Source organism: Adiantum capillus-veneris, chromosome 21, assembly GCF_014529385.1.
Source record: "Adiantum capillus-veneris isolate H3 chromosome 21, ASM1452938v2, whole genome shotgun sequence".
Taxonomy (NCBI): Eukaryota; Viridiplantae; Streptophyta; class Polypodiopsida; order Polypodiales; family Pteridaceae; genus Adiantum; species Adiantum capillus-veneris.
Genome location: NC_140951.1, coordinates 60450324 through 60738681, shown reverse-complemented (window position 1 = coordinate 60738681; position 288358 = coordinate 60450324). Strand labels below are relative to the sequence as shown.

Sequence of the window (288358 nt, the reverse complement as noted above, 5' to 3'; positions counted from 1 at the left end):
ACATAGCTTCTAGAGCTAAAGAAGAAATGTAGCCAAAGAAGCCGCTCACTTTTCCTTACAAACACACACGTAATGGAGAGAACTCATGAAAGATAGTCGAACAAAACAAAAATGAAAACATCGAGAATACGATCATATCGTATCATGGGTAGGATAAAAGGGTTAATGGATGAGTTAATGATAATTAATCTTTGTTGTCCAAATAAGCTGCGGATTGCTCTTTGGAACTGTAGCTTTGTGCTTACTATAATGTATATGTTTTGTCTAGCGATTGGGATTAGTTGTGAGTACAAATTCTCTTGATTCATAATAAAATAACCACATTCACATCAAAAGAGAAGTCATAGTCAATAATATGTAGTATGATGGGATCTGGTGAGAGAAGTATTTCGTTGAGCCTTTCAGGACCAAATAGAAACACTATACGTTGCTGAAAGTGAATCTTTCGACTAATCCAAATGTTGACCCTAATAGATTGCACTGAATGGAATTGAAAGAAATTACCTCTTTGTGGATTATGGTTATTCATCAATGACATACCTATTATGTTCAAAGATAAAGGTGTGAAAGAAGTGAAAGGAGAAGAAGAAGAGAGTTTCTCTCCCAAGCCCTATTGTTGCCCTTAGGCAATAAGGATACTGTGGGGAGAGAAGTACCTGTAGCAAGGAGATTCTAGAGTTTGTGGAAGAGAATGAGAACCTTAAGAGAGAGAGATGCTTGTGGAAGATGAACATATGGTTACTAACCTTGTGCTCATAATTTTTTCCCGCAAGAAGGTTGTACTCAATACATTGACAAGGTTGCTGCTTGAATAACTTCCAACGAAACAATTAGGACACAACAAGAGAGATCAAAGGGGAAGTAAGATAGAATTAGAGATAGATCTAAGTGTGGTGGTGGTATTAAAGATAGATAATGAGAGATAGAGATAGAGTTAGAGACAAGTATTGGACTAGATATGCAAATGAAAGTAAAACTAGCAACATATATCTTACATGAGAGCAATCGCTACCACCTTAATGGAGAGAGAAGATGAGGCAAGACTTAAGCCTTTCTTCAAGAGAAAGTATGGCACTAAGATGAGTGTGTCACTATGGAATTGAGCTATTCTCACTCACTCATAACTTGTCCCAATGAAGAGAAGGTTGCCCTATTTATAGGTGAGGGAGCCATGTTTTACATAATCACTTGATTAGGCTAAAGAGTTAGCCCAAATCAAATGTTCTTTGGATATTTCTTAAAATGGGCAATATTAGGACTCAAAATATCATGAAATTCATCATTTTTGGTCGTTGAGGCTCCATGTGGGTGCAAGTGCATGATGTATGTGGGCCCCACCTAGGCATCTTCTGTGTGGCTCAGTAGGGGGTCCCAACTTGTGTGTCTTGTCCTTCAAGGCATCTTTGAGGTGTCACATTCACATGCTTATGTCTTTTATCCTCCAAATATCTTATTTTATGGAAAAAGACCAAGACTACCTCTTTTCACTTGATTCACCTGTTTACCATCTCTTCTTGCAGTGTAGTTGTGAGAGGGGTTTTCACTGGTTTCCCTGTAACTTTTGAACTGTAACTCGGATTGACATGCTTCAAAAGGCAAAATTGGCCTACTAAAAGATCTTGACTTGGTTTTGGAATTTTCTCCACGCCCTTAGGTCGGAAGTTTCAAATTGGGATGGTCGAAGAAGCTTTGGATCTTCCTTTTCATAAAGTCTTCTAGTAGGCCCTTCCCTCTTGTATGTATCCAAGAAGGTATGCATTATTGAAGGGTTATATTATTAGATAAATGTGAAAAGAAGAAAATAATTTATATATGGTAGGGTATAGTTGAGATATTAGAAGAAATATACAAATGCTTTTCCCCCAGACAAAAAGAGGCACAATCATTGATACTTCTCTTGCAGTACTTTCTAATAGTAATGTACATTTATATTACTTCAAAGGTAATACTAAGGTATGGTAGAAAGATTTTATTTATGCATATGAGTATTATATAAAGTATACTTATGCGTCAAAGAGTCACAAGATAAATCGTTTAATGCCCGTTCCCACTATATACGTGCCATAGCACAACATCCACCCCCTCTAAACCTGCACATCCTCCGGTATGTGCCACATTGTCTCTTTGTAAGATCAGACCTCTTGTACATCTTCCTTGCTTTCTTCTTCACTGGATGATTCCAGAGCTTCATGTTCACTTTGATCTTCACCTGTGTTTTGCTCTTCTTCCTCATCAACATCTTCTAAATCATTGTCTCCTCTTCTCTTAGACATTTTAATCCTTTTTCTTGCAATGGGAATATTTACTTATGTACCATCTAGTTCAGACAAGCTATAAGTAGAATTTTCATGCACATGCTTTACAACATACGCTCCAAACCATCTTTTTGAGAACTTACGCATGACTGTGTGCTGGTTATCAAGGCTACTATCATACACTAAAACCCAGTCACCTTTGTCAATTGCTTTGCTCCTGAGTCGATGTCGCTTAGTCCCTTGTTTCTCAACCTTACATTTTTGAGTCGTTCTTTTGCAGCTTCAATGTTTCAGGTCTTCTCTCTAGTTGCCTTATACGCAGTGCAAGGAGATCTTCCCTACTAAGCCCCTCTTGCCAAGGTAGTACATTCCATGTGGGAATTGTATCTTCAATCGGCATCATTGGCTTTTGACCATACATTAGCTCCGTAGGCATGTAGCCAGTTTTACTGAGCTATGTGTTGTATGATCAGCCCATAAAGCATATGGTAACAGTTTTGGCCACTCACCAACTCTTCCTTCACAAGCCTTGGCCAAAGCTTTGATGATAGGAGGATGCCGTCTTTCACTCTTTCCATTGCCTTCAAGGTTGTAAGCTGTGGTAAGAGAAACCTTGATTCCTAATATGGTAAAGAACTCCCTTGCTTCCTCAGCATGCAGCTCACCTCTATCTGCAGTGATCTTTCCCACACAACCATAACGGCAAATCACCTCATCAAGAAGGAATTTGCACATAGCTTCTATGGTTTTAGCTCTTAATGCTCTTCCTTCAACCTAATTAGTTAGGTCCTCTCGTGCAAGAACCAAGTATCTCATCTGCCAGAGTCCTAAAGGCATTGTGACTAGATTCACAACCCATTTATAGTGCATGGCTAGTGGATATGTAGGGTGCAATCCATCACGATGTCGGACATTTGAATACATTTGACAAGTTACACATGACTCTACAAATTGAGATACATCTTTATACATACCCTTCCACCAATATTTTTCTTTTAACTTGGAGAAGGTTGCCCACACACCCCTGTGTCCAGCCCATAGTGTCATAATAATCAATATCTAATTCTCCTAAATGATTTTCTCATATTAAACTGATCATTTAATGTGGGGAAGTGCCAAGGGAGAAAAAGCTAGAATATTGGTTAAGCTAGCAGATCGGCCACAGTAGGGATCCAAAGGAGGAAAAATAGGGATCCAAAGGGGGGGGCCATCTGCAAAAGAGCCATGTGAAACAATGGGCCAAAAAGACCCTAAGGTTCAGCCCATTAAGACTTCCAAAATGCTAAGGTTCCAAAATTCAAAGGTTGTGTCCAAAGGTCAACCCTAGGGAAAATTGGATGCTTTGTGTGTGCCCTAAAAGTCTTTGCACATCCCTACATGGGAGGGGGCGAGCCCCAAAGGTAGGGGATGAGAGAGAAAGCCACACACACACACACACAGGCTCCCTTTACACAAAGGGAATGAGGGACACACGTCAGCTCCCTAGGCCAGATGCCCACAAGGTGTGCCCAATTCCTATTGGAAGACCCTTGAAGTGGACCAATGAGAATTAAGCTAGAGTAAATGTAGTTTAATTAATTTAATAAAAGAAACCAATGAGAAATAAGTCTCCTAGAAGACTATTGGGCAGTCTCCCAAAAGGTCCAATGAACATTCAGAAGCCTCATGGCTTGCCTGATTCCTATTGGCCAGGAGACAAAGGGGTCCAATGAGAGTTTTGTTTAATTATTTAATTACCTAAAGCTCTCACAAAAGGGGAAAGGGGGACACATGTCAGAAGGCTATCACTTATGCTGTTTAATTCCTATTGGCTTGACCTGGGGAGGTCCAATGAGGCAAAAGCCAGACCTAATTAGCAGCTAGGGCTCGCCCAAGAGAGAGAGAGGGCTGATTTTTGCTTGGCATTTGACACACACACACTCACACTTGACCATGTGTGAAGGAAGGAAGAATACTCTATCTCCTCCCAAGCTTTAATGGAGAGCTCATCACCTACTCCAAGCTTGTGAGATAGAAGCCTACATCAACACTCTCTTGGCATGTGGATGCAAATCCAACCAAGAGCCAAGCTTCAATGCATGCTCATCTCCTCTACCAAGCTAATTACTAAGCTAAGCTATGCTAATATGAGTGATTATGTGAGGAGATGTACATCTTTCTCGTAAGATACTCCTTTTTCCTCTCAATCTACTCTCATACCCTGCTAGCTCTCACCATCTTCGAAGGTGTGTGAGGTCTTGGGTCTGAGAACGGGGATAATTCAAGTTGTGTTTGATTAAGTGTTTTGCTTGGTGTATGAAGCTTCCATCTTCATTGCACTAGCTAGTCTTGAAGGAACACAAAGAATTGTATTGTACAATGTCTCTCTTGATGGGAGAAACCATAATACAAAGCCTTTTGGAGGGGGGACCGGCTCCATGCAAATCCGGTCCTCAACTGTTGTCAATAGCTTAATTTCTCTCTCTTTTGAAAGTATTGTCGATGCTATCTAACTAGGTGTTATGCTTTTTGTTGCTCCTCCACCCAAGCACTCTTGTAATTCTCATTAGGAATCTATTCTAATGAAATGCCCACTATGTTCATGCTAATTTCCGCTACACATAAGATTTTAGGCCATTAAATGTTACATTGGTATCAGAGCTCAAGGTTTCTCTTTTCTTGCTCAAGAAGGGAGGTCCTCAAGCTAGCTACAAATGGTTGGTATTATTAATTGCCTGTGAGTAAGTAGAATAGGGATTTTTCAGCCTTGCAGTGCGCCTGCCTTTGTGCAGTTAACGGGGCATCACCGTCGAGAGCTATGGTCTTAATAGTGGAGTCCTACGGGGCTTGCCTACGGCTTAACCACTATTGAGCTATTAGAAGCTTGACAGGAGCCGGTGCTATCTTGGTGTCGAAAGACCCTCTCTTCTATTCCTTGCAATTAATGGTATTCGAGCCGCGGGTACAGTAGCTTGAGTGCTTTTTCTAAAGGGGTAAAGAGGAGTAGCAACTAGGGCTTGAAGTGCCAAAGTACACCTAAAAAGTTTACACCTAAAAGTTGTTAGAATGGCTGACAATAGTAAAGAGAGTGAAATTAATGTTGATAACTTTGATTTTGCTCATGAGCAAGCTACTAATGATGCTTCAATGCTTGTTAACTATCTTGTTTCTAGGCTTCAACAAGCCATGGGCAATCCATCTCTCCAAAGTGAAGTGCAACGGCAGCTCCGTGCTCACGGGATTCTCCAAGCTCATCACCATGACGAGAGAACACCTAGGAAGCCTCCTTGTGAGACTACCAAAAGAGGTCTCTCTCCGATTCGGGAAGAAGAAGAGAATCCATATGAAGGGCTCAAGAACTTACTTCTTGATGATGCATCTCCTTCCCAAAGGAGAACTCAAGAGCCTCCACCGAAGGAACGAGAAAGAAGCGAGTCTCCCACCACCTCGCCGGAGATGGCTCCACGAAGACGGCGGGCTAAACGCTCTCCATCACCACCAAAGCGGAGAAGACCATCACACTCTTCTCCACGCCATAATTTAAAGAGGGATGATAAAAAGCAAGAGAAGAAAAAGGCGAGAAAGAGGACACCCTCTTCTCCATCTTCTTCATCCTCTTCCTCTTATGAAAGCTATGGTGAAGACGACAAAGATCAAGACAAGAAAAAGGCGAGAAAGAGGTCACCCTCTTCTCCACCTTCTTCAAATTCTTCACCTTTTGAAGAAAGTGATGGTGCAACTTTTGAACCATCAAAAAGAAGAGGCCATAGGAAATCCTATGCCGCATGGAAGAGGTCGTCCAAGCTGAAGAAATTTAAAGAGGGAGGGAAGAGCATCTCTTTCCTTACCTATGATGGCACCTTCGATGCTACAGACAAAGTTTTGGCCTTTATCCAGCAATTCGATGCGGCGTTTGGAGATGAGGGCTTCACGGAGTCCTCTAAGCTACGCCATGTAGCTATGCACTTTCAAAAGTCCGCCAGACAATGGTGGTCTAGCCTACGAGCCAACGGTGAAGCTCCACGAACATGGAAGGCTTTAAGAGCTTCCATTATGAAGCAGTTTTTGGCCACCGATGCCAAAGACAAAGTACTCACCGAATGGCGAAGCTTAAAGCTCTCTCCCAATGAATCCATCCACAAATATGTAGACAAGTTTTGGGACCTACAACTCAAAGCCACTGTCTTCAAAAAGTTGGATTTTCGAGAGCAAAAGCAACAATTTTGTGCGGGCTTAACCGAAGAAATGGCGGAGTATGTCAACTCCCAAAGGCCACGTACCATATCGGCGGTAATACACCATACTATGGTGGCCTCGCGAATCAATTTCCAAACGGGGGGTAAAAGAAATAATAAGCCCCCGGAAAACAAGGGTTCCAATGAGCCTAAGGGGAAGGACAATGTCCAAAAGTCTCCTAAGGGCAATTCCAACAAAGCTAAAGAGAAGGGAGTTTACAAAGGAAAGAATAAACTCTCTCCTGAAGAGCTTGAGCGTTATCGTAAAGATAACCGGTGTTTCAAGTGCGGCGAACAAGGGCATGCGTACCGCGCTTGTCCCCAAAAGAACAACCGCCAAGATCCTCCTAGAGCTTCTTTGGTTGAAATCCAAGAGGAGGAGATTCACCAAACTCACCACAAAGGATCTCCTCTATGCCATGCTTGGGGAAAGGTAAGAGAACATGATGCTTTTATTCTCTTTGACCCTGGTTCTACTCACAATTTCATATCTATGGAGTTAGCCACCAAGCTAGGCATACAATCCTACGAGATGGGAGATATCCTACCCGCAGACAGTGCCTTCAAGGGGCAAGAAGCTTCAGTCACTCCCTTAATCGGGAAATTGAGGCTTCATGTCCAAGGCTATGTGGACAAAGAGGACTTCTTTATCTCTCCTCTCAAGCATGAGGATGTAATCCTAGGGGCACCATGGTTTGACCGCCTGGCTGCCGATGTTAAATTTCCTGAAAGGAGAATCTCCTTTAAGTTCAGGGAAAAGGACATGTATATAGATGCTAAGGAGATGGGTAACACCATCCCCATTGTACATACACCAGCTTTCAACAAGTCAATAAAGAGCTCTATTTCCGTGTACATGATTTTTGTTAAAGATTCTCAAAATGAACCTAATGCTTTAGCAAAAGAAAATAAAAGCAACCAAAAGGAATTAGAGTTATCCAATTTTCTCAAGGGGTTTCAAGATGTTTTTATTGACGACATCCCTTGTGAGCTACCTCCTAAACGAGGTAATGACGACCATGCAATTGAACTTCTTCCAGGAAGTTCACCGCCTAACAAACCTCCTTATAGAGTTTCTCAAGCTCAACAAGAGGAGATTATGCGGCAAGTGCATGAGTTAGTTGAGAAGGGCATGGTTAGGCCTAGCTCATCTCCATTTTGCTCACCTGTGCTATTAGTACAAAAGAAAGACGGCACATATCGTATGTGTGTCGACTATAGAGCACTAAATAGGATCACTATCAAGAATAGGTTTCCCGTTCCACGGGTAGAAGACCTATTTGATAAGCTACAAGGATCGACCTACTTCAGTAGGATTGACCTAAAAAGTGGCTATCATCAACGGATAGTTGATCAAGACATTGTAAAGACCGCATTTCGTACTACATTTGGTCTTTACGAATACATTGTCATGCCTTTTGGCTTGACCAATGCACCAGCCACATTCAACCGCTTGATGGAGAAGCTGTTCAGGCCTCATCGAACCTTCACTGGAGTGTTCTTTGATGATATTATCATCTACTCTAATTCATTGGAGGAACACAAGCAACACCTCCAGGTAATATTTCAAGTTTTAAGAGAGAATAAACTTTATGTTAATCGAAAGAAAAGTGAATTTTTCTTGCAAGAGATTCAATATTTAGGTCACATTATCTCTCAAGATGGAATCCAAATGGATCCATCCAAGTTAGAGGTAATAAAAGGATGGCCTAAACCAAGGAATCTTCATGAGCTAAGAAGCTTTATGGGTATGTGTGCATACTATAGACGCTTCATAGAAAAGTTCTCACGAATTGCGGGACCATTACATGACCTAAAAAAAAAAAATGTTAGATATACGTGGTCTGCTAAGGAGAACAATGCTTTTGAAAAGCTTAAAGAAAAGCTTATCTCTCAACCTGTGCTTACACTACCGGATCTCTAACATTTGAGGTCCAATGTGATGCTTGTGGTGATTGCCTTGGGGCTGTTTTGCTCCAAGAAGGGCACGCCATAGGCTATGAGAGTCGAAGGCTCGACCCTGTTGAGCAATCTCTAGGCATATACGAAAAAGAACTCCTTGCAGTTCTACATGCCTTAGACTCATGGAAGCACTATTTATTGGGGACTCCTTTCATTCTGCAAACGGATCACCAAAGTCTTAAGTACTTCATGATGCATACCAAGCTTTCCGACAAACAAATGAGGTGGGCAAATTTCCTTTCGCAATTTCATTTTCATATTGCTCACATTGCTGGCAAGCATAATCAAGTAGCCGATGCACTCTCAAGACGACCGAGAGTGAATGCGGTTTCCATAGCAACTCACAATGATCTATCTTCAATGATAGATGAGTATGCTATTGATCCCGATTTTAGAGATGTGATTTCAGCCCTTGCATTAGGGAAGAAAGAAGAACCATTTACTTTACAAGATGGTTATCTTCTCTATGGCAATAGACTATGTGTTACTAACTCACTACGTGAGAAAGTAATGTATGAATCTCATGCTCCCCCATATGCGGGCATAGAGGGATTCAGTCTACCCTAAAGGGAATTGAAACATATTTCTATTGGCCTACCATGAAAGTGAACATACACGAGTATGTTTCCAAATGTGTGGTATGTCAAAAGACAAAATTTGATAGAGGGAAGCAACTTGGATTGCTTCAACCCTTGCCAATCCCTAATTCACCTTGGGAGAGCATATCCATGGATTTTATCTTTGGATTGCCTAAGTCTATCCATGGGAATACGGGAATATGGACGATAGTAGACAGGTTCAGTAAACAAGCTCATTTTATACCTGTCAAAAAGACTATCAAAGCCCATCAAATGGCAACCCTCTTCATTTCACAAATTTTCAAGTACCATGGCTTGCCAATGTCCATAGTGTCGGATAGAGATCCTAGAATGACCAGTAATTTCTGGAAGGGTCTCTTTGAGAATTTAGGAACAAGGCTAAACTTCTCTTCGGCCTATCATCCACAAACTGATGGCCAAAGTGAAATAGCTAACCTAACCATTCTTTATCTACTAAAAGCCTATGTAACGGAAGTAGATCAAAGATCCCAATGGGAGAAGTACTTACCCTTAGTAGAGTATGCTTACAATAACACTGTACATACTTCCACAGGAAAAGCACCTTTCGAGGTAATCGAGGGAAGATCAAAAAGTCCCTTGCTACTTAAGGTACATGGGAAGATCTTCGCTGCAGATGAGTATAGCCGAGACCTACAAGAATCTTTCCAAAAGATTAAGGATGCTATCTCTATCTCACAGCAAAGGCAAAAGGCTGCTGCTGACAAGCACAGAAGAGCCCAAGCCTTTAAAGAAAACGATTGGGTCTTGTTAAAGTTTCCCAAGGCTCGATTAAGGCACACGACGGGCAAGAATCCTACGGGCCACCAAAAGTACTATGCTAAACTAGCAAAAAGGTATTATGGTCCCTTCCAGATTCTTAGGCCAATCAATGAGATGGCCTATCAACTTAAGTTGCCCAATCATTGGCTCATACACAATGCTTTTCATGTGAGCCTATTAAAGCCTTACAAAGGAGAGCCACCTCAAGAACCAACTATTGAAGACCCACCGGAGATCGAGGACCACGAGGAGGTGCTGCAGCCCGAGTCCATCCTCCGACATGAAGACAAGGTATTAAGAGGCGGTAAGACTATCCGACGATATCTTATTAAGTTTAAGAATTATCCTTTTGAAGATGCTAGATGGATGCAAGGCATACAATTAAAGGATAACCTAAACCTTGTCAATGCTTACAATGCTTCCCAAGAGTAAGCAAATGTACAAAATGTTAAAAATGAACAAAATTTTTGTCTTATAAGACTCTCTTTTTCTTTATTTGTGCACAAAAATGAAGTAGTATGCATGCTTAGATCAAGTTTGCGGAGACGACGTCTCCCAAACACCAAGTAGAGCTTGTCACTCTACTATGGAAGACTGATAGGACTAATGTGCAGACATGCTTGCGGCAGCCTCAGGCTCTCAAGCGCCAAATGGACTAGTCATCCATTATGGAATGATGTCGTAGGGTAACATAGGGATCCTCTACCCACTAAGAAAAGGACTCATGCATATGCTTTATCTTCTCTACACCATAGTCGAGGACAACTATGATTTCAAGAGAGAGGTAATGTCATAATAATCAATATCTAATTCTCCTAAATGATTTTCTCATATTAAACTGATCATTTAATGTGGGGAAGTGCCAAGGGAGAAAAAGCTAGAATATTGGTTAAGCTAGCAGATCGGCCACAGTAGGGATCCAAAGGAGGGAAAATAGGGATCCAAAGGGGGGGGCCATCTGCAAAAGAGCCATGTGAAACAATGGGCCAAAAAGACCCTAAGGTTCAGCCCATTAAGACTTCCAAAATGCTAAGGTTCCAAAATTCAAAGGTTGTGTCCAAAGGTCAACCCTAGGGAAAATTGGATGCTTTGTGTGTGCCCTAAAAGTCTTTGCACATCCCTACATGGGAGGGGGCGAGCCCCAAAGGTAGGGGATGAGAGACAAAGCCACACACACACACACACACACACAGGCTCCCTTTACACAAAGGGAATGAGGGACACATGTCAGCTCCCTAGGCCAGATGCCCACAAGGTGTGCCCAATTCCTATTGGAAGACCCTTGAAGTGGACCAATGAGAATTAAGCTAGAGTAAATGTAGTTTAATTAATTTAATAAAAGAAACCAATGAGAAATAAGTCTCCTAGAAGACTATTGGGCAGTCTCCCAAAAGGTCCAATGAGCATTCAGAAGCCTCATGGCTTGCCTGATTCCTATTGGCCAGGAGACAAAGGGGTCCAATGAGAGTTTTGTTTAATTATTTAATTACCTAAAGCTCTCACAAAAGGGGAAAGGGGGACACATGTCAGAAGGCTATCACTTATGCTGTTTAATTCCTATTGGCTTGACCTGGGGAGGTCCAATGAGGCAAAAGCCAGACCTAATTAGCAGCTAGGGCTCGCCCAAGAGAGAGAGAGGGCTGATTTTTGCTTGGCATTTGACACACACACACTCACACTTGACCATGTGTGAAGGAAGGAAGAATACTCTATCTCCTCCCAAGCTTTAATGGAGAGCTCATCACCTACTCCAAGCTTGTGAGATAGAAGCCTACATCAACACTCTCTTGGCATGTGGATGCAAATCCAACCAAGAGCCAAGCTTCAATGCATGCTCATCTCCTCTACCAAGCTAATTACTAAGCTAAGCTATGCTAATATGAGTGATTATGTGAGGAGATGTACATCTTTCTCGTAAGATACTCCTTTTTCCTCTCAATCTACTCTCATACCCTGCTAGCTCTCACCATCTTCGAAGGTGTGTGAGGTCTTGGGTCTGAGAACGGGGATAATTCAAGTTGTGTTTGATTAAGTGTTTTGCTTGGTGTATGAAGCTTCCATCTTCATTGCACTAGCTAGTCTTGAAGGAACACAAAGAATTGTATTGTACAATGTCTCTCTTGATGGGAGAAACCATAATACAAAGCCTTTTGGAGGGGGGACCGGCTCCATGCAAATCCGGTCCTCAACTGTTGTCAATAGCTTAATTTCTCTCTCTTTTGAAAGTATTGTCGATGCTATCTAACTAGGTGTTATGCTTTTTGTTGCTCCCTCCACCCAAGCACTCTTGTAATTCTCATTAGGAATCTATTCTAATGAAATGCCCACTATGTTCATGCTAATTTCCGCTACACATAAGATTTTAGGCCATTAAATGTTACACATAGACTCTCATGAAACTTTTGCATGAGCTTTACTTGAGTCTTTTTTTTACATATAACCCATTGTGGTGTAGCACCCTTTTGTTTAGGATGATTTCACAAGTAACCATCCCTCAAAAAGTACCCATATGCTTTCCTGTGTATCCTCTTGAATTCTTGTTGAGACCAATCATCCTGTTTTGTTAGAGTACTCAAGTAGCTTCCAATAAGAAGCCAATCACCTTCATAAAGCTCTTTCAAGAATGATTCAAGTAGATTAGTCATGAAGACATTGTTACCTTTGACATGAGAGATAGAATAGAACTTTGTGCCTACATCATCTCCCTCGTCAATCATTTGTGACTCATCTTCATACCTTGCCCTTGATAGCATATCTGCCACTGTATTGTCTTTACCTACAATGTGCTTAAACTCAGGATTTAAGGACTTAATGTAGGAAATACACCGCAACATAGCAATGTCTGGCGTTGAGCAGCTTGTAATCATCCCAAGAAGTGGTAGACTATCTGTTTCTACAACCACACATGCACCAATTAGGTACTCTTTCCCACTTTTCAAGGCTGTAACCATACCCCATAACTCTCTCTTTATCTATAGATAGTTTCTTTAGCACTTAGTACCTTTGCTCCAAATCTTACCACATACCTGTGTCCTTCTTTGTCATCTTGCCCTATTGCCCATCCAATCCCTGTAGGATTGGTGTCTACTGTCACAGTTACTGGCCTTTGACACTCATAGTCTACCTTTCTCAAAGTTGTTGCTGACTGGAGCAACTCCTTTAGCTTTTTCATGGATTTTACATGTTCTTCTGTCTTTAAACTTCTGATTCTTTCTAAGCAGCTGATAAAGAGGATCAGCTACATGTGCATAATGTGGAATCCAAATAACATAGAAGACACATGCTCCCAGAAACCTTCTAACCTCAGTGGTGTTAGTGCATGTTTCTTTCATTCTTTGGATGGCATCTACCTTTGATGGACAAGGTTTCCTACCATATGGCCCGCACATGTGCCCCACAATGAACACTTCTTTGACACCAAACATAGACTTTTTTCCTAACAATGTAAGATTCACTTCTTTCAATCTAGAAATTTTTTTATCACAATCATTTATGTGATTTACCACAAACCTGCGAAATCCCTTGAGATCCAAAGCTTCATCTTTGTCACTTTCTTCACATCCTTTGATAGGCAAATCATCAATGAAAGGCATTGTGATTTGAGGAATAAAGTCGTGTAAGACCTTATTCATCCCATTCATCATATGTGCAACCGAGTTGGTTGCTCCCTGTGGCAAGGTACCAAACCCAAAGGTGTCCTCATGGTTGTCAAGTCTCTGCTTTCAATTGCAAGCTGAAATTGATCATACCCTGAGTAGAGATCCCCCATTGAGTAGATTGCCCTCCTGCAAATGCCTCTACAAACTCATCCACAATTGGACATGTACCTACATTTCTAATTGTCACCTTCACTGGTTGCATATCTTGGATGAAGCGTAGAGAACCATTCTTCTTTGGAATTGTAAAGCACCTGTTTGAGTATGGAGCACAAGAAGGCTCCAAGATTCCCATTTTGATTTTCTCATTCAGTAGCTCTACTAACTTTGGCAAATGAGCCTTTGGAACTAGAATAGGCCGTAGATTCCAAGGCACATGAGGTCTTGTGAAAATTACCATAGGAGCTACAATAGAAGGATCAACACATCCTATCTCATGTGGCTCAAATGTAAAAGCCTTACTATGCTTTGAAAGAATTTCTTTGAAGCATTTTGTCTCCTCATGTGTTAGAAACTCCTCGCAACCAATCTGCAACTCTTAGAAAGACTCCTTTGTGAAGGTATGCCCAATCTTTTTAGGATTCTTCAAACTTGGTTGTAAAGAAGCCTGCTCAATCTTTTCCCTGTTGTTGGGTGGTAAGGGTGAAGCTACTGGTTTCACCTTCTTTGCTACACTCTTGTATTTAGTTTCAACATGGACTTCTGGGCCAACTATTTGGCTTTCTTTAAAGGCTTCTATTACTTGATACATTTCCATAGAGCAAACTTCCACAACTTCATTTTAAAGATGCAAATTAGACTCCATTATAGCATCAAGATCACCCATAGTATCTACAAAAGAAACTTGTTCACACAAACCCAAAACGTTTTCAGTAGGCTCTAGCAACCCACTCTTTTTCATGCCTATTTGTACATTATGCACATATTGCCTCTCACATCTCTTCAAATCTTCAAGTTTTGTAAAACATACTGATCCATTCCTTGTTACCAAGGAGCCCGTTGAAAAAGTTTCACCTATTTTTGGATCAGGCGAGACCCTTTTTCTTTCTGTACCACTGCAATATCGCTTTACAATGGTACTTGGCCAAAACCCATCATTTCTCTATGATCATGAAACTCTTTGCTGACCTTTGGTAGAGGATGTTCTCTGAGGTTGTCACGATTTCTTTCATGGTTTACACAAACTGTGAGAAATTGGACAGCTTGTTTACCATCTTTTCTACGTATCCTAGCATATGTTGAACCATCATCCATTATCTTTGTTTCCATTCAAACTCCCACAATGTAGGGTTTTCCAAGGATGAGATGATATGAAGATGTATCCTGTACAAAGAAGTTTTGGTCAATCTTTACATCACCTATTGTTACCTTCACACCTGGACATGCTGCATACAATTCATCGGATGAATTGTTTTCCACTTTTATCATCCAGCCATGATCTGTGTCCATCGGCCATTTGCACTTGTTGTAGAGACTCTTTGACATTATCTTTATTTCTGAACCATGGTCAATCAACAACAAATGGCTCTTCAAGATCACCTACCTTGACCAAAGTTTCTGTAGTATCCCTTGCCCAATGACTTCGTGAATAGTAACTCCTAGGAATATCTTCAACTTCTTCATCATCATTTGAGAAATGCACTTGCTTCACTCTCCCACTAGATTGGTAGCATCCTAGCACAACTCCATCATCCTCCTTATTTTGAAGCTGCATCCCTTGTGTCTTCGAGGTTTCCCCTTCAACCTGTGGACGAGAAACTTCAGCAAGGGTTTGTCTCTTCCTCTTGATGATGTCAATGATCTCCTCATGGAATTCATGCTTTGCAATGCCAAGAACTTCTCCCAAAGTAAACTCAATCTTGCTATTCAAGATCCTTTCCTCCAAGACTTTCTTTAAATCTGTAGCAACCTCATTATCAGATTGTAGTTTATAAGTTGGGCCTTTTGTCTTACCTTTTGTTGGCTCTTTCTTCTTTCCTGTTGTAGACTCCTCCATGAGTACTTCAGGTGGAGACGCTCCTTGTGTTTAGGGTGTTTGGGAAGGCATTGAGTCGCTTCTTTCCCCACTTCTGGAAGCTCTTTTTGATGGTCCTTAATCAGCATTCTCACGTCTGCGCTTCTCTTCTACAATCGCCTCATTTTGTTGGCATTTTGTAATGTAGGCATGCACTGACAATGAGTCCACTGGATCATTCCATCCTGTTTCTAGACGTATGCAATCACCTGTTTCATGTAGAATCTCTTTTGTAAGCTTTCCCTTTTTAGCTAATTGCATGACATTTGGCCAAATTTGACCATGATGGTCACTCGCTTCTTCATCATTAAGGTGCTCAATTTTTACTCCATAAGTAGCTGCCTCAACTGAAGAGCTGGCACGGTTAGTTGCCATATCTTCAACTAAGTTTTACATTCCCCCCTTCCCAAAGTTAGTTCTCAAGGGTAGACCTGTCTCTCTTAAGTGGATTTTACCATCCTTAAAAAAGACAACATCTTTTGACAAAGCATCACTAAAATCATCACAATCCCTTCTTACATGGTCTGTACTATCACACCAAATACATCTATTAACAAACCCTTCTTTGGGCTGTTTTCTTTGCCTAGGAAGTGGCCCTGATGGTTGGCCTTTTTCTTCAAGCTTTGCAAGCTTCACCTTCAAGTCATGCATTCCCTTCACAAGCTCATCTAGCATGGACTTATCAAACTTAGGAGCGATAAAAGTAGGCTTTACCATTTTGTTAGAAGTTGAGGTGGAAGGACTTGTAGTGTTTACTACCATCTTGTCCCTTCTTCTTTGTCGTTTGGCAAGCAGTGAGACAACACCTTCAACCTCATTCTAGTCGGTCTTTAGTCCTTGCTCAACATCTTTATCTTCAAGAAGAAGCTCCAAATTTTCTTGAAACTCTTTACCTGCAGCTTGTAAGAAAAGATATGTCTTCTCTACATCTAGTGTGGCCCTTTTTGTCCTTGTGAGTTGTGTATAGCGCTGCTCAAATTCCCTAAGTAGCTTTGTTATTGATAGTCCTTGCTTTGGATTGACTACCCATTCTAAGAATGTCCTTTTGGTCACTCTCTCCAAGTCCTCCATGAAATATTCCTCCTTTAAAGCTACTTTGAGTTCTTCCCAATTTCTCCCATGCCCATCTTTAATTGCCTTAACATGCTCCCTGATTTTTGGAGCAACAACTAGCTCAAAGCTTTGAATCATCTCACCTTCTGACACGCGATGCATCTCCATCTCCTTCACATACTCGCATAAGTACTTGGTTACATCTTTGCCATTGCATTGATCCATTTTGTTGACGACTGCTTGTATGGCCTTCGTGCTGAAATATCCCTTCTTTCAGTGGCATGTTGTTGTTGCATGAACATTGGAAAGGCTTGAAACATTTGCATTGTTGATGGGTCAAACTGCATACCCTGTTGCTCAACATGATCACCCATGGTTACCCACAAATTCTCACCCTGGCAGGTTCGCGTCGGGCTCACCAAAAATATGTCAAAAAGTGGGCAGTCTTGCTAGGAAGGCACCGGGCCTCTTGCTGTGAGAGTTTGTGAGGAAGCTCAAGGGTTATGAGAAAGAGCTAAGATGTAGATAACATAGCTTCTAGAGCTAAAGAAGAAATGTAGCCAAAGAAGCCGCTCACTTTTCCTTACAAACACGCACGTAATGGAGAGAACTCATGAAAGATAGTCAGAACAAAACAAAAATGAAAACATCGAGATTACGATCATATCATATCATGGGTAGGATAAAAGGGTTAATAGATGAGTTAATGATATTTAATCTTTGTTGTCCAAATAAGCTGCGGATTGCTCTTTGGAACTATAGCTTTGTGCTTACTATAATGTATATATTTTGTCTAGCGATTGGGATTAGTTGTGAGTACAAATCCTCTTGATTCATAATAAAATAACCACATTCACATCAAAAGAGAAGTCATAGTCAATAATAGGTAGTATGATGGGATCTGGTGAGAGAAGTATTTCGTTGAGCCTTTCAGGACCAAATAGAAACACTATGCGTTGTTGAAAGTGAATCTTTCGACTAATCCAAACCCTAATAGATTGCACTGAATGGAATTGAAAGAAATTACCTCTATGTGGATTATGATTATTCATCAATGAAATACCTAGTATGTTCAAAGATAAAGGTGTGAAAGAAGTGAAAGGAGAAGAAGAAGAGAGTTTCTCTCCCAATCCCTATTGTTTCCCGTAGGCAATAAGGATACTGCGGGGAGAGAAGTGCCTGTAGCAAGGAGATTCTAGAGTTTGTGGAAGAGAATGAGAACCTTAAGAGAGAGAGATGCTTGTGGAAGATGAAGATATGGCTACTAACCTTGTGCTCATAATTGTTTCCCGTAAGAAGGTTGTACTCAATACATTGACCAGGTTGCTTGAATACCTTCCAATAAAACAATTAGGACACAACAAGAGAGATCAAAGGGGAAGTAATATAGAATTAGAGATAGATCTAAGTTTGGTGGTGGTATTAAAGATAGATAATGAGAGATAGAGATAGAGTTAGAGACAAGATGAGGCAAGACTTAAGCCTTTCTTCAAGAGAAAGTGTGGCACTAAGATGAGTGTGTCACTATGGAATTGAGCTATTTTCACTCACTCATAACTTGCCCCAATGAAGAGAAGGTTGCCCTTTTTATAGGTGAGGGAGCCATGTTTTACATAATCACTTGATTAGGCTAAAGAGTTAGCCCAAATCAAATTTTCTTTGGATATTTCTTAGAATGGGCAATATTAGGACTCAAAATATCATGAAATTCATCATTTTTGGTCGTTGAGGCTCCATGTGGGTGCAAGTGTATGATGTATGTGGGCCCCACCTAGGCATCTTCTGTGTGGCTCAGCAGGGGGTCCCAACTTGTGTGTCTTGTCCTTCAAGGCATCTTTGAGGTGTCACATTCACATGCTTATGTCTTTTATCCTCCAAATATCTTATTTTATAGAAAAATACCAAGATTACCTCTTTTCACTTTATTTACCTGTTTACCATCTCTTCTTGCAGTGTAGTTGTTGTGAGAGGGTTTTTCACTGGTTTCCAGTAACTTTTGACCTGTAACTCGGATTGACATGCTTCAAAAGGCAAAATTGGCCTACTAAAAGCTCTTGACTTGGTTTTGGCCTTTTCTCCAGGCCCTTAGGTCGGAATTTTCAAATTGGGATGGTCCAAGAAGCTTTGGATCTTCCTTTTCATAAAGTCTTCTAGTAGGCCCTTCCCTCTTGTATGTATCCAAGAAGGTATGCATTATTGAAGGGTTATATTATTAGATAAATGTGAAAAGAAGAAAATAATTTATATATGGTAGGGTATATCTGAGATATTAGAAGAAATATACAAATGCTTTTCCCCCAGACAAAAAGAGGCACAATCATTGATACTTCTCTTGCAGTACTTTCTAATAGTAATGTACATTTATATTACTTCAAAGGTAATACTAAGGTATGGTAGAAAGCTTTTATTTATGCATATGAGTATTATATGAAGTATACTTATGCGTCAAAAAGTCACAAGATAAATCGTTTAATGCTCGTTCCCACTATATACGTGCCACAACACGACACCGTATTAACTTTATAACAACGAGTTTTAGAACTTGCCTTGAAGGCTCTAGTATCTATGTTCCCGCCCAAATGTTCCTTTGAGTAACTCTATTTTCCTCTCAAAACTGTCTTCCCTTTTTCATATTTGTGCTAACTCTACTATGTGTTCTAGTGCACACCATGACTACCTCTTGAAGGCCTTGTACTACAATTAATTCTATTAGAATTCTTAATAATTATACTACTGGATTATCAGTCATGGATACCATGTAGAATAACTATCAAGAGTTGGGTACTATTGTAGAAAAGGAGGAGGAAGAGGAGGCAATGCAATGATTTTGTGGAGGCTTTCAAGGGACAAGTTAAAGAGTTTAAAGTGTGTGTACAATGAAAGTGGGTGAAAGAGGTCCTCATACAACATGCTTCCAACATGCAGACTTAAGGTTGCAGACATATCCTCTTAGTTTTCCATGACATCGACCCAACTATAGCATTAGGTGAAATTTACACTCACAAAGGGGCCCTTTAAGGAGTTTGACTATACCTCTCTCTACCAAAACAGGTGCATGGATAAATTTTTGCAATCAAACTCCAAAGTTGGTGGAGGTTTGGCGGAGCTTGAAGAGGAAATTCTTTGGCGGAGCTTGAAGAGGAAATTCTAACTATCAAACCTCCGCCAACTTTGAAGTTTGATTGCAAAAATTTATCCATGCACCTGTTTTGGTGCAGAGAGGTAAAGTCAAGCTGCTTAAAGGGCCCCTTTGTGAGTCCAAATTTCACCTAATGGGAATTTTGAGCATATATCTCATTAAGTGCATGATTATTTTTGAAGGCTTATGGTGGTTGATATCATGTTTGATATGGTGCATATATTTATCCATCGAGTAGGATGGATTGCAACTAGTTGAGAGCATAGTTGGGATTTTTGATGCTTTCCATGCATTTATTGGCGAGCAAATGTATCAAGGAAGGTTGCATAAGGAGCTTGTAGATAATGGAATATTCTTTTACGATATGTCATATTTGGAACCCCCAATATCATCTGGCTTGGGTTGTATAACTCCTTTGCCACTTCCATCCTTTGACAACAAGGATTGGTATTTTCCAGTGTCCCAAACTAGTGAAAGCTTTAAGAATAGGTTGTTTCAAGATATATAGAAGTCCCTTGAGTATTCAATCGCTATAAAGATTGTTAGGATCACTCTATTTATGCATGTTAAAGTGTTTGTAGATTTCTTCCTCGTTGAGAAAATAAGAACTACCACAACAATGTTCATTTGCAAATCTGAGAAGTACATAATTCGCATGTACATTGTAAGCTCTCAAAATTTCATAGTATCATTTTACTATTTTAGATATCATCTTCTTAACACTCGACCAAGATATAGATTCTAACTCCGAGAACAAACCTTTGGCAATGGAGATCTACTTTCAAGAGAGCCTACTTATCGTGATGGACACAATGTCAAGTACAACTCTTGCATAGCTCAAGGTAGATCTTACATACAAAGACCTACCACTGCTATACTAGAAGCGTATGCATTTAGTATCAAAAATAACAAAGCATTTGTTGTTGTTCCTTTTAGATACCTAAGTATCCACTTCACAGCTTGCCAATGCTCTTTACCTGGGTTGTCCATGAACCTACTCACAACTCCCACTGCATGAGCAATGTCTGGCCTTGTCCAGACCATAGCATACATTAGAGAACCTACCGCTGCAGCATATGGAACTTTAGACATATAGGCTATCTCCTCTTGTGTCTTTGGACACATATCCTTCGTTAGTTTAAAATGACCAGCCAAAGGTGTAGAAACTGGTTTTGCATTTTGCATTGCAAACCTTTCTAGTACCTTCTTGATGTAATCTTCTTGAGATAGCTTTATTGTCTTCTTCGTCCTGTCCCTTGATATTTTCATACCAAGTATCCTCTTTGCAGCACCTAAATCTATCATTGAAAAAGATTTAGACAGCTCCTCTTTTAGGTCTTTGATGTCCTGCATGTTAGCACTTTCAATCAGCATGTCATCAACATACAACATTAGGATGATGAATTTCCCATCTCCCAAATTCTTCGTGTAGACATAGTGATCCGAGTTGCATCTTCTGAATCCATGATCCAACATCCATCGATCAAACTTCAAGTACCATTGTCTAGATGCTTGCTTAAAACCATACAAGCTCTTCTTTAATCTGCAAACCATTTTCTCCTTACCTTTTACTTCATACCCCTTTGGTTGAAGCATGTAGATTTCCTCATCTAAGTCACCGTGAGGGAATGACGTATTTAAATCCATTTGCTCAAGATTTAAATCATGAGTAGCCACAAGTCTTAAGACAAGCCTAATTGAGTTCATTTTTACAATAGGAGAAAATATTTCATTGAAGTCAATACCTTTCTTTTGAGAAAACCCTTTTACCACAAGCCTAGACTTGTACCTTTTCTTCCCACCTTCTTCTTCCTTCACCTTGTACACCCATTTGTTTTGAAGTGCCCGCTTACCTTTAGGAAACTCAACCAATTCCCATGTTTGGTTGCGATGTAGTGAGTCCATCTCCACTTGCATGCTCTTTGTCCATTCTTCTTTGGATTCATGTTGCATAGCTTCTTCATATGATTCCGCCTCTCCAGAATCTGAGATCAAGAGATGGTTGAAAGAAGGAACAAACCTTTCTGGATGTCTACTTGCTCTTGTAGATCTTCGGGGAATAGGTTGAGGCTCCTCATTTGGTTGACGTTGTTGCACATTGTCACCGTTTGCAGTCCTTGAGGCTTCCCCATCCTCAAGCTCCATGTACTCATCACCTGTTTCTTTTGTTTGATTTCTTTCCAAGTAATCTTTGTACATATTTTGTTCGTTAAAAATTACATCCCTACTCCTTAAGATTTTACCATCTTCAGGATTCCATAGGCGATACCCAAAGTCACCTTCTCCATAGCCAATGAAGAAACACTTTTTAGACTTTGCATCTAGCTTTGATCTTAGGCTTCTATCTATGTGCATGAAATCCTCACAACCAAACACTATGAGAAATGCATAATTCACTGGTTTACCTGTCCATGCCTCTTCTGGAACTCCCCCATCCAATGCCGTTGAGGGTGACTGATTGATTAAGTACACAGACGTACTTACAGCTTCTGCCCAAAGCTCAAGCGGTAGGCCTACATGTAGCTGCATGCTTCGTGCTCGCTCCATGATTGTCCTTTTCATCCTTTCCGAAATACCATTTTGTTGAGGTGTCCTTGGGGTTGTCCTTTACCTCCGAATGCCATTGCTAGCACAAAAGCTTTCAAAAGCTTGGCTGCAATATTCGCCTCCATTGTCAGATCTGAGGCATTTAACCTTGGTACCTGTTTCATTCTCCACAAAGGCTTTCCACCTTTGAAATATGGAAAATACATCGGATTTATTCTTCATGACATAAACCCATGTTTTTCTAGTCGCATCGTCTATGAATGTTACATAGTACAATGAGCCACCAAGTGATGGTGTACTTGCAGGACCCCAAACATCAGAATGAACCAACTCAAGTTTTTTATTTTTTCTTTCATTTCCTGATTTTTGAAATTTTACCCTCTTTTGTTTACCATAAACACAATATTCACAGAACTCTAAGTCCACTTCTTTCAAACTTGGTAGAAGATTCTTTGTTTGAAGGATTTGCATTCCTTTGGCACTCATATGCCCAAGTCAGTAGTGCCACGCCGCACTGTCAACTTCTGTAGTTGCTGCACAAGCTGAAGGTTGCGTGCTAACAGTACACAAGTAAAGTGTACCAACCTTTTCTCCCTTGGCAACCACCAAAGATCCCTTTGAGATCTTCCACCGTTTGTTTCCGAATGCAATGTTGTGACCTTCATCGTCCAAATGTCCTATAGAGATTAAATTTTTGCGAAGAGAAGGAACATGCCTAACATCTTTAAGCTTCCATTCATTTCCGTTAGCAGTTTTGATAGAAACTGTACCTTTGCCGACAATCTCACAAGCTTCATCATCTCCCAAGTATACATACCCAAAATTACCTTTGGTGTAGTCTTGGAAATGTTGCTTGTGTGGTGTCGCGTGGATTGAAGCCCCGGAATCTACTATCCAGGAATTAGACACATTGTCTAATGAGAGAATTAGAGCATCTTGCTCTACTTTACCTGCCACATTGACCTCCGATGTTGGCTTGTTGTCTTGAGACTCTGTCTCCTTCTTCTTCTTGGACCAGCAATCCTTCTTGATGTGGCCCTTCTTGCTGCAGTTCCAACATTCAAGAACTGATTTTGTGCGTGACTTGCTCCGCCTTGAGCGATCACGACCCTTTTGGTTTTTGAACCTCTCCTTAGGCCTTCCTCTTGTTTTCACTGACAGTGCAGCACTTGATGATTCTCCTGTGCTTCTCCTTCGTATTTCCTCGCTTAGGAGAACACCCACAACATCATCAAACTTAAGAGTATTTGTGCCAGAAATAGAATTACTTACAGCCATCACAAGGCTGTCCCAACTATCCGGTAGAGATGATAGTATAAGGAGAGCTCGCACTTCGTCATCGAAATTGATTTTCACCGATTGAAGTTGACTTATGTTTGTGTTAAAGTCATTTAGATGTTCTGCAACTGAACCATTCTCTGCCATCTTTAGATTGAACAAGCGCTTCATAAGAAATACCTTGTTGGATGTTGATGGTTTCTCGTAGAAGTCGTCAAGTGACTTCATGAAGTCCTCCGTGGTCTTCATCTCCGAAACATTGAAGGCCACCCTTGACGCTAAGCTTAACCAGATTTTTCTCAGTGCCTTTCGATCAAGGATAATCCATGCTTTATCTGCCATTGTTGCGGGCTTCTTCGCAAGACCGCCTAGTGGCAAATAGAGATCCTTCTGGTAGAGATAGTCTTCAATCTGCATCTTCCAATGTTGGTAGTTTTTGCCGTTAAACTTCTCAATCTTGAGATTCCCTTCCTCCACCATAACTCCCACTCAATTCAAGGAATCCTTTCCTTGAGATAATTTAGCTACGAGCAAACCTTGCTCTGATACCAGTTATTAGGAAATAAGACGTAGCTAAATAGATAATTGAGCAGATTACTTAATGGAGAGAGATAGATTTCACACACAAGAGATTATAGAGTAGAGAGAGAGAGAGAGAGTACACACGATATACGTGGTTCACCCAATGTGGGCTACGTCCACGGGAAAGCAACCACTCAATGGCTTTAGCACTTCAAAAGAAGTAGTTTACAAAGGGGTTAAACCCTTGATAGAGCTCCCGCTTTGCTTCACTCTCACCACCTCACACTCACCTTGTTGCATCAACTTCACACTATGAAATGTGTGTAGAAATGGCCTTCTTTTATAGGCCAAAAGGGCTGCCCTCTCTTATGAGAGGCAGCCATGTGTAGCCGCCCTTGTGTGAATAAGTCCAAATCGGGCCCTCCAATCCGCCCATGTGTGGCCGCCCTTGAGAAGACAAGTCCTCTTTTGAATTCGGCCACCGGCCATTGACTTCCGACCACCGGCCATCGGCCATTGACTACCGGCCACCGGCCAACCGACCGGTTGTTTTCCGACCACTTTTCGGCCGCCGTCTGGCCATAATATTCCGGCGAAAAAAAAATCTCAGGGGCCTCCGCCCCCGAGGCCTCTAAAGTTGCCCTTGATTCTTGTCCGTGAAAATTTTGGTTTCCGGTGAGTGATTTTCCTTCACGCACGATGGCTTCTTCTCATAATGGGGGCCTTAACAATGTGCGCTTTTACCATAGAAAATTACAAGGGTAAATCAGGCTCCATACTTAACAAGTTTCAATGCCATGCCATCCAAGATGTACAACCCAAAATGATTATTAGTACAAAGACATTTTGTGCCGCTCAAACATTGTTTCAAAATTGTAAACTTTGTATTATTTCAAGACTTTACACATTATATTTTTTCATTCAAAATGTATACAAACGGGCGATCACTAGTGTCCTCTACCTGGGTTGCTACCACTGCTATCCTACCCCGGTTGCTACCACTGCTCCCTTGCCCCCTGCTCCAATTGCTACCACTACTCACCTGCCCCCTTCCCCTATTGCTACCACCACTCCCCTATCCTCTCTCTCGGTTGTTGCTTCTTCTCCCTCGGGGGATGCTAATTTTGGATGCCCTTTCACGTCGCTCGAATACGTGGGCCTCCTTGATGGCTTCCCATGCATCTTGAACCTGTAAAGCTTCACTCTGTCCTTGCTCTTGTTGCCATTGACATGTAACCCAATCCTCTACTTCTGTGACATCCTCATAATATTGATTGATTTCGGCTTGCATAATTTACATTTTGTTTTTTTGCTCCTACTGCTACATCATTTTGTTAATGTGGGCATGTTTGAACTCCTTAGCTTGGGTGCTTTCCTCTCTTGACTGACTATGCACCAAAATTATAATATGATGAATGGCCATTACCAAAAAAATTTGCACATCATAGGGTTGTAGTTATGTAATTCAAGGTCAAGTAGATGCATGATAATAAGAAAGTAAGTAAAGAAGTAACTTATTTTCATATAAACATTGCAACGATACAAGCACTAAAACATTTGGTACATCCAAAATATGGCTAAGAAGGAGCATTCATACACGTCTACCAACCACATCTAAAATCATCAGTCTATGTGGGTACGCTAACCCATTGATGTTGAGTGGCATCACCTAAATCATGCTCTAGCAAAATGTGCTCTACATAGCAAACAAATTTTCTCCCAAAACTACATACAAAAGCACTTACTTCAGTAGGGCATTAGAAATAGACACTACAAGCAAAAGCATAAAAATTAGCCTTATGCCTTTTCACACCCGTGGAATCCCCTGCTATGCCCAGAGTTTTCATAGTAGAATCTTGACCGCAAGTATATTTTTGTAAAAATGCAAGCATGAGTGAGTTTGTCGAGCAACTCATCTACTCGGGGCAATGGATACTTGTTCTTAACCGTAACCTCATTTAAGCCACGGTAGTCTACGCACATGCGCATACTGCTATCTTTTTTCTTCACTAATAGAATAGGAGAGGCCCATGGTGAAGAACTAGGTTGTATATACCCTCTGCTAAGATAGTCAGCAAGCTGATGTTCCACCTCAGCAGCTTCAGAATAACTCATACGGTAGGGCGGTTTACTGACAGGTTTACAGCCTGCAGCCACCTCGATGCTATGTTGCACCAATCGTATCGACGGTAATCCTGGAGACAAATCATTAGAGAAAAAATCTTGAAATTTCTTTAATAAGTTTTGTAACTCACTAGCAACGTTTGATTGTTTAGAATTAGCCATTGGTGGAAGAGATGAGAGAGAATCATGCGGCGTTGAGGAATGTTCAACAGATTCAATGTTAGAAAGAAAATGAGACAATGAGTAATACAAGAAAACTTGATCTATTTCATTATCAAAAACAAGATGCATAAGCTCAGCGATACAAATCAATGGTGATGAAGGTATATCCTTCTCTCCTAACAACAACAAATGTGTGCCATGGGATTCAAACATCAAGCTGTTGTGCTCATAGCTACGCTTCAGTGATGGTCCTAAGCTATGCAACCACTCCCTACCAAGAACCACATCTTCCCTTTCCATGTTCATAACTTGAAAATCCAAGCATGTCAAGTAACCTTGTACCTCCAACAGAACAGCTCGGCATTGAGTATCCCAGATTTCGGTATCATGTCCATTCATCATTACTACCTTGTAGCGGTGGGTACTCGGAGTTTGAGGCAATTTGAGTTTTTTCACCAATCCATAATTGATGAAATTGTGAGTAGCAACGTCATCTACCAAGATGTGCACCTTGTGGCCTTGCAGAGATCCGTGCATACGTACTAACTCATGTGGTCCAAAGGTTTGTTGCCACATGGAAGCTGTGAGACAGTATTCATGTACCACCTCTATGTGTGTTACTTCCACTGTAGAGAATCATGAGGAAGACTCAAGAGGTAGCAATTGCACCATGTGCACTGCTTTCTCCTTGCCATGAGTAGCAAATTTCCCCTTAGGACAATCCTTTTTGCCATGACCTCTTCCTAAACATTGAAAACATAATTTCTCTTTCTTAGCTTTATCAAAGTCCTCAGGAGAGAGAGGACCCCTGAACCCCTTGGGTTTTTTAGATGCATCTGAATTGGCAACTTTAAATTTCCTTTTATTGTGCCCATACTCAGTGCGTGTATTACCATGTGTATTAGCAGGCACGTGAATATTATGTGCTTTCTTTTCATCTGGATCATCATGAATATATGCTTTCACTATGGCTTCCTCAAGTGTCTTAGGGTCTTGGGTCTTGACGTACTTCTTAAGCTCTGGTGTCTAACCTTGTACAAACCGCCATACTTGTTGAAAGTTATCTGAGCCTTCCAACTTGAGGATAACATCCTGATAGTGAGAGATATACTCAAGCAATGATGGGTATGGACGCATGGAACATGTGTCCCAAGCCGTCCAATTTCAATCTACCTCATTTGTAGGCAAAAATTCTTTTCTAAACATAGCTTCAAAATCTACCCAACTCTGTGGTATGATATTCTTCTCCTTGAGAGACATCCACCATTTATAGGCCTTACCTTCCAAAGTTAAGATCGTTTGTAGAGCTCTGACTGCGTCCGGAGTACGCCGTAAGGCGTGAATTCCATCCCACTTGCTGAGAAAGATATTCATTGCATCCTTATTGCGGTCTCGCTCTTCTCCCTTAAAAATCGATGGTTTGGTGTTTTTCAACAATTCATCCACCTCTTTTGTAGTGAGAGTGTGCAACATATCAGCATTTGGGCCTTGCCCTTGTGTAGCAACGTGCTCATGCATGTGCGTGTCAACAGGACCCTTGGACTGCTGTTGCATTAATTGAATCACTAATGTGGATAGTTTAGTAACATTTGCATTTAAAGCTTTAGAATTTTCATCCGTGACTAACATGCGTGTCTGAAGTGCACGAAATTCTTGAATATCAAGCAATTCGTAAGTGTCATCACCTGTCGTAGTGTTGCAGGTACTCTCATTGACAGGATCTGTCCGCGGGCCATCATGGGCAGGATCAAACTTACTTTGCTCAAAATCAAAAGTCATATTGATATCTGAATCTATAACGACACAGTGTGGTGCAAGGAATAGTCAGGAAAAATACTTGAGATTGAGAGCACTTGCAAAGTGTAATTATCCTTGCTAATTTTATCAAAATTGATAGTATCCCGATAGAAATCGATCCGAAATGTCCGCCGTATAGGGAATTCCTCAATTCCTTGGTAGCCAAATCAATTATGCTTGCAATTGTTAATTGATTTTGAAATCTAATAGTACTTTGAACTCCCGTCGGAATGCTTTGCTTAAATTCCGAGTTACTACAGGTAATACGCAGAGACTTGGTGTGTCAAAATTTTTGCCGACCGTGTCGAGATGTCATGCCTTGCCGTGCCTTGCCGAATCCGCACACAAGGGAGGGGGGGTACCCCACTATGGGTACCGTCCCTTGTTCTTCAAAAAAAAAAGTTTGGCCACTAGCCCCCAAGGAGTTAGGTGCCCTTGCAATGTGAAAAACAATAGCTCAGCAGCTATGGCCACTTACAGTAGCGCGTGAGGGAGGGGATGAGGCCATGGCGGGCTCTGTGTTGCGCAAGGGGCTTTGGCCCTTGATCGAGAAACACTCCCCCGTCCCGAGCGATGCCGTAGAGCCTGCAAGGGTTGGGTTTGGTGCAGGTCCCGCCTCAGTGGCTCCTCCTTGCAAAGGGGTTGCCCACGGATTTCCTGCTTGTCGGCCTCCTCACAGGAGTGGTGCTCCACAGTTCCTTGACCCCGACATGCAACTTGCTCATGCAAGTTTGTGTGGCTCCCCTCCTCCACGGCTGTGCCTTTCCCAAAAAAGAACCAAGCTCTTGACACCAATGTTAGACAAGGGGAACTAGAACCTAAGAGTCCACCACCCAACCACCCACTATATAGCATAGCCCTTGGCCCTTTGCCCTAGTTGGACTCCCTTTCCGCACTGCCTAGCCGGGCCTTGCCCTTGTCTAGTCCGGCCTTGCCGGTGTCCTAACATCATCACTACCAAGTGGCTTGAGTGTACCCAATACCCGCGTTGATGCTCAAGATTGTAATATTTTGCCTAGATGAGACCCAACAAGGATCACAATGTGTTGTCCCTAATGGAGTCTTATCTTTTGTTCTAGTACTTAGTCTTCTCCACATGTCTTGAATTTTTTTACTTTTAAACTTTCACATGTCTTGAATTTTACATTTTAAGAAGCATAGCTAATGATGGAAACTAGAAAAATCTTTAGAAAAAAAAAACTTTATATCACCTTTTGTAAAGAGAAGCACACCCTTATGATTAAAAAAAACACCACACCATCATGAGTGATTACTTACGCTTTGCTAGCTTCTCTACAAGAAAAAACTCAGAGAATGAGATGAAAGATCAACAATTTACTAAAATTTTCAAACCTCAAAGCGTCACACCCTTAATTTACTAAAACTTGGCATACTTATCAACCAAGGAAGTACCTTCCTAGAGCATTCACATCTTAATGTAATATTTTGCATTTCCTTAACACGCATTGCAAGTTTGTATCCTAGGCTTTCATAAGGTTGGAACATTCCACACATAGAAACAGTCTAAGAATTAACAAACTTTGCCCAAATATTAGAAACGAGTTGCATAAGTTCAGCGGTACAAACCAATGGTGATGAAGGTATATCCTTCTCTCCTAACAACAACACATGTGCGCCATGGGATTCAAACATCAAGCTATTGTGCTCATAGCTACGCTTGAGTGATGGTCCTACGTTATGCAACCACTTCCTATCAAGAACCACGTATGGCCTTTCCTTGTTCATAACCTAAAAATTCAAGCATGTGGAGTAACCTTGTACTTCCAACAGAACAGCTAGGCATTGAGTATCCCAGATTTCGGTATCATGTCCATTCATCATTGCTACCTTGTAGTGGTGGGTACTCGAAGTTTGAGGCAATTTGAGTTTTTTTACCAATCCACAATTGATGAAATTGTCAGTAGCACCGCCATCTACCAAGATGCACACCTTGTGGCCTTGCAGAGATCCGTGCATACGTACTAACTCATGTGGTCCAAAGGTTTGTTGCCACATGGAAGCTGTGAGACAGTATTCATGTACCACCTCTATGTGTGTTACTTCCACTGTAGAGAATCGTGAGGAAGACTCAAGAGGTAGCAGTTGCACCGTGTGCACTGCTTTTTCCTTGCCATGAGTAGGAGATTTCCCCTTGGGACAATCCTTTTTGCCATGACCGCTTCCTAAACATTGAAAACATAATTTCTCTTTCTTGGCTTTATCAAAGTCCTCAGGAGAGAGAGGACCCTTGGACCCCTTGGGTTTTTCAGATGCATCTGATTGGCAACTATAAATTTCCTTTTATTGTGCCCATACTCAGTGCGTGTATTACCATGTGTATTGGCAGGCATGTGAATATTATGTGCTTTCTTTTCATCTAGATCATAATGAATATGTGCTTTCACTATGGCTTCCTCAAGTGTTTTAGGGTCTTGGGTCTTGACGTACTTCTTAAGCTCTGGTGTCAGACCTCGTATAAACCCCCGTACTTGTTGAAAGTTATCTAAGCCTTCCAAGTTGAGGATAACATCCCGATAGTGAGAGATATATTCAAGCAACGATGGGTATTGGTGCATGGAACATGTGTGCCAAGCCGTCCAATTCCGATCTGCATCATTTGTAGGCAAAAAATCTTTTCTAAACATAGCTTCAAAAGCTGCCCAACTCTGTGGTATGATATTCTTCTCCTTGAGAGACATCCATCATTTGTAGGCCTTTCCTTCCAGAGTTAAGCTCGTTTGCAGAGCTCTGGCTGCGTCTGGAGTATGTCATAAGGCGTGAATTCCATCCCACTTGCTGAGAAAGATATTCACTGCATCCTTATTGCGGTCTCAGTCTTCTCCCTTAAAAATCGGTGGTTTGGTGTTTTTCAACAATTCATCCACCTCTTTTGCAGTGAAAGTGTGCAACGTATCAGCATTTGGGCCTTGCCTTGGATTACAAGGGCCTTGCCCTTGTGTAGCAATGTGCTCATGCATGTGCGTGTCAGCAGGACCCTTGGATTGCTATTGCATTAATTGAATCACTAATGTGGATAGTTTATTAACATTTGCATTTAAAGCTTTACAATTTTCATCCATGACTGACATGCGTGTCTGAAGTGCACGAAATTCTTGAATATAAGTGTCATCACTTGCCGTAGCATCACGGGTACTTTCTTTAAGAGGAACCGGCCGCAGACCATCATGGGCAGGATCAGGTGTACTTTGTTCAAAATCAAAAGTCATATTGATATCTGAATCCATGGCGACACAGTGCGGTGCAAGGAATAGTCAGAAAAAATACTTGAGATTGAGATCACTTGCAAAGTGTAATTAGCCTCGCTAATTCTGTCAAAATTGATAGTATCCCGATAGAAATCGATCCAAAATATCCGCCGTATAGGGAATTCCTCAATTCCTTGGTAGCCGAATCAATTATGCTTACAACCGTTAATTGATTTTGAAAGCTAATGGTACTTTGAACTCACGTCGGAATGTTTTGCTTAAATTTCTAAGTTTCTGCCGGTAATACGCAGAGAATTGATGTGTCGAAATTTTTGCCGATCGTGTCAAGATGCCGGACCTTCTTGAATTCTCACACGAGGGAGGGGGGTACCCCACTGTGGGTACAGTCCCTTGTTCTTGAAGAAAAACGTTTGGCCACTAACCCCCAAGGGGTTGGGTGCCCTTGCAATGTGAAAAAACAAAAGCTCAGCGGCTATAGCCGCTAACAGTAGCACGCGACGGAGGGGATAAGGCCATGGCGAGCTCTGTGTTGCGCAAGGGGCTTCGGCCTTGGGTCGAGAAACACTCCCCCGCCCGGTGTGATTCCGTAGAGCCCGCAAGGGTTGGGTTTGGTGTAGGTTCTGCCTGGACGGCTCCTCCTTGCAAGGGGGGTTACCCACAGATTTCCTGCTTGTCGTCCTCCTCACAGGAGTGATGCTCCACGGTTCCTTGACCCCGACATGCAACTTGCTCATGCAAGTTTGTGTGGCTCCCCTCCTCCACGGTTGGGCCTTTCCCAAAAAAGAACCAAGCTCTTGATACCAATGTTAAACAAGGGGAACTAGAATCTAAGAGTCCACCACCCAACCACGCACTATATAGCATAGCCCCTGGCCCTTTGCCTTAGTTGGACTCCCTTTCCACACTGCCTAGCCGGGCCTTGCCCTTGTCTAGTCTAGCCTTGCCGGTGTCCTGACATCATCACTACCAAGTGGCTTGAGTGCACCCAATACCCACATTGATACTCAAGATTGTAATATTTTTCCCAAATGAGACCCAACAAGGATCATAATGTGTTGTCCCTAATGTAGTGTCATCTTTTGTTCTAGTACTTAGACTTCTCCACATGTCTTGAATTTTTTTACTTTTAAACTTGCGCATGTCTTGGATTTTACATTTTAAGAAGCATAGCTAATGATGGAACTAGAAAAATCTTTAGAAAAAAATTACTTTTATACCACCTTTTGTAAAGAGAAGCACACCGTCATGAGTGATTACTTAAGCTTTGCTAGCTTCTCTACAAGGAAAAACTACTCAGAGAATGAGATGAAACATCAACAATTTACTAAAATTTTCAAACCTCAAAGTGTCACACCCTTAATTTACTAAAACTTGGCATACTTATCAACCGAGGCAGTACCTTCCTAGAGCATTCACATCTTAAATGAAATATTGTTGGAATTAGGGTTGCAAAGAAACACACACAGCTTGGAGAAGACGAAGGAAGCTCAAGGCACACAATAGAGAATGTGTTACTTAGTGTGCAATGGAAAGATAGATATCCCTAGAGTGATGGGCGTATATACAATGCACGGGGAAAAAACCTCCTAAAGAGGGAAAAAATGCCGCGGCGGTCCTAGTGTGTTCACACACATCACGACCACATGTATATGGTAACAAATCCCCCCTAGAGTGATGCGTGAACGAGAGCTGGAACATGAGTAAAGGGAAGTGCCATGCCGTGAGGACAGGATCAGTCCACAGAGGGGAGTAAGCCCAAATCTTTGCGGAAAGCTTCAAGCTTCTCACAAGACAATGCCTTTGTGAAAAGATCTGCAAGGTTGTCCTATGTTGGCACATAAGCCAAGCTGATCTCTCCTGCTGAGAGCCTCTCCCTGACATAGTGGTAATGCACCTCAATGTGCTTTGTGCGAGCATGAAAAACTGGGTTCCTTGCAACTGCCAATGCGCTCTGACTGTCAGTGTAGATAGTGTTGGCAGTGTCCTGTCCAACACCCAAATCAGCCATAAGGCTTATGAGCCATACACACTCAACCGTAGATGTGAAGACTGCCCTGTACTCAGCCTCACAACTCGAAGTGGCCACAGTAGGTTGCTTCTTGCTCAACCATGATATACATGAACTGCCAAGCATGAAACAAAAACCACTTGTGGACACTCGCGTGTCAAAACAACCAGCCCAATCTGAGTCCGAAAAAGCATGTAAGTCTGGCGGCAATGATCCCCCCTTGGGATAAAACAAGCCAAGATGTAAAGTGCCACTAAGGTAGCGGAAAATCCTCTTGATAGCCTGCCAATGCTTAGACCCTGGGCTATGCATAAATCTACTGACCTGTGAGACTGCAAACTGAATATCCGGCCTCGTGTTGCATACATAAATGAGGCAGCCAACAGCAGTTTGGTAAAGAGTGACATCAGCAGGATCACCAGCATCATGTAGACTCAACTTCAAACCTGTTTCCATGGGAGTGGCAATAGGTTTGCAATCCTCAAGTCCAAACTTACATAGCAATGTCTCTAGGTAACTTTTCTGACACAAGGCAATACCACCATCACACTGCTTAAACTGTATACCCAAATAATGATGCAACAGCCCCAAATCTTTCATCTTGAAAGTAGCATTCAAATCAGCCTTAAATTCAGCAATATGTCTCTCATTTGGTCCAGTGGTCAGCCAGTCATCAACATAAAGAACCACAATGAGAAGTACATCTCCCTCACGCTTTACATACAATGTGCTTTTTGTTGGACTGTTACGAAATCCTTGTTTGACCAAATGAGTGTCAGCTTTCTCATACCAAGCACGAGGAGATTGCTTCAACCCATACAAAGCCTTGTTACATTTGCACACTTTGTCCTCTTGTCCTGTTATGACAAAACCGCGAGGCTGCGTTACATAAACTTCCTCAAATATGTCACCATTCAAGAAAGCGGTAACAATGTCTGATTGATGTACATCCCAACCAAAATGAGCTGCCAATGCACATAAAAAATGCACAGTAGTCATACGACAAGTGGGAGCAAAAGTCTCTTCATAATCTATGCCTTTTTGTTGTGCATAACCCTTTGCAACAAGTCGAGCCTTATGGCGATCGATCTCACCATCCGGCTTGCGTTTCAACTTGTAAACCCACTTCGTACCAATGGCCTTTTTTCCAGGAGGCAAATCACATAAAGTCCATGTGTCATTTTCTATAAGTGCATCATATTCTAATTGCATGGCAGCCACCCAATTTTCTGAATTTTGTGCTTCATTAAAAGTCAGAGGCTCCTCCACATCATGTAAGCTAGACACAGCCAAAGCATAACAATCTGATGCATAAGATGCATGGAGAGATCCTGAACGAGTATGACTAGACAAAGGTGCATCCAATTTACTGTCACGCAAAGTGTGCACCAGCCATTTTGGCATACCTCTAGCCTGCTCATTTTCAACCCTTTCCTCATCAAGTACATCATGTACATCTGCATCAATAATAGGCTGATCTAAAACATTTTCAGAAACCCCCATAGGTTGTACATTTGCCTCATTGGAACTTACATTTGTATTTCCACCACTGAGAAGGGGCAACAAAGTGTCATAAATGTCCTATGAGCTTACATTACTGTCTCTTGTACATGACAGCAAGGCTTGAACAGAATCTTCCACAAACACTACATCCCGTGAAACCAGAATACGTTTTGTTTGCGGATGATACAACCTGTAACCTTTGCTTTCAGCACTATAACCAACAAAAATACATTTGACAGCCTTATCATCCAATTTTCTGCACTGCACTTGTGGCACCAAAGCATGTGCCAAACAGCCAAAAACACGCATGTGCTCAATAGAAGGTTTTCTATCATGCCATGCTTCATATGGAGTAATAGACTGCAAAGCTTTCGTAGGACACCTGTTAAGTACATAAGTGGCACACATGATGGCCTCAAGCCAAAAAGAATGCGGTAAAGCTTGACTTTTGACCATACATTGTGCCATTTCCGTCAGTGACCTGTTTTTCCTCTCAGCAACACCATTTTGCTGAGGTGTATAAGGCACCGTACATTGGTGTTTTATCCCATGACTAGCCAGAAATGCATTAAATTCATGAGACATATACTCCCCCCCTTGATCGGAACGGAGGGTGCCCATAGTACATTTCAAGACATTTTCAGCCATAGCCAGATATTGTTTGAAGCACATAAAAACTTCGGACTTCGCTTTAAGAGGAAATACCCATGCATACCTGGAGTAATCATCAATGAAAGTCACGAAGTATAGGTAATTGCCCAAGGACGGAGTTTGCATGGGCCCACAAACATCACTATGCACAAGCTGCAAACTGCATGTGGCCCGAACTGAACCATCCTTTAGAAACTTAGAACGCTGCATCTTACCCAAAATACAGCCTTCACAAACATGTTTGACAGGTGCTTCAAGAGGCGGCAAAGAAGCAACCATATCAGATTTCTGTAAACGCAGCAAACTGGAAAAATTCAGATGACCAAAACGTGCATGCCAAAGTTTTGCATTTGAAATAGCCCTTGAATCTGCAACAGCACTTGCAAAAAAAATTTCCACACTTTTCGTACAAAGTGAGCTTATACAGCCCACGGCACAAAAGCCCAGATGCAACAATTTCATCACCAAAACTGAGATCATGAACTGTACATCTGTCATCCACAAATTTGACTACAAGTCCAAGTCTAGCAAGTGCGGACACAGACAAGAGATTCTTCTTGATCCCAGGTACATAAAGTGCATCAACAAGTGTGAATGAAATTCCATTAGCAGCAGTGAGCACAATCTTTCCAACTCCCTGAACTGGATAAGAGGCGTTGTTGGCACAAGTGACTGAATTCCCATGAGGGACAGACTCAAGAGAGGTAAACAATTCACGATGTGAGGTAATGTTCTTTGTAGCACCACTGTCGAAATACCACACATGTGAATCTGCAGCAACTGACAAGCATGCATCATGAACAGCAGGATTGTAAGTGCACTCTGCGCTAAAAGCCCATTCTGCATCAACATCAGCAACACAGTCTCCTTTCACAAAAGACTCAACAATGGCTGCATTTGTAGTGGAACCAGCATTTGTAGTGGAACCACCGTCTTTCTTCTTAGCCTCTTTGGCCTTCAACTTAGAACACGACTTGATCAAGTGATCATTGGCTTTACAATAATGGCAACGCATCTTCTTTTTTCCCTTATCACCAGAATTTCCAGACGAAGTACTGCCAGCAGAAGCATTAGGAACAGAATTTTTGCCACTTGCAGCAGAACCATAAGAAGTGGCTGCATTACTGTTACCACCCTTTCTTTGAGAGGCAATAAAAGCCTGTTCAACTGCACGCTGCCTAGTCCTATTTTTTCTAGAAAGTGACTCTTGCAATAGCAATGTGCATAATGCATCAAACTTGACAACTTCAGGATTTCCTTGGGTCATCAGTCTCCAAGTACTAGCAAAAGTCCGGTAGGAATTTGGTAAGGCATCAAGAACAGTCTGCACAAGGGAACTGTCTGAAATGACTTCACCTGCAGAAATAAGCTGCTCATTGATATCCTTGACACTAGCAAGGAAAGTGTCCATATCATCTTCCTCATGCATAATCTTTGACTCCAGCTCTTTACGTAGCAAATCAATTTTAGCCTCATTGCGGCTTGCATAAAGACCTGCTAAAATATCCGAAGCCTGTTTTGCAAATTTTGCTGAACGGATGTGAGGAACAATGGTGCGCTTCACAGACAACGCAATCAATGCATGAGCCTGCGCATCCTTAACATCCCAACGAGCTTGTTCTGTCGTAGGCAAAACAACTCTAACAGCTGCAATCCTTGCAACAAGACCTGCAACATCCTCAACATCACCTACATCCTCAGAACCAGGACGTACATCAATGCCCTGCACAATGTTCCAGACAACCTTTGACACAAGAACATGTTTCATCATATAAGCCCACATAGGGTAGTTGTCCCCATCCAACCTGTCCTCAGCAGCAAACATCTTGAACACATCTGTGTTGTTGTTGTCAGCCATGGTAAATGTTGCACCTGATGTGAAAACTGCCCGAAAATAGGAGAAACGGAGCGGGAACAACCTGTGCTATATAGCACAAACCGTAGAAGACTATAAGGCACCTGTTATGCAGAAAACGGCACTGACAGAAATTCTACACAAAATGACGAAATAGCCTGTGCAGTACTGCTTGTAGTGGAAACGGAGGCCGAAATGAGCCCAAATCAAAATTCTAAGCCCAAATCAAAATTCCGAACGCTCGCCAAAGCTTACTGAAATCGGAGAAAGTGAACAGGCGTGTGCTGGAGCAGCTGGTGACTAAGCCCGGGAGGACGTGACCAGCTCTGATACCAATTGTTGGAATTAGGGTTGTAGAGAAACACACACAGCTTGGAGAAGACGAAGGAAGCTCAAGGCACACAATAGAGAGTGTGTTACTTAGTGTGCAATGGAAAGATAGATAGCCCTAGAGTGATGGGCGTATATACAATGCACGGGGAAAAAACCTCCTAAAGAGGGAAAAAATGCCCCGACGGTCCTAGTGTGTTCACACACATCACTACCACATGTATATGGTAACAAATATTTGGCATTTCCTCAACAAGCATTGCAAGTTTGTATCCTATGAGTTTCCGGTCTACCTATGTATTTGGAAGCTTTGGTTGATTCGAGCTTATTATGTTCACTTTTGGGATTAAAATCCCATCCATGTTAGAGAAGGAGTTCTATGTACTATAAATTGGTAATGTGCATTATCATAGTTTTGCTAGCTTTGGGATTTCGTACATTTTTTCTAGCTCTAAGACATTGGTCCAGCCAAAGAGTGTCGATGTCATCTCTACTGCTCATATAAGAAGAGATAAAAATTACAAGAACCTTAGTATTCCAACATAGTCCAATGTGTGCTTTCTTTGATCAAGTAGGTGGTCCCAATTCATTTTTACTCCCAAAATAAAGAGAATCTACATGGATCCTTCCACACTCTTATTCATATTCAGATGGGTGATTCTTTTTCATGCGACTCCCTACTATGTGTTTGTGTGTAGCATGTCATTGTTCATGTTATTCTCTCTCTCTCTCTCTCTCTCTCTCTCTCTCTCTCTCTCTCTCTCTCTCTCTCTCTCTCTCTCTCTCTCTCTCTCTCTCTCTCGTGGGTGTTGAATAAAGAGGGTTTTTTCATCAAATGCAAAGGGAATTCCTTTCTCTGTTTGTGATAAACTATGCTTTCACCTTGAAGGCACGTGGAATTACGCAAGATGTTGTCATTGGTGAGAGAATTCACAAAAAGATCCCTATCTAGAGGGTGTTAGATGTTGTAACATTTAATGGCCTAGTAACTTGTGTGTAGCCGAAAATAGCATGAACATAGTGAGCATTTCATTAGAATAAATTCCTAATGAGATTAACAAGAGTGCTTGGGTGGATAAAGCAACAAAAAGCATAACACCTAGTTAGATAGCATGAACAAGACTTAAAAAGAGAGAGAAATTAAGAAATTGACGACAGCTAAGGACCGGATTTGCATGGAGCCGGTCCCCCCTCCAAAAGGCGTTGTATTATGCTTTCTCCCATCAAGAGAGAAATTTTACAATACAATTCCTTGTGTTCCTTCAATACTAGCTAGTGCAATGAAGATGGAAGCTTCATGCACTACGCAAAACACTTATCAAACAAAACATCGATTCCCTCACGGTCGCAGACCCAAGACCCAAGATGGTGAGAGCTAGCAGGGTATGAGAGTAGATTGAGAGGAAGAAGGAGTATTCTTACGAGAAAGATGTACATATCCTCACATAATCACTCATATTAGCATAGCTTAGCTTAGTAATTAGCATGGTAGAGGAGATGAGCATGCATTGAAGCTTGGCTCTTGGTTGGATTTGCATCACAAAGCCAAGAGTTGTTGGTGTAGGCCTTCCTTCTCACAAGCTTGGAGTAGGTGATAAGCTTTCCATTAAATCTTGAGAAGGAGAGAGAGTCTTCTTTACTTCACACATGAGATAGTGTGAGTGTGTGTGTCAATAATGCCTTGCAAAAATCAGCCCCCTCTCTCTCTTGGTCGACCCCCCTTGCTAATTACTCATGCTAGCATCCTATTGGACCTCCCCAGGCTTAGCCAATGACAAATTAAGCAGCATAAGTGATAGCCTTGACATGTGTCCCCCTTTCCCCTTTTGTGAGAGCTTTAGGTACTTTAATAATTTAACTAAACTCTCATTGGACCCCTTTGCCTCCTGGCCAATAGGAATCAGACAAGCCATGGGGATGTTGAATGCTCATTGGTCCCCTTGAGATACTATCCAATAGGCTTCTAGAGAGCTTAATTCTTATTGGTTCTTTTATTAAGTGTTTTTAAATTAATTAAACTAGATTTACTCTAGCCTAATTCTCATTGGTCCACCTCCAAGGCCATCCAATAGGATTTGAGTACACCTTGTGGGCGTCTGGGCTAGGGAGCTGACATGTGTCCCTCTTTCTCCTTGTGTACAATGGGATCTTGTGTGTGTGTGTATGAGTTTCTCTCTCATCCCCTACTTCTTGGGCTTGCCCCCTCCTATGTAGGGCTTGACAAAGACTTTTGGGACACACACAAAGCATCCAATTTTCCCTAAAGTTGACCTTTGGACACAACCTTTGAATTTTGGAACCTTAGCATTTTGGAAGTCTTAATGGATGAACCTTAAGGTCTTTTAAGCACATTGTTAAATAGGCTTTTAGTAGATTGAGAATTGTTAGGTTAGCTATTTCACTTTGGCCATCCGTTTGTGGATGATGGGCCGAAGAGAAGTTTATCCTTGTTCCTAAATTCTCAGAGAGACCCTTCCAAAAATTACTGGTCATTCTAGGATCTCTATCCGACACTATGGACATTGGCAAGCCATGGTACTTGAAAATTTGTGAAATGAAGAGGGTTGCTATTTGATGGGCTTTGATAGTCTTTTTGACAGGTATAAAATGAGCTTGTTTACTGAACCTGTCTACTATCATCCATATTCCCGTATTCCCATGGATAGACTTAGGCAATCAAAGATAAAATCCATGGATATGCTCTCCCATGGTGAATTAGGGATTGGCAAAGGTTGAAGCAATCCAAGTTGCTTCCCTCTATCAAACTTTGTCTTTTTGGCATACCACACATTTAGAAACATACTCTTGTATGTTTGGTTTCATGGTAGGCCAATAGAAATATGTTTCAATCCCATTTAGGGTAGACTGAATCCCTCTATGCCCCACATAAGGAGGAGCATGAGATTCATACATTACTTTCTCACATAGTCTATTGCCATAGAGAAGATAACCATCTTGTAAAGTAAATGGTTCCTCTTTCTTCCCTAGTGCAAGGGCTGAAATCACATCTCTAAAATCGGAATCAATAGCATACTCATCTATCATAGAAGATAGATCATTGTGAGTTGCTATGGAAACCGCATTCACTCTCGGCCGTCTTGAGAGTGCATTGGCTACTTGATTATGCTTGCCAGCAATGTGAGCAATATGAAAATGAAATTGCGAAAGGAAATTCTCCCGCCTCATTTGTTTGTCGGAGAGCTCGGTCTGCGTCATGAATTACTAAAGACTTTGGTGATCCATTCGCAGAATGAAAGGAATCCCCAATAAATAGTGCTTCCATGAGTCTAAGGCATGTAGAACTGCAAGGAGTTCCTTTTCATATATGCCTAGAGATTGCTCAACAGGGTCGAGCCTTCGACTTTCATAGCCTATGGTGTGCCCTTCTTGAAGCAAAACAGCTCCAAGGCAATCACCACAATCATCACATTGGACCTCAAATGGCTTTGAGAGATCCGGTAGTGTAAGCATAGGTTGCGAGATAAGTTTTTCTTTAAGCGTTTTGAAAGCATTGTTCTCCTTGGCAGACCATGTGTACCTAACGTTTTTCTTTGTTAGGTCATGTAATGGTCTTGCTATTAGTGAGAACTTTTCTATGAAGCGTCTATAGTATCCGCACATACTTATAAAGCTTCTTAACTCATGAAGATTCCTTGGTTTAGACCATCCTTTTATTACCTCTAGCTTTGATTTGGATGCCAGCTTGAGAGATAATGTGACCTAAATACTGAATCTCTTGTAAGAAAAATTCACTTTTCTTTAGATTAACATAAAGTTTATTCTCTCTTAAAACATGAAATATTACCTGGAGGGTTCAAAGGTTGCACCATCACTTTCTTCAGAAGATGAAGAATTTGAGGAAGATGGAGAAGAGGGTGACCTCTTTCTCGCCTTTTTCTTGCCTTGATCTTCGTTGTCTTGACCATCACATTCATAAGAGTAAGAGGATGAAGAAGATGGAGAAGAGGGAGTCCTCTTTCTCGCCTTTTTCTTCTCTTGCTTTTTGTCATCCCGCTTTGAAGTATGGTGTGGAAAATTATACGATGGTCTTCTCCATTTTGGAGGTGATGGAGAGCGTTTAGCCCGCCGTCTTCGTGGAGCCATCTCCGTCGAGGTGGCGGGAGACTCACTTCTTTCTCATTCCTTCCGCGGATGCTCTTGAGTTCTCCTTTGACAAGGAGATGCATCATCAAGGAGAAAATTTCTGAGCCCTTCATAGGGATCCTCTTCTTCTTCCCGAATCCAAGAGAGACCTCTTTTGGAAGTCTCGCAAGGAGGCATCCTAGGTGTTCTCTCATCATGGTGGGGGGCTTGGAGAATCTCATGAGCACGAAGCTGCCATTGCACTTCACTTTGGAGGGATGGATTGCCCATGGCTTGTTGAAGCCTAGAAACAAGATAGTTAAGAAGCATCGAGGCATCATTAGTAGCTTTCTCATTAGCAAAATCAAAGTTATCAACATTAATTTCACTCTCTTTACTATTGTTAGCCATTCTAACAGCTTTTAGGTGTAAAATTTTTAGGTGTACTTTGGCACTTCAAGCCCTAGTTGCTACTCCTCTTTACCCCTTTAGAAAAAGAACTCAAGCTATTGTAACCGTGGCTCGAATACCATTCATTGCAAGGAATAGAAGGGAGGGTCGTTCAACACCAAAATAGCATCGGCTCCTGTCAAGCTTCTAATAGCTCAATAGTGTTTAAGTTGTAGGCAAGCCTCGTAGGACTCCACTATTAAGACCATAGCTCTCAACGGTGATGCCCCGTTAACTGCACAAAGGCAGGCGCACTGCAAGGCTGAAAAATCCCTATTCTACCTACTCACATGCAATTAATAGTACCAATCATTTATAGCTAGCTTGAGGACCTCCATTCTTGAGCAAGAAAACAGAAACCTTGTGCTCTGATACCAATGTAACATTTAATGGCCTAGTAACTTGTGTGTAGCGGAAAATAGCATGAACATAGTGAGAATTTCATTAGAATAGATTCCTAATGAGATTAACAAGAGTGCTTGGGTGGATAAAGCAACAAAAAGCATAACACCTAATTAGATAGCATGAACAATACTTCAAAAGAGGGAGAAATTAAGCAATTGACAACAATTGAGGACCGGATTTGCATGGAGCTGGTCCCCCCTCCAAAAGCCTTTGTATTATGGTTTCTCCCATCAAGAGAGACATTTTACAATACAATTTCTTGTGCTCCTTCAATACTAGCTAGTGCAATGAAGATGGAAGCTTTATGCACTACTCAAAACACTTATCAAACACAACATCGATTCCCTTACGGTCTCATAATCACTCATATTAGCATAGCTTAGCTTAGTAATTAGATTGAGAGCTAGCGGGGTATGAGAGTAGATTGAGAGGAAGAACATAATCACTCATATTAGCATAGCTTAGCTTAGTAATTAGCATGGTCGAAGAGATGACTATGCATTGAGGCTTGGCTCTTTGTTGGATTTGCATCACAAAGACAAGAGTTGTTGGTGTAGGCCTTCCTTCTCACAAGCTTGGAGTAGGTGATAAGCTTTCCATTAAAGCTTGAGAAGGAGAGAGAGTCTTCTTTACTTCACACATGAGATAGTGTGAGTGTGTGTGTCAATAATGCCTTGCAAAAATCAGCCCCCTCTCTCTCTTAGTCGACCCCCCTTGCTAATTACTCATGCTAGCATCCTATTGGACCCCCCCAGGCTTAGCCAATGACAATTAAGAAGCATAAGTGATAGCCTTCTGACATGTGTCCCCCTTTCCCCTTTTGTGAGATCTTTAGGTAATTTAATAATTCAACTAAACTCTCATTGGACCCCTTTGCCTCCTAGCCAATAGGAATCAGGCAAGCCATTGGGATGTTGAATGCTCAGTGGTCCCCTTGGGAGACTGTCCACTGGTCTTCTAGAGAGCTTAATTCTTATTGGTTCTTTTATTAAGTGTTTTTAAATTAATTAAACTAGATTTACTCTAGCCTAATTCTCATTGGTCCACCTCCACGACCATCCAATAGGATTTGAGTACACCTTGTGGGCATCTGGGCTAGGGAGCTGACATGTGTCCCTCTTTCCCCTTGTGTACAAAGGGAGCTTGTGTGTGTGTGTGTGTGTGTGTGTGTGTGTGTGTGTGTGTGTGTGTGTGTGTGTGTGTGTGTATGAGTTTCTCTCTCATCCCCTACTTCTTGGGCTCGCCTCCTCCTATGTAGGGCTTGACAAAGACTTTTGGGACACACACAAAGCATCCAATTTTCCCTAAAGTTGACCTTTGGACACAACCTTTGAATTTTGGAACCTTAGCATTTTGGAAGTCTTAATGGGCTGAACCTTAAGGTCTTTTAAGCCGATTGTTGCAGATAGCTCTTTTGTAGATGGCCCCCCCTTTGGATCCCTACTATGGCCGGTCTGCTAACTTAACCAATATTCTAGCTTTTTCTCCCCTGGCACTTCCCCATATTAAATGATCAGTTTAACATGAGAAAATCCTTTAGGAGAATTAGATATTGATTATTACAACAGATGTCATGCTTGGTGGTGTTTTCATCGATGTATGCCAAAACCAAGCAAGGGGGATGACAAGACGAGATGAGGAAGAGACAACAAGGGCAGGGGGCACAAGTTGATGAGGGAAAATTGAAGTATGTAATTGAAAGATCCATTGAAACTTTCAATTAATATTTTTTTTTTAGATGAGTGAGTAGGATGAGTAGGTACCCACAATTATTTTTTTTCAAAAAATATACAAAATAGACAAAGAATAGTAGAATTGGATGGTTTTAGCCAAACTAAAATTTATGTTAGGACAAAGAATTTGGAAAGCTAGCCATTTGTAGTTGAAGAAAACATTGTCAGTAGAGTGAGGGGCAGCCATTGCTAGACAAAATATGGAGAGGAGGCAAGGTACAAGGTGTTGGGTCGAGCTGGAGTGGTGTCATTGAGCTCGACCCAATGTGGGCCTCATACTCCACCACCTTGAGCACCCAATGATGCGTTAAGGTCCTCACAATGACTGATGTCACCTATTACGCCCAAAATCTCAAGGATGAATTTGTAGCCCTATAGGTAAGCATTTAACGATAGGTTGGTAATGGGAAACTTATGTGTCCTGAGAGACTTGTATATTCTATTAAGTCAAAATTTTCTTGAATTATTTGAGAAGCTTAAAAAACAACTCATAAGTGTTCTATATCCACAAAGTTTGCTTACGTCTTGAAAACCTTGAAAACCTTGTCTTTTTGTGGAGTAAGTAGCCATCATCAATGGAAAAAATCTTCCATCGCTTAAGCTCTTTCTGAGTAGGGGTGGAGCTCTGTGTGTTGGAGTTTCTATGTGCGTGTGTAGAGACATGTTGATCTGGTTGTTCAGAGACATGTGAGTGTGAGGGATCCCTTTTTAAAACTGCACTCCACACTTTAGCATATGATTGATCTTGTGCACACTTGCCATGTAATGACTCCAAAAATCCACTCTTTAGTTCCGTGAAAGCAAGTGAATTAATCTGAGGCTTGCGATGTCGTAGCTTACAATCATAATATTGAAGGTCTTCCCATCTAGCTTTACGGCCCTTCAAGTCTATTTGAGTAGTAAACCATTTGATACTCTCATGGTCAAAAACTACTTCAAACTCAGCACCATATAAATAGTGTCGCCATTTTCGTAAAGCGTGAATTATGGCATAGAGCTCTCTCATAGACATAATAATTCTGTTGAGCTCTATCTAACTTTTTACTTTAAAGGCTATAGGTCTTCCCTCCTGGAGAACTACCGCACCAATGGCTTTATCGCTAGCATCAGTCTCTACCACAAATGGCTTAAGTGGGTCGATGATTGCTAGGATGGGAGCATTGGCTATAGCTACCTTGAGTTGTTCTAAACTGCATTTTTGGGCTTCTTCCCAAGAAAAGGTCTTACCTTTTGCTTTAAGTTGATTTGTCATAGAAACAATGATTTTGGCATAGTCACGGATATACTGTCGATAAAATCCAGCCATGCCTAAAAATATTTGAAGCTCCTCAACCGTGTTGGGATGTGGCCATCGAAGAATGGCAGCGACCTTGTCAGTGTCCATCTTGATGCCAGAATAAGAGATCACATGACCGAGGTAATGTATCTCTGTTTCAAAGAAATCGCACTTGCTTTGCTTAGCATACATCACATGAGCTCGTAGTTGTTCAAACACTAATCGTAAGTGTTCTATGTGTTCATCTTCAGGCTTATTGTAAATGAGAATATCATCAAGGAAAACCACAACAAATGTTTCAAGATAGGGATGTAAGACACTATCCATGAGTGTCATAAATGTAGCTGGAGCATTGGTTAGACCAAAAGGCATAACCAAAAATTCAAAATGCCCAAACCGTGTTCTAAAGGTAGTTTTGGAGATATCTTGCAGTAGGATACATACCTGGTGGTATCCTGAACGAAGATCTATCTTTGTATAGTATCTTGCCCCGTGGAGTTGATCAAACAACTCATCCACTTGAGGCAGAGGATACTTGTTCTTGATGGTTATCGCATTTTATTCGCGATAATCTACGCACATACACATAGTACCATCTTTCTTTTTTACCAATAGAATTGGTGATGCCCAAGGTGAAGTGCTAGGTCTAATGAAACCACGAGCGAGGTAGTCAGCCAATTGACTCTCAAACTCCTTGGCTTCTTTAGCACTCATATGATAAGGTGGTTTACTCACCGGTTTAGTGCCTGGCAAGACATCAATGCCATGATGCACATCACGTGTAGGGGGTAAACCCGGTGGTAAATCACTTGAGAACACATCACTATACTCCATGAGTAAGTGAGTCAACTTTTGTCGTGCAAAAGGAGAAAGTAAACTAGAGTTATGCTAGGATGGAGAATCATGTAATTTCCTGGAATGTTTGTTTTACAACAGCTGCACATTGCTCTATAGAATTAAAATTGAGAGCACTTTGCTTGTTAGATTTGTTTAACACTTTGTTTATTAGTAGAATTCATTGCACTTTGCATACCATTACTACAATTCGTTGCACTTTGCATACCATTACTAGAATTCATTGCACTTTGCATACCATTACTAGAATTTACCGCACTTTGCTCTTGAGAACTCACGAGACTTGGAGACAAGCAATAAAACAAAAAGAATTCATCTATTAGATTTTATTTTTGCAAAATAGAAAGCTTGGTTGTACATCCATTGTCGGATCTGAGGCATTTAATCTTGGTGCCTACTTCATTGTCCGGCCGTGCCGGTGGCCTTTCCCATAGGACCCCTGTCCTTGCCTCCCCCTAGCGTACACATTGTCCGGCCGTGCCAGTGGCCTTGCCCATAGGACCCATGTCCTTACACTTTGCCTCCAATGCCATTGGTAGCAGAAAATCTTTCAAAAGACTGGCTGCAATATTCGCTTCCATTGTCGGATCTGAGGCATTTAACCTTGGTACCTACGTCATTTTCCACAAAGGCTTTCCATGTTTGAAATATGAAAAACACATCGGATTTATTCTTCATGGCATAAACCCATGTTTTTCTAGTTGCATTTTCTATGAATTCTACATAGTACAATGAGCCACCAAGGGATGGTGTACTTGCAGGATCCCAAACATCAAAATGGACCAATTCAATGTTTTTCATTTTCTCTTTCATTTCTTGCTTTTAGGAATTTTGCCCTCTTTTGCTTACCATAAACACAATCTTCACAAAGCTCTAAGTCCACTTATTTCAAACCTGGTAGAAGCTTCTTTGATTGAAGGATGTTCATTCCTTTGGCACTCATATGCCCAAGCCGATAGTGCCACACCGCACTGTTGACTTCTGTAGCTATTGCACAAGTTGAATAGTACATGATGACATTACACAAGTAGAGTGTACCAACCTTTTCTCCCTTGGAAACCACCAAAGATTCCTTTGAGATCTTTCACCGTTTGTTTCCGAATGCAATGTTGTGACCTTCATCGTCCAATTATCCTGTAGGTAGAGATCATTTTTTTACAAAGAGAAGGAACATGCCTAACATCTTTAAGCTTCCATTTATTTTTGTTAGCAGTTTTGACACAAGTTGTACCTTTGCCAACAGTTTCACAAGCTTCATCATCTCCCAAGTATACATACCCAAAATTACCTTTAGTATAATCTTGAAAATGTTGCTTGTGTGCTGTCGCATGGAATGAAGCCATAGAATCTACTATCCAAGAATTAAACATATTGTCTAATGAGAGAATTAGAGCATCTTGCTCTACTTTACCTGCCACATTGGCCTTCAATGTTGGCTTGTTGTCTTGAGTCTCCAACTCCTTCTACTTCTTGGACCAACAATCCTTCTTGATGTGGCCCTTCTTATCGTAGTTCCAACATTCAAGAACTGACTTTGTATGTGACTTTCTCTGCCTTAAGTGATCATGACCCTTTTGGTTTTTGAACCTCTCCTGAGGCCTTCCTCTTGTTTCCACTGACAGTGCAGCACTTGATGATTTTCCTATGCTTCTCCTTCACATTTCCTTGCTTAGGAGAACACCCACAACATCATATAACTTAAGAGTATTTGAGCCAAAGATAGAATTACTTACAGTCATCACAAGGCTATTCCAATTATCCAGTAGAGATAATAGTATAAGGAGATCTTGCACTTCATCATCAAAATTGATTTACATCGATTGAAGTTGACTTATGTTGGTGTTAAAGTCATTTTGGTGTTCTGCAACTACACCATTCTCTGTCATCTTTAGATTGAACAAGTGCTTCATGAGAAATACATTATTGGATGCTCATGGTTTTGTAGAGGCTGTCAAGTGACTTCATCAAGTCCTCTGTGGTCTTCATATCCAAAACATTGAAGGCCACCGTTGAGGCAAGCTTAGTCGGATTGTTCCTAATGCCTTTCGGTCAACGAAAATTTATGTTTCATCTTCCATTGTTGCGGGCTTCTTTGCAACACTGCCTAGTGGCAAATAAAGGTCCTTATGGTCGAGATAGTCTTCAATCTACATCTTCCAGTGTTGGTCGTTCTTGCCATTGAACTTCTCGATCTTGAGCTTCACTGAACTTCTTGATCTTAAGCTTCCCTTCCTCCGCAATTAATCCCACTCAATTCAAGGAATCCTTTCCTTAAGATACTTTAGCTACGAGAAAACCTTACTCTGATACCAGTTGGTAGGAAATAGGATGTAGCTAAATAGATATTTGAGTAGCTTACTTAATGGAAAGAGACAAATTAGCAAATACGAGAGACGTTAGCAGCAAGCTAACCCATGTAACATTTTTTGGGATCTTTTATTGTAGAAACACTTATTTTTTTGATAAATTGGAAATATTGTAACTCCTATTTTCGAAGTGGATGTTGTAATCAATGAGCCGGGGCTATAAGCTTTCAGATTGTATCAACTTATCCTTAGTTAGAGCAATAAGATAGGAGTGAGGTTAGAAACCCATCCCACATTTGGCACCGCTGCCCGGGACAAATAGACCGAAACTAGGGAGAAACAAGAGTGTCTTGTGTAGTTTTCCTTTAACTTCCTCTAGGATCACCTAGAGTAAAACTTTCTCTTAAAAATCTCATAGCTTAAGAGTGTCGTCTTTTGCCGTGTAGAGGTAGCTTGGAAGTAAATTGTACTTGTTAAGTACCTTGTAGGATTGTAGGATTAGGTTAGGATTTTGAGAATGATTGATGTACAAGGAAAGTCTTAAGATCAACGCTCAAAAAATCATAAGAAACAAGAAAACAAGTGTTTTTGGACACCGTCCACAACCCAATTGTAGAAGAATCTAGGAGTAGGGTAAGTAGAATCCGAGGTGGGATCTCAAATCATTTCTCACTACAAAAGAATCATTTAAATAGTATCCGGCGGGAGATTATGACTAAGGTGCTTGAGGGTGCTTGTCATGCTTGATGACTAAGGTACTTGAGATGCTTGTCATACTTAATGAGGAAGGTGCTTGAGAAGCTTCCCATGGATGGGGGGGTAAGGTGCTTGAGTCAAAAAGAGACCCTACAAACTTAATGAGGAAGATTCTTGAGAAGCTTCCCTTGCATGGGGGGTAAGGTGCTTGAGTCAAAAAGAGACCCTACAAACTTAATGCGGAAGGTGCAAATTCCCATGCATGGGGGTTAAGGTGCTTGAGTAAAAAAGAGACCCTACAAAGGAGGGGGAAAGTCCCAAAGTTAGGGGAATCTTTGACTTAACCTCCCACTCACCCAAAGGGCACCCTTTTCTCAAGGGGCACATGGGACACATGTTAGACTCTCCCTATGCTTAGCCACATGGTGTACTTGAATGCTAGTGGTTGGGCTAAAGAGGGGTCCAATGAGCTTCTAGTTCCATCCGAAAAATATCTAGATATTTTCAAGCTCTCTCTCTCTCGCTCGCTCTAAGGGGTAAGGAGGACACTTGTTAAAAGACTACCCATGTACTTGAATGCATGTTGCATGTGATTGGCTAGGGGGAGAGGGGTCCAATGAGCTTGAAGCATGTGGAAAGTCTAGAACTTGCCCCAAGCAAGCAAGGGGGGTGCTAGGGGGGTATACACCACACACACACTCATTTTGTGGATAATTCTCACTTGGTGAAAGTAGAGGAACTTCGCCTCCTTCTACAAGCTTGTGAGAAGTGAGATCCTACACCAACACTCTTGGCTATGGAATGCAAATCCAACCAAGAGCCATGCTTCAATGCTTAAGCTTGCCATCTTCCACGTATTCATTACTATGCTATTATGTATGCCAGCAAGAAGAGAGATGATAAGTGAGGAACTATTTCTTTTTCCTATGGAATGTTTCTTCTTCCTCTTTCCCACCCTCATTCCCCGCTAGCTCTCTCCACCTTCGGAGGTGTTTGAGGGCTTGGGACTGAGGCTCGGGATAGTTAATGCTTTCTACAAAGTTTATGTTATGTTTGTGATGCATGAAGCTTTCCATCTTCATTGCATCACCTAGGTCACAAGGAACACAAGATTGTATTGTACCAAGTCTCTCTTGATGGGAGAAACAATAATACAAATGCCTATTGGAGGGGGGACCACTCCGCATGAATTTGGTCCTCAACTATTGTCATGTTCTCTAAACTCTCTCTCTTGAAAAAGTATTGTTCATGCCAAGTTAACTAAGTACCATGTTTATGTTGCTACCATCAATTAAGTTCACCTGCTATGCTCACAAAGTAATCTCACAAAAGTGCTTTATGTAATTTCCTAATTCCGCTACTCTCAAAGTTCATAGGCCATTTCCATGACACCACTTGTCCCCAAAAGAATACCCGCCATGAGCCTCCTAGGGCTACCTTGGTCGAAATCTAAGAGGAGGAAACTCACCACAAAGGATCTCCTTTATACAATGCTTGGGGAAAGGTAAGAGAACATGATGCTTTTATTCTCTTTGACCCTAGTTCTACTCACAATTTCATATCCACGGAGTTGGCCACCAAGCTAGCATACAAGCTTACGAGATGGGAGATGTCCTACCCGCAGACGGTGCTTTCAAGGGGCAAGAATATTCAGTCACTCCCTTAATCGAGAAATTTAGGCTCCATGTTCAAATATATGTGGACAAAGAGGACTTCTTTATCTCTCCTCTCAAACATGAGGATGTAATCCTAGGGGCCCCATGGTTTGATCGCATGGCTGCCAATGTTAAATTCCCTGAAAGGAGAATCTTCTTTAGGTTCACGGAAAAAGATATGTACATAGATGCTAAGGAAATGGGTAACACCATACCCGTTGTACATACGCAAGTTTTCAATAAGTCAATAAAGAGCTCTATTTCTGTGTACATGATTTTTGTTAAAGACTCTCAAAATGAACCTAATGTTTTAGCAAAAGAAAATATACACAATCAAAAGGAATTAGAGCTATCCAATTTTCTCAAGGGGTTTCAAGATGTTTTTATTGACGACATCCCTTGTGAGCTACCTCCTAAACGAAGCAATGATGACCATGCAATTGAACTTCTTCCAGGAAGTTCACCACCTAACAAATCTCCTTATAGAGTTTCTCAAGCTCAACAAGAGGAGATTATGCGGCAAGTGCATGAGTTAGTTGAGAAGGGCATGGTTAGGCCTAGCACATCTCCATTTTGTTCTCCTGGGCTACTAGTGAAAAAGAAAGTGTTAACCCTCACGGCTCACGGACACCCTATCACCTACGACGGACGTTGTAACCTACGGCGGACATTGTATTATTTATTTGGTAGAGTCAGGTACCGGGCTTGTCGGTCCAATAGGAAAAGGGTAAGAGTGATCGCCGATGAGAGGCGCACTCTAACTGGAACATTCAAGGGATTAGTTGGCTAAGCATGGGCACCCAAGTGGGAATGGGGCGAGCTCATATAAAAGTCAACTAAACCTAAAATTCACTCATTCTCTCATTTGTGCAATAGAAGAGTGCTCTTGCTCCATCTCCATCTTCTTCTTCTTCATCTCCTTGTGTGTGTGTGTGTGTGTATGCGTGAGAGAGAGAGAGAGTGTGTGCGATCGAGCATTGCGACGACGGCACGGCGGCAGCGAAGCGGTTGAGCACGGCGAAGTGGCGGCTCCCTCTTCTTCACAGTGAGGAATCCTCCACGAAGCAAGCGTAGAGCGGTTAGTGACACACCATCGCCTTCTTCGAGCTTACTAGTTTAGGCTTGTTGTGTGCCTGGAGCCATTTGTGGCTTGCACACAGTGTATCGGCAAGTTCCTTGCATTGACACGTGCGACATACGCGCACAAATGTCTTGATCAACTATCCTTATTTGATGATAGCCACTTTTTAGGTCAATCCTATTGAAGTAGGTGGACCCTTGTAGTTTATCAAATAGGTCTTCTACCCTTGGAATAGGAAACCTATTCTTGATAATGATCCTATTTAGTTCTCTATAGTCGACACACATACAATATGTGTCGTCTTTCTGTGCGCGTATGTCGCACATGTCAATGCAAGGAACTTGCCGATACACTGTGTGCGAGCCACAAATGGCTCCAAGCACACAACAAGCCTAAACTAGTAAGCTCAAAGAAGGCGATGGTGTGTCACTCACTGCTCTACGCTTGCTTCGTGGAGGATTCCTCGTCGCGAAGAAGAAGGAGCCGCCGCTTCGCCGCGCTCAACCGCTTCGCCGCCGCCGTGCCTTCGTAATGCTCGATCGCCCACTCTCTCTCTCTCTCTCTCTCTCTCTCTCTCTCTCTCTCTCTCTCTCTCTCACACACACACACACACACACACACACACACACAAGGAGATGAAGAAGAAGAAGATGGAGATGGAGATGGAGCAAGAGCACTCTTCTATTGCACAAATGAGAGAATGAGTGAATTTTAGGTTTAGTTGACTTTTATATGAACTCGCCCCATTCGCACTTGGGCGCCCATGCTTAGCCAACTAATCCCTTGAATGTTCCAGTTAGAGTGCGCCTCTCATCGGTGATCACTCTTACCCTTTTCCTATTGGACCGATAAGCCCGGTACCTGACTCTACCAAATAAATAATACAATGTCCGCCGTAGGTTACAACGTCCGTCGTAGGTGATAGGGTGTCCGTGAGCCGTGAGGGTTAACATGCCCCCTTCCTGATGTAGATTCCGTTCTTGGAAGCTATTGAGTTGAAGCTCGTTCGTCGAGGTGGAAGAGCGTTTGAGATGAATGTCCTTAGCCTTCTTCAGTCACTGCAAAATCAAACAACATTGGCACAGTAATTGCATTCTCATAAGCGATTAAAAAGCATATGCAGTTTTAAGCAGACAAATTGATTGGTAACAAAATTTTAAACAATTTGTCAGCAATAAACATTAAATTGCAATATACTCAAATGCATAAACATATGTAAAGGTAAAAAATTAAACAAGTCTTGGGTCGCTAATTTAACGATCGAAAGGCACTAGAGATCGACTATTAATACCATGGGTAAGCTTCTTAATTTTCTCTGGTCAATTAAGTTGTTTAATCGCGAGAGCCAAGTATTTCATGTTCGAGGGCTGACTAGAGGCTATACCTAGAAGACCTTGTAGTTAAGCTACGATAAAAGGAATTTCTCATGAAATCATCGCCTGACTGATTACCTTTTCTTTGATCCCCCAAAGTCTTTTTACAGTGATTCAATTTTGATGTGTGGGCTTATTTTGTATGGCTTGGGTTTTTTGCTTTTCAAGAAAAAACGCCCACACTGGGAACCTCTAGGGCTCTAGTACCATAGGCGATACATGTGAGTGAAGTACCCAATCAAGCTGAGATTTCTCTTCCAGCTTAAGATTTTACATTGTAGCACTTTGATTTTTTGTTTGTTCATTTTCAACATTTTAATTTTGTAACTTTGGGGGGTCATATAACACTGTTACCCTCCGCAGGCTCATCACATTAGTAAACTCCCTTTATAATACTTAAGCTAAAGGTCAATAGGGTCAAGCCCACTAGAAAGCCCTAGTACATTTCACACAATGCTGCCTAAATCGGATTAAGAACTTAAGTAACCATTGATTATTAGGAAGACATTCCCCATGGTATTAAGAGAAGATCTGTAACACCTAACTTGGTCAAACTAGCTTAGTCGGACTGCTTGATTTTTAAATCTAGACAAGTGATTATGACAAAAAATCACATTGAATTTAATGTTTGATACTAAGCAAATGTGCTGGATATTATGCTACCAATCACAATCAAAGCAGACAATCACAGATGCAAAAAGATAAATGGCAATGCTAATGGACAAGAAACACCTGTTTGTGTTGATGGTCGCGCTTGATTTGAAGAGTGAGTCGAGATAAAGATTCCATGAAGGTCCAAATCCATTTGAGGCGGTCCGGGGCGGGAAACAAGAAGAGCGGCCTCTAAACACCCGTCGAGGCTCCCGTGCTGCTCAATTGGGGCTGGGGCAAGCACAATCAGAGACAACAACAACCCACAGCCAGAAACCAAACAAGAAAAGGGGCACCACCTAGTTGTAGATGTGAACTAGGACGCACGTTGTGAGTGGGATGAAAACACACACAGCGCCTCTATAACGACCCGACACACACTCTTGGGAAGATACACACACACACACTATGGGGCACCACTCGGCTTAGACAACACACCTGGCCGAGACAGGCAACACACCTCTGGAGTGAGAGGAGAGAGACTATCCACTTGCCCACTCCACACAGAGAGATACACACACACACACACACCCAAAAAACTTAGCTCAAAAGGGGAGAATTTTTGATGTTTAGATACAAATGAGCTTGGGCCAACACCAATGGGGCAAATAGCTCACACAATATGGGTAAAATAAGCCAGATACAATCACAAACTGGAGCAGAAGCTTCGATCATAGGAGAAACTTACACAGCAAAAACAGCAGAAAAAGAGTGAGAAATTTTGCAAAATGGAAAGCGCCATCGCGTCCGGAACGGCCGAAAACCCCAGTCTACAATGTCAAAGTGCTCAAATCCGACCTCGGATGAGCAGTTTACGGCCAAAACAGGCTACAAAAACCCAAAAAACACACCTGCGGCTGTTCCTCCTCTCTTCTCCACGTTTTTTCTGGTCTTCTCTCAGTTTTTTCAGTTCCCACACTTAGCTTTATTAGTTGGGCACCCTTGGCCTTTTAGATGACCTCAAACGGACCCCGGACAGGCCAAAAACTGACCTCGTAGTGCATAGTTGTCACCTTTTTGCATCATCCGCACACCTGACACTCATTTCTTTTCAATAATGCGTCTCGCAACCACATGAAGTGGCCCCAAAAAGTGGTCCTAATGATGACCTTTCTGCATAACTCTCACAAGAAAACACCCACGTTGTGTCCGTCCTCATCCGCGTGCAAATATTGACCCCGTTCGCCCTCCTGACGCCACTAGATGTCATCTGACACACCTACTTACCACATGTCGTCGGCCCGCGGATAGCTTCCTCGAGAAGTTTTACGCGCTATAAACTCCTCATTATTGTAGAAAAAACATACTGGTACTGGTGATAGTGAAAATCGATGCACTATGTACATGCTGTCCTACCTGTACACATGTGGGCCCCACGTAACCACCTGGCTCTGGAAAATGGGCAATTCTTTATTTGATGCACCATGCATGTGTATGTACATATGCGCAATCCCTTGCTCCAAAAAACTCCTGACATAATTTGCCCCTCCCCTAGCCTGCTAGATCATTCATGATCAGCAGCAGCAAAGAGAGATATGAGACTCGCCGCATCACAGGTCTCCTCATCCCTAACCAACGCTGCTTTATCCACAGACAGCTCATCTTGCTCCACCATCATCAATCTAGCATGATCAAATTTAAGATGCAATCCATTTACCCTTGACTTATGTAGAACACCATCCAGGTTAGCCAGCTGATATGTGCCATTTGGAAAACACTCCACTACCTTGAAAGGGCCTTCCCACTTAATTTGAAACTTCTTTTGGAAGGTGTTGTCCAGCTTACTGTTGTAGCGCAAAACCCTTACTTTTGACCTTTTCATTTATCTTTGCCAAAGCCTTATCTTGCATCTGCCCATAATGCTCCAATGCGCTCATCCTATCCAACTGGACCTCTTGTAACTGCAAGAGCCTCTCTTTGAATGCATCACTAGGCGGCCCAAGCAACTTCTCTAACATCTTGACCGTAGGCAACTCTACCTCCACAGGCAATAGTGCTTCCTTTCCATACACCAAATGAAATGGAGTAAACCCTGTACCTGTCTTCACTGAAGTACGGTAAGCCCATAATGCACTAGGAAATTCCAAATCCCAATTCTTTCCTTGGTGCTCTGTCACTTTAGAAAGAATTTGTACCAACTCACCATTGAATCTTTCATTTAAGCCATTACACTGCGGGTAATAAGGAGTGGTATGCTGGTGCCTAATCTTCATCTTTGTGCATAAGAAGTCTAGCAGTTTAGCTCTAAATCCTCGCCCCTTATCTGAAAGTAGCTCTAATGGCACCCCAAACTTGCAACATATTTCATCATACACAAATTTTGCCACATCCTTTGCAGTGGTCTGTTTTACTGCTATAGCCTATGCCCATCTAGAGAGATAGTCCACTGTCTTCAAGATATAGCTTCTGCCCCTGCTTGTGATAGGTAACGGGCCTATTGCATCAATCCCCCACTTTTCAAACACATCAAACACCATAATGGTTTTTCGTAGCTCTGGCTTCAACACTCTCTTCCCAAATGCTTGACACGTATTGCAAGACCTACACCAATGGTGAACATCCTTGTGCAAACTAGGCCATACATACCCCTCTTGCAAAATCTTATGCAAGGTGATATTTAGAGCAAAATGGCCACCACATGCGCCTTCATGATTCTCTTCCAACACTCTGTAAAGCTCCTCCCGCCAAGGTACACGTCTCAACACGAGATCATCCCCTTTCATGTATAAGACATCACCAATCAATTTGTACATGTATGATCTACGCACAAGGCCATACTTCTTAGACTTTTGAATCTCCTTTGGAATGATTCCTGTTAGCAAAAACTCCTCTTCTTGAGCCAAACTTTCCCGGCCATGATAAAGAGGTAAAGTGGTCCTCAACACAAATAGCTCCCCAGTCATGCCTTGAGCTGCTTCATGTGCCTCTCCATTTAGAGCACGTTCAATGCGTCTGATGATCCATGCTTCGAACTTTTTTAACAGGCCTTTAATTCTGAAGCACATTTCCTTCAATGAGGTGTTCTTGCTCTTCCACACACCCAACACTTGCTTCACCACTAACAAGGCATCACCTTTTATGCTCAACCTTCGAACCCCATGCTTCAAACAAATGTGTAATCCGGCTTCCAGAGTAGCATATTCAGCCTCATTGTTACTATGAGCATCCAATTTGAACCCTCTCTTGCATACTAGCTTCCCCTCTGGATCATAAAGTGCTATACCCCCTGAAGCTGCATCATGGCTCTTTCTGTATGAACCATCAAAGAAAAAAACATGTGCATTGCTGATCTGTGGCACTTCTTCAACTACCTTTCTCACCACCTCTTCCTTAACAATAAGGGGATTCTCCTTGTAGGTCAATAAATCAGCTAGGGTAGCCCTTGTACTATCTTTCACTAGAAAAGAGAACTCAAACTCTTGCAGCTCAATTACCCATTTCTTCACCACGGGGAGAATTTTTGATGTTTAGATACAAATGAGCTTGGGCCAACACCAATGGGGCAAATAGCTCACACAATATGGGTAAAATAAGCCAGATACAATCACAAACTGGAGCAGAAGCTTCGATCATAGGAGAAACTTACACAGCAAAAATAGCAGAAAAAGAGTGAGGAATTTCGCAAAATGGACAGCGCCATCGCGTCCGGAACGGCCGAAAACCCCAGTCTACAATGTCAAAGTGCTCAAATCCGACCTCGGATGAGCAGTTTACGGCCAAAACAGGCTCCAAAAACCCAAAAAACACACCTGCGACTGTTCCTCCTCTCTTCTCCACGTTTTTTCTGGTCTTCTCTCAGTTTTTTCAGTTCCCACACTTAGCTTTATTAGTTAGGAACCCTTGGCCTTTTAGATGACCTCAAACGGACCCCGAACAGGCCAAAAACTGACCTCGTAGTGCATAGTTGTCACCTTTTTGCATCATCCGCACACCTGACACTCATTTCTTTTCAATAATGCGTCTCGCAACCACATGAAGTGGCCCCAAAAAGTGGTCCTAATGATGACCTTTCTGCATAACTCTCACAAGAAAACACCCACGTTGTGTCCGTCCTCATCCGCGTGCAAATATTGACCCCGTTCGGCCTCCTGACGCCACTAGATGCCATCTGACACACCTACTTACCTCATGTCGTCGGCCCGCGGATAGCTTCCTCGAGAAGTTTCACACGCTATAAACTCTTCATTATTGTAGAAAAAACATACTGGTACTGGTGATAGTGAAAATCGATGCACTATGTACATGTTGTCCTACCTGTACACATGTGGGCCCCACGTAACCACCTGGCTCTGGAAAATGGGCAATTCTTTATTTGATGCACCATGCATGTGTATGTACATATGCGCAATCCCTTGCTTCAAAAAACTGCTGACAAGGTGATATCTCCTTGTACTCAAACGCATAAAGAGAGGGGAATGCAAGATAGCCACACACACCAAACACAAACATTCACCACGCTAGAGAGAGGTAAAGAGCACAAATCAACTTGAGCAACTCAGTCTTAGCCTTAAAGACTAGATGCACACAAAGCTTGATGAGAAATAGAGAGACAACACAAAACTTGACCTTGTTGCCAATACACAAATTGTCTTAGGGTCACGGGAGCCCTCTCACCGAGCACCCTCTTACAATTTACCTTTTAGGCAAACAATTCAACAAGCCCTCAAACCACCAAGCATGAAATGGCACAACAAACTTCAAGGACAATATACCTTCAACCACCTGATGAGACAACTTATCAAGTCAATTTGGAGAGAAGAGTCGTAGTTACAGCATACAATTGCACCCAAAACTATGAATCTTATTTATGGACAAGAGTAGGCTACAAGTGTGATTGCAGAGTATAGTATCACTCCACTCCTCTAGATGGCATAACTAACTTCAAGCTTCTCCATGCACTTATGTGTAGTGATGGAATAGAGCACTCACAATGCACACACTCTACACAACTAGGCTTGAAGAGTGGTGTGTTATGTGTTGAGAATGGTGTGGTGTAGTGTGATCATGTGATGTTTTACAAGGGAGAGAAGGGCTCTATTTATAGGTTTTAGAAGCCCCGATTAGGATTAAGCCTAATCAAGTTTATTTGAAGAAATAAAAGATTATGCATTTTTTTATTTTTTTTATGAGGGTGGGTCTCTCTTGTCCTTTGAGTCACATGGATGTGGGCTTAAGGGAAGAGAATTATTGAGGATGAAAGGAGAGAGGATCGAGTGAATAATTGGGGAGTGCCTACTCTAGTAGAGGGTGCATTTTACAATAAGGTTAGTGGTTAGTAGTTAGTAATTATCACTAAAAAATATTTACAAGATATATGATGAGAAAAGTTAGAGAAGGGATGAGCTTGTAAAGAGAGGTTGAAGCTTTGGAGAAGTTGACATTCACCTCTTTACAGCACCGGAAGAAGAAGCAGTCATCATAGCGAAGCAGCGCATGTCGATGAAGCTATGTTATTTCAAGCATTGGAAAATTCATGATAAAAGCCTTCATTTGCAGAGGTTATCTTTGGATTTTTGTTGATTTTTTGAAGTTCTTTACAAAGTTGAAGAGAGTATGGTAATATGGACATATATGTAGAGAGAAAGGGGGACACATAGGGTGTAGAAATGGAGGATGAAGGCTATGGAGGTGTGAGAGATGTGGCAATGGTGAAGAGGGTGAATTAGGACGTGGGAGTTGCAAATTTGGGAGTGGGAAGGAGAGGGAGGAGTGTGTGTGAAAGAGGAAAATGATAAAGTGGAAGAGGGAGTGTGGCTGCATAGCATGGGCAAACTGGGGTCCACCAATAAACTCATAGCTCATAGCTCGTAGATCAAAAAAATATGAAAAAATTTGAGGTGAAAGTTCAGCTCACGAGCTACAACTTTTGTTTGTATCACCTTTCCAAATTCGGGGAGCATGTGATATTTAAAAATTCAGCAAAACCGAATGTTTTTTCCACTGCACAAGGTCCTTGTGAGGTCCTTCTTTGGATGATTGTTTTGAATACCTCCAAGAGTGAGCTCCCCATGGTGCATGCATGCATGCCACATACCCTTGACTTTATTTGGTAGGTCTATAATTGAAGATATTGTTGAGATCATGATATAAGTGAATAGTACAACTAAGAAAATCAAATATTTAGGGGTCTAAAAAAATATGTACATGTCAAATATAAATAATATAGGTGGAAAAAATATAAAGGGGTCAAAATAAATCTCTCTCATTATAAGTCTACCATAAAAAGATGAATATTTTTGGTGTTCTAATTTATGAGAGTAAAAGAGAATAGATGTAGGAAGGAAAAATCACAATAGTGAAAAAATATACACATAAATAAAACTAGTTTTTTTTGGATTTTTGTTGGGATGGAGTTACACCAAAAATAAGAGAAGTTTGTATGAAATTATTTTTATATGGAATAAAGAGTATACAAAATGGTAAGAAAAAATATGTTAATGGTGAGTCAATGTACATAGCATAAATAACACACCATAGGTAGAAATATTTTAATAAATACCAAAATAATTATGAAAAATCCTTTTATTTAGGCCATATATACAATGAAATATTTACACACAAATGGTCCATAATATACTTATATTTTTATATATTTTTATTTTTTTTTTGGCTCAACTAGCCCAGTAACTAGCTAATTAAGGGCTTTTAAGAAAATATAGGGAAAGTCCCCTAACTCACACACGCCTATGTACAGTGAAATGGTAGGGATAACCAAAATGTTTGAGTGATTTGATAGGGTGAGGTAGCTTACTATGGCAATTATGGAAAGCTGAAAAACGGCTATCACTAACAACAGCAACACGCTCCTGTACACACTAGGAAACACAAGGAATACCTCCAAGAGGCACATCAGTGGGAAAAGGTACCAACACTTATTGAACACAACAAAAAACATAAGGAACCCTAACCTAATTATTTGCACTCCCCCTAGAGAGTCAAGGGAATAGGATATTGTAGAGATTGGGGGAAAACCCTAAGGCTAAACCCCTATCCTCGTCGTCGAGATAAACAAAGTCATCATCCATGAGACCATATGTGCCATCCGTGTAGTCATGTAAATCTTCTTCCTCATCATAGGTACCCATGTCTACTAAGAAGGTCACTAGACGCCTATAGTCATCTTGGTCAAAAGGATAGGCTTGTGCAATGGGAGAAACGCTCTCTACTAAGTATGGATCAGTCGTGGTCAAGAGACGTATCAGCCACTCTAACTCCTTAAAATTCCTCTCACATGCTAGCGTACTTACCAAATCCCATTCACATGCAAGCACCGGAAAGACCATGTGAAACATTTGAGAAAAGGAAAAAGGGTACCTTTCATCAAAAATAGAAGCGCATGCCTCTGGTGAACTAGCCATCTCTGAGAATACAGATAGATTTGGTTAGGTCTTTAAAACATGAGTTGTTTTTGTGTGTTGCTTGATGTGACATGGTGAATTTAGACTTATGTGTAGGATCTGATAGGGTGCTCTCTCGTTGCTAGTCACTCTTGCTCTTTTACTTTCTTTTTTTTAAATCTTTTTTTGTTTGTTTGCTAGAACTACTATAAGGCTTTATAAATACATTTCCTAGGATTGGAGATTGAGAGGTCAGGGAGGAAGGTGGAGAGGGAAGCAAGTGAATGATGGATGTCAGCAAACACTCCCCCCTTCCTTGGGTAGATCATACCTTTTGGAATGATGTCATCACCTTTTGAAACCAATTGTTCCAAGTTGTTATGGGTGAAGGCTTTAACCAATAGTTTTCGATCGCCCTATGTGTTTCATCTAGTTGCAAGGGTGGTAAGGTACTCTCCCATGATTTTATTTGCAACATTGTTGTAGGTGGTGAACCTACAACAGGAGGTGCAAACTCTTTCTTCCTTGTATGGATACGTACAATGGTAGGTGGAGGTTGTGTCGAAGCTTCTATTTCCGTATAGGAACTACATGAAGAGCAAGAAGCTTCATTTTCTTTCCCTGTTCCTGAGCTAGGTGGAACAAATCATTCTTTCTTTGGTACCCAAACTAGCTCTGGAGCAGGTGTGTCGCATTCCGTGATTTTTTCCTTTCTGCGATTGTCGATTTGTTTTGGAGCTACAGGAGTCGGTTCATATGGATCAGGTGACAGGTAAGAACACAATCTACGTTTTGGTACCCAAATTTTATCATTTCCTCGATAGTAGCCTTGGGCTTCCAATAATCGTTTAGGGATCCAACGCCACGTTCTCTTACATTTCTTGGGGCGAGTCGTATGTTTCTTACAAGGCTTCTGTTTTTTAGTACTAGCCATGGTCGCTAAAGAAGCTTTAGGGACCCACTTGTATGTTTTCTTTGTTATATTAGGATGAGTCTTGTCAGAAGCTATATGCATTGCTTGTATCATATTTAAGGGTACGGGCATTTCATCCCCCTCAGGTGTTACCCAGGTCGTCCCCCTATTCCCCCAAGTGTCTATGGTTGCTGCTAGGTGGACCCAATCCACATTGTCCGACTCAGTTATCCCAGGTAGTACATCCATATAAGGAGAATCTTTCCCAACATGAGTGTCCGCTTTACACGTGTAACAATACTGCAATGGGGCCGAGTGAACTGTGGTGTCAGATCTATGATCAATTATAAACCTATTTCCTAGAGGATGTGCTCGACCCGTCACAAGATCCACTCGAATGACAGAATCTTGGAACTGCAAGTAGACATGGTTTTTAGAACAGTCATGCACCATTTTTGCTTCCCTCATGAAAGGACGTCCTAAGATCATCCCTGATGCCATAGTGTGTTTGGAGAAATCCATAACAATGAATGTAACTCGTATTTTATGTCCAAAGACCTTGATCTTGAGATCTTCTAGCATCCCAATAGATTTAACAATAGACCCATTGGCCATCTTCACTACTATGGTTGTGGTTGCAAGGTGAGGTCTTCCCATAGTTTCCCAGCATTTTTTAGTCACAATGCTAACCCCAGCGCCACCATCAAGGATTCCCTTCACAGTTAATCCCTTAGTAGTGATTGGTATGGTCGCATTGGAGTCATCACCCTCAAAGTATTGTCCCAACTTGTTAACAGGTATTTCTATAACAAGGTTCTCATCTATGTTGGGTTGTGGATCTAAGTGTTCCTCCTCTATTGGCATCTCCCCAACTCCATCCATCGGTGCAAATTGTGGTAGCCCAAACTTCAGTTCTCCATTGAGGAAGGCTCGAAGAGCTGAGACTAGCTCGGGGTCTTTATATAGTTTGGACATGATGGTGGTTCTAACTTCTGAAGACATGAAATCCATCAATTTGGCAATGTTTAACGGCACCTTTTGGCCTTGAGTCCCTTGACGTGGGGAAGATGGGATCTCCATTTCTTCGATAGGATCAGGTAGTCCCTCTGTAAACATTCTTTCCATCAAGAAGTGAGTACGCCCACTTTCCCATGACTTTAAGTCACTTTCTTCTTGGATGACACTAGGTATGTCCAAGGGTCTTTGGACTTGGTGAGGTTGTTGTTCCGTAGGGAACACGGTGTCTGTAATCTGGATCTTCCTAGGTGCTGGTTCTAGATCCCTTTGGGTATCTTCTATCAAACTCCTTAATTGCTTGACTCGCTCAATCTCCTCTGTAGGGTTTGGATAAGTTCCTATCTTCTTTTTCGATCCTAGCCATTGTGGCTCATGAACATCTTCCTTGTTGGTTTCTATGTTAGTGGTCGTTTTGGTCTCCATGGTTTCACCCGAATCAGAATCTTCTTCAGCGGCATTCATATATACGGGGTCATCACCAGTCCCTATGTTGGTCTTTGAACTAGGGTCTGACTTTGCTGCTTTTTGCGATCTCTTTCTTCATGTTTTCTTCTTTTCTGAGATTGGGCAATTGATGCCGTGTCTCTTTCCTCAAGAATATAATTTTGTTTTTGGAGCATCGATCGTGTGAGTACATTTACTGGTACCACGGGTGTACTTACTGATGGCTCCTCGGTAACTTCAATCAAGTTTAATGGCGTGATCTTCAGTGCATTTGGATTATTTGGACATTGGGCAATCAAATGATCTATGCCACATCGATTACACATGAGTATCGGCATTGTAGACGTGCTCGCTTGATTGGTTTTCATAAGTGTGGCGTTCTTTTGTAGCCTAATAGAACACTCGGATACACGATGTAGACCTCCACACTCATAGCATTGAAGAGGTGGTCTCTTAGCAGTGTAATTGATATTTTGGCCTCTTGCCACAAGAGCAGCTACTTGATATACAGGTTTGACTTGTCCCCAATAGTCCTCCATGTAGTATTGTGGGCTTTCTTCAAGGACATCCATCCCATAGGCGATATTAGGATCTATATCTTCCTCACAGCCTTCCAAACAAGAAATAAATGACTCACAACCCACTTGATTCACAGAAGTGATTTTCGGATGTGGTGGTTGCGGTCCTAGCACTGGAGGTGGTAAGGGTGTTGTTTGAACAACATTTTGGGCCCTAGGGACCATATGTTGTGATGTTTGTTCAAGAGGTGGGGCCGGCATCAATGCAGGCACTCGAGGTGTGTCTGTCCATGCTAAGGTTGGTCTATTGGCCATCGCGCGCTTAAATACTATGCAATCCTTAGCTTGATGACCATACCTTCCACATGCATTGCAGTTCCCATTGAATTTTACTCTAAAAGTAGGACATTCACTGGTACTATGCGGTCCATAGCATACTGAGCACCATTGTTGCTCCCTTCTTGGATACATATGATTGTTTTACGGAGCATGATTGTCTCTAAGACTGTCTTGAATAGCCTTGGTGAGATCTGCTAAAGTCATTCAGATATCTTTGGCTCCTTAGCAATAGGCTTTAGGGTCATTGGCTGATGCCCCGATGCTTGTGAGCTAATAGATTTAGGATCAACAGACACTCTTTCTCCTTGAATCATTAAATTATCCTCCAATTGGATCGCATTGGTGGTGACTGCTTCCCAAGTGGTGATACCTCTAATGACTAGGCCATTGTAGATATCCTCATGTCGTAATCCCCTAATGAATCTATCAAGCAATTGGTTATTGTTGAAGGGCTCATTTGGATTACAACGAGAATTCAAATTCTTCAAGCGACTTATAAAGTCTCTCACCGACTCTCCTTCCTCTCGTTGGGCTTTCTGAAGTTGAGAGGCTACACCCCAAAGCACTCCCTCTCGTATGTATTCTTTTAAGAACAGTCTCCTAAGAGTAGGGTAAATCGTTTTTTCTTCCACCCTTAGGGTTCTATACCAATCGCCAGTCTTTCCACTTAAGGTTAGGCTTCAAGCATTGCTCTTATGTAGGTCATTGTGTTCTCCTAGAGAATCGCATATTTGTTCAAACACTTCGATATGCTTCCTCACATCCCCGTCTCCACTAAATTTTTGTGTGAGCTTGGCTATTTGTACTGCCTTACTTCTAGGCTCTCTATCAAGCGTGTTACGCATATTCTCAGCAATAGATCGACCAATTGCTTGAGCAAATGTTGCCAAGTCACCTAAGTGAGCAGGCACCGTGGGTGAAGGTGCTCCAGAGACTACATGTGGAGTAGGTATTGGCATTGGTCTTGGCGCATAGGAAGCCCTTGGGTTCCACGTTGGGTACGATGGTGTGCCATGTGGTGGTCCATAGTTCATATGAGTGGCCCTAGGCATAGCAGATATCAGATGTGACATGCTAATGCTAGCCAGTATAGTCCCATGGGAATAAGAACTTGTGTATTGTGGTTGTGGAGCATAGGTAGTTGAAACAATGGGAGGGGTAGGGACTACATGAGTGTGAGCCATAGGTGCATATGATTGGTACACACTTGTAGGTACTGTTGCAGGCATTGAGCTACCATGTAGTGGTGCTTTACTAACAAATGAGGTCCATGGCGTGTTTCTTGGCATGCCCATCATTGGGGTAGGCATGGTAGCCGTGGTGTCATCAAGGGAAAGATGAGCTATACTTGGAAAAGTAAAGCTATCACTTGTGGGCTCAGATTGCATTGAGACCCCTGGCGAAACAACATATGGGGGATCGATGGGACTCACTGGGGGAGTCTCCATTTGTGATAGAGTGGGTTGTTTCCCTTTACCCGTGTCTAAAAATTGCATAGGACCCGTCGAAGGTATGTTTATTCCTCCATTTTGCCTCTCGGATTGGATAATCCTATGGATGACATTGCAGATCATGTGTTGTTGTTCCTCTAGACTAGTGGCACTAGATGTGGATTGTACAACTTCTAACCAACCCACATGGTATGTGTAGCCCATGTATAGGTCGGTCAAAGTCTCCGTGTGTAGGTCATATTCCCAATTTTCATTGAGAAATACCCCATCCAAACTTGGTGTACTAGAGGGTTGCCGTGAGGTGGATGCACTGTTGCTTCCCGTGTTTTGACTTTTAGTCACCGCTACCTTAGAGGCGACTTTGGAAGGTGGTAGCTACGTAGGGCCCTCATTAAATGAGGTAGGTAGAATGTCCACGTGGACACTCTGAGGGAGTGTGGGGTCTATAGGAGATGTGAATGGTGGTTCTACTTCCCCACCCCCTTCGTTTACTTCACTAGCCATAGGTTCGGAGCGCGTAGCTCTACTAAAAGTTTCCATCAAACGGCTAAAAACACTAGTTCTAGGTTGTTGGGCCCAGCTAGGCACGGTTTCATTTGTTCCCCTGGGGCTTTGTGTAAGATGCTCTTCCATAATATCGTAGTCAGAGGAAGAGTCGCTAGCCGCTATATTTGGGTCTTGGGTTGCACTACCTTGGGTCCCCGCCGAGGGCGTATACCCTAGCATGGAAGGATAGTGAGTACCCCCGTAAATCAAAGCACTAGCTAGTTTTTCGGACTCTAGCACACGACCAGAGCGTAGATAGATGTGCTTTGGGTGCCCTACAAGTGTCAGCAAGTACCCTCAAAGGTTACTTGCTTTGTTTTGTGGGTGTTTTGCACCCCGTTTTCTACTTGATTTTTTCTTATTTTTGAATGTTTGATTTTTTTGATTAAAGTGTGTGATAGCTCGAAATGAGCGTATCACTTAGAGGGTTGCTGTGTGCTTTACATCACAATTTTTGGGCATCTGACGTTTCGTTGGTCCTCAAAAAATCGATTTTTAGCTACGTGTGAAGCTAAAATTCGTTTTTTTAAAAGGCGACTGAGGCCCAGGCTTGAGCGTGAGCTTGGGCTTGGGTCTAGGCTTGGGTCTGGGAGATATTCCCGATCCCGGTCCTACCTTTAAAATTTTTTATTTTTTTATTTTTATTTTTTTATTTTTATTTTTTTATTTTTTTAAGGATAAGGTCGCCGCGGCCTACGCGAGAGCACACACACACTCTATCTACCTACTTCTAACTAATACACCTACTCTTACACACTAACACACTCTATTAACTCTCACTAATCTACTTCCTACTTACTGTACACAGAAAACTAACTACCTTAATACACGGAGAATAAACACAGAACCTTTGAAATCTCCACTAACAAAAAAAACTAACTACCTTAATACACAGAGGATAAACACAGTACCTTTGAAATCTCCATTAACAAACAAAACACACAGTATAACACAAATCCCTCTTCTCAACACACACACACTCTTTCCCTACCTTTTCTATAATTGAAATTGCACCACGGAGAAGCACAGAGTGCTACTCGAGCTTAATGCACAGCATTCCCCGGCAACGGTGCCAAAAATGTGCGCGTATGTCGCACGTGTCAATGCAAGGAACTTGCCGATACACCGTGTGCGAGCCACAAATGGCTCCAAGCACACAACAAGCATAAACTAGTAAGCTCAAAGAAGGCGATGGTGTGTCACTCACCGCTCTACGCTTCCTTCGTGGAGGATTCCTCGCCGCCAAGAAGAGGGAGCCGCCGCTTCGCCGTGCTCAACCGCTTCGCCGCCGCCGTGCCTTCGTAATGCTCGATCGCCCTCTCTCTCTCTCTCTCTCTCTCTCTCTCTCTCTCTCTCTCTCTCTCTCTCTCTCTCTCTCTCTCTCTCTCTCACTCACACACACATACTCACACACACAAGGAGATGAAGAAGAAGACGACGGAGATGGAGCAAGAGCACTCTTCTATTGCACAAATGAGAGAATGAGTGAATTTTAGGTTTAATTGACTTTTATATGAGCTCGCCCCATTCACACTTGGGCGCCCATGCTTAGCCAACTAATCCCTTGAATGTTCCAGTTAGAGTGCGCCTCTCATCGGCAATCACTCTTACCCTTTTCCTGTTGGACCGACAAGCCCGGTACCTAACTCTACCAAATAAATAATACAATGTCCGTCGTAGGTGATAGGGTGTCCGTGAGCCTTGAGGGTTAACAACATTGTAAAGACCGCATTTCGCACTACGTTTGGTCTTTACGAATACATTGTCATGCCTTTTGGCTTGACCAATGCACCAACCACACTCAACCGCTTGATGGAGAAGCTATTCAGGTCTCACCGAACCTTTACTGGAGTGTTCTTTGATGATATCATCATCTACTCTAATTCATTAGAGGAACACAAGCAACACCTCCATGTAATATTTCATGTTTTTAAAGAGAGAATAAACTTTAATTTAATCGAAAGAAAAGTGAATTTTTCTTACAAGAGATTCAGCATTTAGGTCACATTATCTCTCAAGATGTCATCCAAATGGATCCATCAAAGTTAGGTAATAAAATGATGGCCTAAACCAAGGAAGCTTCATGAGCTAAGAAGCTTTATAGGTATGTGTGCATACTATAGACGCTTCATAGAAAAATTCTCACTAATAGCAGGACCATTACATGACCTAACAAAGAAAAATGTTAGGTACACATGGTCTGCCAAGGAGAACAATGCTTTCGAAAATCTTAAAGAAAAGCTTACCTCGCAACCTGTGCTTACACTCTAGGAACAAGGCTAAACTTCTCTTCAGCCTATCATCCAGAAACGGATGGCCAAATTGAAATAGCTAGCCTAACAATTCTTGATCTAAAAGCCTATGTAACGGAAGTAGATCAAAAATCCCAATGGGAGAAGTACTTACCCTTAGTGAAGTATGCTTACAATAACACTGTACATACTTCCACGGGAAAAGCACCTTTCGAGGTAATTGAGGGAAGATCAAAAATTCCCTTGCTACTTAAAGTACATGGGAAGATCTTCGCTCCAGATGAGTATTGTAACATTTAATGGCCTAAAAACTTTTGTGTAGCGGAAATTAGCATGAACATAGTGGGCATTTCAATAGAATAAATTCCTAATGATAATTACAAGAGTGTTTGGGTGGAGAGAGCAACAAAAAGCATAACACCTAGTTAGATAGCATGAACAATACTTTCAAAAGAGAGAGAAATTAAGCTATTGACAACAGTTGAGGACCGTATTTACATGGAGCCGGTCCCCCCTCCAAAAGGCTTTGTATTATTGTTTCTCCCATCAAGAGAGACATTGTACAATACAATTCTTTGTGTTCTTTCAAGACTAGCTAGTGCAATGAAGATGAAAGCTTCATACACTAAGCAAAACACTTATCAAACACAACATCAATTCTCTCAGGTCTCAGACCCAAGACCTCACACACCTTCGAAGATGGTGAGAGCTAGCGGGGTATGAGAGTAGATTGAGAGGAAGAAGGAGTATTCTTACGAGAAAGATGTACATCTCCTCACATAATCACTCATATTAGCATAGCTTATCTTAGTAATTAGCATGGTAGAGAAGATGAGCATGCATTGAAGCTTGGATCACAAAGCCAAGAGTTGTTGGTGTAGGCCTCCCTTCTCACAAGCTTGGAGTAGGTGGTAAGCTTTTCATTAAAGCTTAAGAAGGAGAGAGAGTCTTCTTTACTTCACACATGAAATTGTGTGAGTGTGTGTGTGTGTGTGATAATGCCTTGCAAAACTCAGCCCCCTCTCTCTCTTGGTCGGCCCCTCTTGCTATTTGCTCATGCTACAGTCTCATTGGACCTCCCTAGAGCTAGCCAAGATAATTAAGCAGTATAAGTGATAGCCTTCTAACATGTGTCCCCCTTTCCCCTTTTGTGAAAGCTTTATGTAACTAATAAATGCAACTAAACTCTCATTGGACCCCTTTGCCTCCTGGCCAATAGCAATCAGGCAAGTCATTGGGCTTCTGAATGCTCATTCGTCCCCTTGGGAGACTGTCAAATAGTCTTCTAGAGAGCTTAATTCTCATTGGTTATTTTATTAAGTGTTTTTAAATTAATTAAACTAGATTTACTCTAGCCTAAGTCTCATTGTTCCACCTCCAAGGCCATCCAATAGGAATTGGGTACACATTGTGGGCATCTGGGTTAGGGAGCTTACATGTGTCCCTCATTCCCTTTGTGTAAAGGGAGATTGTGTGTGTGTGTGTGTGTGTGTGTGTGTGTGTGTGTGTGTGTGTGTGTGTGAGTTTCTCTCTCATCCCCTACTCCCAAGGCTCGCCCCCTCCTATGTAGGGATTGATAAAGACTTTTGGGACACACACAAAGCATCCAATTCCCCCCATGCTTGACCTTTGGACACAACCTTTGAATTTTGGAACCTTAGCATTTTAGAAGTCTTAATGGGCTGAACCTTAGGGTCTTTTAAGCCCATTGTTGCACATGGCTCTTTTGCAAATGGCCCCCCCTTTGGATTCCTATTTTCCCTCCTTTAGATCCCTATTGTGGCCGGTCTGCCAGCTTAAGCAATATTCTAGCTTTTTCTCCCCTAGCACTTCCCCATATTAAATGATCAATTTAACATAAGAAAATCATTTAGGAGAATTAGATATTGATTATTATGACATTACCTCTCTCCTGAAATCATAGTCGTCCTCGACTATGGTGTATAGAAGATAAAGCATATTCATGAGTCCTTTTCTTAGAGGGTAGAGGATCCCTATGTTACCCTACGACATCATTCCACAATGGATGACTAGTCCATTTGGCGCTTGAGCGCCTGAAGCTGCCGCAAGCATGTCTGCACATTAGTCCTATCAATCTTCCATAGTAGAGTGACAAGCTCTACTTGGTGTTTGGGAGACGTTGTCTCCGCAAACTTGATCTAAGCATGCATACTTCTTCACATTTGTGCACAATAAAGAAAAAGAGAGTCTTATAAGAAAAAAACTTTGTTCATTTTTAACATTTGTACATTTTCTTACTCTTGGAAAGCATTGCAAGCATTGACAAGGTTTAGGTTATCCTTTAATTGTATGCCTTGCATCCATCTAGCATCTTCAAAAGGATAATTCTTAAACTTAATAAGATATCGTCGGATAGTCCTACCGCCTCTTAGTACCTTATCTTCATGTCGGAGGATGGACTCGGGCTGCAATACCTCTTCTTGGTCCTCAATCTCCGGTGGGTCTTCAATAGTTGGTTCTTGAGGTGGCTCTCCTTTGTAAGGCTTTAGAAGGCTCACATGAAAAGCATTGTGTATGAGACAATGTCTGGGCAACTTGAGTTTATAGGCCATCTCATTGATTGGCTTAAGAATCTGGAAGGGACCATAGTACCTTTTTGCTAATTGAGCATAGTACTTTTGGTGTCCCGTAGGATTCTTGCCTGTCATCTGCCTTAATCAAGCCTTGGGAAATTTTAATAAGACCCAATCATTTTCTTTAAAGGCTTGAGCTCTTCTGTGCTTGTCAGTAGCAGCCTTTTGCCTTTGCTGTGAGATAGGGATAGCATCCTAAATCTTTTGAAAAGATTCTTGTAGGTCTCGGCTATACTGATCTGCAACGAAGATCTTCCCATGTACCTTAAGTAGCAAGGGACTTTATGATCTTCCCTCAATTACCTCGAAAGGTGCTTTTCCCGTGCAAGTATGGACAGTGTTATTGTAAGCATACTCAACTAAGGGTAAGCACTTCTCCCATTGCAATCTTTGATCTACTTCCGTTATATAGGCTTTTAGTAGATCGAGAATTGTTAGGTTAGCTATTTCACTTTGGCCATCCGTTTGTGGATGATGGGCCAAAGAGAAGTTTATCCTTGTCCCTAAATTCTCAAAGAGACCCTTCTAGAAATTACTGGTCATTCTAGGATCTCTATCTGACACTATGGACATTGGCAAGCCATGGTACTTGAAAATTTGTGAAATGAAGAGGGTTGCCATTTGATGGGCTTTGATAGTCTTTTTGACAGGTATAAAATGAGCTTGTTTACTGAACGTGTCTGCTATCGTCCATATTCCGGTATTCTCATGGATAGACTTAGGCAATCCAAAGATAAAATCCATGGATATGCTCTCCCATGGTGAATTAGGGATTGGCAAGGGTTAAAGCAATCCAGGTTGCTTCCCACCATCAAATTTTGTCTTTTGGCATACCATACATTTAGAAACATACTCTTGTATGTTCACTTTCATGGTAGGCCAATAGAAATATGTTTCAATTCCCTTTAGGGTAGACTGAATCCCTCTATGCCCCGCGTAAGGAGGAGAATGAGATTCATAGATTACTTTCTCGAGTAGTGACTTAGTAACGCATCGTCTATTGCCATAGAGAAGATAACCATCTTATAAAGTAAATGGTTCTTCTTTGTTCCCTAATGCAAGGGCTGAAATCACATCTCTAAAATCGGGATCAATAGCATACTCATCTATCATTGAAGATAGATCATTGTGAGGTGCTACGGAAACTGCATTCACTCTCGGCTGTCATGAGAGTGCATCTGCTACTTGATTATGCTTGCCAGGAATGTGAGAAATTTGGAAATGAAATTGCGAAAGGAAATTTTCCCACCTCATTTGTTTGTCGAAGAGCTTAGTCTACATCATGAAGTACTTAAGACTTTGGTGATCCGTTCGCATAATGAAAGGAGTCCCCAATAAATAGTGCTTACATGAGTCTAAGGCATGTAGAACTGCAAGGAGTTCCTTTTCATATATGCCTAGAGCTTGCTCAACAGAGTCGAGCCTTTGACTTTCATAGCCTATTGCGTGCCCTTCTTGAAGCAAAACAGCTCCAAGGCAATCACCACAAGTATTACATTGGACCTCAAATGGTTTTGAGAGATCCGGTAGTGTAAGCACAGGTTGAGAGATAAGATTTTCCTTAAGCTTTTCGAAAGCATTGTTCTCCTTAGCAGACCATGTATACCTAATGCTTCTCTTTGTTAGGTCATGTAATGGTCCCGCAGTTTGTGAGAACTTTTCTCTAAAGCGTCTATAGTATGCGCACATACCTATAAAGCTTCTTAGTTCATGAAGATGCTTTGGTTTAGGCCATCCTTTTATTACCTCTCATTTGGATGCTATCTTGAGAGATAATGTGACCTAAATATTGAATCTCTTGCAAGAAAAATTCACTTTTATTTCGATTAACATAAAGTTTAGTCTCTCTTAAAACTTGAAATATTACCTGGAGGTGTTGCTTGTGTTTGTCTAATGAATTAGAGTAGACGATGATATCATCAAAGAACACTCCAGTGAAGGTTCGATGAGGCTTGAACAGCTTCTCCATCAAGCGGTTGAATGTGGCTGGTACATTGGTCAAGCCAAAAGGCATGACAATGTATTCGTAAAGACCAAATGTGGTGCGAAATGCGGTCTTTACAATGTCTTGATCAACTATCCTTATATGATGATAGCCACTTTTTAGGTCAATCCTATTGAAGTAGGTCGATTTTTGTACCTTATCAAATAGGTCTTCTACTCGTGGAACGGGAAACCTATTCTTGATAGCGATCCTATTTAGTGTTGGATAAAGGCCAAGACTTTGTCCGTAGCACCAAAGGTGCCATCATAGGTAAGGAAAGAGATGCTCTTGCCTCTCTCTTTGAACTTCTTCAGCTTGGACGAGCTCTTCCATGCGACATAGGATTTCCTATGGCCTCTTCTTTTTTATGGTTCAAAGGTTGCACCATCACTTTCTTCATAAGGTGAAGAATTTGAGGAAGGTGGAGAAGAGGGTGACCTCTTTCTCGCCTTTTTCTTGTCTTGATCTTCATCGTCTTCACCATCACTTTCATAAGAGGAAGAGGATGAAGAAGATGGAGAAGAGGGTGTCCTCTTTCTTGCCTTTTTCTTCTCTTGCTTTTTGTCATCCCTCTTTGAATTATGGTGTGGAGAAGGGTGCGATGTTCTTCACCGTTTTGGAGGTGATGGAGAGCGTTTAGCCCGCCACCTTAGTGGAGCCATCTCGGCCAAGGTGGTGGGAGACTCACTTCTTTCTCGTTCCTTCGGTGGAGGCTCTTGAGTTCTCCTTTGGGAAGGAGATGCATCATCAAGAAGTAAATTCTTGAGCCCTTCGTATGGATTCTCTTCTTCTTCCCGAATCGGAGAGAGACCTCTTTTGGAAGTCTCACAAGGATGCTTCCTAGGTGTTCTCTCGTCATGATGGTGAGCTTGGAGAATCCCATGAGCACGGAGCTGCCGTTGCACTTCACTTTGGAGAGATGGATTGCCCATGGCTTGTTGAAGCCTAGAACCAAGATAGTTAACAAGCACCGGGGCATCATTAGTAGCTTGCTCATTAGCAAAATCAAAGTTATCAACATTAAGTTCACTCTCTTTACAATTGTCAGCCATTCTAACAATGTAAACTTTTTAGGTATACTTTGGCACTTCAAGCCCTAGTTGCTACTCCTCTTTACCCCTTTAGAAAAAGCACTCAAGCTACTATACCCGTGGCTCGAATACCATTAATTGCAAGGAATAGAAGAGAGGGTCATTCAACACCAAAACAGCACCGGCTCCTGTCAAGCTTCTAATAGCTCAATAGTGGTCCCCGTAGGACTCCACTATTAATACCATAGCTCTCGACGGTGATGCCCCGTTAGCTGCACGAAGGCAGGCGCAATACAAGGCTGAAAAATCCCTATTCTACTTACGCACAGGCAATTAATAATACCAACCATTTATAGCTAGCTTGAGGACCTTCCTTCTTGAGCAAGAAAAGAGAAACCTTGTCCTCTGATACCAATGTAACATTTAATGGCATAAAAACTTGTGTGTAGCGGAAATTAGCATGAACATAGTGGGCATTTCATTAGAATAGATTCCTAATGAGAATTACAAGAGTGCTTGGGTGGAGAGAGCAACAAAAAGCACAACACCTAGTGAGATAGCATGAACAATACTTTCAAAAGAGAGAGAAATTAAGCTATTGACAACAGTTGAGGATCGGATTTACATGGAGCTGGTCCCCCCTCCAAAAGGCTTTGTATTATGGTTTCTCCCATCAAGAGATACATTGTACAATACAATTCTTTGTGTTCCTTCAAGACTAGCTAGTGCAATGAAGATGAAAGCTTCATGCACTAAGCAAAACACTTATCAAACACAACATCAATTATCTCCGGTCTCAGACCCAAGACCTCACACACCTTTGAAGATGGTGAGAGCTAGCGGGGTATGAGAGTAGATTGAGAGGAAGAAGGAGTATGCTTACGAGAAAGATGTACATCTCCTCACATAATCACTCATATTAGCATAGCTTAGCTTAGTAATTAGCATGGTAGAGAAGATGAGCATGCATTGAAGCTTGGATCACAAAGCCAAGAGTTGTTGGTGTAGGCCTCCCTTCTCACAAGCTTGGAGTAGGTGGTAAGCTTTCCATTAAAGCTTGAGAAGGAGAGAGAGTCTTCTTTACTTTACACATGAGATTGTGTGAGTGTGTGTTTGATAATGCCTTGTAAAAAACAGCCCCCTGTCTCTCTTGGTCGACCCCTCTTGCTATTTGCTCATGCTACAGTCTCATTGGACCTCCCTAGAGCTAGCCAATGATAATTAAGCAGTATAAGTGATAGCCTTCTGACATATGTCCCCCTTTCCCCTTTTGTGAGAGCTTTATGTAATTAATAAATGCAACTAAACTCTCATTGGACCCCTTTGCCTCCTGGCCAATAGGAATCAGGCAAGCCATTGGGCTGCTGAATGCTCATTGGTCCCCTTGGGAGACTATCCAATAGTCTTCTACAGATCTTAATTCTCATTGGTTCTTTTATTAAGTGTATTTAAATTAATTAAACTAGATTTACTCTAGCCTAATTCTCATTGGTCCACCTCCAAGGCCATTCGATAGGAATTGGGTACACCTTGTGGGCATCTGGGCTAGGGAGCTGACATGTGTCCCTTATTCCCTTTGTGTAAAGGGAGCTTGTGTGTGTGTGTGTGTGTGTGTGTGTGTGTGTGTGTGTGTGTGTGTGTGTGTGTGTGTGTGTGTGTGTGTGTGTGTGTGTGTGTGTGTGTGTGTGTGTGTGTGTGTGAGTTTCTCTCTCATCCCCTACTCCCAGGCTCGCCCCCTCCTATGTAGGGATTGATAAAGACTTTTGGGACACACACAAAGCATCCAATTCCCCCCATACTTGACCTTTGGACACAACCTTTGAATTTTGGAACCTTAGCATTTTGGAAGTCTTAATGGGCTGAACCTTAGGGTCTTTTAAGCCCATTGTTTCACATGGCTCTTTTGTAGATGACCCCCCCTTTGGATCTCTATTTTCCCTCATTTGGATCCCTACTGTGGCTGGTCTGCTAGCTTAAGCAATATTCTAGCTTTTTCTCCCCTGGTACTTCCCCATATTAAATGATCAGTTTAACATGAGAAAATCATTCAGAAGAATTAGATATTGATTATTATGACAAGTATAGCCGAGACCTACAAGAATCTTTCCAAAATATTAAGGATGCTATCTCTATCTCACAGCAAAGGCAAAAGGTTGCTACTGACAAGCACAGAAGAGCTCAAGCCTTTAAAGAAAATGATTGGGTCTTATTAAAATTTCCCAAGGCTTGATTAAGGCAGATGACAGGCAAGAATCCTACGGGACACCAAAAGTACTATGCTCAATTAGCAAAAAGGTACTATGGTCCCTTCCAGATTCTTAAGCCAATCAATGAGATGCCCTATAAACTCAAGTTGCCCAGACATTGGCTCATACACAATGCTTTTCATGTGAGCCTTCTAAAGCCTTACAAAGGAGAGCCACCTCAAGAACCAACTATTGAAGACCCACCGGAGATTGAGGACCAAGAAGAGGTATTGCAGCCCGAGTCCATCCTCCGACATGAAGATAAGGTACTAAGAGGCGGTAGGACTATCCGACGATATCTTATTAAGTTTAAGAATTATCCTTTTGAAGATGCTAGATGGATGCAAGGCAAACAATTAAAGGATAGCATAAACCTTGTCAATGCTTGCAATGCTTTCCAAGAGTAAGAAAATGTACAAATGTTAAAAATGAACAAAGTTTTTTTCTTATAAGACTCTCTTTTTCTTTATTGTGCACAAATGTGAAGTAGTATGCATGCTTAGATCAAGTTTGCGGAGACAACGTCTCCCAAACACCAAGTAGAGCTTGTCACTCTACTATGGAAGATTGATAGGACTAATGTGCAGACATGCTTGCGCGGAAGCTTAGGCTCTCAAGCGCCAAATGGACTAGTCATACATTGTGGAATGATGTCGTAGGGTAACATAGGGATCCTCTACCCGTTAGAAAAAGGACTAATGAATATGTTTTATCTTCTCTACCACATAGTCAAGGATGACTATGATTTCAAGAGAGAGGTAGTGTCATAATAACTAATATCTAATTCTCCTAAATGATTTCCTCACATTAAATTGATCATTTAATATGGGGAAGTGCCAGGGGAGAAAAAGCCAGAATATTGGTTAAGCTGGCAGACCGGGCCACAATAGGGATTCAAAGGGGGGGCCATTTGCAAAAGAGCTATGTGCAACAATGGGCTCCAAAGACCTTAGGGTTCAACCCATTAAGACTTCCAAAATGCTAAGGTTCCAAAATTCAAAGGTTGTGTCCAATGGTCAAAGGCTTAGGAAATTGGATGCTTTGTGTGTGTCCCAAAAAGTCTTCACAAACTCCTACATAGGAGGGGGCGAGCCCAAGAAGTAGGGGATGAGAGAGAATCACAAACACACACACACACACACACACACACACACACACACTCACAAGCTTCCTTTGTACACAAGGGGAAAGAGGGACACATGTCAGCTCCCTGGGCCAGATGCCCACAAGGTGTACTCAAAGCCTATTGGATGGCCATAGAGGTGGACGAATGAGAATTAGGCTAGAGTAAATCTAGTTTAATTAATTTAAAAACACTTAATAAAAGAACCAAATAGGAATTAAGCTCTCTAGAAGACTATTGGACAGTCTCCCAAGGGGTCCAATGAGCATTCGGCAGCTCAATGGCTTGCCTGATTCCTATTGGCCAGGAGGCAAAGGGGTCCAATGAGAGTTTAGTTGAATTAATTAATTACCTAAAGCTCTCACAAAAGGGGAAAGGGGGAGACATGTCAGAAGACTATCACTTAAATGCTACTTAACTTTCATTGGCTAGGTTGGGAGAGGTCCAATGAGGTGCTAGCAAGAGAAAATAGCAAGAGGGGTCGACCAAGAGAGAGGGGGCGCTGATTTTTCAAAGGCAATTATCCACACACACTCACACAAGCTCATGTGTACAGTAAGAAGCTCTCTCTCTCTTTTCAAGGTTTAATGGAAAGCTTATCACCTACTCCAAGTTGGTGAGAAGGGAAGCCTACACCAACAACTCTTGGCTTTGCGATGCCAATCCAACCAAGAGCCAAGATTCAATGCATTCTCATCTCCTCTACCATGCTAATTACTAAGTTGAGCCATGCTAATATGAGTGATTATGTGAGGAGATCTACATCTTTCTTGTAAGACTACTCCTTCTTCCTCTCAATCTACCCTCATACCCGGCTAGCTCTCACCATCTTCAAAGGTGTGTGAGGTCTTGGGTCTGAGCCCGTGAGGGAATTGATGTTGTGTTTGATAAGTGTTTTGCTTAGTGCTTGAAGTTTCCATCTTCATTGCACTAGCTAGTATTGAAGGAACACAAAGAATTGTATTGTAAAACGTCTCTCTTGATGGGAGAAACCATAATACAAAGCCTTTTGGAGGGGGGACCGGCTCCATGCAAATCCAGTCCTCAACTGTTGTCAATTGCTTAATTTCTCTCTCTTTTGAAGTATTTTTCATGCTATCTAACTAGGTGTTATACTTTTTGTTGCTCTCTCCACCCAAGCACTCTTGTTATTCTCATTAGGAATCTATTCTAATGAAATGCTCACTATGTTCATGCTATTTTCCGCTACACACAAGTTACTAGACCATTAAATGTTACAACTTCCTATTGTGAAGCTGAGTATAGGGCAGCCTCCATAGGTACGATTGAGTGTGTATGGCTGAGATGTCTTATGGATGTTTTGGGTGTTGGACACGACACTGCCAACATCATCTACACTGATAGTTAGAGCACCTTGGCAAGTGCAAAAAACCCAATTTTTCATGCTCACACAAAGCACATTGAGGTGCATTATCACTTTGTCAGAGAGAGACTCTCAAAAGGATAGATCAGCTTGGCTTATGTGCCAACGTATAACAACCTTGTAGATCTGTTACAAAGGCATTGCCTCGTGAGAAGTTCAAATCTTTCCTCAAAGCTTTGGTCTTACTTCCCTTTGTGGATTGATCATGCCCTTAGGGCATGGCACTTCCCTATACACTATGTGCTAGTTCTCATTCATTGCATCACTCCTAGGGAGAATTTGTTACCATATATGTGGTAGTGACGTGTGTGAACACACTTAGGACTGTCGGGGATTTTTTTCCCTCACTAGGAGGTCTTTTCCCCCGTGCACTGTATTTACGTCCATCATTCTAGGACTAGATTATCTTTCTAGTGTGAACTAAGCAGTACACTCTTTGTTGTGTGCCTTGAGCTCCTTCATCTTCTCCAAGCTTTGTGTGCATCCTTGCAAACCTAATTCCATTACTTGATCCTTTCTCTATGAGATCTAGGTGACTGTCTAGCTCTCTAAAAGATGTGGTTGACTTCTGCCAATGATAAGAGCAAGGCTTGCGCTCTCTCTCTCTCTCTCTCTCTCTCTCTCTCTCTCTCTCTCTCTCTCTCTCTCTCTCTCTCTCTCTCTCTCTCTCTCTCTCTCTCTCTCTCTCTCTCTCTCTCTGTGTGTGTGTCTCTGTGTGTGTGTGTGTGTGTGTGTGTGTGTGTGTGTGTGTGTGTGTGTGTGTGTGTGTGTGTGTGTGTGTGTGTGTGTGTGTGTGTGTGTGTGTGTGTGTGTGTGTGTGTGTGTGTGTGTGTGTGTGTGTGTGAGAGAGAGAGAGAGAGAGAGAGGCGAATGGGTAGAACCTAAATTCTCTCCCGTAGTTAGATCCAATGTCTATGTATCTATGTGTGTGTGTGTGTGACACATGGGGAAAATTTAGATCCAATCTCTCTCTCTCTCTCTCTCTCTCTCTCTCTCTCTCTCTCTCTCTCTCTCTCTCTCTCTCTCTCTCTCTCTCTCTCTCTCTCTCTCTCTCTCTCTCTCTCTCTCTCTCTCTCTCTCTCTCTCTCTCTCTCTCTCTCTCTCTCTGCCTCTGCCTCCCTCCCCATCCAACCAAATGTGGTATGTGAACTCCAATGACCAAAAGTAATTGGCAGCATACAATATATTTAATGATCGCTATTTATCATTAAAATTTTTCCACATGTAAAGCGTTAATTCGGTACCCGACCGTGCATGATGCCAATGGTCCAACCAAACATGGTATGTGAACTCCAATGACCAAAAGTAATTGGCAGCATACAATATATCTAATGATCGCTATTTACCATTAGATATTTTCCACAATTAAAGCGTTAATTTGGTACCCGACCGTGCATGATGCCAATGGTCCAATAATTTACTGTAGTTGAGAGAGAGAGAGAGAGAGAGAGAGAGAGAGAGAGAGAGAGAGAGAGAGAGAGAGAGAGAGAGAGAGAGAGAGAGAGAGAGAGAGAGAGAGAGAGATGAAATGAAATGATATATTAACGTCTACAAAAGGCCAAAGTGATCTATGAGACCAAAAAAGTTGCAAGTGGTGCATCTAGTACAACGTCTGAGTACAACTAAAAAAAGGCTTGGGGGGGGGAATATAGCTGATGCAATACTACAATGGGTGTTATATTTGGTAGACGGATTTGGGAGGGGGGCTAGAGGAAATCCCTCATCATCCGATGGCAAATCTCGTCAATATCCTCCATAGTCAATACTTTGATTGGGCTCCTCGCATGTCGAGCTAGGGTAATCCGCATCCTTTCTTGCCACCTCCTCCAATATTGTGAAGCCCCCCGTGATCGTGGTCATCTGAATCTCCATAGCTCAATTGCCCAATCAATCAACGTACCTCTAGTATGGGTGTGATCTGAAGTTGAGCTCTTTTGTGGTGAGCACTCCTCTGGCTGCTCATTGTCTGGTATAAAGAAATCTAAGATCAGATCCTCTAAGACTGGAAAATCTTGTCAATATCCTCCATAGTCAATACTCTTATTGGGCTCCTCGCATGTCGAGCTAGGTTAATCTACATCCTCTGTTGCCGCCTCCTCCAATACTGTGAAGCCCCCCATGATCGTGGTCATCTGGATCTCCCTAGCTCAATTGCCCGATCGATCAATGTACCTCTAGTATGGGTGTGATATGAAGTTGAGCTCTTTTGTGATGAGCACTCCTCTGGCTGCTCATTGTCTAGTGTAAAGAAATCTAAGATCTACCTCTGAGACTGGATCTCCCCTGATGTCTTCAACAAGCTCTCCTTGTGTCTGTGTAGCTCAAGTAAAAACAGGCCTAGGCATCTCTAGTCTAGGTATCACATGACTCTAGGAAGTGATTTGAAACCCTCTCTAAACAAGCAGTGAAAGCGGCCACGGATCTCATAGTACATAGGACAGTGACATATGTAATGTAGCTCTGTCTCTTGCTCAATATGACATAAATGGAATATCATGGCCTCTGCCACCGGTACTCCTCAAAATCTACTAGTCTCAAATTGAAGCTGATGTGAGGATGTGCGTATTTGGCCAATAGCACACCGTATCCCATGAGATAAGTGTGTTCCATGTATCTAGGCCTCGTCACAAATCCATCCTCCATGAGTTGGAGAAGATGCTCTGTGCAGAAATCCATCTCCGTGCCCAACTCCTGTATCAACTGTATCCAGGGCCACATGAAATTACTCAAGCCGATCTATTTGCTCCTCCCCTCGTAGTCGAGGCACTTACCAAATCAGTATCTTTTATGCACAGTTTATGGGACCTCCCTAGAGATATATATGCTCGGCTGGCCCTTGAGTCCTCCAAACAGCTAGCACTACAGGGTGATACATCATGTTGGTATGGGCAGATGACATCATGGTTTCAGCGTGGACAAATTTCCCTTGTTCGAGTACTCCTTGGATGTATTCTCCCTATCTATCACATGGACAGAGATCACTAGACTCGTACATCAGGATCTGATTGAGCTAGATACCAGGAGCACATGGAAGCCTTAGCTTGAATCATCCGAGAAATCATAGAGACTAAAGGCTTCTCCATACATCTCAATCCATCAATGCTACCAGATCTGCCATGGTGATCCATTGAGGGTCCCCATATCTAAACTCCATAAAGCATAGTTGAAGCCACTAGAGTGTCAAAATTTTTGTTCAAGGTTCCTGAAACTGAACCTGCAAACACATCCTTTCCAGTCTCCCTAATGCTGCGTAAATCTCTGGTAAGCCCATCGAGGGTCCCCACATCTGAACTCCATAAAGCATAGTTGAAGCCACTAGAGTGTCAAAATCTTTGTTCATCAAGGTTCCTGAAACTGAACTTGCAAACACATCCTCTCCAGTCTCCCTAATGTTGCGTAAGCTCTGGTCAGTCTCATCTCTGCTACTCTCCTCAAGGAGAATATTGGGCCAGTGAAGACCACCCCAAAATAGGTATATGCATTTGTATACTCCATAGTCTCTTGACCATACATAAAGGTGGGAGCTGACCTCCTAACCCACTGTGTTGTGGTGCCTTGGTCTTACTAAGGTTCACTGACATTTCACTATCTTGGGCAAACACTTGTAATGCATCCAAATGACATTGCATCCCTTCTGGAGAATCCAAAATCAGCACAATATCATCAGCATATAACAAAATCAAAATTCACGTCCCTGCTAGTTGCACACCTTTGTCCCCCTCTCACTCTACATAGTCTAAAAACTCATCCACATACATCCCAAAAAGAGTCGGAGATAGGGGGCATCCTTGCTTCATGCCAATAGTGGAGTGGACCATGTCATACATGCCCTCAATAGTGTGTACTCAGCCCACCACTGTCCTATATAAATCCAAGATCCCCCAAATCGGCTCTATGCGCACACCCATGTCCTGCAGCCTACGTATAACTCTAGCCCTTGGCACTGTGTCAAAAGCTTTGTGAAAATATACAAAGCTACAATAGATCCTCCTGCCATGGTGTCTACCCTCCTCAATTTTAGCTTTGAGTGTCAAAATTTGGTCAAGAGTAGAGAAAACTCTCATGAATCGTGTCTGCCCTAATGCTCGTATTCCCTCTCTCTCTACCCATCTACTCAGCTCCTGCTCAAGAATAGATGCATATAGCCTAGCCAATGTGTGACCAACCATGATTGTGCGATAGTTCCCAGGAATCATGGGATCTCCTGACTTGAAGATAGGCACAATCGTGGACATACCCCCAAGTCTCAGGAAAACCCTCATACATGGCTCGATTAAACATCATAGCAAGAAGCTCTACAATCATATATGTCGCATGGATGAAATGCTCTGCTAGCAGACCATCATGATCATGTGTTGTCCTTGTCTTCATCTTGTCAATGGCTTTCCTTACCCTCTTAGCTGAAAAGAAAGTACACGTCTCTTGGCATGTCTCTGATGGGTCCAAGGTGGCTGCCTTGATGCTATGTAGAGAGATGTGGCATATTCCCCCCATGTCTCTGTGGAGGTGATGGGTGGTGGTGGTGAATGCTCCCGAAATAGCCTCCATGCCTTGCTAGAGTCCTGACTCATAAATAGTTGATACAGATCTCGCTCTAACTTAGATATATACGCGCTCTTCTTTCGTCGCACTAGGCAGTGAAAGATAACCCATGACTGTCTATGTGTGGTAATACCCATGAGAACCTCCCTCTATAGTCTGATCCTCGTCTCTCTACACTTCTCATCATACCAGTTGTTCTAGGGCATGCTCCCAAATTGTCTCCATGCAGGCTGACTATGGGGATATGCCTCTTTGTTGCATCATGGAGCGTCCGTCTCCCTCATGAAGTATATATATATATATATATATATATATATATAGAGAGAGAGAGAGAGAGAGAGAGAAGACAAAAGTGCTCCATCCCAACATCGACAAACAGGTAGAGTGTAGTGATTTTTCACTAGCGAGAGAGAGAGAAAGAGAGAGAGAGTTATCTCAGCACCAAAGCAGCTAAGTTAGTACACAAAGAGAGAGAGAGAGAGAGAGAGAGGGGGGGGGGGGGGGGGGGGGGGGGGGGAAAGAGAGAGTTCCATCTCAACGCCGAAGTAGCTAAGTTAGCGCCTACAGAAGATATTACGTTTGACTTTCTTTTCAAGAAAGGCTAGACAACAGGTATTATACTTTCCAAAGGCAATGTTATCTTTACATTTACTTTATTGGAGTACTACAAACACACATAATATCTTCATATTCTAAATATTGAGTATATATTATGTACCAATTTTTTTGTCTCCTAATGACACGCGGATGATGTACAATTTATTTTGAAAGCGTCCTCGCACGTTGTAATGCCAATATATGTAGAGGTTCGGTGGATAAAGTGGGGGGGGGGGGGGAGAGAGAGAGAGAGAGAGAGAGAGAGAGAGAGAGAGAGAGAGAGAGGAGAGAGAGAGAGAGAGAGAGAGAGAGAGAGAGAGAGAGAGAGAGAGAGAGAGAGAGAGAGAGAGAGAGAGAGAGAATGGTTCTACAATGCATGGGTGACCTTTCACACATGCAGAAAGCTCTTCAACGCACTGTAATACAGTTTTTTAGTGAGGAGAGTGAGATAGAGTAAGAGATAAAATGATAAAAAATGTGTGCACAGAGAGAGTGGTATTACAGCACGCACGTGATATTCCATGCATTCTATCTATAACCCCACATGCAATAATACCATTTATGACCTGTTGAGTAGACGGGTTGCGCAAACATGCACGCATACCCACACACAAAGAGAGAGAGAGAGAGAGAGAGAGAGAGAGAGAGAGAGAGAGAGAGAGGATTCTAACAGTGTTTTGTAGGTCGTGTCGAAAGTCCAATAGTTGATAAAAAGTACCCCTCTCTCCTTTTTCAAACGGTACAAAGGCTTAAATCCTAAAGGGGACAAGCTCTCTTGTGTCCTCAATGGGTGGAGTTCCCAGATCTTCCCATTGATTTTTATCCCTGGCTGAGAAATATCAGAAACATGGTTGGTAAAGGCCTAGGGAAAAAATCTAGAGGGGGAATGAACCCCAAGTGGGATCCTCAACTTTTGATTGAGGTTGACTCCCCATTAAAGACAACAATGGTTTTCTTCTTCACTCTGAAAATATTATGTACAAGAGTTTTCCTAATGCCTGCTTCCATTGTCATGCACAAGGTCATCTTATTAAGAACTGTCATGTCCTTAACAAAGACAAGGGTCCTACTATCCCCACCACTGGTGACAAACATCAGTTTCAATAGGTGCCTAAGAGGAATGCTGGCAAAATTAATAGAGCCCCCAAACCCACTAATTCTAGAACTAACAATAGATTTGATGTTCTGCTTGAAGATTTTTTTGATCCTCTGACAGAACTTGTTAAAGACTTGAACACAAAAATTCCCCAATAAGACAAAAACCCTTCTAAGGAGGATAAGCAGCCTAACCTTTATGGGGTAGAGATAGAGGGCAAGAGGCTAGCCCAACAGAGCACCCTCCTCCTAGCCCCAATTTCAGACTCTAGGTTTCTCTTTAGATATTAGTGACTCAGGAAGTGACAATGAAGTAATTCACCCAATTTACTTCCAATGCCATGGAAGGAGATCAACAAGCCTTCTTGAAGGAGCTAGAACAACTAGACTACATCTCTAAACAAGTAATGGTTGCCTCTCCTGAACCTTTGGCTGATACCAATATGACCCAAGCAGAAGAAGAATCCCTCCCAAAGCAGAATCCAGGTAAAAGCAAGAGAAAGAAAGAAAAAAACTCTGATCCAACAAGAGCCTCAGTCTCTTTGGCCAAGCCCTCCAAATCCAGCAAAAAAATGAAGTGGACAAATCTAAAAGGTCTCTCTCTCTCAATTGCAAGGGCTTGATTGATCCTGTCAACGTTGGCCATCAAGAAATGGCTATTGGATATTAGTTGGTCCCTGACTATATTTGTCTCCAAGAAATCAAGGCTGCTAAAAATCTTTTAAAGGTTAAACTAAAAGAATAAGCTCTAATCATGTCTGGTTCTCTAATGATCACTCTACATGTAAAGGAGGTGCATCAATTGGACTTGTACAGGAATATGTAGACTATATATCTGAGGTTAGGAGGTATGATAAGGGAAAATGGATAGCAATTTAACCTTTCAATTATACACTTGTAAATGTTTTTGCTCAAACTTTATCTCTGACAAGTACACCAATTGATAGATATTGCTCGGATCTCTAACCCTATTGTATTGGTAGGGGACCTCAACATGGTGGAAAATGTGTCAACCAGATGGATGCAAAATGGGTAGTGCCTTTATGGTAAAGAAAAAGAAGTGTGGGAAGACATGTCCTCTAATCTTGACCTTTTGGATGTATCAGAGAAGTATGGAGCAACTAGCAAAGCGGTTCATGCTTTAGAGTTGTAAGGCTACACAGAGTGTATATGACAGTAAGTTTGCTACAAGATCACTAGTTTGTGCGACTGTAAGTCAGATTCTTCTGTTTTACTATGATCATAAGCCAGTCCTGCTTGAATTAAATATGTCAAAAAATACTCACAGAGCTTGTTGGGTGCATATTGAGCAGTCACTACTGAAATTGAAATTTATAAGGGAAAAAGTTGTGGGACGCATGTCTAACCTCACCATCCTATCTTATTGCAGTATTAGCGAGAACCACGATTAAATTGTCAAACCATGGGACGAAGCTGACTTGACTAGTGCATAGAGGCTACAAGAGGTTGTCAAGCTCTTGGAAAACAACTAGCAATTCGCATCTAACTCAGGCTACACTCAAGTGACTGAAATCACCAAAAGCCAATCGCTCATCGGCAAGCAAATCACATCCGTTACAGCATCAAATGACATCCAAACGTAACGAAACTTCTAGGAAAAGTTTATAAGATCTAAGCACACATGCTTATGGTCTCAAATCCCACTTTAGGTCAAGTTCCAAAATCGCGATTATTAACAGCAGTGGATTTTTTACCTAGTCGTTTTCGACCCAAAATGCATCTAAATGCTTAGCAATGATGCCCTAATACCCCACCTATGCTTAGTTTTTTATTTGAACATGTAAATTTCTAGTTATGACGAAATTAGACCGTGGGTCGGCGACGCCAAAAGCTACAAAATACTGTGAATGGCTTACGTCAATGTGTAGAGCTCTTACCTGCGGTTGCAATGCAACAAACGCATTCTCAATGTGACAACAGGGGAGGGAGTAGGAAGCGCGAAAAGGAGAGAAGTGAGCGTTGTTAGCTCACTCTGTGTATTTCTTATCCAGAAACTTAATAAAATCTTTACAAAGTTGGCTTTTATACCTTAGCCGAGGTCTAAAATGTGTAATGTCCGGCGCCCAAGACCTTTGAGACTCCACACTTATTGTATCTGCAACCTAGGTACACTAAGTGACCTATGCTTTACATCTTGTAACTCTTATTGAGCCCGTAGCACGTTACAATTATCACAATGGCTAAATAAATCAGGAAATTACAATACATGGCCATTTTGGAAAAGTGTGAAAAGTGTGTAACTCCAATCTTTACTACTTCTTCACTTTGATCTTCAATGTACATCCGTACATCTTCAGTCTTTAGCAGCTTCTGTTAACTGACGTTGACTCAGTTAACATTCCCCCCTTCCTATTTTAGTGCCCGTCCACGGGCACTGTTGAAAAAGTGTCCTTGGAGGCTGTGGAAGGTTTTGATTGGTTGTTGATAGGCTGATCTTTATTTTGTTGTTGGATTTGTTGATGAGGTTCAATTTGCTGCAACATCTTCATTGGTCTGAGTAGCCAATTTTGAGAGATGATGTTGCATTTGTCCGTTGTAATAGCATCATGATGAGGTTGTTGTTTATTTATCAAAAATATATACAAGGGAAGTAGAATGATGAGGTTCTAAATTAGGGTCTTATACCTGGATGACCAAAGGGAAAAAACCCAGTGGGAAAAAAGTGCCTTTGGGATATGCGCATTATTGGAGTACTTATTAGCATGGAAAATATTAATAAAGTACTGAAGGGATTATTTGTTGATAGATATGGAATTAAAAAAGCAGCAAATATGAGAGGGTAGCATGATGGAACATTGGTTTTCCTGTTGTAGTCCACTCAAGGTGCATAGGTGGAAGCAAAAAAGAGTTTCTAATGCATATGTCCAATGATGGGACATCCTATTTATGCATACACAGAAATGCATGGAAAACAATATGTTGTGCAAGAAATATTTTGAGGGGTTCTTCAGAAAGATGGTGTAGCTATAAAATCATATGACATGGCTTTGCAAGCTGGCACCCCTTTAAGAATGGTTTTCGTTGACGAGGATATGTTCTCTCATCTTACTGTGCACTGTGCGTGAGTGTTGGACTCTACGATATCACCAATTGTAAGATAATAGACTTTGACTCTTGTGCTCATCTCATCCAGCATGAGCGACACGACTTTAGATATGCTCAACTCTTCCAGCTTGAGCGTAAGACTAATAACTACGACTCTTAGCACAGAGTTTAATATGACTTAAACCTTTGGGACTAATGCTTTGCTCATTTTATAGCTCAGCAGCCCGACTCTGACTATGCCAAAGAGTGTTTTTTGCACCCTGGCCACTTGACTTTTTACATTCTTGTGCTTACTACAAACATTTCTTCATGTAAAAGTAAGCTTGAATCCTCAAAAAGAGGATTAGTGAAGGACCAAGCTGGCATTAAAGGTTTCTTTTTCCGTACCTATTTTATCATCTTTGAATCTGCGTTCGCGTTGGTTGGGTTGTCCTTCTTTGACTATGAAGACTCCACTGGTTGTTTGATTCTCCAATTAGGCCTGTTGATAGAAGTCTTTGATGTTGCTAGAGACCTTTGTTCACTTTTGGCATCTGGCTTTTAACTAGGAGCATTGGAAGACTTAGGAATCCAAACCTCTTGATGACCTTTGTAACTCCTTTGTTAACTTTGTTGAGCTTTAGGTCCTGCTAAGATCTTGAGATCTTCATGCAAGTCTGGTGTAGTTGCAGTTGTCTTGTGGTTGACTGGTAGCCAAATCTTTGTATACCCTGTGTAGAATTCTTGTCCAAGAAGAACATTCTTTGAGATCCATCTTTGTTTTCTATCCTCTCGTGAGTTGTGGTAGACTTTAGCATCTTTCAATGTGGTTTTGTTGTATAATTGATGCTTAGGTATCCTAGGATATTGTCGTGGTTGATACCTCGTGGGCCTTGTGTCTTGGGAGGGACTTGAAGTCACTTCATATGCTCTAGCATGTGATTTTGGCACCCATATCTGTCTGTTACCTCCATAGTACTCATGTTCCTTTAAGCTCCATTGTGATGCTATCCATCCCATGTGTTTGTCTTTCTGTGTTGATTCCCTGTCTTTAATCCAAACCGGATCATTGACTTTGACTAAACTGCTCTAAACAAACACTTGCTTGACTTTCCTTTGCTTTCTTGAGTACTTTGGCTGATATACCTTTGCTTTTCTGGGTGTCTCCTCAGAGATTTTAGTTGGGTCAGCAATTGACTTTAAGTCTTGAAAGCCTGAATTGCTTGAAGAAGCTGATCCATGAGGGTTCTTTGATGTAGAGGCATATGCTGTCACACCTTTTGTGCTAATCAGTGGAAGTTCCACTTTAGCTTTACCTTTGTCTGCAGAATTTTTCTTCTTTACCTCTAGTCTTGGTGGCATTCTCTGCTCAATAGCTTTCGTGGTTGCTTTTTGCTCTGTTTGATCTGCACTTACTATTGTTTGATTTGCTTTAAGCTCTTTTGAAGTTCTGATTGATGGAGATGAATCATCTTCAATAAGATCTGCTTTGATATAAGTCTCCAGTTTAACTGTGCTTGAGGACCTTGTGCTGTCGACCGCGAGTGACCAGTCTTGGTCTTCATTTGTTGTCTTTGATGACTGCATCCTGTTTTCATTTTATATCTCTAACATCTTCTGGGCCATTGGCATTCCCATTATGATGCCGTCTAGCATATCCTTTGTTGTGATCACGTGGAATTGAGCTATGATGATCTGTGAACTTACTTCAATGGTAGTGGAGATGATTCCCCAGCATTCTGCTCGTTTGTTTCCTGATATACTCACAAATTCAAGGGCATCTTCCAGTTGTGGATGACCACATCTTTTCCAAGTGCGAAAGGACATGAGGTTCTTATCTAGCTGAAAATCTAGCTTTACTTCTTTTGGCAACTTTTCTTCCCAACAATGTTGCACTTGATCATCTCAGGATTTCTTTCTGTATTGACTGATTTTGTTGTGGCAGTGTCCTTTGGTTGATCTTTATCTGCATCTTCTTTGCTTTGATCACCTGCTTCAATTGATGTTGACTCGTTTTGTTGTAATACTGTACCTTTTTCTTGCAAAACTGTTGAGCATTGTGTGCCTGCATTTGAGTAACTTTTGATCTTAGAAGATCAATTGTACTTACTAGTAAAATCTGTCTCTTCGGAGGAGATTTTGGTGGTAATCTTTGTATATCCTTCTGGACTTTAGCTTTCATTGACTTTGACTTTTCTATCACCTGTTATGGAAGCTTGAGGCTTTGCATCATCCTCAGATAGTCTTTGACTTCATTCGGGCCATCCATAGGGGTTTGTACAAGATCATGATCTTGCTGGTATTCATTACCATGTGCATTTTGATATGCATATGTGAGCTTGATCACATGTAACTGTTTGAACACTATGGGATTTGTCGGCTTTTGACTCTGACTTGTGGAGTTCAGCTGAAACTTTTGTCCCTGATAATCTTCATATAAGCATTTGTCTACAAATTTTGAGGGAATCTTGGTCAATTGGAAACTTCCAACAACCATATGATCCTTCAATGTTTTTATCTTTGAAGAGGTATGTTGGCTAGAAGCTCTAGGGCTTCTAACTGGTGTAGCATTTCCTAGTACATAAGCTGAGCTTGATGGATTTACAACTCCCCCCTTCCTAGGGTGATCACTATAGCCTACTTCATTGTAAGAGTTTAAAATTGTTTTGCTCTAGTATAGTCTCACCTTTTGGGATTGTGAAGGTACACTTTGGGCAGCACTGTTGACATTTGGCATCTGCAAACCTTCTACATAGTTTCCTATGTATCTTTGTGAAACATGACAAATGATTCCCCAAGTTAAGTTGTAGATAGCATTATCTTTGCCTTGATATTGTCTATCCCATGGGTCTCCTATGATATGAGCTTCTGTGGTTTCAGGACCCAATGCATCATAGATGCTAGACTTCCGTCTATATCTACAAGTGTTTTGATCAAAGTATATGCTCGTTTGGTCACAACATCAAAGCTTGATTTCCAATGGAGGAGAGTTTGGCTCTAAACAAATTTTTGGGTTCACCTAGGTAATATCCTTCAGCCCTAGAGAGGATGGGCTATAATAGATTCTTTCCTCTGAAATGAACCATCCTTTCTGATCTATCACTGGACTCACTTCTATGAGCTGATATGTGGGCCATTCAAACACTGGTTGATCCTTTTTGTACAGTTTCCCTTTTTGGTCCACATAGTGTGCATATGAATTATGTGTACCATACAAAGCTAACATCATTATGTTTGATATGTCCCTTAGACTTGTGAATGATTGCACACTTGTGTCAGTGGATGCAAAATCATTTGCAAATTTAACACTCTTCTCAACCTTTGGTGATATCTCGACACCTTGACTAAATTCATGCAAGAATTTGTTGTTCAAAGAATCAATTTTAAGCTTTTCAGGTGCCTGTGTATTTTTATGCTCATTTTGAACTTGCAATGTTTTTACTCGTGCTTCTAATGGTAATGCAGAATCATCTGATTGCATTAAAAGTGACAAGTCAGTTGCACTTACATCGAGATTCGCATTTCCAATTTGCTATGTACTTTGCTTTGTAGATGATATGTCCCTTTTGTCTGGATTTCTTGGACAATCTTCAGGAAAATGTCCACCTTTTCATCCACAATCTGAGCAATATGCCATGACTGGTGGTATTTCAAATGGTTTTGTCATGTCAAGCTCTAGCTGAGAAGTTTCTGGTTCTATGCTTGCCCAGTTGTCAACATCTTCTTTTAAAACACTAAGCATCAAGCTATAGGTTGCTCCATCTTGACCTTTGTACCATCTTTGGTTTGATTCTCCAATTAGACTGGCTTCTATTGGCTGATCTGTTGGATCTTGCAATTCTGGTTCTCGATTATAGATCTGACCACTGTAATCCATGTACAATGATTTTGATTGCATATGCACCAATTGGATGCTTTGCTGACTTGTGCAGATTTCTGGATAAACACTTGGGTTGATTTTTTGCACTTTTATCTGCACTTCATCTTTAAGCTTGCAATACCTGGCTCCACTGAAGTCAATGAACATCTGGGAGTTCTCTGAATCTTGCTTTACTCTGATCAATAGGATCTTGGCTCCTGTGTTTCTTTTGTTGTTCATCAAGTATCTATGGCCTTTTGAATCTGTATACAAGACTTTATCCCCATTGTAGCCATGAAGCTGTAAAATCTGCTCTGTTGCACTTGTACATGTGTTACCATTGCTACTGGCTTGCTCTGCTGTACTTGAACTCTCGGCTCGATTTGAGTCCATGTTGACTGGTTTGTAAAAACTGTCTCCTAGCAGATTTTGGTATTGATTAGCAAAAAATTTTACGCTCGAGTTTGATAAGACTGCTTTTGCCAAAGTACTTTTGGCAGTTGATTTCTCTTAGACTCACAAGAGTTGATTAACACTAGCTCAAAAGTGTCAGAATTGATTGTATCCTTTGAAATAATGAAAATCTATGCCTTGAATAACCTAACCTACAGATTAGATTGTTGTCCATTTTTTCCACTTGACTTGAATTCAGCTCTGTCAAGCTCCCAATTCTTTGCCTGCAACCTGGTTCTTCAATTTGAGCTAAGTGAGTCAGCAAATGAGATTTCCAAATTCTATCCTTGCAAGGAGCTAAAGGGATAATCTGCAACTTGAAACTGAGTTAACAGGTACCAATTTGGATCTTGACCAGTGGCCTTGTATTATGTTGTTCTAGCACTGTACAAGCTCAAAAGTCCAAAATCTTGTTTCTGGGGCTCAAAAGTAAATAATCCCGATTATTTAATTTCCTCAGTTTTTATAATTTTTAAGCTTGTTTTGCCAAGTAATTACCTTGTTGTGGTCTCTGGACAAGTTTGGTTGAGTTTGATCGAGATTTGTCCAAGTTATGATATGTTTAGTGTCCGGCAGACTCTGATTCCAAGAATCTGGCTTAAGACTCAATTTTGTGATCTAAATTTCACCAAATTTGATTTGTGGAGTTTACTTGATGTGCTTGACCCTGTGGTATACTCAATTGTGCAAAATTTTTCAATTTTGGAGCAAAAGTAAATATTCGCGATTATTTACTACTGTTTTTTTTTTAGATTTTTTTTTCAAAAGTAAATAATCGCGATCGTTTTGGTGATTTTTGGTCATCTGAGCATGTACACTTGTTTAACACATCAAGATAAGCCTATGAGTCAAGTTTCACTGAATTTGAACAAGATTTACCAAGTCATACTCAAGTTCTCGACATTCAGTACAGATTTTAGTTTTTATCAAGGTTTTGGTGTGTTTTGTGATCCAAACTTCATGAGCCTTCACAAAAGATGTTTGCAATCATGCTTAGAGTCTATGGTATCAATCTTGATCAGTTTTGAGCCAAAAGTTCATAATCGCAATTATTAACTTTTGACCTAAAACACAACTTTTTCCCTAAACAACCTTTTTATGATCTCTTTTGAGCCTATGAATCAAGTTAAAACTTAATTTGGATAAGATTCATCAAGTCAGACTCAATTTCTCAACATTCAGTGTTAACAAGTTTTTGGCATGTTTTGTGATCCAAATGTTTTGTGCCTTTACAAAAGTTGTTTGTACACATGTAATGAATCACTGGTATCAATCTTGATCAGTTTTAGCCAAAAGTTCATAATCGCGTATTAACTTTTGACCTAAAATGACAACTTTTTTCAACTTTTTCAAAGGAGAGTCTTTTTATGATCTATTTTGAGCCTATGAATAAAGTTAAAACTTAATTTGAACAAGATTCATCAAGTCAGACTCAATTTCTCGACATTCAGTCAGATTTCAGTTTTTAGCAAGTTTTTGGCATGTTTTGTGATCCAAATCTTTTGTGCCTTTACAAAAGTTGTTTGTATACATGTAATGAATCAATGGTATCAACCTTGATCAGTTTTGAGCCAAAAGTTCATAATCGTGATTATTAACTTTTGACCTAAAATGATAACTTTTTTCCTAAACAGTCTTTTTATGATCTCTTTTGAGCCTATGAATCAAGTTAAAACTTAATTTGGACAAGATTCATCAAGTAAGACTCAATTTCTCGACATTCAGTCAGATTTCAGTTTTTAGCAAGTTTTTGGCATGTTTTGTGATCCAAATCTTTTGTGCCTTTACAAAAGTTGTTTGTACACATGTAATGAATCACTGGTATCAACCTTGATCAGTTTTGAGCCAAAAGTTCATAATAGTGATTATTAACTTTTGACCTAAAATGACAACTTTTTTCAACTTTTTTCCTAAACAGTCTTTTTATGATCTCTTTTGAGCCTATGAATCAAGTTAAAACTTAATTTGGACAAGATTCATCAAGTCAAACTCAATTTCTCGACATTCAGTCAGATTTCAGTTTTTAGCAAGTTTTTGGCATGTTTTGTGATCCAAATCTTTTGTGCCTGTACAAAAGTTGTTTGTACACATGTAATGAATCACTAGTATCAACCTTGATCAGTTTTGAGCCAAAAGTTCATAATCGTGATTATTAACTTTTGACCTAAAATGACAACTTTTTTCAACTTTTTCCCTAAACAGTCTTTTTATGATCTCTTTTGAGACTCTGAGTCAAGTTAAAACTTAATTTGGACAAGATTCATCAACTTTATCAACTGTTTCGTGTCCGCAGACTCTGATTTCAAGAATCTGGCTTAAGTCTCACTTTTGTGATCCAAATTTCACCAAATTTGATTTGTGGGGTCTACTTGCTATGCTTGACCTTGTGGTATGTCCAAATATGCAAGATTGTCAATTTTTAGAGCAGTTGTAAATAATCGTGATTATTTACTTCTGCTAAATTTTTGCAAGTTTTTGTTCCAATCTTGTCACAGATCTGTTAAGCACCTCAAGTTAAGGTCTCTAACCAAGTTTCATCAAGTTTGGACTATTTTTGGTCAAATGGTCATCAGTTTTCTATCCGCATACTGACTTTGCAAATTTGGTCACAATTTTCATACGATGATCCAAATCTTACCAAATTTGGTTTGTGGGCTTATTACAACATGGTAAAACTAGTGGTATGCTGACTTGATCAAAAAGTTAAAAAATGGGACAGATGTAAATAAACGCGATTATTTACAACTAGCAACTTTTTTCATCTTTTTGATCAACTGAGCATATACACATGTTTATCACATCAATATAAGCCTATGAATCAAGTTTCATCAAGTTTGGACAAATTTTTCTCCAATTTACACTCAAGACTCAAAAACTCAGGTCAAACTTTAGTTTTTACCCAGTTTTTGTCTATTTGGTGATCCAAATCTTTTGGGCCTTTACAAAAGTTGTTTGTATACATGCAAGGAGTCAATGGTATGAACCTTGGTCAAATCTGAGCTGAAAGTTCATAATCGCGATTATTAACTTTTCGCCCAAAAATGACACTTTTTTGAACTTTTTCACTGGACATTCTTTTCATGATCTATTTTGAGTGTAATGGAATTAATTTGAGAGTAGCGGAAATTAATGAGAGTACGTTTGAGAAATGACTTTGTGAGCATAGCAGGTGAACATAATTGAAGATAGCAACATAATCATAGCAATTAGTTAACTTGGCATGAACAATACTTTTGCAAGAGAGAGAATTTAGAGAACATGACAACAGTTGACAACCAGATTTATGTGGAGCCGGTCCCCCCTCCAATAGGCATTTGTATTATGATTTCTCCCATTAAGAGAGACTTATTACAATACAATCTTTGTGTTCCTTGTGACCTAGGTGATGCAATGAAGATGGAAAGCTTCATGCATCACAAACATAACATAAACTTGAAGAAAGCTTTAACTATCCCAAGCCTCAGTCCCAAGACCTCAAACACCTTCGAAGGTGGAGAGAGCTAGCAGGGAATGACGGTAGGGAAGAGGAAGAAGAAACATTTCGTAGGAGAAAGAATTAGTTCCTCACTTATCATAATTATTGTTGCTAGCATACATAATAGCATAGTAATGAAGAAGAAGGAGATGGCAAGCTTAAGCATTGAAGCATGGCTCTCGGTTGGATTTGCACTCCATATCCAAGAGTGCTGGTGTAGACTCTCAACCTCTACTTGCTTGGAGAAGGAGAGGGAGCTCTTGCACTTTGCATAGCACACAATGAGAGTGTTTGTGAGTGTGTGTGGGTGAGCTTAGCGGGTAGAGGATCCGTTTTTACCCTACGACATCTTTCCAAGATGGATGACTAATCCATTTGGTGCTTGGGAGACATAGCTGCCGCAAGCATGTCTACTCTTTAGTCCATTTCATTCTCCCAAAGTAGAGTGACAAATTCTACTTGCTGTTTGAGAGACGTCGTCATCACAAACATGATTCTAAGCATGCATACTAGTTAAATTTGTGTACAATTAAAAAGAGGACTAGTCTTATAAGACAAAAACATGAGTCATTTAAAAGAAATTTGTACATTTGCTTACTCTAATGTAGCATTGTAAGCATTGACAAGGTTCATACTATCCTTAAGCTGTATTCCTTGCATCCATCTAGCATCTTCAAAAGGATAATTTTTGAACTTAATAAGATACCGTCGGATAATCTTACCATGTCATAGTACCTTGTCTTCATGCCGAAGGATAGCTTCGGGTTGTAGCACCTCTTCTTGGTCTTCAACTTCGGGAGGGTCTTCAATAATTGGTTCTGTTGGTGGCTCTCCTTTGTAGGGCTTAAGTAGGCTTACATGAAAGGCATTGTGTATGAGCCAATGGTTGGGCAACTTGAGTTGATAAGCCATCTCATTGATAGGCTTCAAGATTTGGAAAGGACCATAGTATCTTTTTGCTAGTTTAGCATAATACTTTTGATGGCCCATAGGATTTTTACCCGTCATTTGCCTTAATCGACCTTAGGAAACTTGAGTAAGACCCAATCATTTTCTTTGAACATTAAGGCTCTTCTGTGCTTATTAGCAACATCTTTTTGCCTTTATTGAGAGATGGATATAGCCTCCTTAATCTTTTGAAAAGATTCTTGCAGGTCACGGCTATACTCATCGGTGGAGAAGATCTTCCCATGTACTTTGAGTAGCAAGGGACTTTTAGGTCTTCCCTCAATGATTGCAAAAGGTGCTTTTCCCGTAGAAGTATGTACAGTATTATTGTAGGCATACTCTACAAGAGGTAAGTACTTTTCCCATTGTGAGCGTTGATCTACTTCGGTAACATAAGTCTTGAGTAGATCGAGTATCGTAAGATTGGCTATCTCACTTTGGCCATCCGTTTGTGGGTGATAGGCCGAAGAGAAATTCAATCTTGTTCCTAGATTTTCAAAGAGACCTTTCCAAAAATTACTCGTCATTCTAGGATCTCTATTCGACACAATGGATGTGGGTAATCCATGGTGCTTGAAAATCTGAGATATGAAGAGAGTTGCCATTTGATGTGCCTTAATAGTCTTTTTGACAAGAATAAAATGTGCTTGCTTGCTAAATTTTCCATATTCTTGTATTCCCATGGATAGACTTGGGTAATCCAAAGATGAAATCCATGGATATACTCTCCCATGGTGAATTTGGGATAGGCAATGGCTGGAGTAATCCAGGTTGCTTCCCTCTATCATACTTGGTCTTTTGGCATACTACACATTTGAAACATACTCTTGTATGTCCACTTTCATGGTAGGCCAATAGAAGTACATCTCTACTCCTCGGAGAGTAGATTGAATACCTCTATGCCCCGCATATGGAGGAGCATGGGATTCATGCATAACTTTCTCACGAAGGGAATGGGTAGCACATAGCCTATTGCCATGGAGAAGATAACCATCCTGAAAGGTGAATGGTTCCTCTTTCTTCCCCAAAGCAAGGGCTGAAATTATGTCTCTAAAGTCAGGGTCAGTAGCATACTCATCTATCATAGAGGATAGATCATTGTAAGTAGCTATAGACACCAGATTAACTTTTGGTCGTCGTGAAAGTGCATCGGCCACTTGATTGTGCTTGCCAGCTATGTGAGCAATATGGAAATTAAATTGCGAAGAAAATTTGTCCACCTCATTTGTTTGTCGGAAAGCTTGGTTTGCGTCATGAAATACTTGAGACTTTGGTGGTTGGTGCGTAGGATAAATGGAGTCCCCAATAGGTAGTGCTTCCATGTGTCTAGGGCATGTAGAAAAGCTAATAGCTCTTTCTCATAGATGCCCAAGACTCTTTCTCATCAGTATTGAGCCTTCGGCTCTCATATGCTATGGCATGCCCTTCTTGAAGCAAAACTGCTCCAAGGCAATCACCACAAGCATCACATTGGACCTCAAAGGGCTTTGAGAGATCCGGAAGCACGAGGACTGGTTGGGAAGTAAGCTTCTCTTTGAGCTTATCAAAATCATTTTGCTCCTTAGCATTCCATACATACTTAACGTTCTTCTTAGTTAAGTCGTGTAGTGGTCCTACTACTTGAGAGAATTTTGCTATGAAGTGTCTATAGTATGCGCACATACCAATAAAGCTTCTTAGCTCATGTAGATTTCTTGGGTTAGGCCATGATTTTATTACCTCTAACTTTGATGGATCCATACGGATACCATCGTGAGAGATAATATGACCTAGGTATTGAATCTCTTGAAGGGAGAATTCATTTTTCTTTTGGTTGAGAAAAAGCTTGTTCTCCCTCAATGCTTGAAAAATCACTTGGAGATGTTGCTTATATTCCCCCAAAGACTTGGAGTAGATGATGATATCATCAAAGAACACTCCAGTGAATTTGCGATATGGTCTAAAAATTTTCTCCATCAGACGATTGACGTAGCTGGTGCATTAGTCAAGCCAAAAGGCATGACTAGATATTCATAAAGACCAAACGTTGTGCGAAACACGGTCTTTAAGATATCTTCATCCACTATCCTTATTTGATGATAGTCACTCTTAAGGTCAATCCTACTAAAGTAGGTAGAGCCTTGTAGCTTATCAAACAGATCTTCTACCCGAGGCACGGGAAATCTGTTTTTGATAGTGATATGGTTTAGTGCTCGATAGTCCACACACATACGGTATGTACCATCTTTGTTTTGCACTAAAAGGATTGGAGAACAAAAGGGAGAGGAACTAGGCCTCACCATCCCTTTGTCTACCAATTCCTGTACTTGCCTCATGATCTCCTCTTGTTGAGCTTGTGAGACTCGATAAGGAGGTTACGGTTAGGCGGTGAGCTTCCTGGAAGGGGCTCAATGCGATGGTCATCATCCCCTCGTGTTGGAGGTAAGTCCATAGGGATATCATCAATAAACACATCTTGGAATCCTTTTAGAAAATTAGACAAGTCTAACTCTTCTTGATTCCTACCATTTACATTTAATGAAACATTAGTATCTTTTAGAGACTCTTTGACAAAAATCATGTACGCAGAAACTGAGCTCTTCATTGACTTATCAAAAACAAGAGGATTTACAAGTGGAATAGTGCAACCACGCTCACTAGAATCTATATACATGTTCTTTCCCCTGTAGGTGAAGTAGATTCTCCTTTCAGGGAACTTCATGTTTGCAGCCATGCGATCAAACCATGGTGCCCCTAGGATAGCATCCTCATGTTGGAGAGGAGATATGAAGAAGTCTTCTTTGTCGACATAGATTTGGACATGAAGCCTCAACTTCCCAATCAAGGGAGTAACGGAGGCTTGCTGTCCCTTGAAAGCTGCGTCAGCCATTACCATATCTCCCATCTCAAAAGCTTGAATGCCCAACTTGGCGGCCAACTCCATTGATATGAAGTTCAGAGTAGAGCCAGGGTCAAACAAGATGAAGGCATCATGCTCTCTTATCTTTCCCCAAGCATTGGAAACTGATGATCCTTTGCAAACAATGAGCATCCTCTTTTGGAGCTTCGATGGTGGAAGCCCTAGGAGTATCATTGCGAGTATTCTTCTTGGGGCAAGAACGATAGACGTGTCCTTGCTCCCCACACTTGAAACACTTATGATCCTTGCGAAAAGCTTCAAGCTCTTCAGGATAGAGTTTGTTTTTACCTTTGTAAACTCCCTTCTCCTTGGACCGATTGTTGTTGTTGTTGGAAGTGATTGGGAAGTATTTTGAACATTGGTTTCCCATTTGCATCATTTTTGTCTTTGTTTTCCATGGGCTTGACATTACGTCTAGCCCCTTGATGGAAATTGATGCGTAGAGCAACCATGGTGTGATGGATTACTTCGCTAATAGTACCGGGCCGTTGAGAGTTGATGTATTCGGCCATCTCTTCAGGTAATCCCGCACATAATTGTTGCCTTTGCTCGGCAAAGTCTATCGTTTGAAAGATAGTAGCCTTGAGATGTAAATCCCAAAACTTGTCTACATACTTGTGGATAGACTCATGAGAGAGAAGCTTCAAGCTGCACCATTCAGTAAGCACTTTGTCTTTTGCATCGCTTGCAAGGAATTGCTTCATGATGGAAACTCGTAGAGTTTTCCATGTCTTTGGGGCTTCACCATTGCCACGAAGGCTAGCCCACCATTGACGAGCTTATTTTTGGAAGTGCATAGCTACATGGCGTAGCTTGGAGGACTCTGTGAAGCCCTCATCTCCAAAGGCCGCATCAAATTTCTGGATGAAGGCCAACACTTTGTCAGTAGCACCAAAGGTGCCATCATAGGTGAGAAAAGAGATACTCTTTCCTCCCTCCTTGAACTTCTTTAGCTTTTGTGACCATCGCCATGTAGGAAATGATTTGTGATGTCCTCCCCTCTTGTATTCTCTAGGAGAATAGCCATAACTTTCATCGGAAGAGGAGGAAGGTGAAGAAGAAGGAGAAGAGGGTGACCTCTTCCTAGCCCTTTTCTTCCTTTGTTTCCTCTCTTGCCTTTCAGAGTGATGAGGAGAAGGACTATGTGTTGATCTTTTCCTCTTGGGAGAAGTGGGCGATCGTCTAGATCGCCATCTTCGTGGAGCCACATCTTTAGAGGAACTTAAACTTTCATTGCTTTCTTGCTCTTTGGATTCCTCCTCTCGAATGGGAGAGAGTCTTCTTTTGGGGGTCTCTTCAAGAGGCCTCCTAAGCTCTCTCCTCTTGGAGAGGAAGGGAAATTCCATAAGCACGAAGTTGTTGAGTAACTTCGGCTTGCAAAGCAGGGTTGCCCATAGCTTGTTGCAACCTAGTGACGAGATAATTCACAAACATGGGAGCATCATCATTAGCACCTTCATGTGCAAAATCAAAGCTATCAATGTTCATTCTACTCTCTTGATTATTGTCATCCATGTTAACAAAATTTATGTATGTACTTAGTGTATGCTTTGGCAATTCAAAACCTTAGTTGCCACTCCTCTTAGCCTTTGAAAATCAGCTCTTAAGTATCTACACCCACAGCTCGAAGTGGTTAATTATACAGAGTAGAGGAGTAGGTCTAACATAGCAGAGTTGTTGAGGGCTAGCTCCTTTCGGACTTCTTATTGGCTCAATAATGGTAAAGCTGTAGGCAAGTCTAAAAAGACTCCATTATTAAGTCCAAAGCTCCCGAGGTGTGCACCATCCCCCACATAGTGGGCTCAACAAAACCGATAATAGATCCCAGTTCCACTTACCCTAATATAATTAACAACATCAACCATTTATAGGCTACTTAAGAACCTCTCTTCTTAAGCAAGAAAAGAGAACCAAATGCTCTCATAACAATGTAATGGAATTGGCCTATTTAATTTGAGAGTAGCGAAAATTAATGAGAGTATGTTTGAGAAATGATTTTGTGAGCATAGCAGGTGAACATAATTGAAGATAGCAACATAATCATAGCAATTAGTTAACTTGGCATGAACAATACTTTTGCAAGAGAGAGAATTTAGAGAACGTGACAACAGTTGACGACCGGATTTATGTGGAGCCGGTCCCCCCTCCAATAGGCATTTGTATTATGATTTCTCCCATTAAGAGAGACTTGTTACAATACAATCTTTGTGTTCCTTGTGACCTAGGTGATGCAATGAAGATGGAAAGCTTCATGCATCACAAACATAACATAAACTTGAAGAAAGCTTTAACCATCCCAAGCCTCAGTCCCAAGACCTCAAACACCTTCGAAGGTGGAGAGAGCTAGCAAAGAATGAGGGTAGGGAAGAGGAAGAAGAAACATTTCGTAGGAGAAAGAATTAGTTCTTCACTTATCATAACTCTTGTTGCTAGCATACATAATAGCATAGTAATGAAGAAGAAGGAGATGGCAAGATTAAGCATTGAAGCATGGCTCTCGGTTGAATTTGCACTCCATATCCAAGAGTGTTGGTGTAGGCTCTCAACCTCTACTTGCTTGGAGAAGGAGAGGGAGCTCTTGCACTTTGCATAGCACACAATGAGAGTGTTTGTGAGTGTGTGTGGGTGAGTATACCCCTTAAGAAACCCCCTAGCTTGCTTGGGTTGACCCCCCCTTGTAGCTCATGCTTGAAGCTCATTGGACCCGTCCAGGCCTAGCCAATCATAAGCAAGAGGCATTACAAGCAGCAAGGGTAGCCTTGAGACAAGTGTCCCCCTTTTCCCTTTGAGAGAGAGGGCTAGATAAATGCTAAATCAATCAATTAAATATCCTAGATTTTTATTGGACCCCTTGGGTGGCCAACCAATAGGCTTCAGGCACACCATGAGGGCAACATGAGGAGGAACTTGACAAGTGTCCCTTTTGCTTTCTTTGTACCATGCATACCTTGTGTGAGTGTGTGGGTGTTCTCTCTCATCCCCCCTCAATGGAGTTGTGGAAAGTGTCTAGAAACACTAGTTTTCTTGTTTTTTATGGTTTCTTGAGCATTGATTTTAAGACTTGTCTCTCCTTTCAATCGTTTTCCAAATCCTAATCTAAATGTACAATCCTAAAATCCTAAAGGCACTCAGCAAGTATGATTACTTCCAAGCTACCTCTACACAGCAAAAGACGACAATCTTAAGCTATGCGGTTTCTAAAAAGAAAGTTTTACTCTAGGTGAACCTAGAGGAAGTTAATGGACAAAGCTACACAAGACGCTCGTGTTTTCCCTAGTTTAGGTCTATTCATCCCCGGCAACGGCGCCAAATATGGGGCGCATGTCTAACCTCACCATCCTATCTTATTGCAGTAATAGCGAGAACCACGATTAAATTGTCAAACCATGGGACGAAGCTCACTTGACTAGTGCATAGAGGCTACAAGAGGTTGTCAAGATCAGAAAACAACTAACAACTCGCATTTAACTCAGGCTACACTCAAGTGACTGAAATCACCAAAAGCGAATCGCTCTCATCGGCAAGCAAATCACATCCGTTACAGCATCAAATAACATCCAAACGTAACGAAACTTCTAGGACAAGTTTATAAGACCTAAGCACACATGCTTATGGTCTCAAATCCCACTTTAGGTCAAGTTCCAAAATCGCATTTTTGACCTAGTCATTTTCGACCCATAATGCATCTAAATGCTTAGCAATGATGCCCCAATACCCCGCCTATGCTTAGTTTTTTATTTGAACATGTAAATTTTTGGTTATGATGAAATTAAGCCGCGGGTCAATGACACCAAAAGCTACAAAATACTGTGAATGGATTATGTCAATGCATAGAGATCTTACCTGCAGTTGCAATGCAACAAACGCATTCTCAATGTGACAACCGGGGAGGGAGTAGGAAGCGCGAGAAGGAGAGAAGTGAGGGCCGTTAGCTCACGCTGTGTAATTCTTATCCAAAAAATTAATAAAATCTTTACAAAGTTGACTTTTATACCTTAGCCAAGGTCTAAAATGTGTAATGTCCGGCGCCCAAGACCTTTGAGACTCCATACTTATTGTATCTGCAACCTAGAGGTACACTAAGTGACCTATGCTTTACATCTTGGAACTCTCATTGAGCCCGTAACACGTTACAATTATCACAATGGTTAAATAAATCAGGAAATTACAATACATGGCCATTTTGGAAAAATGTGAAAAGTGTGTAACTCCAATCTTTACTGCTTTTTCACTTTGATCTTTGATGTACATCCGTACGTCTTCAGTCTTTAACAGCTTCAGTTAACTGACGTTGACTCAATTAACAAAAGTCAAAAGTATTTTCTGTATTGAGTTTGGAACAGTCCCTTCCCCCTTCATTGCATGGGAAAAATATGTCAAAAAGGTTCAACAACTGCTGCATTCTTCAAAGAAGATAGCCAAGGAGACTAGGGCTAAGAGGAGAATGATGATAGCTAGTCAAATTCTTCAACTAGAAGAAATTTCCAATTACTTAGATCCCCCTCCTTCTGAACTTTTGTCTCTGAGAGAATATACTAGAGAGTTTTGGGTTGGGAAGTTGGATAGACCTACTAAGAATATGTTTGAGCTATTACAAAATAAAAAATCCAAAGAGTTTTTCCCCTTTGTGAAAGATGATATTGGCTCTCTTGCTAGTTCTCACAAAGGGAACATGGCTATTGCTCATAAGTTCTTTTCACAGATCTTATATGACCCTCCTAAGAGAACTAGGGCAATCCAAGAAGCAAGAGTACAAATTGCTCTAAAGAGAAATAAATTTGTGTCTATGCAAAGTGCCAAGCTTCTGGATCAGCCCATCTTTGAGGGGGAGATTAGAGAAGCCATATCTAAGCTTAAATATGGTAAGTCACATGGGATGGATGGAATCCCTAATGAGTTTTTTTGTTGAATATTAGGACTTTCTAGCTCCTTGTCTCTCTAGTATCCTCGCAAGAGGCCACTAGGAGAGGGGCTCTTCCTGCTAGTATCAACACAGGAGTTGTTAAACTCATTTATTAAAAAGGAAGGAAGGAGGATTTGAGTAATTGGAGGCCTATTACATGTCTGACAACCCTCTGTAAGATTTTTTCCCTATGTCTGGCTAGAAGGATCAGCCTAGGATGGATCATATTATTCTTAAAGAACAGAAATGCTTCATAAGAGGCAAATTTATCCTTGATGCTATAATTACTTTGTGGGAAGGAATTGAGCATGCATTAGAATCTAGTCAAGATTTTTACTATTTTAAAGTAGATTTTGACAAGGTTTATGATATAATGGAGTGGGACTTTATCCTCATGTCTTTGTATGACATTGGCTTTGGGAAGAAATTTATAAAGTTTGTACATGTTCTGCTTGGTAATGCTTATGCAGGGATTGCAATAAATGGGGACCTCACAGATGCAATTCACTTAATGAGATCCAAAAGGTAGGGATGCCCTCTTGCTCCTCTACTCTTTGCTATTTCTTCAGATGCTTCAGGTTGTCTTATCAAAGACAAGATCAGTGAAGGTAAGATCAAAGGGATCAATATCCAGGGTGCCTCCTGTGCTTTATGCCTACAACAATTTGCTGATGATACCAATGCTCTGATGCAAGCTAATAGAGATTCAATGAATTGTTTTCTTGAATGCATTAACTTGTTCTGTTTAGCCAGTGGCTCTATAATATCAATCACACCAAGACTGGGTTCAAGTCTTTGAATGGGGAGGTGCCTGCCTTAGTCAGTAATGCTTGTTAGTCAGCATAGTCTTCAGGCTCTTGGGTATTCCTATGGGGTTGAGAGTCTCAATGGATCATAGATGGAAATGGGTCCTTGACAGATTTAGAAAGAAATTTTTTCAATGGCATAACATGTAGCCAAATTTGTCTTCAAGATTTTTTATTCTTAATCATTACTTGGTGCTCTCACTGATCTATTTCATCTCTTGCTAGAAACCTACCAAGATGCAATTAAACTAAGTCATCTAGCTGTCCAGAATTCTTCTATGGGGTGGTAATGATCTTGGTACAAAAGTCCCAAAGGTAGCATGAAATATCTCTTGTATGCACGAAACCAGAGCAGGGTTGGGTGTTTTGGATCTTGACAAGCTGGCATTAAACTTAGCTGCTAAGTGGATTTACAGAGCTGTATAGTCTAATGATCTTTGGGCTTGTCTTCTCAGGAACTCGTCTTCAAAGTTTCATCTGAAAACTACAAGGTTTGGATAGATTTATCCATCTGGGATATTATGACTCCTCCTGTGGAAACTAGATGTCCTAATCATTCCATCGCAGCCAGATTCTAGAATGCTTGGTTAGATATAAAGAAGAATTGGCTTCTCCCTGCTGACATGTTGGCTAACACTGACATTTATTTGCAGGACTCAATTTGGTTTGGGCACCTCCCATACAAGGATAGGGCAACTCTCAACATCAAAGCCCACAAATGCTTCAAGAAGGGGTTGAGGACTTGGGGAGACTTACATCACCAAGGTAGACTGCTTTCTCATAATGAAATTTCTAACAAATTCCAATTGTCCTTTGGCTATCTTGCAGATATTATCAACAAGCTTCACCTCATTCAGGAGCTCAAAACTTACAGGAGTCTCACTTCCTGTAAAGACAACTCACTTCTATTTGTAGCTCGCCAGATTTTTAGGAAACTTGACTGCATCCCAAAGTTTGATGCTGCTCTCAAAGAGAAACTCAATAAAAAATGGAAAGTATCTTGGAGTAGAAAACAATGGATATACAGGTTTAAAACCATTTGGAGTTTCCCCATTCCAATAAAGCACTCTATCCTCAGTTGTTTGGTTCTCCATCAAGGCTTGTGGACATGCAAAATGGCTCTAAAGGCAGACATTAATAATGGAGAATGTCCCAGATGTGGGCAACATGAAGATGTCCTTCATCTGTTCATGTTGTGTCCAAAGCTTAAACCCCTTCTGCAAGGTCTCACCATAGCCTATGCAACCTTCCATCCTCATCCCTTCACTTATTTAGAATTGCTACTTGGAGAATGTAAAGACCTAGATATTCCCCTCTAGAATATATGGAGAAATGCCTACATCTAGTTTGCTTGGATCCAAAGACTAGATACCTTGTATAATGTCTCCGAGTCCAAGACCTCTTACACCTTTGTAGCTAAAATGAAATATTTAGCCAAGTTCTCTCTGCAGCTTGTAAGGCTTGTTTCCTCCGATCCTCTCTGTTCCATCCAAAGGTCTTTGCCTTGTAATCAATGGAGATCTAAATTGTTGTCCCTCTACTCTAGAGAAAGAGCAATTATGGTAGAATCATGTAGTCTTCTTTAACCCTTCTTGATGGGACTGCCTCTTTCCATGCCTTTGAGGCCTTGTACTTCCTTACCCTTCCTTTTTTATTACAAACTATTGTCTTTCAAAAAAAAAAAGTGGCTCTTTAGTGAAAATTTGAAATACCAACTTGCACAAATTTCTAAACAATATCAATATTGGTCTTGAAAAAAGCGCCTTGAAGACAAATCCAAATTTATCTTCAAATATCAGATTTGCATTGAATAGCTAAATCCCCCCCAAATTACCTCTTTTTTCTCTTGATTAAGATAAGGCAATACAATGAGAAAAAAGGGGGTAAGATCCAACACTTGGGGTTGGACAACCCAAAGGAGGAAGGGATATATACATGAGAGAAAAAAAAAGGGATATCAAAATAAATCTACATATAAATCATCTGTAGTCTGGTAACTGAATAGATCCCACAAGCTTTACTAAACCAAAGCTGCCATTTGAACTCTTTAAACACTTGTGAGAGTGAAGAATCAGCAACATCCTTCAATAGACTAAGAACCTCCTTGTTGATTCTTTTAATGTCCACTTCTAATTTATAAGAGGGCTCACAACTTCTTCCTGTAAAGAGGGCCTCATTTCTTGTTGTCCAAACATTCCACAGATACTGAGCTCTCCACATGTTCCAAAGGGTTACATCTAGATCTTTGATATATCCAATCAAAAAATTCTTAGCTGTTAATGGTTGAGATAATAGACCGCTCACTCTTTTTTGTATGGTAGTCAGACTACTCTGATTATGAGGACAGTAAAAGAAGATATGTTCAAGAGTTTCCTCTTGTCTTTTGCATCTGGGGCAGATTCCTGATACTCCTATGATGTCCTTTGCTTTGGTTCCTATCCATATAGCTCTATGAAGGATGAGCCACAATAGGAAGCTAACCTTAATGGCCTGTGGAAAAGCCCAGATTATCTTGAATCTGTACTGCCATTGCTTTGCACTCCAATCCAGTTTCCATTTCTGGTTCAGCTTTTTCCTTAAATGCTCAGGCATACATCCTTTAGCTTTGTACTGTTGGTAGATAACTTGAGCTATTCCTTTGAGTGTCAGGGCTTGAGGACAAGCCTTAGTGCTAATGTGCATCATGTCCAGAAGCTTGGAGATCCTGGCAGATACTTCTTGAGCTGTATACCTAGACAAATCAAATACAGCCATTTAATCATTAGCGGTTAACCACCTCCTTCTTTGTAAAGATTTTTCCAGGAAAGCACTCCTTTCTTAAATGCTCCATGAGATTTTCTAGTAAGCTTTAGTTTGCATTTATAAACTGATTGTCCAATCCATATAGAATCCTGCAGTAGCAGAAAATGAAAGTTAGAAGAAATGATAAGGGGAAGTTGTTTGTCTGTTTAATTTCCTGCCAGGAAGCCCACATCCTTTTGATTAGCTCTGATCCTTTTGATTAGCTCTGATCCCTTAAATTTACACTAGTATTGGGTACATATAATATCCATGAGTATCAGTCCTTTCCAGCTGGGGTAGTTTTTCAAAACAAATATCTTTGTGTCTTTTTTTATTAGACAAGCCCAGTAGTCTGTTGAATCAACTGCTCTTGCTATCCACTTGGCCGCCAATTTGGCTGCTTGCCTTGTTATTTCCATAATGCCTAGCCCTCCATAATGCCCAGTCCTCCTTGTTCTTTTGGCAAGCAACAGGTGCTCCAACTAACTTTACTCATTTTTCTAAAGTCAGTTGTTCCCCCCCATAAAAATCTTCTGGCCAACTGAATGATTTTGTTGATTTGTGTCTTGGAAAGCTTCCAACAGCAAAAGAAATAGATTAAAGTTGATAGCAGATAATTGTTTAATACAAAAACTCTAGAAGCCAGTGAACCTTGCATAGATTGCCAGGCAAAAACTTTCCTTCTGAACTTGTCTAGTACCCAATCAAATCTCTGGCTGAGGGTGATCTTGAACCCCATTGCGATTCCAAGTAGTCTGAATATTTGTCCATCTACGATTTCTTTGCATCCTGCATCAATAACAATCTGAGGAGTGTCCCCAGTACTGCATTTAAAACCAGTTTTATGATGATTGATGATTGAACCACTAGCCAAGCAAAATGTATTTAAGCAGTCCCAGAATGCATGTATGGATTGGTTGTCATTAGCCATCAAAGAGTTAGTATCATATGCAAACTGTTGAAGACATAAAGGGTTAGTTGAATCAGGAATGTTGATGCCTTTAATTTGACCTTTCTGTATGCAATCCCTGACCAGCCAGCCCAAAGCATCTAAAGAGATTGCATACAAAAGAGGGGCTAGAGGGCAGCCCTGTCTAGTAGAGCAGGTGAGGTAGATATTTTTTGTGAGCTGACCATTGATAGCTATCCTGGCAATGGCATTGGCAAGCAATATATGAACAAATTTGATAAAGTTTCTGCCACATCCAATGTCCTGTAAAGATTAAAGAATGAAGGACCATTCCATTTTGTCATCAAGCCTTATCAAAATCAATTTTGAAGAATATGTAGTCATGACCAGTGTTTTGAGCATGTTCCATGGCTTCCCAAAGTGTGATGATAGCATCTAGAATGTGATGATAGAATCTAGAATGTATCTACCCTTGATAAATCATTTTGTTCCTTAAGGATAATATGGTCCATGATGGGGCTGAGTCTTTTGGCTAGGTAATGGGAGAAAACTTTGTATAGAGAAGTCAGACATGTAATAGGTCTCTAGTTAGACAAGTCCTCCCTCTCTCCTCTCTTGTGGATGAGTTTTACAACACCAGTATTGGACTTGGTAGGAAGAGCTCCAACTTTAACAGATTCTTGCCAGACTAACATAATTAAGGTATCAAAAATTCTTGAAATTCTATGTAGAATTCATTGGGTAGTCCATCAATTCCAGGAGTCTTATCTCTGCTCATTTTTCTGATGGTTTCTCTAATCTCCTCCTCAGAAAGGGGCAAATCTAGTTGTTTTTCCATGGAGGGAGTAACAGTTTTCTCCCTCAAGAGAGCTATCTTAGCTCTTGCTTGTGTAATATGATCCCCTTTTGAGGGAGACTTAGAGAAAACATCAGAAAAAAATTTATGAGCAATAAGGAGATTCTCCTTTTGGTTACTAGCAGTATGACCTTCTTTATCCTTAAGAGAAGGTATGAAGTCTTTAGCCTTTTTCTTTTTGAGGAGATTAAACATCTCTTTAGTGGGTCTATCCACCTTGCCATCCCAAAATTTCCTACTCCAAGCAAGTGCACTGCTAGTAAGGAGGAGCTCTTCCTGCCTCAAGTCTTCTTTAAGTGTTAATAGTTCGAGAGAGGGAGGACTGTTAGTTGGAAGATTTTTCTCCAGCTGAGAAATCTTTTCCAGAGTCATCATTCTTCTCTCTTTCCTAGCCTCCCAGCCTTAGACTTAAATACAGTCAGAGCTTTGAGGGTAAGGGAAATAGCCTGGTCCCATGCTTTAAAAGGGGAAGCATACTTCTCAAAACAATCTGGATATCCCTTTTATTTTATCTTTGACAACTTGTAACTTGAACAGATTTTTATCCACATTGTTAACCCTCACGGCTCACGGACACCCTATCACCTACGAGACGGACGTTCTAACCTACGGTGGACATTGTATTATTTATTTGGTAGAGTCAGGTACCGGGTTTGTCGGTCCAATAGAAAAAGGGTAAGAGTGATCGCCGATGATAGGCGCACTCTAACTGGGACATTCAAGGGATTAGTTGGCTAAGCATGGGCGCCCAAGTGTGAATGGGGTGAGCTCATATAAAAGCCAACTAAACCTAAAATTCACTCATTCTCTCATTTGTGCAATAGAAGAGTGCTCTTGCTCCATCTCCATCTCCATCTTCTTCTTCTTCACTTCTTCTTCACCTCCTTGTGTGTGTGTGTGTGTGTGTGTGTGTGTGTGTGTGTGTGTGTGTGTGTGTGTGTCTGTGTGAGAGAGAGAGAGAGAGTGCGATCGAGCATTGCGGCGGCACGATGGCGGTGAAGCGATTGAGCGCGACGTAGCAGCGTCTCCTTCTTCTTCGCGGCGAGGAATCCTCCACGGCAGGAGCATAGAGCGGTGAGTGACACACCATTGCCCTCTTTTGAGCTTACTAGTTAAGCTAGTTGTGTGCTTGGAGCCGTCTGTGGCTCGCACACAGTGTTAGGCAAGGCCCTTGCTTCGACAGTGTGGCAAGGAGCGCACATTTTTGGCGCCGTTGCCGGGGAATCGCCCTGCACTAAGCCCAAGAGGCACTTTGTGCTTCTCCTATGAGTTGTTTGTAGTAGGAAAGAAGAGGAAGAGGAAGAGGAATGAGTTGTTTTTCTGCAAGTTGTTAATTTCTATATTGTCTGCAAGTTCTGTGATTTCTGCATAATGTTGTGTTTTTTGTTTGCACACAGTCTTTGCACAATTATTAGTCGTTAGCTTGTTTGCAGTGAATGAATAAGTAGGAAGGCAGTTAGCAATTTCTGTTTGCACACAGTCTTTGCACAATTATTAGTCGTTAGCTTGTTTGCAGTGAATGAATAAGTAGGAAGGCAGTTAGCAATTTCTGTTTGCACACAGTCCGTACACATTTTTCTGTCAAGGTTTGCCTGCACACAGTCTTTGCACAGTAAGGTAGTGAGAGAGGAAGTAGGTGGACAGTTAGCTCACTGTCAGTAAGCAGTTAACAGATTAGTTAGTAGATTAGTTAGTGGTTAGCAGCACTGTTAGTAAGTAGATAAGGTAGTGAGCTGTCTGTGAGCTCTGAGCTGTTGACAGAGAGGTTAGGTAGGTGTTGACACGGTGTGTGGCCAAGAAAGGGTTACCTAAACCGCGCGCGGTCGTCGCCTCAAAAATTAAAAATTAAAAATAAAAAAATAAAAAATAATAATAAAAAAACCGAAAATATTTAAGCGTGAGTGACTGGGAAAATATTTAAGCGTGAGTGACTGGGGGGCTACACTAAAATTTTGATCGGGATCATTTCCCTAAACCGCGCGCGGTCGTCGCCTCAAAAAATAAAAATTAAAAATTAAAAAATTAAAAAATTAAAAAAAAACCGAAAATATTTAAGCATGAGTGACTGGGAAAATATTTAAGCATGAGTGACTGTGGAGCTACACTAAAATTTTGATCGGGATCATAAGCCCAAGCCCAAGCCCAGGCCTCAGTCCTCAATCTTATGATATATACTAGACTCACTCTTATATATATACCCTACCCCCACAAGAGGGAATGAGAGCATGTGGGGCAAGTCCTCCACTCTCCTCCCTTCTCTTCCCACTTACACCCTTAGAATTTCTAATTTGGGCCTAGTTCCCTACTAGAAATTGACATTTTTAGGGATTTCGAGGGCATAAAGTGACCAAACGGAGGGCTGTAAAGCACGGCACGTCCCTCTGACCGAGACGCTTATTTTGAGCTATCATACGTTCTATTCTATAGCTGGGTCAGAAAAAAAGGACCAAAAAATCAAAAAATAAATAAATAAGAAAAGACTTGAGTTGCAAAACACCCAAAATTACTAGGTAAGCAGCCTTCACGGGCACTCACTGACACTTCTAGGGGATCCAAGTCATATGAACCTACGCTCTGGATGAGTGTTAGAGCACGAGCATATTGGTAGTGCCTCCATTTACGCGGGCACCCATTATTCCTCCACCCTAGGTTCTGAACCTTCAGTCGGGACTCAAGGTAGCGCGACCCAAGATCCTCATATCGCATCTAGTGATTCTTCCTCTGACTACGAAGTCATGGAGGGGTATCCTACACCAAACCCCGATAGTTCAAGTCAAGACATGCATGCCATGGGCCCACAGCGCGGGTCCAGCGTGTTTAGCCGCTTAAAAGAGACCCTTAGTAGAGCTACTCGCTCCGAACATGCGGTTAATGAAATAAATGAAGGGAGTGGGGAGGTAAATTCGTCATTCATGCCTAAAATAGACCCTATGCTTCTTGAGAGTGTGCATGTGAATGTTCCATCCACTGCACCTCCTGATCCTTTAGGACTATCTCCCTCTGAGGTTTTACTACCCGATGGTAGGAGTCTTGCCGAAGTACAAGAGATCGAACACTATATGCAAGCAACAAGGGAGAGGGAAATTGAGAACCTACGAAGGCTAGAACAAAGTCGAGCCCTAAAAGCAAAGGCTCCTATGACAAAAATCATGCCAGCCGAGCAACCGAGTGCTCCCAAGGTAGTAGTCACGGAGGGGCAAGCGATGGGGAGCAATAATGCTTCCACTTCGAGGGAAACCTCCAGCACGCCAGGCCTAGATGGGATATTCCTAAACAAAAATTGGGAGTATGACCTACAAGCAGAAGATTTAACTGATCGGTACACAGAACACACCTATCATGTGGGTTGGTTAGATGTTCTACAATCCACATCGGGTGCTACTAGCATAGATGAGCAACAATAGAAAGTCTGTGATGTCCTCCATAGGATTGTCGAGTTAGAAAGACAGAACACAGGGATCAACATGCCTTCAACAGGCCTGATGAGATTCTTGGATACGGGAAAGGCCAACCAACCAACCCTATCACAAATGGAGACTCCCTCAGTGAGCCCCATTGATCCTCCATATGTTGTTTCGCCAGGAGCCTCAGTACAATCTGAGCCCACAAGTGGAAGCTTTACCTTCCCAGATCTAGCTCATCTTTCTCTTAATGACACTATGGCTACCATGCATATCCCAGTGGTGAGCATGACAAGAAGTACACCATGTAGTTCATTTGTTAACACTGCGTCGATGCCTAGTAGCACAGTGCCCCCAACTATACCTACATGTATGTATCAATCGTGTGCACTTGTCATACCTCATCCTCATGTAGCTCCTACACCTCCGATTATTCCAAGAGCTTACAATCCACAATGGCATTATCCAAGCTCTTATACAAGTGGAGCCATGCCATTTAATAATAACATGCCATATCAGGCACCCCCTATGCCTAGGGCCACGCCTGTAAACTTTGGACCACCGTCTGGTACACCACCATACGAAATATGGGACCCAAGAGCCGCGCGTATGCCAAGGCCAAGGCCAACTCCCATCTCACATGTGGTTCCAGGAGCACATACACCCATTATACCTGCTCAAATAGGAGATTTGGCAGCATTTGCTCAAACTATCGGTCGCTCTATTGCGGAAAACATGCGTAGTGCACCTGATAGAGAGCCTAGGAGCAAGGTAGTTCAAGTAGCTAAGCTCACACAGAAATTCAGTGGAGACGGAGATGCTAGAAAGCATATGGAATTCTTTGAACATGTGTGCGATTCCTTGGAAGAGCACAATGAGCTACATAAGTGTAAGTCTTTGAGTTTGACCCTAAGCGGAAAGGCTGGAGATTGGTATAGAACCTTAAGAGTAGAAGAGAAAACGATCTACTCTACTCTTAGGAGACTGTTCTTAAAAGAATACATACGAGAGGGAGTACTTTGGGATGTAGCCTCTCAGCTCCAGAAAGCCCAACGAGAAGAAGGTGAATCCGTGAGAGACTTCATTAGTCGCCTAAAGAATTTGAATTCTCGATGCAATCCAAACGAGCGATTCAACAACAACCAATTGCTCGATAGATTCATTAGGGGACTACGACATGAAAGTATTTATAATGGCCTAGTCATTAGAGGTATCACTACTTGGGAAGCAGTCACCATGAATGCAATCCAATTGGAGGATAATTTAATGATTGCAGGAGAAAGAGTGTCTGTCGAGCCGAAGTCTAGTAGCTCGCAAGCATCAGGGCATGAGCCAATGAAGATAAAGCCAATCGTGAAAGAGCAAACGATATCTGAGATGACTTTTGCAGATCTCACCAAGGCCATCCAAGAAAGCCTTAGGGGTAATCGTGCTCCACAAAACACTCATATGTATCCAAGAAGGGAGCAGCAATGGTGCTCAATCTGCTTGGGCCCACATACTACGAGTGAATGCCCTACTTTTAGAGTAAAGTTTAACGGGACTTGTAGCGTGTGTGGTAGGTATGGCCATCAAGCGAAGGATTGCCTAATGCTTAAATGCATCATGGAAAATAGACCGCCTATAGCTTGGGCAGACTCACCTCGAGTTCCTGCATTGATGCCTACCCCACCCATGGAGCAACAGTTGCCATTACAGCACATGGTCCCTAGAACCCAAAATGTGGTCCAAACCACATCGTTGCCACCTCCAGTGCTAGGACCGCAACCCCCTCATCCAAGAGTTACACCTATGAACCAAATAGGTTGCAAGTCATCTAGTACTTATGTAGATTGCGAAGAGGACATAGACTCTAGTATCACCTATGGAGTCGACATGCTTGAGGAGTGTCCCATGTACTATATGGAAGACCATTGGGGACAAATCAAACCGGTATATCAAGCTACTGCGCTAGCAGCAAGAGGCCAAAACATTAATAGTTTTGCCAGGAGACCACCTCTTCAGTGCTACGAATGTGGTGGACCACATCGAGTAGCTGAGTGCCCCATTAGAATGCAAAAGAATGCTGCACTAATGCAAACAAGTCAAGGGAGTGCATTGGCAATGCCAATACTCACTTGTAATCGTTGTGGCATAGATCATTTGATCGCACAGTGTCCTAACAATCCAAACGCACCGAAAATCACACCATTGAACTTAATAGAGATTCTTGATGGGACACCACCAACTATAAACATAGCAACAGTGAATGCACTCACACGGTCAATGCTCCAAAAGCAAAATTACATCCTCGAAGAGAGAGATGCTGCATCCATTGGCCGAGCGAGAAAGAAGAAAACACGAAGAAAGAAATCCCTTAATGCTTCTAGCTCAAAACCTAGTTCAAAGACTAACATAGGGACAGGAGAGGATCCCGTGTATATGAATGACCCTGAGGATGACTCAGATTCGATAGAGACCACGGAGACCAAAACTATTACTACAAAGGAAAAAGCCAGTGAGGAGGATCACGAGAGGGAATTACGACGAACACCAAAAGAGTATTCAAAGTTAAACCACCCAGTTGCAAACCCCCAATGTAACATTTAATGGCCTAATAACTTATGTGTAGCGGAAATTAGCATGAACATAGTGGGCATTTCATTAGAATAGATTCCTAATGAAAATTACAAGAGTGCTTGGGTGGAGAGAGCAACAATACTTTCAAAAGAGAGAGAAATTAAGCTATTGACAACAGTTGAGGACCGGATTTTCATGGAGCCGGTCCCCCCTCCAAAAGGCTTTGTATTATGGTTTCTCCCATCAAGAGATACATTGTACAATACAATTCTTTGTGTTCCTTCAAGACTAGCTAGTACAATGAAGATGGAAACTTCATGCACTAAGCAAAACACTTAACAAACACAACTTGAATTATCCCCGTTCTCAGACCCAAGACCTCACACACCTTCGAAGATGGTGAGAGCTAGCAGGGTATGAGAGTAGATTGAGAGGAAGAAGGAGTATCTTACGAGAAAGATGTACATATCCTCACATAATCACTCATATTAGCATAGCTTAGCTTAGTAATTAGCTTGGTAGAGAAGATGAGCATGCATTGAAGCTTGGCTCTTGGTTGGATTTGCATCCACATGCCAAGAGAGTGTTGATGTAGGCTTTTATCTCACAAGCTTGGAGTAGTTGATGAGCTCTCCATTAAAGCTTGGGAGGAGATAGAGTATTCTTTCTTCACACATGGTCAAGTGTGCGTGTGCGTGTGTGTGTGTGTGTGTGTGTGTGTGTGTGTGTGTGTGTCAATGCCAAGCAAAAATCAGCCCCCTCTCTCTCTTGGGCGAGCCCTTCCTGCTAAATTGGTCTGGCTTTTGCCTCATTGGACCTCCCCAAGTCAAGCCAATGGGTGTTAAGCAGCATAAGTGATAGCCTTCTGACATGTGTCCCCCTTTCCCCTTTTGTGAGAGCTTTAGGTATTTAAGTAATTAAACTAAACTCTCATTGGACCCCTTTGCCTTCTGGCCAATAGGAATCAGGCAAGCAATTGGGCTCCTGAATGCTCATTGGACCCCTTGGGAGACTGCCCAGTAGTCTTCTAGGAGACTTAATTCTCATTGGTTTCTTTTATTAAATGTTTTTAAATTAATTAAACTAGATTTACTCTAGCTTAATTCTCATTGGTCCACTTCAAGGGTCTTCCAATAGGAATTGGGCACACCTTGTGGGCGCCTAGGGAGCTGACATGTGTCCCTAATTCCCTTTGTGTAAAGGGAGCCTGTGTGTGTGTGTGTGTGTGTGTGTGTGTGTGTGTGTGTGTGTGTGTGTGTGTGTGTGTGTGTGTGTGTGTGTGTGGCTTTCTCTCTCATCCCCTACTAAATGGGCTCCCGCCCTCCTTTGTAGGCTTTGAAGAAGACTTTTGTACACACACTAAGCATCCAATTTTCCCTAGGGTTGACCTTTGGACACAACCTTTGAATTTTGGAAGTCTTAATGGGCTGAACCTTAGGGTCTTTTTAGCCCATTGTTGCACATGGCTCTTTTGCAGATGGCCCCCCCTTTTGATCCCTATTTTCCCTCCTTTGGATCCCTACTGTGGCCAGTCTGCTAGCTTAACCAATATTCTAGCTTTTTCTCCCCTGGTACCTCCCCACATTAAATGATCAGTTTAATATGAGAAAATCATTTAGGAGAATTAGATATTGATTATTATGACATTACCTCTCTCTTGAAATCATAGTCGTCCTCGACTATGGTGTAGAGAAGATAAAGCATATTCATGAGTCCTTTTCTTAGCGGGTAGAGGATCCCTATGTTACCCTACGACATCATTCCACAATGGATGACTAGTCCATTTGGCGCTTGAGAGCCTGAGGCTGCCGCAAGCATGTCTTCACATCAGTCCTATCAGTCTTCCATAGTAGAGTGACAAGCTCTACTTGGTGATTGGGAGACGTCGTCTCCACAAACTTGATCTAAGCATGCATACTACTTTATTTTTGTGCACAAATAAAGAAAAAGAGAGTCTGATAAGACAAAAACTTTGTTCATTTTTAACATTTTGTACATTTCCTTACTCTTGGGAAGCATTGTAAGCATTGACAAGGTTTAGGTTATCCTTTAATTGTATGCCTTGCATCCATCTAGCATCTTCAAAAGGATAATTCTTAAACTTAATAAGATATCGTCGGATAGTCTTACCGCCTCTTAATACCTTGTCTTCATGTCGGAGAATGGACTCGGGCTGCAGCACCTCCTCTTGGTCCTCGATCTCCGGCGGGTCTTCAATAGTTGGTTCTTGAGGTGGCTCTCCTTTGTAAGGCTTTAATAGGCTCACATGAAAAGCATTGTGTATGAGCCAATGATTGGGCAACTTAAGTTGATAGGCCATGTCATTGATTGGCCTAAGAATTTGGAAGGGACCATAGTACCTTTTTGCTAGTTTAGCATAGTACTTTTGGTGGCCCGTAGGATTCTTGCCCGTCGTGTGCCTTAATCGAGCCTTGGAAAACTTTAACAAGACCCAATCGTTTTCTTTAAAGGCTTGGGCTCTTCTGTGCTTGTCAGCAGCAGCCTTTTGCCTTTGCTGTGAGATAGAGATAGCATCTTTAATCTTTTGAAAAGATTCTTGTAGGTCTCGACTATACTCATCTGCAGCGAAGATCTTCCCATGTACCTTAAGTAGCAAGGGACTTTTTGATCTTCCCTCAATTACCTCGAAAGGTGCTTTTCCCGTGGAAGTATGTACAGTGTTATTGTAAGCATACTCCACTAAGGGTAAGTACTTCTCCCATTGGGATCTTTGATCTACTTCCGTTACATAGGCTTTTAGTAGATCGAGAATTGTTAGGTTAGCTATTTCACTTTGGCCATCCGTTTGTGGATGATAGGCCGAAGAGAAATTTAGCCTTGTCCCTAAATTCTCAAAGAGACCCTTCCAGAAATTACTGGTCATTCTAGGATCTCTATCCGACACTATGGACATTGGCAAGCCATGGTATTTGAAAATTTGTGAAATGAAGAGGGTTGCCATTTGATGGGCTTTGATAGTCTTTTTGACAGGTATAAAATGAGCTTGTTTATTGAACCTGTCTACTATCGTCCATATTCCCGTATTCCCATGGATAGACTTAGGCAATCCAAAGATAAAATCCATGGATATGCTCTCCCATGGTGAATTAGGGATTGGCAAGGGTTGAAGCAATCCAGGTTGCTTCCCTCTATCAAATTTTGTCTTTTGACATACCACACATTTGGAAACATACTCTTGTATGTTCACTTTCATGGTAGGCCAATAGAAATATGTTTCAATTCCCTTTAAGGTAGATTGAATCCCTCTATGCCCCGCATACGGGGGAGCATGAGATTCATACATTACTTTCTCACGCAGGGAGTTAGTAACGCATAGTCTATTGCCATAGAGAAGATAACCATCTTGTAAAGTAAATGGTTCTTCTTTCTTCCCTAATGCAAGGGCTGAAATCACATCTCTAAAATCGGGATCAATAGCATACTCATCTATCATTGAAGATAGATCATTGTGAGTTGCTATGGAAACCGCATTCACTCTCGGTCGTCTTAAGAGTGCATCGGCTACTTGATTATGCTTGCCAGCAATGTGAGCAATATGAAAATGAAATTGCGAAAGGAAATTTTCCCACCTCATTTGTTTGTCGGAGAGCTTGGTTTGCGTCATGAAGTACTTAAGACTTTGGTGATCTGTTCGCAGAATGAAAGGAGTCCCCAATAAATAGTGTTTCCATGAGTCTAAGGCATGTAGAACTGCAAGGAGTTCTTTTTCATATATGCCTAGAGCTTGCTCAATAGGGTCGAGCCTTCGACTCTCATAGCCTATGGCATGCCCTTCTTGGAGCAAAACAGCTCCAAGGCAATCACCACAAGCATCACATTGGACCTCAAATGGTTTTGAGAGATCCGGTAGTGTAAGCACAGGTTGAGAGATAAGCTTTTCTTTAAGATTTTCGAAAGCATTGTTCTCCTTAGCAGACCATGTATACCTAACGCTTTTCTTTGTTAGGTCATGTAATGGTCCCGCAATTTGTGAGAACTTTTCTATGAAGCGTTTATAGTATGCACACATACCTATAAAGCTTCTTAGTTCATGAAGATTCCTTGGTTTAGGCCATCCTTTTATTACCTCTAACTTGGATGGATCCATTTGGATGCCATCTTGAGAGATAATGTGACCTAAATACTGAATCTCTTGTAAGAAAAATTCACTTTTCTTTCGATTAACATAAAGTTTATTCTCTCTTAAAACTTGAAATATTACCTGGAGATGTTGCTTGTGTTCCTCCAATGAATTAGAGTAGATGATAATATCATCAAAGAACACTCCAGTGAAGGTTCGATGAGACCTGAACAACTTCTCCATCAAGCGGTTGAATGTGGCTGGTGCATTGGTCAAGCCAAAAGGCATGACAATGTATTCGTAAAGACCAAATGTAGTGCGAAACGCGGTCTTTACAATGTCTTGATCAACTATCCTTATTTGATGATAGCCACTCTTTAGGTCAATCCTACTGAAGTAGGTCTATCCTTGTAGCTTATCAAATAGGTCTTCTACCCGTGGAACGGGAAACCTATTCTTGATAGTGATCCTATTTAGTGCTTTATAGTCGACATACATACGATATGTGCCGTCTTTCTTTTGCACTAATAGCACAGGTGAGCAAAATGGAGATGAGCTAGGCCTAACCATGCCCTTCTCAACTAACTCATGCACTTGCCACATAATCTCTTCTTGTTGAGCTTGAAAAACTCTATAAGGAGGTTTATTAGGCGGTGAACTTCCTGGAAGAAGTTCAATTGCATGGTCATCATTACCTCATTTAGGAGGTAGCTCACAAGGGATGTCGTCAATAAAAACATATTGAAACCCCTTGAGAAAATTGGATAACTCTAATTCCTTTTGGTTGCTTTTATTTTCGTTTGTTAAAGCATTAGGTTCATTTTGAGAATCTTTAACAAAAATCATGTACACGGAAATAGAGCTCTTTATTGACTTGTTGAAAGCTGGTGTATGTACAATGGGGATGGTGTTACCCATTTCCTTAGCATCTATATACATGTCTTTTTCCCTGAACTTAAAGGAGATTCTCCTTTCAGGAAATTTAGCATCGGCAGCCAGGCGGTCACCATGGTGCCCCTAGGATTACATCCTCATGCTTCAGAGGAGACATAAAGAAGTCCTCTCTGTCCACATAGCCTTGGACATGAAGCCTCAATTTCCCGATTAAGGGAGTGACTGAAGCTTCTTGCCCCTTGAACGCACTGTCTGCGGGCAGGACATCTCCCATCTCGTAGGATTGTATTCCTAGCTTGGTGGCCAACTCTATAGATATAAAATTGTGAGTAGAACCAGGGTTAAAGAGAATAAAAGCATCATGTTCTCTTACCTTTCCCCAAGCATGGCATAGAGGAGATCCTTTGTGGTGAGTTTGGTGAGTCTCCTCCTCTTGGATTTCAACCAAGGAAGCTCTAGGAGGATCTTGGCGGTTGTTCTTTTGGGGACAAGCGCGGTACGCATGCCCTTGTTCACCGCACTTGAAACACCAGTTATCTTTATGATAACGTTCAAGCTCTTCAGGAGAGAGTTTATTCTTACCTTTGTAAACTCCCTTCTCTTTAGCTTTGTTGGAGTTGCCCTTAGGAGACTTTTGGACATTGTCCTTCCCCTTAGGCTCATTGGAACCCTTGTTTTCCGGGGGTTTATTATTTCTTTTAACCCCCGTTTGGAAATTGATTCGTGAGGCCACCATAGTATGGTGTATTACCGCCAATATGGTGCGTGGCCTTTGGGAGTTGACATACTCCGCCATTTCTTCGGTTAAGCCCGCACAAAATTGTTGCTTTTGCTCTCCAAAATCCAACCTTTTGAAGACAGTGGCTTTGAGTTGTAGGTCCCAAAACTTGTCTACATATTTGTGGATGGATTCATTGGGGGAGAGCTTTAAGCTTCGCCATTCGGTGAGGACTTTGTCTTTGGCATCGGTGGCCAAAAATTGCTTCATAATGGAAGCTCTTAAAGCCTTCCATGTTCGTGGAGCTTCACCGTTGGCTCGTAGGCTAGACCACCATTGTCTGGCGGACTTTTGAAAGTGCATAGCTACATGGCGTAGCTTAGAGGACTCCGTGAAGCCCTCATCTCCAAACGCCGCATCGAATTGTTGGATAAAGGCCAAGACTTTGTCCGTGGCACCAAAGGTACCATCATAGGTAAGGAAAGAGATGCTCTTCCCTCCCTCTTTGAATTTCTTCAGCTTGGACGACCTCTTCCATGCGGCATAGGATTTCCTATGGCCTCTTCTTTTTTATGGTTCAAAGGTTTCACCATCACTTTCTTCAGAGGGTGAAGAATTTGAAGAAGGTGGAGAAGAGGGTGACCTCTTTCTCGCCTTCTTCTTGTCTTGATCTTTGTCATCTTCACCATAGCTTTCATAAGAGGAAGAGGATGAAGAAGATGGAGAAGAGGGTGTCCTCTTTCTCGCCTTTTTCTTCTCTTGCTTTTTATCATCCCTCTTTGAATTGTGGTGGGGAGAAGAATATGATGGTCTTCTCCGCTTTGGTGGTGATGGAGAGCGTTTAGCCCGCCGTCTTCGTGAAGCCATCTCCGCCGAGGTGGCGGGAGACTCGCTTCTTTCTCGTTCCTTCGGTGGAGGCTCTTGAGTTCTCCTTTGGGAAGGAGATACATCATCAAGAAGTAAATTCTTGAGCCCTTCATAAGGATTCTCTTCTTCTTCCCGAATCGGAGAGAGACCTCTTTTGGTAGTCTCACAAGGAGGCTTCCTAGGTGTTCTCTCGTCATGGTGATTAGCTTGAAGAATCCCGTGAGCACGAAGCTGCCGTTGCACTTCACTTTGGAGAGATGGATTGCCCATGGCTTGTTGAAGCCTAGAAACAAGATAGTTAACAAGCATTGAAGCATCATTAGTAGCTTGCTCATGAGCAAAATCAAAGTTATCAACATTAATTTCACTCTCTTTACTATTGTCAGCCATTCTAACAACTTTTAGGTGTAAACTTTTTAGGTGTACTTTGGCACTTCAAGCCCTAGTTGCTACTCCTCTTTACCCCTTTAGAAAAAGCACTCAAGCTACTGTACCCGCGGCTCGAATACCATTAATTGCAAGGAATAGAAGAGAGGGTCTTTCGACACCAAAACAGCACCGGCTCCTGTCAAGCTTCTAATAGCTCAATAGTGGTTAAGCCGTAGGCAAGCCCCGTAGGACTCCACTATTAAGACCATAGCTCTCGACGGTGATGCCCCGTTAACTGCACGAAGGCAGGCGCACTGCAAGGCTGAAAAATCCCTATTCTACTTACTCACAGGCAATTAATAATACCAACCATTTGTAGCTAGCTTGAGGACCTCCCTTCTTGAGCAAGAAAAGAGAAACCTTGAGCTCTGATACCAATGTAACATTTAATGGTCTAATAACTTATGTGTAGCGGAAATTAGCATGAACATAGTGGGCATTTCATTAGAATAGATTCCTAATGAGAATTACAAGAGTGCTTGGGTGGAGAGAGCAACAAAAAGCATAACACCTAGTTAGATAGCATCAACAATACTTTCAAAAGAGAGAGAAATTAAGCTATTGACAACAGTTGAGGACCGGTTTTCATGGAGCCGGTCCCCCCTCCAAAAGGCTTTGTATTATGGTTTCTCCCATCAAGAGATACATTGTACAATACAATTCTTTGTGTTCCTTCAAGACTAGCTAGTGCAATGAAGATGGAAACTTCATGCACTAAGCAAAACACTTAACAAACACAACTTGAATTATCCCCGTTCTCAGACCCAAGACCTCACACACCTTCGAAGATGGTGAGAGCTAGCAGGGTATGAGAGTAGATTGAGAGGAAGAAGGAGTATGTTACGAGAAAGATGTACATATCCTCACATAATCACTCATATTAGCATAGCTTAGCTTAGTAATTAGCTTGGTAGAGAAGATGAGCATGCATTGAAGCTTGGCTCTTGGTTGGATTTGCATCCACATGCCAAGAGAGTGTTGATGTAGGCTTCTATCTCACAAGCTTGGAGTAGGTGATGAGCTCTCCATTAAAGCTTGGGAGGAGATAGAGTATTCTTTCTTCACACATGGTCAAGTGTGCGTGTGCGTGTGTGTGTGTGTGTGTGTGTCAATGCCAACCAAAAATCAACCCCCTCTCTCTCTTGGGCGAGCCCTTCCTGCTAAATTGGTCTGGCTTTTGCCTCATTGGACCTCCCCAAGTCAAGCCAATGGGTGTTAAGCAGCAGAAGTGATAGCCTTCTGACATGTGTCCCCCTTTCCCCTTTTGTGAGAGCTTTAGGTATTTAAATAATTAAACTAAACTCTCATTGGACCCCTTTGCCTCCTGGCCAATAGGAATCAAGCAAGCCATTGGGCTCCTGAATGCTCATTGGACCCCTTGGGAGACTGCCCAATAGTCTTCTAGGAGACTTAATTCTCATTGGTTTCTTTTATTAAATGTTTTTAAATTAATTAAACTAGATTTACTCTAGCTTAATTCTCATTGGTCCACTTCAAGGGTCTTCCAATAGGAATTGGGCACACCTTGTGGGCGCCTAGGGAGCTGACATGTGTCCCTAATTCCCTTTGTGTAAAGGGAGCCTGTGTGTGTGTGTGTGTGTGTGTGTGTGTGTGTGTGTGTGTGGCTTTCTCTCTCATCCCCTACTAAATGGGCTCGCCCCCTCCTTTGTAGGCTTTGAAGAAGACTTTTGTACACACACTAAGCATCCAATTTTCCCTAGGGTTGACCTTTGAACACAACCTTTGAATTTTGGAACCTTAGCATTTTGGAAGTCTTAATGGGTTGAACCTTAGGGTCTTTTTAGCCCATTGTTGCACATGGCTCTTTTGCAAATGGCCCCCCCTTTTGATCCCTATTGTCCCTCCTTTGGATCCCTATTGTGGCCGGTCTGCTAGCTTAACCAATATTCTAGCTTTTTCTCCCCTGGTACCTCCCCACATTAAATGATCAATTTAATATGAGAAAATCATTTAGGAGAATTAGATATTGATTATTATGACACCCCAAGATAAGCCACGAGAGACAAAAAATGAGGATTGCAAGACGAAGATTGGAACCTATCCAAACCCAACAGTGGAAATTGAACGAGTCCAACAACTGATGGGTTTGGTGGAAGAAACTCAACGAACATTAGAACCTGAACCCAAACATATCCAGATGTCGGACACAGTGTTTCCCACACAAGTTCAACCTCACAAGAACTACAGGCCGTTAGCTATACCCAGTATCATTCGGGAAGAGAGTGAGGGTAGGACATCTGAAAGTGGACACACACCTTTCCTACTAGAGAGAATGTTTGGTGAGGGAATGCCCGACCCCCTTGAGGAAGTGGAGATTCCATCTTCACCATTCTCTTGTCAGGGTCCTACGTCCCACAAGATGCCATTAAATGTTGCCAAATTGATGGATTTCATGTCTTCAGAAGTTAGAACCACCATCATGTCCAAACTATATAAAGACCCCGAGCTAGTCTCAGCTCTTCGAGCCTTCCTCAATGGAGAATTACAGGCCGGATTACCACAGTTTGCACATATGAACAAACCTGACTCGGTAATGAATGATGAGGAACATGTAGCACCACCATCTGACCTAGCGGGACATGAATCTGTAATTGAAGTACCCGTTAACAAGTTGGGGCAATACTTTGAAGGTGATGAATCTAATGCTACTCTACCAATCACTACTAAAGGATTAATTGTAAAGGGGGTCCTTGACGGTGGTGCGGGAGTCAGCATGGTGACAAAGAGTTGTTGGGAGTCTATGGGGCGACCTCACCTTGAAGCCACAAGCGTAGTGGTAAAAATGGCTAATGGATCTATTGTTACGCCTATTGGAATGCTAAAGGATCTCAGAATCAAGGTCTTGGGACACAAGGTAAGGCAGACTTTCATTGTTATGGATTTTTCCAAGTATCCTATGTCATTTGAGATGATCTTAGGGCGTCCATTCATGAGGGAAGCAAAAATGGTGCATGACTGGTCCAAAAACCACGTCTACTTACAGTTCCAAGACTCTGTCATTCGAGTTGATCTTTTAAGTGGTCAAACGCATCCTCTAGGAAATAAATTCATCATTGATAATCGATCAGACACAACAATTCACTCAGCTTCATTACAGTATTGTTACACGTGTAACGAAGAAACGGATATTGGGGGGGACTCTCCTTATATGGATATCCTACCCGGAATGGCTGAGTCAGACAATGTCGATTGGGTACACCTAGCGGCAACTATAGATACATGGGGAGCTAGAGGAACAACCTGGGTAACACCAGATAGGGAAGAGATACCACACATTGCACCAGTAAACATGTTAGGTGTAGCGCATGTAACATCCGATGATAAGAAAGAGGCACACCTACCTGAGAGTGAAACCGATGATTCCTCAAAGGCTTCAGGCCAATACACATCAGAAACGGAATCTCAGGGAGAAATGGATTCAGAACCTGAAGAAACATCGAGTGAACCAAGTATAGAAACTGAACACTCAAGGCCTAGTACGACCATCTATGGTAATTTATATGAGAATGAAGAAGATACAAGCGAAGACCTATCAGGTGAGTCGAGTTCAAACATTTACCAAAATCAAAACCTTAACAAGAAACAAAGGTCATATAAGAGACGACGATATCGAGCAAATGTGAGAGCTAGGATAAACAAGGAAAGATCTACTGCAGAATGGCTTAGCTATCTAGGGGCATATGATGCTCATCGAAAGCTAGTAGAAAATTGGGGTGAACATCTCCAGAGTGTCATGTGGTGTAGCCCGCGACCCATTGACCTCGCTCAATTGGAGGTTACAGAGCCGAAATTGAGTCGAACTATAAGAAGACGTCAAAACCGAGAGTTAGCACAACAACAAAAGGAGGCAGAACTAAAAGAAAGGTCTCCGTCAGGACAAGAGCCTGCAGACTTACATACGGCTCTTGAACATTTTAAATCTTATACCACGGGGGAGCGAAAGGTTGTGTATGCCAAAGCCCAAGGAATACCTACCAATGGAAGCAGTGGAGTCTATGATGGTCCAGCGGTAGTTAAAGAGATAGAATTAGCAGAACCAGGTGAGGAGTCTAAACCATTCTTTATTGCTCAAGACCTTACCGAAACTGAAGAGGCTGTACTTAAGGAGCTCCTCAAGGAATACAAGGATATCTTTGCTTGGACATATCATGACATGAAGGGCGTTCCACCTTCTGTGGTGCAACAAACAATTCCCATGATCAACACTGCTAAACCCGTCCAGCAATGACCCTATCCAATGAATCCTAAGTACGCCAAAATTGTACAAGAGGAAATTGAAAAACTTATCCAATGTGGATTCATATACCCTATTGAGCACTCAGAATGGGTTTCTCCAATAGTCATTGTGCCAAAAAAGAATGGGAAACTAAGAGTGTGGGTGGACCTCAAGAAAGTTAATGCAGCTACTAGGAGAGATCATTATCCCTTGCCATATTCAGAACATGTGCTTGAAAGAGTTGCAGGCAAGGAAGCTTATAGCTTTTTAGATGGGTACTCTGGTTACAATCAAATCACAATTGCATTAGAGGACCAAGCTAAAACTGCTTTTATCACAGAGTTTGGAGTGTTTGCATTTCGTGTTATGGCTTTTGGCTTAACAAATGCCCCTGCTACATTCCAACGATTAATAAACACTGCGTTTAAAGAATTTCTAAGGGAGTTTTGTGAAGCTTTCCTAGACGACCTTTGTGTTTATTCTTCTTGGGAGAATCATTTGTTATATCTACCAAAAATATTTGAAAGGTGCAGATTTTATCGCATCTCATTGAACCCTTTCAAATGCCAATTTGGGGTTAAGCATGGAGTCATTCTAGGGCATATAGTGTCCAAGAACGGGATATCCACAGATGAGAGTAAGATTAAAGCCATTGCCGATTTGCCACCACCTACTAACTATAAAGGAGTTCAAAGATTTATGGGCCATGTTGGTTATTATCGAAGGTTTATTTTAAACTTTGCCGAGATAGCGCGTCCATTGTACAAGCTTCTTATCGAGTTTCACTGGACGGAAGAATGTCATCAATCTTATGAGTTATTAAAGAAGGCCCTAACAAGTGCTCCAATCCACCTGATTGGAATGTACCTTTTCATGTGCATATTGATGCATCAAATTTTGCTATTGGATGTGTTCTAACTCAACCAAGAGAACATAAATTGGACTACCCTATTAGCTTTGCAAGTCGCCAATTAAATGATGCCGAGATGAACTACACTACTACAGAGCGCGAAGGTCTAGCTATGATTTACGCAGTAAAGAAATTTTTCTATTACCTTCTTGCTACCAAGTTTGTGTTTTATGTTGATCATCAAGCATTGCTATATTTGGTAAACAAGCAGTGTTCCACAGGTCGAATTACACGATGGTTGTTAATTCTTCTTGAGTTTGACTTCACCGTTGTTGTGAGGCCTGGGAGGAAACATGTCATGGCGGATCATTTATCTCGTATCCCTAATGGCGAAGCTCCTACGGGGGTGGATGATGAATTGCCTGATACTCCTTTGTTCATTGTTGAGACAATGGCTGAATGGAGTGAAAAGATTGTTAACTTCTTAGTTAATGGTTTTCCACCCAAAGAGCTGCGAAAAGATATAGCTCGAAAATTAATCAAGGAATGCGAACCCTATTGCTTACTGGCTGGAACTCTCTATAAGAGAGGAAAAGATGATGTTCTTAGACGCTGTGCCCACGAGGATGAGTATTTATATATTCTACAAGAGGCACACATGGGCGTAGCTGGTGGTCACTTTTCAGGAAAGTTGACTGCCCGAAAGATCTTACAGTCAGGCTATTGGTGGCCCACTCTGTTTAAGGATGCATCACTTTTTGCAAAGGGATGTGATGAATGCCAACGCTTCAAGAAGCCACAAAGAAGTGATAGGATGCCTCTACATCCCATCAAGGTAACCCAACCATTTGAAAAGTGGGGCTTAGACTTTGTAGGACCGATTAGTCCGGCTGCACGTAACACGCAATCACGATATATCATTGTGGCTACTGACTATGTAACCAAATGGGCTGAAGCAAAAGCAACACGAAAGGCGGATGCAAAAACAACAGCTAAGTTCCTCTTTGAGAACATTATCACACGTTTTGGATGCCCCTTTGAACTTGTGAGTGACAATGGAACTCATTTTATAAATGAAGTAATAAAAGAACTCACATCAAACTTCATGATATCTCACCACAAGTCTACACCCTATTATCCCCAAGCAAATGGCCAAGCTGAGAGTACCAACAAAACTCTCATCTCCATTTTGACAAAGACAGTCGAGGCTCATCGCACTGATTGGGACCTAAAGCTTACATCAGCTTTATGGGCTTATCGTACTGCGTATAAAGTTGTTATTAATTGCACACCGTTTAAGATGGTGTATGGCCAAAAAGCAGTTATGCCATGGGAGTTTGTCATTCCTAGTCTTCGAGTAGCTTCTCAAGAAGGTTGGGATGGTAACCCCTTAGTGGAGCGATTATATATCCTGGAAAGGCTAGATGAAGAGAGGCAATTAGCTGTGCGAAATGCTCTAGTGGAGAAGGATAGGAGAAAGAAGTGGTTTGATAGCCATTTAAAGGATAAAGACATCAAGGTTGGTGATAAAGTTCTTATGTACGGGGTACGTAATGAAAAGAAGAAATTGAAATATGCTGGTAAGGGACCATATCGAGTGTGTGAAATTACCCCGCAAGGTACCATTCGTGTGGAGACTCTAGATGGAGTTGAAACCATTGAATTCCTTAATGGGAGTAAACTCAAAAGATATTATGATCCTGTAAGCCAGGAAGAGTTGCAAGCCATCCATCAAAAGAAGGCTGCCAAGGAACAAGCAGAGCTTTAAAAAATCCAAGCAAGAGTTGAGGCTCGAGAACGACAACAACGTCTTAAACGCCAACGAGAGACTAATCTGGGAATCACACAAGCATTTTTTGAGGACACAGATGACGACTCATTAGAATCTGAGCCACCCCTACGATACCCAATTGAGATAAATAGCCCCTATGGAAAAGTACTATACAATGCCTTATTAGATACGGGAGATAAACACAATTTGTTATCCTATGGAGTTTGGTGTCAATTAGGGAAACCGACCCTATCCCCGAGTACGATGCAAGTCAAGGGCATTAATAAAAAGAAAACTGCTATTCTTGGAGTCCTTCAGACCCCTGTTGTCTATGACAATGGAAGCATAGTGCAGAGGTTTCTAGTCATGCCCGCGGGAGCTATGGAAGGCAACGTAAACCTGGGAAGCACGTGGATGTTGGCAACCAAATGCACTATTGATTGGGATACTGGTAGTGTCACGACGCGACCACCGACTCTTACCCCTATCATTCAAGCAAAGTCACCTACGTTGCAAACTCTAGAAAAGTTGAAGGATAGCCAACATTCACAAGCCAAGGTGGTTAACTCGTCTTTGCTGGCTACCCATGAACCTAGCACTTCAACACTTGTAGTTGCAGCAAGCAGTAATATTGCAAGTACTCAACCTTCACGACCTAAGAGTACATATCAATGGGTCCCCAAGGCCTTACTTCCAACTACCTCAACCCTCCCATCCATTCCAAGAAAAAAATTTCCCAGAAAACCAAGAGCGCGCCCTAGGAGAGTCAAGACCAAATCACGATGGATTCCAAACCAACTATTAGAAGCCTAAGGCTACTATGATGGAAATGAGAAAATTTGGGTACCTAAATGTAAAATGTGTCCTTCCCTATCGACAACAAACCCATATGAGTCAAACAGTGTAACGCTAAAGCCAATGGCAGACCGTGGGAAGGGAAAGATCACAGAATGCTACACACCTAGTCCAGAGCTAGTTTGGGCTCCAAGGCAAAACCAATTTATTCCACCTAGCTCAGGAAGGGGGGAGTTCCATGAAGCTTCTAGCTCCTCATGTAATACATCCATAGAGGTAAAAGCTTCTACACAGCCTCCACCTACAATAGTGGACCTCCATGAAGCTACAAAGGAATCCACACCTTCCAGTGTTAAAGAATCACCTAATGAACCACTTCAAGTTCGATCCTGGGAGAGTACCTTACCACCCTTGCAACTTGACGAGGCACCTAAGGTAATAGAAAACTAATGGCAACAATCTTCACCTATAACAACTTGGAACAACTGGTTTCAAAGGGTGACTACATCATTTCAAACGATATGATCTACCCAAGGAAGGGGGGCGTGTTTGTGGACATCCATTATTCACTCGCTTCCCTCTCAACCTTTCTCCCTGACCTCTTAATCTCCAATCTTAGGGAATGTATATATAAAGCCTTATACTCACAAAAACAAGATAAAAAAGTAAAAGAGCAAGAGCCATAACACAAATCATAAAAACAAATTATGCACAAGAACACGACCCTTGTAATATTTGCACTCTAACCATCATCTATTTGCGTGTACAGATATGGCTAGTACGCTAGAGTCATCCACTCTTGCCTTGGGTGAGAGGTACCCTCGTTACTTTTCACAAATATTTCACATGGTCTTTCCAGTGCTTGCATGTGAATGGGATTTGATAGGTACGCTAGCATGTGAGAGGAATTTTGAGGAGTTAGAATGGCTGATACGTCTCTTGACCACGTCTGATCCATACTTAGTAGAGAGCGTTTCTCCCATTGCACAAGCCTACCCTTTTGACCAAGATGACTATAGGCGTCTAGTGACCTTCTTAGTAAACATGGGCACCTATGATGAAGAAGAAAATTTACAGGACTACACGGATGGCACATATGGTCTCATGGATGATGACTTTGTTTATCTTGACGACGAGGATAGGGGTTTAGCCTTAGGGTTTCCCCCAACCTCTACAATATCCTATTCCCTTGACTCTCTAGGGGGAGTGCAAATAATTAGGTTAGGGTTCCGTATGTTTTTTGTTGTGTTCAATAAGTGTTGGTACCTTTTCCCACTAATGTGCCTCCTGGAGGTATTCCTTTTGTTTCCTAGTGTGTACAGGAGCGTGTTGCTATTGATAGGATTTGGACCTTCATGGAATCTTTATCTCGACTCACTCTTCAAATCAAGCGCGACCATCGACACAAACAGGTGTTTCTTGTCCATTAGCATTGCCCCTTATCTTTTTTTCATCTATGATTGTCTGCTTTAATTGTGATTGGTAGCCTAATATTCACCGCATTTGCTTAGTATCAAACATTTAATTCAATGTAATTTTTTGTCATAATCACTTGTTTAGGTTTAAAAATCAAGCAGTCTGACTAAGCTAGTTTGACCAAGTTAGGTGTTAGAGATCTTCTCTTAATACCATGGGGAATGCCTTCCTAATAATCAATGGTTACTTAGGTTCTTAATCCGATTTAGGCAGCATTGTGTGAAATGTACTAGGGCTTTCTAGTGGGCTTGACCCTATTGACCTTTCGCTTAAGTATTATAAAGGGAGTTTACTAGTGTGATGAGCCTGGGGAGGTGTATCAGTGTTATATGACCCCCCAAAGTTACAAAATTAAAATGCTGAAAATGAACAAACAAAAAATCAAAGTGCCACACTGTAAAATCTTAAGCTGGAAGAGAAATCTCAGCTTGATTTGGTACTTCACTCACATGTATTGCCTATGGTACTAGAACCCTAGAGGTTCCCAGTGTGGGTGCTTTTCCTTGAAAAGCAAAAAACCCAAGGCATACAAAATAAGCACACACATCAAATTGAATCACTGTGAAAACACTTTGGGGGGTCAAAGAAAAGGTAATCAGTCAGGCGATGATTTCATGAGAAATTCCTTTTATCGTAGCTTAACTACAAGGTCCTCTAGGTATAGCCTCTAGTCAGCCCTCGAACATGAAATACTTGGCTCTCGCGATTAAACAACTTAATTGACCAGAGAAAATTAAAAAGCTTACCCATGGTATTAATAGTCGATCTCTAGTGCCTTTCGACCGTTAAATTAGCGACCCCAGACTTGTTTAATTTTTTACCTTTACATCTGTTTATGCATTTGATTACATTGCAATTTAATGCTTATTGCTGACAAATTGTTTAAAATTCTGTTACCAATCAATTGTCTGCCTAAAATTGCATATGCTTTTTAATCGCTTATGAAAATGCAATTACTGTGCAATGTTGTTTGATTTTGCAATGACTAATGAAGGCTAAGGACATTCATCTCAAATGCTCTTCCACCTCGACCAACGAGCTTCAACTCAATAGCTTCCGAGGACGGAATCTACATCAGGAAGGGGGGCATGTTAACCCTCACGGTTCACGGACACCCTATCACCTACGAGACGGACGTTGTAACCTACGGTGGACATTGTATTATTTATTTGGTAGAATCAGGTACCGGGCTTGTCGGTCCAATAGAAAAAGGGTAAGAGTGATCGCCGATGAGAGGTGCACTCTAACTGGGACATTCAAGGGATTAGTTGGCTAAGCATGGGCGCCCAAGTGTGAATGGGGTGAGCTCATATAAAAGCCAACTAAACCTAAAATTCACTCATTCTCTCATTTGTGCAATAGAAGTGTGCTCTTGCTCCATCTCCATCTCCATCTTCTTCTTCTTCACCTCCTTGTGTGTGTGTGTGTATTTGTGTGTGTGTGTGTGTGTGTGTGTGTGTGTGTGTGTGTGTGTGTGTGTGTGTGTGTGAGAGAGAGAGAGAGAGAGAGAGAGAGAGAGAGAGAGAGAGAGTGCGATCGAGCATTGCGACGGCACAACGGCGGTGAAGCGGTTGAGCGCGACGTAGCGGCGTCTCCTTCTTCTTCACGGCGATGAATCCTCCACGGCAGGAGCATAGAGCAGTGAGTGACACACCATTGCCCTCTTTTGAGCTTACTAGTTAAGCTAGTTGTGTGCTTGGAGCCGTCTGTGGCTCGCACACAGTGTTAGGCAAGGCCCTTGCTTCGACAGTGTGGCAAGGAGCGCACACACATGTGGCCATCCAGCCTTGTAATTATATTCACATCTATTCAAATCAACTGTAATAGGCTTGTGATCTGACAAAAGAATGGAAGAATGTACCTGACATTTAATTTGCCAATGCTCATGTATCATATTTGTAGACATGTAAGCTCTATCTAGTCTTGCTTCTCTGTAGCAGTCTCCACTTTGTTTATTTGACCAAGTGTTACCTGTATCAGAGCTGATGTCAACCAAGTTGAGCTTGCCTATTAATTCATCCCATCTCTGTTTTCTGTACCATTAGCAGTTTGTCCTTTGAAGAGCCATCTGTCCTACACAGATTCCACCATGCTGTAGTCTCCTATCAACATTAATGGACCAGGTATATCCTTCATTTCTGTTCAAGCCCTTCATCTATCAGATATAGCATTAGAAGCATATACACTTATTAGAGTGAAATTGAAAGGAGCATCCATGGTGATGGAGAGCCATTGATGAGTCTCTGACTTCTTGTACACTTTAGCATGGTCAGAATACTTGCTAGTTATTCCTATAGTAGTACCTCCTCTTCTGTTGTCATGATTAGTAGTAAACATTTATAATGGGAACTGATTCTTCTCAAGTTGTTGATCAGGGTTCGGCCTTGAACTTTGATTTCCTGTAGACAAACAATGTCGGCAGTAATACGTTGATCTTTGAGCCAGCCCTTGATGGCCATAGCTCTAACTGGATCTGTTAATCCTTTGCAGTTGTAGCTCAGAATTTTCAGTTTGGGTCATTTCTTAGATGCTTTTGTGGGTTTTAGCTGTGACACAGAGGCTCTGTTAGGGTCATTAATTTTCTCTTTCTTTCTTTTGGCCTTAGAGGGATTTTGTTGGGGAAGGGACTCCTCCTCAGTTTGTGTCATCTGGGTGTCTATATCTATATGAGGAGAAGTAGCTAGAAGTTGCTTCACCTCCTCATCCTTGTGCTACAGCTGTTGAAGAAAGATATTCTCTTCCTCTAGTTGCTTATCTTCTTGAGTATTTGGTATCATAGGTTCATCTTTATCTGATGAAGAATCTGATGTTCCTCTTGGCTGAGTATCTGGACTTTCAGGTGCTTGACTGTTGTGCTGATTTTTTGCGCTGAATAACAGTGTCATTTGCAGAGACATCAACTTTGGGAGAGGGAGAATTAATATAAGTATCATTCTGAGCATCTTCATTTTTGTTGTATTCATAATCTGGATCATAAGGGTCAAAAACAGACTCCAGTAAGGGGGCAAATCTATTTTGAATCTTAGATTGCCCTCTTCTCTGATTATTGTTTTTGTTGCTCTGTTTTCTAGGGACTGGTTGGAACCCCTTCCCCTTATCAAGGTTCTCATTTGTAGTCTGAGGGTGAAGGACAGGACAGTTTAATCAAATGACCTTGTTGCATGCAGTGAAAGCATGCATTAGGTAGGTTTCTATATACTACCTTTTGAATGTGTAACAGTTCTCCCTTGGAGTTCTTCATGGGAATCTCTTGTTTAAGCTCCTGTGCTATGTCCACTTCTATGAGCAGTTGTGGGTCCCATTAAGGATTCTATCCACCCCTTGATTTTTGACCAATGACTCTACCTAACTTGCCTCCTAGTTCTTCCAGCCAAGGATAGAAGTCCACAGGATAGTCAATAAAATCAACCCATATGGGGATTCTAGAGGGCTTTTCTCCCTTGGGATTAAATCCTGCAAACCATCTGAACAGAGACAAAGGTGTGTTTTTGATAATCCAAAGATTGTTGCTGATGAACTGTAAAGCCATTTCAGGTTTTTCAAAGAAAAACAGATAATAATTGTTGGGTAAATATTGGACATGATCTACCCTCCAATTATTATTCATCCAATTCTAATTAATCCAGTTCTTAAGAGTTTCTAATGATGGTCTAGGACCATGACAGAGCCCAATCAAAACTTTATCCTGCAGTTGTTTTTGCCAGGCCTCCAGTGTTCCTGAGGGAATGACAAAGGCATCTTCAGTTATACCTTCATTCAAATCCTCTTCTTTGTTTCCATTGTCCTCTCGGCTAGGGCTTCCTGGTTTGCTTGAGTAGGCTGAAGAAGGTTTGGAGTTAATCCTTTGACCAGGTGGGTTATTTTCAAATTGAGGGTTTCCCTCAAAGAATTGATCCCCATTCTGTCCCATAATATTCCCTTGTTGGGCATTGAGGTTCTCTACATAGAAAAGTTTTGAGAATTACTTGTTTGATTAATTCTTCTGATTTCATTGACACCATTGAATGCTATAGAAGGCGAGATTCTCCCCATATTGTCTTCCCCAAAACCCCTTGTGGCAGCAGGTATCATTTGCTAGTTGACATATGTGCAACGGTGGGTTGTATAATCCCCTTTTGATTGCTATTAGGAGCACTGCTATTAGATCCATTGTGGTGATGTTGAGGAAGACTAAACGCAGATTGAGCGGCATGAGCGGGGCCAGTCAAATGAGCTGTTAAATGAGGATATACTGTTAATCCAGAGTTTGGAGCATGGGTTAAGATGGGTTGTTGAAGGTTGGTCGGCACTTGCAAGGGGGGCATCTTCAGCATCGACTCTAAGACTGCGGTAATAGTGGCTGCAATGCTCCTCTATGGGGCATTACCTACTTGGGTGAGCCCATCCCTCAGGGCGTCGTGTAGCGCCATCCCCCTCAAAGGGGGGAGGGTAAAGCCCAGTCAGGCGAGAAGGGACTTTTGGAAAGGGGCTGAGGCAGGAATGAAACGGGGAGGAAAGCTCTGGAAGGGGGAGGTACCATGCAATCCGTACAGAACATTCACCTCCAATTTTTCATCTAAAATTACCTCTTTTTTGTTAAGTGCACTTATATTGGTACAATTACCCTAGCTTTCCTCTCGGCCATTTAAATACATAGAGTGCATTCGCACGCTGTTCTGGCAGCGTTTTGAGTGACGAAAGCCTCCTTTGCCACCTAGCGAAAACGAAGCCATCCAAGTTTCAACTCTGCCAAAATTGACAAAGTTGGCTCAACTTTGCCACTGTCTTCCGCAGTTCACCTTCTCTCTCTTGGTGCGCACGCAGCTTTCACAGCCTTTATGAGGACCAACCAAAATAGCTTTCGTCACTCAAAACGTTGCCACAATAGCAGTAGTGTGCGAATGCGCTCTTAGCATTTGCTTCGATTTGCTAAAATCTACAGCCCGAACTCATCCGCTCTATGCTTCCTAATTGCAAGGAAAATTCTGCCAATAGTAATCTTTGAAATTTGCGATATCTTTTCGATGAGACTCCGAAATCTTTTTCCCGGCCCACTCCCAGGGCTCAGCTTTTTGGCCAAGAAGGCCATAGGGAAGTGGTAGAGAAAATGTGCAATTCTCTCACCATTAAGTAGTCACCCTCACATTAACTTTTATAGTGACATTTCAAGTCATTTCAAGTCTTACTATATTCATTTGGACATTTTCATTATAAAAATGAGTGTGTGTGTGTGTGTGCGCGCACCTGCATCTCTCTCTCTCTCTCTCTCCCCCCCCCCCTTTAAGTGTTTGGGAAAAAATATTTATAAAGAGATATAAAATTTCTTTTCTTGAATATGCCTAGAGAAAATGTTAAAAATTAGATTTACTTTTCAAGTTTTTACATTATTTTTCTCTATTTCGAGGTGGAACTTCTCCTGTTGCTCTTGCTCTCAATTGACATTTTTGAAATTGAAAACGGCACCTGTGTTAGAAAAAAACCGGAATCTAGTGTATTTTAACCGGTTAAAATTGAAAAATCCTGACTAGATTTTAAGCTTGCCTTTAAGAAAACCGACAAATTTACAAAAGTTTTAGTGTAATTGTCGGCAAAAGATTCAAATTTTGACTTATAAACTGAGAGAATTTCAAGTTTCCTCTTATTTTGATTGTTTAGGAAAAATGTATTTTTCGAGCCATGAACGACAAGATATTAAGTTGAGACACATTTTTCTCGAGCACAGACCATTAACATGTCAAATGTGTTCTAATAATCATTTACTAGAACAAAAAATGATGCCTTCTTGAGGCCATTGTGAAGTGTTTACCTTGCTAAGAAGGGTACTTTGTACGGAAAAGGATCGTGGGACCAATTGACTGAGGACGTTTACAGATTCAAAGGTAATGGTCATTTTGCATTATTCAGGACACCTGGTAAAAGCACTAGGCTAGACGGCAGGTGGTCCAGGCTCGCAGCCGAAGATATTTTCTGGAGGCAGCACACATTTTCAAGCTGTGACTTGTGAGGCGAACCGACACCTGGTAGTTACAAAATCGACGTTGCAGCTGACAACGTGGCAAGCAGGCGTCATGGCTGGCCCCACCCTCTTTTGCTTGCTGCAAAGGTTCACGGCAGCCATGTGAACCGGCTTCACCGCCAGGCCCATGCCACGTGGAACAGCTCACGACGACACTTGTTCCAATCATTTTGCTTTGCGGGCTGAAAGGGGCCGGCCCAGTCGGTGACCTTCCACATTCGAGGCATTCGCGATAGAAAATCTCTGCATATCTCGACTGTTTTGGCAAATTCTTATAACCTTAAAGAACCTCGAATGAATCGATAATTCGAAATTCCAATTTTCAAAAAAGGCTCCTTGTTTGGATCCTCATTTAGAGCAAGCCCTGGATCTGCTGTGGATTCTAGGAAATAAAATCTTGGGCTCGTTGTATTGGGAAGGTTTCTCACGCAAGTGCCCCGTCGAGTCCCAATCCCACTCCAAGCTTAGAAGGGCTTCAAACACACGCTAGTCTGAATGTTTGTGTTGTGACATCACATAAAACCTCACAATGCTTTGGCATGCAGAGAAGGCCTTAAACGATTTGCATAGGCAGGCTTTTACCCTCGTCCTCGTGACTTCAACAAACTATGCCTCGTTGGGTGACTTTGCTGCTTTTGACAGACTTACAAAAATGCCTTGTCTACCTCTACCACTTATCCAAGGGAATGCAATAGCAAAATCTTCATATTGCAACATCGCAACAAAACAGATGATGTCAACTCAACTTTCCCTAGCGACGCGCAAAACACTTTTTACTTCTTTTTATTGATGCCACATGGTACAAAAAACATTTTAACAACAGAAAGGGTAGAACGTGCTAGTTGGGGATTTATCAAATTTATCATCGGATTTCAGCTGGAGGAGGTGTAGAAGAGGCGCGCTAAAGAGCAAAAGCTATAGTTGAAATGTGAGCTACAAATGCCAACGATGGCAAAAAAATTTGCAGTGAAGCACATTTTACAAGATTAAATGATGCTAGTCAGGCATTAGAGATACCGAAGCCCCAATAATAGTACAATTTTCAACAAATCACAGGTAGACACCTCAACAAGATGCATTTTCCAAAATCTTGCCTCTAAATTGGGGGCGGATCCACCCTCCATCTAGTGTGCATTTTGTTACTAACCCCTTTAAAGACCTATTGTGTTTGCTCAATGCATGTGGGCCCTGCAACCCCTAGGGGACGAAGACCCTAATGGGTAATTGCAACGTAGAGCTTTTTATACAATTTTGTGGACCCTATGTAGTCAATATCCCATGTTGTAATAATGTTCTAAAGGCGCATTGGGAGGGACCTCTTCGTGGCTTCTTTAGTACTTCCCATAGCCACCCATTAGCACCTTCAAAAATATGTCCACATGCTTACAACATTTTCGCTAGGAGGTACTTTGGACTAACGAGTTGCCTTTTCACATGCAATAACTGATAGAAGAGAGCTACTGTTTTGCTTGGAATGGTGCTACTACTGCCAGCTCACCATTTTCATGTGTGCAACCTACTACCCATGGGGTGCGTGCATTGCCACAAAAAATGATGGAATCTGTGTAGGCTTTGACAAATGACATTGCCCGACTCATCGTCACACGAAGCACTATAGCTAGCATGATAGAACTTTGCATAGCCTTTTGCAACTATGCCAATTTTGGCATAGTTGGAAGGGAACACCTTTAAATGAAACAGATTGTTGTGGCAGCTTTTTAAGAGTAAGTGAGTACTTTATCTTTATGCGAGGGGTGGCATCAACTGTGAATCCTATTCATGGGTACTAGTATGAGCGCATAATCTATCTTTCATATCTCTCCACTGTGATGTGGCTTTGTGTGACCAAGACGGAGGCATTCAAAGGCATTGTTACCTATGCAATGCATAGTTGCCCTTAGTCATCCATAAGGCTTGCGTGACTACATTCTTACAGTGTGCATGGTAAGAAGGGTTCAACCAAAGCATAATGCGCTTATTAGCATGGCAAAGTACGTTACGAGAGCAAAGGAAGCATTCACGTTATCAATTTGTTGTTTCACCTCAATGCTGCCTTGTATATGTAGCTCTGTTGAAATTGGGGAATTGGGCTTTGAGCGACATCATTTGGCAAGTGATCTTTTTTGTTGGGCGAAAAAGGCAAGGGGTGATAAGCTTGCTCCTCTTCTACCTTTGGGGTGCCCTCCAGGAATCATGCAGATCGGAGGGTCATTAGGGGTGCAATATTCAATGTGTGGCTCTTCTATGGAACCTTTGCAAGGTGACGGAGAAAGGCGGAGTTGTTATACAAGGTGAATTGGAGAGGGAGATCCCCCTACTAGCCCTCCGTGTGACTATGCGACTCGGACCTGAGGTTTTCCATTGACAATGACTAGGTGGGAGTTGGGACAACCTAAGAGTGCAAAACTTGTGAAACTTAACATTGTGAATTGTGTGTGCGTGAGCGTATGATGCCACTCTTTACAAGCCAGTGAGGGTGGCGTGTGAACTGATTCCAAGAAGGGGTCAAGCGAGTGTTGAAACGTGTGAAATTTGTAGAAACACGTGGCTGAGAAGGGGGGTACATAATAATGCAATGTCAAATTGGTGCGTTTCCATCGCCATTCCTTCCCCCTTCCAAACTGCCTGTTTTCCATCGCCGAAACTCAGAAAACCTGCAGTTTTACCTCTTACCTGCTTCACAACTTCGTCCTTATCACCTCTGCAGAGTTCGTTTTCCATCACAAGCTCTGCCATTAGCACAATTCTGCAAACTTTCTCATTCTTACCTTTCTGCTGAGATCGTCTTCAAGGTATGGATCACCACTCCTTGCGGTAAAAGCTTGTAACGGTATTCACGAGCTGCCGAGCAGACTGGTTGCGCAGACGTGCGCACACACACATACAGAGAGAGAGAGAGAGAGAGAGAGAGAGAGAGAGAGAGGGGGGAGAGATTTCTTTCTGGGAATGGAGTCAGTTGAGTCCCAAAGCGCCTGCCTCATTGAGAAGCCACAGGTGCTCCATTATGATTCCCTTCTTTCAACACGAAGAAGGCGCCGGGAGATTCGGCTATTAAAGAAACTAAGCTGCACTCCGCCTCCCTCCAAGGGCCTGAATGTCATCCAACAAGGAGTGCCTACCAAGCGCGCTGGTTCTCGCCCAGTCCATGGTTGCAATCCTTTGTACCTGCTTGATGACGGAGAGCCTGCAGAAGATGCCACTTCTGCTGGAAAAAACATCTCCAGAATTGTTGAAGATGGACTGATTAGATCGCGATCCTTTCCTCCTGAAGGCTGGCAAAGCAGCAAGTACATTCTTCAAATTAGTAGAGTTGGTAGGTCGTTGGATAAAGGGGAAATGAGTCCTGCAGTAACTAGTAGAGATGGACATCGTCAAATCCTGAGCGCAATTTCTATGGGCTCGACCGATGGATGTGCAAATTTTCTGCATCAATCAAAAATGACTGTTGATCGCTCTTCTCAGCCAGGAGACATGGACACTCAGAATGGTGGCACCTCTCCTCTTTGTGGAGGCTTAGAGAGCTGTTCTGCAGGAAATCTATCACATGAAGCATTGGATATGGATGTGGATGTTAAGCAGCCTGATGCTACGCATAGCATGGCTCCGGACGCTGTTGTTGATGGACTTTATATGGCTGGGAAATCTGCCCTTCTACAAAATGTGGAGGGAAACCTCTTAAATTCATGCCAGAGCGGTCCCTTGGAGGTGAAGGAGGCAAGAGAGAGTACAAACTGCCCTCCAAGCGGCAAGGTGCTGATTTGTGGCAGGCGCAGAGAAATGGAGGATACAGCTGTTATTATTCCCTCCTTTGCCCAACTTAAGAAGAGTGATTTCTCTGCTATGACTCCGAGTGGTAGCTTGTGTGATCTTCACTTTTATGGAGTCTATGATGGGCATGGTGGCTCTCAGGTCGGCACTGGATTTATTATCTAAAATGTTGATGTGTGCGTGCATGTGTGTTTGTGTGAATTTTTCACATGCCGCTTGTCCTAATTTGATGTATGTTTGTGCCAGGCGTCCAGCTATTGTGCAGAGCGCTTGCATCATGCCTTGGCCGAAGAAATTGCACATTGCTCAATGACAGAGGAAACTAGTGGGATCATAAAGTGGCAAAGTGCAATGGTATCTTGCTTTGCGAAAGTGGACAAGGAGGTGGGCGGTGTGTGCCCTTATGGAGCTTGCGATGATGTTGACAGCACCGCAGTTTGCTGCAAGGGTTCTATCGCTCCCGAGAATGTAGGAACAACAGCTGTCGTGGCTGTAGTCAGCTCTTCTCAGATTGTTCTGGCAAACTGTGGTGACTCTAGAGCCGTGTTATCCAGAGGTGGCATTGCGATTCCTTTGTCTATGGACCATAAGGTAGGTTTTCTTGAGAGACGTTGGACTTTACAGACAATAGCGTTTGTTTTGTTGTCTACTTATAGCCACTTACTTCATGTTTGTTATTTCGTATTGCAGCCTGAAAGAGTTGACGAGACCAATCGTATTGAGGCTGCAGGTGGTCGCGTGATAGCTTGGAAGGGATATAGGGTGGGAGCTCTGTTGGCTGTATCGCGTGCTATAGGTATGTGATCCTCTGCTGCTCGGGTTTTTAAAATTACATTTGGACTCAGTTCGTGGGCTTAATTTGTGGAAATGTTTTCAGGTGATCGCTATCTAAAGCGTTATGTCATTTCTGAACCGGATGTGGTTTGTTTCGAACGCACCGATGAGGACGAGTGCCTAATACTTGCAAGTGATGGTTTATGGGATGTGATTGATAATGATACTGCTTGTGATGTGGCTCGGAGATGTTTGGCCTCTGCTCGTGGTCGTGAACGACGCCGCACATCGCGAGGAGAGGATTTTGCGTCTGCTACAGCCGCAGCTACCTTGGTGAAACTAGCTTGTGGCAAGGGAAGCCAAGACAATATCACTGTGGTGGTGGTTGATTTGAGCCGCAGACAGCAATGAAACTTTTTTGCTCACATGGTCTATCGTGAAAAGCTTGCCATTCTTTTGACTGCTGCCGAAGGCGGACGGTCTTACATGCGGTGTCTATGAAATGGTTCAACAAATCCTGGCGCTCTTAAGCACACCCTGGAGACTATAGGCAAGATTTGTTTTTACCATATTAAGAGCCAAAAATTGTATATACAGGTGCACGGAAGGGGTGGTTCAGGCGCTTTCACCTTCCATGAGTTGATCACAAAAGCCTTTTGACATGTTTTGATTCGTATCAAACTTTTTTATACATAGTAATTTCGGTTTGTTATTATGTTTGGCGTTCACAATTGTGTCTTGAATGAACATAATTGTTGATGACTTGCACTGTAATCTGGCATGCACGGATATGTGTTCAATCGTGTGTTGAATAATTGTCTCAAACGATAGAAGAGATGGTAAGATGCAGCAGGGGTAAAGAGCAATTTGAATTGCCAAGTGTTATGTATATGGGAAAACCATGCTGGAGATGACCATATGGTGGATTAGAACCTCAAATTCTTGATATTAACTTTGATACCTCATCGAAACCTTTGTGGGAAGGAACGATCTTTTTAAATGATGCTGGAAAATTTTGATTCAATGCCCCATTGATACTCTACATCTGTTGAAGAATTTCATTTTTATTCATATTTTGTTGCTTGCGGGTTTTGCTAAAAGATTGATGAGGGTTATATGTTGAAATGTGTAACCCAAGGATTTTAGTCTGTTACATGGTGAGGAAATATCTAATCGAGGATAGAACTATGGCAGACATTATGCACCATTAGTCTAATCGTAGCACTTATTGACATGGATGATTAGATCACTTATATGTCACTAACATTTCCACTCATTTGATTATTTTTATGGCTAGGATGAATGCTCATTTGCATGAGTTCATATTTAATTTCAAGAATTTGTCTCCTTTATATAAAAACAAGTGAAAGGGTCATGACGGCTTTCAAAAACAATAAGAAAGTGATAAAATTGTTAGGTTGAATTCAATTGGTATCAATGTTTGGGAAAGGATTGCTTCAGCTTAGTCCAGAACTGATTGGAAATTGAGACGATTAACAGTTGAGACTAGTCAAATCAGCTAAATTTACGAAAATAGACCTAAATTTTCAATCGGCTCGGGAGCGAAAAAGAGATGAGAAAATAATTTAAGTTCTCATTTATTATCAAAGGTCTGGTGGCCAAATCGGGAGCGAAAAAGAGACGAGAAAATAATTTAAGTTCTCATTTATTATCAAAGGTCTGGTTGGCCAAATCGATTCCAAATATAGCCTTTGACACTAAAATGAGGAGTATTTGATGCATTCAAGGCCTAAACATATCTTTAAGAATGGAGCAACTCACTTTTCTTCTTTTTTGTGTCAATTTCTTTTCTATTCATTGAGAGATTTCGATTGTTTATCGTGGCAACACACTTCGAATATCAATCCCTCTTCTCTCTTCTTCCTTATAACTTTATTCAAGTTTTCTTCTTTGGATATTTTCTCTTTGGTCAGAGTTGCCGTGTCATTGATCTTTACTCAGACCTTCATCAATTCTCTCTCTCTCTCTCTCTCTCTCTCTCTCTCTCTCTCACACACACACACACACACACAAACATACATCGTAGTCTCATGTTTCTCCTAAGTCAATTTGAACCCTAAATTTGATATGAATATCAAGCTCAATGGTGCTTGAAATCAACTTTCCCAAAAAATTGAAAACCCCACATATGAGACTTTTTTAGAGGTAAATTGATTGTATGTGAAGGTTTCCACACTAAATTTCTTAAATTTTTGAAGGTTCACTTCAAAATTTAGAATTTAGAGGTAAATTTCAAGCTTTGTAGGTGAAGTTACACTAAACTTAAATTTTTTTATAAGCATTGAAGCTCGGTCAAGAGTATGCACCTACAAGAAGTGTAAGCAAAAACCAAGTAACCAAATGCGCTCCAAAATTTATCAGATTATGTGCGGCAAAGGCCCACCAAGCAAGACTAGTTAGATTTTTTGGAGATGGACCTAAAGGTTTATTGGGTTATTGTTCAAATCTCACTTAGGTAAAAGCGCTCCAAAATTTATCAGATTATGTACGGCAAAGGCCCACCAAGCAAGACTAGTTAGATTTTTTGGAGATGGACCTCAAGGTTTATTGGGTTATTATTCAAATCTCACTTAGGTAAAAATCAACATCTCCCATATATTTCATCTTAAGCATACACAATGTATCAATGAAGCAAGAATAAATGAACTTGAAGCAAAACTAGCAAAACTTCCATAATTAAGTAAATATTTGAAGACTCTTAAGAGAAACACCCATTAAATTGAGAATAAGAATAAAACAAACGAAAAGAATTCATAGTTTAACAAAGTCTTCTGGACAATCGAAACAAAGAATGAAACTAACTAGGGATTATGTCACTAGAAAGAGCGACATTTTTAAATGAGATGATGAATAAATCATATATCTCAGGGCTTCGCAAACTGTCAAAAAATCTAAAACTTAAAAGATATATTGAAAGATATAAAATCATTGGTTCATTAAAATCCAAGTGGTATGTGATACATTTGGAGTGAGCAGGAAGGATATGGAGCCATATCAAGCATTTGGTTTAATAATTTGAATATAATAAGTTTAGAGCCTTTAAACTTTCTGAACTTCACAATGTGAAAAAGTGAGGCTCTCATTGAATGAAGAGATACTCAATCAATTTGGTGAATATTACCACATTCAAAGAACAATGCCATATAAAAAAACAAAAAAAATGTATGTATTGCTTTTAATAATATTTTATACATTAACATGAATGGTGTGAGTCTAGTTGTTGCATGTTGGAAACTGTTATAATCAAATTCCAAAATGGGTAAGTATTCTTCCTAGTTAGATTGATCCTTACTTACATAAGAACATAACATGTCCTCTAGGAGTTGGTTAACCCTTTCAGCTTGATCATCAGACTACGGATGATCTGCTATACTCATGCTCAGAGTAGCATCCAGCTTTTTGGAAACTTCCATCCAAATATAACTATTGAACTTTCTATCTCTATTAGACTCTATATTTGTGGGCAGGCATAACCTGTTCACTACCATCCACACAGAGTCATTTCCTTGACTAGTCTTGGATAAACCGGTAATGAAATCCATGGAAATGCTTTTCCATTTCCCTTGAGGAATCTCCAAAGGATGGAGTAGTCCCCTAACCTTGAGACGCTCATGTTTATTGACCTTACACTTAATGCATTTCAACACATAAGACTGGACATCTTTAAATAAACTAGGCCAATAAATTTGTCTTTTAACTAGTGCATAGGTCTTCTGAATCTTGGGATGATTAAAACTTGGATTATCATGAATTTCTTTAATATCACGGTTCCTAAAGTCACCAATAGTTGGTACACATACTCTATCTTTGTAGAGTAAGTAACCGTCATCAATGGAGTAGTTAGCATACTTCTCCCCCCGACTAAGTTTATCAACCCCCTTTGAAGTTGAAGCTATCAAAGGTGATGAAGGGTCTATCTCAGAGATCTTCGGCCCCAAACTATATCCAAAAGTCTCGGTTAGTCACTTTGTACTAACTCTCGCTTCCCTACTCGTCGCACCTACGGCTTGTCTCTCATGACTAACAAGGGAGGTGGTCGCATCAATGAAGTAGTGTGATCGCGTACAACACACTAGAATTTTGTAAAGAATGGATCGTGCTCACATAAGCTAGGTAGTGACTCCAAGAACTCATTCTTGAAGACTATGAATTTTAATTCATTAATTTGCGCATGTAACTAAGTGCATCCATTACTACATTATATTTACCTCTATGACATTGTATTTGAAGATCAAACTCCTAGAGGATCTTTGTCCACTGAGTCTTTATACCTTCAATTCATTTTGATTTAAAAGCCATTTAAGACTTTCATGTTTTAAACGAACTTAAATGTGGCACCATATAAAGAGTGTCTCCACTTTTTAAGTGCGTGTACTATATCCAATAACTCTTGCTCATAGGTGGAGTAGTTATAATGGGAACAATTTAAATTTTTGCTTTCAAATGCAATGAAGCGTCCCCTTTGCATAAGCACACCTTCTATGGCCCCATTACTTGCATCTGTCTCCAAGACAAACAGCTCATTTGGATCCACTATAATCAGTCAGTACAGGTGCAATTGCTATAGCCACCTTAAGATTTTCAAAGCTTTTTCGTTGGGTTTCCAAGACAAACAGCTCATTTGGATCCACTATAATCAGTCAGTACATGTGCAGTTGCTATAGCCACCTTAACACTAGGTTGGTAACCTAACAGGACATAAAAGTGTCCTTTCAGGGTTTTGAAAAAAACCTCCAAAACCATAGTAGATCCACTCATTTTGTAAAATCCTTTCATGAGGTTATAGTTCAAGGCCTACTACACATGGAAAAAATAAGAAACTTGTAAAATTTCTCATCTTCTGGTCACACCAAGCCTCCAAAGTTGATGGACCGGTACATTTTCATCAAAACAATCATTTCTTATGTTTTGTTGCATAAAAATAATATTAGGGATTTTTGTAGGATTTGAGATAAATTCCCTAGTTATCTTTAATGGGTTGGTGATCAGAACATATGATTGCTTCTCACTCACTATTTTTTGTTTTGCCAAAAGAAATAGGTACAAAAAAGTTGAATTTTTACCATTCTGCAAACCTATCATCAAATTTTCTATAGCCACGCTCAATACAAATAATATATGCACGTTTTCTTAGTTCCCTATTGTCCTTTAGGTTCATAAGGAGCCATGGAGCATGTCAAAAGAATAATACATCTCTTACCAAGGGGAATCTTGGGGACAAAGATGAAGTGCTAAATACAGCAAACATGAAAAAATTGGGTTCAACATTATGAGTTGTAGAATCCCATAGAAACTATTCAATATCTAGCCCAATTTTATCCTTACGACTAGATATGATTACTACCTACAAAATGCATGTAGTTGTCACAAGAAACTAACAATATTGAAAAAGCTACACTTGATATACTAGAATGTTTCGTTTTCTTCTATAATTGAAAAAATCAACCATCGTTGTCTACTATGCAAAATAGGGTATTAGGTGCCCCAAAACTCAAGGAATATTAGCTTTATGTTACAATATGAGACATAGAAAATCAAAACTGCATTTGGATATCATGAAAGCCACCCAAAAAATCATAGAAGAGCTAAAATTGGCTAAAAAACAGGATTTGACAATTTTTGTAATTTGGTCATAACTTACAACTTTAACATTTATTTCTCCCTAGAAGCATTGGGACATGTTGAGGACTACTAAAGATAGTTCTCTAGCATTATAGACCTCACAAACATGAATTCTAGAGTGGTATAGCTGCAAAAAGTTGAAAAAAGCCAAAAACAAGACCCGTTTTTTCACACAGTTTAGGTTGTGAAATGTTGTGCAAGGACAAGATTAAAGATGGAATTGATATTCTAAAAAAATGTCGAGTTTTTTTCAGTTCATGAGACAACTTTCTAGACAGATAGCACCTCAAAATCCATTTTGAAACTCTTGACATAATTCAAGGAAAATGGTAACTTAACAGGACATAAAAGTGTCCCAGGACATAAAAGTGTCCCATTACCAACCTAGTGTTAAGCTTTTCAAAGCTTTTTCGTTGGGTTTCTCCCCAAATTATATTCTTTATTTTTACCTCAATTGATCTATCAATGGGATTGCAATCTTCATGTAGTCAAAGCCCAACATACTAAGAAAAATCTACAGTTCTTCGAGATTTTTTGGTGCTGGCCATGGGAAATATCTTCCACTTTCTTAGGTTCCATCTACATTGCCTCTGTGGATATAGTGTGACCTAGATAATGAATCTCACTCTCAAAGAAATCACATTTTCATTCCTTTGCAAATAATTTATGTTGCTCAATAACTCGAACACCAAACACAAATGGTCTAAGTGTTCTTTTTGAGATTTGCAATAGACTAGTATATCATCTAGGGAAACTACTATGAATTTCCTCAAGTGTGGGCGTAAAAAGCTATCCATCAACATCATAAATGTCATTGGTGAATTGGTTAGCCCAAATAGCATAACCAAGAACTCAAAATTCCCAAAACTAGTCCTGAATGTTGTCTTCGCAACATCTTCTAGTCTAATCCTTGATAACTAGATCTGAGGTCTATCTTTGAAAAGTACTTTGATCCAAAGAGTTGATCAAATAACTCATCCACACATGGAATCGAGTATTTGTTCTTAAGTTTTATTTGAGATATGGTATATAAATTTTCTCTATCTATAAATTCTCATATTCATCCAGTTTTTCATGTAAGTCGTTTACTTAAATGCTTGCATAGAGAAATGTAATTGACCAATAGGTTTTGGTCAATTACATTGAACCTCCAACTCGGCTGCATGAACTTGAGGGCATTCTTGACTACCATTATTTATGAACTTGTCATCACGTACATCATCAAGCATTAGTTAAGTGGAAAGATTTCCTTGAAGAAGGCGTCACTCATGAAAACATTAGTGGTCTCACAAAGAAATGCCGTAGTTTTGTTTTCAAGGATGAAAACACTTCTCTAAGGGGGAGTAATGTAAGGCCAAGAGTAGACAAATTGGGCAATTTCAACCAGGCATAGGGGCTTCACCACGTGTAAAGAAGGGTCGAGGAAGGTTGGGTAGAGTGAAATGCTTCTCCCATCTCTTTGATCTTAAATAGTCCTTGGCATACTTGTCAATGAGGCTACAAAGTCTTTGTTGGCATCGTTCATACCAAACATGAGGGAAAATCACTTGAAATTCCCAAGAGGTCACCAACCCAAGTAGTGTTCTAGCCCCAAAGTGATAAACCATAAGTATTACACCCTTCTTCCTTTTTTGAGTAATGTGTGAGATATGGCCTCACTAAGGAAGAGAACGCGAAGCTCCAAGGTTTTGCATGAAGCTCCAAGGAACCCTCAACTTGCGCCATCAATGAAGGAAGTTATGGATGGCCATACTCAACCCACTAGCCCACCAAACATCAATGTGGAGGATGGCATAAACCTCTAGCCGCATAAAAAGACTTCAGTATGAATGGGTGCTAACGTGACCACAACCCAAGAGGCCCAACGCCACCTACCGACCAAGGTATAATTAGTATAATCAATGTCACTTTAGCACCCATTCAATACAAATGGGTGCTAAAGTGACGACAACCCAAGAGGCCCAACTCCACCTACCAATCAAGCTATAATTAGTGTACAGGAAGAACCAATTACAAGTAAGGGGCTATCACTTTATAACCTTTGCTATTCGTATTTTTACCACCCAAAATAGTTGTCAAGTTTCTCTCTAACATATGAGGAATCATAAGAGTCTAGAGCTGGGATACTTGCTCCAAAATGAGGGCATGGTTTAAAAATTCCCTCGATATTTATCTAGCTAATACTCATCCACTTGATAGGCCTGTGCTTAAAGGATAATTTTTCCTCTTTTGGTGTGTAATATACATTTGGTTGCCATGAGAAGATACTAGTATGGTTGCTCTTGTGGGATGGTGACCATAAGAGTCTAAAATGCAAAGAAGATTGATGATAGGATAGATTACTTTCCCTCAAAAGTGTAGTGACCCCTCCCTTATGTCCCTTTCCACTAGATTCCATTCACATAAGCATATAGGGTCTAATCACACTATAGAAATGAACTAGGCACTCTTCAATCTTTTGACCCATGCACTAGGACTCACATGCACCTATAAAAAAAAAAGACTACAACTGATCACAATAGGGGAGAGAAGCTAAAACTATGGCCGATAGTTGAAAAACTAAGAAAGGGGTCTATAAAGGCAAACAAATGAGGAGAAGGAAGTCACCAAAGGCCAACAAATTTTGAGAGGTTAAAACAAGTAAACTAGAGTACCAAATGAGGTAAGAAAGCAGGTAGTCCATAGGAAAGAAACTGTAGTAAAATTCTCTATGGAAAAATGGCAAAACCAACTAGACAAGGAACAATGGAGCATACATGGACCTATACAAGCCCAAATTAGTTATAAAAGGACCAAGAGGATTTAAAGACGCAAAGTAATACATCTGGAATCCAAATATTTTGTATAGAGCATTGTCACTCTTTATGTAACTTAGATTAGATTGTGTACTTGAAAATTAGGGTTTTAACCAAGAAACTAAGAGTAGAGTGTCGATTAAAGAGAGTGTCAATCAAGGGAGACCATTAGAGACTATAGTTGAAGGAGTTCTAGATGCTTACTCCGACTCTACTTCAGACATGCCTTCCTTTTCCACTCATTCAGATTTTGGAACCTCACTACGATTAAAGCATGTATTGACTTTTTACAAGATCAATACTCATGGGGCTCAAATTTATCTTGATCCTAATGAGGAGTACGTGGTTAGAGTTGATGACCATAGTGTTGAATTTGAAGAGGAGGTTAGAGCCAACAATCAAGAAACCTTCTATATGGATCAACATGAAACACAATACCTGAAAATTGTGAACCTTGACATTGTTGAAAAATGGGGACTAGAAGGCGATACACAGATTCCATACATGACCACCAATGATGCCCCACCTGTACTTGAGTTGGAAGATTATGATCAAATTGATATACAACCTTTAAAACATATATATACTGATAACTCAAGACTAGGAGTCTATTGTTGGGAGGACAACAATGCTAGAGATTTGTTTGGCATGAGTTTGTTGATAGCCCGTGCCAAACAAGGACACTTAAAACCCTTGAATATTGTTAATGTCCATGCCATGGTATTGAAAACCCATGCCAAACCAGGTCTATCATTTGGCATGGTTTAATAGCCCATGACAAATTAGGACACTAAACACCCTTGAAGATCATGTTTATTTTCAAGATCAGGGAGAAAGGTGCATCAAATCTTCTTGCACCTCTCTTTAGGGATTCTTTTGACAATAATTTTGTTATGATGACTCCTAGAGAGGTTGAACATACCACATATCAGGGTTATTTGATCAAGGACATGATTTTGGGAATGAGACCTAAAACATATCAAAAAATTGGGCCAACAAAAAGATCTTTTGGCCAATCAACAAGGTAGTACGGCTACATGATTCACCACTACCAAGAAACTTGTTTGAAGGCCTAGATGGAGGGCCACCATGTAGGAGAGCTGGTATTGAGCATAATCAAAAGTCAGTAAACCATCCAATTTTTAAAAATGAGTCAAAAGATATAGTGGATCCGGGGATCCATATGACCACTCCCATCATGAGTTAAATCCTTTATTAGAGTCTGATTGGCCAACTTCTTGGTGTATTTTCTTCCAAACCTTCCTTTATGTTGCTCACCGGGTTTTGTAAGTCCTCAAAATTGATGGTTAGATTGCCATCAGTATCAGATATGTCCACCAAAGATCGATAGATGTATTTATCTAGAATAGACTACTTTAAAAAGTATGAACGTATTTCAGACTGGCAAAGGTATCATTCTTTTGGTCTATTTTTATCCACTGTGCATTGATGTCGTTGGTCAATCTCCATCTGTCTACACTTAGAGTCAAGTTTTGAATTTTCAATTTCTCTATTTGTTGTTGAAGTGCCTTGATGGTGTTCTTGTCCCGTGCCTGCATATATTCAACATTAATCAAAAGATTTTTGTGGCAAGAAGCTCCTACTTTAGTTCTTTAGATATGATGATCACTTTTTCCAGCTCAACCTTGAGATGGGTAATGTCAGATTTATTGATAGAACTCTAAGCTTCCATCATCTAACGTATGCTATTCACTACAGTGTTCAATCCCATCTAGATTGTGGTGACGCATCCAACAGTGATTGTTTTTGTGTCTTTTTTGTCAGCCTCATAAGTGAGCACTAACACTTTATAGGGTACTGGTAGTCTTAATATATTTCCCACCAATTTGTTCTTCTTTAGAGCTTGAAGCCAATCCAATGACACTTCAACAATAGAAGATGTTGCAAAAATGGGTTGTTCAGAGGTAGTGGCTAGATCATGGCTATTCTGCAATTGTACACTAGTGTAGTGCCTAGTAACATGATTGGGTTGTTATAAATGTTTCCATAGTTTTTTTAGATAGTGCCTCTATGGTTTTTTGAGCATTGGATGTATCGATATTTTTATTGCTTCGTGCAATGAGCTGATTCTAGAACTTATCTGTCAATTTTTGCTTTTTGGTTTTTAGTTCACATGTTCCAGCCTTTGTCTTTTCCAAAAGTCTTTTGGTTCTGATTGTCACAATGCAGTCTGTTCTGCCTGAGATTTTAGACAAATGGTTTGGTCCTTGGGTACTTTGACTCCATTTATCTTTAATAGAGCATTCTAAACATTCACATGGGTTGGCATACTTGTGGCATGGTAGAATAATTTCCATACATACCATGCTTTGAAGAGATCCTACGTTTAGTATTTGTGTCATAATGTTGTTGAATAAGATGGAACTTAGGATACTAAAAAAGATTTGGTCTTTAATGCATCACCAATGACCGTTATGAGGTTCAAATGCCTTTTGATTATCAACTCTCTAGGTCTGAACTCTCCTAAAATCATCATGTGCATCCCATCCTTCGGATATCCTTAATCCTTTTGGTCTAACCATAATTAGTTCCAATGGTGGTCTTTAAAATCAGATTGTTCTTTGTGTTGGCCTTCTAGTGTTCAGGTTCATCTACTGATTTAAAATAGTATAACTTGATCTTTGTGTCATTCTAGACCCCAAGTAGCTTTCTTACTAGACTTGGATAAATCCTCTAGAAATCCTTTAAAATAGAGAAAATAATACACATCCTACCCCTTAGGATCTGGCCCATCCATTGTTGTACTTTGGAATCATTTAGCATCTACTGGTTTATCTCTTAGCAACATGGTTGAAATTCCCTCAATACTTTTGGACAAAAATTCAACACCACAGTGCGTTCTCCTTGGCTAATGGATGATCTTAAACTCAAACTCCAATAGAAGCATCATCCATTTGATTAACCGTCCTTGAAACACCAACTTGTTAATCAAAAAGAGAAGTGCTTAATGATCCACATAGAAGTGAAATACCTTTCCTAGCAAATAATGTCCGAACTTGGTTGCACTAAACACCATTCCCAGTGCCTCTCGATTAGTCATGGATGGAGAACCCTTGTTCTACTGCACTGAATTTGTGACTTGTAAAGTATACCAAGTATTCTATCTTCCCATTAGGTTGAGCCAAAATTGCCCCTATTTCCATACCAAATGGATCCACATGAACATGGAATATCACTTCCTAGTCTAGTTGACAAAGAAATGGCTTCTTGTTAATGGCTTCTTTTCAAACATTAGAAACTTGACTCACATTCTGGGTTCCATACAAACCTCGCTCCCTTCTCAATCAATTTATATAATGGAAGAGCCTTTGTTGAAAACATATGAATGAATCTTCTATAAAGATTATTATACTCCAGGAATGAGCTCAACTCAGAAACATCTGTCCCAGTGATCTTGCCTATTAGACACATCATACCTTGTCCCTAAAGCTATCCTTTCCATACCATAAAGGTTGACTTAAAAGGATTTAGACATATCCATTTTTTGTGCATCTCTTGCACACCATTTCCAGGAAAAGGAGATGCTTTTTAAAAAAATTTAAAAACACAATAAAATCATCTACAAATATTGCCACAAACTTGTGCAAAGACTAGCTAAAAGTTTCCATCATGCATTGTTGAAAGGTTGCTAGAGCATTGCATAATCCAAATGGCATTACTAAGCACATAAAAGATCCCCATTCATTGATAAATGTCATTCTTTCTCTATCCTCTGGTTCTATTTTCAACTAATTGTAGCCACTGTAACCATCCATATAACTATACATCTCATGAGCAACAATCTCATCCACCATCATATTGGTAAAAAAAAGAGGAAATGGGTCCTTAATTGTTTGAGCATTACTAAGTACATAAAATCTCTCCATTTAGTGATGAATGTCATTTTTTTCTCTATCCTCTAGTGCTATCCCCAATTAATTGTAGCCACTATATCCATCCATGAAACTATACATCTCGTGGCCAACAATCTCATCCACCATCATATCGGTAAACAAAAGAGGAAATGGATCCATTCAGCTTTGATAATCAACACAAACCCTAAGATTCCCATTCTTCTTTGGGACAACCACTATAAAAAACAACCGATCACTACTTGCTACTTCAATGATGAACCTTGCTTTCAGTAAATTTTTGATATCTTCCTTCACTTTCTTTGCAAAATTTGGATTCATTTTGTACATGTGGAGCCTTCCTGGTTATGCATCTAGTTTTAGTGGTACCCTATGTTGACATACCTCAAGATCTATACCTTTTAGATGTGTATGCTCCCAAGTGAATACATAATTATACTTTTGGAATATCTGCGGTCACTTTCTTATTTGATTTGTAGATGGAAATTTTCTCCAACCGTATTGGAGTGTGTGTGCATCCAATTCCAAAATGTGCCTTGCGAGAAGGTTACTTGGCACATTAGGTCTCCCAATGAGCCCCCAGTATGGTATGGAAATAGAGTGATCCAGAGTGACTCTGTAGTGAATCCGATGTATCTAACAATGGAGGGGTGCAAAGTTTGCATGCCCTGCTCAATTTGGAAGCTATCAAACTTTGCTTATGTCCCTCCCTTGTAGAATTTCCCTATGCTTTTAATAGTATATAAGCTGCAAAGACCAAATGAGCTTGCCTCATTCTTGGCACCTTGTACCAGGGCTTTGTGGATAATGCCTATCAAATGCACTCACTTAGCATTCAACGTTGTGCACATGAATGTTCAAGTGTCGTTGGTATCCAATCGATCATGATGGCTCCTTGCGCATCTCGTGCCATCTTGATTCGCTTGGGCAAAGTGGATTGATCCTAGACTTTCACTCTCTTCACCTTTACCTTCTGCTCCTCCCACTGTTTGTCCCATTTCTCTACTTTGGCCATAATGCAAGTGGGAGGAAGGTCTTTTTTCAGGTCATTTTGTCAAGCACCATTTTGATTTTATGGTGTGGATCAAATACTCTGATTCTTGCTAGCAACAGTAACTTGTAGTGGCCTTCTCCATGCAATAGGTCCTCTGTATTCTCCCATATAGTGCTAATAAAATCTTTAACAAAAATGTTGCTTTCATTTATCTATTGGATTTTGGCATCTGTATACAATGAGATTTCTTGTATGTGCTTCTTGCGAATGGCCCGCATGATGATTTTCCTTTGGTCAAGAGTCATTTTTGCACTAGTAAAAAATTTAAATTAAATATGATTGCATAGCGCACAGACGGTTTTACACATGTTAAACTATCAGAATATTAGGTTAAAGACATGCAACACTTAAAAAAACTATCTCAAATCCCTCTCAAATCATAAGACACTGATTCACATCCTGATTGCTAGCACTAGTTTTCACAAACCATGACAATAACACAAATGAAACACATTGACTCAACAACTCAAGCGTCCGCACAATACAAATTAAAAACCCTAACACTTCAAAAAACTATGCTAGACCTTAAGACATTAGTTCACATTTTGATTGTTAACACTTCAAAAAACTAGGTTACAATATAATACATTTGGTTCATATTTTCAAGGATGAGGTGAAGAACATAGCCAAAATTTTATTTTGCCAAAATTGATACTAAATTAGAATTATGGTGATAAGCTTTAAGACAAAAAAAAAAATCATAAAAATTTAGTGCAGTTTTAACGAAAATTCCATATAACTTCTCATCAAAATAAAAATTTGCATAGATTTCAAGGTGTATGGATAGTAAAAGAACTTATTGTAGGAAGAAATTAAGCTTCATAGCTTAGTTATGACACTAGATTTTTGTTTTTAGTCTAAAAACACTAACAAAGAGGAGATATTTGGTCTTTTAAGGCCTCTTTCATTAACATGATGATGTTATGGGGAAAAACTTAAGGTCTATAATGTATCTATATGCCAATACCCATCAAGTAAGAATTTTTCAAGGTTTCAAACTCACACGCATCTTGTAATTTAAGCTCATTAAAAAATTATAGCACATAATTTCTTGCCAAAAAAACATTGCTATGAAAAACTAATGAAAGCGTGTATATCAATTTTCCATTTGTGTCCATATGAGGAATTTGTATACAAATAGGTGAAATGAATGAAAATAAGCTAAAAGTGGAATTTATTTTAATAACTAATCTTTGATAAATAAAAAAGAAGAATTACAACATGTGCAGTTTGTGGGATATGACATAACTCAACAAAAGTGGCTTGCGTAACCATCAAATAGTATCACCTTATGTAATGGAGTTGTAGATGTAGTATATATGTATTATATGACATTGCAAATTTAGATAAATTAACAGCTTCTTGTGGTCACTGATTGAATTCATAAATGTTGCATATTTGATCCCAGCAACTTTCTATATTTAATTTTAGTCACAAAGAGTTTTTTTTTTTCATTTGAAAATTGCAAGAATGTCAAACAAATATATAAGTAGTTACAATGGATTATTGCATGCACCTTACTCATTATTTTCTTAGACTAGAGTACAAACTTTAGTTAAACATTGATTCTTGTTTTGCATAGATGCTTTTCATGACTGTAGTTACTATTGAAGCTATGTACAATAGTGACGGGTTATAATTTTTATGAGTAGTTTGGATAACATTTAATAAGTTGGCAAAAGAATTTCTTGAGATGTTTTTTGAATTTTATGTATCATTTTATTTAAACTCGTGAAATAAAAAACTAAAAATTCTTTTTTGGTACCAAACTAGTGTTAACATAATAAAGATAGTTGACAAATAATTCAACAAATAGTTGTTATATAGTCATAATTTTATTTTGTTTCTTATAGATACGTTATGATTTGATACAAAATACTTTGGCAAAAACACTCAACACAAACATTTATAGACATTAGGAAAATTTGTATACAATTTACTCTTCACAATTGCGTTACCAACCAAGAATTTTGTGTACATAATACTCAAAAAAATACATGCTTCTAACAAACAACACACATTATCCGCACTACCAACCAAGTGCCACTCGAATTTAAAGAGTAAAAATAGTTTAAATAAGAGCATCATATGGCCGCGCTTTAATGATCGATGCCCATATGTTTTTTTTGCGTGGGAAAGGGAAATTGATTCACCATAATGATACTAGTATCTGTACGTTACCGATGTAGTACCCCATAAGATGAGCCAATACTTACCACAAGGACATCATATTCACTGCCTAACCAAGGTGATGCCCCCGTGGTAAGCATTGTTTTGTGGAACACCTAACGCACACACCCACGTTGTGTAGTAAGATGCCATGTTATTTCCATGCAATATGACACAAGGCACACTACCACACAATGTACACACAACACAAACACACGTGTTGTGTGGTCACGTACTTTGCTACTTCCGTGCATTGCAATGTGAAGCACACTCTTTCACGACCCCCTCATTCCTTCTCTCTTCTCAACGTACCTCGCAAGGTCGTCGTCTCTCACTCTCTCTCTCTCTCTCTCTCTCTCTCTCTCTCTCTCTCTCTCTCTCTAGCATTGAAAATGCTACCCCGCGAACCTGTTTGGGCCCTCCTTTTTATTATGTTCGGGAAAATCAACAAAAAGGTAAGATAAAAATTTAGGAGAAAATTACACTTGTTGTGTGAGGTCAACATCGTGTGGCTGCTGAGTAGCCTGTCAACTTACTGCATAGTAGCAGTTGGCTCTAGAAGGGGGGTCCTACTATAACAAGTTACAGTTTTAATGATGAAATAAAATTTATATATACACGTTTTTTATTTCACGAGTTTAAATAAATAAAATGTATATATATTAAAATGTATATATATATATATATATATATATTGATTTTGTCCTCTAGCATATATATTAAAATGAATTTTATGTATCATTTTAATGCATGCATACATATTTTACATAAGATGATATTACACCTACGTGAGAGTCTCAAGAAGAGCCCTTGTCTACATCCATGGCTTTTGTAGCCTCTATATGGTAGCCTCCAACTCCTCATTGGGAAACTTTTGGTACTCTGTGATGTCCTTTGCTATCTTCTCCATCAAAATGACAACATATCATAACATGCCCTTCAAGGCCAATAGTAGCCCAAGGTGGGGAGCATTGCTATGACCTGTTTGAAAATAATTTTAGGTTACAATCAACCATTTGGTTTGAATGAAGATTAGAGAGAAAATAGAGTGGCACATAAGACTAGAGGACAAAATCATATAAAACTTACTTAACAATACCTCAAAAACTACCCTTTCTCGTTGGAGGTTTAGTTTCCCTGCCTAAAAGTTGCTTGAACAAGTCATGCTTTCATGAGGAATTTCAAACCCCCAACGCTGAAGCCCACCCAAGCAACACCTCTTGGGAATAGAAAAGTTATGGAGGTAGAGAGACAATATATTTATGATTAACAATAGACTCTTAAATTTTAGTTTCTCAAAAGAGATCTATTTACATCCTTTATCACGTCCTTGCCATGACCAAAGGGAGATGATTAGGAGAAATAGTCCATAGGTGATCAATTGCTACAACAAGGGGTGCAAGTTAACCTTTGGGGAGTCCACCATCTAAATACATATACAACACCTGCATTGAAGAGGTGTTTTTGAATCCCTCTGTGCACACACATCATTATAAATAATATGAACCTTTTTCCTTCATAAACTTATAACCTTTCTCCAAACTTCCATTGTTAGCCCCTCTCGTAGATGGAAGTCTCCATCTCTTAGAAATCTTAAGAACCTTTCCTAGCGGATTCTTGTGCTATGCCTAGAGGTTTTAAGACTTATGGTGGATTTATCAAAGATCTTACATACCCATGCATTTACAAGTGCCTACAACATTCCTCTATGGCTCTCACCATATCAAACCCATGATGGCTTTCCGTGACAAGTATGCTAGAGTATTCATATATTGATTCGTAGTGCAAACTTTCAAGTTAAAAATATAAGTTATTAAGGGATTTAAAACTCCAATGTTGTAATTTTGACCTTGAAGATAAAGGTACAATGGAAAAAGTCCAAGTCCTCATAAATAAGTTTTGCTTGAGAAGTGAATGTAGATTTTTATCTGAGTGCCTCTTAATGCATTTTATGTGTCAAACAAGGCTAGCTACTATTTGCAGCCGCCTATGTCGCCACATATGGGTTTTCACCCAACCGTTCGTTGGGCCCATTTAGAAGCTTTAGACACAGCCACGCACTACAACATATTGGCTTATTTATTATATTTTTTCAATGCGGTCGCTTTCAACTTTATCCTTGCTGATTTTTAAATCATGAATTGTACATCTGTCATCCACAAATTTGACAACGAGACCAAGTCTTGCAAGTGCAAATATAGACTTGGAGCTTTTATTTGTGCTTTTTTTTAATGAAGATAAATGTCAATTTTTTGCAAATGTTCTAATTGTTTGAGATTGATAATTGAAGTGCTTATCTATCTGCTAATCAAGAAGATTAGCATAATTGTATCAAAAAGCCCATATAAATGTTAAATTTTAGGTGAAGGGTCTTGAAAAGATGATATAAGAAGGAGTTTTTTATCAGCTATGGATGGCGCAATGCCAATTCTATTGATGCACTACCAATCCTTTTTTGTTCTCTCTAGATTAAAGCAAAATCAAAATAAAGGTGTCATCAGTGAAACGTGCAAATCCATGCCAACCTTGACATCCTCAAAGTCCAAAGATTTGGTGCTACCTTCCCCTAGCTTTGTCAAGGACACATATCAAGCTAAAGGTCAAAGCTAGAGTAGGGCTTCCAAATTCCTTGAACCTAATCCCAGATGCATTCACATCATAGAACCCACAAAGAGCAAATAGCATTAGATTGAGTAATACCTTCCCCTAGCTTTATTGAGCACAATATTAATGAAAGAGAAAATCTAAAGTAGAGCTTCCCAATGCGTCCAACCTCAAAGACCCATGCCCATCTACATTAAAGAATCCAAGAGGCCTCTTCACACTAAAAATTGGACATGTGACACAAGATTCTTGAATAATTCCAAAGAATAGCTCCACAGCTACAAATAGGAAGACAAGGATCTACCAATCAAAGTACTCATCACTTGGAGAACAACAAAATTCAAGGCAAGTTCAAGTGCCAAAAACTCTAAGCACACCTCCCATGCTAGGTGCTAGAGATAAGTATTAATGGGTCAACAGCCAAAAAAAACAAAGGACTCAACGTCAAAAGATGGCTAACTACTCATAGGTATTGGATGCACAAGGATTTTATGAAGTTCAAAAATATTTGTGATTATCAGCTTCAAAAGTCACAGGGTATATAGCACATAGTCAAGACCAATAAAATGCAATCCAAGAAACAAACCTAATAGTGGAAAAAATTTACTCAAGGATTAAAGAGCTATAATTGCTTCAAAGGCCTACTTGCATCCTCAAATGCCCTAGAAATTGCAAAAATTTATACGAAGCTGGTTAGTAGAAGCAAGAGTGTACAACAAAGGTTTATGAAAATAGGCATGATTATAGTTTACACCATTGGAATATTAGTAGACCAAAAGCTATCTAGGTAGTAATTAAAAAATAATTGTTTTATAAATTGGGGTAACTACTTGCAGAGCTTAAAAAGGTAGCACAAAACAATGTTCAATGAACATCTTGATGGTGGAGAGGGATAGTACATGATCAAAAAAGAGATCATGTTGTAGGGAGAGGAGATTTGGATTGAATAAAGAAAGAACCTTGTTTGTGATTTTAAGACACCTTATCAAGTTTTTGCAAAGCTTAAATGCAGCTTTGGAAGTTCAAAAAATGGTAATTGAAATTGATCCAATAGCAAAAGTTTTAACAAAAGTGGTGATAGTGAAGGATTTTAAGATGCCACAAATTAGCTATTATAATTTAGAGACATTGTTGGATACCATCAATGAGAAATGTTAGGGAATATGACATAGCTAAGTAGATAATTGAGTAGTTTACTTAATGGAGAGAGATAATTTTCACACACGAGAGATTATAGAGTAGAGAGAGAGAGAGAGAGAGAGAGAGAGAGAGAGACAGAGAGCACGATATACGTGGTTCACCCAATGTGGGCTACATCCATGGAAAAATAGTCACTCAATGGCTTTAATACTTCAAAACAAGAAGTAGATTACAAAGAGATTATACCCTTTTGGAGCTCCCACCTTGCTTGTTACTCTCACCACCTGATGTCCACCTTGTTGCATCAACTTAACAATGCCTTACCTCTTCAAATCCATTTTTGTGTGTAAAAAAATGCATCCTTTTATAGGCCAAAAGGGTTGCCCTCTCTCATGAGAGGCAGCCGTGTGTAGCCGTCCTTGTGTAGACAAGGTCGAGTTGAATTCTCCCATGCACCAATGTGTGGCAGCCCTTGAGATGACAAGTCCAATTTGAAATCGGCCACCAGCCAACCAACTGGCCATTTTTCGACTACTTTCTAGCCACGATCCGGCCATAATATTCTGGCGAGTGAAAATTTTGGTTTTCGACGAGTGATTTTTCTTCACGAACGATGGCTTCTCCTCATAACGCGGGATTTACAAATGTGTATTTTTAACACAAAAAAATTACAAGCGGTAAATCAGGCTCCATACTTGACAAGAAAGTTGTAGAGAAGCATGAGCAACAAGATCATATTTGAATTAGCAGCATTCAAATTCAAAGAATTAAAAAGAGTGTTGATTGTTCAAGCAAATGTTAAGATAAAAAAGTTTCAATGACGAATGCAATCACGATTGAAGTGCATCATTCCAAGCATCAGTAATGGAGTATAGAGAAAGAGATTTTACTTGAATATGAAAAAATTGTTTTAAAACACTTTTAGGGGAAGATTAGTTGTTCTTGTACCTTGAATCAACATCCAAGTAGCACACTTGGGCATCCATAGACCTCTTTCACCTAGTTTTTCTCTTTAATTCTCTACGTCATGAGATCCTACTGACAAGGAATGGCATATCTAGTAGGTGCAATTGGCCTAGAGGACTAGGAGCACAACGACAACTTGTCTAGATGCTAGTTCAATTCCCTGGCCACACCTATCTAGGTACACTTTCCCTTAATCGAGTACTCCCATATAGGCTCCCACATAGTTCAATTAAACGAGTTTGTCTAATAGAGAGACAACATGCCTATATATAACTAAGTCAGTTACCATAGTGGGAGTTTGTTGAATACCTCTTGTGATAAATGACATAGGTTGAAAAGATTGGTTCTCCGCCCTCTTACTATTTCCTTGCCCAACCTACAAATGGACTCACTTGTACTCTTTACCCTCATAGCAATGAAACATGTTGGGTATGCGGCCACTTACTTGAGTTGATTCAAAAAGAAGCTTCCCAATGAAATTCCTCATGACCATATCCTTTTAGTGGGACATGTTTAATTTTGAAAAGTATGGTAGGATTTTTAAAACACGACTTTTGGAAATTTACATTTACTAAAATGGTATATTTATCGCCTTCAAATTTTACAAAATGGGCATATACAATGCTAGAAAATTCTTCAAAAAATGAGTTTTTTAAATATATTTTGGATGCACATTACACGCAAGATTTGTAGTAGGTGCACCCCCAAAGTAGGTTCACACTTAATCTAGATCTACATCGACAAACATAGAAGATGGCTACCCATTTTTCGATGGATGCATTTTAGTATCTATTTTCAAATTGATGTATGAGAAAATTGATTATGGTGAGATAGCAAAACCTCTTTTTATCTTATTCGGCTAGGATGTAGCTAGACATCATTTCATGTAGCATCCCAATCTCATGTAGTGATTTGCAAATGTTGCAAAGCTTGAAATTAATGTGTGGAACTTTCCAAGAAAGCAATTTCCAAAGTAACGAAGGTAAGCATCAGGCAATAGGTGACATTTGTTTAGTGACTAGTCATAATATTGGAACTTGAGAGTGTCACCCAAGCTCTCATGGGCAAAGAGTTTAGAGGCCAAAAAAAACTCAAAAGCCTAGAACTTTCCAAAAACACAAAGTGAGGAAGGTGAGCATCTGGCAACAGGTGACATTTGCAGTCATAATATTGGAACTTGAGTGACCCAAGCTCTCATGGGCAAGAGTTTAAAGGCCTTAGGATACTCAAAGCGTGCTCATCTTAAAAATACCATGCCATCACTATATCCATAGTACAAATATGCAATCGCTGCATGGGCATGTTTATGGCAATGCCAATGTGGGCTGAAACAATGGTTCTTATCGAATGGTATATAAAAATGTCTCCACCCCAAGTCGAACGTATGAATTTGCCAAACTAAGAGCACAAACAACTTTCAAAAGCACTATCCGATCTTTCATACTTTTTACTTTTTTGGGCTAGAGCCGACGAGGTCATGAAGCTAGATTACGTCAAAGTCGAAGATCCAAAAGCGTACAGCAATAGGGAGAATACACGAGGGACAAAGAGAGAGAGAGAGAGAGAGAGAGAGAGAGAGAGAGGCCATTAGAGGCGAAATATTGGGATATGCAATGCACACTGGCGAGGATCAGGAGAGGGAGGCTGGTGCACAGAGTATTACGAGTGTTGAGATGCCAGCACCTCATTCGAGGCTCAAACTTTGGATTCTACATGCTGATGTGTTGCAGATCTGATGCCTGTAGCTCTGATTACGACAGGTTTGTGCTGTTGGACGGCCCAAAGGGCCTGCCAGTAACTAGCTCCTACAAAGACCTAATCAAATCCTTCATCTTTACCGAAAACCATGCTTCATGCAGGCAGTATCTTAGATGCTGAGGGTGCAAAATAGAGCAATTTGTTGCCATTCGAAACAATGTATCATGCAAAGAGTTCCACAAGTGGTAGCTTACTCACTCCCTCTTGAACATACAAGGTCACCCTTGAAAAAACTCTTTTTATAAAGGTTTGCTTGTTAGTCTTTGTTCCAGAATATTTGCAACGCATTACTCACTATCAACCATTGTTGAATTTGATATTACCCTCTTCAGCATTTGTATAAGGTTTCAAGTCAGTTTTCTTAACACTCAAGCTTACACAAGACACAAACTTGATGCTGGTCAAGCTCTGGTAACCAACAAGTGGTGTGTGCACACACCAATAATGATTCTACACACACACCCGTAAATTGAACTACACCAACACTAACTCTTATGGCCTCAGCACGCATTACTGCACATCAATTTTGACCTCAAAAGTGCTCAATATACGACATTCAGAAAAGAATACAGAGGAGACTCTAAACCACAATGGCTGCAAATGTCCGTAAGGAGTCTCCTTTAAGCATACAATTGGAAGCCTAGACCTACCAGTGATATGATGATACAAAATAGCTTGATGCCCATTTCATTTCGTAACTGAAACATGGCTACCACTTGACTTCTGTCATGCGAAATCATGTAGCTTATCAATGTAACACGTATAAATGCACAATTGTTGCATGTCTTACAGATTATCGGACTATTGAGAGGGGGAGAGGCTTAGTTTTCTCTAGAAGCTGCTGAAAGGGCAGAAAATGATAATACAAAACTCACTGTGCCGGTTGTGGCGGCGGCGGCAGGACTTGAGCAGCCATTCGCCTTCGTCTGAGATACAAAACTGTTAAAAGACAAGCAAATAGAGTGGCCAAGGTGATGTTTCCTTCATCAAGAACCACCTTCTTGAACCAGTCACCCGCCCCTGGTAAAAACTCTGGAGCAGCGTCCAACAACTTTACCTGCGAATTCCCGGAAAAACATATTAGCTTTAATGAAAAGTTCAAGATATTCCTGATCATGCCCGCCCACATACCAGAAAACTGTTTTTATGATGCTGACGTAGCCAAAGGCCTGTCAGTGCAAGGTATACTGGCAAAGCAGCTGAAGAATCCGTCCGAACCGCCTCATCATAATATCTTTTCGCAAGGTGGAAATCCAAAGGAAGACCTTCACCATGCTCATGCATGTATCCCAAATTGAAGATGGCTTGCGCATTCGCTTGCAGACGTGCATGATTATAAGCACCGGCAGCACGCTCTAGGTCTCTCTCTGTTCCCTGTAATGACAACTTTCACCAAGTTATAATTCTACTGATAAATGATCATGGTAACAAGCATTCGACAACTCGTTCAGATACCCGGCCATAATAGTATGCATCTCCCATCAGTAAAGCAGCATCATCATTCCCTTGCTCTGAGGCATGCCACCACAATGTATGAGCTCTCCTGTAGCGTTCTCCAGTTTTGCAAAAACCAGACTCTCCCAAGCAATATTCTTCCTCATGGTATCTCTCTAGAATCCATGCGGCATTGCTTTGAGCAATCTCATAGCCAAGCTCAGCTGCCCTTGAATACAATAATAAGGCCTTTCCAATGTCACCCTTCAAATAGCTCTCTAGAGCCGATCTCATGAGTGATCCCCAAGGACCTCTTTCAGCCACCATTTTGTACAAAACTGTTGCCTGGAGAATATTGGCACTTCATTAAAATCCTTTCACGAGCACAGAAGAAAACTGTCTACCAACATATAGCAGTCCCATGTAGGATCAAAGAAGAAACTAAAAGAAAACAGGATACCATTGCAAGGTCCTTCTTGACACCCATTCCTTTCTGAAACAACTTTGCCAGTTGATAGTAAGCCTTTGGATGACCATAACCAGCATTCGCAGCCGCCACAAAGTATTCACTTGCAACTTCCACATCCTTCTTCACTCCTTTCCCTTGGAGGTATAAAACTCCCAGATTGTAGTGACCATCTGGATCCTTATGCTCCGCTGCTTTCTTGAAACACTCTCTGGCCTGCATTTGACAGTAAGATGAATGAGTACATCCAACCCTAAATCTGTTGTGACTACAGTTCATAATCTTCCCCCGTTCTTGCAAGGAAACTCAAGCAAAATAATTTGTCAAAAAAACATTCCTCCCATATGACGAAAACCCACAAATAGCTGGCTTTAAATTACAAGTACCCTCCTAACAGGAAGGAATGGCAAATGAGTGAAGTTCTATATTTTTTGACCATGAGAAAAATTAATAATACCATAGCTAGCTGGAAAAGAAAACCCCATCCATTGCATGCTCTGCAAGACCCCAGGCTTCAATCCATCGCAACCTTAACTCTGTGTTCCATATCTTTGACATACTTCTTACCAAAGAAAATATTGAATGTCTGCAGTGAGAATGTTCTAAGAATCATTCTCCTTCAAAGTGGTGTGCTAGGACAATTCACCAAACGAGTTACTATTCCTCTGTGTTTACCAGCAAAATGAACCAAAGCCTCCCTAATAGATCCCCATCTGCAGCACGAAAACTAGTAAATCTTCATGAGCCTTGCAGAACTTTCAGAATGGCGTCACTATACACCCCGACTTGTAATGTCAAACATGCCTTGAACCTTAGATCTTCTGGATGTTTTTAGTGATTTCTAGACACAACTCTAAAATTCAAGACATAAAGTCTCTAGATAGGAGCCCACATGAGAAATCTATAGTTGAAATGATTGAAGGCCACAGCCACGTGCAGCATCGATGAATCATACAAGGATAAAGAAACATACCATAGTGTAATTTATCTTGTCCACACCAAGCCCTTTAACATGCAAGTATCCAATACCATTGTATGCTGAAAAATGCTTATTTCGCAAGGCCGCTTTGAACCATTCAAGCGCTTTTGTAAAATTCCTCTCTACCCCATGTCCTCTTGCATAAATTTCTCCGACAAACTCCATTGCAGCTGTGTCCCCCTTTTCGATTGCCTTCAGGAACCAGTCTAAAGCCTTGGCATCATCCCTTCGAATTCCTCTCAAACCAGAATAATAGAATAATCCAACCCTGAACATGGCTCCAGCATTCCCTTTACGTGCTTGATATTCAAGAATCTGAAAGTCGTCATCTTCCTCCCCTCGAGATTTTTTCAAGGCATCTTTATTTTCTTCTAGCCCATCATTGAGCGGAACAGGTTCAACCAAGGGACTATCAAAAGCACTTGAAAAACTTGCAACTGCTGTCCGAGCGAGCTCTGCATAAAGTCGTACTGCCTCCTCGTTCATCTGCACAATTAAACACAGATGAGTTAGGCATATCTTGACAAAACAAGAATCCAGAATTTACAGAAAGAACTACCCAGAACATCCACTAGCTTGGCAGATTCGCCTCATTATTTTTGAGTATCTCATTGGAGCCAACTATTGAAACACTGAGATTTGGAGAAGAGTACGTGGTGCATCGGTGCTCAAACAGAGTCACAGCAGTCCTTTCTCAAAGAAAAACCTGGTGTGAGAGTCTTATGGCCCGAGTTCACCTAAATGGAGTTGTTTTTATGGCAGCAAAAGACCAGCCAACAAGGCGCAAGAAGAAAAGGGAAGATGGAGAGAGAGGTTGCACAAGGTGTGCGTGCGGGGCGGGGTGGGTGTGTGGGGGGGCACTCGCCACTGTCCAACAACACCTGTCATGCCCTAGCGCTGTGCCTATCGTCTGCCTCTCGTCCTGCCAAGGTATCAATCTTGAGTCCATGCAATTGTGACCTCTCCCACTCTTCATGACGCGTCAGGCTGGTGCTTCTCTCTTCATCCTTCCTATGTGCTGCTGCTCGAGTCTCCCGAGATGTGTCCATAATGGCCCATTACATTCCACACTGTCATGTATAGCTCTGTGTATGCTGTCATTATAATGTGCAGCAGAAGTGATTGATGGTGAATGCTCAGGATGAGTGCTCAATGTGTACTCAAGGTTCCTTTAACTTCATGAGAGGGTTCCTTTTATCTTGTGAGATAGATGTGCAAAAGACTAGAGAGAGAAGAGAGATATTGTGAATGAAGGTTCTGTGACTGAAAAAGAGAGAGAGAGAGAGAGAGAGAGAGAGAGAGAGAGAGAGAGAGAGAGAGAGAGAGAGAGAGACTTAACACCATATGGGGTCCCAAACCCTCCTCCAAGCCTGTCCCCCCCCTCGCTAAAAAGGTATTTACTTTAGATTGCACAAATGTTGATACAATGGTCCTAGAAGCTGAGATATTGACGCGATCTTGCTACCGATGCTTGGATCTAAGAGGCGAAGGGCTGAAATGCAAAAACGCTAGTGGAATTGATGGGATCTGCATCTGTCGATGAGGCTATGGCTGATCTGCTATGGCCTATGTTGAGGTTTGAGGTTGGGCTGAAAACTGAAAACGCTGGCTGACCTTAGGGCTGAATCTGGAAACGCTGGTGTCACTGCTGGATCTGTGATGGTATGGCGAGGTTATGTTTGAAAACTGCTTAACCTAGGGCTGAACTGATGCAAAAACGCTGGGCTGACCTGATTGGAGGGAAAACGCCATGGCTGAAAACTCTGATACTGCTGTTGGGGAAACATCAAGGGGCTGGTTGCCCATCGGGTGCTAAGGGTACTAACTTATAATCGGTGGGTGACCTTGGGGGTCACTTATATAGGAAATAAATGATGGGTCAAGCAGAGGCTTCAGGAAAACCCCCCAACTTGGTATAAAAATGCATGGTAAATGTCACTTAATAATAAGTTATTAACTCACTTTATAAAAGGTGCTTCATATGCATTTAATTCACTAAGCTTGGTACTGATGCAACTACGAGGGAACACTCCCCACCTTTCCCGCTGCACCTTTGACAATACTAACCTCAAAGCCCCCTTTGAAAGAGAAGTATCCACAAAAGTACGCTCTTGAGTAACCACTGACTCAACCCCACATCAGAATGGAACAACCATTGTCACTGGAAGCTCCATAGAGAAATCCAAGAGCCCCCCTCAGAAGATGGGAAGCCCCCTTCCTTCAATCCTCAAAAAAGAGAATAGAGTAAGTACCAAAAAGAAATCTCAGACAACCTGGAGTAAAACTGCTTCCTTTGTAGCTAAATAGTAGACTCAAGACCCAAAGAGGATCACACAATCGGTAAACTCAATCTACTAGGAAACGGAAGACCACAAACTTGACAACCTTTGTGCCACAAAGGTGGTCATAAAACCTGAGTCTCATAAAACTCAAGACCCAAAGAGGATCACACCATCAGTAAACTCGATCTACTAGGAAACGGAAGACCACAAAGGTTGTCACCTAAGGATGATGTTTGCCAAAGAAGCCGTTGAGGTCCCACAAGACCTAGCTACTCAAGCAAACTCCCTGTGATCAAACCATACGTCCGCCACTAATCCGTCAAGATCAGACATGTAGAAACGATCCAATATAATATGCCAAACTCTCATGAATCCTTCATGAGGTTCCCCTCAGTGAAGAAGAGGTTGAGGGAAGAAGATGGGGAAGTCAAAGACGAGGGTCCAAAGCCTCCACATACCCAAATCAGCTCCGAACTGAGAAAAACGAAGATAAAAACAGCAAGCTTTCTCTCTCTCAATCAAGTCCAATTTGGCACTGGATCAACCTACACCAAGCATCCAAGGTGGTTGTGACACCAAGGCTCTGATACAATGTCAAAATAGGCAGCAGAAGATGCAACGAAGACATGGATTAGCCTCCGATCCGGTGGACACCTTGACTACAATCTGGCTGGATTCCGAAAAGATCCTCTTAACACTAGAGACTACTTGCAATGCCATATACATAAGCAAGGCAAGTATGGAGAAGAGAGATCATTGACATAAAAGGAGACTAGGAAATCTCAAAATTATATATATATATATATATATATATATAGAGAGAGAGAGAGAGAGAGAGAGAGAGAGAGAGAGAGAGAGATCTTGTAATGTACAACGGAAGTGATTGATGGTGAATGCTCACGATGAGTGCTCAGTGCATACTCAAGGTTTCTTGTACTTCATGAGAGAGTTCCTTTTAATTCAGAAGAGATGTGCAAAGACTAGAGAGAGAAGAGAACGATATTGTGAGTGAAGGTTCTATGTGTGTGTGTGTGTGTGTGTGTGTGTGTGTGTGTGTGTGAGAGAGAGAGAGAGAGAGAGAGAGAGAGAGAGAGAGAGAGAGAGGACTAACACCAAATGGGGCTCCAAACCCCCCTCCAAGGGCCCCCCTCTCTATCGCTAGAGAGGTATTTGCTTTATATTGCACAAATGCTGATACAATGGTCCTAGATGCTGATGGCATCTTGCAAAAGATGCTTATCTCCGAGGCTAAAGGCTGAAAACTGAAAACATTAAGGATGTTGAATGGGGTCAGCCACTTCGACGAGGCTTGTGCTGAACTACTGTCAACGATGGGCTGAATATTGAAAACGCTCGTGCTGATGGGGTGATCTAGTGTGCAAAAACGCTAGAGATGCTGAGGTATTGAGAGTACTTGGTGCTGGTACTGAGGCTACTGACTTATGCTTGAGAAGTGACCCCCTAGGGTTACATATATAGGGAATTAAAGTTGGGTCGGGCAACGCAACTAAAAATCACAGGATTTCTAAAAATGTCACTTATTAATGAATTGAATAAACTCACTTATAAGAGGTGCTTCACATGCAAATAAATGTCTAGGCTAGGTACTAATGCAACCCTATGGGAACAGTCCCCAAAGCCTTCATGTAGCAAACACTCGCTATGCTTATGTGCAATCAGAGGGTATGCAACTAATCTAAAGTGCCTGGACATGCACGTCCTGCATACAAGCTCACAAGGGTGCTAAGACTTCCTAAGCTATCCTAAACCCTAGAAATAGGTGTTAGCTTGTCCACATGCACATAGGGTTAGATGTGCATGTGACATCCCCCCTTTCAAGGTGAGGTACTCGTACCGAGCTGCATTGCTTTCGTATAGTCTGCCAACAACTAATCTGCGAAGAAATCTTTGTCATCCCACTATGCTGCGTGGGTGTTGCGATACTTATGCACGTGCACATCTAACCCTACGTGCATGTGGACAAACCGTAACTCCTATTTCTAGGGCTTAGGGCAACCTAGGAAGTAATCTGTCACCCTTGTGAGCTTGTACGCAAGACATGCATGTCCAAGCACTTTAGAGTAGTTGCATACCCTATGATTGCACGTGAGCACAACCAGTGTCTGCTTGGTGTAGGCATTGGGGAGTGTTCCCATACAGCACCATTAGTACCAAGCCTAGGTAATAAGTGGCATTTTAGCATATCTTATAAAGTCGTGGGGCTCAATCTAACAATGCTCGACCCAGACTTTTGCACCTATATAGGAGGCCTAGGGGTCACCTCTCCAAATCATCCAGTACCCACAGTACAAGTACCCCCAGTACAAGGATCATACATCGTTTTCAGCCATCAGCCCATCGACAACATTGGCAGCAGAACCAGCCCAACATTTTCAGATTTCAGCCCTAGCCTCATCGTTCCTTCGCAATCCCAAGCCAGCCCTAGCGTTTTCAGTTTCCAGCCCTTAGCCTCGCAGATTCGAGCACCTACCACAAGATCCCATCAGCATCTCCGCATCTAGGACCATCATATCAACATTTGTGCAATCTAGAGCAAATACCTCTCCAGCGATAGAGAGGGGGCCCCTTGGAGGGGGGGTTCTCACAAAGTGATGACGTGGCTACCCGACTGTTGAAACCCTAACCCTAACCTGCAAAAACCCTATCCCTAAAAATAGGAAATCCTAACCCTAACCCTAACCCTAACACTAACACTAAACCTAAACAATCTGCAAACCCTAATTCAGCAGAGTACAACTCGGTAAATGCGCTGACACCAGACACGTGGCAGCCCGGATTTTCCAGCGCAACACCCGCTGACAAGCTGACGTGGCAGCATGTACGGAAACTCGCTTTTTGCGTAGCTTGCTGATGACGTCGCAACGTACAAAATCCCTGAAATTACGCTGGCTGTTTTTCGGGCAGCTTTTGGGATAAATTGCTTTGATTGGAGAAGCTTTTTCACTTATTGTTTTTGGGGCTCTGCTTTTGGGCATCCCTTGTATCTTTAAAATAGTGGGCAGGGTTCACTTCTCAGAGCATCTGGATGCAGAGTCTGAGAATGAGCCCCAATCGCACTCTTGTACTTTGAACTCAGATTATACAAAAAGAAATACCGAAAGGGGCGCCAGTCTTTGGGGCCAATATTTCTAGGCACGGAACTTCGCCGGGCCAGTGTAACTCAATTGTGAACTGTGAACTGTGAACTGTTTTGAAGTCGTTATTTGGTGTTGTCACGGTAGATTCTTGACTTGGAGGGTGTAACCGGCCTGTTCAATCCAAAAAGGGCGGTAGACTTTACTTTAAACCTTGATTTAGCTTTCACCCATTTAATTTGTCGTCCACTTTACCTGTACTTTCAAGACACAACAAAGGGGAAAGGGATACAGGCTGCTAGATTGCACCTGTATGAGTAGACCGACACCAGATTGGCCCCTAACTTAGGCGCCCCTCTCGGTATTTCTTTATTGTTCAACAGAGGGAATAAACGTTGTGGTTCCCTACAAGCTGCCCCGCACAAGCTGGACTGAATTTCAACTGTTCCAGCCCGATTTCGGCAGCATGACTGTACTAGAACCCTTCACAGTCAGTATTCCCACGCATTGACTGACTTTCCTGACGCATACGGGCACTTTGCAAAACCTGGCGAGAATCTGCAGCATGCTGAATTCTCTGTTTTCAGCCCCGAAAATGCGCCAGATCACCTGTACAACGGTCCCCTTGCGTCCCCGAACCTCCTGGGGGGTATTAGGGTCCGTTTAGGGCCAAAACCCTAAACCTGCAAAAATACACAGCAGGCTGTAATTCACTGTTTCGGGCTCCGTTTCGCGTGCCGGTCGCATTTGTAGCAAGTCCTCGAGCTCCCGCACATGTAGGGCTACTTGCCCTTTGAATCGGACGAGATTTCTAGCGTGAAACCTCTCCGAATTCACATGTACCTGCGGGGGATTAGCCGCTAGCTAATCCAGTACCTGTGCAAGAGGCTCTTGCCTCGGCAATCGCGCATGAACCCACACAACTGTACATTGGTCAAATGAAAATCCCACTAGAGGGGCATAACATACTGCCATAGGGGGGAGAGAGGGCAGTGCGTAGCATGCAGGGCATCACTCTTGGCACCGCACTGTACATAGGAGGGAAAGCAAGCACTCCATAGCTCTTAACCTGTGACAGGCTGAAAATGAGCCCTTCTCCTCTCTAAAATCAACGCCCCCTTCTCTTGCATGAGGAAAGTGCACCAGAAGTGCCACTTGGCACATTTATAAGCATTTTCCCGTTTCAGGGTTGCCGCCTAAAAATCTCCCAACCGGTTGCCCAGTTGACTTCACGGCAAAGTAAGAAAATGTTCCCCTTGTCATTCCCGAGGTAATGACGCAAACACATTTTCAGGTCCCAAAATAGCAGTTCCCTAAATTTTAGGAGATGCTGCCATTGTATCTTTCTAGGTCATCTGACCCTCTTTGTACACTGTGGCCACATCTAGAACTGAAATGTAGCCTCTGTAGCAAAGGATTCCACTTTGGCTAGTCAATGACCCCACTTTGGCTAACCATAGTCTTTGTCCAACCTTAGTGCTCTCTTGCCCTCAGGCCTGGACTCCCTCTGGACAGTTCCACACTAGCTATGCAATGCAGGGCAGTTAGATTTCCCGAGGGGTGTTTCCAAAAAGTGAAAGTAAATAGATAATAAGAAAGAAATCAACAAAAAGGATAAATAGTAGTCACACGCTGGTGACAGAGGGTCCAAGTCTGTTAGAGTGGTATCAGAGCACGGCCGATTTCTCTTCTACGGGAAATCCGATCCCAGATTATTTTTTTTCCGCTGCACCTATCGCTTCACCCAAGGATCAGTTGACTCCCTCTGCATCCGGAGATGCGGGAAGGGATCACAACGAAGAATCCAGCAAGGAGTATGGCCTGCCTCCTCCTACTCAGGCGGAGCGTCAAGAGATGGAGCATCGTCAATTGATCGGCGATGCAACAAAGATGATGTTCAATTTTGCCAAGGACCCAGAATTTGCAAAATATATGAGCGAGACTTCTTTTCAGGAAGTGCACGAGCAGTGGCAGAAAACCACAACACCACCCCCGAAACCTGCTCTCAAGAAACCTTCTGCTCACAAGAAGTATTCAGAGAAGGAATTAGAAGAGGTGGTTGATGCACGGATTACTCAGCTTTTTGACGCGCAAAACAAAGCTAAAAAGCACGGCAAAGAGCAGAAGAAAGGCACTGACTTCCAGAGATATTTGGGTCGTCAGTCGACATTTGAAAAGGCAAAGAAACAGAAGAAGCGTGTTCGGTTTGAAGAAGTACCCAGTTCTTCTTCTTCTTCTTCTTCTTCTTCTTCTTCTGACGGTTCTTCTAGCTCGTCTGACTCGAGTGAAGAAGACCGCAAAGGCAAAAAGCGAAGCAAGAAACAACGCTTCTGAAAGGGCACGAAATAGGAAAAGAAGTCTAAATCTCGCCCAGTGAGTGACAGTTCTACAGAGAACCCGTCTACAGACAGTTCAGACTCTGACGACAACAACTTTTATGCAAAGAAGAAGAATTTTTACAAAGCCAACCAGTATGACTTTCTGGAAGACAAAAGCAAGAAAGTCCGAGAGTTTAAGGAAGGTGGACAGTCAATAAAATTTGACACGTTTTCTGGTTATAGAGATGCTTCGCAGTTTGACATCGCTTTCGCGGGAGGACATTACTCAGAGCACTCTAAGATTCGGAGAGCTGCCTCTTACTTTAAGGGGGATGCTCGAACTTGGTCATCCACGCTTCTATTAAGCAAGACTGCACCAATTAAATGGCTGAAATTCAAGAGGATTTTTATTTCTTCTTAGTTGACTCGAGAGTATGAACGTGATATACGAACTACTTGGAACCATCTTTGGGTGTCACCAACTAGTGGCAATTCCATTTTTGTTTATTTTCTCTTTCTTTGGGGAATTTCGTTTGTTTTACCTTTTGGAAACACCCCTCTAGAAATCTAACTGCCCTGCATTGCATAGCCAATGTGGAACTGTTCAGAGAGAGTCCAGGCCTGAGGGCTAAAGAGCACTAAGGTTGGACAAGGACTATGGTCAGCCAAAGTGGGGTCATTGGCCAGCCAAAGCGGAATCCTTTGCTACATAGGCTACATTTCAGTTATAGGTGTGGCTGCAGTGTACAAAGAGGGTCAGATGACCTAGAAGAATGTAATGGCAGAAACTCCTAAATTTTAGGGATTGCTATTTTTGGACAGCAAAATTTCTTTGTGTCATTACGTGCAGTTTGACATGGGGATCATTTTGTTACTCTGTGGCCAAGTCAACAGAGGCTGCAGGTGAGATATTTTTAGACCCGAGGGTCTAAAGCGGGAAAATGCACAAATCAGTGACACTTCGCACTCTGAGGCCAGTTTACTACTTAAAGAGAAGACAAAAACGTGATCTTCAGGCTGAATGGCTCGCTGCTGCTCCTGCGCGCTCCCCCCCCCCCCCCCCTCCCTGCCTTCGCCCTCGCGCTGCCCCAGCTGTGCGCTGCCTGCTTGCGCGCTGTATGTCTGCCCACCTGTGCACTGCCAACCTGCGCGCTGCCTGCCTGCTTGCGCGCTGTCTATCTGCCCGCCTGTGCACTGCCAACCTACGCGCTGCCTGCCTGCCTGCACCCAGCCTGCGCGCAGTCCAGCCAGAGCGCAGCCCCACCCGCTGCCACCCCGTTTTTTCGTTGCCCGCTGCCCTCGCTGCTCCAGCCCCATATCCTCATGCCCCCCCCCCTCCGAAGGCCTCGTTTAAATTGCTTGGCAGAGGATTTTCAATTGTTTCTTCTCCTTGCCGAGCTCTCAAGCGGTAGCCTTCACATCCGCCTTTCTCCTTCAGAGCAGCAGACACTAATGGAGGCTCATGCTCCGCCCCAGAGGGACTCCTCCGAAGCCCCCTCGCCCGACTCCGCTGAGCCCACCGTTCGACTTGCTCTTTCGCCGACAGAGCAAGCGAGCCTAGCCGCAGAGGTAGAGCGTCTGCAGGCGACCTCGGTCATTTGCAAGATTCTCGGCACCCGACCCAGCAGAGGAGAGCTGCGTGACCTTCTCCAGGCCCGCCTTCTCGCAGAGGTGGGCAAGATTTTGGATGTCCAGATTCTCGGACGGGGGTACTACCAGATTGAGTTCGAGACCTCCGAGATGGCTGCAAAGGTCATAGCTATGAGTCCACTGGCCATCCGAGCATCACGCGCCCACTTTCGACAGTGGCGTCATGGTTTTGACCCGACTTCGGGTGTGCTAGTAGAGGAGGCAGACATCCCCATCTCAGTCTGCTTTCCGGGTTTACGGAGGGAGTACCTACCACTTCTCTCCAGGATTGGCTCCGCCATCGGGACTGTCCTGGAGACACCTCGTACGGCAGCATCAGTAGCTGCCAAGGCAGCTGGCATCCCCTCAGTTCGAGTTTTGGTCAGAGATACCCACACGCTCCCGAAGGTCATCCTTCTACCTCGGGTGAGTGGGGGTTGGTTTAGACAGAGTGTGGAGTACTCGGGTCTTCCGAACCAGTGCTTCATTTGCAGACAGATGGGCCACCTAACGAAGGCCTGCCCACGGAGGAGGCCACGACCTGCACCTCAGCCTCAGCCTCAGCCTGCCAAGGCTGGGCCGCAGCCGCAGCCAGAGGCACAGCGCACAGATTCAGAGTCACCCTCCGAGCCTGGGGCTCCAGCGGAGGAGAGGTGGCAGTAGGCCCGTGGCCGGCGACGCCAAGGGCCACAGCGACAGCCTGACACTCAGAGTGGCCCTCAGGTACCCACTCAGCAACAGTGGGTTCCCACGGGAAACCGCTTTGGTCCTCTTGAGCAAGAGGAGCCCCCTACGCCAGCCTCCACCTCCGCTTCACCCTCGCCAGTCGCCCCCCCTTCAGAGTTCCCCTCCTCCTCCTCCTCCTCATCCCCCCCCCTCTGCTCCCGTCCACTCCCCACCTCGCCCCTCTACCTCTTTCGCCCCACCCCGCTTTTCCTCCCCCCCCGCCCCCTCCAGCTCCCTCTCCCCCCCCTCCTCCTCCAGTTCCACAGTCGACTCGGGAGACTGGTTCCTCGCCGGCGGCTAGGAGATCTCTTGGCAACGCCTTTGCCACAAGTCGCCTAGCGAGAGAGGGTCAGCCCTTCTTGCGGCCCCCTCTGCAGATTCAGACATCTTCCCTTGCAGCTCTCCCTCGTGGTCTGACGAGCATCGACCTCCGCCGTCGCTGGGATTTTTTCGACTACGGGTTCACTCGCTTTCTCGGCGATTCCGCAACAAACCATGAGGCAGCCTGCTTCAGGGTCCATGCTTTGTTCCTCGCCGCTAGGGGGACAGAGGCCTTGGACTCAGCAGTTGGTTTCTCCTTCCCCCTTTGTGGTAGGACCGAGACAGAGTGGTCCCTCGACTCAGTGGTGGGATGGTTGCATACACAGGTTCTCGAGTTCTCTCACCACATGGGAGAACTTGGAGTTACAGATCTACTGCAGACGTTGTGGCCATTGGCCAAGTTTGCGGTGACACCCCCAGACACAGCAGGATGTCGGCACATTGTGGTGTACTTTTTTGCTGATACGCAGTGTTTGCCTTGCTATGTATACATTCATGAGGACTCTTGGACAGAGGAGGTTGCTTTACGCACGGCTCGCTCTGCTTGGGATTGGACTAGGCACTCACTACAGTCTCGCCTATCTAGAGGACGCTCAGATGCGGATTACTCCCCATCCAAGCCAGCCTCGAAGATAGCCCGTCTTGCTGCTGCGGCAGCATCTGTTCTCTCTCGCTCCCCATGAGGATCGTCTCGTGGAACGTGCAGGGACTAGGTGGGCCCCAGTTTCAACGACAGCAGGGCCGGTTGCGACAGGAGCTTCAGCGTTGCCTTGTGGGAGGAGAGATTGATCTCCTTATGCTACAGGAGCACCATCTCTCTGAGAGCCGCATTCGGCGATGTGGTCAGATTTTGTGTGGACAATATGATACTTTTTGGTCAGCTGCTTTTGGACCTGGAGGCATCCAGGGTAGGGTATGTATGACTATTGCAGACTCATTGCAGCAGGCCATTGTGGGCAGAGGGATTATAGTGCCAGGCAGGGCTCAGTGGATTACTATGCAGGTTCAGGGTGGCCTCGTGGGCTTCCTAAACATCTATGCGCCCAATGTGGCGAGTGCTCACGTAGAGTTTTGGTCACAGATTGTTGAGTCTTTGCCACAGGCTGACCATTGGTGTGTAGGTGGGGACTTCAACATGTTGGTGGACCCTTCTGACAGGATTGGAGGCGGCCATGCTACTGTGCATGGAGTCGAGTTAGCAGCTTGGGAGAGGTTGTGTATGACTTTGAGGGTCTCGGATACTTGGCAGCACTCTGGCTTTGTGAGGCCTCCAGAGAGTCTTGCCTTCTCTAGGTCGGACCGCAGAGTGGGTGGAGTGAATCTATCGCGGATAGATCGCTTCTACACTAGTGACCACTTCAGAGACTTGGAGGGATCAGTGGGCATTCTGGCAAGGACCTCCTTCTCGGATCATGCACCAGTGATCCTCACAGTGGCAGACAGGGTAGAGGCTCTTTGGACAGAGGGCATGGATAGCCAGGCTTTACCTGCAAACAGAGTGGCCTTAGGCCTAGCTCAACTTAGCCACTTTTTTCTCCAGGAGTCTGTGGCTCGACGGGCTGCAGCGAGAGAGGAGCAGCGTCTCAGACGAGGCATTGCTTCACTACAGAGGATGCAGGAGCAGCATCCAGACAGTCCATGGTTGGAGGAGCAATTACAACAGGATCGACAGGATCTTGCTTGCACAGAGGAGAGGCGTCATGAGTTTGCCTATCACAGACAGGCATCTCAGTGGACTCGGGTGGGTGACAGAGTGACAGGTGGTTTTTTTGAGACAGTGGGACCTCGGCACTCGCATGCCAAGGTCAATCAGTTGAGGAGACCCGATGGGTCAGTTGTTTGTGAGCCCGAGGATATGCGTGTAGTTGCTACTGACTTTTACCGTGAGTTACTGTCGGTTGAGCCCCAGTCAGAGCGGCAGGATGCATGCAGAGAGCAGGTTTGGGCACAGATGCCTTGTCTTGTGACTGAGGAGATGCGCCAGAGGCTAGAGATGCCTCTTCAGCTTGAGGAGCTACACACGGCTCTTAGGGCCCTACCTCGTGGTAGCTGTCCAGGTGAGGATGGGTTGACTCCCAGTTTCTTCTTGGAGTACTAGGACTTGCTGGGCCCAGATCTTTGTAGTGCCTTTCAGTACATTCTGCACACAGGAGTGATGCCAGATAGCATGAGTGAGGGCCTGATTTCATAGTTACCGGGGAACGCCCCCTAGCCCCCGTTCCGGCGTTCCGGGGGGGCAGTTCCCTTCCCGAACGTTCCGAAACGTCCCGAAACGTTTGACGTTCCGGGTGGCCAATGCAAACCGGAACGGCCGTTCCAGAACGTTCCGAACACCCCCAAAACGTTCCGGAATGCCCCTGGAACGGCCAACGGCTACAAACAAATTTGGCAAAAATTGAAAAAATTGAAGTAAATGTTTGGGCTTCTTTTTGAAGTGTGCAAGGCCTCAAGGACTCATAAAATGCACCCCCCTCCCCCTTTCTCTCCACAAGCTAATCCTCAAGGCTCAAGCTCTCTCCCTCTCACACTCTCAAGATCTCTCCCTCTCAAGACTCACTCTCTCAAGGCTCAAGGCTTTAAGCCTTCAAGCTCTCTTCCTCTCCCTCCCACTCTCTCAAATCTCTCCCTCTCCCTCTCACTCTCTCGAGTCTCTCCCTCCCTCTCTCTCTCTCTCTCTCTCTCTCTCTCTCTCTCTCATCATCTAGTCATAGCAAGATTGAATGGTCTTCAAAACGAGTTTTTTGTGAGTATTAGAGTCAAAGCACTCTAATACTCCTTGTATTTAAACACAAGAAGCTAAAAAATGCACTATTTGAGTGTTTTTTATACCTCCCGTTCCGCGCCGTTCCCGTTCCGAACCCCTAGCCGTTCCCCCGTTCCGCGGGGATCCCGTCGTCGTTCTGCGTTCCGAGTAACTATGCCTGATTTACCTCATTCCAAAGGAGGGTGGCTCTTTGGATGAGATTCGACAATGGCGCCCCATCACCATCCTCAACTCAGCCTACAAAATTCTTGCCAAGGCTCTGAGTTTGAGGATTCAGCCACTTTTGGAGAGCCTTATACATGGGACTCAGACAGGTTTTGTCAAGGAACGCAGTATCCTTGACAACATCTTCACTTTCTGGAAGGCTTCTGCCCTAGCACGGCTCCGTGGGGAGGACCTTGTGATTCTTCTTCTCGATTTTGAGAAGGCATACAACAGAGTTGACTGGGACTTTCTAGAGGGCACTCTACGCAGGATGGGCTTTTCAGATGCTTGGATCAGAGGGGTGTCAGCTTTATACAGACAAGCTCACAATCAGGTGCTTTTGGCAGGAGGTAGAGGGGAGCGCTTCATGCTCACACACTCGGTCAGACAGGGTTGTCCTCTTGCCCCCTTTCTCTTTCTATTCTATGCGGAGGCGATGAGCAGATTTTTGGTGTCACAGCAGGTTGGTCCGAGGGGCCTTGCACTCCCTATACGGGGAGTTGAGCTTCTGGACGCTGAGTTTGCCGACAACTCAGCCTTGTACTTAGAGGGCCAGGAGGCCAATCTACACAGATGTGAGCAGGCTTTGGCGACCTTCTGCTGTGCATCGGGCGCACTGATCAACTGGAGAAAGACAGTGGCTTTCTCGGTTGGCAGTGCTCCTGCGCCAGATTGGATGCCAGGTGAGGGTTTCAGGTGGATTCCTCCAAGGACTGCAGTTCGGTACTTGGGTTGTCAGGTTGGTTTGGATTTGTCCCCCGAGCAGCAGATTGCTCCTCTTCTCCTGTCCATCAGGAGAAAGCTGCTACATTGGAGCTCAGCACGACTTTCGTTGGCTGGTAGAGTAGTAGTTGCCAACCAGGTGTTGTTGGCGACTATGTGGTACATCACTTCTTGCTGGATTTTCTCGAGTTCTTGTATCAGCCAGGTAGAGAGGCTGATCAAGAACTACCTTTGGTCAGGTCGTGACACTCTGATGGCCCGAGCCAAGGTGGCTTGGTCGGTCATCACACTTCCTTGTTCTCAGGGAGGGCTTGGGATCATTGATCCAGCACAGCAGAGCAGAGCCCTTCTTGGGAAGTTCATCGTCAGAGGACTTCTTCCAGGCGAGGAGCCCTGGAAGGAGTTCTTGTTGCAGAGGCTTCGTGCCAGGGTGCCTCAGTCAGGAGGCCCTTGGCAACCTTCGACCAGATGGATCTTTACAGAGTTGCGCCGAGTTGGTTTGAGCAGGAGACTGGAGGAACGATTCGCTGTGAGTCTGCTTCGATCTTGGGAGCTTCTACGGCGTGGCCTAGAGCAGAGACAGCCGACGTGCACGGAGGAGCGCCTACGGCAGCCCCTCGCCTGGAACCCCATGGTTAGCACTCAGAGAGGCCACTTGGTTGGGAGTCGGCCTCATGTTTCTTGGGGTCCCATGGCAACAGGTCCAGCACGCTCTCTAGGTGACTGGCTAGAGTTCACAGGTTTGTCAGAGGAGGTGCAGGGTGCCCAGTTACAAGGCATGAGAGAGGTGCAGAGCATGTGTCGGGACATCTCTGAGTCAGTTCCAGTTGAGTGGCTCACGCCTCTCGAGCCAGTAGCACCCCGGTGGATGGGAGCCTTCACACGACTGGAGGTTCTCATTTCAATCAGGGCCTGCTCAGAAACTGTCCCAGCCCTGTTCTTCGAGCTTCAGGGTGGGGGACGTCTATAGCGAGTTGCAGTAGAGGCCCCACAGGTAGCAGAGTGCTGTTTCCAGAGGATCCGAGTTGTGGGCATCTGTGGGAGGACTTGCGTCATTGACCCTGACCCAGCAACACTTGAGACTGGACACTGGAGGCTATGGGCTTGGGAGTGTTGTCTACTGGCACGAGTACAGTGGGATCCTGGTGAGTGGCTATGGAGGAACCCTTTCTCTTCTACAGACCGCCCAGGAGTCCCCTTCTTTCAGTACACTGTTCGGCTTGGACGCCACATACTTGCAACACAGAGAGAGGCCCGCCCCGCTGCAGCACGTCATTGGCAGGAGGAGGGCCTCACAGTCGAGTTCTTGGCAGCTTTTTGGCAGAGGCTGTGGGACTCCAGACAACCGAGGTGCGTCACTTTGTTCCAGTGGCTGGTTGCACACAGAGCCACAGCAGTAGGGAGATGGCTTGTGCATAGTGGTCTCTCGGCCGCGTGTGCAGCCTATGACCAGTTGGTGGAGAGTCAGCGTCACTGTCTTTGGGACCGTCCCTCGGCCCAGCAGGTGTGGCTACGAGTTCTTCGGCTGATGCCTGCCCTCTCCACGGCTCGACAGTACACTTGGGGGGCAGCGGCTTGGTCCACCCTCACGGGCCCGGCACTACAGTTTGAGCTATCTTCCACCAGCCGGATGATAGTGATGCAGGGGGGGCGACCTTCACTCCAACCTGCTACACAGCTTACTCCACAGGAGTGGTGCAGTGAGAGAGAGGAGTGTTGGGAGCTCATCAATGGCCTAGCTCTCTGGTTCATCTGGCGGGCCCGCAGTTTCCGCATCTTTGAGGCTCGCCCTGTGCCACCAGCAGAGACTGTTCGTGACTTTTGGCTAGAGCTGATACACACTCTCAGAGGAGAGCTTGAGGGACTACAGGGCAGCTCCGACCGCATGCGGGAGCGCCGCGAGGCTTTCCTTCGACTCTGGCGCTCTGGGCCTTTCTACACCATAGTCCAGGGGGTGCTCAGATGGCACTACTGTCCACCTGTGTGGCTCTTCCCTCCTCCCATCTCTTGATTTAGCCTCATTGTATATATGTTGTTCTTTCATTGGGAGAGTCTCCCCATCATGCTTGTTGTAGCCCTCTCTTGCAGAGGTGGATGTAGCCCTATGGGCAGTTTTCAGTAACTAATAGAAGGATCTTTTTCTCGGGAAAAAAAAAAACGTGATTTTCAGTTGTGAGCTCGTTTTTGAGTGTTGTCACAGGTGGGAGAGCTTCAATGGAGTGCTTGCTTATCCTCTATGTACAGTGAGGTGCAGGATGTCATGACCAGCACACCTCTCACTGCTCTCTCTCCCCCCTATTCTTTATGGTTATGCCCCTCTAGTGGGCTCATCAGATTGACCATGTATAGTTGTGTGGGTTCATGCACGATTGCCAAGGCAAGAGCCTCTTGCATAGCTCCTGGAGTAGCTAGCGGCTAATCCCCCGCAGGTACAGGTGATTCGGAGAGGTTTCACGTGCGAAATCTTGTCCGATTCAAAGGGCAAGTAGCCCTACAGGTGCGGGAGCTCGAGGACTTGCTACGGATGCGATCGGCACGCGAAACGGAGCCCGAAACAGTGAATTACAGCCTGCTGTGTATTTTTGCAGGTTTAGGGTTTTGGCCCTAAACGGACCCTAATACCCCCAGGAGGTTCGGGGACGCAAGGGGACCGTTGTACAGGTTATCTGGCGCATTTTTAGGGCAGAAAATAGAGAATTCAGCGTGCTGCAGATTCTCGCCAGGTTTTGCAAAGTGTCCGTATGCGTCGGGAAAGTCATCCAATGCGTGGAAATACTGATTGTGAAGGGTCCTAGTACAGTTATGCTGCCGAAATCAAGCTAGAACAGCTGAAATTCAGCCAAGATTGTGCGGGGCAGCTTGTAGGGAACCACAGCTTTTATTCCCTCTTTTAAAGAATAAAGAAATACCGAAAGGGGCGCCTATTTAGGAGCCAATATGGTGTCTGACTCGCATACAGATGCATTCTAGCATCTGTATCCCATTCCCCTCTCTTGTGTCATTATAGCACAGGTAGAATAGACGACTAATAATGGGTGAAAGCTAAATCAAGGTTTGAAGTAAAGTCTACCGCCCTTTTTGAAGTTAACAGGCCGGTTACATGGTTCCATCGACGGGATTAAATCACTTTTTCCTCAAAAAGTGACCCTTGGTTAGTTTGGGTTAAAGACACACAGAGAGAGTTTGGGATGACCTTGAAAACACGCAGAGTTTAAAAGTAGATCGAGTGGATTTACAGGTAAGAAAGGCTACGAGAGTCTTTCTTTGGATACAGGTGAGAAAGGCTACGAGTCTTTCTTTGGATTTACAGGTGAGAAAGGCTACGAGAGTCTTTCTTTGGATACAGGTGAGAAAGGCTACGAGTCTTTCTTTGGATACAGGATGGATGGCAACAAGGAAGAGGGTTCCTCTTCAGACGATAGACAGCCTATTCCAACTGCACATGAAATTGGCGAGAGTTCACGCCAAGCAAAGAAAGCTTTGCAGGTTGTTACTGTCGTGACCATGTTCAAGCAATTGATGGAGAATCCAAGATTTATGGAGTTTATACAATCTTCATCAATAGCACATCAAGTTCAAGGCAGTTTTGGCATGCCAGGAACACTGTTTAGGGGTATGGAAGGCATGGTGCCCAACCCCATGTATGCAAACATTGGTTTGCACCCAGGATTTCAGGGCACATAAGGTCAGTTTTGGGTGTCACAAGGCAACTTGGGTATGGCTGGTTTTTCAATCCCATTAGTGAATATGACACCTGGACATCAACATGTTACTGGCCAGGGAGTACAGATGGCTCCCACAGGTGTACCCATTATGCAAACTATCTCTTTTGACAATTTGGAGTCAATGGATAAGCTAAAGCCATACAAAGAAGATGATCAGTGAGTCCATTGACACATTCAATGGCTTTCATGAGAGGACAAAGGTTTTCTCTTTCCTCGAACAGTTTGACAAAGCATTTGTTGGAAGGAGCATTTAAAGTCAGGAAAGCTGCCACTTTTCTGGAAAAAATGCAAGTCAGTGGCGGAATACATTGTTGTTACAAGGACAGACTCCTTCCACTTGGAATGATTTCATACAGATACCGAATTAGCTAAAGGCTAATTCAAAACAGGTACAGGATGATTTAACAAGATTTCTTGCGAGAAATCTCGTGTAAATCAAAGGCAAGTAGTCCTACTGATGCAGAAGATCAAAGGCTACGAATTGGTGCGATTGACACGCAAAACAGAGCTCGAAAGAAGAAAATACAGCTTGCTGTATTTTTCTGCAGATTTAGGGTTTGGACCCTATTTGATGCCTTTTTGTCCCAAGAGCTTCGAGGAAGCTAGAGGACAGTAATACAGCGTGCTGAATTTCCAGGACAGGTTTGCAAAAGTGCTCTATTATGCGTGGATAATCAATTGGATATGTGGATTTTTGGTTGTGAAGGTTTCTACTACAGTTATGCTGCCAAAATTGGGTCAAAAAGAGAATTCTCAGCCCAATAAAAGTGACAGCATAAGGGTAGATCACAGGTTAATCTCCAAAGATCAAGATGAAGAGCAGAGAAAGATTGTTTTCGATGCTCAGTATGCAAATCAGTGATATTGCATAAAGGCTGAAATTGCCTGAGAGTTGGAAGATTCACAATGCGTTTCACGTGAGTCTTCTCAGACCCTATGTGGGTGATGTGCCAGAAGATATGCCAGCTGAAGATCAGCCGAAAGTCGAGGAACTTGACGAGATCTTGTTCCCGAAACAGATTTTGGCACATAAAGAAAGAAAAGAAAAGGCAAGGTTGCAAGGTGCTGTTTGGTAAAGTTCAAAAGCTATTCACCTCTGGATGTCAAGTCGATGGAAAAAAGTGAACTTGCAGAGTCACTAAAAGTATGGGAACTTAAAACCTTGGTTTGCAACCTACCTTGACCCGTTGAGATTCAGAGCTACATGGATTGTCAGTGTGACGATCGCTTTTGAAAGAAATGATGTACATGTTACTTACAGTGAGCTCAAATGAAGTGCATGTTACATGAATGTTAGAGCTATACAGATTGTCAGTTTGGCAATTGCTCTTATGGAATGTCCAAAAGTTTGGTTAGTGCTATAAAAGTGAGTATTTCTTGTCAGTTTGTCAAGGATACAGTAATTGCTTCTATTAAAGGGTACATGTGTAACTACATTCTTAAACTGTCGGTTTCGGTATGCTCGAAAGTGTTACTGGATCCAACGTGTACTAAAAGACAGTGGCAAAATGCGTCGCTACCATTTTGTCATTGGAAAGTTAATGACTCAAAGCAATGGCAGACTGCGAAGCTACCACTATGTCATTGGGACAGGGTTCACACGCAGACAATACATGTGTCGACGAGGTGTTGAATACACCAGGGTTGACAATGACCATGTATGTGTCGTACATGTGTCGACGAGGTGTTGAATACACCAGGGTTGACTGTGACCATGTACGACATAGGTGCAAACGAGGACGTTTGAGATTTCAAGAGGGGGGTATGTCACCAACCAGTGGCAATTCCATTTTTGTTTATTTTCTCTTTCTTTGGGGAATTTCGTTTGTTTTACCTTTAGGAAACACCCCTCTGGAAATCTAACTGCCCTGCATTGCATAGCCAGTGTGGAACTGTTCAGAGAGAGTCCAGGCCTGCGGGCTAAAGAGCACTAAGGTTGGACAAGGACTATGGTTAGCCAAAGTGGGGTCATTGGCCAGCCAAAGCGGAATCCTTTGCTACATAGGCTACATTTCAGTTCTGGGTGTGGCTGCAGTGTACAAAGAGGGTCAGATGACCTAGAAGAATGTAATGGCAGAAACTCCTAAATTTTAGGGATTGCTATTTTTGGACAGCAAAATTTCTTCGTGTCATTACGTGCAGTTTGACATGGGGATCATTTTGTTACTCTGTGGCCAAGTCAACAGAGGCTGCAGGTGAGATATTTTTAGACCCGAGGGTCTAAAGCGGGAAAATGCACAAATGAGTGACACTTGGCACTCTGAGGCCAGTTTACTACTTAAAGAGAAGGCAAAAACGTGATTTTCAGTTGTGAGCTCGTTTTTGAGTGTTGTCACAAGTGGGAGAGCTTCAATGGAGTGCTTGCTTATCCTCTATGTACAGTGAGGTGCAGGATGTCATGACCAGCACACCTCTCACTGCTCTCTCTCCTCCCTATTCTTTATGGTTATGCCCCTCTAGTGGGCTCATCAGATTGACCATGTATAGTTGTGTGGGTTCATGCACGATTGCCAAGGCAAGAGCCTCTTGCATAGGTACTGGAGTAGCTAGCGGCTAATCCCCCGCAGGTACAGGTGATTCGGAGAGGTTTCACGTGCGAAATCTCGTCCGATTCAAAGGGCAAGTAGGCCTACAGGTGCGGGAGCTCGAGGACTTGCTACGGATGCGACCGGCACGCGAAACGGAGCCCGAAACAGTGAATTACAGCCTGCTGTGTATTTTTGCAGGTTTAGGGTTTTGGCCCTAAATGGACCCTAATACCCCCAGGAGGTTCGGGGACACAAGGGGACCGCTGTACAAGTTATCTGGCGCATTTTTAGGGCAGAAAACAGAGAATTCAGCGTGCTGCAGATTCTCGCCAGGTTTTGCAAAGTGTCCGTATGCGTCGGGAAAGTCATCCAATGCATGGAAATACTGACTGTGAAGGGTCCTAGTACAGTTATGCTGCCAAAATCAGGCCAGAACAGCTGAAATTCAGCCAAGATTGTGCGGGGCAACTTGTAGGGAACCACAGCTTTTATTCCCTCTTTTAAAGGAAATAAAGAAATACCGAAAGGGGTGCCTATTTAGGGGCCAATATGGTGTCTGACTCGCATACAGATACATTCTAGCATCTTTATCTCTTGTGTCATTATAGCACAGGTAGAATAGACGACTAATAATGGGTGAAAGCTAAATCAAGGTTTGAAGTAAAGTCTACTGCCTTTTTGAAGTTAACAAGCCGGTTACATCGGGTGACCAAGAAAGATACAGTGGACGCTTATTGGGAGAGAATCTGGAGCTCTTTTCTACCCGCCTCTTCATTTAAGAAGATCTCGTTCAAGGAACAGATTGAGCGGTATACTTGGGTCTACCTACAGAGATCCGAGACCACTGCTTAGAACAGAACTCAGTTTCTATTCAGGAGTTGATGAGTCATGCGAAACGGGGTTTTGCCATCCACTTTGGCAGTCTGACTTACCCCACCGATGAGATCATGACACAAAGAGTTGAACAGACTTCGACAAATGAAAGTAGAAAGAGAAAGAGCAACCAAGAAAAGAAGGATGTACGACCCAAGCTTACTCCTCAAGAGCCGGCTCGCTACATAAAGGAGGGGAAGTGCTTTGAATGCGGGGAAACTGGGCATATCTCCACGAACTGCCCTAGCAAGGCACCGAATGAACAGGATGAAGAAAGGCCAGAAAGTTCTAAAGCAGTTGAGAGACGTGGCAAAAAAGGTAGATAAAAAGCAGAACTGGTACCACATCGCGTGGGGCCTGAACCAAATCAAATGAATGAAAGTACAAACTTTGCTGCTTTTGGGACAAAGTGAAAGATCAGCAAGCTCTTTTGAAGGAGCCAAGGCCAACTTCTTGAATTGGCGGCTCGATTTGGAATTACGTCCGATAGGCTGAGGCCACAGGCGGAGGTAGTTCGAGTGGCAACCGGACGGGATGTTGCCATTACACCGAGGATTGGCAAACTTTGTTCGCAATGACAGGGTGTTTAGGGCATGAGGAGTTTTACGTATTTGCCTTCGGAGGTTGTGACGTTCTACTCAAAATCCCTTGGTACCACAACAACAATGCCGTGGGTGACTACCGGGCCGAGAAAGCGACCTTGACAAATGAAGGGCTCAGAGATTGTAGTTGATGAACTCAGTTTCTTTACTCATTTTTTTTGGGAGGGAACTGAACGATGGATAAAGGTCGAATATGTTTTGGACCTCAACAAAAGAACGCCAAGATTTTCTCTACACTCATGCCGATTGCTTTTCAGAGGGCCTGTCAGGCGAGTTACCACAAGCTCGTCCTGAGGATTATATTGATGCCAGGAAGCACACCATCGAACCAGCCACCTTACCGTGTGAGCCGAGCCCAGAACGAAGAGATTATGAACCACGTGAAAGACCTCTTGGAAAAGGGTCTTGTCCAACCTAGTACTTCACCGTATTGCTCTCCAGTGTTGTTGGTTTTAAAGAAAGACGGATCTTGGAGAATGTGCATAGATTATAGAGCTCTCAACAAAATCACCATCAAGAACAGATTTCCGATTCCTAGGATCGATGATATACTCGACAGATTACAGGGATCCTCGTGCTTTAGCAGGATTGATTTGAAGAGTAGATATCATCATATCAGAATCGCGTCGGGAGACGTCTACAAGACAGCTTTTCGGACAACTTTTGGGTTATTTGAGTTTTTGATGATGCCTTTTGGCTTAACCAATGCTCCTGCGACATTTAACCGCATGATGGACAAGATTTTTCGAGAGTACAAGCTATTTGTTGGCACTTTCTTTGATGAAATCATTGTTTTCTCCAAGAATGAGGCAGAATATAGAGATCATCTGCTTCAGGTCTTTCAGGCATTACGAGATCACAAGTTAGTGATTAATGCAAAGAAAAGTGAATTTTTCCTACCAGAGATACACTCTTGGGACACATTGTGTCAACAGCACGAGTGCAAATGGATCCGGCCAAGATAGAGACTATCCATGATTCGCCCGATTTTAAGAATGTCCATGAAGTTAGAAGCTTCTTGGGATTGTGTTCGTACTATAAGCGGTTCATTCGAAAGTTTGCAAAGGTTGCTTCCCCTTTACATATCTTGACACAGATAGGAGTCCCTTTCTCATGGGGACCCACAGAGGTGACCGCCTTTCAGACTTTGAAAGAGAAATTGACTACGGGACCAGTTTTGACTTTGCCGGACTTGAGAAGTCGTTTGTAGTATATTGTGATACTTGTGATCGTAGTCTGGATGCGGTCTTAATGCAAGAAGGCCAATATCATTGCCTATGAGAGCCGATTGTTCTCAAGGCCAGAATTGACAACACAGATTTGTGAGAAGAGCTTTTGGCAGCTATCCATGCTCTTATTCAGTGGCGACATTACCTACTCGGAGCCGATTTTACGGTTTTCACAGATGATGCGAGTTTACGCTACTTCTTGCAGCTATCGGAAAAAGCAAATGCGGTGGGCAAACATCTTGTCACGATTTACTTCCGGATTGTCCATGTTCAGGGACAGAAGAAATTGGTGGCAAATACTTTGTCCCGAAAGCCGTTGGTTCTCGCTATTTCCGCAATACATCATAGAAACTCCGAGGATATGGTCGGTCGGTACGCCACATAACAGATTTTGCAGATGTATTCAGGTGAATACAGAAAGGGGAGATAGTAGCGGATTATTCCATTCGGGATGGCTACTTGATGAAGAAAACCATGTTGTGCGTTACACAACCGTTGAAGGGAAAAGGTTCTAACCGAATGCCATTGTCCGCCTTTTACGGGTCGCCGATGCATTGCTACCACCTTGAAAGAGGTCGAGAGATACTTTTTTTCTGACCGAGACTCAAGAAGGACGTGGACGAGTTTGTGCGCAGTTGCTTGGTATGCACGCATAAAGCACAGGGATTGTTACAGCCTTTTACCCATACCCACCCGCACTGGGAAAGTATTGCAATGGATTTCAACTCCCGAGAACACAACGTGGGGCACGATTGTTTATTGCACAAGTCTTCAGATTACATGGCATGCCTGAGACGATTGTCTTCGACAGGACCCCAGGTTCATGAGTTTGTTTTGGACGGCTATTTGGGAGAACATAGGCACGCGGTTGCAGTTCTCGTCATCATTTCACTCGCAGATTGACGGGCAATCAAGGATTGCTAATTCAGTGGTACTGGCTTTGTTGAAGTCTTCTTGGTTGGATCACAAGACTACTTGGGAAAGGTTTTTACCTTTGGTGGAATATGCCTACAGAAACACGTTTATGACTCTTTGATGGGGAAGATGCCATTTGAGATTTTTGAATTTGCTACAAAGGTTCTACCCTTCCTTAGCGCGAAAGATAAGATTTTTCTTTGAAGCCGACCAGTTCACGAGGAACTTGGTCCGGAAGGCTTTGCAAAAATTTCAGGAAAGACAGAAAAAGGTGGCAGATCGCCATTGTCGATTTGAAATTGAAGGAGAAGGATTGGGTGCTCTTACATTATGGGAAGGCACGACCGAAAAAGAAAACAAAGGGGAAAGGAGCGGCTTCTTTGTAAGCTTAGCATGACCCAAGTTTTCCGAAAAGATGAATGATATCTCCTTTGGACTGAAGCTGCCAGAATACTTAAGGGATTCACAATGTTTTTCATGTGAGTCTCTTGAAGCCTTTTGAAGGCGATGTGCCTGATGATGAACAACCCGAAATGGATGAAAACAAGCAGATACTCGTTCCAGAACAGACATTGGCACAGAAAGAAAGTAAGAAGGTAAAGCGAACTGACGGTTCTTGGTTAAATTTAAGACCTACTTCGCATTGGATGCGAAGCGAATGGAGGAGGAAGACCTAGCAGATATTTCTCCGAATGTGAATCTTTACCTTGAAGCTTTTGGTTTAGCATAGTCTATTCCAAATGGAACCCAGAATTCAGCTTGGCTGGAGATTTGGTGCAGTGGGTTTGCACAAGAGGGGAGTTACTCCGCTCCTTTATCAGCAGATGCCTCGATTTCTGAATACTAGAGTCACTGATGTCTCTTTGAGCTTCAGGGATACTGAGAGCGGATAGTATTCTGTTGGATGACTTTATGAAATGGAATTCCTGAATATGAAACTGATTTGTTCTTGACTTGTTTTTAAGTGCAGGAACTGATAGACGAAATGACTCCAACAATTGATCTCGAATAGACATGGTTGCAATAGGGGTTAGTCAATCAGACATCGATGAGGTCTCGACTGGATCTAGATGCGATCGCTACTACATTGCAGATAAATCATGGTCGAAGATCCGAATGAATGTTGAATGTCATGTGATGTCCTGTGATGTCTAGTGATCTCCTGTGATATAGTGTGATGTGACTATCAATTGGTACATGTGCTAGATGTGTGTTCCTAGCACGTAGGTGCTAACAGTCAGTGTGTCTACTAAGATGGTTTATGGCCTCTGTCTGTTTTGCAGGTGTAATTGAGGGCGATTACAATGCTTTCAAGAGGTTGGTATGTCACAAAGTGATGGCGTGGCTACCCGACTGTTGAAACCCTAACCCTAACCTGTAGAAAGCCTAACCCTAAACCTAAACAATCTGCAAACCCTAATTTAGCAGAGTACGGACTCGGTAAATGCACTGACAGCAGACACGTGGCAGCCCGGATTTTCCGGCACAAAACCCGCTGACAGGCTAACGTGGCAGCATATACGGAAACTCGCTTTTTGCGTAGCTTGTTGCGTACGGAATCCCTGAAATTACGTTGGCTGTTTTTGGGACAGCTTTTGGGATAAAGTGCTTTAATTGGAGAAGCTTTTTCACTTACTGTTTTTTAGGGCTCTGCTTTTGGGCATCCCTTGTATCTTTAAAATAGTGGGCAGGAGGGCCTCACTTCTCAGAGCATCTGGACACAGACTCTAAGAGTGAGCCCCAACCACACTCTTGTACTTTGAACTCAGATTAATACAAAAAGAAATACTGAAAGGGGCGCCAGTCTTTGGGGCCAATATCTCTAGGCACGGAACTCCGCCGGGCCAGTGTAAATCAATTGTGAACTGTGAACTGTTTTGAAGTGGTTATTTGGTGTTGTCGCGGTAGATTCTTGACTTGGAGCAAGTTGGAGGGTCCAAGTTTGTTACAGGGGTTGAGACCCATCTGGTGTTAGTCCTCTCTCTCTCTCTCTCTCTCTCTCTCTCTCTCTCTCTCTCTCTCTCTCTCTCTCTCTCTCTCTCTCTCTCTCTCTCTCTCTCTCTCTCTCTTTTTTCTTTTCTTTTTTTTGGAAAAATCAGGGCTGTATATTACTGAGTACAATATAATCCCCAACGGATGCCAAAATAGCCTATCACGTGGGGTGTACAAGCTGAATGTAAGGGTGAGAGCCACTATAGTGACAACTCAACTAGAACAATCTCATGGTGGTCTGTATGATGAGTGGAGGAGAAACCACTGAGGAGGTGCATAATGCCATGTAATCTGTCCACCTGTAAGTGTGGAGAAGAGTGGAGATCGAGCCCAACGCCGAAGGAAGTCAAATTGACGAGCCTCGGCTCCTCTATATGTACCAGAGGAAGAATCCCACTGCCAAATGAGGGTGTGAATGATGTCCAGCCAAATGGCAGTGAGGGTATCCGGAAGGAGCTGTGGAGCCGCACTGAGAATGTGAAGACAACGAGCTCTCCAAACATTCCATAGTGCAATGCTAGTGATGACTGAGAAGATTTCATCACGTTTCTGAGGATCCCCCTGCCAAGCAATCTGTGGTAACATAGCCAAAGTCCCTCGCCGATAACCAGTCGAGGTAAGCATAAGAGCTGGATCTGTGTCTGAGCCCTCGTAGAAAAGATGCCGTCCGGGCATCGGCATCAACCAGGAGACAGATCCCCAAGTGAGAAATCCATGTTGAACACCAGCTCTGCTAAGTAAAGAGCAAACTGCTAGCCACACTACATGAGAAGACGAGCATGACCAAAGACAGTGTGCAAGTGACTCACGTAGTCGCAAAGGACAGCGAGTACATAACGGATCATGACCCATAGAAGCTAGCCAAGTCCCAACTGGAAGTCCTGCATGTGCAATCATCCACATGAAAAAAGAAATACGACGAGCCACATGTAAATCCCAGATGGCTAACCAAAACTGTTGTAGATAGGCATGGGAGAGACCTGAATGTAACCAGAAACGCATACGAGTGGGCTGCTCTGGGTGCTGTCTCATCAATGCGAATCTTCCAATTCTGACAGTGTACTCAAAGAATGATACATGTGCACCGGTGGGGTTAGAGTGAGGCCAATGCCACTCTCCTGGGTCCCAATAAAGCTGAGATAGGGCACGACCCTCCCACACCCAAAGCCTCCAAAGTGCAGCATCAACGGAAGCGAAACGGGGGTCAACACAACGACGCTTCCCACGGGAACCAACTACTCGTATGGCCTCCCATCGAGCACCGCGGTAGACAAGGTGCGGAGAGGTGGTAGCATATGTCAATCTAGCATGCATCCCCGGAGAGTAGTCAGTCTCAACTGTGAACAGCATGGTGTCAAAACGAACTAATAAGAGAGTGCTCTGAGCAAAGAGGCCTTCCCAGCCACAATGTGGAGGCATCTGAACCATGCCTCGCATGACTGCGTCCCAGTGTGAAGGAATGGCGGAGTCAATCTCAAGCAGTCTGTCTGTTACCCCGCGACCAATGTCATAATGTTCTGCCACAAAATCTGCATCCAGCATACGTGTCTCATGAAACAACCGCATAGAGGCAGCAGGGCCAGTGTCCCAAGCAGCCCAATCAATGTGAGTCCTCTCTCCAAGCTGACGGGGTGGATTAACCGAAGAATCAAGAACTGCATCATTCCAAATGAGAGGCTGGCGCTCAATCTCTTCACGGCATGAGGGAGGTGAGCGTATGATAGCTCGTCGCATGGATACCCAAATCTGAAGGAGCGATCGGAGGAAGGGTGAGAGAGTGCTGGTGCACAAGGGGGCATCCGTAAAGAGAAAACGATATCCTGTTTGCCAAGTATGGCCATCTCTAGTGCCGAGGCGTGGAGTCGCTGTGGAAAGAGCGGCCTGAAGAAGCATCTTCCAAGGTTCTTGGCCGGGAAAAAGACCCCGAACAATAAGCTTGGTAAGAAGGGCGCGGCTCTGTAATTCTGGATCAATAATGCCAAGGCCGCCCGCTAACCTAGGACGAATAATCGTGGACCAACGAACTCGAGCACGAGTATCAGTAGTCCCATCTGTGCCACTCCATAAAAAGTTCCGCACGAGTCTGCAGAGCTGAGCTATCACACTAGAATGTAGCATCCAACAGGAGGCCGTATACCATACTGTAGCCAGAATGACTTGGTTGGCGACCAATGCACGGCCAGCCAACGACAGATGACGTGAAGACCAATGACATAGCTTCCTGCGAATAAACTATAGTACGGGTGCAAACTGCTGCTGTGAGGAAACGTCAAATCCAACCTGAAAGCCCAGATATCTGCATGTCTGACCCGGCTGCACCCATGTGAAACCATCAGTTATCCCCTAGGTAGGTATGTCATCACTGCCAACCAGTAACCCATAGGATTTATGCCAGTTCATGCGTGCACCACTGGCAATGCAAAAAACCTCCAGGGCCTCCCGCATGGCATCAAGAGCTGCTAGCAAATAGCGCAACATCAGCATAGTGTCATCAGCAAACTCCTGATCAATAAGGTCCGGAGCTGAAGGTACTGGCATGGTCAAGCCACGAAATGCATGACTCTGCGCACGAAGAAAGTCGGACATAGTCTCTCCTACAAACAAATATAGATATGCTGCTAAAGGACATCCCCGACGGACAGATCGAGAGACCTCAAAACTGCGACTGACACGACCACCAATAGTAATAGCACTGCTGGCAGTCCTGAAGAGGGCGGAAATGCTTGAGATCCATCTCGAAGGGAAACCCATCCTGGCTAATGATCCTTCGAGAAACTCCCACTCAACACGATTGTATGCTTTCTCGAAGTCAAGGATGAAAAAAGCGAGAGGTTCAGAAGATGATCTGCCCACTTTACTGCCTCATAAAAAGTGAAGATATTATCCAGTATGCATCCATCCATGACAAAGCCTGTCTGAGAAGTATGAATAATATCTGGTAAGAACGGTCGCAAGCAATGGCTGATCAGTAACGCTAATATCTTATAGACCGAAGGAAGTAGTGTCACGAGGAGGTGTATTTTTCCTGTTGCCTTCCGTAAATAAGTATTAGATATATTTATTTTATTTTTACTTGTTTGTCCCAAAACCCTTGAAAAGGTGCAAGTGGACATTGCATGGCCAGTGTGAAACGGCTGCAGCCAAATGGGTTTCTCACATCGGGGATCTAGGTCGGTCAGACAGGGACTGCCCGGGCCAGTTAGCACTGAATTCTAATGAGTATGGAAGCTTGTGTGCGCCAAACTGGAATTTGGGCAACTCGTCAAGTCACTGCAACTTTATAAGTTGAAAGGGGCCAGTAAATTAACCCACATTGTAGATGTTGGTCAAATGGTAGTCTTCAATGATGGTCAGGAGACCGATAGGGATGCCATTGAAGCATCTCCTAAAATTTAGGAAACTCCTATTTTTTACCGGAAAATGTGTTTGCGTCATTAGCTCTGGAATGACAAGGGGAACATTTTATTGCTCTGCTGCTAAGTCAACCGACGCACCAGTTGAGATATTTTTAGCAGGGAAAGCCCAAACTCGGAAACTGGGCGACGTGTCAGCCTGTGAGCGATTCTGCCACTCTGGGAGGCAAAAACGAGCTGCATATCAACAAAGGGGGCGCCATTTTCAGCCTCAGGTGGATTGTAGCAGGTACAGAAGCTATGGAATGCTTACCTTGCCCTCTATGCACAGTATGGTGACGGGAGTGATGCCCCACACGCTACATACTGCTCTCTTTCTCCCCTACGTACAGTATGTTATGCCCCACTAGTGGGCTTCTCATTTGACCTATGTACAGTTCTGGGGGTTTATGCGCGTTTGCCAAGGCAAGAGCCTTCTGAACAGGAACCGGATTAGCTAATTGCTAATCCCCCACAGGTACGCACAGTTCCATCACGAAAGATTGCCACTTTGGAGAGTTTTCTCGCGTGAAAACTCGTCCAATTCACAGGAGAACTGTCCCATTGCGTGCGGGAGCCCTTGGGACACGCGTAGGCGTGTTCGCTCCGCTAAAAACGATCCGAAACAGGGAATTACAGCCTGCTGTGTTTTTCTGCAGGTTTAGGGTTTCGCACCTAAACTGCAAGGGAACATCGGGGGAGCCTCTTTTTACTTTTTACTTTTTTGGGCTAGAGCCGGTAAGCCAGCAAGGAGCTGCCTTTGCTTCGCGTGCGCGCAAACGAGTCAAAGACAAATTACCTTGCGAACTTACCGACAAAGGGAAAAAGCGCTTCCATGCCGTATCGTGGCATGTCAACGGGGAATGGAAGCAAGTTTCCCCCTCGGGGGAGTAAAAAGTCTTTTCATGCCATGTTAGTCAGTCCATGTTCCCTTGTTAGTCACGCCACCCGAGGGTAACGTCGGGAAATCACCAAACGAATTCAATGATGCATTTAAGGACCAAGGCTGAGAGAGAGGGACAAACCCTTGTAACTCACAGACCGTATTGAATCTTGCCCAGGTACTCCAGGATTTTCGCCTGGTAGAAAAAGGCCCCCGTCCAGCGGATGTCCGGTAGGACTGCCATACCCAAGGTGGGCGTCGGCTCAAAGGAGGCATCTCGATCCGGCCAACCATGGTCACCAAGGCCCGCTCGGAAAGCCCCAGGACCATGTTAGGCGGGACCGCACCGTACGCAATAACTACAAGCCCTACGAGCTTTCAACACCCTCACGGGCCAGAGCATTGTAGTATCGCGGTACGGCCCCGCAGAGGAATGCTGCAACGTTACCCGCATAGGCACTCCTCAGCTGTGGTCCACGACGACCATTATGGGCCCCACGGGGGACAACCCATCCTGGCAATCGCTTTCCGCTAATCTCCCCTCCCAGGAGTAACACTTCGGTATCTTCACCGCTCGGATTGTTTAACAGCCGTCTAGCATGTTCCAAACAGGGTCGTATTGAGCTTCTGAGATTGTCCAGCTCAGGGCACTGTACCAACAAGTGCGTAAGTGACCTTGAGCCTTCTTCCATTCCGCATAACGGGCAAGTCCTCGACTGTGCCCGTTCAATCTTATCCTTAAGCCTTAAGCCATCCACTCTTGCTAGTAACAAGACTTTCTCCTCCATCCCACCGGGGTTCTTCCCAATGCTCTGCCTGTAAAGGTAACCACGCGTGTCCTCATACTTCCTCTCGATATAAGGATCAAGGGAGACACATTGATGTGAGTGTTCCCAGAGCTTCCAGCTTTCCTGTCTTGCGGTTTCGACAGAAGCGCCGTTGATATACCTCTGCCCCCAAAACTTTGTCCTTTTACACCAGGTCCACTTCTTGAATTGGTTCCATTCTGGTATATTATTAACCAAATCTGCAATCCAAGTCTTTAGACCTGCGTACTTGGTAAAAGCTCGTACCCTCTGTCCTGCACAGTAAGCTGGTACGGGGGGGAGCCCTAACTCCCGGTGAAGAGTTGCTGCTGCCACAGAACTCGACTTCGCGGCCTTACCGACTACCCACCTCATTCCAGTTGCTATAAGCGTCTCTAATGGGTTCAACTTCCTCATGTCATGTGAGCCCATAATCTCCGCTCCATAAGTCGCCACTGGGAAGACGCACGCCTTGAGAAAGGCCAACCTTGACCACATCGGAATTTTCTTAGAGCATAGAAGGTGTTTATGAGCATATAAGGACTTACGTGCGCTCTCAATCCTATCTTTAAGGATAGTGTCGATCGAGACTTCGCTGTCTATTAAGATGCCCAAGTATCTATACTCCGAAGCTACCTGAATCTCCTCAGGTCCGATGTGGGGTTTGAAGGCAATAAGTTCCTCAAGGTCCCCGTTGAACACGGTCGCCTGGCATTTCTTTATGCCGAACTTCATCCCCCACTTCTCCGCCCAACTATGCAATCTATCTAAACTAGCCTGTAACTCCTCCTTAGACTCCGCAAATAAAACTAAATCATCTGCAAAAAGCAGGCCTTGGATCTTCAGGAGTAGGCCTGGAATAGCCACCCCAAGGTCAGTCGCACTCTCATCCAAGATGTCATTAATGAATATGTTAAAGAGAGTAGGCGACGCGGGACACCCTTGACGCACGCCACGGGCGATTTGGACCTCCTCACTCAACTTCGCTCCCACCCGCACTCTGACCTTGGAGGATTGGTACAAGGCTCGAAAGAAATTCAAGCAACGACCTCCAATCCCTATGGCTTCCATCTTTAAAAAGAGCGCCTCGTGTGGCACTGTATCGTACGCCTTTTCAAAGTCAATATATGCCGCAAACGTCGGTTTCTTAACAACCTTTCGTCTGAGCACAATCTCTTTCAAGGCAATCACTTGTGCCACACACTCCTCCTGAGTCCGAAATCCGGCTTGACCACGCAAGAAGAAGTTTCTTTCCTCAAGTTTCACTGAGATCCTATTGATCACAAGTGAGGTCAAGAGCTTCAGAGAGATTGGAATCAGAGAAATCCCTCTGTAGTTGTCCGGATTAGAAAGATCACCCTTCTTCGGGATATACACCACTACCGAGGTAGATGATGCCTCCGGCAACTTCCCTGAATCAAACCAAGTACATAGCAGTTTGAAGACTGCTCTTCCCATGTCTGTATTTGGTTTAAATCGATCCGATCTAGTTCCCTTGTCTTGCATAAGGATCTTGAAAAATTCAGGGGGAATGCCATCTATCCCAGCTGCTTTATGCCGCTTGATCTTGCGGCATACCTCTCGAACTTCAGTCCATTTAATAGAGTCATTGATGTCCTCTATTCTAGGCCAAAGTCGCACAGCATGATTTTGCCAGTGTTCTGGGTCCTTGCTGTGTCCGGAGGGATCGGCGAAGACGCGAGAAGCATGATCCTTCCAAATGTCTCGGATCTTCTCTTCGTCCGCCTGCAGCTCGCCGTTCTGGTCTCTTAGGGGTTGAGCGGGCCCTCCTTTTCTGCTCCCCCCTAGAACAGCTTTCATATGCTTCCACCAAGCATACCATTCCTTGCGTCTTGCCAATTCGACGCTCTTGAGCATGAATCGTTTGAGAGCCTCTCTCTCGCTTCTCTTCGTTTCAGCTCGCGCCTCTTTTCGGCATTCAACAAACTTCCTCCACGCCCTATCTTCCCTAGAGGAATCACTCTCTGCATCCCGCAGAGACTTCCACGCTTCCCGTCTTCGGTTGATGGATCTCCGGGCTCTCGGGTCTAGCCTAAAGCCTCTATTAGGCCTCTTGGGGGGCCTTACGGAGAACGCACCAACATCTCGAGAGACTCTTTCAGCTGCCTCCTCAAAGCTCTTCGACTGACGGTTCACCGCCGCCTGCGTGATTTCCCCCTCCTCCGCTGCTTCTGGTAGGGAATCCCAGAAGTTGTGGTGTAAAAAGAGTTGAGCCGCAGGCTCAATTCTAGTTGCATCAATGGAGGGGGGGGGTGGTGGGGGAGGCTCCGCACACACCGCATCACACACCAACTTCACCTTAACAGGCCAGTGGTCCGAAACATCCACCGATCTCTGGACACTGGCATGACCGAGAAATTGAAGGGCCAGATCATTGGCCAAAAAGAAGTCAATGTCTGATCGTCCTTTACCACGGGAAGAGTGATACGAGAGTCCAGAGCCTCTCGTTTGGACAATCTTAAAATCAAGGTCTTCATTCCCCAGCCATCTCTTCATCGGGCGCCGTCTAAGATTCCAATCCCCTCCGATCAGGAGAGGAAGGCCCTTTCTGCCCAACCTACGAAGCTTCGAAGCTAACGCACTTAAGACGTCTGCTCGCTCATCCACTAACTGCCTCTGCGGGACGTAAACATTTCCATAAATCCAACCATCCTTCATATTTAAAGGGAAGAGTTGAACAAACAAGGAGTTTACGTCCGACATTCCCAACTCAAAGGATCTGAGCTCCTGGGAGACCAAGGTCACAAGTCCCCTGGCTCCTGGTTTATCAGATCCTGGCACTTGGAATGTCGAATACCCCGCCATTCTAAGGGGCCATGCACCCTGAAATAGTCGAGTCTCTTGGAGACCCACCACATTCCAAGTCTTTTGTAACATTATGTACTCCAACTCCCCCCGCTTCGACCGGAGTCCATTAATGTTAAGCGTGGCAAAGATCGGCGATTTCACCACTTCCATCGCCGGCCTCAAACGGTTCCTATCTCTCCTAGCGAAAGGAAGCGAGATCCTAGCAAACCACCTAAGCCTACTCTCCGATTGGATGACCTGGAGGACATCTAGGGCTGCTTGTTTACTAGAAGTGAAAACATCAAAGCGGGGGAGCCTCGTGAGAGCCTTGGGATGCATGTACAAGCTTTTGGGCTCCCGGCAGTGAAAAACAGAGAATTACAGCCCACTGAATTTCTGTGACAGCTCACCAGAAAGCTTCCAGATATCGAGGGAATCCGTCCTAGACAGATGTTTTTGACCTACAGGGGTTTTTGCGCCGTTATGCTGTCGAAATCCGGTCGAAAACCTGCGTTTTCAGCCCTCGCCAGGTTTGGACAGCTTTGTGAAAGCTTGTGCTAAGTGGTCGGATCGTCTACCTTAATTTGAATAAAGAAATACCGAAAGGGGTGCCAGTCTTTGGGGCCTACAGGGTGTCGGTCTCGTGTGCGCAGTGACATTCTAGTCGCTGGACGCAACTGTGTTCTCTTCCCTTCTCAGTGCTCTGTGTAAAGTTAACAGGTAATTGAAATAGTACCGCCCTCTACGTTGTACAGGCCGGTTATATGGTTCCATCGACGGGATAGTCACTTTTTCTTCAAAAAGTGCAGCATGGATTGTTGTGGGTGAAAGCAACAGAGAGCTTGTCGATATGGCAGAGAAGAGAGACCAAGTATCTGAAGAGGGATCTTCCTGACATGGCACAGAGAAAATTCCTTCAACTCTTCAAGAAGAGGACAGGTTGTTTAGAACTCAACTGCGTTGTTGCATAGACATGTTTCAGCAGTTGGCTAACAACCCAAGGATGCAGGAATTCTTACAGGCTCCGACACAGGGTTTTCAACCTCCTACACAGGGCATGACTGAGCCGTTGCAAGAAAAGGAGATTTCCAATGCGCAGAGGACTCATGATGCTCGAGGGAAAGCCCATGTGGTTGAGCAACTAGCGGTGTCCAATGATCCAAAGCAACTTGCTTTAGCTGGACAGGAACCGTTTGTGAATGGTCAAGGGAGCAATGAACAGGCTATGCGTCAGACCCTTCCATTACCTAATACTTATCCTTGTTATTTTGGAGGTGGTTCAGTGTTTCAAGCTATGGCTGGACCTTCCACAGGTTATATGCCAGGGAATGTGTTCGGGGCAATGCAAACAGGCATGGGTAACCCTATGTACGCGAACATGGGTGTCCAACCAGGTTTTCAGGGTGCCTATGGCCAGTTTCGAGTGCCTGGAACACAATTTGGTATGGCTGGTTTTTCGCAGCCATACGTACAAAATGCAGATATGACAGGGAAAACAATTGATGCGAGTGCTGGAATGAACACTCATGGAGCACCACTGCTACAGCACCTGTTTATGATAATGTGGCTCCTTTGAGTCAGCCTAAGGATTACAAGGAAGGTGGGCAGGGAGTGAAGTTTGAAACTTTCAGAGGAACTGAGGACCAATTAAAGGCTTTGACCTTCATACAGCAGTTCGATGCAGCTTATGCTGGAGGAAACTTCACGGAATCTTCAAAGATACGCAAGGCTGCCACTTTCTTGAAAGGGAATGCGCTCCAATGGTGCACCGCATTGTTGAACCAGGGTCAAGCCCCAACAACGTGGGTCCAATTCAAACAACTTTTTGCGCCTGCATGGTTGACAAACACTTTTGAAGTGGATGTAATGACGGAATGGCACCAGTTGAATGCTAAACAGTGTGCAAATCTGGAAGAGTACAATAAACGGTTTTGGGCCGCACTGTTGCCAGTCACCTCTTACAGGTTTGTGCCTTTGTCAGAACAAATTGAGAAGTACTGTTGCGGATTGCCCAAGAAAATTAGGGACTACTGCACAAAGACTACTATCATGAATATGTTTCAATTGATAGAGAATGCAAGAGTGGCCAACAATCTGTCGAAGGGAGATTCCGATGGATTTAATAGCCACAAGAAAGGGGCCCAGGGCAAACAGTTTTCAGCCAAGGGCAATGTTGCAGCAAAGCCTTCTGAATCTCCTGCAAAGAAGCCCTCCACTGAAGAAGCTGATACGTCCAAGAAGCAGTCTAAATCTTCTTCGGAACGAGGACAAGGACAAAAAAGGCATTTTTCTGGCAAAACTTTTCAAGAAAGGAAAGCTCTTAGGGAGGCCAAGAAATGCTACATTTGTGAACAGGAAGGACACTTTGCAAATGAGTGCCCACAGAAGAAGTCACAGGATAAGGATGACAAGTCAGACCATAAAGGGAAGAAGCCAAAGCCGAGTGCAGGACTTGTTCCAGATTTGGTTGGAGATCAGTCAAACACAGATGCCACGAAGCTGTGCAGAGCTTGGGGCAAAGTTAGAGACCAGACAGTGCTGGTTTTCTTTGATCCAAGAGCCCGTGCAAATTTCATATCACCAGAATTGGCATCAAAGTTGGGCATTCGTGCAGAGGAGATGGGTATGACAGGCGAAGCAGGTTTGGCATGCCCAGGACATTCAGAGCCTGTTACTCCCATTCTGGGAAAGCTTCGTCTGCACATTCAGAGCTATGTGGATGCGGAAGAATTTCATATTATGCTGCTTGAGGGCTGTGATGTGTTATTGGGTATCCCATGGTGTTACAGGTTGCATGCTATGGTGGATACTTACAACAAAAAGATTACCCTTGTACATAGAGGAAAGACTCATGTCCTTGATGTAAAGCTTAAAGGCGAGTCTGTTCCAGTTGTTTCTGCTTCTGCTATTTCATCTGTAATAAAGAATCATCTTTCCGCGTACTTGATCTTTGCAAAAGAAGTACCTCAAGTTGTATCTAATTTGTCTACCTTAGATAAAGACAGGTCAACTTTTTTGAGTGGTTTCAGTGATTGTTTTTCGGACTCTTTGCCAGGGGAGTTACCTCCTGAGAGACCTGAGGATCATACTATAGATCTTGTGCCAGGTTCTAGTCCACCGAATAGACCACCATACAGGGTTAGTGCAGCCCAACAGAAAGAGATAATGGGTCAGGTCAACGAGCTTTTAGAGAAGGGGCTGATTCAGCCCAGTTCATCCCATTTTTGTTCGCCTGTACTCTTAGTGCAGAAGAAGGATGGTTCATGGCACATGTGCATTGACCATCGCGCCTTGAATAAGAATACTATCAAGAACAGGTTCCCCATACCGAGGATAGATGACATTCTTGATCGGCTTGAGGGAGCGTCATTGTTTACAAGAATAGACCTAAAGAGCGGGTATCATCATATACGCATTAGACCAGAAGATGTCCATAACACTGCGTTCAGGACAACATTTGGTCTCTATGAGTTTCTTGTCATGCCATTTGGTCTCACAAATGCTCCTGCCACATTTAATAGAATGATGGACAGAATTTTTAGACCACATAGAAACTTCGTGGGTACCTTCTTTGATAACATGATTGTCTACTCAAAGTCTGAAGAGGAGCATAGGGATCACTTGACCGCAGTTTTCAATGAGCTACGCAAGAATAGGCTACTCATCAATGCGAAGAAAAGTGAGTTCTTTTTGCAAGAAATTCACTTCCTTGGGCACATTGTTTCAAAGGATGGGGTACACATGGATCCCGCTAAAGTGGAAGCAATTAGGTCATGGCCATACTTGAAGTCCATACATGACATTCGAAGTTTTCTAGGCTTATGTTCCTATTACAGGAGGTTCATCCGAAATTTTGCTGAGATTGCTTCTCCACTCCATGCACTGCAAAGAAAAGGAGTTACTTTCAAGTGGACAGCCAAGGAAATTTTAGCGTTCAAACACTTGAAAGAGAAGCTGACTTCAGATCCGGTAATTATTTTGCCAGATCTTTCTAAACCTTTTGTGGTTCAATGTGATGCGTGTGGCCATAGTCTTGGTGCAGTTCTGATGCAGAATGGCCGAGTAGTCGCATATGAGAGCAGAATTCTTTTGAAGACTGAAAGGAACTTGCAAGTCTATGAGAAAGAATTGCTTGCAGTAATTCATGCTCTCACTAGTTGGAAACACTATTTGCTAGGGGCTGATTTTGTTGTCCAAACGGATCATCAAACCTTGCGATATTTTCTCACACAGACGAAGTTGTCTGAGAAGCACATGCGATGGGCAAACATCTTGTCAATGTTCCATTTTCAGATTGTGCATGTGCAAGGGAAAAAGAACGTGGTGGCTGATGCGTTGTCACGAAAGCCCCAAATTTCAGCAGTGTCAATTCCGTACCATTGTGAACGAGACGAAATGAAGACACAATATGCTGAAGATTCAGATTTTGCAAGGATCTATGACCAGCTTGTTGATGGGCAACATCATGAGCACTATATGCTTAAGAATGACTTTCTCATGATGCATGGAAAGTTATGCGTTACTAAACAGTTACGGCCAAAGATTTTGATGGAAAGTCATGCTCCACCTTATGCTGGGCATCGTGGAATTGATGCGACAGTGAAAGGGGTTGAGGCATTCTTCTATTGGCCAGCTTTGCGTCAAGATGTTGACACATTTGTAAGATCATGCTTAGTATGCCAAAAAGTCAAATTTGACAGACAAAAGCAACCGGGATTGTTGCAGCCATTGCCGATCCCTGATAGGCCATGGGAAAGTATAGCAATGGACTTTATCTTTGATCTTCCAAGGACGCAAACAGGAAATGATGGGATTTGGACTATCATTTGTAGGTTCAGTAAGCAGGCCCACTTCATTCCTGTTAGGAAGGAGATAAAGCCAGAACACATGGTCAAGATATTCATGAGCAATATCTTTAAATATCATGGGATGCCTCAGTCAATTGTCAATGACAGGGATCCACGTATGACGAGTCTTTTCTGGAAGGCATTGTTTGAGAACATGGGCACTACGCTCAAGTTCTCTTCTTCGTTTCATCCGCAAACTGATGGACAGTCAGAAGAGGCAAATTCTACTGTCTTGGACCTGCTCAAATGTTATGTCTCAGAGCACAAGGCAACTTGGGAACAACATCTCCCATTGGTTGAATATGCTTACAATAACACTGTGCATACGTCAACAAGTAAGGCACCATTTGAGATAGTGGAAGGAGGAAAGAAAGTCCCGCCCATTTTGCAGACTAAGGACAAGATATTTGAGGCAGACAAGTATGTGCAAGATATGGATGAAACATACAGGAAGATAAAGATTGCTCTTGAGAAGACTCAGGCTAAGCAAAAGAAAGCTGCTGATCGTCACCGTCGTGAACTTGTATTTTCACTTGGTGATTGGGTACTTTTGCGCTTTGAAAAGGCAAGGTTAAGGAAAAGGAAAGGCAAGGAACGCTTGTTTCCTAAGCTCAGTATGCGATATTATGGTCCTTTTCAGATTTCAGAAAAGATCAGCGATGTAGCTTACAGGTTAAAGCTACCAGAAGGCTGGAAAATACATAATGCTTTTCATGTCAGCCTTCTAAGGCCCTTGTTGGTGATGTGCCAGAGAATATGCTTGATGAGGAACAACCCGAAGTGGAAGAATTGGATGAAATCCTTGTTCCTGAACAGATATTGGCACATAAAGAAAGAAAGGTTAGAGGAAAGGTTGCAAGACGCTATTTGGTGAAGTTCAAGAACTATCCATCATTAGATGCCAAATGGATGGAAGAGTCTGAATTGCTTGATTCACCTCAGCTATTGCAATTGTATCTTGAAGCCTTTCAAATGGAACCCACAGTGACTTGATGCAGCCTTTTTGGAGCAAGGCAAGAGCATGGTTCATGATGCTCAAGAGAGTAGTTAAGCAATTGTATCTACTCTTTCCATACAAAATTTAGCTCGAGAAGTTTGTGCTCAAGAGTACACTAAAAGACTTCTATGCTTGATATATGTGTCGTAGCCAGGTTGGTGGGATTGTTTAATCGTCCAACGCTACATTTCCGGAAGCATGTATATCTTGGATTCCCATCATAGAATATATGTGATATCAAGAGATATCTGCATGTATTATTGGCATGCAAGCGAGGTCGCTTGCAGTATTTCAAGGGTGGGGTGTGTCACGAGGAGGTGTATTTTTCCTGTTGCCTTCCGTAAATAAGTATTAGATATATTTATTTTATTTTTACTTGTTTGTCCCAAAACCCTTGAAAAGGTGCAAGTGGACATTGCATGGCCAGTGTAAAACGGCTGCAGCCAAATGGGTTTCTCACATCGGGGATCTAGGTCGGTCAGACAGGGACTGCCCGGGCCAGTTAGCACTGAATTCTAATGAGTATGGAAGCTCGTGTGCGCCAAACTGGAATTTGGGCCACTCGTCAAGTCACTGCAACTTTATAAGTTGAAAGGGGCCAGTAAATTAACCCACATTGTAGATGTTGGTCAAATGGTAGTCTTCAATGATGGTCAGGAGACCGATAGGGATGCCATTGAAGCATCTCCTAAAATTTAGGAAACTCCTATTTTTTACCGGAAAATGTGTTTGCGTCATTAGCTCTGGAATGACAAGGGGAACATTTTATTGCTCTACTGCCAAGTCAACTGACGCACCAGTTGAGATATTTTTAGCAGGGAAAGCCCAAACTCGAAACTGGGCGACGTGTCAGCCTGTGAGCGATTCTGCCACTCTGGGAGGCAAAAACGAGCTGCATATCAACAAAGGGGGCGCCATTTTCAGCCTCAAGTGGATTGTAGCAGGTACAGAAGCTATGGAATGCTTACCTTGCCCTCTATGCACAGTATGGTGACGGGAGTGATGCCCCGCACGCTACATACTGCTCTCTTTCTCCCCTACGTACAGTATGTTATGCCCCACTAGTGGGCTTCTCATTTGACCTATGTACAGTTCGGGGGGTTTATGCGCGTTTGCCAAGGCAAGAGTCTTCTGAACAGGAACCGGATTAGCTAATTGCTAATCCCCCACAGGTACGCACAGTTCCATCACGAAAGATTGCGAGTTTGGAGAGTTTTCTCGCGTGAAAACTCGTCCAATTCACCGGGGAACTGTCCCATTGTGTGCGGGAGCCCTTGGGACACGCGTAGGCGTGTTCGCTCCACTAAAAACGATCCGAAACAGGGAATTACAGCCTGCTGTGTTTTTCTGCAGGTTTAGGGTTTCGCACCTAAACTGCAAGGGAACATCGGGAGAGCCTCGTGAGAGCCTTGGGATGCGTGTACAGGCTTTTGGGCTCCCGGCAGTGAAAAACAGAGAATTACAGCCCGCTGAATTTCTGTGACAGCTCACCAGAAAGCTTCCAGATATCGAGGGAATCCGTCCTAGACAGGTGTTTTTGACCTACAGGGGTTTTTGCGCCGTTATGCTGTCGAAATCCGGTCGAAAACCTGCGTTTTCAGCCCTCGCCAGGTTTGGACAGCTTTGTGAAAGCTTGTGCTAAGTGGTCGGATCGTCTACCTTAATTTGAATAAAGAAATACCGAAAGGGGCGCCAGTCTTTGGGGCCTACAGGGTGTCGGTCTCGTGTGCGCAGTGACATTCTAGTCGCTGGACGCAACTGTGTTCTCTTCCCTTCTCAGTGCTCTGTGTAAAGTTAACAGGTAATTGAAATAGTACCGCCCTCTACGTTGTACGGGCCGGTTATAAGTAGGGTAATAGGTCTCCACTGGCGGAGCTGAGTGGTGTCACCCCCTTCCGGAATAAGAGATATGAGACCTGAACAAAGATCCGGACGCATATATCCTGATGCAAAGATATCCTGACAACCACGAAGCAGTGGTATATGCAATACATCCCAATAGGTCAAAAAGAAAGCTCTAGTGAGGCCATCCTCGCCTGGACAGGAAGATGGATCTAGACTCTCGATAGCAGCATAAAGCTCTGCAAGTGTGAATGGAGCCAACAAGATCTCTGCCATAGTGTCTGTACAACGACGTCGGGTGTGATGCCAGATCTGCTCACGGGCAAGTAAAACCTCAGTAGTGCATACATCAGCAATGAACAATGCCTCAAAATAATCTGCAGACATATCAAGAATAACATAAGGATGCATATGAAGTGTTCCCTAAGCATCCCACAAAGTCCGAAGGGTGGTGCCAGAAGGGCGCTCTTTATGCGCAGCGAAGAAGTCCTTATTCATTCGATCAGCTTTAGCTATCCAATGAGATACCGAAGCATGATAAGTGAACTCACACCTAGCCTCCTGTACGCGGCGAATTTCCTTTGTGAGCTCTGTCTGTCTAGCAACGAGATAAGCATCCTGAGGCCACTCCTCAAGCAAGCGCTGTGTGGAACCAAGAGGAATGTGGAGGTCAGACTCGCGTACTCTCAACTGACGATGAATAGTAGCAGTTTGATCACGGCAGTAAATATCTCTCTCTCTCTCTCTCTCTCTCTCTCTCTCTCTCTCTCTCTCTCTCTCTCTCTCTCTCTCTCTCTCTCTCTCTCTCTCTCTCTCTCTCTCTCTCTCTCTCTCTCTCATTGAACCTTCACTCACAATATCACTCTCCTCTCTCTAGACTTAGCACATCTCTCATGAAGTCAAAGGAACTCTCTCATTCAGTAAAAGGAACCTTGAGTACGCACTGAGCACTCGTCCTGCCTCGGACCTATTAGGCACTCCCATCCTTAGTCCATCGCGCATAGGGCACAAACCCATCTTCATCCCTCTGTCTTAAGGGCAATTAAGCCATGAAGGAACCACAGGAAATTTTTTTGCTTGTTTAAGATTGCACGTAACCCAAGATCACTTTGGCGTGTCGATCTCTCTAATCTATGTTTTTTGAAGAGTGACAGGTAACCCAAAAAAGAAGGGCTTGTCCAGCCTCCCCTCGTTCCTCTCTTCAAATCATTGAGAGCGGACCTTGCACATTGCGGCAGGCCAATCGACGTGAGGTGAGAAAAAGCAACCTTGGTGTGAGCACAAGGCCACCAACGGGTGCACCCGTAGGAAGGAGTTGAGCTTGGGTAAGAGAGAAGCCTTCTTAAACGCAAATTGCAAGCAGTACCAAGTACCCAAGTACCCCAAGAACCCAACTTCCCCAAGTACCCCAGTATTCAATGCATGGTCAGCACCACGATACTTTTGCATGAAGGTGATGAGAGTGGGATTGGAGAAGGAGAAGTCCATACACCAGAAGGACCATTTCCAGATCCGCCTCCGTCCCCATCTATGCCATGGATTGCACCAAGCTCAGTGGAGGTTTTAATAAAGTTCATGATGGAGATGCAGCTACAACAGGAGGCTCAACGGGCCGCAATCGAAAAGAAAAGAATGGCTCTGGAGAGGGAACACGAAGCTCTACGTATAGCTGTTGAAGAAAAGAGGGTAGCTATGGAGCAAGAGCATGAGGCCCAGAGAGACCAACGCATGCAAGAGTTGGTTCATCGGTTTCTCTCCTGTGTCAATCCCTCCAGAGAGATCGGCGAGTCATCACGAAGCCCAAATAGAGACGACGACTCCAACCACCCAATCATTGACAAGTTGACTTTCAGTAAGTATGATGGTAAAATGGATGCTTCTGTGATTTATTCTCGGTTGCATCAATTTAATGCTTACCTTGCGACTAACAAGAAGAATAGTAACTTTGAAGTTTTGACAGCCGCCATGTATTTGTTGGGTGATGCCATTAATATTTTTTTCAAAAAAAAGATCCTTCTATTACTTAATAAAACTGCCGATAATAAACTTAGAGTTGATTTATGTGAAAATGGTTGCGTCTACTACCGCCGTGTATTTCTTCCACCCTCGTGCGCCAGGGTCGAAGGAACACCTCTCTGCGCTCCCGCATGCAGTCGGAGCTGCCCTGAAGTCTCTCAAACTATCCCCTGAGAGTATGGATCAACTCTAGCCAAAAATCTCGAACAGTCTCCGCTGGTGGCACAAGGAGAGCCTCGAAGATGCGGAAGCAGCGGGCCCGCCAAATGAACCAAAGTGTCAGGCCACAGATTAGCTCCCAACACCCCTCTCTCACTGCACCACTCCTATGGAGTAAGCTCTGTAGCCAGCTGGAGTGTAGGTCGACCCCCCTGTATCACTATCATCTTGCTAGTGGAGGATAGCTCAAACTGTAGTGCAGGGCTCGTGAGAGTGGACGAAGCAGCTTCCCCCCAAGTATATTGTCGTGCTGTGGAGAGCGTTGGCATCAACCTAAGGACCAAAGCCAAACTTGTTGTGCCATAGGGCAGTCCCACAGACATTGACGCTGACTCTCCAAAGGATGGTCACAAGCTGCGCATGCTGCCGAAAGGCCACTATGTACTAGCCAGCTGCCCACTGCTGTAGCTCTATGTGCAACTAGCCACTGGAACAAAGTGACTCACCGCGGTTGTCTGGCATCCCACAACCTCGCTCAGAACGCTGATAAGAACTCTACTGTGAGACCCTCCTCCTACCAATGAGGTGTTGCAACAGGACGAGCCTCTCTCCGTGCTGCCAATATGTGACGTAAGGGACCCCTAGATGGTCCGTCGAAGAGCAAGGGTCCCTCCAAAACCACTCTCCAGGATCCCACTGCACTTATGCCAGTGGACAATTCTCCCAAGCCCAAAGCCTCCAATAACCCGTCTCAAGAGCTGTTGGGTCAAGATCGATGACACAAGTCCTCCCGCAAATGCCCACTACAAGGATCCTCTGAAAGCAACACTTTGCAACCTGTGGAGCCTCTACTATGACTGTGTAACCGACCCTCGCCTTGAAGCTCGAAGAACATGGAGAGTACAGTCTCTAAGCAAGCTTGAACTGCGATGAGGATCTCCAGTCGCGTGAAGGTCCCCCATCCATCTAGGAGCTGGTGTCTCTAGAGGCGTGAGCCACTCAGGTGCGTACTACCTCTGTGATGTCCTCACACATGCTATACACTCCTCTCATGCCCTGCAGTTGGATGCTCTGTAACTCCTCTGACAAACCTAAGAACTGAAGCCAGTCACCTAGAGTGCGTGTTGGACCCTCTGCCATGGGACCCCAAGAAACATGAGGCCTACTATCAACCAAGTAGCCTCTCTGCGTGTTGACCATGGGGTTCCAAACAAGGGGCTGTCTCAAACGCTCCTCCGTGCAAGTGGGCTGATGTTGCTCCAGGCCTCTCCGCAATTGCTCCCAAGAACGAAGCAGCCTCACAGCAAAACGATCCTCCAGTCTCTTGCTTGGACCGACTCTACGAATCTCTGTGAAGATCCATCTGATGGAAGGTCTCTAGGGGCCTCCTGCCTGAGGCACTCGAGCTCTAAGCCTCTGAAGCAAAAACTCCTTCCAAAGCTCCTCCCCTGGAAGCAATCCTCTGACAACAAACTTCCCAAGAAGGGCTATGCTTTGTTGTGCTAGGTCCATGATCCCCAACCCCCCCGAGAACAAGGTAGAGTGATGACATGCCAAGCTACTTTGGCCCACGCTATCTGAGTGTCGTGCCCTGACCAAAGAAAGTTCCTCATTAGCCTCTCTACCTGGCTGATGCATGAACTCGAAAAGATCCAGCAAGATGTAATGCACCACATAGAAGGCAACAACACCTGGTTGCCACTACAACTTTGCCTGCCAAAGAGAGTGGTGCCTAACTCCAATGTAACTTCTTCCTCCTTATGGAAAGGAGGAGAGGAGCAATCTGCTGCTCAAGAGACAAGTCCAGGCCAACCTGACAGTCCAAGTAGCGAACTGCAGTCCCTAGGGGAATCCATCTCAAACCCTCACCTGGCAACCAATCAGGCATAGGAGCACTGCCAACCCAGAAATCCATTGTCTTCCTCCAGTTGATCACTACGCATGATGCACAACAAAACGTCGCTACAGTCTGCTCACATCTGTGAAGGTTGGCCTCCTGGCACTCCAAGTACAAAGCTGAGTCGTATGCAAACTCAGCATCCAGTACCTCATCGCCCCGAATAGGGAGCACTAAACCACGCAGACCAACCTGCTGTGAAACCAAGAATCTGCTCATAGCCTCAGCATAGAACAAAAAGAGGAAGGGGGCTAGAGGACAGCCCTGTCTAACCGAGCGTATAAGCATGAAACGGTCTCCTTTGCCTCCTACCAAAAGCACCTGTACGTTTGTAGAGAGCTGACACACCTCTGATCCAAGCATCTGAGAAACCCATCCTACGTAGAGTGCCCTCCAAGAAGTCCCAGTCAACTCTGTCGTAGGCCTTCTCAAAATCGAGAAGAAGTATCACCAAATCCTCACCTCGAAGGCGAGCGAGGGCAGACGCCTCCCAAAAAGTGAAGACGTTGTCAAGGATACCACACTCCTTGACAAAACCTGTTTGGGTCCCATGTATAATGCTCTCTAGAAGTGGCTGAATCCTCGAACTCAAAGCCTTGGCTAGAATTTTGTAGGTTGAGTTGAGGATGGTGATGGGCCGCCACCCTCCTTGGGAATGAGGTAGATCAAGCCCTCACTCATGCCATCAGGCATCTCACCTATGTGCAAGATGTACTGAAAAGCGCTGCAAAGGTCTAAGCCAAGCAAGTCCCAGTACTCCAAGAAAAAACCGGGAGTCAAACCATCCTCACTAGAACAAATGCCTCGAGGAAGTGCTCTAAGAGCCGTATGGAGCTTCTCTAATCGAAGAGGCAGCTCAAGCCTCTAACGCATCTCCTCAAACACAAGACAAGGCATCTGTGCCAAAACCTGCTCTTTGCATACATCCTGACGCTCTGACTGAGGCTCTACTGACAGCAACTCACGATAAAAGTCAGTAGCAACTGCATGCATATCCTCCGGCTCACATGCCATTGACCCGTCAAGTCTCCTCAATTGGTTGACACTAGTGTGCACATGGCGGGGTCCCACTGGCTCAAAGAACGCCCTAGTCACTCTGTCACCCACCTGGGTCCACTGAGATGCCTGTCGATGGAAAGCAAACTCATGGAGCCTCTCCTCTATGCTGGCAAGCTCCTGGTGAGCCTGCTGCAACTACTCTTCCAACCAAGGACTGTCTAGGTGATGTTCCTGCATCCTCTCAAGGAAGCAACGCTCCATAAGAGACGTTGATCGTCCTCCCTCGCTGTAGCTAGGCGAGCCGTAGACACCTGAAGAAAGAAACGGCTAAGCTGAGCAAGTCCATAGGCCACTCTGTCAGCAGGAGAGTCCTGCGTGTCCAAGTCCTCTGTCCAAAGAGCGACAACTCGCTCTCTGAGCTCTGAGTTCAACAAGATCCTCTCAAGGATGTGTAGCATCGTGCTCCCCCTCCTCCGTCTATCTGTCACAGTGAGGATCACTGGTGCATGGTCCGAAAAAAAAGTCCCAGCTAAAATGCAAATTGTCCCACCCAAGTCACAGATGTGGTCACTCGCGTAGAAGCCATCTGTCCGTGATAGATTCACTCCTTCCACTCTGCAGTCCGAACGAGAGAAGGCCAAGTTATATGGGGGCCTCACAAAGCCCGAGTGCTCCCAAACATCCGAGACCCTCAAAGTCATGCATAGCCTCTCCCAAGCTGCCAACTCAACCCCGTGCACAGTAGCATGGCTACCTTCAATCCTGTCAGAGGGGTCCTCAAGCATGTTGAAGTCACCCCCAATGCACCATTGCTCTACATGCGGCAAAGACAATACAATGTGATACCAAAACTCTGCACGTGCACTTGCCACGTTGGGCACATAGATGTTCACGAAGCCCATGAGGAAGCCATGAACCTACATAGTAATCCACCGAGCCTTGCCAGGCACAATAATGCCTCTACCCACAATGGCCTGCTGCCAAGAGTCCGCAACAGTCATGCATACCCCTCCCTGGATACCACCACGTCCAAATGCAATTGGCCAAAATGTCTCATATCGTCCACGCAAAAGTTGATCACAACGTCTAATGAGGCTCTCACAAAGATGATGCTTCTACAGCATAAGAATATCAATCTCTCCACCCACAAGGCATCGCTGAAGCTCCTAACGCAAACGACCTCGCTGACGTCAGAACTAGGGCCCACCTAATCCTGCACGTTCCATGAGAGAATCCTCATGGAGACCGAGAAAGTACTGATGTTGCAGCACCAACTAACCACGCTATCTTCGAGGCCGGTTTGGATGGGGAATAATCCGCATCTGAACGTCCCCGAGATAGGTGTGACTGCAAAGAATGTCTAGCCGAAGCCCAAGAAGAGCGTGTTGTGCGCAGGGCAACCTCCTCTATCCAAGAGTCCTCATGTATGTACACATAGCACGGTGGGCTCTGCGTGTCAGCAAAGAGGTGTACTGTAACAAACTTGGACACCCCAAGTCAAGATTCTACCACGACACGGTAGAGATTCACTTATTCACTTCCAAATATTTTACAGATCAAAAGAGAGTCGACAAGGCCCGGCGTAGTTCCGTGCCAAGAGATACTGGCCCCAAAGACTGGCTCCCCTTTCGGTATTTCTTTTATATTCATCTTTGAGCAAAGTACAACCGACCCGCGGATGCTCGCTCTCAGACTCTTCGTCCAGATGCTCTGCAGAGTGAGCCCCCTTGGGTTTAATTTAAAGGTTACAAGGGTTGTTAAAAGCAGAGCCCCAAAGGCATTAAAAGTCAAAAGCAAAATGTCCCAAAAAAGCTGCCAGCGCTAAAAGGTAAGAATTCCGTACACTTACCGTCAACGGAAAAGCAGGAAATCCGTACGCACTTCCACGTAAGCATTGTCAACGCAATCTGCGAAAATCCGTACAGCCACGTCAACAGTCAACACGTATCGCGAGATTCCGTACAGCTGCCACATCAACCAGTGTGTTGAGTGTTCGGGCACTGCCACGTCATCAATTTGTGACATGTACCACAATGTGTCTACATCTTGCTGAGGCTAGAGGTGTCACTGAGAACTTGGCCAACGGCCACAAAGTCTGTACCAGGTCTGTAATCCCCAGGTCTCCCATGTGGTCTCACCAGCGTGTGACTACTATGCTTTTTGTTGATTTCTTTCTTATTATTTATTCATTTTCACTTTTTGGAAACACCCCTCGAGAAATCTAACTACCCTGCATTGCATAGCTAGTGTGGAACTGTTCAGAGGGAGTCCAAGCCCGAGGGCAAGAGAGCACTAAGGTTGGACAAGGACTGTGCCAAAGTGGGGTCATTGACTAGCCAAAGTGGAATCCTTTGCTATAGAGGCTACATTTCAGTTCTTGGTGTGGCTACAGTGTACAAAGAGGGTCAAATGACCTAGAAAGATACAATGGCAGCATCTCCTAAAATTTAGGGAACTGCTATTTTGGGACCTGAAAATGTGTCCGCGTCGTTACCTCCGAAATGACAAGAGGAACATTTTATTACTCTACCGTGAAGTCAACTGGGCAACCGGTCAGGAGATTTTTAGGTGGCAACCCCGAAACGGGAATAGCTTATAAATGTGCCAAGTGGCACATTTCTGTGCACTTTCCTCATGCAGGAAGAAGTGGCGCTGATTTTAGGAGAAGGGAGGCTCATTTTCAGTTTTTATCACAGGTTGAGAGCTATGGAGTGCTTCTTTTCCCTCTTATGTACAGTGCGGTGACAGGAGTGATGCCCTGCACTGCCCTCTCTCTCCCTCATGGCAGTATGTTATGCCCCTCTAGTGGGCTTTTCAATTGACCAATGTACAGTTGTGTGGGTTCATGCGCGATTGCCGAGGCAACAGCCTCTTGCACAGGTATTGGATTAGCTAGCGGCTAATCCCCCACAGGTACAGATGATTCGGAGAGGTTTCACGTGCGAAACCTCCTCCGATTCAAAGGGCAAGTAGCCCTACAAGTGCGGGAGCTCGAGGACTTGCTACGGATGCGACCGGCACGCAAAACGGAGCCCGAAACAGTGAATTACAGCCTGCTGTGTATTTTTGCAGGTTTAGGGTTTTGGCCCTAAACGGACCCTAATACCCCAAGGAGGTTCGGGGACGCGAGGGGACCGGTGTACAAGTGATCTGGCACATTTTCGGGGCAGAAAACAGAGAATTCAGCGTGCTGCAGATTCTCGCCAGGTTTTGCAAAGTGTCCGTATGCGTCGAGAAAGTCATCCAATGCGTGGGAATACTGACTGTGAAGGGTCCTAGTACAGTTATGCTGCCAAAATCGGGGCACAACAATTGAAATTCAGCCAAGACTGTGCGGGGCAGCTTGTAGGGAACCCACTGCTGCTAGTCTGGAGCCTGGCGACCACCCGAAGGGCTAGGCTAATGTGGTGGCCCTTGTCGACGCCAACCGCGAACCTGCTGCCAACTCTACTCTACCTTAGCCCCAGGCTCAGAGGGAGGGTCTACCTGAGTACTCTGTGACTCTGTCTGTCGCTGGTGGCCAGCCCTAGGAGGCTAGGGCAGAGCCTGAGGTGGAGGTCGGGGCCTCCTTCATGAATAGGCCTTTGCCATCTATCGACAGATGAGACACTGATTCGGAAGGCCCAAATACTCCACGCTCTGGCGGAACCAGCCACCACTCACCCCAGGTAGTCGAATGACCTTCAGGAGGGTGTGGGTGTCCCAAACCAGAACACGTACTATGGGAATGCCAGTTGCCTTGGCAACTACAGAGGTTGTCGTGCGAGGTGTCTCCATGACGGTTCCAATTTTTTAGGCAATCCTAGGCAGGAGAGAAAGGTACTCTCTCCTCAAGTCGAGGAAGCAGACCGAAATCGGAAGGGCTGCCTCCTCAACAAGAACATCGGTAGCTGGGTCGAAACCATGGCGCCACTATCAAAAATGAGCTCGAACTGCTCGGATGGCCAAGGGGCTCATCGCAATGACCTTGGACGCCATCTCGGGAGTCTCAAACTCTATCTAGTAGTAGCCACGTCCGAAAAGCTGAACATCGAGTGTTGCTAAGTGGACTATTTTCTTATTTTTAATGATTAATTTCTTTTTCTAGGATATTTTGTTGTGTACACTAAGAACTGTTAAAAGATTGTAGCCAGGAAATGCCATCAAGAACGGACAACTCTCATGTGTCATTTGATGGGTGACGGTAAACATCACGAAGGAGTTTCCGTAAGTTCGGTGGAAAGGGCCGGGCTACAAGTGCCCCTGATGCATCACATGATGGGTGACGGGTGCATCAGAAAGGGGGCATTCTGTAGGCTAAGGAGGAAATCCGAACTGAGTAAGAAAATACGCGTAAGAACGCAAGCACAAGAATAAAGATGGGTTCAAACAAGCTTTTTACGAAAAGCACGACATTCGCGGGAGGGTAGATACTTTCCCGCGAGGAATCTGTGTCTGCATTGCATCTGTGCCCGTGTACTGCACCCGAGGACGCCTAGAATGTGTTTGTGTAGCATCGATTTTAACTCACTGAGTGGATTTTTAAGTTTGAACAGGTTCACACTTTATTTTAAAGTTTGGCCGCCCACTTTTAAGTGGGCAGCCCTTTATTAATAAAATAAAGCAGAGGCCCCAAAATCCTACGCAAAAGCATGGTACGGACAGGCTGAAAAAGTGATCTCTCTCTCTCCTCTCTCTAGAAGCGCCAGAGCTTTTGTTTCTGTGCCTTATTTCCGCCGGGTGCAAGGGCCCATAAAAAGGCAGCTAGCGTTACAGTTTTCTACATCGCAAGGAGTAGCAGAAGTGCCAACGCTGAGGTTTTGGAGTAAAGTGTGGCGACGGAAATCTGCGAGTGTTCGTGTGACGACGGAGTACGGAGGTCGCTTTTCCGAGCGAGGAGCGACAGGTATAATTTGTCGATACGCACTGCGAGTTGTTGCTTTGTGTGGTTGTGTTGCAGGTACTCTCCCTTGAGGAGAAGACTACGCGTGAAGGCTTCGGCCTACGCTAAGGAATTCCGGGAACGGAATTCGAGATTGCTTGCGGAGCTCCGTGCTCTGAGTACAAGCAGGAATACGATAGAGAGAGTGATCTCTCGAGGATTTCCCTCACGGGAAGGCACGACCTTTGAGTCTAAGTTCCCTCACGGGAAGGTACGACCTTTGCGTCTAAGATTAAGAACGGAGGGGTTTCTCCGGTCCTTGTGCTTGTAAAAGAACTCTCCCTGAATAAAGATACTCTTGACGGGGGGGGACCAGCCCATCGGGGACCAGCCCATCTTCTGGTCCCCAATACTGTGTCGATCTTCTACCTTCTCTCACATTTGCAAAGTTTATTAATTTTCAGATTTTCTAAGTGCTCGTGTACGCTCCCGTTTTGTGACAGTGGTATCAGAGCTCGGACTCCTCTCTTTCTCTGCAAAGAAGGACGATTCCGGGAAGAACGTGAAGAAGTATGTCGAACCAAGGGAGAAGCGTTGAAGAGGAGCTTCAACAAGTGCGAGCTCAGCTTGCGGATTTGCAACAAGTCCTACTGTTGCCAGATGTCCAAAAGCTCTTGGACGGAATGAAGAGAACGAATGGAACCGATGCCGCCGGGCATCAAGACCACACTGTTGGCGTGAGACCATAGGAGGAAAGAGAAGAAGAACGTGTCGAAATGCACAAAGGATCTTCGGATCGGGAACGTGCCGAAGTGCACAAAGGATCTTCGGATCGGAATGAACGGCCTACTCCAAGGAAAGGCCAGGAAAAAGCGCTCTCTTTGCTAGACGAGAGCAAGGACATCTCTATCTCATCTCCGTCTTACTCTCCTGATTATACTTCTACTTCTCAATCTTCTCGCAAGAAGAAGGAAGCCGCTACTACTACTACCCTACATCAATCTAAAGATAAGCCTCGATTCAAGAAGCATGGTCGCAAGTCTCATCATCGCATGAGAGTCTTCAAATCGGGCGACAAGGACATCAAGTTCGAAACCTACAACGGACGGAGAGATATCTCCAAAGCACTGTCCTTCATCAGGCAGTTTGAAGTCTCCTTTACCAATGGGCACTTCACAAAAAGATCCAAATTGCGCCATGTGGGGATGCACCTCAAGGAAACGGCAAGTAATTGGTGGTTAGCCAAGATTCTGGAAGGTTCTCAGGCCAGAACTTGGGAGAGATTCAAATCTGAATTTTATGAACAGTTTCTTCCGCCTGACTTCGAGCAGGACATACGGAAGGAATGGGACTCGCTCGCCCAAAAGGAACATGAGAGAGTAACGACCTATGTGGACAAGTATTGGTCGGTTCTTCTGAAGGTCACTCCCTTCATGAAGATTGCCGACGAGGAAAAGAAACGAAAGTTCGAAGCCGGTCTCCAACCGCAGCTTCGAAAGAGTATGAAAGTGTATCCGGATTCCGCATGACACTCTTCAGAGGATGATGGAGTCAGCAATCATTGCTGAGGATTTGCACTCAACTGGGACGCCCAGAAAAATGGAGCATAGCACTTACCGTGCAAGACAAAGAGAGGTCTACGATGACCAAGGGGGCCAAGGAAGAAAACGTCCTCCATCTAGGGACTATGATCATTCTAAGAAGCAAGAGGGCAATGGCAAGCGAACTAAATATCTCTCTCCTACTCAACTTCAAACCTTTAGAGAGGAAGGAAGATGCTTCTACTATGGCGAGAAAGGACATATGAAACCGGATTGCCCGTTAAAGCAGCAACGGCAAGAACACGCCCCTACGAGGCAAGATAAAGCAAGGAAGGAACCCGCTCCACCAAGCTCGAACTCTATTCCAGATGTTCAAGGAAACACAGAAACGGAGAAAGGGAAGCGTCACCTTCTGAAGGGCTGGGGGTCTTTGAACAACCAGCGAGTACTGATTCTTTATGATCCACGATCCACGGATAACTTCATCTCCCTGGATACTGCATAACGTTTGTGCCTCACACCGGCTCAGCTTGGCACACCGATTACATCCGGATCGGCATTCGAGGGGTTGACAACCAATGCAACTCCCGTGCAAGGACAGCTCAATCTTCGGATTGGTGAGTACAAGGACCGCGAATCATTTTTGATGGCACCCATCGAGGGATGTGATATCATCTTGGGTATGCCATGGCACTTCCACATGACACCTGTCCCCGATTATGTGGAAAAGACCCTCACTTTTGATCATGGGGGTAAGAAAATAAAGATTCATGCTAATGCACGAGATTGGCAGTTCCCAATTGTAAGTCATATCTCCATTAAGAAAGAAATGAAGAAGTGTGTTTCTGCTTACTTGATTTTTGCACGTAAGAAAGATAAAACTAGTGGGGATTCACTCTCTAGTTTGGAAATTAAGCGTTTTCAATTTATTGAAAAGTACAAAGATTGTTTCACGGAAACACTCCCTGATGAACTACCTCCGGTACGCCCGGAAGATCACCGCATAGATCTCATACCGGGTAGCTCGCCTCCCAATCAACCCCCTTATCGGGTGAGTCTTGCTCAGCAAGAGGAAATTTTGAAGCAAGTCAACGAGCTTCTAGAGAAAGGGTTAGTACGGCCAAGTACTTCACCCTACTACTCTCCAGTTCTACTAGTGCACAAGAAAGATGGCACGTTTCGAATGTGCATAGACTATAGGTCTTTAAACAAGGTCACGGTCAAGAATCGCTTTCCGATCCCTCGGATTGATGATATACTTGATAAGTTGTAGGGTGCAAGTGTCTTTAGTCGCATAGACTTAAAGAGTGGGTATCATCAGGTACGGATCGCCCCTGAGGATGTCCATAAGACTGCTTTCCGCACAACCTTTGGACTATATGAATTTTTGGTAATGCCTTTCGGCTTGACCTATGCTCCTACGACGTTTAATCGCATGATGGACCGCATTTTCAGCCCGTATCGAGCTTTTACGGGAGTATTCTTTGACGACATACTCATATTCTCTAAGTCAGAAGAGGAACATCGGAAGCACTTGGACCTAGTGTATCAAGAATTGCGAAAGCATGAGTTGCATGTGAATGCAAAGAAGAGCGAGTTCTTTCTCTCAGAGATACACTATCTCGGCCATATAGTCTCTCACAATCAAGTGAGTATGGATCCTGCCAAGATCCGAGTGGTAGAAGATTTGCCTATTCCCACTACGGTACATGATGTACGTAGCTTCCTGGGATTATGTTTGTATTATCGAAGGTTTGTTCGAGGATTTGCCCATGTAGCGGGACCACTTCACGATTTGACAAAGAAGAAGATCCCTTTCAGATGGGGATCGAGACAACAAGGAGCTTTTGATCGGCTCAAGTACTTGTTAAGCCATGGACCTATTTTGATAGTGCCTGACTTAAGGAAACCATTTGAGGTTCACTGCGATGCATCGGAGCAGTGTTAAACCAAGAAGGCCATGCAGTGGCTTATGAAAGCAGACGGCTTAAGGATCCAGAGTTGCATGCATCAATCTACGAAAAGGAACTTACGGCTGTGATTCACGCCTTATCCAACTGGAAGCACTATCTTCTAGGAGCGGATTTTGTGATCAAGACTGATCACCAGAGTTTGCGGTATTTTCTTACGCAAAGGAAACTATTTGAGAAGCAGATGAGATGGGCAAACTTTTTGTCTATGTTTCACTTCCAGATCCTTCACACGGCTGGGAGTAAGAATGTGGTCACGGACGCATTGTCTAGGCGGCCAAGGGTGAACGCTATCACTTCGGTGTATCACCAAGAATTAGAAGCACTACCGGATTTGTATCCGAATGATCCAGACTTCTCCACCGTTTGAGGAAAGCTACATCGTGGAGAGAATGAGTTTCCCTATTCCATTCGGGACGGTTATCTCTACCACCATCAGGCCTTCTCCACCGTTTGGGGAAAGCTACATCGTGGAGGGAATGAGTTTCCCTATTCCATTCGGGACGGTTATCTCTACCACCATCAGGCCATATGTGTGGTGGAACCATTAAGAAAGAAGATCATGGATGAAGCACACGCTTCGCCTTATGCGGGTCATCGGGGTATTCTCCCTACGACCTTAGCAATGGAAAGATATTTCTTTTGGCCTAGCCTTAAAGCAGACATTGATAAGTATGTCAGGGAATGCTTGGTTTGCCAAAAAGTGAAGTATGATCGGCATAAGACGCCTGGGTTGCTACAACCTTTGCCTGTGCCTAATGAACCTTGGGAAAGTATTGCCATGGACTACCTCCCTAGAACTCAGACTAGAAATGACGCGATCTGGACCATTGTGGACAGGTTTAGCAAGCAAGCACACTTTATACCAGTCAAGAAAACGATCAAAGCAGATCATATGGCTAGGGTCTTTCTCGCACAGATCTTTAAGCATCATGGAATGCCTAAGTCTATTGTGAGTGATCGAGATCCTCGCATGACAGGAAATTTTTGGCGTGCCTTGATGGATAATCTCGGTACGAAGTTGAATTTTTCGTCTGCCTACCATCCTTAAACGGACAGGCAAAGTGAGATAGCCAATTCCACAGTATTGGATATGTTAAAAGCTTATGTGTCAGACCGGCAATCTGACTGGGAGAGGTATTTGCCCCTTGTCGAGTATGCGTATAACAATACCATACACTCATCGACGGGGAAAGCACCTTTTGAGATTCTCTATGGTAAGCCTTTGCTTCCACCGATCCTTTTAACTAAGGATAAGATCTTTGCAGCAGATGAATTTGTCCAGGATTTGGACATAGCCTACGGGCAAGTTAAGAGAGCTATTCTATGCTCTCAGGAAAAGCTTAAGAAAGCTGCAGACAAGCACAGGAGGAATTTAGACTTAACAGTCGGACAGTTAGTCTTACTCAAGTTTGAGAAGGCAAGACTTAAGAAACAAGCGTCTCATAAGGGGAAGGTGGTAAAACTTTCTACCCGTTATTATGGGCCGTTTAAGATCACTAAGCAAGTGAATGATGTCACAGTCCGATTAGAGCTACCGCCTAATTGGAGGATCCATAATGCTTTCCATGTCAGTTTACTCCGGCCGTATGTGGGACCGCCTCCGAGTCAGCCTAGTGCTGAGGAACCTCCTGAGGTTGAGGAAACAGAAGAAATACTCCAACCGGAGCAGATAGTAAGTCATCAGGAGCGGCCCCTCAAGTTCGGAAAAATAACACGGAAGTATTTGGTTAAGTTTAAGAACTATTCGAATCTAGATGCTCAGTGGATGACGCAAGAGGAATTAGCAGCTTATCCCGAGATAATGGAGGTATATGTCCAAGCACTACAATTGAGGTCAACTGTTTAGAAGCCAGAGGGATGTTGCTAATTGGACTATTTTCTTATTTTTAATGATTAATTTCTTTTTCAAGGATATTTTATTGTGTACACTAAGAACTGTTAAAAGATTGTAGCTACAGGAAATGCCATCAAGAACGGACAACTCTGATGTGTCATTTGATGGGTGACAGTAAACATCACGAAGGAGTTTCCGTAAGTTCGGTGGAAAGGGCCGGGCTACAAGTGCCCCTGATGCGTCACATGATGGATGACGGGTGCATCAGAAAGGGGGCGATCCGTAGGCTAAGGAGGAAATCCGAACTGAGTAAGAAAATACGCGTAAGAACGCAAGCACAAGAATAAAGATGGGTTCAAACAAGCTTTTTACGAAAAGCAGGACATTCGCGGGAGGGTAGATACTTTCCCGCGAGGAATCTGTGTCTGAATTGCATCTGTGCCCGTGTACTGCACCCGAGGACGCCTAGAATGTGTTTGTGTAGCATCGATTTTAACTCACTGAGTGGATTTTTAAGTTTGAACAGGTTCACACTTTATTTTAAAGTTTGGCCGCCCACTTTTAAGTGGGCAGCCCTTTATTAATAAAATAAAGCAGAGGCCCCAAAATCCTACGCAAAGCATGGTACGGACAGGCTGAAACAGCGATCTCTCTCTCCTCTCTCTAGAAGCGCCAGAGCTTTTGTTTTTGTGCCTTATTTCCGCCGGGTGCAAGGGCCTATAAAAAGGCAGCTAGCGTTACAGTTTTCTACATCGCAAGGAGTAGCAGAAGTGCCAGCGCTGAGGTTTTGGAGTAAAGTGTGGCGACGGGAATCTGCGAGTGTTCGTGTGACGACGGAGTACGGAGGTCGCTTTTCCGAGCGAGGAGCGACAGGTATAATTTGTCGATACGCACTGCGAGTTGTTGCTTTGTGTGGTTGTGTTGCAGGTACTCTCCCTTGAGGAGAAGACTACGCGTGAAGGCTTCGGCCTACGCTAAGGAATTCCGGGAACGGAATTCGAGATTGCTTGCGGAGCTCCGTGCTCTGAGTACAAGCAGGAATACGATAGAGAGAGTAATCATAGTTACCGGGGAACGCCCCCTAGCCCCCGTTCCGGCGTTCCGGGGGGCAGTTCCCTTCCCGAACGTTCCGGAACGTCCCGGAATGTCTGACGTTCTGGGTGGCCAATACAAACCGGAACGGCCGTTCCGGAACGTTCTGAAATGCCCCCGAACCGTTCCGGAATGCCCCTGGAACGGTCAACGGCTACAAACGAATTTGGCAAAAATTGAAGTAAATGTTTGGGCTTCTTTTGAAAGTGTGCAAGGCCTCAAGGACTCATAAAATGCACCCCCCCTCCCCCTTTCTCTTCACAAGCTAATCCTCAAGGCTCAAGCTCTCTCCCTCTCACTCTCAAGATCTCTCCCTCTCAAGACTCACTCTCTCAAGGCTCAAGGCTTCAAGCCTTCAAGCTCTCTTCCTCTCCCTCCCACTCTCTCAAATCTCTCTCTCTCTCTCTCTCTCTCTCTCTCTCTCTCTCTCTCTCTCTCTCTCTCTCTCTCTCTCTCTCTCTCTCTCTCTAGTCATAGCAAGGTTGAATGGTCTTCAAAACGAGTTTTTTGTGAGTATTAGAGTCAAAGCACTCTAATACTCCTTGTATTTAAACACAAGGAGCTAAAAATTGCACTATTTGGGTGTTTTTTATACCTCCCGTTCCGCGACGTTCCCGTTCCGGACCCCTAGCCGTTCCCCCATTCCGCGGGGATCCCGTTGCCGTTCCCGTTCCGCGTTCCGGGTAACTATGAGAGTAATCTCTCGAGGATTTCCCTCACGGGAAGGCACGACCTTTGAGTCTAAGTTCCCTCACGAGAAGGTACGACCTTTGCGTCTAAGATTAAGAACGGAGGGGTTTCTCCGGTTCTTGTGCTTGTAAAAGAACTCTCCCTGAATAAAGATACTCTTGACGGGGGGGGGGGACCAGCCCATCTTCTGGTCCCCAATACTGTGTCGATCTTCTACCTTCTCTCACATTTGCAAAGTTTATTAATTTTCAGATTTTCTAAGTGCTCGTGTACGCTCCCGTTATGTGACATCGAGGACCTTGCCCACCTCTGCGAGAAGGCGGGCCTAGAGGAGATCACGCACCTCCCCTCTAATGGGTCTGGTGCCGAGAATCTTGTAGATAACAAAGGTGGCCTGAAGGCGTGCCACCTTTGCCTCTAAGCTCGCTTGCTCTGTCAGCAAAAGAGTAAGTCAGCTGGTGGGTTTTGCGGGGTCGGGCGAGGGGCTTCAGTGGAGTCTCTGTGGCGGAGTAAAAATTTTCTATCTGTGTCTTTTGCTGCAAAGGCGAACGATGGGGAGTCAAAGACAATGAAAATGAGGCGAAGAGGCGGGGCGAATTGATGCCGATGGGAAGCAGTATCGAGGGGGGGTGAGGGAATGGCGATAGGCTGCGGCAGCGCAAGGGGGGGGGGGGGGGGGGGGGGGGGGGGGGGGGGGGGGGGGGGGGCAAGCTTGGCAGGCAGCCTAGGTTAGTACAAGAGGGAGGGGGATGAGGCGGGCTGGCTGGGACAAGGCAACGCAAGGGGGGCAGGTGGGGAGGGCAGCGATGGCGTGCGCAGAAGCAACAACAGCGAGCTCGAGTTCTGTGATTGGGTGATGCCATTAAATGGTATCAAGCCTAGCAAGAGGCATAGTGGCTGAGCACGTTGAGCATGCCGCGGATGGCGTACCCCTATCTTTCAGTTGGGTCGACTTCCAAGACAAGCTCAAGGTTCGTTTTATGCCACCGCAATACCTTGATCGATTGAAAGAGGATTGGAGAGGCCTCAAGCAAAATGGAGCTCCCGTTACGTCTTTTTCTAACCGTATTTCGCCATTTTGTACGGTTAGTGATTGTCCCAGGCTGGCCACCCATCACACATCATGTATGTTGCATGGGCAGACCCTTTAGCACTTGTCCGGCCGGTCATTTTTTAGCCTGGCAAGGTGCGCACACATTTTTAGCCATTTTTGGGCTTTTATGTTTTTTGCACCAATTACACATTTTGCCCTACCTCAACCTAACATTCTATAAATAGACTGGTTAGTCATTCATTGTGTGTTGAGAGCATCATTTGCAAAGCACTTATGTTTCTAGTGTTTTCTCTCTCTCCTTCCAACGTTCCGGCGTGCGCGGCTCTCACCCTCTCCGTTGCTCCCTCTCACATGGTATTAGTCGCCAGCAAGTGAAGACCATTGCGATCCAGCAAACCAAGGCTAGCGCTAGCATTTCTACACAATTCACCGGAAAACTACAAAACACCCTTGCGTTTTTTGCACTAACAAGCGTTTTCAGAAACCATCAGCGTTTTTACACCTCAGCCTTGCGTTTTTGCATCCAAAGGCATCAATCTCCCGAGCCTCTCTTGGCACCCCTCCTTGCAGAGTATCACACCCAACAGCATCAGATCAGCCCTGCGTTTTTGCCAAGGCACATCAGCGTTTTTGTGCTACTGCTGCGTTTTTGCCTTGTGCTGCGTTTCCTGCAAAACGCTCAGCACTTGCATACACGGGAGCGGCCAAGGCACTCACAGGAGTCTTCTACACGGCCTGGCACTTGCAAATCTACTCTTTTGTAAGGTATCTACACCCAATCGGCATTTTCTGGCACTTATTACTTGCTGTTTTTTCTCTGTTTTCAGCCCCTCGACAGCTAAGAAGTGCGTGAACCAACTCATCTGAACCTCTACGATCGGCGGCGTACAAGCACGCTGAAATCTCTGTTAGAACAGCCTTTCCAGCACCCTTTGCAACGTTTTTGTTCAGACAACAGGCTGAACTTTTGCCTGTTGCATGATCCATCACTCCATTACTCAAGACACCATCCGGTGGTTGTCTGAGCGGTTATTGTGGATTGCTACAGCTTTGGAGACGGTACCTTCTACGGCAACGTGAGATCCTATCCCTTGATCCTTGGGACTATTCTCTGAGCACCTGACATGTCGACTCCGAAGCAAAAGGAACAACAACAACAATCCCAAAAGGGGACCACCACGTCTTCTATGGCTACAGCCACTTCCACTTCTGCGACTACGCCGTCATCTGCCAATGCACCATCCAACAATTATGCCCTCACCCAATTTGCTAAGGAGAAGAAGTTGGATTTACACAACTATGCTCCATCCAACAATTATGCCCTCACCTAGTTTGATGAGGAGAAGAAGTTGGATTTACACAACTATGCTGTGTGGAGGACACGAGTCCGCACAATCATTACCTACCATTGACTCTAGGAATGGTTCAATGATTTCACCCATTCTGCTACGAAGCCTAACCTTCCCACCGCTACTCACGACCAGATCGACGAGTGGGTGGATCGGGACATACAAGTCTTCACCTTTCTTATGATGAACCTCTCGAACCGCATCACGAAGGAAGTTTCCAAAGAGGAGCATGCACATCCATTGTGGAGACGCATTCTTGACCAATTTAAGGAGACCTTGTTTGCCAAACAGATCACACTTGAACGGGAGTTGTACAACATCCAGTTCAAGGATTCCAACTCACTGGATGGGTTGATCCACCGCATGCGGGAGCTCTGGGACGACCTTGTCTCTACCGGAGGCGACATCACCTCGGCAAGAAAGACTGGCCTCTTACTATTCAAGCTTCCCTCACGCTTTGATTCCTACTTTCAGAGTTTTGCTCACATATGGACAATGGTTCCCTCGACAAACACAAGGCCAGACTTGTTGCTCGGGGTTTCACACAGCGGACCAAGCCTGGACTTTGACAAGACCTTTGCTCCCACCACTCGGATGACTACCATACGCACAGTGTTTGCTCTTGCAGCCAACTTTGGTTGGCCTATCCTCCAAATGGATGTCAAAAGTGCTATTATGAACGGAGATTTGGATAAAGAAGTTTATGTGGAGCAACCTCCTGGGTTTCGTATACCACGCAAGGAGGACTGGGTTTATCAGTTGTGAAAAGCATTGTATGGACTAAAGCAAGCTGGGCAAAATTGGTACCTCACACTTGACCAGTTTCTTATGAAGTTGGGGCTACGGTGTACCTCATCAGATTCCAATTGTTATGTTGACTTTGATGGCTCTTTGGTTGCAATAGTGATTGTCTATGTGGATAATCTCATTTTCACAAGCTCATGGACCAGCAAGATCAAGTCGATCATGCAAGCTATGGAGACACGTTTCGAGATGATTGATCTTGGGCTTCTTCACTATTTTCTTGGATTCGAGATCTTTCAGACACTAGATGGCATCTTCTTTTCTCAACGGAAGTATGCGAACTTGCAAAGGCTATCCTGGAGAGATTCCAGATGACAGGCTGCAGACCGATCGGCACTCCTCTTGAGCCCGAGGAGACAATATCGCTTCACGATCCTTCCCCACTAATTGACCTAGAGCAGTACAGGAATGTTGTTGGCTGACTTATTCTTGACCAGACACCTGTTACACAGTTTCTGTCCTTGGTTCCTTCAACACTCGACCTCGTTAGCGACATTGGCAATGTCCTTTGCGGTACATCAGCGGCACCTTGGACCATGGTGTGTTCTATGATCGCTCCAAGGGTTGCACCTTACTTGGTTGGTGCGATTCAAATTGAACAACAAATTCAGATTGCTATGTTGCTTGCGAGGCCATATGGCTACGGAGATTACTAAGAGAGTTGTGTTTTCCCCAGACAGCTACGACACGTCTTTTGTGCGACAATCAGAGTTGCATTGCTATTGCCAAATACCCTATCTTTCACGCTCGGACAAAGCACATTGAGGTGCAGTACCACTATGTTCGGGAGCGGGTTTTGGCCGGAGATCTTCATTTGGAGTATGTCCCTACAACGGACAATGCAGCAGACATCTTCGCAAAGGCTGTACCTCAACGGAATTTGCTTCTCACCTTTGACATCTCTGTTGTCTCAACATCCGGTGCTATGAGGGGATGTTAGAGTTAACCACCGTTGCTTCGCCATTTTGTACGGCTAATGATTGTCCCGGGCTTGCCAACCATCGCACATCATGTAGGTTGCATGGGCAGACACTTTAGCACGTGTTCGGCCAGTCAATTTTAAGCCTGGCTTGGTGCACACACATTTTTAGCCATTTTTGGGCTTTTATGTTTTTTGCACTAGTTACACATTTTGCCCTACCTCAACCTTGTAGTTTTTCATTGTGTGTTGAGAGCATCATTTGCAGAGCACTTGTGTTTCAAGTGTTCTCTCTCTCTCTCTCTCTCTCTCTCTCTCTCTCTCTCTCTCTCTCTCTCTCTCTCTCTCTCTCTCTCTCTCTCTCTCTCTCTCTCTCTCTCTCTCTCTCTCTCCAGCGTTTTCGGCGTGCGTGGCTCTCCCCTCTCGCTGCTCACTCTCACAAGAACCACAGTACCTCTCCTTCTCAATCTTCCACTACACCTAGAGCACAAAATTCTTCACCTTAAGGCTAACACGAATAATAAAGGAAAGGTTAAAACTCGGGAAACCCCTAAGTTGACACCTGATGAAAAATCTGCTAAAGGAATGGTAGGAGGATGGTTAAGTCTTGAGGAACGAACCGTTTATGGAAAAGAAGAAAGATGTTTTAAGTGTCACACTAAGGGTCACATGAAAAGAGATTGTCCTTAGAAATCACCTAAGAAGAAACCCACATCTGTTAGTGTCCTGCTTGAGCCAAGTAGTGCGCCCTAAGATGAGTCTCTCATTAAGTGTTATGGTCATGTGAATGGTTGACGTTTGGAAATCTTGTTTGATCCTGGCAATGTGCATGATGTAATTAGTGATTCTCTTGTAAAGAGGGCACACTCAAAAGCTACTCCAACAATTCCCATTGAGGTGTTTGGATTCGCTCCTTGCATAAACTCTTCAATCACGCATGAATGTTCCTTGTGCTAGTCTCTGTTCAATAAGTATCTTTTCATCGCTAGTTTGTTGTTTCTCCTCTAGCTGGATGTGATATGATTTTAGGCATTACATGGTTTCGTGAGCATGACCCATAAGTTAGTTGGAAAGAAACCACGCTCGCTCTCTCCCCCGAGGGAGCCTCTCCCATGGTTATTCGCATTGAGCAAGGCATCTGTTCTTTGCCTCTAATCTCTCATGTGCAGGCTAAGCGTGAGCTACGTCGAGGAGCTCAAGAAGATGGATCTTCTTGTTTGTGTGCAGATTACAGGGTACTCAACAAGATGACAATTAAGAACAAGTTTCCTATGCCTCGCATTGAGTATCTCCTCGATAGGCTCAATGAGACTAAGGTTTTCAGCAAAGTCTTATCTCAAGAGTGGGTACCATCAGGTAAGGGTATTCAAGGGCGACATCTACAAGACCGCCTTCCGAACCAGCCAAGGGGTGCACCCGTAGGAAGGAGTTGAGTTTGGGTAAGAAAAAAGCCTTCTTGACGCACAGATTGCAAGCGGTACCAAGTACCAAGTACCCAAGAACCCCGAGTATCCACGTCATAGAAACAGGGGACGGGGGGACGCGGCCCATTTATGCGGGGACGGGATGGGGGACGCCGGGACGGAGACGGGGACGCCTTTTTGGGACGTGGGGACGTCCCTCACAGGGGACGGGTGGCGGGACGAGTCCCGGGACGCGGGTCCCCGGTGACACCGCCGGATGGGACGCGGGCAGGGGGCGGGTTGCTTTCTACTTAAGAGCACCCAAGCCTCAAGGCTCATACCCAAGCCTCAAGGCCACTTCCTTGAAGTTCCCATTGCCCAAGCCTTGCAAGACTCAAGTGCCAAGAGCCAAGTTTGAAGTTGCCCTCCGACTCTCCGGCTCCGCCCTTGAGTGACGAGTCTCTTGACTCTCGAGTCTCTTTCTCCTCTCTCTCTCCCTCTCCCATCTCCCCTCCTCTCCAAGTCGAAGGCTAGAGCCTTGAAGCCTACCCCTCTTTCCTTCTCTTCAAAGATTTCTCTAATATCTATGTACATCATTATGTTTTGCCCTTTGGCCAGGATGATTGATGCTTGATCACCACACCAATGGTGTACCGTGTCGCGCACGCCGCACGCCCTTTGTTATATTTTGGTATTATGTAATATGAGTGCAAAACACACTTTTTCTTTGCAATCTTGTGCTCTTAGTGTTCAATGTTGTCTCAATATTAAATTTGCAAAGAACTAGTGTTTTTTAAAGCGCGTCCCCTGTCGCGTCCCCCGTCCCTTGTTTTGCCACGTCCCCGTCCTCGGGACCTGCCACGTCCCCGAGACCCGTCCCCGTCCCCATGTGACTATGATCCACGTACCCCAAGTACCCAAGAACCAAAGTATCCCAAGAACCCAAGTACTCAGTGCATCGTCATCACTACACCAATTTTCTATTTCTAGATCCTCCTCCATCCCAATCTACGCCACGAATTGTACCAAATTCTATGGAGGTTTTGTAAAGTCTATGATGGCGATGATGCTACAACAAGAGGCTCACCCATCTGCCGTGGAAAGGGAACGTGAAGCTCAACATGTGATTGTTGAAGAAAAGAGGGTAGCTATGGAGCTACAGCATGAACGGGCATGCGAAGCTCCACACATAGGGAAGCTATGGAGCTAGAGTGTGACGCACAACGAGACCAACGCATTAAAAGAACGCATAAAGAATGTTGACGTGGTTGCTGTATGGACGCACGCGATTCACGTTGCTGACGTGGCAGGCTGTACGGATGTCCGCGATTCACGCTGCTGACGTGACATGACTGTACAAATTTCCGCGAGCAACGCTGGCTGTTTTTGGGCCTTTTTGCTTTTAAGTTTACATGCCTTTGGGGCTCTGCCTTTGACATCCCTTGTAAAAATAAATGAACCCAAGGGGGGTCTCACTTCTCAGAGCATCTGGACGCAGAGTCTAAGAGCGAGCACCCGCGGGAGTTGTACTTTGCTCAAAGATTAATGTAAAACGAAATACCAAAAGGGGCGCCAGTCTTTGGTGCCAATCTCTCTTGGCACGGGACTATGCCGGGCCTTGTCGATTCTTGAATTGTGAAGTGTTTTGAATCCTAATCCATCTTACACAATTGAACAGCAATCTACATAATACAGTTAGAAAAAGACATAACAGGAGTTCCATTTTCCTTGAGGCCTCTCCAATCCTCCTCCAACCGATCAAGGTACTGGGGTGGCATAGCCTTGAGCTTGCCTTGGAAGTCGGCCCAAGTGTAAGATAATAGTGCGCCATCCATTGCAAGCTCAAGATGTTCGGCCAACTGTGCCTCTTGCCCGACTTGATACCAATAAATGGCATCACCCGACGACATTAGTTAAAACCTTACTGCTACTGTTTTTCTTGTTAGTCGCAAAGTAAGCATTAATTTGATGCAACCAAGAAAATATCATAGAAGCATTCATCTTACCATCATATTTATTGAAAGTCAATTTTTCAGTGATTGGATTATTGGAGTCGTCGTCTCTACTTGATCTAGGTGATGACTTGTGGGCCTCCTTGAGTGGGTCTCGTTGTGCGTCTACAGACAGCTCAGATTTTGATGATGGAAACTTTTATGCGAACAAGAAGAATTTTTACAAAGCTAACCAGTATGACTTTCTCGAAAATAAAAGCAAGAAAGTCCGAGAGTTTAAGGAAGGTGGCCACTCGATCAAGTTTGATACTTTTTCAGGATACTCAGATGCTTCGAAGGCTTTGTCTTTTATACAGCAGTTTGACATCGCTTTCACGGGAGGACGCTATTCAGAGCACTCCAAGATTCGGAGAGCTGTCGCTTACTTTAAGAGGAATGCTCGTACTTGGTGGTCCACGCTTCTTTTAAACAAGACTGCGCCAGTTAAATGGCTGAAATTTAAAAAGCTTTTTATTTCTTCTTGGTTGACGTAAGAATATGAACGAGATATACAAGCTGCTTGGAACCATCTTCGAATGACCAAGAAAGATACAATCAATGCTTATTGTGAAAGATTCTGGAGCTCTTTTCTACCCGCTCCTTCATTCAAGAAGATCTCGTTCAGAGAACAAATTGAGCGGTTTACCTTGGGTCTACCTACAGAGATCCGAGATCACTGCTTGGAACAGAAGTCAGCTTCTATTCAGGAGTTGATGAGTCATGCGAAGCGGGGCTTTGCCATTCACTCTGGCAGTCTGACCTACCCCACAGATGAGACCATGACACAACGAGCCGAACAGACTTCTGGGAATGAAAGTAGAAAGAAAAAGAGCAACCCAGAGAAAAAGGATGCACGACCCAAGCTTACTCCTGAGGAGAGAGCTCGCTTCATCAAAGAGGGGAAGTGCTTTGGATGCAGGGAACAGGGACATATCTCCGCGAAGTGCCCTAATAAGGCACAGAAAGAACAGAATGATAAAGACGACGACAGGTCTGAGAGTTCGAGAGCAGCTGAGGAATGTGGCAGAAAAGGCAGATAGAAAAGCAAAATTGGTACCACATGGCGTGGGACCTGCACCGAATCTAATGAATGAAAGTACAAACTTTGCCGCTTTTGGGGCAAAGTGACGGATCAGGAAGCTCTTTTGCAGGAGCCAAGCCCAACTTCTTTTCACTTGGAATTGACGGCTCGATTTGGAATTACGCCCGACAGACTGACGCCACAGGCGGAGGTAGTTCGACTGGCACCCGGATGGGATGTTGCCATTACACCGAGCAATGGCAAACTTCGTTTGCAATGACAGGGGATGTTCAGGGCACGCGAGTGACGTTCTACTCAGGATCCCTTGGTACCACAAGAACTACGCCGTGGTTGACTACCAGGCCGAGAAAGCGACTTTGATAAATGAAGGGCTTAGAGATTGTACTTGATGAACTTTAGTTTCTTACTCATTCTTTTGGGAGAGAACTGAACGATGGATAAAGGTTGAATATGTTTTGACCTGATCAAAAGAACGCCAAGATTTTTCTCCACACTCATGCCGATTGCTTTTCAGAGGGCCTGAAGATCAAACCATTGATCTGATACCTGGAAGCACGCCACCGTATCGGCCACCTTACCGTGTGAGCCGAGTACAAAATGAAAAGATTATGAACCCAATGAAAGACCTCTTGGAAAAGGGTCTTGTCCAGCATAGTACTTCACCGTATTGCTCTCCAGTGTTGTTGGTTTCGAAGAAGACGGATCTTGGAGAATGTGCATCGATTATAGCGCTCTCAACAAAATCACCATCAAGAACAGATTTCCAATTCCTAGGATAGATGATATACTTGACAGGTTACAGGGATCCTCGTGCTTTAGCAAGATTGACTTGAAGAATGGATATCATCAGATCAGGATAGCGCCAGGAGATGTCTACAAGACAGCTTTTCGGACGACGACGACTTTTGGGTTATTTGAGTTTTTGGTGATGCCTTTTGGCTTAACCAATGCTCCTGCGACATTTAACCGGATGATGGACAGGATTTTTCGAGAGTACAGGCTATTTGTTGGCACTTTCTTTGACGACATCATTGTTTTCTCCAAGAATGAGACAGAACACAGAGATCATCTGCTTCAAGTCTTTCAGGCATTACGAGATCACACGTTAGTGATTAATGCATGAATTTTTCCTACCAGAGATACACTTTTTGGGACACATTGTGTTAGCAGCAGGAGTGCAAATGGACCCGGCCAAGATAGAGACTATCCGTGATTGGCCCGATTTGAGGAATGTCCATGAAGTTAGAAGCTTCTTGGGACTGTGTTCATACTACAGGCGGTTCATACGAAAGTTTGCAGAGGTTGCTTCCCCTTAGCATACCTTGACACAGAAAGGAGTACCTTTTTCGTGGGGACCCACAGAGGTGACTGCCTTTCGGACATTGAAAGAGAAATTGACTACGGGACCTATTTTGACTTTGTCGCACTTGCAGAAGTCATTTGAAGTATATTGTGATGCTTGTGGTCGTAGTCTAGGTGCGGTCTTGATGCAAGAAGGCCATGTCATAGCTTACGAGAGTTGTTTGTTCTCTAGGCCGGAGATGACAGCACAAATCTATGAGAAAGAGCTTTTGGCGGTTATCCACGCTCTTACTCAGTGGCGGCATTACCTACTCGGAGCGGATTTTACTGTCTTTACAGACCATCAGAGTTTGCGCTGCTTCTTGTCACAGAAGCAGCTTTCGGAAAAGCAGATGCGGTGGGCGAACATCTTGTCACAGTTCCACTTCCAGATTGTCCATGTGCAGGGACAGAAGAATGTGGTGGCAGATGCTTTGTCACGGAAACTATTGGTTCTGGCTATTTCCGCAATACATCATAGGAGCTTCGAGGATATGGTTGATCAGTATGCCACAGATACACATTTTGCAAATATTTTCACACGGATACGGGATGGGGAGACAGTAGCTGGATACTCCCTTCGAGAAGGCTACTTGATGAAAAAGACTATGTTGTGCGTTACACAGCCGTTGAGGGATAAGGTTATGACTGAATGCCACTGTCCACCTTTTACGGGTCACCGCGGCATTGCTACCACCATGAAGGGGGTAGAGAGATACTTCTTTGGGCCGAGACTCAAAAAGGATGTGGAAGAGTTTGTGTGCACTTGCTTGGTATGCCAAAAGATCAAGTTTGACAGGCATAAGGCACAGGGATTGTTACAGCCTTTACCCATACCCACCCACCCCTCGGAAAGTATTGCAATGGATTTCATTTTTGATCTCCCAAGAACACAGAATGATACGATGATTTTCCGATTACATGGCACGTCTAAGACAATTGTCTCCGACAGACCCCAGATTTATGAGTTGTTTTGGAAGGCAATTTGGGAGAGCATTGGCACGCAGTTGCAGTTCTCGTCATCATTCCACTTGCAGACTGACGCGCAATTTGAGATTGCCAATTCAGTGATTTTAGATTTATTGAAGTCTTGTATCTCGGATCAGAAGACTCAATGGGAAAAGCACTTACCTTTGGTGGAATTTGCCTACAATAACACGATACACTCTTCGACGGGGAAGGCGCCATGTGAGATTGTTGAAAGTGCTGCAAAGGTTCCATCCTTCCTGAGCACGAAAGATTAGATATTTGAAGCGGATGAATATTCGCGAGATTTGGATACGGCTTTTGCCAAGGTTCGCGAGACCTTGCAGGAGTCTCAAGAACGACAGAAAAAGGCAGCGGATCGCCATCGTCGCGACTTGAAATTGAAGGAGGATGATTGGGTGCTCTTACGTTTTGAGAAGGCACGCCTAAGAAAGAAAAAGGGAAAGGAGAGGCTTTTTCCAAAGCTTAGTATGCGATACTACGGACCTTTCCAGATCACTGACAAGATAAATGATGTCTCCTTCCGATTGAAACTGCCAGATACTTGGAGGATTCATAATGCATTGCATGTGAGTCTCTTGAACCCTGTTAAGGGTGATGTGCCTGATGATGGGGAGCCTGATGAGCAACCCGAAGTAGAAGAAAAGGAGGAGATCCTTGTTCCTGAACAGATTTTGGCACATAACGATACGAAGAAAGGTAAAGTCCGAAGGCAGTTCTTGGTTAAGTTCAAGAATTTTCCTGCATTTGATGCGAAGTGGATGGAGGAGGAGGACCTAGCGGATACTCCTCGGATTGTGAAACTTTACCTCGATGTTTTGGTTTAGCATAGTCTACTCCAAACGGAACCCAGAAACTCAGCTTGGCCGAAGATCTGGTGCAGTGGGATGCACAAGAGGGGAGTTACTCCGCTCCTTTGTCAACAGATGCCTTGATTTTGATACTAAATTCACTGATGTCTCTTTGAGCTTCAGGGATATTGAGAGTTGACAGTATTCTGCTGGATGACTTTATGAAATGGAATTCCTGATAATGATACTGATTTGTTCTTGACTTCTTGTGAGTGCAAGAACTGATAGACGAAATGACTGCAGCATTTTGGTCTGATTGATCTCGAATAGACATGGTTGCAATAGGGGTTAGTCAATCGGACATCGATGAGGTCCCGATTGGACCTAGATGTGATTGCTAGCTACATTGCCGATAAATCATGGTCTAAGATCCGAATGAATGTTGAATGTCATGTGATGTCCTGTGATGTCTGGTGATGTCCTGTGATGTGACTGTCGATTTTGTACATGTGCTAGATGTGTGTTCCTAGTACGTAGGTATTAACAGTCAATGTCTGCTAAGACGGTTTATGGCTTTTGTCGGTTTTGCAGGCGTAATCGCGGTCGATTACAATGCTTTCAAGAGGGGGGTATGTCACAAAGTGATGACGTGGCTACGAACAGCAGAAACCCTAATTTCTGCCAAAAACCCTAAAATTCCTGCAAACCCTAATTTTTGCCAAAAACCCTAATTTCCGAAAATCGCGGAGGTTGAAAAAAAAAAAGGAAAATGATGAGCGACGCGAATTTTACTTTTTTTATAAAAAAAAGAGAACTTGCTTTTTTTTAAAAAAAAAAGAGACTCTCTAAGAGAGAGAGAGAGAGAGAGAGAGAGAGAGAGAGAGAACTGATGCTTTTTATTTTTAAAAGCTTTTGGGGCTCTGATTTTGGGCATCCCTTGTAATCTTTAAATTAGTGGTGAGGGCCTCACTTCTCAGAGCATCTGAACGCAGAGTCTGAGAGTGAAACCCTAACCGCTCTCTTGTACTTTGATGATTGATTAATACAAAAAGAAATACCGAAAGGGGCGCCAGTCTTTGGGGCCAATATCTCTAGGCACGGAACTCCGTCAGGCCAGTGCAAATCTATTGTGATCTGTGAATTGTTTTGAAGTGGTTATTTGGTGCTGTCGCGGTTGATTCTTGACTTGGAGTGTCCAAGTCTGTTACAAGATGCAACCCTGGATAATGAGTGAAACGTGACCCAGAGGATAACACAGCTAAAATGAGTGGCTTACAAGAGCCTGGAGCCAAAAGACGCAACAACCAACACCCGACATCTCTTCTCAAACCTAATTCTGCTGTACCTAGGAGGGTGTGATGTATGTGGCTGATGTGTGTGGCCCACCAGCTAGTGTATTAATACAGCGAAAAGCTTGAGTTGAACAACTTCACTGGACAAACGTGCAACCAACCTCGTAACCAATAGCGTTACCACAGAAATGTATTTGCCGGTATGGAAACTATAGGGAAAATAACAGCTTATCCAAGAACATTACCGACACACATTTTTGTAATAATGCAATCAAGGGAGGAAGGGCAGCTTATAACTATGTCTCAGTCAACCAACCATTGAACAAAAATAGGAAAACAGAATATACCATCCCACACCACTGCCATGTTCAGAAATTACCTAAGTGGAAAATTAACTAGTTTAATATTAGGTTACTCAGGACACAGATGCATCGGCCATGAAAAAACAACATAAACCAACGAAAGCACAATCACAAGATTCAGACGTTAGATTAGCACAAAAGTGAAAAGAGAAAATACCTGCTGGTGGAAGTAACTATAAGCCAAGGCGAGTTTGGACTGATAGTTACCACTGCCTGCTGCAAAAGAATGGTAAAGGAAGGCCTTGGCACCATTGTGTTCAACTCCGATGCCACTTCTGTAAAGAAAAGCTAGCGTGGACTGGGCATGTGCATGCCCTGCTTGTGCTGCTTTCTGGAAGCGATCAACTGACTCAGACAAGCCATCTGGATCACCAGCACTCACAGCATCCAACAACTTCCGAACCCCTGCTATGTACAACGCCTGTGCGGCAGCCATGGAAGCATCCTCCTCACCTTTGCTACCATTTCCCTCATTGGGTTCACCGTTTGCATATCCTTCTGCTATAATCTTCCAAGAGCCTGGGTCCAGATCTTCAAGACGGAAGTCATCAGGATCATTGAAATCATCCTGTTGATCAGAGGCTTCCTGAGTTGCATCATCCGAAGGAGCAGAAGAAGCTTCTGCGTTCAGGCTCTCGCGGCCTGCTTTCCTTGCTTCCTGATCGTTAAAGATGAGAACGAGTTTGCGCTGATTTTTACGAGCAGAGACAGATGTCCCCGAGAGAAGTAGAATGATCAGAGCAGCCAAGAAGGCGAACAGGATTCGTTGCTTCGGCGCAAGTCGAGCTGCACGCAGAGACATTCTCTGTATTTCTGACGTTGAGCTTCCAAAGCACAGAATGACAGAATTGCGTGATGCTTAACTCCTGTCTCGGTATATACTGACGACGAATACATTCCCGACAAGGAAATCGGGAATTTTAGATCCGTCCGATGGGGTGCTGAGATCAATGCTGACCATCTATACTACTCTATTATGGAGAGCCACATTCCGGCACGGCACATGGCTCAACAAGAATTTAAAAATTTTTCGCGAGGGGAGAGCGGGGGGGGGGGGGCTGTCGAGAGACCATTATGCGGGAGAGGAGAACTTGAAGGGCCGTCAGGTGCAGGCCAATGTAGAAAAACCTCCCAGCACCTTCAAGAGCAAACTATTTACGGTGAGGGTTTGCACGCAGGTGGGGGTGCTGGGTTTTATGAATGGGTTCGTTTTGCTGCTGATGTTGCTCTCATGGTTTCGTCCACCACCTTTTCCGCACACCATGGCCCTTGCTACTGCTGCTACTACAGAGCGTGAGCTCGCCATGGCTCCCGATTCAAACAATAAGAGTGCAGACGAGCCTCAAAGCAGGATCACACACACACACACACACACACACACACACACACACACACACACACACACACACACACAGTGGATGGAAGCTCTCGATTCTGAGAAGGCTCGCAGCATGAAAAATGCATGCTCCCCCACCATTGGATTGGCTGGCCGGGGAGGTGGAGATAGCCTCGATGAGAGAGAGAGAGAGAGAGAGAGAGAGAGAGACCCATGGGGCAAAAAGGGGCTACAACATCCTGTTGGAGCCAAGAGAGATCAGTTACATGCACAGTGGTGGAGATGACGTTAGCCTGAACACAATCAACCTACGAGAGCTGAATGGTTGTAGGTGAGTATATGGGTGGGAGCCTAGAAGGCTAATGCCACCTGTGTGTGTGTGTGTGTGTGTGTGTGTGTGTGTGTGTGTGTGTGTGTGTGAGAGAGAGAGAGAGAGAGAGAAGAGTCAATGGCTGCTTATGAGGACCAGGTATGAGGCCCGCCCCCCGTCATCTAGCAAGGATTCAGGCTGCACAACACATAATAATATTTAGACTTGCTCCTTCTTGGCAGCGAAAGAGCTGGAGATGAGGTAGAGTGTGAATGGCTTAGACCGTCGTCTTTCGGCGGGGAGAAAACAAATGACATCGTTGCCTCTCAATGAAGAGCAAGCCATCCGTTTCGTTGATGATGTTGCGCTTCATCATTTCGATGAACACATGTTTGCAAGACGAGTGTTTACTCTAGCTAGGTAACATGCCACGTTCAGATTATCATCAAAGGTTGGTGGCAGATGTCTACGAGAGACTTTCTCGAATCTCTCCAGTGCCACTAGATGAAGATCTTACCCACAACCTTGCATGTACTGATTTTGGTGGCTTAGGGGGCTTCAGAGAGGTCTTTGTAATCGATTTTCAAAGAATGAAAACTTTATTGGAACATGAAGCTACAAGGGGGAAAAAATGTATGATCTCTTAAGTGTTTTTTTGGTCTATTTGGCATGTTTTATCACATCTATATTATCTATTTACTCTATTACGGAGAAGGGAATTCAGGTAAGCCACATGGCGCTAAATGCGAAATTGCAACTGTTAGAAGCCGAAAAACAACAACGGGTGAGAGTTGGGCTTCGTGAGCTGGAAGATACGCATGCAAGGGTCAGGAGCTGAAGGTGAAATTTGAAAAGGTGAGAGATGAAGTGGTAGCCGCGAGAGAGAGAGAGAGAGAGAGAGAGGGGGGGCTCCTATCCCTCCCGCTACAGTGCTGTCCCAACCATCTCTCTTCTCTTCAGTGCAGGCCCCACACCCCTCCCTTGGCTCCCGTCAAGCTAGACAAAGAGAGAGAGAGAGAGAGAGAGAGAGAGAGAGAGAGAGAAGGGGAGGGGGGGGACTGCTACAAATGGACGCGTGGCTGCCTTGCAAAATACCCGAAACAACACACTGTTAATCATAAATGAATGAATCTGCATACCTGACGCCTCGCATAGCACATGATCAACGATGCACATGAACAGAGAGAGACATCGAGTGAGAGAGAAGAAGAGAACATACGCAAGCGCACCCCCTAGAGCGGAGTGCTACGCCTGGCATGACGAGAGAGAAGAGAGGAGAGAAGAAGAATAAGACGACGATGGGTGCAATCTCCCCCCGTGCAAGAGTGATCATTTCCCTCTTGCACGTATTTGATTTATAGATTTCTTGAACGGTCAAAGTGAGTATAAACTGGCTAGCCAGTCATAAATTGCCAAAGCTCATAAAAGAGCACTTGAATAATAAAATATAATATCCTTTTGTAATAGCCTAGCTTGGCCTTTTTTACCTGTCAGCTGCATAAAATATCAAAATATCAATTCCATAACATACCTCTCCGTTGGAAAGCAATTGTCCTCAGTTGCGAAGATAAAATCTGCAAACAATACTTGTCAAAAATAGTGATTAGAAATCTGTATCGAAACTATCACATAGTAAAAGAAAAAAAACCATAAAATTAGACATTATTGCTTATGCATGCCGTCATCCACATACTACCTATTCTAGTGTCCCATACCACTAGAATAAGCAATATATGTCATATCCTGATGAATCAAGATATCATTGGTCACACTCATCATAATCAATTCTCATCAATCTCAAATCCAATTCCATAAATACTGTCGCAACCACTTACAAAAATCCAAGTCCAAATATCTGCCAACATATATCCGGCTCAAATCCAAAATCCAAATATCCAAATTCAAAATTCCTGGGTAACAAAATCATACCAGTTACAGTGGTGCCCAGCCACTGCAGCATGATTTTGTGATTGGTGTTGCCTCCACCGGCGAGTCTACACCAATAAGGCGTGCTGTTTAAATCGACGAATCTGCACTAATGCTGCCTAAATCGACAAATCTACATTTGGTATTGTTTAAAAATCATGAATCTGTAATTTTCAATGTGCTGCCTAAATTGGCGTATCTACACCAAGATGAGTATCTAAACACTGCCTAAATCGGCGAATCTATGTCTTGGTGACCAATGGACTAGGCTAGACATAAAAGGACACAAAAAATGTACTACCTGTGTGACACCACATTTAAGTATAGTTGAGTAGGAGAGTACTTACAAATTGTTGTCCACTAACTCAAAGCACCACAGCTCATATGAGTATTTGCATAGCTTAATGCAAAATCCTCTCAATAGAAAGTACATGTAGTGCAAGCACACTGACCCATAACTTTAGGGATGCTTAATTTCATATGCCATAAGAAAATACAATGAAGTAAAAGATCTTTTTGCTTTCAAATTGTCCAATGGTATTATCCCTATTGCAAACTGCTTGACTTTGTGTCCTTAAATATATGCACCGACAAAATAAACTTCCAAGCAAGTAGAGAAAGTGAGTAATATTGTAGGAGTATATTAAGGGATGCCATTGCAGTATAAGCAGATGAGATATGTTGTGTAATTGATGAGATCTTAAGAAATATGATAGCCATATATATATTTATAGGAATGGATTCATTACGGAGAATTAAAATACCGTGGAAAACAACGATAAATTACGTACCTGGAGGTGGTTTGAAGAAGTGACTAGTATCCAAATCGCCAAATGCTAAGCAATTTCTTGAAAACAAAGGTCAACAGCAAAATTCATCATTTGAGTAATGTTATGCAAGTTAGAACAAACCAAAGTACAAATGCCATAAAGTTCAAGTCGTACGGATGGGTGTCAGATATCGGTGAGGTGGATTGTATATGTGAGTAAGTTTTTAAACCATTGATTGTTGTCACAAGAAAATTAGAAGCTAGTAAAATTTCACCAGTGTTATTGAAACTAGCTAAAATAACAAAACATCGACTAGATTCCATGATTTCCTTCAAGTAAATCGGTAAAGTTTTACAAGTTTTAATGTGAATACCTGAAAATCTTTGAATTTTGACCTAAAAACGAAAGAGCTTTAGATGCGCCCTTATTGTCTTCAGTTAGGAAAATTGTTTTTGGCAAGCCCTAACTCGATCAACAAACATTGCTATGAGTACTCTGATCCAAAGAGAATTTCTCGTGAAAAATTTCGTAGGAACTACTTTTGATAGTCATCTTTGAATGGATACAACAAATACTAAAATACCAAGAGACATAGCAACGCTTATCGCCACCTTAAATACACACAAATCTCACACCGCGTAACCACGAGCATTAACTTCAAGCTATGAAAGACCATATAGAACACTAACAGCATGTGTGTGTGTGTTTGTGTGAGTGTGTATGCGTATATCATCGGAATTGACGAGTGAGTGTGTGTGGAGGGCAAGAGGTCATGGACTTGCAAGGTTGGGAACAATCGATTACCAAGGTAGGGCCCGCACTTTGGTTGAGGGGGGGAAGAGGGAGAGAAAATGAAATGAAATGTTATATTAACCGTCTTCAAAATGCTAAAATTACGGATGAGACCACACTAATACAATCCTTGTTGATCGAAGCCAATGCCGGGGTACAAAAATAAAATGAAGTAAAGTGAAAGACTGAAAAAAAAAGATTTAAACCAAAAGCCTAAAAGCGTGAGTAAAATTAGCATCATCGTCAATGCTCGAGGATATCTGGCAAAGGGCATTATCGTTCGATCTTGAGTAGTACATCGTCAATGCTCGAGGATATCTGGCAAAGGGCATTATCATTCGATCTTGAGTAGTACAAGTGGAAAGACCGACATAACCAATACGACTGTAATCCTAACAGAAGCAGCGTGAGATTTCACCCACCACCTTCGACAATAAATAAATAAAAATAAAGCGAACATTAGTAGGAGAAAAAGGATTCTTGAATTCTTTCATCTCCAATGATTACATAGAATCTACCTGCAGCCCTTCTAGTGGCTCTCCTACTGGCTCCACATTAAATAAAATTCTAATAAAATTCAATACTGTGTCAGATTTCGTCTAAAACACCTCCCCTAAAGTAGTGCCCTTTGGATAGGTTGAAAACAACCCTTGTAGCTGAACTCTAGCTGGGGACAAATATTTTAATGCTTTCAACCCCATCTTCACACGTCGACTCATCGTTCATGTTTCTGATCACAAGCGCCGCCACCCACTGTTGCTGCCTCACAATACGCAACCCTTTATCCTGTTCATATCGATCTGGATTCTTGGAAGGAAATTTTGGGCACCCCAGATCGGACTACTTTCAAGCTTACCATCAAGTTTTAAGCGCTAGGTGGAGTCCCTGGCCTCTTCAAGGGTCTCTTTACTATCATGTGCACCCATACCACTCTTTTGCTATAGCACCATATATACACGTCCAAAGACATGTCAGTAAATTAGTATGTTGCTGGCACGACGAGAGAGAAGAGAGGAGAGGAGAAGAAAAAGACAACGCTAGGTGCAATCTCCCCCCGTGCAAGAGTGACCATTTTCCTCTTGCATGTATTTGATTTATAGATTTCTTGAATGGTCAAAGTGAGTACAAACTGGCCGGCCGGTCATAAATGGCCAAAGCTCATAAAAGAGCACTTGAATAATAAAAGATAATATCCTTTTGCAATAGCCTAGCTTGGCCTTTTTTACCTGTTAGCTGCATAAAATATCAAAATATCAATTCCATAACGGGGGGAGGGCAATAGGCATGTATGCCAACTATGGTGTACTTCAGAAACACAAAAAGTGCTTAGAGAGTTTCGTATGTGGGAGGTTGTCCATTGAAATGCGCTAATTTGAGGATATGTCAAACAAGAGCACGGCCAGAAAGATCTGGGTTGTTTGCAGCAGATGCAAAGAGAGGGCATCTCTCCATATGCAATCACCCATGCTTGGATCTTGAAGGCATGTGGCCATGATCGGGGCAAAAGAATTCAGAATCGGATTGTTAATCAAGGGCTGTAGAAAAAAGAGGTGATGCTTGGGAGTGTCAAGATCGACATGTATGTCAAGTGTGGTGTCCTCCAGAAAGCTAATAAGTGCTTGAGGAGCTTTCTATCTAGGAGGTCATCTCTTGGGAATGCATTGATTGTGGCATTTGCCCAACTAAGGGTGATGCAATCACATATGCTTGAGGAGCTCCATGTCCAAAATGCCATCCCTTTGAACACATTGATTGTGGCATATGCACAAAAGGGGTAGCGCAAAGAAGCTAGGGGTTGTTTCCGATGGATGCAAAGCGAGGTTGTTTCTCCATATGAAAACATCTATTCTTGCAGCTTCAAGGCATGGGAGACTATGCAAGAATGATGACATGGGGAAAAGAATTCACGATGGTATTGCCATGCTTTGGAATGCCTTGGTCGACATGTACGCAAAATGTGGTGCTTAAAGGAGCTTCCTGTCTAGAATGTATTCTCTTGGAGAGCTTTCTATTTGGGAGGTTGTCTATTGGAATGCACTAATTGCAAGATATGTCAACAAAGGCATGACCAAAAAGATCTGGGTTGTTTGTAGCAGAAGCAAAGCAAGGGCATTTCTCCATATGCAATCACCTATGCTTAGATCTTGAAGGCATGTGGCATTGATTTGGGAAAAAGCATTCACAATGAGATTGTTAGTCCAGGGTGTTGAAAAAAGTGGCAGTGCTTGGGAGTGTCGGGATCGACATGTTTGTCAAGTGTGGTGTCCTTCAAAAAGCAAAGGCCCAAGAGGGGCATAGACAGGAACCTTTCGGCTATTTCCAGTGGGTGCAAAGCGAGGAGTGCTTGAGGAGCTTTCTATCTGGGAGGTCATCTCTTGGGAATGCACTAATTGTGGCATTTTCCCAACTGAGGCAGATGCAATCACATATGCTTGAGGTGCTCCGTGTCCGAAATGCCATCCCTTCGAACACATTGATTGTGGAATATGCACAAAAGTGGTAGGGCGAGGAAGCTAGGGGTTGTTTTCAGCAGATGCAAAGCGAGGTTGTTTCTCTAGATGAAAACATCTATGCTTGCAGACAAACAATGGTGAGTGAGCTTGAGAAAGTATACAGGACTGGCCCGTTTGGTAAGAGCAAGCGAGCGGGCAAAAAAGTTCACGATGATATTATTAGTCAGGGGTTGTTAAAAGAAAACTTCATTCTTGGCACTGCTTTGGTGTTAACCCTCACGCACATTCCTATCACCTACAACGGACGTCGTATTATTTATTTGGTAGAGTCAAGTATCGGGCTTGTCGGTCCAATAGGAAAAGGGTAAGAGTGATCGCCGATGAGAGGCGCACTCTAACTGGAACATTCAAGGGATTAGTTGGCTAAGCATGGACGCCCAAGTGTGAATGGGGCGAGCTCATATAAAAGTCACCTAAACCTAAAATGCACTCATTCTCTCATTTGTGCAATTGAAGAGTGCTCTTGCTCCATCTCCATCTTCTTGTTCTTCATCTCCTTGTGTGTGTGTGTGTGTGTGTGTATGCGTGAGAGAGAGAGAGAGAGAGAGAGAGTGCGATCAAGCATTTGCGGCGGCATGACGGCGGCGAGGCGGTTGAGCGCGGCGTAGCGGCATCTCCCTCTTCTTCGCGGCGAGGAATCCTCCACGACAGGAGCGTACAGTGGTGAGTGACACACCAACGCCATCTTTGACCTTACTAGTTTAGACTTGTTGTGTGCTTGGAGCCATTTCTGGCTCGCACAAGGTGTATCGGCAAGTTCTTTGCATTGACACGTGCGACACACGCACACATTTTTGGCACCGTTGCCGGGGAATGCCATACACTAAGTTTGAATGGCACTCTGTGTTTCTTTTGTGGTGCAATTTCGATTGTAGGAAAGGTAAGGAAGGAGGGTGTGTGTGTTGAGAAGAAGGATTTTGTGTTGCTACTGTGTATTTCTTTGTTAATGGAGTTTTCAAAGGTACTGTGTTTTTCTTGTTGGAATTAGGGTTGCAGAGAAACACACACAGCTTGGAGAAGACGAAGGAAGCTCAAGGCACACAATAGAGAGTTTGTTACTTAGTGTGCAATGGAAAGATGGATAGCCCTAGAGTGATGGGCGTATATACAATGCACGGGGGAAAAAACCTCCTAAAGAGGGAAATGCCCCGGCGGTCCTAGTGTGTTCACAAACATCACTACCACATGTATATGGTAACAAATCCCCCCTGGAGTGATGCGGTGAACGAGAGCTGGCACATGAGTAAAGGGAAGTGCCATGCCCTGAGGACAGGATCAGTCCACAAAGGGGAGTAAGCCCAAAGCTTTGCGGAAAGCTTTAAGCTTCTCACGAGACAATGCCTTTGTGAAAAGATCTGCAAGGTTGTCCAGTGTTGGCACATAATGCAAGCTGATCTCTCCTGCTGAGAGCCTCTCCCTGACATAGTGGTAATGCACCTCAATGTGCTTTGTGCGAGCATGAAAAACTGGGTTCCTCGCAACTACCAATGCGCTCTGACTGTCAGTGTAGATAGTGTTGGCAGTGTCCTGTCCAACACCCAAATCAGCCATAAGGCATCTGAGCCATACACACTCAACCGTAGCTGTGAAGACTGCCCTGTACTCAGCCTCACAACTCGAAGTGGCCACAGTAGGTTGCTTCTTGCTCAACCATGATATACATGAACTGCCAAGCATGAAACAAAAACCACTTGTGGACACTCGCGTGTCAAAACAACCAGCCCAATCTGAGTCTGAAAAAGCGTGTAAGTATGGCGGCAATGATCCCCCCTTGGGATAAAGCAAGCCAAGATGTAAAGTGCCACTAAGGTAGCGGAAAATCCTCTTGACAGCCTGCCAATGCTTAGACCTTGGGCTATGCATAAATCTGCTAACCTGTGAAACTGCAAACTGAATATCTGACCTCGTGTTGCATACATAAGTGAGGCAGTGACATCAACAGGATCGCCAGCATCATGTAGACTCAACTTCAAACCTGTTTCCATGGGAGTGGCAATAGGTTTGCAATCCTCAAGTCCAAACTTACATAGCAATGTCTCTATGTAACTTTTCTGACACAAGGCAATACCACCATCACACTGCTTAAACTATATACCCAAGTAATGATGCAACAGTCCCAAATCTTTCATCTTGAAAGTAGCATTCAAATCAGCCTTAAATTCAGCAATATGTCTCTCATTTGGTCCAGTGATCAACAAATCATCAACATAAAGAACCACAATGAGAAGTACATCACCCTCACGCTTTACATATAATGTGCTTTCTGTTGGACTGTTTTACAAAAGCCTCGTTTAACCAAATGAGTGTCAGCTTTCTCATACCAAGCACGAGGAGATTGCTTCAACCCATACAAAGCCTTCTTACATCTGCACACTTTGTCCTCTTATCCTTTTATGACAAAACCGCGAGGCTGCGTTACATAAACTTCCTCAAATATGTCACCATTCAAGAAAGTAGTAACAATGTCTGATTGATGTACATCCCAACCATAATGAGCTGCCAATGCACATAGAAAACACACAGTAGTCATACGACAAGTGGGAGCAAAAGTCTCTTCATAATCTATGCCTTTTTGCTGTGCATAACCCTTTGCAACAAGTCGAGGCTTATGGCGATCGATCTCACCATCCGGCTTGCGTTTCAACTTGTAAACCCACTTCGTACCAATGGCCTTTTTTCCAGGAGGCAAATCACATAAAGTCCATGTGTCATTTTCTATAAGTGCATCATATTCTGATTGCATGGCAGCCATCCAATTTCTGAATTTTGTGCTTCATCAAAAGTCAGAGGCTTCTCAACATCATGTAAGCTAGACACAGCCAAAGCATAACAATCTGATGCATAAGATGCATGGCGAGAGCCTAAACGAGTACGACTGGACAAAGGTGCATCCAATTTACTGTCACGCAAAGTGTGCACCAGCCATTTTGGCATACCTCTAGCCTGCTCATTTTCAGCCCTTTCCTCATCAAGTACATCATGTACATCTGCATCAGTAATAGGCTGATCTAAAACATTTTCAAGAACCCCCATAGGTTGTACATTTGCCTCATTGGACCTTAGATTCGTATTTCCACCACTGAAAAGAGGCAACAAAGTGTCATAAATGTCCTGTGAGCTTACATTGTTGTCTCTAGTACATGACAACAAGGGTTGAACAGAATCTTCCACAAACACTACATCCCGAGAAACCAGAATACGTTTTGTTTGTGGATGATACAACCTGTAACCTTTTCTTTCAGCACTATAACCAACAAAAATACATTTGACAGCCTTATCATCCAATTTTCTGCGCTGCACTTGTGGCACCAAAGCATATGCCAAACAGCCAAAAACATGCATGTGATCAATAGAAGGTTTTCTATCATGCCATGCTTCATATGGAGTAATAGACTGCAAAAGCTTTCGTAGGACACCTGTTAAGTACATAAGTGGCACACATAATGGCCTCAAGCCAAAAAGAATGCGGCAACGCTTGACTTTTGACCATACATCATGCCATTTCCGTCAGTGACCTGTTTTTCCTCTCAGCAACACCATTTTGCTGAGGTGTATAAGGCACTGTACATTGGTGTTTTATCCCACGACTAGCCAGAAATGCATTAAATTCATGAGACATATACTCCCCCCCTCGATCGGAATGGAGGGTGCCCATAGTACATTTCGAGACATTTTCAGCCATAGCCAGAAATTGTTTGAAGCACATAAAAACTTTGGACTTTGCTTTAAGCGGAAATACCCATGCATGCCTGGAGTAATCATCAATGAAAGTCACGAAGTACAGGTAATAGCCCAAGGACGGAGTTTGCATGGGCCCACAAACATCACTATGCACAAGCTGCAACCTGCATGTGGCCCGAACTGAACCATCCTTTGGAAACTTAGAATGCTGCATCTTACCCAAAATACAGCCTTCACAAACATGTTTGACAGGTGCTTCAAGAGGTGGCAAAGAAGCAACCATATCAGATTTCTGCAAACTCAGCAAACTGGCAAAATTCATATGACCAAAACGTGCGTGCCAAAGTTTTGCATCTGAAATAGCCCTTGAATCTGCAACAACATTTGCAAAATTTTGTCCACACTTGTCATACAAAGTGAGCTTATACAGCCCACGGCACAAAAGCCCAGATGCAACAATTTCATCACCAAAACTGAGATCATGAACTGTACATCTGTCATCCACAAATTTGACTACAAGTCCAAGTCTAGCAAGTGCGGATACAGACAAGAGATTCTTCTTGATCCCACGTACATAAAGTGCATCAACAAGTGTGAAGGAACTGCCATTAGAAGCAATGAGCAAAATCTTTCCAAGTCCCTGAACTGGATAAGAGGCGTTGTTGGCACAAGTGACTGAATTCCCATGAGGGACAGACTCAAGAGAGGTAAACAATTCACGATGTGAGGTAGTGTGCTTTGTAGCACCACCGTCGAAATACCACACATGTGAATCTGCAGCAACTGACAAGCATGCATCCTGGACATCACGATTGTAAGTGCACTCTGCGCTAAAAGCCCATTCTGCATCAACATCAGCATCACAGTCTCCTTTCACAGAAGACTCAACAATGGCTGCATTTGTAGTGGAACCAGCATTTGCAGTGAAACACTGTGCGCGTATGTCACACGTGTCAATGCAAGGAACTTGCCGATACACCGTGTGCGAGCCACAAATGGCTCCAAGCACACAACAAGCCTAAACTAGGAAGCTCAAAGAAGGCGATGGTGTGTCACTCACCGCTCTACGCTTGCTTCATGGAGGATTCCTCGCCGCGAAGAAGAAGGAGACGCCACTACGCCGCGCTCAACCGCTTCACCGCCGTTGTGCCTTCATAATGCTCGATCGCCCACACACTCCCTCTCTCTCTCTCACACACACACACACAAAGAGATGAAGAAGAAGAAGAAGGAGATGGAGCAAGAGCACTCTTCAATTGCACAAATGAGAGAATGAGTGAATTTTAGGTTTAGTTGACTTTTATATGAGCTCACTCCATTCACACTTGGGCGCCCATGCTTAGCCAACTAATCCCTTGAATGTTCCAGTTAGAGTGCGCCTCTCATCGACGATCACGCTTACCCTTTTCCTATTGGACCGACAAGCCCGGTACCTGACTCTACAAGTAAATAATACAATGTCCGCCGTAGGTTACAACGTCCGTTGTAGGAGATAGGGTGTCCGTGAGCCGTGAGGGTTAACATGCCCCCCTTCCTGATGTAGATTCCGTCCTTGGAAGCTATTGAGTTGAAGCTCGTTCGTCGAGGTGGAAGAGCATTTGAGATGAATGTCCTTAGCCTTGTTCAGTCACTGCAAAATCAAACAACATTGGTACAGTAATTGCATTCTCATAAGCGATTAAAAAGCATATGCAGTTTTAGGCAGACAAATTGATTAGTAACAGAATTTTAAACAATTTGTCAGCAATAAACATTAAATTGCAATATAATCAAATGCATAAACAGATGTAAAGGTAAAAAATTAAACAAGTCTGGGATCGCTAATTTAATGGTCGAAAGGCACTAGAGATCGACTATTAATACCATGGGTAAGCTTCTTAATTTTCTTTGGTCAATTAAGTTGTTTAATCGCGAGAGCCAAGTATTTCATGTTCGAGGGCTGACTAGAGGCTATACCTAGAAGACCTTGTAGTTAAGCTACGATAAAAGGAATTTCTTATGAAATCATCGCCTGACTGATTACCTTTTCTTTGACCCCCCAAAGTCTTTTCACAGTGATTCAATTTTGATGTGTGTGCTTATTTTGTATGCCTTGGGTTTTTTGCTTTTCAAGGAAAAGCGCCCATACTGGGAACCTCTAGGGCTCTAGTACCATAGGCGATACATGTGAGTGAAGTACCCAATCAAGCTGAGATTTCTCTTCCAGCTTAAGATTTTACATTATGGAACTTTGATTTTTGTTTGTTCATTTTCATCATTTTAATTTCGTAACTTTGGGGGGTCGTATAACACTGATACACATCCCCAGGCTCATCACACTAGTAAACTCCCTTTATAATACTTAAGCTAAATGTCAATAGGGTCAAGCCCACTAGAAAGCCCTAGTACATTTCACACAATGCTGCCTAAATCGGATTAAGAACCTAAGTAACCATTGATTATTAAGAAGGCATTCCCCATGGTATTAAGAGAAGATCTCTAACACCTAGCATGGTCAAACTAGCTTAGTCGGACTGCTAGATTTTTAAACCTAGACAAGTGCTTATGACAAAAATTACTTTGAATTTAATGTTTGGTACTAAGCAAATGCGTTGAATATTATGCTACCAATCACAATTAAAGCAGACAAACATGGATGCAAAAAGATAAGGGGCAATGCTAATGGACAAGAAACACCTGTTTGCGTTGATAATTGCACTTGATTTGAACAGTGAGTCGAGATAAAGATTCCATGAAGGTCCAAATCCTAAACACAGCAACACGTTCATGTACACACGCAGAAACACAAAGAATACCTCTAGGAGGCACATCAGTGGGAAAAAAGAACTTTGCTAATCACTCAACTCTAAAACAGAAACACTCCTATCATACTAATCCTGCCTACCCTCCATCACTTGAGTGTTGAGGATCGAAGGTGTTTTATGGTATAGGTTTCTGTTTCAGTGCACCATATGCGAATGTGTAGACATGGTCAATGTTTTGACTTTTATTGTGCACACTCGTTTGCTAATTACTCTTGCTCTTTATTATTTTTGTTTTTTGTGAGTATATGGCTTTATATGTACATTCCCTAAGATTGGGAGATATAGAGGTCAGGGAGGAAGGTTGAGAGGGGAGCAAGTGAATGATGACTGTCAGCAAACACTCCCCCCTTCCTTAGGTAGATCATACCATTTGAAATGAGCTCGTCACCCTTTGAAACCAATCGTTCCAGCTGGTAATAGGTGGGGATTTTTGCCAATAGTTTTCTATTACCTTAGGTGCCTCGTCGAGTTGCAAGGGTGGTAAGGTACTCTCCCAGGATCGAACTTGAAGTGGTTCATCAGGTGATTCTTGAACACTGGGAGGTGTGGATTCCTTTGTAGCTTCATGGAGGTCCACTATTGTAGGTGGAGGCTGTGTAGAAGCTTTTACCTCTATGGATGTATTACATGAGGAGCTAGAAGCTTTATCCGTTTTTTCTATGGTTGAGTTGAGCAAAACAAGCCTTTCTCGCTTGGGAACCCATACTAGCTCCGGATCCGGTGTATAGTGTTCTGTGATTTTCCCTTTCCCACGATCTTTCATCGGCTTTGTCATCAGAGGGTTTGACTCACATGGGTCACGTGACAGGTAAGAACACAATCTACGTTTTGGCACCCAGATTTGATAATTTCCTTGATAGTAGCCTTGGGCTTCCAATAGTCGTTTAGGTATCCACCGCCACGTTTTCTTACATTTCTTGGAGCGTGTGGGACGTTTCTTACAAGGCTTTTGTTTTTTAGCACTATCTATGGTCGCTAAAGAGGCTTTAGGGACCCACTTGTATGTTTTCTTCGTTCTTTTAGGATGAGTCTTGTCAGAAGATATATGCATTGCTTGTAGCATATTTAAGGGTACATGCATTTCATCCCCCTCAGGTGTTACCCAGGTCATCCCCCTATTTCCCCAAGTGTCTATGGTTGCTGCTAGGTGGACCCAATCCACATTGTCGGACTTAGTCATCCCAGGTAGTACATCCATATAAGGAGAATCTTCCCCAACATCAGTGTCCGCTTTACACGTGTAACAATACTGCAATGGGGCCGAGTGAACTGTGGTGTCAGATCTATGATCAATTATAAACATGTTTCCTAGAGGATGTGCTCGATCCGTCACAAGATCCACTCGAATGACAGAATCTTGGAACTGCAAGTAGACATGGTTTTTAGACCAGTCATGCACCATTTTTGCTTCCCTCATGAAAGGACGTCCTAAGATCATCTCCGATGCCATAGTGTGTTTGGAGAAATCCATAACAATAAAGGTAATCCTTATTTTATGTCCAAAGACCTTGATCTTGAGATCTTCTAGCATCCCAATAGGTTTAACAATAGACCCATTGGCCATCTTCACTACTATGGTTGTGGTCGCAAGGTGAGGTCTTCCCATAGTTTCCCAGCAATTTTTAGTCACAATGCTAATCCCAACGCCACCATCAAGGATTCCCTTCACAGTTAATCCCTTAGTAGTGATTGGTATAGTCGCATTGGATTCCTCACCCTCAAAGTATTGTCCCAACTTGTTAACAGGTATTTCTATAACAAGGTTCTCATCTAGGTTCGGTTGTGGATCTATGTATTCCTCCTCTATTGGCGTCTCCCCAGCTCCATCCATCTGTGCAAATTGTGGTAGCCCAAACTTTAGTTCTCCATTGAGGAAGTCTCGAAGAGCTGAGACTAGCTCGGGGTCTTTATATAGTTTGGACATGATGGTGGTTCTAACTTCTGAAGACATGAAATCCATCAATTTGGCAATGTTTAACGGAACCTTTTGGCATTGAGCCCCTTGACGTGGGGAAGATGGGATTTCCATTTCTTCGATAGGATCAGGTAGTCCCTCTGTAAACATTCTTTCCATCAAGAAGTGAGTACGCTCACTTTCCCATGACTTTAAGTCACTTTCTTCTTGGATGACACTAGGTATGTCCAAGGGTCTATGGACTTGGTGAGGTTGTTGTTGCGTGGGGAACACGGTGTCTGTAATTTGGATCTTCCTAGGTGCTGGTTCTAGATCCCTTTGGGTATCTTCTACCAAACTCCTTAATTGCTTGACTCGCTCAATCTCCTCTGTAGGGTTTGGGTAAATTCCTATCTTCTTTTTGGATCCTGTCCATTGTGGCTCATGAAGATCTTCCTTGTTGGTTTCTATGTTAGTGGTCGTTTTGGTCTCCATGGTTTCACCTGAATCAGAATCTTCTTCAGCGTCGTTTATATATACGGGGTCGTCACCAGTCCCTATGTTGGTCTTTGAACTGGGGTCTGACTTCGTTGCTTTTTGCGATCTCTTTCTTCGTGTTTTCTTCTTTTTCTGAGATTGGGCAATTGATGCCGTGTCTCTTTCCTCAAGAATATAATTTTGTTTTTGGAGCATCGATCGTGTGAGTACGTTTACTGGTACCACGGGTGTACTTGGTGATGGCTCCTCGGTAACTTCAATCAAGTTTAATGGCGTCATCTTCGGTGCATTTGGATTATTTGGACAGTGGGCAATCAAATGATCTACGCCACATCGATTACACATGAGTATCGGCATTGTAGACGTGCTCGCTTGATTGGTTTGCATTAGTGTGGCGTTCTTTTGTATCCTAATAGGACACTCGGCTACACGATGTGGACCTCCACACTCATAGCATTGAAGAGGTGGTCTCTTAGCGGTGTAATTGATATTTTGGCCTCTTGCCGCAAGAGCAGCTACTTGATATACAGGTTTGACTTGTCCCCAATATTCCTCCATGTAGTATTGTGGACTTTCTTCAAGCACATCCATCCCATAGGCGATATTAGGATCTATATCTTCCTCATAGACTTCCAAACAAGAAATAGATGACTCACAACCCACTTGATTCACAGAAGTGATTCTCGGATGTGGTGGTTGCGGTACTAGCACTGGAGGTGGTAAGGGTGTTGTTTGGAGAACATTTTGGGCCCTAGGGACCATATGTTGTGATGTTTGTTCAAGAGGTGGGGCCGGCATCAATGCAGGCACTCGAGGTGTGTCTGTCCATGCTAAGGTTGGTCTATTGGCCATCGCGCGCTTAAATACTATGCAATCCTTAGCTTGATGACCATACCTTCCACATGCATTGCAGTTCCCATTGAATTTTACTCTAAAAGTAGGGCATTCACTGGTACTATGCGGTCCATAGCATACTGAGCACCATTGCTGCTCCCTTCTTGGATACATATGATTGTTTTGCGGAGCACGATTGTCTCTAAGACTCTCTTGAATAGCCTTGGCGAGATCTGCTAAAGTCATCTCAGATATCTTTGGCTCCTTAGCAATAGGCTTTAGGGTCATTGGCTGATGCCCTGATGCTTGCGAGCTAATAGATTTAGGCTCAACAGACACTCTTTCTCCTTGAATCATTAAATTATCCTCCAATTGGATCGCATTGGTGGTGACTGCTTCCCAAGTGGTGATACCTCTAATGACTAGGCCATTGTAGATATCCTCATGTCGTAATCCCCTAATGAATCTATCAAGCAATTGGTTATTGTTGAAGCGCTCATTTGGATTACAACGAGAATTCAAATGCTTCAAGCGACTTATAAAGTCTCTCACCGACTCTCCTTCCTCTCGTTGGGCTTTATGGAGCTGAGAGGCTACACCCCAAAGTACTCCCTCTCGTATGTATTCTTTTAAGAACAGTCTCCTAAGAGTAGGGTAAATCGTTTTTTCTTCCACCCTTAGGGTTCTATACCAATCCCCAGCCTTTCTACTTAAGGTTAGGCTTAAAGCATTGCTCTTATGTAGGTCATTGCGTTCTCCTAGAGAATCGCATATTTGTTCAAACACTTCGATATGCTTTCTCACATCCCCGTCTCCACTAAATTTTTGTGTGAGCTTGGCTATTTGTACTGCCTTACTTCTAGGCTCTCTATCAGGAGCGTTACGCATATGCTCAGCAATAGATCGACCAATAGCTTGAGCAAATGTTGCCAAGTCACCTAAGTGAGCAGGCACCGTGGGTGAAGGTGCTCCAGAGACTACATGTGGAGTAGGTATTGGCATTGGGCTTGGCGCATAGGAAGCCCTTGGGTTCCACGTTGGGTACGATGTTGTGCCATGTGGTGGTCCATTGTTCATATGGGTGGTTCTAGGCATAGCAGACGTCGGATGTGACATGCTAATGCTAGCCGGTATAGTCCCATGGAAATAAGAACTTGTGTATTGTGGTTGTGGAGCATAGGTAGTTGAAACAATGGGAGGGGTAGGGACTACATGAGTGTGAGCCATAGGTGCATACGATTGGTACACACTTGTAGGTACTGTTGCAGACAATGAGCTACCATGTAGTGGTGCTTTACTAACAAATGAGGTCCATGGCGTGTTTCTCGGCATGCCCATCATTGGGGTAGGCATGGTAGCCATGGTGTCATCAAGGGAAAGATGAGCTAGACTTGGAAAAGTAAAGCTATCACTTGTGGGCTCAGATTGCATTGAGACCCCTGGCGAAACAACATATGGGGGATCGATGGGACTCACTGGAGGAGTCTCCATTTGTGATAGAGTGGGTTGTTTCCCTTTGCCCGTGTCTAAAAAATCGCATAGGACTTGTCGAAGGTATGTTTATCCCTCGATTTTGCCTCTCGGACTGGATAATCCTATGGATGACATTGCAGATCATGTGTTGTTGTTCCTCTAGACTAGTGGCACTAGATGTGGATTGTACAACTTCTAACCAACCCACATGGTATGTGTAGCCCATGTATAGGTCAGTCAAAGTCTCCATGTGTAGTTCATATTCCCAATTTTCATTGAGAAATACCCCGTCCAAACTTGGTGTACTAGAGGGTTGCCGTGAGCTGGTGGATGCAATGTTGCTTCCCGTGTTTTGACTTTTAGTCACCGCTACCTTAGAGGAGACTTTGGAAGGTGATCTCGGTAGGGCCCTCATTAAATGAGGTAGGTAGAATGTCCACGTGGACACTTTGAGGGAGTGTGGGGTCTACAGGAGATGTGAATGGTGATTCTACTTCCCCACCCCCTTCGTTTACTTCACTAGCCGTAGGTTCAGAGCGCGTAGCTCTACTAAAAGTTTCCATCAAACGGCTAAAAACACTAGTTCCAGGTTGTTGGGCCCAGCTAGGTACGGTTTCATTTGTTTCCCCGGGGCTTTGTGTAAGATGCTCTTCCATAATATCGTAGTCAGAGGAAGAGTCACCAGCCGCTATATTTGGGTCTTGGGTTGCACTACCTTGGGTCCCCGCCGAGGGCGTAGACCCTAGCGTGGAAGGATAATGAGTACCCCGTAAATCGAAGCACTAGCTAGTTGTTCAGACTCTAGCACACGACCAGAGCGTAGATACATGTGCTTTGGGTGCCCTACAAGTGTCGGCAAGTACCCTCAAAGGTTACTTGCTTTGTTTTGTGGGTGTTTTGCATGTCGTTAACTACATGATTTTTTTTTGTTTTTGATGTTTTTTTTTAATGTTTGATTTTTTTTAATGTTTGATTTTTTTTTATTAAAGTGTGTGATAGCTCGAAACGAGCGTATCAATTAGAGGGTCGCTGTGTGCTTTACAACACAATTTTCGGGCATCTGACGTTCTGTTGGTCCTCAAAAAATCGAGAATAAACAGAGAATAAACACAGAACCTTTGAAATCTCTATTAACAAAGAAAACTAACTACTTTAATACACAGAGAATAAACACAGAACCTTTGAAAACTCCATTAATTAAAAAAACACACAGTATAACACCAAATCCCTCTTCTCAACACACACACACACACACACACACACACACACTCCTTCCTTACCTTTCCTACAATAGAAATTGCACCACGGAGAAGCACAGAGTGCTACTTGAGCTTGGTGTATGGCATTCCCCGGCAACGGCGCCAAAAATGTGCCCGTATGCCGCACATGTCAATGCAAGGAACTTGCCGATACACCGTGTGCGAGCCACAAATGGCTCCAAGCACACAACAAGCCTAAACTAGTAAGCTCAAAGAAGGCGATGGTGTGTCACTCACCGCCCTACGCTTGCTTCGTGGAGGAGGATTCCTCGCCGCGAAGAAGAAGGAGATGCCGCTATGCCGCGCTCAACCGCTTCACCGCCGTTGTGCCTTCGTAATGCTCCATCGCCCACACACTCCCTCTCTCTCCCTCTCTCACTCTCTCTCTCTCTCTCTCTCACACACACACACACACACACACACACACACACAAAGAGATGAAGAAGAAGAAGAAGGAGATGGAGCAAGAGCACTCTTCAATTGCACAAATGAGAGAATGAGTGAATTTTAGGTTTAGTTGACTTTTATATGAGCTCACCCCATTCACACTTGGGAGCCCATGCTTAGCCAACTAATCCCTTGAATGTTCCAATTAGAGTGCGCCTCTCATTGACGATCACTCTTATCCTTTTCCTATTGGACCGACAAGCCCGGTACCTGACTCTACAAGCAAATAATACAATGTCCGCCGTAGGTTACAACGTCCGTCGTAGGTGATAGGGTGTCCGTGAGCCGTGAGGGTTAACAAATACCCTCTTTCTTCTTAGCCTCTTTGGCCTTCAGTTTAGGACACGACTTGATCAAGTGATCATTGGCTTTACAATAATGGCAATGCATCTTCTTTTTGCCCTTATCACCAGAATTGCCAGACGATGTACTGCCAGCAGAAGCATTAGGAACATAATTTTTGCCACTCGCAGCAGAACCATAAGAAGTGGCTGCATTACTGTTACCACTCTTTTCTTTGAGAAGCAATAAAAGCCTGTTCAACTGCACGTTGCCTAGTCCTGTTTTTTCTAGAAAGTGACTCTTGCAACAGCAATGTGCATAATGCATCAAACTTGACAACTTCTGGATTTCCTTGGGTCATAAGTCTCCAAGTACTAGCAAAAGTCTGGTAAGAATCTGGTAAGGCATCAAGAACAGTCTGCACAAGGGAACTGTTTGAAATGACTTCACCTGCAGAAATAAGCTGCTCATTGATATCCTTGACACTAGCAAGGAAAGTGTCCATATCATCTTCCTCATGCATAATCTTCGACTCCAGCTCTTTACGCAGCAAAGCAATTTTAGCCTCATTGCGGCTTGCATAAAGACCTGCTAAAATATCCCAAGCCTGTTTTGCAGATTTTGCTGAACGGATGTGAGGAACAATGGTGCGCTTCACAGACAACGCAATCAATGCATGAGCCTGCGCATCCTTAACATCCCAACGAGCTTGTTCTACCGTAGGCAAAACAACTCTAACAGCTGCAATCCTTGCAGCAAGACCTGCAACATCCTCAACATCGCCTACATCCTCAGAACCAGGACGTACATCAATGCCCTGCACAATGTTCCAAACACCCTTTGACACAAGAACATGTTGCATCATATAAGCCCACATAGGGTAGTTGTCCCCATCCAACCTGTCCTCAACAGCAAACATCTTGAACACATATGTGTTGTTGTTGTCAGCCATGGTAAATGTTGCACCTGATGTGAAAACTGCCCGAAAATAGGAGAAATGGAGCGGGAACAACCTGTGCTATATAGCACAAACCGTAGAAGACTATAAGGCACCTGTTATGCAGGAAACGGCACTGACAGAATTTCTGCACAAAATGACGAAATAGCCTGTGCAGTACTGCCTGTAGTGGAAACGGAGGTCGAAATGAGCCCTGCGAACGCTCGCCAAAGCTCACTGAAATCGGAGAAAGTGAGCAGGCGTGTGCTGGAGCAGCTGGTGACTAAGCCCGGGAGGACATGACCTGCTCTGATACCAATTGTTGGAATTAGGGTTGCAAAGAAACACACACAGCTTGGAGAAGACGAAGGAAGCTCAAGGCACACAATAGAGAGTTTGTTACTTAGTGTGCAATGGAAAGATGGATAGCCCTAGAGTGATGGGCGTATATACAATGCACGGGGGAAAAAACCTCCTAAAGAGGGAAAAAATGCCCCGACGGTCCTAGTGTGTTCACACACATTACTACCACATGTATATGGTAACATTTCTCTGTGATATTAAGGTCTTAGTATTAAGGTTGTTAGTTCTGTGTAATGCAAAGTACAGTAAGTAGGAGGTAGATCTGTGAGAGCTAATGAAGTGTGTTAGTGTGTAACAGTAGGTGTATTAGTTGTAAGTAGGTAGGTAGAGTGTGTGTGTGCTCGCACGCAGGCCGCGGCGACCTTATCCTAAAAATAAAAATTAAAAAATAAAAAATAAAATTTAAAGGTAGGACCTGGATTGGGAATATCTCCCAGACCCAAGCCCAAGTTCACGCTCAAGCTCAGGCCTCAATCGCCCTTTGAAATTATGTATTTTAGCTTCAGACGTAGCTAAAAATCGACCTTTTTTTAAAGGACCAACAGAGCTTCAGGTGACCGAACGTTGTGCTGTAAAGCACACTGCGACCCTCTGAGTGATACGCTCGTTTTGAGCTATCACACTCTTTAATAAAAAAACCGATCATTCAAAAATATTAAAAAACATAAAAAAACGAGTGAAAACGGACGCCTAAAAAAGTAGGCGGTTAACCTTCGAGGTTATTCGCCGACGCTTGTAGGGTTCCAAAGGCACATGCATCTGCGCTCTAGTTGTGTGCTAGAGACGGAGCAACTAGAGAGAATTTTAACTTACGCGAGTTCTCAATATCCACCTACCTTAGGTTCCGGGCTCTCGGCGGGGACCCAAGGTAGTACAAACCAAGACCCAAACATAGCGGCTAGTGACTCTTCCTCTGACTACGACGTCATGGAGGGTTTCCTAATGCCTAATCTCGATAGCTCAAGCCAAGAAATGCATGCCATGGGCCCGCGGTCCGGGCCGAGCGTGCTTAGCTGCTTGAAGGAAACCTTTAGTAGAGCCACTCGCTCCAAACATGGAGCTAATGATGTAAATGAGGGGGGTGGGGAAGTAAATTCTCCATTCATGACCAACGTAGACCATATGCCCTTAGAGAATATGCTTCATTCACTGCACCTCCTGACTCTTCAGAGTTATTTCCCTCTGAGGTCATATTACCCGATGGTAGAAGCCTTGCCGAAGTGCAAGAGGTTGAGCGATATATCATTGCAGCAAGGGAAAAGGAAATTGAGAGCTTACGCAAAGCGGAGCAACGAAGAGAGTTAAAATCGAAAGCTCCTATGTCAATATCTTTGCTAGGAGAGAAATCGAGTGCTCCTGACTTAGCAACCGCTAAGGGCCAACCCCTAGAAAGCAACATTGCATCTAGCTCAAAGGACTCCCCTAGCACCTCAATTCTAGATGGAGCGTTCTTAAATGAGAACTGGAAGTATGAACTACAAACAGAAACTCTGACCGACCTATACACATGTCACACCTATCACATGGGTTGGTTAGATGTCCTACAATCCACAATGGGTGCTACTAGTGTGGAGGATCAACAACAAAGAGTTTGTGAGGTCATCCATAGGATCATTGAGTTAGAGAGACTGAACAAGGGGATCCACATGCCTTCAACGGGTCTCATGAGATTCTTGGATACAAGAAAGGCTAAACAACCGACCTTATCTCAAATGGAGACTCCCTCGGTAAGTCCGATGGGTCCCCCATATGTTGTCTCGCCAGGGGTCTCAGTGCAATCTGATCCCACAAGTGATAGTTTTACCTTTCCAAGTCTAGCTCATCTTTCCCTTGATAACACCACGGCTACCATGCCTACCCCAATGATGGGCATGCCGAGAAACAAGCCATGGACCTCATTTGTTAGTAAAGCACCGCTACATGGTAGCTCAATGCCTGCAACAGTACCTACAAGTGTGTACCAATCGTATGCACCTATGGGTCATCGCACTTATGTAGCCCCTACCCCTCCCATTGTTTCAACAACCTATGCTCCACAACCACAACACCCAAGTTCTTATTTCCATGGGACTATACCGGCTAGCATTAGCATGTCACATCCGACGTCTGATATGCTTAGGGCCGCACATATGAACTTTGGGGCACCACATGGCACACCATCATACTAAACATGGAACCCAAGGGCTTCCTATGTGCCAAGCCCAATGCCAATACCTACTCCACATGTAGTCTCTGGAGCGCCTTCACCCATGGTGCCTGCTCACTTAGGTGACTTGGCAACATTTTCTCAAGCTATTGGTCGATCTATTGCTGAGAATATGTGTAACACGCCTTATAGAGAGCCTAGAAGTAAGGCAGTACAAATAGCCAAGCTCACACAAAAATTTAGTGGAGACGGGGATGTGAGAAAGCATATCGAAGTGTTTGAACAAATATGCGATTCTCTAGGAGAACACAATGACCTGCATAAGAGTAATGCTTTAAGCGTAACCTTAAGTGGGAAGGCAGGGGATTGGTATAGAACCCTAAGGGTGGAAGAAAAAACAATTTACCCTACTCTTAGGAGACTGTTCTTGAAAGGATACATACGAGAGGGAGTGCTTTGGGGTGTAGCCTCTCAACTCCAAAAAGCCCGACGAGAGGAAGGAGAGTCGGTGAGAGACTTTATTAGTTGCTTGAAGCATTTGAATTCTCATTGTAATCCAAATGAGCGCTTCAATAATAATCAATTGCTTGATAGATTCATTAGGGGATTACGACATGAGGATATCTACAATGGCCTAGTCATTAGAGGTATCACCACTTGGGAAGCAATCACCACCAATGCGATCCAATTGGAGGATAATTTAATGATTCAAGGAGAAAGAGTGTCTGTTGAGCCTAAATCTATTAGCTTGCAAGCATCATGGCATCAGCCAATGACCCTAAAGCCTATTGCTAAGGAGCCAAAGATATCTGAGATGACTTTAGCAGATCTCACCAAGGCTATTCAAGAGAGTCTTAGAGACAATCATGCTCCGCAAAACAATCATATGTATCCACGAAGGGAACAACAATGGTGCTCAGTATGCTACGGACCGCATAGTACCAGTGAATGCCCTACTTTTAGAGTAAAATTCAATGGCAATTGCAATGCCTGTGGGAGGGATGCTAGAAGATCTCAAGATCAAGGTCTTTGGACATAAAATAAGGATTACCTTCATTGTTATGGATTTCTCCAAACACACTATGGCATCGGAGATGATCTTAGGACGTCCTTTCATGAGGGAAGCAAAAATGGTGCATGACTGGTCTAAAAACCATGTCTACCTGCAGTTCCAAGATTCTGTCATTCGAGTGGATCTTTCAACTGGTCGAGCACATCCTCTAGGAAACAAGTTTATAATTGATCACAGATCTGACACCACAATTCATTCAGCCCCATTGCAGTATTGTTATACGTGTAAAGCGGACACTGATGTTGGAGAAGATTCTCCTTATATGGATGTACTCCTTGGGATGACTGAGTCAGACAATGTGGATTGGGTCCACCTAGCAGTAACCATAGACACTTGGGGAAACAGGGGGACGACCTGGGTAACACCCGAGGGGGATGAAATGCCACCACTCGTACCCTTAAATATGCTAGAAGCAATGCATATAGCTTTTGGCAAGACTCATCCTAATATAACGAAGAAAACATACAAGTGGGCCCCTAAATCTTCTTTAGCGACCATAGCTAGTGCTAAAAAAAAGAAGCCTTGTAAGAGACATCCCATTCGCCCCAAGAAATGTAAAGAAACGTTGCACTGGATTCCTAAAAAATTATTGGAAGCCCAAGGCTACTATCAAGGAAATGATCAAGTCTGGGTGCCAAAACGCAGATTGTGTTGTTACCTGTCACCTGACCCATGCCCAAGGCTACTATCAAGGAAATGATCAAGTCTGGGTGCCAAAACGCAGATTGTGTTGTTACCTGTCACCTGACCCATGTCAGCCCAATCCCGTAGCTCCAAAATGAATCAATGATCGCGGAAAGGAAAAAATCACAGAATGCTACACACCCGCTCCAAAGCTAGTTTGTGTACCGAAGAAAGAACAATTTGTTCCACCTAGCTCAGGAAGAGGGAAGTCCCATGAAGCTTCTAGGTCCTCATGTAATGCATGCATAGAGGTAAAAGCTTCTCCACAGCCTCCACCTACCATAATGGACCTCCATAAAGCTACAAAGGAATCCACACCTCCCAGTGTTCAAGAATCGCACGATGAACCACTTCAAGTTCGATCGTGGGAGAGTACCTTACCACCCTTGCAACTCGACGAGACACCTAAGGTAATAGAAAAATAATGTCAAAATTCCTATCCTATTACCAACTGGAACAATTGGTTTCAACGGGTGACGAGTACATTTCAAATGGTATGATCTACCCAAGGAAGGGGGGAGTATTTGCTGACATCCATCATTCACTTGCTTCCCTCTCAGCCTTCCTCTCTGACCTCTCAATCTCCAATCTTAGGGAATGTATATATAAAAACTTATACTCACAAAAAACAAAAATAATAAAGAGCAAGAGCAATTAGCAAACGAGTATGCACAATAAAAGTCAAAACATTGACCCAGACCTACACACTTACATCCGGTACATTGAAGCAGAAACCTATGTCATAAAACACCTTCGATCCTCAGCACTCAAGTGATGGAGGGTAGGTAGGATTAGTACGATAGGAGTGTTTCTGTTTTAGAGTTGAGTGATTAGCAAAGTTCTTTTTTCCCACTGATGTGCCTCCTAGAGGTTTTTCTTTGTGTTTCCGCGTGTGTACAGGAACGTGTTGCTGTGGTTAGGATTTGGACCTTCATGGAATCTTTATCTCGACTCACTGTTCAAATCAAGTGCAATTATCAACACAAACAGGTGTTTCTTGTCCATTAGCATTGCCCCTTATCTTTTTGCATCCATGTTTGTCTGCTTTAATTGTGATTGGTAGCATAATATTCAACGCATTTGCTTAGTACCAAACATTAAATTCAAAGTAATTCTTGTCATAAGCACTTGTCTAGGTTTAAAAATCTAGTAGTCCGACTAAGCTAGTTTGACCATGCTAGGTGTTAGAGATCTTCTCTTAATACCATGGGGAATGCCTTCCTAATAATCAATGGTTACTTAGGTTCTTAATCCGATTTAGGCAGCATTGTGTGAAATGTACTAGGGCTTTCTAGTGGGCTTGACCCTATTGACATTTAGCTTAAGTATTATAAAGGGAGTTTACTAGTGTGATGAGCCTGGGGAGGTGTATTAGTGTTATACGACCCCCCAAAGTTACGAAATTAAAATGATGAAAATGAACAAACAAAAAATCAAAGTGCCATAATGTAAAATCTTAAGCTGGAAGAGAAATCTCAGCTTGATTGGGTACTTCACTCACATGTATCGCCTATGGTACTAGAGCCCTAGAGGTTCCCAGTATGGGCGCTTTTCCTTGAAAAGCAAAAAACCCAAGGCATACAAAATAAGCACACACATCAAAATTGAATCACTGTGAAAAGACTTTGGGGGGTCAAAGAAAAGGTAATCAGTCAGGCGATGATTTCATAAGAAATTCCTTTTATCGTAGCTTAACTACAAGGTCTTCTAGGTATAGCCTCTAGTCAGCCCTCGAACATGAAATACTTGGCTCTCGCGATTAAACAACTTAATTGACCAAAGAAAATTAAGAAGCTTACCCATGGTATTAATAGTCGATCTCTAGTGCCTTTCGACCGTTAAATTAGCGACCCCAGACTTGTTTAATTTTTTACCTTTACATCTGTTTATGTATTTGATTATATTGCAATTTAATGTTTATTGCTGACAAATTGTTTAAAATTCTGTTACTAATCAATTTGTCTGCCTAAAACTGCATATGCTTTTTAATCGCTTATGAGAATGCAATTACTGTGCCAATGTTGTTTGATTATGCAGTGACTGAAGGAGGCTAAGGACATTCATCTCAAATGCTCTTCCACCTCGACGAATGAGCTTCAACTCAATAGCTTCCGAGGACGAAATCTACATTAGGAAGGGGGGCATGTTAACCCTCACACACATTCCTATCATCTACAACGGACGTCGTATTATTTATTTGGTGAGGAAGGATCTCCTCATTTATATGTATATAATGAATAAGGGTATGTACACATGGGCGGCGGGCAGTCGAACAACGGATGTCCGGCCCTGAGCAAAGGCGCAACACCTTTACCCCAACAAACTCCCACTTAAAGACCATGCACCGATAAGTAAGACCTACTAGCTAAACTCCTAGTATGTACAAGGAACTAGGTGAGAGACTCTCTCAACCTATGCCCAGTGGCTCACTTTGTCAATCTACACGTAGCTGTATCAGCTCTAGTGGTGGACGAGCATGTGTATCCACACTAGAGCTTGCATGTAAATCCCACAGACAACTTTGTATGGTCTGCAAATCTCCATGAAGCATCATGCTAGTGTCAGTCATGTACGACTGACACTCCCTGCTGCAAATGCTCTACTTCAGCCCCCATCCAAAGCGGCCCGCGGCTGCGGCGTACTCTCCACGGCGTTTCGACTTCGACAGTTTTCCAATTTTTGGCTTCAATGGCACACACTGACACATACAACTCCGACGGACCATTTCGGAGTAGGTTTTTCCCTAGAGCGCGCTCAACTCTTGATCTTTGCAGTACAACTTATGTGGCACATGTAGTGCCCATGTACAATTGTGTGGAGAATTTTAGAGAGCTTTTTTTGCACGGTTTCGTGTAGTTTCATGCTATATATGCATTTCTGGATACAGTTTGAGCTAGCTATAGCTCGCAAGCATCAGTTCACAGGTTTGCAGCATTTTGGATAGGTACAGATCCATAGAGCCACTCATTCAGGAGTGAGCCAGTTTGCCACGGTTTTGGTAGTGCATGTATGCCATTTGTGGATCTGTTTATTGAGACACGAAGTGTCGGTTTTGGTGCAGATTTTGGTGAGATTGATTTTTTGAGATTTTGCTCAAAATACAGGGGAAATTTTGTCCATTTGTCCCCAAATTCTCGCCAAATTTTGCACGTATTTGCAGTTTACTCTCTGATGGTTTAGTGGTCGAGTTTACTCCCACTCTAGTAGTTATCTACAATTTTTTGGCTTGCGGTTTGTGTTGAGTTTTTGGCTCATTTGCAAAGGACACTCTGTTCGTTTTTTCCCGTCTTCTTGCTATAGAAGTTTGCAATGTTATGCCATCTTGTACAATGGTCAATATATTCCCACTTTGACAGTGATCAAGTGTTTACTCTCACTTTGACAGGATTTGTAAGCTTGGACATAGTTTGGTGTTTTGGTACCTACTGTCGCAAAAGTGAAGTTAACGTATGCTTGTGTGGCTACAGATAGACAATCACACATTTCATAGTTTTTTTTGCAGACTTTTGCAGGCAGTTTCTCTTGTGGGATGCGTTTTGGGCTAGTTTTCTCTCTGCTTGCATATATGGTTATGCGTTTTACGCACGATTGAGCATTTTGTCCCAATTCATGCTTGTAGATAGCAGATTGTGGAGCTATTTTATGCATATGCGAGCATCGGTTTTGACACGATATGTCATGGTTTTCATGATTGTGTAGTGGTCAAGTGATCACTCACTCTGTTGCCATTTTGGCAATCACTTATGGTAGCAGACATGTGTGATAGTGACAGACAACGGCCTTGTTCTTGTTGATACTTGCGTTGTTGGAATTGTGGTCACACAGGATACATTAGGCACCGTTGTTTCATATGTTTGAGATAGCAACAGAGATGTATGTGTGATGCAAATACGGCTTTGACACATGTTGGAGAGGTAGTTACAGTGGCAGTCTATACCAGTGATGATGATGTCATGCTTGCCTCGAGTGTACCTCTTGAAGATATGTCTATGGATATCACACCTTCTCCACAATGGTTACTAGATAACAATGCTGCTTTCCACATCACACCATGTCGTGAGTGGTTCAACATACTTTTCTAGTGGGAGACGTGGTTGTGTGCGACTTGCTGATTGTTTATCATGTGACATTGTTTGTATTTTCCTAGTGGTGCGTCATACACATTACAATATGTGCGCTATGTTCCTCAGCTGAGACAAAGTTTGATCTCCGTGAGACAATTAGCATCTTGTGGGTGTCAGATACTTCTTAGAGAGGAGTCTTTTTAGATGCATTGCGGTTCATTAGTGATTTCCAGAGGAGCCCGTAGTGGCTTGGTATATCCTATGCAAGTATCTGAGGTACGAGACGACATAGTCTCGGTTTTTTTGCTAGCATGCTTTGAGCGAGACGAGACGTGTCTCCTTTGTGGGTGAGCTCCACCATGCTTACGAGACAGAGCATTTAGCTGTGCAAGACGTGCCAGCAGACTCTGTAGAGACAAAGGTAGAGTGGCAGTGCTCTAGTGAGACACAATAGGTGTTGTCAGAGTTTGTGCAGGTAGAGGTAGAGCAGGCCTGCTCCTTAGAGACATATGCAGAGATGACAGACATGGAGTTTTTTTATATGCTCATAGTAGAGGCTTATGAGTTGATGCCAAGGCACCCAATTCTGCCTATGGGTGACAGGGATGTAGCCATCCTAGTGTCAGCAGTGACACATCCATACGCGACAGGTAGTCCTGATGATGATTGCAGATAGCGCAGGGGAGGCGAGTACAACCAGGTTTGCGCAGATTTTGTCGACATTCGGGCATCTCATGTTCGACTTACTAGTGTCAAGGCCCGATCTAGAAGCTGCATGGGAGCATTTGCAGTAGGGATTGTCAGTCGTACGATGACTGACACTAGCATGATGCTTCGTGGAGCTTTGTAGACGATACAGAGTTGTCCATAGGATTTGCATGCATGCTCTAGCATGGATACACATGCTCACTACCACTAGAGCCGATACAGCTATGTGTAGATTGACAGAGTGAGCCAGTGGGCATAGGTTGAGAGAATCTGTCACCTAGTTTCTTGTACATACTAGTAGTTTAGCTAGTAGGTCTCACTTATCAGTGCATCACCTTTAAGTGGGAGTTTTTTGGGGTAAAGGCGCATCGCGTTTGCTCGAAGGCCGGACGTTCAGTGTCTGATCGCTCGCCCACCATGTGTACGTACCCTTACTCATTATATACATATGTATAAGGAGCTCCTCACTCACTACACTTCCTGAGGTTGCTCCACCCATAGTCTCATGCTTCTCCCCTTCCTCGTACGCATTGCACCGCACCGTGCACACACGTGCCCTCATAAGTGATGTCGCTCTTGCTCTATCGTCTCCTGGTGTGTCGAGATTAAGAAACCGAGGATGTCCGTTGGAGCCAAATTCGCTCCGGAAGGGTGTGGGAGGGAGGTCGATGGCAAGACTACGTCAGAGGAGAGCCAAACCACTCTCACTGAGTCGAAGCCAAGGAAAGTGTCATCGATGCCATCTTCCGTCGCTAGGCTGAAGTGCCGATGCTGTTGCGACTTGTTCTTGAAGCCAAGAAAACGCTGGATGTCGCCTTTCACTGTCGATCAGAAGCATGCTAGCCAAATAGCCGCCTGATCAATGTCAAAACCGATGTCAGAATGGCGAAATGCCGATGTTGAGGGCGCCTTCCGCCGTCAAATAGGAGTCTCTTGATGCCAAGCCGAAGGTGTTGAACCCCTGTTCTCTCTCTCTCTCTCACACACACACACACACACACACACTTGCTTTTTCTCTCAAGGTGTGCTTTTGCTCTCTCACAACAATTGCCTGGGTGTGTATGAGAGCGGGGTCGAGGAGTTGGGGGGGGGGGGGGGGGACATTGTGGGATCGAGGGCTTGTACACATTTTTGTGTAAGTCACTTTGTAAGAATAAATAAATACTTCTACTGGAGAAGACTGACGAGCTGCAAAATTTCTCTTTGATGACTGTCGTGTGTGTGTGTGTGCGCGCACGCACCACTCAACCAAGTGCTTCCTTCTGAGTGTAAGCTTGTTTCTGCTTGCCCTGCTGCTCCCAAGCTCCCTCCTCTCAGTGTCAATTGCTGCTGCCCGAGACCTAGTCCAATCTCTTGCTCCTATGCTCAGAGCGATGAGCTCTAGCCAGCTTTTTGGCTCAGTTGACTCCAAAAGAGCGAGCAGCCGTTAATTCTGCTTCCCTTTGGCTTAATTGCCTTTGCTTTTGACTTGCTGTCGACCCTGCTTTTGGCTTGGAATGCCTTGCTCAATATGCCTTAACTTTCGACTGGTTACTACCCGTCAGCTCGTAGCTCTGTTTTCTCTTCCCGCTCACAAGCTCTTTGCACACAAGCCTCAAGGCTTGCCTTCGATGATCTACTTTTGATTGTTTGCAGATTCCCAAGGACTCCAATCCGTTGCTCGATTCCCTGCAGAGTTCCCAAGCTCTCTTTCGAAGCCGGCTGCTCCCCCTTTGAGTCTACTGCCCGATTGCAACTACTTGAATGTTTCTTCTCAAGCTTCTGATTTTGTTGCTTGATGCTCTTACAGCTACTCGATGCTACATCCAAGATGACTATCTTTCTCAAGATCCCTCTTCACGAGAGAGGTTGCACAAGCGGGTGTGCCGAGATCTGAGATCTTGCCTGATCCACTCCGATGCGGCTCCAATCCACACCAAATTTGCCATCTCCAAGCTCAAGCAGCCATAGCCAAGCTTCATGCTTCCGTGTCGGTTGTCAAGAAGCGATCGCGTACGCTGTTCGTCACTGTAGCTCTGATACCACTTGTGAGGGCGCATGTGGGCGCTGCGTTGCAATGCATGCGGGGAAGGGGGGTAGCATGAGAGTGTGGATGGAGAAACCTCAGAAAATGTAGTGAGTGAGGAGCTCCTTATTCATATGTATATAATGAAAAAGGGTACGTACACACGGTGGGCGGGCGGTCGGACACTGGACATCCGACCCCGGGCAAAGGCGCAAGGCCTTTACCCCAACACTTCTAGCCCTACTCTTAACGAATACATCTAATCCACCAAGTTAAGGTAAAAATAGTTTTTATGTTAACGGAGATGCCAAGTCAAGAACATTCTTATATCGAGTAGTAATTAGTATATTCGAAAATAGTTTCAAGAGAACTAGGGTTAAATCAAAGCACCCGAAGGATGAAAAATTCTTGGATGTTTTCTCAACCCCTAAAAAATGTGCATGCTCAAGTTGCACTTGCCATATAAATAAATAAATGGATTAGTAAATAAATGAGGGTTTGTGATTTTGGACTCTTGGAGAGCACCCAAAGCTCACTCTTGGGAAGATTTTGGGACTACCTTGTGGCAATGTTGGTAATACATGTGAGATTAGCTTTTTCACCACAAAAAAAAAGCTTTGATTTAAAAAAAAAAGGGAATAGATGACTTGTATAAGAAGCTTAGATAACTGATATGTGAGGTCCCCACCCCGTTACCATAACCTTTTGGCAACTGTAGGGTACCCGAAAGGTCGCTAGGCCCTAATCACTTGAGAAAACATAGTCAAGAAAGAATTGATTTCTAATGGACAGCCTCTCCTCACTAAGTAGCTTGAGTCCGAACCATTGAAAGGGTTCCTATTCTTGTCTCGTAGGGAAAGCATGAACTAACACAAGAATTTTATGTGTCTGTAATTATCACCTCCCAAAAGAGAGAAAACCCAAATACCTTTTTTCTCATAGCTTTCAGAGGCATGTATATTTGGGACTTCTCAAATCTGACATAATGAGTCTCTAAATTCGCTTCTCCTAACAAGATGGAGTGGAGCGTTTTTCGAATAATCGAGACCACCCATCCTGGACATGGAAATCTGAGCCAGTCTCCACTTTCCACCCCAACACTCACACTTTTGTCTTGTTTCCTAATTACTACCACTTGGTTGTTCATGCACAAAAATTCTTTTTAATGTTCCCATCACAAGTTCGTTAAGACAGCCCTCCGCACCAAGACAATCCTTCCTAAAAAAAGAATCAACACACAATATTACTTCATTAAATTTTAATACTCCAAAATTGTAGAACCTTCTTTCGGCGGATGTTTACTCCATCCATTGTCATTGGCTGCCCATACAACCAATAGTGGACTACACCTCCTGGAGTAACTCTCTAGTATGCCACTTTATATGTTTATTGAAATAAACCAAGTTGTCTCATAGAAATGGATCACCTTTATGCATAAAATGCATGGCTCCTGTGTAGAAATGCGAGCTACCTCCGAACGGAATAAAAATATTCTACCTTATCTTGGGCAATGATATCGCTTTATGAGATAAATGGTACTTCTTTATTCATCGCGGCCTTTCCTTTGCCTTTTCCATCACTGGTTCCGGTCGTCTGATCGTGTGACCCACCATAGCGAGTTCTCTTGGGTGCCATTCCCACTACTATATACTTAGCTTAGCTTGAGAAGTTGTAAGCTAAAGTATAAAGAATCCAATGGAAGTAGAGTAAATGATTATAAGTGTTTCAATTCCAACAATATATGGTTATTTCACACATCAAACCCAAAAAATCTGCTCGCTCAATCCTGCCATAGTCTTATGATAAACATGCATTATAACCATTCACTAATCACATTCCCATGCATTCATGTATGACCATAATATAAACTTGGCAAACTTAATGCATATTATGATCATACAATCACCTTATGTCATGTAGTTGATGATTGGATTTAATTCCATCTTTCAACTTTTATTGCAAATTAAACAAGACTCATGTACATAACAACACAATCGAATGCATAACGAGTATCACGCCTATGATTATGCAAGTAACACACTTGATTTGGTTTATTGCCATCGTGCAAGAACCTTGATGAATCATAGATTAGATTTATAAGAAGTAGAGTTTTCGCTGTCACCACAACGAGCTTTAGATAGATAAGAGTAAGAATGGTAGAAGTAATTTTGGAGTCTCTCGAGAAGAGGATAGAACATAGATATAGAAATAAATTAATGCAACAAAATTACGTTATCGGATTGTGCCTAGGAGTGTTTGATCTCTCAAAGGCTTTGGAGTAGCTTCACCAAGAGTAGCCACAGCAACAAAGTTTCCATATCTCCATTATTTGTCCAAGTGAGTGGGAGCTGTTCCTTTATATAGATTTTGGCAAGCGGGGGGTGTGCTTAAGTTGCCCCCTACCTAGCTAAGCTAGGTATTAGCTTCATGAAGCACCCCCTCTTGCTATAAGTGAATGTAGAGGTGTCACAAGACTCCTCACTTACCACTCAAGGTGTCAAGTGTCCATCCCCTAGACCTTCTATACCACTTTAGGTGATACACCTCATGTAATGCCCATGTTTAGAGTCAACCATGCCATAATAGATGGGTCCATGGCTATGGGTCATCCACCATGGACATGCCTACACATGCACATACATGCCCATATTGCACATGCACACACATACATACCTTATTCTTTGAATTAATTTATTAACATTAGAATATAGCTAAAGTGAGCTTAGCTTATCAGAATTTGATAATGAAAATTTTTATAAAAAGACGAGTTGGAGGATGACAAGTTAAGGTATCAAATGCATACACTTGCTATATTTAGCAGATTTTTGAGCAGCCGGCTATATTTATGGTAATTTAGGATGACATAAATTTAGATGAGATGATCACGTCTAGATGGGTATAAAGCACCTCAAAACTTTCTATTTTTGAACGAAACTGACAAAAAAGTGAAAATTTCATTTTTGAAAAGCTTACATCAATATATTCATCATTAGCTCATCAGAGGTGAAAAACCGCCAAAAATTAGAAACTTTCTATTTATGACCAACGTGGCATGATACTTTTTTCCTTTACATGGGAATTCCCTCTCCAAGGGTTGCAAAGACATTACATTCTCCCCAACTTGAAGAATTGAGATGTTCTCATCTCAAAGGTAAGTCCGAATGATCTTTAAGGAGAGATGTTTCGTCTTCCCATGTTGCATCTTCTTCAGGGAAATCTTTTAATTTTACAAGGTGTTTGATGATGCTTTTATTCCTAAGTTTCCTCTCCCAAATTTCTAGGATATAGGCATGTTGAAGTTCAAGGACTCCTTGGGTCGGAACAACTATTTGTTCCGTATCCAAAAGTTGATTGGTGCTAGGAACATAAGGTTTTAGTAGACTAACACGGAAGACATCATGAATTTTGAGGTTAGAGGGTAAATTTAACTTGTAAGCTTGATCACTTATCACTTTGACAATCTCATAGGGTTCGCAATATTTTGAGCTGAGCTTCTTGTACTTTCCCAAGGATATGTTTCTTTTCTTGGGCATGACCCTAAGGAATGCCCTGTCTCCTTCTTTAAAAATTCGGTATGATCTCCTCTTATCTGCATAATGCTTTTGTCTATTCTTAGCAGCTTGAATATCCTTACGAATCGCCTTGGTCTGAGCTTCCATATCTTCGAGCATTTGCTTTGAGGCTTCTACCTTGATTGAATCTGTGTCATCTACCTTGTTAACTTTAAATGCATAGATCTATTGACCCTTCCGTAATCCCTTAAGAAGTATGCTAGCCTTGACTAAGTGGTTTTAGGTTTCCCACTCTCTCCTTAAACTAGAACTTTGGTACCTATGCAATACTACACTTGTCGATGGTTTGATTCAAGACTTAATGCAATATCAAGTGTTTTAAACTTCCACATCTTAAGACAAATTTTTTGAGCACATTTAATTTTAGTAACTTCAAGATGCCGTAGCTTTATTCATAACAAGATATATACAAAAATTGAGACCTTATTGAGAATCTTGACAAGCATCTTTTTATTCTATCATAATATATACAAAGGTTAGCTTTGCCAAAAAGCTAGATGATTCTCAAAGTTGGATTCCCAAGAACATAGAGGTACAACCGATAGGTATTTGTGGATAAGTTTTTACAATCCACTATTTCATCTGAGTAGTAGCTCTTATACAGATCATTGCAGAGTCCAAAAAATAGAAGGCTCTTACTTTGGAAAAAAATATCAGGGACGAAAATGGGTTTGATCCTGTAGCTAGGGACCACCTTCACCACTTGAAAATCCATTCATTTAAGGTCATGTCAATACCATATTTAGAGATAAAAATGCAGTAATCTCTAATAGTACCAAGGAAGTAATAAAGCTGGATAACTCGCAACTCTTCCCCCCACTGAAGCTTCTTTAGATCAGAGGAGAGGCATTCAAGCTTCTTCACATTGATGTAGAGGATCCATCGTCAGAGTCCCATGCAAGCTCCCATCCCCTTTGGATTCTTGTTGATGAAGGAGAGAAAGCCTTCATCAAAATCTTTATTATTTTGTATCAAAAAGCAAAATTTAAAGAGCCACAAGCCTCAAAATGCATTATCTCAAAGATCTTAAACTTGAGATACTCAGCGTCGGCATCTTCCTGAACCATCGATGCTGGTAAGCTCTCAAACTTAAGTCTCCAATTCATTTTTTCAAATTTTCAAACAATAATGATTTTTCTAGTTTCCTAACCTATGCTCTGATACCATGTGTGACGTCCCCACCCCGTTACCATAACCTTTAGCAACTGGAGGATACCCGAACAGGTCGCTAGGTCCTAATCGCTTGAGAAAACATATCAAGAAAGAATTGATTTCCAATGGATGGCCTCTCATTACCAAAAGTAACTTGAGTCTGAACCATTGAAGAGGGTTCCTAATCCTGTCTCGTAGGGAAATCATGAACTGACACAAGAATTATATACGTCCCTAATTCTCACCTTCTAAAAGAGAGAAAACCCAAATACCTTTTTCCCCATAGCTTTCAGAGGCATGTATAGTTGGGACTTCTCAAATGTGGCAGAATGAGTCTCTAAATATGCTTCTCCTAACAAGAGGGAGTGGAGAGTTTCTTGACTAATTGAGACCACCCATCCTTGACATGGCAATCCGAGCTAGTCCCTACTTTCCACCCCCACACTCACACTTTTTTGTTGCTTCCTAATTACTACCACTTGGTTGTTCATACCCAAAAAAATATTTTTAATGTTTCCATCACAAGATCGTTAAGACAACCCTTCAAACAATAAAAATCCGTACCAAGACAATCCTTCCTAAAAAAACTCAACATACATTGTTGCTTCATTAAATTCTAGTACTCTTCAATTGTAGAAACTTCTTTCGACGGATGTTTGCTACCCATAGAACCAAGTGGACTACACCTCCTAGAGTAACTCTTTGGTATGCCACTTTATATGTTTATTGAAATAAACCAAGTTGTGTCATAGAAATGGATCAACCTTATGCATAGAAATACATGGCTCCTACATAGAAATGCGAGTTACCTCCTTGTGATCAAAGGGGAGTTCAAACTAGATTGATATTGGAATAAAATGAAGTAAGGTTGAGAGAGTTCTTCCTATGCAAACATATCATTCCTATTTCAGACCATATATCCTCAAACAATTCCTTCCTATTAATACAAACTTAAAGAAAATTAACAAGTTCAATGGATGTGGTTTTGAATTGGAAATGACCCAATGTTTAGGTACTCATTACCCATGCAATGAACGGAAAAACAATTCCTACCTCATCTTGGGCAATGACATCGCTTCGTGAGTGACACTTCTTCATTCATCGGGGCCTTTCCTTTGCCTTTCCCATCATTGGTTCTGGCCTCGTGATTGTGTGACTCACCATAGAGAGTTCTCTTGGGTGTCATTCCCACGACTAGATACTTAACTTAACTCGAGAAGTTGTAAGCTAAAGTATAAAGAACCCAATGCAAGTAGGGTAAATGTTTATAAGTGTTTTAATTCCAACAATATATGGTTATTTCACACATCAATCCAAAAACATATACTTGCTTAATCTTGCCACAGTCTTATGATAAATATGCACTATAACCCATTCACTAATCACATTTCCATGCATTCATGCACGACCATAATATAAACTTGGCAAACTTAATGCATACTATGATCATGCAATCACCTTATGTCATGTAGTTGATATGATTGGATTTAATTACATCTCTCAACTTTTAATGCAAATTAAACAAGACACATGTACATAACAACACAATTGAATGCATAACGAGTATCACATCTATGCTTATGCAAGTAACACACCTGATTTGGTTAATGCCATTTTGCAAGAACCTTGTGGAATCATAGATTAGATTTATAAGAAGTAGAGTTTTCACTTTCACCACTGAGCTTTAGATAGACAAGAGTAAGAATGGTAGAAGTAACTTTGGAGTCTCTCAAGAAGAGAAGAGAAGATAGATATAAAAGTGAAACAATGCAGCAAAAGTACATGACATTATTTTTCCTAGGAGTTCTTGATATTTCAAGGCTGTGGAGGAGCTTCGCCAAGACTAGCCACAACATCAGAGTTTCCCTATCTCCAGTGTGTGTCTAAGAGAGTGGGAGATGCTCCTTTATATAGATTTTGGCAAGCTAGAGGTGTGCTTAAGCTGCCCCCTTATAGCTACCTAAGATAACCCCTAGCTTCATGAAGCACCCCTTATTGCTGCAAGTAAGTGTAGAGGTGTTACAAGTATCCTCACTCACCACTCAAGGTGTCAAGTGTCCATCCCGTAGACCTTCTATACGACGTTAGGTGATACCCTTCATGTAACCCCTATGATTAGAGTCAACCATGCCATAAGAGATGGGTCCATGGCTATGGGTCATCCATGGGCATCCACCATGGACATGTCTACACACACAGATACATGCCCATGCTCATGCATACACATACATATCTTAAGCTATGAATTAATCTATTAACATTAGAATAAGGATTATTTAGCTAAAGTAAGTTTAGCTTATTAGAATTTGGTTCTAAAAATTGCTAATAAAGAGAGCTAGAGTACGGCAAGTTAAGCTATCAGATGCATACACATGCTATATTTAGCAATTTTTTGAGCAACTAGCTATTTTTATGGAAATTCAGGATGGCATAGATTTAGATGAGACGGTCGCGTCTAGATGGGTGTAGGCATCTCAAAACTTTTTTTTTTGGATGATGAAAGTGGCAAAAAAGTAAAAATTTCTTTTTTAAAATCTTACATCAATATATTCATCATTAGCTTATTAGACGTGAAAATCGCCAAAATTTGAAACTTTCTATTTATGACAAAATGGTATGATTTTTTTTCTTTACATGGGAATCCCCTCTGCAAGGGTGGCAGAGACCTTATATGATAAGAGAGTAGGTAACTTGTATAAGGAGCTTAAATAAGTGATAAGAGAGTAGATAACTTTTATAAGATCCTTGATAAAAAGAAAAGAAAAAGGAAACTTGTAGAAGACGTTTTGATAAGAAGATAACTGATACGAAAAAAAGAATAAGTAAAAAGAACTTATCAAAAACCTCTTATAAAAAGTGCATAAAAGAAGGGCTTTCGTTCTCATTTTGATACTTTCCCTTTTCATTTTCATGATGTAACTTAGAGAGTAAGCTTGTAGAGAAAACTTGAGGAAGCCATAGCCACACCTTTTACACACACCTTCTCCCCAAGCTTATAAAAGCCATAGCCACACTTCTTGTGTAGAGGCCATAGCCAAGCTTCTTACACCCACACATCTCCTCTCTCTTAGCCCTCAAGCTTGCCATACCTTGGTCTCCTTCTTCTTATTCCATTATACCATCCTAAGTTCTTTTTGGATAACCTAAGTTGTGGATGTGAATTTGGAGGTGAAGAAGAAGAGGATTTGCTTCATCATCAAGCTCCTTCAACAATCTTCTAAGTAAGGAGAAGTTTCTATAGTACACATAATAAAGGTAACATTTTCTTTGCATCTTTTTGCTATTTAACACCATGAATTGATTTACTCAATTTCATAATAAAATTATTCATTCCTTTTTTCTTTATGATTTGTTTTTCCTTCTTAACTAACAATATCATCAACCCACTAACTACAATTTACTTTCAGGTTTTGTTATTTCAAACTCTTTAGATTACAAGGTTCATATGGCTGAGAGAGAGAGAGAGAGAGAGAGAGAGAGAGAGAGAGAGAGAGAGTAGAAAGCACTCTCTTTATCCATAGGTGCATGGAGATCATACTTATAAAAGTTGTTAGCAGGTTGTCACGACGGATGTTTGAGCATAGCTATCTAGCACTAACATAATGTCAATACTCACGGAAGCGACTCAAGATGGGGCACGAAGACTCTTTGACGTTTTCAATCTCAAGAAGTGAACCTACAGAACTACTCAATCGACTACTATAGAAAATATATCATTCTCTAGTTCAAAAATCTACCAATGTCTAATCTCACCGTTTTAGGTTGTTACGCCTTTTTGGCATCCAAACAAAGTTGGAATGCAACTAAACTTTGGGAGAAGTATTACAACACCTAAGGGCACAATCCTACCAAGTCCCGTGGTCATATGAGGAGGTACCAAAATCACGATCCATCACAAAAAATGTGCCAAAAAGTGCAGCAGAACTATTCAGAAAGGTTACTCTTTGGCGTAGAAACACTGTTCGACAGTCAAAAAATAAAAAAATAACCATTTTAGCACTCAAACCTATGCATTTTATCTCACAAACAGGTTGTCACAAATCGCAACAAAATTGAGAATGATTACACTTAGATTCAAGAGCAATAGACAAGGAACATAATGCACTAATCGAAATCAATTTCTTATCACCAGACAAAGAGAAAGATTGATTACAAGTAGTTGAGTTGTAGCTCGTAGTCAATGTCCAAAAAATTCCTTATAGATAATGATAATGTTACTCAAAAAACTAAGGGTTTTGACCGAAAGGCTTGGGACACTTTCCTACGGCCATTGACCACTTTACAAGGCCTGTAGGTTTTTGAGCAGAAGATAGAGAATAATAGGCTTTGTGAGTACACTTCAAGAATCATTCCTCTCTAATTACAAGGTTTCTTCAAAAAAAAAAAGATGGAGTACAATGAAATGTGACTTGTAGCTGGCTCTCTGGGTGCCTATCCATTGCATCCTCCAAATTTTCTCCCCGTTCTATTTTTTGCACGTCCTCGCGCAAGCCACGGGTGACTCCTCAATAGTCAAATTGTCGTTTCTCCATGGTTGGAGGACTCTATTGAATTTGGCCGCCCGCGCAAGGATGTCTGCTTTGGTAAATAGTTCTCGAAATGGATTGTTGAGTAGAGTGCTTTGATATACAACATGCTTTGCCTGCATGTCTTTTGTGAGAGGGTTGAAGATGGTGGAATCCATCTCAAAAAAGCCTGTGACAAAAGCCTCTTTAAAAGTCTGTGTATAGTGTAAGGGCAAGAACATCATGCGGGCGTACATGTCCATAATGATATTCTTTGTTGGAACTTCTGTCTTCAAATTCTAGCTTATGCCCCTTGTGCCTTCGAGAAATACCTGCCATGGATGATCATCCTTTTCCACGTCGTCAAAAGCTTCTATGCATGTGACTTTAATCCTGGCGATCTTGCAAGTCATTTGACACGTGAAATCTGGGACATCTCTAAGAAGGTCAATGTGGCCTTGATCGTATACTTCATATAATATTCTGCTGGAGGATGACCATGAGCTCGCTTTGTCAATATTGGATAGGTCAAAACTGATAGCCTTTGACTTTGCCATGTTGCAAATGGATCGCCTTCGTGGAGTTAGGCAATACATTGGTTGATCTTGATGTGCTATGGAGTATTCCTGTAAAGAGTTTCATCTATAGGGTGCTTCAAAAACCAATTTTGTCTCCACAGTGGTTGGCTTTCCAAGGTAAGTGTTGATTCCTCCGCTGTGATAGACACGTCTTCATAGTTACCCCGTGCATTGAGCTCCAGACCTGGCAGTAATTTTTTTTTCCATAGGAGTGCTTCCTGCTTAAGTAGCGGCATGGCCAACATCTCATGCCCAAAAGTCTTGAGCTGCTCATCAGGTTTAATCATTAGCAATGCTGCAGACTGAAGAACCTTCAGCTCATATTGCATGTATTCTTTGTGTGCGCCTTCAGGCATATCCGCTATCCAACTTCGCAGCTCTTCTGTGGCCTCCACTGATCCTTCAGTCTCCTCCATTTCTGGGAAATCTGCCATTATGGAGGTGCTTGGAAATTTTGTCATTTTGAGGGGCTCCGATGCTTTAGTTTGTTTAAGTAATGTATGGCCAATTGGTTGGGCCGGAACTTCTACACCTATGGTAGCTGTTTGATCCTCTTTGGCTTGTAATTCTTTGACATGATCTTCCTTCTATGCCGCCATTTCAACATGTCTTCTCTAGTTACTCTTGCAATTCTCTAATTTGCTGATCTTTTTGACTAGTCATTGGCAACCTTCCAACCATGATCGCTTGTCTATGTAGCTTCTCTGGCTCTAGCTCTGCTTTTAGTTATAAAATCTCCTCTGTTGTTGATGTAGAGGGTTGTGAGGAGGTAGAAGGAGTCATATCCTGATTTTCCAAGAGGGTGGAGAGAGTGTTTTTCACTACATTGTATGAGCCACTGAGCTTTGTATATCTCATTCATTCTCTCTCCAGATCCTCCTCTAGTGCTTGATACTTGACCTGAACTTCTGAATTTACTGTAATTTCTTTCTCCAAGGCTTCATAGTAAAGTTTTGCATCCTTTTGTTCCTTTGCCATATCCTCTGTCAACTTGGCTTTGTCCTCTTGCATCTTCTCTATTTGCAGCAAGAGTTGACTAATTTCCTTTTTGCCCTCAGAATACTCCGCTTTGACAGTTTGAACATCTTGGGTCCTTAGCTGAATTATCACTCTTTGGCACTTGTACTGAAGTCCCGGCCTCTCTAAGTGCTCATCGATGTTGAATTCTTCAATGATCTCCAAATCCTCCGCCTTTAAATCACCTCTTTTATGGGAGCTTTCACCTGGCTCATACCTTGGTGCTTGGTGCTCCTTTTGTTGTTTAGCAGCAATTGTTGTTGCTTTCTTTTTCTCTTGCTTTTGAGTTTCCTCTAGAAGATTTGTAGTTTGAGGAGGTGGAGTTTGCGATTCTGAAAGTTTCTGTTCCCGAATTTTCTCTTGTGATGATTCCTCATGAGTTCTTGTTTGTCCTTCTAATTCCTCTGTTTCAGCTTGGTCAACTACTTTTGGTTAGAGCACATCAAGGTCATGCTTTGGTCCAAAAAATTTGAGATTTGGATCACAGGTTCAGATTTTAGATGAAATTTTGAAAAGTTTGTCAGACTTAGAGAATTTGAGCTCCTTGGTTGGGATTTTGAGATCCAAATGACTTGATACTTTAGGGCTAGACTTTATATGGTGTCTAGGACTAGATGGTGATGTTCTTCTTGGCTGGAAGAAAAGGGTACATGGACCACAAAATCCATGTTTGACAGGGTTCTGGGATGCCATTTGGCACACATGTTCCTATAGTCTATCCTAGCACATTGTGAAGTTTTTTTCAAGTTTCGACATGTTTTTCCTAAGTTTACTTCATTTCCTAGTTTATGGCCATCTTTCCCCTACTTTGACCATATCTGTTCCCTGAACCCCTTTTTTTATCAATGCCCTTGGTCACCATTTGATGTGTCCTTGGCTTCTAGTAATTTGTGTCTGAGAATCACCTTGCTGTCCAATTGCCTGTCAATTTTCAATACTTTCTGATTCCATTTGAGGTGGGAGATCTAGCTAGTCAAATTCAATGACTCTAAAAGAATTTCTTAGCTAGGTTTTACAAACTTTGAATGTTTCTGCTTTGGCCTTTTGGTTCCTCAATAAGTCTGCTCTTAACTTCAAAATCAAACATCTGTGTACTATTTTGACACCCTGTCCTGTATTTCCCATGTATAGGGTTACTGATTATCAACTGTTGAAATCTATCAAAATTCCCCTTGAAGGTACATGGATCACGATCCATGTTTTGAGGTCAAAATGCTACCAGACTTGGTGGGTTAGTTTTTGGTATATATCCTAAGCCATTGGACATAGAATTTGGAGTTGGGATCACTTAAGCATTGGTTCGATCCAAAATGACCATTTGCAGACTGAAATTGCTAGATCTCTTGGTTTTTGGTGATTTGGTGATCCATTTTGTGCCCAATTTGCATGGCATGTTCCTTCTTGCTACCTCTAACCATAGACAAAGTTTCTCCCTGAATCTGTCATTAGGGTACATGGATCGCGATCCATGTTGGAGCATATATTGCAGACCCAACTAGCACAATATTTTTCTGGGTTATGGGGAGTCTACTGCCCTTTTATTTCTAAAATTAGGGTTTTGGGAACATGGATTGTGATCCATGTACCACACCTTGTTGCAACTCTAATTGTCTGTCCTGATTCTGTCATGTATTAAGAGCCCACTAATGAAAAGTTTTTACAGTTTTACATTTTGACATGTGTAGCTGCCCCCAATGTACTTAGACATTTTGCGGATTTCCCACCATTGATTTGATCTATTCTGCAGTTTTGATGTTTTCAGTTCAATGTAGCATATACATAAGTGTTCTTGCTGGGTTAGTGATCATACTTGACAAATCTGGTGCAGTAAGAGCTATTGTGGTGGTTGCAGTAGGCAGAAACATGACAGAGAACTCTCTCTCTCTCTCTCTCTCTCTCTCTCTCTCTCTCTCTCTCTCTAAATGCAAATGAGCATGATTTGCCCCATTCTTACTATATGTCCCCGAACTACCTGGAATGCCCTATGCATACTTACCTTGATTGCTCATATCTTTACTGCCACACCACCTCCGGTTCAAACGGTTCATTATTTGGACATTCAGTCACCAAATGGCTTCTATTCTTTAGTTTTGATCCCTCATAGGTTGGCCCAAAATTTGACTTGTGCCAAACCTTTCCATATTTAACATGTCTGAAGCCCTTGCTTTGTAGATTTGGCGTTTGATTTCAAAACTCAATTTTGGCTTTCCTGACTCAACTTATTAATTTCTTTAGCTTTTTTAGCTTAATATTAAAAGAGAATTATTATGCTCACTCATATTTACATACTCTTTGTATAGCATCTTATTTAACATGAATTACATCAATACTGCTCAGTTTTATGTTTGCTAACATATAAAAACTCCTAAAAAGCTCGTGAAAAGGTAAACATTTAACAAGAAAAAATTATATACAAAATTATGATTATCTCAGAGCTTAAGGTATTGCTATTGGCTGCTATCATTGTTGCTAGTCCGTGTTACTCCCCCTTCCCATTTTGAGTCGTCCCAGATGAAGGTGTGGCAAGGTACATGGGTGAGAACTATGTGTCTATGCAAGGCCATGTGTAATGTGACCCTATTATGCAAATTGAGGAGATGCATTGGGTAACAAAATGTTGTGCAAGATGTGGGTTCTGAACTGTTTTCTCAGTGGCTTGTATTGGCGAGGTTTTCTTGAAGCTACGAGGTCCAAATAAAAGGATTTGAAGAAGACGTGCGGGTTCTTTGATGGTGGAGGTTAGTAAACGTGACATGATATCCTCTTTAGTTGGAGTTGCTTTGATGAGAAGTGTGGAGACTATGATTTATTTATCTGTTGATGTTGTTTTGGTCTCTGTTGCCAAGTGGCTATTTGTGATTGGGTTGGATTGGCTTCGATATCCAATGAGAAGTGGCGGATTGGGCATGAGAAGCTCTGTGTTCTTTGAGGTGAGCAGGCTTGGTGTTTGAAGAAGCAGGTCGAATTAGCGAGGGTTGAATTTGGGTAAAACTACTTTTGGGAATGTTGGGGTATAAAGCCCAATGTGGTCGCCCAGGTAAGTGGGCGGGCCGCCAGGTTTGTACACATATTCTTTTGTAAAAACCTAATAAGAACTCACTATGCTCTACACATTACAGTAGAGCAAGTTCACCATATCGTCTTGCTCTTCTTCTCGCACTCTCTCTCGTGTCGCACTTCCGCTCGTGCTCCTTCAACTGGTATCAGAGCTCAGATCGAGGCTCGGGGCAGCACTGCAGGAGGCTAGAGTCACCAACTTAGATTGGAGTGAAATTCGACAGGCGAAGACACGGCCCCAAATCTCGTGGGCGAGCCCGAAGGGCTCGGTGTTGTCAGAATTTTATTCTGAGGTCATCTCGGCCACCGTTCGGCTTCGACAAAGGTGTGCGCAGGCCATTTTCGACTACGTGGTCTCAGCGGGTGCAGATCCGACTCTGCAAATTTGAGGTTTTCGGCCTACGACTGCAGGTGCTGAGGATATCTACACTCCCAGAGTGTTGATTTGTGGTTGCCTACACATCGAAGGACGGCTTACAATTCTTGGAGGCGTGTCACATACGACACGGGCGCATCTACACACAGAATGTAGGCGACATCCACTAGTTCATCAGGTAGCTTGTGTTTGCTGCTTGATATTCCAGATTTCTTCTTGACATTGCAGGTACTTCCACATGGGATGTATTGTGATAGATGATGTATGTCTGTTGAGGGTTTGCTGGCTGTGAGTCACGCAGCAAACAACCGCCGCAGCGGTTACAGCATAGAGTGGGAAATTTGTGGATGTATGACTTTGTGGGAAGTCTATGTATTGTTAGATTTATTGCAGCCTTTGTTGAGGATCGAGTGACGTTTTATTGAGCTGGGGGATTCTCGAATGTTGAGATCCTTTTGGTGATACAGGTCTTGGAGCGATCCCTCGAGCACCCTTAGATAGGCAGCTAGGATGTATTGACTGTGAGTTAGAAAGTTGGGATTGCATCCTTGCTTTACTGCCGTTGAGGCATTGTCACAGTCTATGCTTACAGGATAGTGACAGGATAGCCAGAGACAGTACAGGTGCAGGACAGGTTTACCCACAGCTTACAGTGTTAGAGAGACAATGGTTTTTTGAGCTGTTTTTTGGTCTGTTTTTAGTACACCAGATCCATTTTACAAAGGAGACTCTGCCAAAATTTCTGCAGAATCTGAAGCTTTCTTGGTTCATTTGACAGTTTGATATTGGTTCAAAGGTCAGTTTACAGGGGAAACTCTGCCGAATTTTTCCCAGGAAAGTAAACTACTGTGAAGCGTAGCTATGGCTGGATCACAGGACACTGCTCTTTACAATATCAAGAAGCTGGATGGAACCAATTTCCCATTGTGGAAGCAGCAGATTTGGAACGTGTTGGTACAAAAGAAGCAGATAAAACCTATAAAGCTCAAGGGGATAAAACCAGAAGATATGGACGAAGATGAATGGAGCGAAATGGATGAATTGGCACTTTCTACCATTATGTTGACTTTGGCAGAAAGCATTTACTTCAATGTAGCAGACGAGATGTCGGCTTATCAAGCATGGTTAAAGCTGAGTGATCTTTATGAGAAGCAGAGTGCAGCTTCACAGGTATACTGGCTTAAGAAGCTTGTTGACTTGAAGATGAAAGAAGGGACACCTATGTCCAATCATCTAAATGAATTCAACACAATCTACAGTCAGTTGTCAGCTCAAGGTGTCAATTTTGATGAACCTGTTAGAGCTATGTTCCTGTTGATCAC

The 288358-nt window shown here is 43.0% G+C and overlaps 2 protein-coding genes across 2 annotated transcripts; one reads left to right on the top strand and one right to left on the bottom strand.

The window, feature by feature from the left end:
- The first annotated feature begins 141260 nt into the window (after positions 1-141260).
- On the top strand, positions 141261-143918 carry LOC147431031 (protein phosphatase 2C 51-like). The gene is made up of 4 exons (XM_086493546.1): positions 141261-142570; positions 142676-143020; positions 143120-143225; positions 143307-143918. The coding sequence occupies exons 1-4, from the start codon at positions 141608-141610 to the stop codon at positions 143612-143614; spliced, it is 1722 nt and encodes a 573-aa protein (XP_086349672.1). The 5' UTR covers positions 141261-141607; the 3' UTR covers positions 143615-143918.
- Positions 143919-165728: 21810 nt separating this feature from the next.
- EBS5 (HCP-like superfamily protein) lies at positions 165729-240872 on the bottom strand. The gene is made up of 6 exons (XM_086493545.1): positions 240139-240872; positions 168078-168569; positions 167099-167320; positions 166660-166983; positions 166336-166578; positions 165729-166261 (listed from the first exon to the last, which is right to left on the bottom strand). The coding sequence occupies exons 1-6, from the start codon at positions 240781-240783 to the stop codon at positions 166076-166078; spliced, it is 2112 nt and encodes a 703-aa protein (XP_086349671.1). The 5' UTR covers positions 240784-240872; the 3' UTR covers positions 165729-166075.
- Positions 240873-288358: the final 47486 nt, after the last annotated feature.

Coding starts and splice junctions, on each gene's coding strand:
- LOC147431031 (XM_086493546.1), top strand. CDS start 141,608: ATGGAGTCAGTTGAGTCCCAAAGCGCCTGCCTCATTGAGAAGCCACAG. Junction 142,571..142,675: donor ATGGGCATGGTGGCTCTCAG/GTCGGCACTGGA, acceptor TGTTTGTGCCAG/GCGTCCAGCTATTGTGCAGA. Junction 143,226..143,306: donor GGCTGTATCGCGTGCTATAG/GTATGTGATCCT, acceptor AAATGTTTTCAG/GTGATCGCTATCTAAAGCGT.
- EBS5 (XM_086493545.1), bottom strand. CDS start 240,783: ATGTCTCTGCGTGCAGCTCGACTTGCGCCGAAGCAACGAATCCTGTTC. Junction 168,570..240,138: donor ATAGTTACTTCCACCAGCAG/GTATTTTCTCTT, acceptor TTAATTGTGCAG/ATGAACGAGGAGGCAGTACG. Junction 166,579..166,659: donor ATGCATACTATTATGGCCGG/GTATCTGAACGA, acceptor TTGTCATTACAG/GGAACAGAGAGAGACCTAGA.